At 45.8% G+C, this 232509-nt stretch overlaps 1 protein-coding gene across 27 annotated transcripts; it reads right to left on the bottom strand.

Annotated features, from left to right (window-relative positions):
• Positions 1–5559: 5559 nt before the first annotated feature.
• On the bottom strand, positions 5560–220544 carry CAMK2B (calcium/calmodulin dependent protein kinase II beta). Of its 27 annotated transcripts, none has more exons than XM_053269266.1 (27): positions 219872–220544; positions 168987–169081; positions 119633–119692; positions 111517–111571; positions 101406–101471; positions 92423–92495; positions 67002–67104; positions 66814–66897; positions 65679–65773; positions 63222–63344; positions 62497–62580; positions 59801–59843; positions 57214–57288; positions 43199–43239; positions 42694–42765; positions 32748–32792; positions 26930–26978; positions 23684–23797; positions 23025–23153; positions 21564–21695; positions 20843–20971; positions 18908–19036; positions 17572–17706; positions 11843–11918; positions 10565–10659; positions 9292–9592; positions 5560–8134 (listed from the first exon to the last, which is right to left on the bottom strand). In XM_053269266.1, exons 1-26 carry the CDS (start codon positions 219934–219936, stop codon positions 9294–9296), a joined length of 2466 nt encoding a protein of 821 aa, XP_053125241.1. In that variant the 5' UTR covers positions 219937–220544; the 3' UTR covers positions 5560–8134; positions 9292–9293. The 27 variants fall into 27 exon arrangements, with proteins under 27 accessions (XP_053125241.1, XP_053125240.1, XP_053125242.1 ...); XM_053269265.1 differs by lacking the exon at positions 92423–92495 and adding an exon at positions 75386–75458 and having other exon boundaries at positions 219872–220543; XM_053269267.1 differs by lacking the exon at positions 92423–92495 and adding an exon at positions 75386–75458 and having other exon boundaries at positions 43199–43236; positions 219872–220542.
• Positions 220545–232509: the final 11965 nt, after the last annotated feature.

Here is a 232509-nt window from a genome sequence, read left to right as displayed (position 1 = left end):
AAAGCCCATCGGTCAGAATGGGCTGGCTCCAACCACCATCTCCTCCCTGCTGTGCACTGGATGTTCCTGTCTTGGAAGCACTACCTCCCTGGGTGGGTGGGACTTGAGTTGTCCTGGTGGTTTGTTAGAGTGTGTGGGTGTGTGTTTCTGGAAGAGAAAAATATTCTTTGACCTGAGCCCAAGTCGTCTGCAATCTGTTCTCCTGAACATCCCCTTCCTTCTGCAGAGAGGACGTACCTGGGTCAGGGAGGGAAAAGATACGGGGAACATCCTCCTCCTCTACGTTTCTAGAAAGAGGATTGTCACTTAACACTTCCTGCAGCCTTGAGCTCCTCTCAATTCTTCTCGAGCAGGTTTGGTGTTGCAGTGCAAAGCCCTGGGACAGGGCAGGAGTAAGAGATCCAATCTCTTTGATTAAAGTGCTTTCAATGCTGTGTCAGTGCTGATGGGATACCCCACCCACCAATGCCCACCCTCCCTCATTCTCCCACCCCTCTCCCCCCATTCTCCCACTCTTGCTCAGTCATTCTGTCTTGGTCCAATGTGCCTTTACATTCATTAGCCACGGGGAGTACTGCATGAGGTGATGACCTTGGAAGAGGACTTGGACAAAGGCCTCATTTGAATGCCACATAGCTTGCCATGCTAGACAAAATTCAGCAGATACAAAATCAAGAGCACAATAGGTTTCCCACTTGCTTTTTCATGCTTCCTTTTCACAATGGAATGAACAGGCAGGCCTACTCTAATCTTAATAACATCAATGGAAGAGTTATTCCTGAAGACCCACCCATGCTTGAGAATTCTCAAGCAGTTGTATTTGGATGAAGAAACAAACGTGCAAGGGTGTTTCATTACACATAAGGCTTGAATGAGCTTTATCTAACTACTGAACCACAACCTAACCTCAAGGGACAGATATCCCTCCCTCTGCCTTCAAGTCAAGGGGCAGGCACTGTCCAAAGGGAAACTTGCATTGCCAAATCCATTAACATCCAAATCCTGCACTTAAGCAATTTTCTATCAGCTTTCAGAGAGTGTGAGTTGGCAACTTCCTCATATTTACCAAAAAGGAGAAGCAATATATATTGTGAAAAGCTTGGAGGAACTTTCCCCCCCTCAAATGCTGATTTGCAAAAGGCACATTTTTTCCCATGTGTGGCCTAACAGGCTTCCACTATCTCACATGTTGATGGGCAAGAGAACTAACCTGAGATTCCTATCAAACCCATAATCTTTTCCCCAAATACCAATTTCAGGGAACCAACTACCTTCCAGATCTGTAAATGTGAAACTGCACATGTGCAATGCACAGTAATTGCAGGCACATCTGATACTCCTCCCGTTCCCTGATAGTCATAGCTTCAGTGGGTTGAACCACTGTGAGTCCAGCTGACACGAATGGTAAGAAGAGATTTACCTATTATATTGGGACATACACCAAACCCCCTCTTGCAGCCCCTGACATGCTTTCTGTATGAACTGTGAACATAGAAAAATGTACGCAATGAATCTCCTGCATGTCACTCCCCTCTTCACCTAAGCAGATTCAAACCATAGTGTACGCTCAGCAAAACAAAAGCAAGGAAGGGTAAATATGGCACCAGCTATGCTTAACAGGCAGGTTCTGTGGACTGAATTTATGGACTGGTCCAGATGTTTTAAAAATGTAACGTCTGGTTTCACTGCTCCATCCTTCACTGCAGGCCAGCTTGCAAGCACCACAGAAAAGTTATTTGTATATACAACCTTATGCTGCAATCAGGGCTAGACAAGCACATCTCTGCTACCTACTCACCACTGTCTACATAAAATGAGAGATTTGCTCATCACCAGAGCATTATACATACTGTTATCTCTATTCAGCCATTATGTTCTGTTTGCATACAGATGCCTGTAGACCTTAACATATGTTTGTGTGAATGACTGTAAATACGTTTTACAAGTGAGCCTGAGTACAGACCACCTCAAATGCAGATGGGATACAGCTAGCAAGTGCACTACTGTATGTGCATGGAGCATCATGTGTGACTAACTGTACAGGTTAACAGATCCGCACCTGCATCTAGATTGCCTATGCATTGACTGTAACGTGAGTAGCAGCAGGAGAACAATGGTTGCTAAAGGGGCAGCCTGGAGAGTGCCATGTATCGTGGATAGATTTGTTAGAAGTGTAAGGCTGAATAGCTTGACTATATGAAATCCTAAAGGGTTGGCAGATTTTTTTTTACGCTTGCTTCACTCCTCCATCATATTCCATCTATGCCAGGAGACCCTTCATCTGCTGCAGTGTTTGACTTGGTTTTCAAGGGCTGGCAGATTTCATAAATGCCAAAGAGTCTGTGTATGGAAGGGAAAGGTTTGGTTGGTCCAGCTTCTCCCAGCATGACTAGCTCAACTCCCATCAAGAGCAACTTAGACTAGATCCTGCACGGTAGAGGCAAGAGAGCTAACCTAAAAACCCATTCCTTAAAATTATTTGATCGCCTCATCCCCACAGTGGCATCTTGAGTGACCAGTAATTTAAATAGTTATTTTAAGCAATTATTTAAATAGTGAACAGCAGTGTCTTTTGCCAGATCAATCAATGCTCATTCTTCTTGGCTGGCATGAACATTGGTTTTTATTGGCTTATTTACATGTTTCATGTAAATAAAATATGCAGGCAAGGCATGCCTCATTCTTGACATTTGAAAACACTCTATATTCATGAGCTTAATTTTGTGGCTTCATATCTGGATGTTCAGATTGCAAGAACCCCAAGTCCATCTAGCAGACTCTAGAGGAAGTGACACAGGGCAATCTAAACCACTTTGGGAACTTTCTGTTGAAAAGTGGTATATGAATATTTGTCTTCATTGAATCCTGGCAAGCACTTCTACCTAATGCTTAGAAGCACCTACCAAGTAAGATGACCCTACTGTACAAGTGACCAGATTCGGGGCCACTGAAACAATGCGTGGTCCAAGGAGTGCATACCCAGAATCCCTTGAAGTAAGTGTTACAAGAAACATTGAGATATGCTACTCAGATCTCACATTCCTTATGGCCCCAGAATACTGGGTAAGGGATTCTGGCATGAAGCGGCAACCTGGTTAATTGTCAGTGTTGCAGTCTCAGTAGAAATAGGCATACAATGTATGCTTCTTGCCACCTACTGCTGGGCACTTATATATAATCCAGTAGGAAGAGGAATGTTCATTCCCAGTCTCTGTTTATTCTATTAGAAGCTGTCTTGGTGCTGGCATCAAGACACAATGATATGGAAGCTTTCCCTGAGGATCAGACACACACTCAGATGAGAATAATGGAAGACTCTTTAGCACTGACCTGCTTGCTCCAAAGCCTTTTTTTCTGAGCTGCCAACTACTTCGCCTGTTTAAAGAGCCTGCTTCACGCATGATATTTTCCAAACTGCAACTTTATTTCTGCAAGACAGGACTAGTAAGAAGTGGTTTGACTTGGTTTTCAAGGACTGACAGATTTCATAAGCGCCCAAGGGGCTGTGCATGGAAGGGAACAGTTTGGTTGGTCCAGCTTCTCCCATCATGATGGAAGTTGCATGTCCCAAATTCTCACAATGGACAGAATCCAGACAAGGTTAGTCATGACTCCCATCAAGAGCAACTTGGTCTGGATCCTGCGACCAGCCCTCGCACCCTTCCCTCTGGAAGGGTCATGTTCATCCTGCTCATGTTCTCAAGCAGCCAAGGTCAAACCAATTAAGTCCTATAGTTGGGCAGGTCAAGGTCAAGTTCTTGCTGATTAAATTCACAGGCAGCTGGTTAAGGTAAGAACAATCTGAGGCAGCTGTGTGAAACAGGAGGATGCTGGTTTGGATGGGGCTTGATCTGCCAGGGCTGTCCTTGTGTTCTTGAGCACTCCTCTAGAACCTCAGCCAGCTTAGAACCAGTAACCTTACCTGTGGGCTTCCCTGTAAGGCAGCCTTAGGTATGTTAACATCGTCCGGAGCTACAATGTGATATTGTAATGTTGGAGATATAGCAGATACTAGGCCTTGCAGTGCAACAGGATGAATGACCTCAATTTCTTCCATTCATTGATCATATACCTCGGTTCTAAGTTACTAGTGATAGGAAATTGCCAAAAGGAGTGTGTTAATGTGCTGTTGCCCATAATTTCATATGACCAGAAAATCTGTCATGTATCATTGCCAAAGAGTAGCCTTTCCTCCTCTAGCTATAGCTAGCAGAAAAGCAATGATGTAATGGGTTTGATAGTTTAGCAAAGGCTTTCTTTGGTAACCATGGCATTACCTCTTGCCCTGCCTTCAGTGGCCACAACTGATTATGATTCTCTTTAGCACTCTTCCAGATATTGCTGGAACCAGCACTGGCTGCAGGCAAACAGAAAGTGCTTCATTAAACATGTGCTTGCTAGCATGGATGTTTACTGTGATTGTTGCCACATTGGTTTGATGGTACCTGAACCTCCCATGTTGATCCTCCTAATGATTCCTGGATGGGAATCACACACCCCAGGAATTCTGATCAGTGCTCCTGTTGACAGGGAAAAGCATCCTTGGGCTCAGGGCATGTCTGAGTCTTAGTCTCTCCATCCATACTGACTTTCATGCTTTCTACATATATATATATATATATATGCTCCCCGCTTTTGGGATTTTGGGCTGATGTTTGAATTGTTTCCCCTATGGTAATCCTAAATGTACACAATCTTATGAAAGAATTATGAAGTCCATGGTGCTGTGCACCATAGGTGGTGATGGCTGGAAGATTGTACAACTTGTCATCTTTTGATCATCAAGCTTAGGAAAATTCACATCTGAATTTTCTGTCCTTGGGCTATCCAAACATAACCATCAAATCTTACATTTTACAGTAGCATTTTACCAGGCAGTGGCACCCCCTTGTCTAGAAATAGGGATGCCCTCCCAACAGCCATGAGCTGAAACCATTCGGCCCAAGGCTCCCCATGTCACTTAATCAAAACTCTCAAGGTTTAAACTGTCACTGCTTTGGCAAAGCAAACATATTCCACTGGAGGCAGGAGGTAAGATTCTTCTTGAGCAAGGCAGTTCTTCCTGCTTTCCTATTCACAAGCCTATTTCTAGGCTGCTTCCAAATATTTTTGACTCTTTTTTAAAAAAAAATCTTGAAGGGGAGGTCTAGTGGTTAGAGGACTAGTACTGTTCACATTTCTGGCAGTCCCACTGGGAGAGCTGTTGGCAGTGATAAAATTATGGGGGCGGGAGGAGAGGTAGGGAAGCTCTTAATGAGATCCACAAGTCCCACATCCTGATTTCAGCCAATTGAGGGACCCCTCTAACCCTTCTAAAAACCCTAATTTGAGCACTGGCAACTGGCAGCCCTATTTCACTAAGGTAAGCTCCCACTTCACTAGAGTGAACCCGACTTCACTAAATAAGCTCCTACTAGGGTAAGCTCTGCAGAATATGATGAAGTTCTTCAGTGGAAAACTGGACCAAGATAAATCACTGGAAGAAATGATGAGAAAGAACTGTTTTCCTCTATCTTCCAACCATTGCCTGGACACTGGTTAACTCACTGTAGTCCGAGGGAGATGTTAGCTGTCTTTATTGTATTAATGGAAACAACCCAATAGAGGCAAAGCAAGGCCACAAGTAGGAGGTGGCATAGCTGAGGTCAGAGATTAAAAAAACAGCCAGTCTCAGATGATCACACCACAAAGCAAACTAGAAGCACTCCTGTTCTCAGTCTTACTATGGACAAATGTTTTCAGATGGCCCATCCATCCTTTCCTTCATAAAAAGCAATATTGCCCTTAGAGCACTATACAGCTGGAAGTTACAGTACACATATTTAACAAAGAAAATGATTGAGAACAAGCCACAAATCAGAGTGCTGAGGTTGCGATGCACCAATGAAGTCATCACCAGCCTGCTCGCTTTCAAATTCTTGCTTTGATGGGATGAAGGGAGTGTGGGTGTGAATTTCCAAAGGGCCTCTTATCTTTGCCTGATTTGAAACCCAGGGCTGTTTGCCAGTGATGAAGCACAAGCTACCCTTACCTCTTTATTCCGCCCTCCCCCCCCATGCTTCAACTCCCATCACCACCACCTCCCCAACTCTAGAGGGAGTCTTGGGCAACCTTTTAACTCCAGCCAATCCTACCTAGCCTACTCGCTTTGCTGGCAGGCACCCACACTATGAATAATGGCTTGGTTGGGGATTGCTTACACATCCATCCAAGGAAGTTGCTAATGGCACACTGAGCAGGGTCAGGAGGAGTGTGTTCTCCCAGTCTCATAGCAAGATGTTGCAGACCTCCAATGCTGATTCCCTGTAGCCATGGCCAAGGGGAGCAGCTAAACCCACCCATGCCGTGCTATCAATTCAAAGGCAGGAGCAGAGTTTGGGCAGTGAGATGCTGAGCAGTGGGGGTCCCCTTTATGAATGAATCTGAAGAGGTGGGAGAAGGAAGGCTGAAGGAGGAGGGGGGGAGGCCTCTAATAATGAGCGTCCTGATGATTTTCTTGGCAAATGTCAGCCCCCTCCTTGTACAGGCACAGTAATATAAGCAACGGGGCTGGTGGCAGTACCTCCACAGCGTATGATGCAGCTCTACACCTGGCCAATAGAGGGGGAAACCCCCACTCCTCTCTCTGCTCAGGCTTGGTCCATTTGCCTGCTTCAGCACGGCTTGTCTGGGCTGCCTGCAGAGTCGGCTCTTGCTCACAAGAACAAAGAACTCTTAGCCAATCCACTCCTCCTCTTCAAGTGAATTCACAGGTCGAGAGAGAGAGAGAGAGAGAGAGAGAGAGAATGGCAAGCCCAAGCTTAGCTCCTCCCAGGCTGATGAAGACTGGGAACAGATTGCCCAAAGGCGGCACTGACTGTCTCCCCACCCCACCTTCAAAATGGCCACATTTTGCTCCAATGGAAAACCTGGGTGGAAGTGGGGCTGCAACCTTAGGGAGCAGCAGATGACAGAATACTTCGGGAGAGGTATCTGTGGCTCCCTTTTCCTGGGGAGTCAGTTCCCAAGAACTGGAAGCGGATGAAGCTTTGAAGTGTCAATCCTCTCCTCCCTGGCTCTTTGAGTCTAACTGGCACTGCTGTTCCAGCCAGACTTTTTGCAACAGGGACTCTCCCTTTCCCCATAACATAACAAAGCCACGGCATGGGCCTTATCACATCAACACCACTGTTGGTAGCCCTTGGTGAGAGATCGGGATGCTTGGAAATGTGAGCACAATGAGAATCCAGACATTCAAAAACCTGCAGTGAGACTTCTCCCTAAGGCTATGTTCCCCTTTGTGTAAGAACCCATCCGTCAGGCCAGGACCAACAGCCCCTGGGAACTCATCAGCCCTGGGTTAGTCTGGGAGGGGCCCAGAAACCGCAGGCCCCAGAAGGGGTCACCTCCTATCCAAAAGAAGAACAAAATAAAGAGTCTGAATAATTATAATCATCGTCATCATAATCCACAACCACAGCTAGAGGAGAAAAAGAAACGGGCAGCCCGAGAGCTCGGGAAGAGCATCCTCCGCGAAACAAACAGTAACACAGGTCACAGAGTTCCAAGCGCGAACACGACCACTGGAGAAGGCCCATGCTTTGGCAGAGAATGCAAATACTGTAAAAGTTTTTTTTTTGTGGGTTTTTTTGTTGTTGTTTTGTTGGTTTTTTTAAATTTTTTTTTTCACCTAACAAACTAACACCGTTCAACATGGGGGTCGACACAGGGAGGTGGAGCCTTATTGTTTGAAGTTGAAGCATTTTCATTGCAACACCGAGTCACCTGAACAGCCGGACGGACGGACATAAAGAAATGGACTCAGGGACGGGAGGCACAGTCTGGCCACACTGAGAGTTGGACAGCTGGGCTGGTTTGGCTGGGTTTGCTGATTTTTTGACATTTTATTTCTCTCTCTTCTTTTTTTTTTTTAAAGATTCATGTCTGGTTGGGGGGTTTGTGTGTGTATGTGTGTGTGTGTATGAGGGGGGTTCTTTGTTTTTTTTGCAAACACAGGCACTGGAAATGAAAGACGGGAGGACGGGGAAGGGGGACACGAGCATGCGGGCACGTGCTTGCCACCGCTGCTCCCGGCTAGCGGCTCAGCTCAAATCGCCGTCTCCTTCGGGATGAAACCAGAACAGCAGCGTTAGTTCTGAAAGACACAAGCATGGAGGGAGAGGCTGTGACCGACCACTCGAGACATCCAGGAATCTCGTCTGGGTCTTTTCATATTGGCTGACAATGAAAGTGGGGAGTGGGCCAAATACAGAAGTCATACAAAATGTGCACATTTCCAAGAGGCAGAAGTAACTGGTTGACATGCAGAACAAGGATACATCGGTGCAGCGAGAGAGCAACCTGACAGAACTGTACCAGTCTAGCAGGCATGTGGCAATTTTTGATGCTGTCCCCTTCCACAGGAAACCCTCTGTGCCACCAGAGAATATGTCCCTGGGAGCTGCACAAACTTCAGGGATATATTTTCGGGTGGCACAGAGGGCTCTTGGGGAAGGGGAGGATGTCAAAAACTGCCCCTTCCACACTGCACTGGTGCAGTTAGTTGGGTGGTTCTGTTAGACTACTCTCTCATTGCACCAGGACATCCTTGCTCTGTATGGCAGCCACTTACTCTCAGGGGTGTGTTCAGATGTGCAACATTTCTGTGCTGAGCCTGTTACAGAAGCGCATTCACCGCCATTTAGGCGATCTGGCTTGGGCTCAGAGGAAACCTGTTTTTTCACCTTACAATGAAAGCCAGATTGCAACGTGCTGATTGGCCAGCCCTGATGAAGCCACTTTCCCCCTTCTTAGAGTGGGCTGTGAACAGCACTTATAGTCTGACCCTTGCGTCAGTCACAAAATCACCTTCTTCCCTCATTCCCAGAGCAGAAGTTTATGTGTTAAAAAAGAAAGAAAGTTATAAACAAGAAAAGAAAAAAAACACTCCAGAAATGCCAAACATTTAGGCAGAAATTTTCAAGAACACGGGCTTTCAAAAGCAGGCTGCCTGACGGAAGTACAGGGATTCAATGCAGATTGTCCCTTGAGGCATATATTTGAAGAGTGAAGGCAGGAGCGAGAAAGCAGAGGTTGCTGCAGGAAAGAAGGTGGCCCCTGCCGCTGCTCCTGTTTCCAGAGACGGTTACACTCCATCTCTCTATCACACCTGCACGTGTTAGTCTTTGCTCATAGCCACTCTTGCACACACCTATGCTTGCCCCTCTTCCAGTCTCCTCTTCCCCAGAGATGGAAAGGTTCTCCTTCCCACACAGGGTGACTTGGCGGGGCCCACTCCTTGCCCCGGCTTACCTTCACTGGAGTGGTGCCACCGGTGCTCCCGAGCAGTGGAAGTGGACGTTCTGCCACTTGCCATCGCGGCGGTGCCAGACACGGGTCTCTTCAGACTGGCAAGTGCGGGGACGGCCCTGCCCGTCAATGTACTGCGTCAGGCGAATGTAGGCGATGCAGGCTGCGTCCTCCCCAATGATGTGCACGTGAGGGTTCAGGATGGTTGTGTGGATGGGCTTGTTGTTCTTAGATAACACTGGAACGGCAGGAACAGGAAACTCAAATTCACAGGGAGGTGGGTGTTGTGGGGTGCGAGGATAGACTAGGACAGGAGCAAAGAAGTTAAGAAGATGCAATCAAACTGGAAGGAGAAGATATGTGGACACGTGGATGGACAGGAAATGACAGATGCATTAATTACTGTTGATGGTGACAGACATCCAGCAGCTGTGGAAGAAGGGCTGTGGGTCTACAAGGAGCCTTCAGCCTCCCAGCACTGGAGCCTTCTTGCGCAGCAGACTGGGTACAGAGGGGGAGGGGAGCGATTTTTATATCTCTCCCCTTCCCTCAAAAGGCATTTCCACTTGTATAAGTATGTTCCCGAGGGCTGCATGACCCTCTTAGACATTACACAGGTACGGGAATACCTGTGTATAATGGGAAGAGAGGTAAAACAGACTGTTGAAGCAAGATTGTTTGTTTAAACATTTGTATACCGCCCAAAACTTACGTCTCTGGGCGTTTCATGACATGCAGAGCTCTTAGTTGAAGAGCTCTACGTGTTACAGCTGAATAACAGGTAGAAACGAGGCCAGAGGAATTTACCCCAGATAGTGGGTTGGAGCGTGGAGGACCTAGCCAAGTTGTAAGTTGTGTTTCAATGGTTATGATGTTGTAGGCCAGGACGATATCTTGGATTGGACATCAGGTCCCATGCCCTCATGGCATGAACAGCATGGGCCATCAAATTCACTTGTTCTTTGGAGTTCAGCTGGAGCTGCCACACCTATAACTATCCCTGTAAACCAAATATTTTCCCCTTTTAATTGAATTTGCTTCCTTTTAAAAATCGAGAGTGCCATATGTTGGCCACTGAGTCAACTTGCACAAAAGCACAAGACTGCCAGCGGTTCCTTAGAAGCCTACAGCAGCAAAGGTAGCTCAGAACTGCCCGAGTTACACTGCATAACATGACAGTCAATGACAATTAGTTATGATGATGATGGAAAACTCTGCTCTCAGTTATCCTGGAAGAGGAGCACACCACAGAATCCATGCAACAACAGGTACTCACAATTCTCGAAGTAAAATCTGTGGAAGTCCATCCCTTCAACAAGGTTGCCCAAGGCTTCAGGTTCAAATGAAGTTAGGCCTGGATCACAGATTTTTCTGGACATACAGAAAAGCACAGAGATGGGCAAAGGATGAATCTTTCTGCAGCAGGAGGTGAACCTAACCTCCATGGATAGTCTTTCTCTGATTTTCTGAAGAAGCCTGCATGCATAGGTTTGGGGGCTGATCTACTATTCTAGGTACTGCAAGAGGGACATGTGATGTTTCTCCTCTTTTCAACAAAGCAATGGAAAGTTGGGCTCTTGTTTTCCACCATAAATGTTTATTCAGAGAAATAGTGTATTTATTCTGATGTGCTATATAATCTCAAGAAACTGGTTATGCATGTCAACAGTACTTTTCTAATTATGAAAGCGGCACAGGAGAAGCACAGTACCCAGAGGACTATAGCCCAAGAACTGTGGAAGAGATTTAATCTGAGAGTTTTTAGAAGAATTGGTTACATGACTGCAAGAAGCTGCCTTCTGCTGAGTCTCTATGCCACCTAGCCCAGTACTTTCTACTCTGACTGGTGGCAACTCTAAGGTCTCAAGTAAAGAGAGATCTCTTATCACCAGCCTGGGATGCCTGGCGACTGAATCTGGAACCTTCTGCAACGCCAAGGATGTGCTCTACTAACCACTAAGCTTATAACTCCTCCCTAAAGAAGCAGCTCATCTCAGATGGGGTTGGAACCCACAATCCCTGGTTTAGGAGGCTAGTGCCTTATCCATTAGGCTACTGGACTAATGAAGCATAGTCAACCCTTACCCACCACCCACCTGAATCTCAGCTAGGACAAAGATTGGGAACAGAGGGCTCGGGTGCTTTGTCATATCCAAATTCAGTTAGGATTCGACAGGTGTTTCACATGAAACGTCCACAGAGGAGTTTTTCAAGCCACAAGAGGCTTCTGTGGAAACTCAGTTGAAATATACTGGTCCACAGTGTGGGAAGACAAGACAGACATAAAGACAATCATAAGAGAGCAAAACATACTAGCTAATGGGAAGGAAGGGAAGAGCATTTAGGTGGCCCTCCCCATTAAAATCAGTTTTTGGAACTGTGCTAGTTGGTCCAATAAACTAATAAAAGTGTTCTGGGAAAAACGTGTTTTGGGATTACAAAGCTAGATGCATCACTACAAATTGGTTTTAGAAGAGCCTGTCCCAATGGCCCATTCTCTGGAGTGAAGGCAAGGCTCTCCATATTCTTCCTATGGTCAGTGATGGGTACTCACGCATAGGCCTCAAAGTCCCCATTGTTCACAGCTTCTATCAGCTGCTCAGTGATCTTGATGATTTCCTGCTTGCGGGCTGCAAATAGAGGAACGAGCAGAAGACAGGAAGAGAGAGAAGACATATCTGGGGTTAGAGAGAGGGGGTGACCTGCATGGAAACCTGGAGGTGCTCTAGCAGAAACCCAGTCTCCACAATTCCCTGTGCATGGCCCCTCCACCACACCTGGGAGTTTATAGAAACCACTTCTCTTTGAGCAGGTCCTGTAAGGTGATTGCTCTAAGTCAGCATGTTCTCAGAGCATTATGGATGGGCATCCTTCCTACACAGAAATGCCACCATGGCTGGTAAGAGAGGCTACCTCTGTGCAGACTGAAGGACATAGGAAGCCTTCTTCCTTATTGTGCCTCTAGTACAATAAGTAGCGGCTTGGCCTAACGAGCCAAGGGGGCGGCAAACGAGGTGAAGCTGCCTCTGGTTTTTGGCAGCTCTGGTTGCTCCTCTCTCCTTCATCCCTGGCATTGACGAAAGCTGTGCTGCCTGCAGGTTATAGCAGCACGCAGCTCTACCTCATGAACGGCCAGCCTGCAGGCAGTGTGGTGGCGGTGGCGGCGGCGGCGGGGGGAGGGAGGGAGGGAGGGAGGGGGAGAGAAAGGAGCAACTGGAGCTGCTGGGAACCAGAGGCAGCTGCACTTCATTCGGTCCCCTGCCCCATTAGGACAAACCATTAATACTACTACTACTTTCAACAAAGTTTCCAAAGTAGTTTACATAGAAAAAAAAAGAGAGAGAGAGAGATGGTTCCTGTCCCCATCCCCAAAGGGCTCACAATCTAAAAAGAAACATAAGGCAGAGACCAGCAACAGCCACTGGAGGGATGCTGTGCCGGGGTTGGATAGGGCCGGTTGCTCTCTCCCAGATACATATAATAGAACCACCACTTTGAAAAGTGCCTCTTTGCTCCGTTAGCGGGGGTCTACTGTTTAGCACAGAGACTACTGTCCTCCCACCCTGGGAGAGAAAAGAACAGGGTGAAGGACCTCAGTGGGGACTGCTTACTCTGACAGACAAACTTTGTGGAGAGAAAAACTTTAGAAACCCAGAAGTTTTCCCCAGGACAATATTAAGAACCCTTGCTTGCCACGGACATCCCTCCGCCCCCCCCCCCCACATAAGAGCATTACATTCTCCCTCTTCTGGGACTGCCCACATCCCTCCTACAAGGAAGCGATCAGAAACTCCACACAGATCTGTAGCCAGCGCATGCGCGCACGCACACACACACACACACGGAAGATCTGGGGAGATGCAGGGCATTTGCAAGGCACCCAGGCGACCCAGTTAGAGCAAGGACTATGAATAATGCAGTGGACGTGGTGTCAGAAGCTGTGCCAAGCATCTCCTTGAAGCAGAAGCCTTTGGAAACTTGTGCCCTCTCAGGCCCTGGAGCATCCATTTCATGCTCGCTGGGCCTTGATGTAGTGCACAACGCAGACCTTCCACTCCCATAAATAGTTCTCCTCCCAGAACAGAAACACAGGTTGGATCCCAACTACACTACAGCTTGGAGCCAAATCAGATGATGAGAGATCCATTATTGGGTCTCCACATTAAAAAAAAACACAAACCCATGTAGCAGCTGCAGGAGGAGAGATGATTCCAATGGGACTATGGTGTTAGGAAAGGAAAGGTTTAACTCACTCCCCTGCTCTGTTTTTTTGAGTAACACTGCCCTTCAGGGCTGCTATTTGCCCCATCGGGAAAACTTCTGTATCAGTACCAATGTGCTTTCCCTTGTGGGACAAATACAATCCCTTGATTCAGTGGCAGGACATCTGCTTAGCATACAGAAGGTCAGTCCCTGGCACCTCCAGAGAAGGCTGAGAAAAATATCTGCCTGAAGCCATGGAGATCTGCTGCCAGTCAGAGTGGATAACTCTGAGCTAGATGGACCAATGGTCTGACTCAGTATAAGGCAGCATCCTATGTTCCTACATAGCTACTTGCCAGGTGTGGGGTGGGGAGAATAACAGTTTCAACTGAGAAAAGAGCATGGGGAAAGTGGTTAAAAAAACATAAATCCTCCTCCAGCTTCCCAGTATGAATGAGGCTCCCCTCGTGGTTGCTACCATTTCAAAACAAAACAAAAACCTGCAGGAGATCTTTTTGTGAGATGCTGTTCTACTTTGCGTATGGTCTGTTACCACCTCCGCCCCGCTTAAAATATTCATATTACTTTCTCCCTACAGCTTTGCTATTCCAGGTCTGGATCTCCTGTTTCTTAGTAAGGCACATCCCTCATTCACCTTCATTTAAAAACCCTGTCCTGCTTTCTCTCATTGGCTTGCCAACCTTCTGTCTGCTTAGGCCTTTTAATCTCCCAGTTTTCTCAGCCCGCATGACAGAAACAGGACTTTCCCCAATCCAACAAGTCCCTCTTGCAGAGCTCTTTGGCCTCCCTCTCTGTAGCCTCAATAGCGCCAACCCTTTAGCATTCACAAAAGTGGTCCTCTCTTAATTCTCCCTCTGCACAGATCTCCCCAGCATGCAGCAAAATGATCTGGAAAAAACTGACGGACCTGGGCAATTTCCAGTCAGTCCTCTAATGCGTTTATTTCAAGGTATAAATACGGTCAAGATCCTTCTCTCTCATTTATTTTTAATTTCATTTTCAGGCATAATCTTGCCCTCGATCTGGCCCTCTCTCCCATTGCAAAATGTCAGATTACAGACACAGCACAAATGCAAAGTGCCACTTTCATCTGAGGCAGACTGTGGAGATTCCCCTGTCTGAGCTGATGTCAACTTTTAATGAATATTTTTCAAACTGTGTGGATGTAGGAAGAGGATGTGTGTGCAAATGGATGACAAAAACGTTCCAGTTAGCCTCTTTGAATGGAACCTTTCCATTTCGCTGGGTTGATTTTGTGCTCTTTGAACATTCTTGATTAGTACCACTGGATGATGCCTTGCAGAGCAATCAGTCCATGTTCATATGAGGGTGGGGGTCAATATGAACAGCACTGTGGCAGAGGGTTGGACTAGGACCAGGGAGACCTGAATTCAAGTTCTTCCTCACCCATGAAACTCACTTGGTGACCTTGGGCCAGTCACTATCTCTACGCCTAACCCACCTTACAGGTCTGTTGTGAAGATAAAATCAGAGAGGAGAACCAGGTATGTCACCTTGGACTCCTTGAAGAAAACGTGCGATTAAAAAAAAGTAATACCTCAACAACTCTTTCAGAGAGCAACCCTGCTTTTAGCCAAATTTCTTCCCTTTGAATGATGCCAAGGTACAACATGGGGAACTTCTAACTGGTGTCATTCCAGATTAACTCATAACTACCATTTAGTGAGAGAGATGATTTGTGAGCCCAGGATTTATCCCTCCCATCGTTTGCCGAAAGGTTTTTGAATCCTATAATGTTAAGAGTTGGAAGGGACATTAATTCAACTCTCTGTTCAGTGCAGGAAACTGCTATAGGATCTCTAGGGAAATGTTGGCTTAACACTACCCTTATGTCTATATTGGTTAAAAAGCCGTATACATGGCAGCTGGGTGATTAACCACACTGGGCCATCCTAAACCCAACAGGCTGTCCCAGTCCCACACAAAGTTCCCATGGTTATAAATATACTAAATCCCAGATGGAAAATCAATGCACCTTAAAAAAAGATGCCCAGAGTAACAACAAACGGGGGTGGAAATCAGGGACAATCAATGAAGAAACACAGCAAACCTGCCCCAGTGTGTTCTCTTTCAAAGTACAAACTCTGCACCCATTTCAGTTCCTCCAATGCCCTTTCTTCCCCTTGTCTCCTGTCCTCTATATCCCAGCAAGTGTGCATATCTAAAATCATTTATGTCCATTTTAATACCCCATCCTATCCTGTCCACTTCTGTACTAATATGAGTAATATTAGTCACTAATTTTATTCATATTTCAATTTCATATTTCATATTTCAATTTCACTCTCCACTTCTGTCACTAATATGAGTAATGTATTTTATCAATCTGCACAGGAAAAAAAGCACTGGAAAAAATGGGGAGTTCTGCCCTTTCATCACGCTGATTACAGAGAAAAAAGCATAGCTAAAGCACGTAATGTTCACATTGAGCTATCTTGGTGACATGTACTAAGTCTTGGGGAGGGAAACCTCTCCACAGTGCCCACGGAAAGCAAGCATCATTCTGATCCTGTTCTGCTGCATGTTTCTCCTAGAGAATAGATGTTATGTCTCAGGAGAAACAAATGCCTTTCAACAACAACAACAACTCCCAACCCAGTCAGTTCTTACCTGTGAGCTTGCCAGTCATACTTGCTTCCACTTTGAACTGAATATCTCCCTGTGCCCTGCTCTAGCACTATTTGGCATCTCAGCTCATGTTCACTGGTGTCCCCCTCCAGCTGCAAAGGTACCAAACTGTCATCCATCTCTGTAAATGAACACCACTGCCAGGGACTCCCAGTTTCTTAGCAGGAGAAAGAGAGGTCAAGGCAGAGAGCGGGGAGAGAGAGAAAGAGAGAGAGGCACTGCAGTCCTTGTGGCCAACCATCTCTTGGGCAAAGGAAACCTTTTTTCCATTTCCCCTGAAGAGCTCACTGAAAAGCTGTGCCCTTTCAGAGCTTGATATAAAATGCATCCCTCATAGACAAGCCTCTGCTAATGCTGAGTGTGCAGCTTTGGATGAGACCTGAATCGATCCAAATTGATACTCTCCTCAACCTTTGAATCCAAAGCTGCTCATAAGACATGCTCACATTTCTGCGGCCCTCTGCTAAAACAAACTAAGCACCTGAATTACAGGGAGAAACCCTCAATGAAATCCACAAGACACTCTCACAACTCTTTCCAGTTGTGCTACCTTCTACAAAAAGTAGCTAAAAGGCTGGTATTAAAAGCGAGCGGGGGGGAGAGAACCTCTCTGCCCCACCTCAATTCAAGCATTGGCTTAGCAGTGCTAAAAACATGGATGGGAGCTGATGAATGCTCCCTGCAGGGTTCACACCAATGAATGAATTAATCCTGTATGCATCAGAGGGACCTGTATTTGTTACTGAACAAATTAACCAGTCATTTCTGGAAGATTAGATGGTAAATTAAACCTGTGGAATGGATGAGATTCTGTGGAATCGTTCATTAAACAACTGGGAGGGGGAAGAGCTGGGGATGGGCAGAAAGGTCATAGGGACAATTGGCCTCTTCTCTGTGCAAAAACCCTGCAAGGGTGGAGCTACTAAAACAAACCAAGATTAAACTGTGATTTGCGGGTTCGGACATCACACGAGGCCATGATTAGGATAAACAACCAACTTCAAGCCTCAGGCTCAGATCATGGTTTGACTGCTTGAAATAAGTTCAGACATACAAACTAACCACAGTTAGATGAAAGAAGCCATGGTTCTGTATGATCTGAACCCACCAAAGCAAACACCTACACCATTTGGACACTTGATGGAAATGCAGTGCTTCACACCAAGTGAACTTTTATGTTAGTTCACACCAAGTCAACTTTTATGTTAGGCACCCATATGCAATGCAACTTGGATCATCGGCATTCTTTGCTAGCCAATATTACACAAGCATAAATGTCTATGCAGTGAAGCTAAAACACCACACAGTGTTAGGCTGTTCTCTTACACACACAGTTTAGAACTGAATTATTTTCCAAGTCTGGACAGAACTGGGGCCCAGCTGCAGGCCTCAAGAGCCCCCACTACTTACGATCAGAAGGCAGAGGGTTTGCGATGAGTGGAAGTGGAAAAAGCTGGGCAAGAGCAGGCTGTGGCTGTGACGCCTCAGCTTCTGGGGCCCCAGAGCCCCGTTTCACCATGCTGAGGACATCAGATAACTTGGTGGCTAATGTGAGACAGATGGAAGAATGCATGGAGAGAATAAAAATAAAACAAACCAATGGAAAAGTAATCAACAGGAAAAATGGATGGGTATTGGAAAAGACTACGAATACAAGGGATTATATCAAGGAAGAGCACTGAGAACATCATCTTCAAGATGAGCAGTATCTCAGGCTGCCTAACCAACAACTAGGTTGAGAGCATTTCAGGGGCGGACTAATTTACGCTTGCATCAGGACTCCTAGGCACGGATTCTTTCAAGTCTTAGAAAAGTTCAAACAGCAGCCCCAATCAAAAACATCGATGACATATCTTGCAGTGGGGTGGGTGCCATGCCGCCACAGGCGTCTAAAATAGACACCAATTCTGCCATTACTTACCACGGCGTTGCACATTGAAACACATTATTCCCAGTGCAAGTTGTGTCGAAACGTGCCATGGTGCAATGGGAAGCAGTAGTGGGAGAGTGTTTTAGATGCCCACAGCAGTGCAGGCAGTTCAGCCATGCTGCAGGGCATGTCAGCCATTGTGTTTATTGCCTTGGGTACATTTTCATTTGTAACAAACGTGTTTTCATATTTGGGGTTCCCTGCAAGCTCTTTCTAAGGTCCTTTTGGTCTTGTAGAAAGCTCATGCTAAGGGTCAAACTAGGTATGACAGTGGGAGAGGATTGGTTTCCCCCCCATTTTAAAAACCAATTGAATAACAGCCATGCCCCCCCCCATTCAGCCCGAGTCATGGGGGGGGGGAAGATTAATTCTTTTTCTTTGTGGCAGTTTCATGATGCAAGTCTTCCCTATAAGCTATTTGCCCTGCAAGGGAAAGCTTACAGGTCCCTTGTGGGTAGTTTTGCCCTGCAGGGGCAAAGAGCAATGTTGAAAGGGCAATTTTCATCAGGAAAATGGCAGGAGATGGAAAGAGTTAAATCCTTCTCCCCCTAGCACTGCAATCCTGACCCCCGAACACACTCACATACCTTGCAGCTGCAATTCAATTAAAAAATAAAAATAAACCCAGGAGATTTAAGCACAGGTCTCCTGTCTTCACAGCTAGTTGCATCCCTAGGTGGTGCTCAGAGCATTTGATAAAAGCATCTGGAACAGATTCATGCAAGCATCTGGTGAAAAAGCTCCAGGAAAGCTCCTCTGAGATTTTGCACCCACATTGGTTATATGCAAGAAACCCCAGTGACACCCACTACTTACACTGGGGAGGAAGAGGGTTTGCAACAGCTGAGGATGGGGGTGGTAGGGTGGTAGAGGGCTTTGACTCTTCACTCTCTGGGGGCCCAGAGCCCTTTTTCACCATACCTAGTACATCAGACAGTTTGGCAGCTATGATGGGACAGATAAGGGAAGGGAAGAGAATTATTAAAACACAAACAAAATGGTTAAAGGCAGAGAAGAAATAAAAGGAAAAGAAATGGACTAGGACAGCTATGGCAAAAAAGAATCAAATTAAGAAGAGGAAGTGGAGAAACTCTGGAGTCCTTTTAGATATGATGCACCATTTCATAAGAATAGCACCGCCAATATTCTTCTTATAACTGGCTTCAAAGCAAAGGACCTCTTTAATTTAAAAACTAATACAATACGAGAGAGAGAGAGAGAGAGAGAGAGAGAGAGAGAGAGAGAGAGAGAGAGAGAGAGAGTCATGGCAGATAGACAGACTATGCAGACAGACTGTGAGATGAGTTTAAACCCTCTTCTTTAGGACAGATTAGAGTATGGAATAACCTTTCTTGATGTGAAGAAAAGTACCGAGAAAATCATTACTTGCTAAATTTCTGCCCGACAGCTTGCTGTAAAAGGGTACTGGAGTAAAATAATTGGTGTTCTTATTTTCTCTCCTACCCTCTGATGAAGCACCTCTATTCTCTGCATGCTAGGTGTGTGATCTCCAAGCCGCAGCAATTATGTCTAGGGAACTTTAACCCCTATTCAGCCATACAGTTCCACAGTAGCAAACACTAGAGAAACTAAGGTATCTTGCGATACATTGGAGAGATCTGAAAACTGGATATTTCAAGATCTGTGTGGATTTCCCACAGAGTATCTCAAAACGTGGTTGGTTGCCCCCAAAACCAGAGCTTCAGACCAAAGGCTGTCCCAGAGAACTGAGAGATTAATTCTCTTTGTAACAGGGTAGTAAAATGTCCATTTGCTTTCACTCTTCATCAGTGAAACAAGTGCACACTGTACAGTGACTCATCTAACATTTAAGATAGGAATACAGGGATTACATATCCACAACTCGTGGACTAAGAGAGAACACAGCTCCACTAATTAGCTTTAATTTGTAGGATCAAAAGGGATTTTGGACAGGGACTAGGTTCAAAAACTACTGGAAGCCCAAGGAGTGATCCATCTTCTTGTGTTAGCATGTTAGTTTATGGCCACTAATTTGGATGCCTTCTAAAAGATTAGATAAATTCTTAGAGGACAGGTCTATCAATGGCTATTAGTCATGATGAACTTCCAGGTCCCTAGGAGACATGTTGCTGATTAACAGTTGTTGAGAAGCAACAGAGAGGGTGCACTATTGTCTTCATCCCTTGTTTGTAGGTTCCCTAGAAGCATCTGATTGGCCACTGTAGGTACAAGGATATGGACCTTTGACCCGATCCTTTGGGGATGGGGCCGTAACTCAATGGCAGAGCATCTGCTTTGCATGCAGAAGGTCCCAGGTTCACTTCCTGGCATCTCCAGGTAGGGCTGGGAAGGACTCCGGCCTGAAACCTTGGAGAGCCACTGCCAGTCCGTGTAGACAAGACTGAGCTAGATCATGACCCAATGGTCCGACTCAGTATAAGGCAGTTTTATGTGTTCCAGGGCTCTTCCTACATTCTTGTGTAAAAAGAAGATATGGCTCAATCACTCTGAGAATCCCTATCAGTATAAACAAAGGTAATTTATTCCAGACCACAACCGTGAATCAATAAGCTCTGAAACAACAATTCTTTACCTTCAATTAAGCACTAGGTGAATGCACTATATCACTCAGTGTGAGTAACTGTGCCTGTTTAGTGCAAGATCTGTGCCAACAAACAAACAAACCTGCAAAGGTGAAAAACTGGTTCTGCAGAATGCTTATGGCGCGATGGCTGCATGCTGTAACCTTAGGTGGTACCTGCTACTTACACTGGAAAGGAAGAGGGTTTGCAACCGCCGAAGATGGGCTAGGCAGAGTAATGGAAGGCTTTGGCTCTTCAGCATCTGCGGGCCCAGACCCCCTTTTCACCATGCCTAATACATCAGATAGTTTGGCAGCTGGGATGAGACATGAAATGGGAGAAACAATCAAAAGAGAAAAATAACAGAGAGAAAAGGAATACCCAGGAGAGGGCTAGGAGCAGAGATTAGGAGAAAGGAATCTGCTAAAGGGAAGGAAGCTTCATGCCGAGAGGATGTGGCTTAGCTTGCTTCACTCTTTAATTTGCGTATTATTCAAGGAATTAATTGGTAACTAAAGTGTGGGAAAGTGTGTGATATTCTATTTTAGGATAGGTTACCCTATATTCAGTGGTTTGTTTACTTTTGCAGGAACAGTAAGAGGAGTGGAATGCAGAATTTTTCAAATTACATAATTTGTCCTGAGAATAACATGGGTTAGAGACCAAAAGGGTTTGGGCAAAATACTTGGGAGATTTGCACTATGTGTAAATAAGGGCTGTCTGTTCAGGTTATGAAACCGGATTTGACAACCTCTTTAACCACTATTCTGATTGTGTGCACTCAAGAGATGCCCTACAGAGCGAGGGATTATTACAGGGTCATGGCAAAACAACAACAAAAAACAAAACAAAACCTGGAGAAGCTACAGTCTTCCATTGGGCAGTCCCTGGCACTGCACACTACTTACATTGGAAAGGGAGAGGATTTGCACCAACTGCAGGAGATAGGAAAGGCAAGGTAATGGAAGGCTTTGGCTCATCTGCTTCTGGTGGCCCAGAGCCTCTTTTCACCATGCCTGAAACATCAGGGAACTTGGCAGCTGGGGTGGGACATGTAACAGAGCACAAGAAAAGTGAAAACAAAAATTACAAAATGCAAGGAAGAAAATAAAAATACTAGGAAGAGATGCGGAATTGGGACAAGATGGCAAGCCTAACAACAGTCTTCCTAATATGCTCCTAGAGTCACCTTAAGTTGCGCAGCGGGGAAATGCTCGACTAACAAGCAGAAGGTTGCTGGTTTGAATCCCCCCTAGTATGTTTCCCAGACTATGGGAAACACCTATATTGGGCAACCGTGATATAGGAAGATGCTGAAAGGCATCTCATACTGTGCAGGAGGAGGCGATGGTAAACCCTTCCTGTATTCTACCAAAGAAAAACACAGAGCCCTGTGGGTGCCAGGAGTCGAAACTAACTTGATGGCACACTTTACCTTCAATATGCTCTTAGCACTTATTTGGGAACAAAGAATCGTGGTTGCTGCATGCTGCGCTGGAGCTGCTGTGGATGCATAAGGGAGCCCCAACGTTGTTGAGAGCAAGTGGTTGTGCAGGCAGCTGTGGCAGATGACTGCTCACCCCCAAGAGCTCATGTGGGGCCTTCTTGATCGCTTTCAAATTAAATAAGAACAACCACCTCCGAAGTTTCCCACCACCACAGACAACATGTGGCCTGCAGACTATACAGGCACCATCATCAGCAACTTGTTGCATTCTGTGTTTCCTCCCCTCCTTTTTCAAATCTGATTAATAGCAATCTTCCCACTTAAAATGCAACTGCAGCACTAGTCTGTCCAACGTGGACTAGCAAAGTACTATTTAAGTTTCTAGGGCAACTTTGCCTTTAATTAGAAGTTTCCCGTTTCTGCCTCTAACTGCTTCCTGGGACATAAATATTTGTAGAAGTACTAGTAGACATTAATGATAAAATATCCCTTGGTCAGTTAGTTCCTGTTCCCACTAGGGAGGACTTTTGTTACTAGTTTCCTCTCATTAGTTTTTGCTTTTCTTTCTTTTTAAATTGTGAAACAGCAATGTTAGCAATAATATAGCTCTATATAAAGTGCCGTCTAGAATCACTGTTTCAGTTCTGACTGTAAATAAACAATGCCTCGGTAGCGCTAAAGAGCCCGAGTGTGGAAGCAGCCGTAATTTAATTTAATATTTTACAGGCCTTGGGAACACCTTCCTGCATTGTTTATAGTGAACAGTTGCCCCTCCGGGAGAATCCTACGGCTCTCAGGAAAGGTGACTGTAGCGCTGTGAGCTCCAGTGTAAAAAAACAGGAGAATCTCTGAAGGCTCACTAGGAATTTATGTCAAATTTACCATCCAGTGCTGCAAACCCTAGTGACTGTCCACTACTTACTCTGGGGAGGCAGAGGGTTTGCAACAGCAGAAGATATACAGGGTAGAGCCATTGGAGGCTTTGGCTCTTCAGCTTCTGGGCTCCCAGATCCCCTTTTCACCATGCCTAATACGTCAGACAGCTTGGTAGCTACAATAGGATCGATAAGAAGAGGGAGGGAGGGAGGGAGGGAGGGAGAGAAAGGGGGTGGGGAACCACACACAAATATAATGGAGAAATGACAGGGGGATGAACAAAGCTGAGAGGTAGGTTAGGAAACAAGCACAGTAGATGTCCGTTTACAGTCCCATTTAATGCACTGTAACCCACTCCCCATAAACCCAGGGGGCATGTCTATGATTGAATAAGGGAGGGGGACAAATGCCTCTGGGTCCCTGAGGGGCAGAAATGTAGAAGGGAGTAAAGTCCAATCCTGACTTTTTGTCCCAGGGCCCACTCCAGCCTTGCTACACCCCTGCGTAGACCAGTGCAAGGATGGTTCTTGTGTGTCCGTTGATGGCCACTGAATTGGAACAGATACTAAGTGCTTCCCCATTGCAGTCAGAGCGCTCTGTCTTTCTGGAATTGTTCTGCTGACAGGGCTTGGGGCATTTCTTGTCTGGTGTGGTCCACACAGCTTGGGAAGGAGTGGTGAGGAGCATAGGGGTCTTGCAACTTACAAGCAGCGGCAACAGCAGCAGATGGGATTAGTGGAGTCAGCAGACTGGGAGGAAGATCAGGGTCAGATTCTGAATCCCACTGGCCTTGTGCAAGTTCACTATCAGTGGTCTTAACTGGGAAGAACAGGTGAGATATGATAACAACAACGACAATTATAAACAGAAAAAGAAAAAAATGGCAGTTTTGGCAGGAGAAAAGAGGAGAAAGAGGATATATATTCTGCATGGGAAAGCAGAATATATATCCGTGGAAAGAAACAGGATGGAGAAATGCAACAAAAGAGAAGAGAAACTATAGAGATGAGCAGTGTTCCCTCTAACAGGGACCCCCAGATGTTGTTGACTACAACTCCCAGAATCCCCAGGCAAAAGCCATGGCAGCTGGAGATTCTGTGGATTGTAGTGAACAACATCTGGGAATCCCTGTTAGAGGGAACATTGGAGAGGAGGCAGCAATAACTAACTAGGGGACGGAAAAAATAAGAAGGTGATGTACTTGTACAGTGCTCAAAGAAATTCACATAACATTGTTACCACAACTTTTGCAACAGCCCTGTAGTATTATTCCCACATTGCAAATGTGGGATGGGGACAGTGTTGAGGCTAAGAGATAGTGGCTGGCCAACGTGAGTTGGTGAGATCTGAAACAAGGACACCAGACTCATAGTTCATGGTCTTAACCATTACAGTGCAGTGCATTAGCCCTAGCGATGTAGACACCTGTGGTTTCATGACCTTACTAGATGGCAGAGAGCCTGCATAGTAATGCACACAGGTATGTGTTGGGTGTTTCACAATAGGGAGAGGAGTAATTAACACCCAAACCTCAGACTTTTGGAAATACAAATAAGCCATTTCGACATTATACTATACACTATATAGTATAATGTGTGACACTATACACGATCTCTCTACACAATCTCTCTGTTGGGTCATTTCCACTAAGAAATGACCCAACCAGCCAAGAGTAAACAAGCCTCTCCACCCCCAGGAGTGATTTCCAGAGCTGCAATGCACCGGCCTCAAGAGGAGATACTTCAAACAAAAGTAGTATTTTATGTACAAAGGGGGGGGGGGGGCATCACACAATCCTGATACAAAGAGACCAGATCCAAATATCCTTTTGCTTCAAGGACAAAAGAAAGCACAGCAGAAGGGAACAATCGTGTTTATTCTTTAGAATCCTTTGTAATTTAACTGAAAAATAACTATAGACATGTGCATAAATAGCTGCTTTATCAGCCACAACTAACGCAAACAACTGCACAATGTAATCGGCAAGGTGTGCTCCAGCTGCAAAATATCCTGGGGCACACCTTTTTGCACACAGCTTCCTTGCACTGCCAAAAATATTACCATCTCCAGCACTGCTTGGGTTTATTTGGCAAGTAGGGCTGCCCCTGCTATTTGCTGAACCACGGAAAGACCATATGACGAATACAAATACGACAAATATTTATATATTGCTTTTCAACCCCAAGTTCCCAAAGTGGTTTACATAGATATAAATAAATACATAAAATGGCTCCCTGTCCCCAAAGGGTTCACAATCTAAAAAAGAAACATAAGATAGACACCAGCAACAGCCACTGGGGGGATGCTGAACTGGGGATGTATCGGGCCAGTTGTTTCCCCCCTGCTAAATGAAGAGAATCACCACTTTTTAAAAGGTACCTCTTTGCTCAGTTAGCAGGGGACCAGTTAGGGCTAGTCAGTTAGCAGACCAGCCCAAGCCGACTCCCCAATGGTTTCTGAAACCAAACAGAAACTGAATATTGTCAAACCTATTGCACACCATGAGAACTAGAAACATTGATTGGTCACCATTCTTATTAACCTCCCATTTGCTAGGAAGAAGCAGCCCTGTTGTGGAGAGCTTCTGGAGCTTCACAGCAGTTCTCACGCAAGCGGTAGAAGATTTTCGCTGATCACTCTTTCCCCTGGAAGTGCCCTCTGTCACCCAAAAATATGTCCCTGAGGGCTGCACTCAGCTCCCAGTGGCCACTTGGGTGGCAAACATTCAGTGCGCCAACTCACAGTGTACAACTTAGGACTTTTTCCTCCCTTCCCCAGCACTCAGGAGATGGAGCCACAGTACAACAGTTATTTCTTGTTCAGTCAGGGAACTTGCATGCTTAGCACTACTATTTCTGCAAGAATGTGGGAACTGAATCCCTTTTGCATGGAGAGAAGCTGGGGCTATCAAGTATTCTCCCTGTAGTATTCCCTCAAGTATTCTACCTTCTTGTGAGCTGGAAGAATGGGAAGATGATTGAAATAGGGATGGAAGGGATTCACAGGTGGCCATGGGTCTACCATTTCATAAAGTACCACAGTGCTTTTGCAACTCAAAGCAACAAGAATTCAGATATGGAGACACACTTCGAAATGGAAATTCCTAGCAGTCTTTATACCAGGATCCTGTTCCTAAGAGGTGCATCTCCAGCCTGATCTCACCGCTTTCTCTGGCCCCTCATTATACAGACATTTGCTGTGCTTGACGGATCCATCAGAGACGTACTCTGTCAATGGCCCTTCCCCAGTTGCACGGTTGGGTGGTTCTGGGAACAAGTGGAACAAGCTCTCTTTCTAGCCTTTCCCAGTCTTTATAAAGCAAACTGTTCCGTTGTTTTAGAACTGTGGATGCTATACTCAGATACACAAGAGGACACTGGCAAAGCCCTGAGGCACTCTTCAATCACTGCAGAGACAAATACTGTACTTGGGGAAAGCGCTTACTCGTGATTAAGAATGCTAGGCACCCCCTTTGGGAAAACTGAAGTTCAGGATCGAAACAACTAGAGGTTTTTTTAAATGGAGGAGATACATTTTTTAGAGCAAAGAAGACCACCTTGATTCACTATCAGTTGGAAGTTTCTTAAGAGATCCAAAAAGACATGAAGTTACAAACAGCATACCAGGATCACTGGCAAGTGCCTTGTCCCATATCCCACAGGAAATCAATTGCCTGCTGTCTACAAGTGGCTACATTTAGCCTTAAAGCCTATGAAATCCTTCTTCACTTATCCCCACCTTGTATCCTTCTCTTGCTGTTCTCTGTAGAAGGCCCTCATTCTCCCACACAAGCCTATATTCTCCCATCTCTCCCATGTGTATTTTAATGACTTTCAAAGATCCATTGGTAGGTCAAATGTCCAAACTGTTGAAGGCTAGTGGGTGAGTTCCTTCATCAGCTTAATAATTCACTAAATTTTGAGGGCCGGTTTGACCCCTTGAGAATGTTACCTTTTGTGTCCTCATCCTCTATGGTGGTATTTGTGCTGTCGGATGATTCCTGTGGAAACATACAAGGATAGAAGAAGAAGAGAAAATGTTAGTGTCTCTGGCCAGAAAAGGAACACCTGCATAACCGGGACTCACATCCAAAGTAAAGGCCTGAATGAGGAGAGGAACCAAGGGCTCAGTAGCTCTGCATCTACCAAAGAAGAAGTCAGTATTAGGGCCACTCTATATCATCTTCTCTTTCCTGCCTGTTAAGTGTGGGGAGGGGGGCCCCTCTCAAGTCAGGTTCAGAGCAATAAAAGGGATTTTTATTTACCAAGGGAAAACAAGGAAATTAACGTGCGTCTTTAGCATTGCCACATCCAGAACTCCATATCCTTTCCTTTAAAACCTTCTTTCATGTCTCTTCCTTTGTGAATGGATGCTTGGATATCCCCCCCAGTAGAGCTTTAACTTCCCTTATACACGAAATAAAACTAGTCCAGAGTGTGGTGAACTTGGATCTGGCTCCCAAACAAGAGAGTGGAAAGTAGAAGAGTGATTGCTTTGCCCTTCTTGATTCCACTGTAATATGGGGACCCATAATTATCTGTGGTGAGATATGAAAAATCCTGGGGCCCAGACACACCCTTTGAATTAAGCAACAGGGTGCTTCCAGAGTTTGTTTGCAGTTCTAAAATGGAGCTCACAGCCCTTCCACACAAAAACCTACTCCCGGTTTCCCACAAGCTTTCTTCATTACTTTAAGCATCTTAATTCATGAGAGCGGTAGTGGAAACATTTTTGCTACTGCTATTGTTAGGCAATTGGGAGTTGGAAATATGTACTAATCTACTGTTGATCACTCCGAGATCTCTAACTAAATCCAGATCTATCTTCTGTCTACCCCTTTGTTATGAGACAGTAATGTTCTACCTGAAGCAGACACTGACTGTCACTTGGGCATCTAAAATAACGGAAGCTGCCATTCTCATTTGAAGGTGTGAATAATATGGCTCACAACAGGAAGCCATTTCCTAAACCTGAGCATTTCTTACTAATGCTTCTCTCCCTGACCCCTGCCATCGCTCAGAATGTCTAATTCTTCAGATAAAATAGATCAGAAGTTTTGGCAGGTAGCAACATGTAGCAATGATCAAAAAGAGGGCAAAGACAGTCAGAGAGAGAAGTCAAGATTCTGAGAAAGGTGGCAGGCAGAAAATTCATTTCCCCTCAGTTTTGGTTTTGTTTGGGGGTTCACCTTTGTACTCCAAGTAGATGGGATGTAAAATCCCAGAAAACCCCCAAATCTCTACTGAACTGCACTACTTGCAGATATACAGTGAGTGGGTTATATACAGTGAGCAAATACCTCAGGGAAGCAAAGTCAGACTCTTATCCTCCAGAACTAATAGAAAAACCAGCAACGTCATGCCAATAATGCAGGGTTCTCTAACTCAGGGATCCTCAACGTTGGGCCCCCAGATGTTAGTGGACTTCAACTCCCATAATCCCAAGACCCAGTGGCCCTTGGTTGGGGATTATGGGAGTTGAAGTCCAATAACATCTGGAGGCCCAACGTTGAGGATCCCTGCTCTAACTCACTTGCTCTTCTGACCTCACCTAAGGAACTGGGTCAGACTTCCTCTTGCAGTAATAAATCATGGCTAAAGGTAGACGAGGGGAGAGAGAGAACACATGGCAAAAGAAATACCATAAGAGCCCTCTGAGCATCTGTCTGCAATGGAAAATATGAGCAGCACCCAGTCCTATGCAGGTTTACTCAGAGGTGTCCCGCTGAGCTCAAATGGGGTTTTCTTTCTGCTAAGGTTGCAAATTTAGAGCAGAACAAAAAAGGAGAACACAGGAGTTCTCATTCAGGGCGGGGGCCCTTCCAGGGGGGTTCCAAAAGCAGCAGTTAAGCAACCCTCTCTTCCTTTTGGTCCATCAGTTCTCCCTTCTAAGTGGCCCTCCACGCCCACATTCTTGTTACCAAGTTCTGAAATGTCTTTGCCAAAGCAACAGTAGTTCTGCCCTTATCTGGGGTGTCCATCCACAGTACCGGCAATATTTTCCACCCCAATCTCAAATAATCCATTACACCTTACCAGATTCACCTCCCTAGAGTGAAAATCCCCTGTAACAAAACAAGCTCAGAAAAGAATTCTGGGGAATTATATCCACTTTTAAGAGTTACCCAATGGAGCATCAGGAAACAGGCCCCTTGCCAGACAATGAAACTTTTTAATACGTGGCAGCTATGACCATCAAAAATGTAAACATTTTACAGAACTGTCATCAAGATCCACGCCTTCTTTTCCCCATGTTTTGCTCACTGAATATATGAGGCTTGTGTGCCCAGAACATTGCTTTCAGCTCCTAGATGTCCTGATGCTGTTGCTGTGTTTATCAGGTCCATCAGAGCCCTTTCAATGGTAGGTGTGCTTAAGAACTGTACTTAACCTTCTTCCTCTTCTCTATGTGTGGAAGCCATGCTTCTGCCTCGGATATAGTGCCCACTGCAATGTGGGCAGAAAGAGGGAGGGCGGGGAAGGGGGAGATACTGGTTCTGGACATAAGAGTGTTGCCTGAATTAAGGGAGGGCAGAATCACTCCATCTGCCTTATCCTCCTTAGGCAGGCATCTATGGAAGGTCTTGGTGAGCTTCTAGGAAGATATGCCAACTGAGAAAAAGATTGACAAAACTGAAAGAACATGGAAAAGAGAAGGAGTAGACCTTGTATGCTTGATGTTTTCAATATAAATATCAGCCATGTGGGCTCCAGATTAGGACTTCTTTGGAGGTTACAGCTTTAAGGTTTCCCAGGATGGTCCATGGAATAATAATTACTTTTTGTTACTTTTATTATGAGTAAATCCCATTGATTATGGGGTGAGTGGGCGATAGTACAGGCTAGGTTTATGAATCCATTGCCCTACCTGAGAGGCACCCCAAACCTTACCAAAATTATCTACTTAAAAAGGTTCCAATTTGCAAGCATGTTCTTCTGTGAGATTGTGTGTTAAGTCTTATGGAACCTTTATAGGAAAATATGTTCTGTAACTCTATTCTTCTTCCTTATTATGTGTTTTAAAAAAAATTCTACGGAACATATATTAAGTGGTAAGCAGTCTTTGTTCCTAAGGAGTTCACCCTTGTTACTCTTTTGTCCATCTGAAGGTCACATTAATTTTGGCAATTGGTCAGACACAAAAATATGATTCACAAAGGGCAGAAACATTAGCGTTGTTCCCTTGCCAGTTTTTTATATTAAGCATAATGGCCCTATTCCCCCCGCCCCCGCCCCAAATGAACAAGCTTTTGCTTATATCTATGTTAGACCTCGCAAGCTTGATTTTTTTTTTTAAGCTTTGACATAATGTGGCTGTTAGATCTAGCTAGATTATGGTGCCAGAGATAAACTTTTAAAACTGCAGGAAGCAGAGAGGTAGAGATTTTCATTGTTTGCCTGGCATGCTAATCCTGCTTAATTTAAATGGCTAAAAAACCAGTGAAAATAGTGAAGCTGTTGGAAATTCTTCTATTACAGACTGCTGTGATCTTGGATAATGAAATAGGACAGATTTAACTTTGTGTTCTGGAGACTACTAAAATGTGATAAAGACTTTTGTTGTGAATTCCCTTCATATTGGGAGCACAGACTTTGTCGTGAGAGACGTGGATAGCAAGCATTGTCTTACTTCATGGACAGTTAAGTGTCCATGAAGTTTAGAGGACTGTGAGGCGATTCTCACGAGCAGCAAAAACTGGGCTAAGGGAGGCCAGCCTGGTCCCTGCTGCTCGTGTGCTGCAAAGGGAGCCACACAGCTCCTGGCAGTAAGCCTCCCTAAATGCCCCCACCCATTAAATGAGGTTAACGGAGCACACGGCTCTGCAGCGCAGCAACTCATGAGTAGATCCCCAGTGGGGAATGTTACAAGCCTCCCACATTGGGGGTCTCCCCAGAATGCCCCCCCACACTTGCGTGGGGCATTCTGGGACTTCAGGAGGCCAGGAGGCCCCCGATCCTGCCGCCCCAACTGGCTCCAAGACGAAGCCGGTCATTTTGTGGGGGGCCAATCTGGCAACCCCCTCCCCTGCAGGCTCTCCCCACTGCTTGTGTGGAGAGCCTCTATGACTATTCTGTTCCCTTTTCTCATGAGAAAGGCTGTGAGAGAAGTTTACAATTCTGGGGTGCCTGCTCAGAATAGAAAACAGAATAACCTCCACTCAGTAGAAAGAGCAGGCCATGGGAATCTGTGGCCTCCTCTTTGAGCCCAGTCAGACTCAGAATAGAGAGGTGCAGCTCAGCACTGTTCAGCATCGGGCCCCCATGTCCTTTGAACTCAACCTTGTTTTCTAAAACCAATGCACAAGTTACATTTTACTTTTTTCATAACAGAGGGAATATTAACAATATTAAGCTTTCTTAATGTTTGCTGAAAGCAAGAAATGTTCTATCCAGAGGACTGAGAAAAGGAAAGAGGGAACCACCATCTCTGGCTTGCGTGGCCTCTTTCCAGCCCTAGGTGTTCCCATACCAAGCTTTTAACTCGGGTCATCCTCCCCAAGCTCCTATTAATGGCTATGCCAGATGCACTGAGTGAATGGGCTTGAAGAGGAAGCATCAAATTAACCAAAAAAACACACCAAAGTAAATCCCTGCAGCAGAGAATGGGTAAGAGATGCAGGTTTGGGTGGCGGCGAGGGCTGTGTCTGAACAATGGATGAATGTGGCGTGGAGTAAAAAGGTCAGTCCGCAGCCAATCCAAGCTCTTCGATTGGTCTCGTTGGTCTGCCTGGCTGCGTTCTTTCACTTCCAAATGAAGGAGCTCAATATGGCTGCCCTCTGGTTAGCTCCTCTGGGGTCAGAGTAGAGGCTTGCTTCCTCATTCTATCACCCAGAGCCCAGATGCTAAGCACACACCCCCCCACACACAGGAGCGTAGCTATAATTGAGCGAAGGGGTTCAAAGAATACGGCCCCCCAGTTCCTGAGGGCCCTCCAGCTCCACCCCTCCCTATTTTCTTCATTATCTCCCTCACTCTGGGGGGCCACCAGAGAGAGGGATGAACACAGGCCCCCTCTCCCCCAGCTATGCCCCTGCGCACACACCATTCCAGAAGGCTCTTGAAATAATACAGTACAGCCCCTCTTTTCTACTTTTGGCCTTAACCCCAAACAATTCCATCAGGCTTTGTGGGACTAAAACAAGGTCTCACAGGAGAACACACCAGGGAGGGAAGGCATGGCATAAAACTTTTCACCTCACTCCCAGATGAAGCAAAGAGCCTCACCTCTACAATTTCCCAAGGAGCCAATTCTTTTTAGACCAGAGCTTTCCCATCAACTTCAGTTCCACTGCCTGATTCATATCGGGAGTGTGTGTGTGTGTGTGTGTGTGTGTGTGTGTGTGTGTGTGTGTGAGAGAGAGAGAGAGAGAGAGAGAGAGAGAGAGAGAGAGAGAGAGAGAGAGAGAATGCAGAAAAAGTGAGAGAGACAAAGTAACTCCCAGAGAACCAGCTCCATCTTCTCAAGCATTTATGGATTCTCCAAGAAGACTCAGCCCTCTGCAAAGGCTCAGTGGAGTAGCTACAGTTCAGAGATAGCTGGAGTGTACTTCCCCATAAACTCCGAAGGACAACATCCTTAACAAACATCTACCACTGGATTCTATCTTAGTGGGTTTCAGACATACTGAAACAAACATGAGGTGCAAAATCTGAGCCTACAGTCTGTCCCCAGAGGTGAAATTACACAGCTGTTCAATAAGCAGAAAGTCAATTTTATCCAAGACCACAAAAGGGCAAACTGAGGAGAAGGAAAGACAGGCAGCAGTACCTTAATGCCGTCCACTGGGTTATGGATAACGGTGGTTTGAGGTTCCTACAGAGGAAGGAAGAATGAACCAAAGAAGAACAAAAAGAAGACGACAAAGAGATGAAAGAATAGATAAAAAGAAAAGGTGGTAATTGGAAGAGAAGGAAAAATGGGGCAAAAAATGGTGATAAAAATGTGAAGGAAAAGAGAAGAGGGTGAAGAAAGAAAGACCAAGACCCACATAAGAGCAGGGAGGGGAAACAGAATGGAAAGGAAAAAAGCAAAAGGCAATTAGTTCAGCAAAAGGCAAATGATTAACAAACAGAAAGTGGCAGAGTAAATCAGGAAGAGAAGAATCGAAACTGGATTTTCCATGAATGAAACCAAAATCATATTCAACCCCCATGACAGGATCGTTGTGAGCCCCTGGAAATGGAGAGTGCAAGCTGAAATCTACATTCAACCCTTCTGCAAACCAAAGAAACCATTGCAACAGAGAGAATGGTAGAGAGTGCCAGGAAAAGAGAAAACAGCAGAAATGAGTTCCCAATGGAGGCGTGGCTAGTCCATACCTGCGTTGTTAACATCCCAATACAGGAACATCTGAGATCAAAGGGAAGAAAAAGGAAAGCAAAAGAAGAGCAGAAGGTCCTTTTGACAATGTTCCCTGGTCTTGCTAGATTACTCCATAAGCACTGAAGACAGGTTTTAATTAAGAACAACTGTTTAGCCCCCTTCCAGAAGGAAGTTGCTTTCTCCCCAGTCTGTCTCTTTCACCCACAGTCCTCAGTGTAGAAGGAACTGGCAAAAGAAGTTGGGCACTGAAGGGTGTCCCCTTTCGGAATCCAACCAACATCACTCTAGCACAGGCTGACTCATTGGCTTCATGGCAGAGTACTTACCTTTTGACTCAATATAGTGGTATAAAAAGTTTAAGAGGCTTTAAGAGACTTTAAGATACACTAACCTGTTAGACGTGAACTGTGAGGACAACCACAGAAAATCCAACACAAAGACTTTCTTATGAGGCTCCTTTTTTGTGGCCACTGAGCTGGGGACTAGGAGATTTTTGTTTGTTTTTCTATAAAGGGCATAAGGATGGTGCTAAATTTTGCTGCACACTTTGCTTGAACAGGATGGCCAGATGCAAAAGGAAGACAGAGCTCCGAGACTTTGGTAGCTAGGTCAGAAAAGTGAATTTGGCAGGTGCAGTTTGTCACGGAGAAATGAGAAAGATACATCTGCTGAAATTCCCTTTTCTACACTAAAACAACAGGAGCTCTGTTCTCCTCTGTATCTAGTCACCCTGGTCTACAAAACAAATTGTCTGAAAATCAGCCCAAAGCTTAGAAACAGTTTAAATCTAACGCACAAATAAATTTCAGCTACGAAGAACTTCTAAGTAGGCAAATCACATACCTGAGAGATGCTGTGTGAGGTGTCCTTCATCTCTTTATTTTTGAGCTATAGTTGTGTTTGTTTGTTTGTCTGACAGTTGGACTCCTAGAAAAGGCCCAGTTCCCTTCCCAGGGATGCAGTCTTAGTCACCTTTACAGTCAGCAGGAAATCTGTGATAGGATCTTCTGCATTTTTTTTGTATGGATGAATGCAGCCATGGAAATTCAGGTCAGAAAGACTGCACCCCACCCTTCTCCACACCACAACCCTGATATTGAGGCTATTCTCATGATGGAAGAAAAGTGGGCTAAAGGAGCCCAGTCTGGTTTTCTCCTGATGAGAACCACCAGGCTCGGGGGTGAGCCCGGCGGTTGTCTAGCGGCTAGCCCACCAAAGCCCTCCCCTTAAACAGGGTTAGCGGAGTGAGCGCTCTGCTAACCCCATTTTTCTGATCGTGAGTCACCACGGCGTGGCTCTGTGCCATGCCAACTCATGAGGAGACCCCTGTCAGGGGGCTAAAACAAGCCTCCCGGTCTTGGGGGTCTCCCCAGGATGCCCCGTGCACTCACAGGTGGCCCCCGAACCCTGCAGCCCCTACTGACTCCATCACAGAGCTGGTAGTCATGTGGGCGGCTGATCCAGCCACCCAGCAACAAGCAGCTGCTTGTCTGCGGGGAGAGCCAGCTAAGCCCGCTCTCCCTGAAGAACCCTCCCAGGCTCTACACACGGATCATGTGTAGAGCCTCGTTGAGTCTCTCTGCAAAGTGCATTTACTGTTTAAATAAACTCTGATAACAGACTTCCCACTATCTTGTCTAGTAGCACCCGGACATGCATGACCATTGCTTTCCACAGAATGCCCTTACAAGTAAATACATTAAGAAACTGAACACTGATTACTCACACCTTCATGTCCACCCATCATTTTGATTCCCCCCCTTATGCTGTGAAGCACTGTGCATCCTGAAGTCACGACGTTCATAAGAGAGCCCGTGTGGTGTCGTGCTTAGAATGTCAGATCAGGAGCAGGGACAGCTGGATTTAAATCCCCAGGCAGCTTTGAAGCTCACTGAGTGACCTTGCTCCAGCCACCATCATCCAGTCTAACTTACTTCACAAGGTTGTTGTGAAGATAAAATGGGAGCCTAAGCTCCTTGGAGGAAGGGCAGGATACAATTATAATAAATACATAACTAAACACTATCTGAAACTTTATCTTTATTTAGCAGAGACTTCGAAAATAAGTGCGGCTTGTGTACATTAAGCAATCGAGTACTCCGGGAAACAAGTGCACAAGCTGTTTAAGCCATATCGTCATAGTTTTAAAGGAGATAATTTAGTAGCAAGCAGCAACAGCTAGAGAAAAAGGTATTGGATTCAGACATTTGTTTCCAGAAGATTCTAAAGCGAGGCATCTTCCCTGTGCCTGTTCCCTAAGACCTGGATCATGCACACTGGTGAATGCTGCTGCCCTAATTTAGCCCTTAAGCACACTGAAATCAATGAGCTTACATAACTAAGGCAAGGCAGGTAAGTGGCCTCAGGCCAAGCTGGGGGGACTGGCGAAGGGTTCCTGCAAGTTGTCTCCATTCCCAGATCTGCCGGGATACCTTCCAAAGAGGAAACACTGGGCTTTTCAAAAAGCTGGTTCAGGCTACAGACGGAATATCAATCTTCATCATGGAGAAAGGCCAGCAAGGGTCTCATTGTGTTTGAAGGCTCCAGACCTCCACTCACCCAAGCCTGGGGCACTTCAACAGCCCCTTTAATGGAACAGCCCTTAAAGGCTTGGTCTGTAAGAAGACAGGTCTATACGCACATTGCCATGGTAACTGGCATTACCCATTCCGGGAGCAAGTCCAAAAGCAAGATATCCAAAATGGCTTTGTGAAGAATTAAACTAGTTTGCCGATTGTTGGGAAAAGTCATTTCTTGTCTGAAAGGGCTGGAACTGTGGGTGGGAATCTGTGCTGTGGATAAATGGGGATGATTGGATGCAACATAAGCCTCACATTTCTTTCCAAGGCCCAAAGTTGTTTTTCTTACCCTTTGAATTGGAGCATTCACTCGCTACTTCCTAATATTTAAGGCACCACAAGGGGCTCCAGCTATTGAAGTCATAAAGAGATTGGCCTCTGTCTTCAGCTGAGCCAAGATTTCTCCCAACGGATAATTGGTGAATTGGGCTGGAAAAGGCTTCCATTTCATGCAATAAAAAGCACAGTTCTTAACCCCATTTCTCTGGAGGAGCAAATATTTGTTCCCTTGGAACGATCACAGAAGCATTCTGTAGCTACTGCCACACTGTGTCTAAAGACCTTGGCCATCTTTCCCTAACTCATGTTACATTCTGGGGCACTGCATGCCGGGAAAGATTTTCCACAGAGTGTCATCATGCTATTCAAAGAAGATCAAGCAAATGCAGTGATTCAACTGGACAAAACAATTACCTCCCAGTTTTACAGAATGCTTTTTCCTCCAGGAAGAAACATGGCTGGTATGGTTTGGGATTAAGAACACCAGCAATAGCACGTCACCCAACTAGGGCACAGAATGTGTGATGTACTCTAAGAGTAATAATTTATAATATCACTAAGAGATTTCAAAAATGCCTCTTTTAAGTCCACAAAAGCAAATAAGTGGAGCATGATTGCAATAAGTGGCTATTCATCATTTAAACCTGCATGAGCGTTTGCTTAAAATCCACAAAAAAGAAAGGAAGCTGTCAAGGAAAAAGGGGCTTTACAGCTTGGATAGGGTCATCATATAATAAAAACAGCCATAGAGTACAGCCTACGTTACAAGGATACTGCCAGAAAAATTCAATACCATATCTGTTCTACTCCATTCAACGGCCTATGCACAGGTTCACTTTTTTACAGAGTGCATATGTACATGTCTTCAGACACTGCTCCAACACATGCACTTATGCTTAGGCAGGAAAGGAGCCCGGAGATGTTTCTTAACGGATAATCTTTGCTCCGTAGAGGTTCTTTGTGGGTCTCAAGCATGGGGAAGATACCCCTGGTTGACCCAGCAACTTATAGACATAGAAGTTGCAAGAGAAGGGAGACCTAGGTTAAAACTCTTAGGAAAAAATGCTTTCCAACAGAACCATGGAAGCTTGAAGTGTTCTAACACTATTGAATAAGATGTTTTAAAGAATAATGTCGCTGCATGAAGTTACTGAATTCTTTTCTTCTGCAGATTCAACAAAGTCTAAGATGGGGCATCTTTCAGAAGCACTGTAAAACCTTTCTATCCAAAGATAGCTTCAAGGGTTAAGGTTTAGCTGGGAGGGGAATAGGGGACCTTAATGATGTTTTTATATGATTGAACTTTATTTCATTTTAATGGAATTGCTAGCTACCCCAAGCCTTCAAGGTGGGGCAGGCTACAAATAAAAATCAATTGACAAAGTATCTTGTCAATGTTCCAAGATGTGTCAACATCACAACTTACCACATTCTGGATAAACCAGTTTCTTGAAGGTTTCCCAAGGAGTAGTGAACTATTGTGTAGCTATGTGGCAAGTCAGTTAGCTACACTAAGTACACACATGGGTGCACACATGCACACACACACATCCATCCATTTATGGTCTAATGAAGGGATTCTCAGTGTTGGGTCCCCAGATGTTATTGGACTTCAACCCCCACAATCCCCAACCAAAGGCCACTGGGGTTGGGGATCGTGGGAGTTGGTCCAATAACATCTGAGGACCCAACATTGAGAATCCCTGGTCTAATGGAACCCCATTCTGCATTCTTTGGAACTTACAAATGTAAGAAAATTCAATGGAGAGATTATATCATGGGGCTTGTGGCCATTTTGCTGCCATATTTCAAATGAAATTGGAAACCACAGAATACATTGCAAGCTTTTGCCTGCTACATTAATTAAACAGGTTGGAATACCTATTTGAAGTCTGAGCTCTTACCTCCCATGGCCTAGATGTAGTGGGATGTAGGAAGTATCATTCATCATTCGTAACTATCATTCATCAGTCTACTCTAAGCTATACTTACCTGGCAGAAGAGGGATACTAAAAAGCTCACAGTGCCTGGATCATCCTGATGCTGGACAATGTGCAACTTAATTGAGGAAGGCTATTTGGGGAACCTTATGTTCACTACATTTCCAGTAAAACTCATTCCACAAAAATACATTTCAAGGAAAACAGTTATATATTCTTGCTTTGTATCTGAATATAAAGTAATGCTCCATGGACAATTTTGATAATGAAGTCAAATCTACAATTTTAAAGAACACTTTACTAGCCAAGCTCTGCTTTCAGCATAATCACACTCTGACCCTTCTGTTCCTGAAGTCACAGAATAACTTGTTCTCAAATATTCCACCAGATGGCAACGTGCATTAGGCATGGTAATGAATACAGTGGGATGGGACCATCTTGTAAGAGCAATGTGCACAAAACAGATTTTGTGTTTTTTTCTGAGCTCGGAATGAAATACAGATGGCCAAAACATTTCATCAAAACAGCAGTTGAACCTTGAAACATTTCAAGTGTTCTGGCCATAGGGGACAATAGGGAAACTTGAAACACCCCATTATTCCCCATGAGTAGCTCCTAGGGACACCAAAGTGGGTTGGATGGTAGGGCAGGATGGGTGCTACCTACCACCCAACCCACAAAAGAAATGGGCAAGTGGGAGATTTTAAACAAATTTTTAATCTTTTCCCAAAACACACATAGGATCCTGGCCAATCAGCATCTAGTGCCAGAAAACTAATCAGCAAGGGAAAAACAGGCCTCCAAAATGGTGCTTGAAACATTGAAACATTTTGAATCAAAATGGGGTTGCTTTGTTCCAAGCTCAAAACAGGTCCTTTATTTAAAGGGCATTTTGTTTTGAGCTCAAGATACTCAAAACAGCCTGTTTTGAGTCAAAACAACTATCTTGTACTGCTGAGAGAATAAATTAAGAATCTGGGTAAAGTGGGGAGAACACTCCCAGCCTGGTGTATTATCTAGTATCTTTAAAATGTTCCTAATCAGCTTCTGAGGTTTCAAAACTTCTCCTTCATTTCTAATTTGCTTGAATGAAGATACTGGCTGATATCCAGACTAATGCAGTGTGGGCATGCTGTGGAGAACTTTTCTAGCTGCACATTGTTGGATGCACAATTGTGTGTGTTGGGGGCGGGGGGCAGAATTTTCCTCTGCCTCTGTGGGCATGCCGTGGAGAACCTTTCTAGCTGCACGTTGTTGGATGCACAGTTGCATGTGTCTGGGCGGGGGGTGGGGGCGCAGGATTTTCCTCTGCCTCCAAAAGTGCCCCGAGCCACCTTAAAATATGTCCTTGAGGGTTATGCAGCCCTCAGTGAAATACTTTCCAGTGAAACAGGGTACCTCTGGAGGCAGAGGAGATTGGCAAAATGTGCTTTTCCCGCTGCACATGCAAATATGGCGAACATCTCTACAGTGAGGAACATCTCTACAGTGCAGGCACATTTTCCTGACGCACCCATGTTGCATTAGTCAGGATGTCAGCCACTTTCTGCAGTTGTTAATATTTGTGACAAAATCGTAAAGTTTTAAGCAATTCCTAGAGAGGTCATAATGCTTCCCTCTAATTTTGTATTAGATGAAAGCAAAATAACTATACAACTTAGCAGTAATCTGGAACTTCCATGAAGAAACACCAGGCCTAGCTCAGCAAAGCTATCCTTCCAAGTTTTTAAAACTGTGGGACTTTTAAATCATTTGCAATGCATTTTAGTTCACAGATTCCCAAATATCTGAGGAAGGGCATAACAACTGTGGGAATCTTGTGCATTAGTCATTAAGTTGACTAGAAAAGGTTTAGAGAAACTTAGCCAGGATGCCTGACTTCTAAGTGAGAGGTTGGGCCCCAAACATTGAAATCCTTTGATTTCTTAGAAAAGGTTTAACATAATTAGAAATTTGCACATAGAGAAGAAGCACACTTTCCACACCAATACCCCACTAGACTAATGTGAAAGATATCTGCTAAAGCTGACTTGCAAGTTGGATAGGTCTTTGGAAAACAAAGACCAGTACTTGGGTGCCACCTCAGTCAATTTTAAGGCTGGACAGTATCAGACTGTCTTTGAAGTAACTGGCCAATTTTCAGGCAACTTTATCTATCTATCTATCTATCTATCTATTAAATTTATACCCTGCCCAAACTTGCATCTCTGGGCGGCTAACAACAATGCAGCACAATGAAGATTTGTCTTTTCTGTACTGCATTAAAATAATCCAATTTATGTATAATTCAAGCAAAACCATGATCTGGGGAGAACAGGCTGGTTAGCAACCCCAGCATGTGTTGAACCAGAGGCAGATACACGTGCATATGAGTTGACTGAAAATGCCAATGTGCAGGAATAACTGGCAAGGTGATCCCACCATGAACCCCACCCAAATTAAAACCATGAAGGTTAAACTGGCTTTTACCCAACATTACAGCTAAGCACCTGGCTATTACCCAACAGCTATTGTGCAACATTAGTTGTGTAGAATCACTTGTGCAGCATTTATACGAACAAAAGGCTGAAACAGAATTTCCACTAAGCAAGCAAGAAAGGATAGGGCAGGGCTAGAGGATGGGATGGGTTACCCTACTTTCCTCTTCTCTAAATGTTTGCACGCTCTGTGCAAACATCAACATTCAGAACTAATAATGGATAATTGCTTTTACTCTTTGGGGGTCTCTGTGTGACAGGAGGACAAGAAACTGGGGAAATTGTTAAAACTGATCTATCAGGGCAGAAATTCTACTTCTATGTCCTTTTAAAGCACATTCTGTAATTTTCTTACAGTGGCCCTAAGCTTCTCCCCTACAGCCGATACACTATTCAAGCTCAGTGCGTCTTGCTAAAGTAGATCTCGCTTATAAATAGATGCTCTCAAGGGAAATCCTCTGCTCTTGCTTCTAGCCATTCTTGGCCTTAAAAACTTTTGTGCCAGTGTGGGTCTGACAAATAAAGATATGGGCCTTATAAAAGTTCATATTTTTCCTAGATAAAACATTTCCCTGGCTCCTTTATCTGCGCCGGGGCTCTTTACCTTGGCAGTTAGAAGTCCACAAACCGGAGAGAAGTCACAGCTACGGCCATCACTACCTGTGCCAGGGCTTGTGATATGGATAATCTTTGCTCTGTAGCATGGGGAACCTACCGCTGCTTGACCCAGCAACTATGGACATAGAAGTTGCAAAAGGGAAGACCTATGTTAAACCACTTTGTGTGTGTGTGGGGGGGATGTTTTCTATCAGCACTCTTGAAGTGATGTTTCTAAAAGACACGGCAGAATAGGATATTTTAGATTGGACATACAGGTTCCAAGGGCAGGTTAGGTTTCATGAGCTTCCAGATACAGAGCTCCAATATAGTAAAAATATTCATTAGAAATATGAATATATTTCTATATATGGAGGGGGTTGGCTGAAGTGGAGCAACACTCATGGACATCTTCCTAGACGCAAAAAGCAATTCTCTCCCCTCCCCGCAAAAGTCCTTTTTGCGTCTAGGAAGATGTCCATGAGTGTTGCTCCACTTCTTGCTTTAGACATCTTTCTTATTTCAACAGCTAATCCTGGTATTGCAATATGGCAATGTTATATTCCCACATGGTTACTCCTGCCAGGCTGCTGGCAACCAAAATGATTCTATGACCAGGAGACTCTGGGAAAGTTTCTGACTCTTGAGGCCAGAAAAGGTACTTTGTTCGCTAAAGCAGCCCTCAAAGGATATGTTTATTTTTATTTATTTATTTTTACAGTTTATATCCTGCTCTTCCTCCAAGGAGCCCAGAGCAGTGTACTACATACTTAGGTTTCTCCTCACAACAACCCTGTGAAGTAGGTTAGGCTGAGAGAGAAGTGACTGGCCCAGAGTCACCCAGCAAGTCTCATGGCTGAATGGGGATTTGAACTCGGGTCTCCCCGGTTCTGGTCCACCACTCTAGCCACCATACCATGCTGGCTGTTGAAGGAGATATTGAAGGAGCAGGCCTTAGGAAAGAAACAGACGACAGCTGCAGTGGCAATGGAATTCATTGGATGACTAGTGAGATGGGGAGGAAATACAAGATTCCCTTCATGTTGTATCTGATCAGGACTCTTTGTCCATCGGGATTTAAGCAGGCTAGGAACCAGAATTAAAAGTTGATTATCCCCATGGAATGCATTACTATGCTACGAGAACTTGGAGGATACAGCAGCCATCAAATCCTTTGCGAGAAGATTGCTTCCAGAAGACAGATAATAATTGCAGCCATTAATGTTAAACATAACTCTACGTTCAGCTGTACTGACAACATGGTTCTACCTTCATGAGTTAAACCTATATGAAGAATCAGTGACAAGAGCCTGAAGAAGATGGCAGATGTGACCAACGCATCATTCTTGCAAGACCAGCACAAAACAGTGCATGGGGACCCAGACAGCACACACGCTGGAATCAGAAGATGAAGAGGGGATGCCATCTATCATGATATATAGCTCTAATGCAGGCAAACCACAGTGGCCCCATAATCTTTTACTGTAAAGACTGTACTGAAAGGACGAAATAATCTTACCAGTGCGGCTGGTGGAAGAGTCCCTTTCGGGCTGGTGACTCCGGCACTGCCTTTGGTGCTGTTTGTTTGAGGCTGTGGGAGAGAAACACACACATATACACCCAAAAAGAGAAGCCTCAAAGGAAAGCCAACCATGAGTACTTTCCATGCAAACAATCCTCACATGTGCCCCAGCCCCCCAAACTCATAGGGAAAGGCATGAGCTCTCCTATGCCACATGGGCAGTAGTTTACAGATTTGCTTGTGGTGTTAGAGAGAGAAGATAAGGAATCTTTGTCAGCGCATGTGCAAAACGCAGAAATGCTGGGTGTGTGGCAAAACAGGACAGTCCATCTCAAAAAGTATTCCCATTCTGTAAACTCTGGGTTTTGTTATTAGCTGTGGGGTATGGATTTGGATTTTGGGCAGAGAAGACTACTGTGCAAATAAAATGATTTCTGCTGTTAGTATGGCACCATCCACAACTCCCCCCAACAAGTCCCCCAATCCCAGGAAGGATACTTACCTTCACTCCGTCAGCTTTCTTGTTCAGTAAACTCTTAGCTGCTGCATAGGGAGGGAAAGAGGATATTTTAATAGAAACTCCCACAAGGTCTCGAGACATACTCAGTGCTGCTGAACAGCCAATGAAAGAATCACACAAGCTGCATTGATGCTGTTCCCTCATCAAACTGCTAAAAGGAGAGTTGGGAACAATGGGTAAATCCCAAGCTCTGTGAGTGTGGGCAAAGTCCCAACAGATTCCTAAGCCAAAAGTGAAGGTATGGTTGGCAAAGTGCTGCAAATGGGCAGATTCCCAAAGCAGGGAGGTCAGTTGGGGGGGGGGGGAGTGGGGGCTGAGCTGCAATGCTTCTTGACTAAACTGAAAGTGTCCCTTGTTGATACTCCAGTCATTGTGTCATTGCACCCTCAAACTGTCACTGGCTTGGACACAACTCTGCACAATCACAAACAAGCAGCAGGGAGTTTCTATGATACACAGTGTTCCGCTTCACAAAGTGGCATTCTGAACCAAAGTGGGACAATAGTCTTCAACAAACATCCCTTCAGCCCACCATTCAGCTGCGGGAAGTCACACTCTCTTCTTTGTTCACTCTTAGGTGAAACCTATCTATTCACATAGCAGGGCTGCACAACTCAAATGCCTTGGTGGGCCGGAACGATTCACAACTTGTCGTGCAGGGGGGCCCTGGGTCAATTTTAGAGTATTAATTAAAAGTATGATTAGTTACCTGTGGATCTATTCTCCCTCTTAAAGGTTCCATAGTTTAACCAAGAATAGTGGCCAGAAAATAGGACCTGACCCTGCTACGTGGGGCCCCTGGAGTGTATGTCAGCCCCAAACCCTCTCCTCTCCCTATATCTCCATTGCTTTCCGGCTGCAATCCTAGGCGTGCTTACATGGGAGTAAGCCTCACTGGGCACACCATGGAACATATTTCTGAGTAAACATGCACAGGATGGCACTACAAGGCAGTTGCCAGCTCCTATGTTTCTGCAGGATACCTGGGGCCCAGTAAAATAGTCTCTGCAGGCCGGATCCAGCCCCTGGCCTTATGTTGTGCGGGCCTGGAACATAGCACATAGGAACATAGGAAGCTGCCATATACTGAGTCAGACCATTGGTCTATCTAGCTCAGTATTGTCTTCACAGACTGGCAGCGGCTTCTCCAAGGTTGCAGGCAGGAGTTTCTCTCAGCCCTATCTTGGAGAAGCCAGGGAGGGAACTTGGAACCATCTGCTCTTCCCAGAGCGGCTCCATCCCCTGAAGGGAATATCTTCCAGTGCTCACACTTCTAGTCTCCCATTCAAATGCAACCAGGGCAGATGCTGCTTAGCTAAGGGGACAAGTTATGCTTGCTACCACAAGACCAGCTCTCCTCTCCTACTGATATAGGGCTGATATAGGGCTTCATATAATATAAAATAAGCCTGATATAGGGCTTCACATATTCTGCAGGGTAAGGTCAATGGCACAGCACCACTTATGTAAATGCCAGTGTCTAAAGCACCAACCACACTGTTGCAGAACAGTGCTGGGGGGGAAAAATCATGCAATCGCAGTTGTGCAGCATTCATGATTTCCAATGGACATCGCATTGCACAGTGGTGATTGCGCATTTTTAAGCCACAGTGGAACAGTCCTGTTTTGCAACCATGTGGGCTTTAGACACTCGCAGCTGTGTGGGTGGTGCTGTACTGTCGGCGTTACGCTGTGCAACATGTGAGCCAATGATTATTATAGTTCTTCCCACCTACCACCCACACCAACCAGAGACATTATGATTTCAATTCCACTGAAATCTGTGCAGACACTGTGCCATGAAAATTCTAGATCCCTTGGACATAGAATAGTGTTTCTCCTTCTCCCTCCAGTATGCAAATTCAAATCTCTCTCACAGGCATCCTTTATCTTTTCACATGAAGAACTTCCACTTTTGAGCTTTGATCCCAGTTTGCCAACAAGTCGTCCACCAAACTCCATCTTCTAACAAGGAGGACTTTTTCCTCCAGAGGAGACACAGAAACTTATGCCTACGTTCTAAGTATCCTCACAGTAAGATGTCTATTCTGCCACTTCTGTGAAGCCATTATACCTTGTTCCACACACACATATTTTTGTAGATAAATGAGAAAGCTTCTCTGTACACATCTATTGTACACATCTGTTGGTGAACCTTTTGTGACTAATTCAGTGAGAACCTTTATCTTTGTTATTCCATAATATGGAATGTACATTTTAAAAAAATCAACAACACAACACAATCTCATTTTTCCAAATGATTCAGGAGATGCTGAAAACATCTGAATAATCAACCTTTAGATATCAGAGTATGTACGGTTAGAACAGTGCAGGGGACACATAATTCAGATAATCAATATTACTATAAGTGCATAATTTTGGAATCCTCTCTCTCTCTCTCTTTTCTTTCTTTTTTCATTTTTGGCTGAGGAGAGACCCAAGAGTGATATGGCAGGGAGGCTGAAGGGACTGAAATGAAATGTATGTTAAAGAAGGGGGAGGGGTTATCAGGGTCGTGCTATAGCAAGTGTGATAAGGCTTAGGACTGAAATGAACAGAAATATGGGTACTTGCTATCCAGATCTGGTTAACCCAAGGGTTCTCAAACTTGGGTCCTCAGACATTGTTGAACTACAACCCACATCATCCCCAGCCACCACTGCAGCTGAGGATGATGGGAGTTGTAGTCCAACAACATCTGAGGACCCTAGTTGGAGAACCCTTGGGTTAATGGAATTGTGAGGGATCAGCAAAGGCATGTGACAGGCCTCCAGGGAGTAGAACGGCTGAACTATACATAATGGATGTGTCTGACTGAAACCATGTAGTGCTGCTAGTATTATGTCTGCAAGGTGTAACTGTGTTTTGTTTTGTTTTTAAACAACAACAGCAAACAAATAATAAACCATGATTAGACTCAGTACAATGGCTCTGTGGAGATACATTGACAGACATACCACCATCTGAAGAACAAGAAGGCGCCATATAGTGCTAGAGCCTGCACCTCATGAAATACCTTTCTCCCACATAAAACCCAATCACCACAGGTAGGCATTAAAGGGCAGAACCCAACAAAAAGTCTGCTTACCTTACAGAAATTTACAGAAGAGGAAAGGCGAGAGAGACAGGCAGGTGAGAAGAATGATTGGAGGAGGGAGGGGAAGAAAGAGAGAAGAAAAGGGGGAAAAAGAAGAAGTGTTGAGACAGGAAGCAAGGCCTTTGGGGTGGAGACCAAGGTCCGACACCAAGGGGAAGGGACGCAGCAGCAGCAGCAGCAGTACCACAAAGGAAGCACTACAGAGGACTTTGCTCACAACTTTGCTCACACGCACAGGGAGGAAATGGCCCCCAGCCACCACAGTAATGGAAGGGTGATAATCATTGGGGTTGCTGCAGTCAGAAAAGGGACTTGGGAAGATGAAACACCACCATTTTGTCTCTGTTTCCCCACACATCAAAATCTTCTGTTTGGTCCCCTCTTCTACATTTATTTGTGACCCACACAACCTGTGGAATGTTCAGTTTATTTTGGTGAATGAAACAAAGCAGATTATGGACATGCAGTTTTCTAGTTTTCTGGGCAACCTCTCAAAGTGCAGTTTGGTAACAACTTGCTGGCATTAGATCGCGAGGAAAAACATTGTAGTCTAAGTAACATAAACCAGGAGCCATGGATGTTGCAATCCTAGAAGTGACACAGAATTGTATGAGAAAATCCTGTCAATAGCCACAGAATGTGAAGCTATCTGTTCAGCACCACTGGTTAGGACAGCTCCACCCTTTCACTCAACCCTCTCATTCTCACTGCCATAATGCTAGCTTACTGCTAACTACTTGGATCAGTTCTTACAACAGAGTTGAAATTCCATGCCAAGGCAACATTTGCAACTGGAAAACGCCATTTAAGCACATGTGCAATAACACTGTTGTCACAGAACTGGGAATGTATTTATTTACTGTTGTCGTGTTCATGGGATTCAGCACCTCAAATGGAACCTCTGTGTGATATGAACATACCTTTCCGCACTTGGTGCCTTCTAAATTAAGATTACAAGTGGCACTACAACCAAATGTTGTAGCACAGTATATCCCAAGCTTCAAAGTTTCAGCCAGCTTGAAACAGGAGTCTTGTAGTGATGTTCAGGCCTCTTAAAGGGTAGGGAGTTTCAGAAGTGGGGAGGGAAGGAGGACATCTTGATTTCCCCTCATTCTTTTGAACTGTGCTATATATTATTAGACACCTAATGGCGCAGTGGGAAATGACTTGCCTAGCAAGCATGAGGTTGCCAGTTTGAATCCCCACTGGTACCTATATTGGTCAGCAGTGATATAGGAAGATGCTGAAAGGCATCATCTCATACTGCCTGGGTAAACCCTTCCTGTATTCTACCAAAGAAAACCACAGGGCTCTTTGGGCGCCAGGAGTCGGCACCGACTCAACGGCACAACTTTACTTTATATATTGCTAGATGGTCAGTTTTAGAGCTGGCTACCAGCACAAGGGGGTTCTGAAGAGTGGGGAAATGTCTCCCTCACCTTTTCTTCCTCTTGAAACATTCCTGTATATTGCAGAAAGGGGAGCTTTTTTAAAACCTCACAACATACATCCCTCTCAGCCCAAATTTCCCGCATCCTAGACACTTACTATAAGTTCTTAAGCAGCCTGCCAAGGCCAATTGTCTCTCTTCCCCTTTTTGCAAACAACAGCTGACACTTGAGCTCAAGAGCTATGGACAACTCATTGCTCTGGAAGCTCTGATAAAATCTATTTGCCTTAAAAGCACCCATTGATGACGTTCATTCAGATATCTGTATTTATTTTACTATCTAGATTATTGGATGATTATTATAATCTAGATAGATAATATGGAGCCCTTTCTCATGATCAATGAGAAGCAGTGCTCCCTCTAAGAGGGATTCTCAGATGTTGTTGACGACAATGCCCAGAATCCCTTAGCTGCAATAGCTTTTGCTTGGGGGTTATGGTAGTCAACAACATCTGTTAGAGGAAACACTGCTGAGAAGGGCTGGGCGGCGAGGAAGACAGCAGAAGCTCGCCTTCCTCACAGATGATCCAGATACTGGGGCTGGGAAGGCCAAGGCGCATGATCCTACATGCCCAGGCAGTCCGCTGTTTCCTCCAGCAGCATGGAGGTATGGGGATTGGAATGTGTTGTCCTGGCCCCCAGAACCCCCTGGGGATGCCCCTGGCACTGGCTGGGAGCCTGCTCCTGTTTCGGTGCCATGCAGCGTCGACATACAAACACTTAGCCCAAGTTTAGGGCACCCTCACTCCTTTAACCCTAGTCGGGCTCCGTACGTGGATTAGCCGCCTTGCCACCACCAGGAGCCGTGTGGCTCTCCACAGTTGTCGCGCACAGACAGGACCAGGCTTGGCTGCCTTCGCCTGCTCTTGGTTGTGTGTGAGAACAGACTCACTATCTAGTTTATTACAAGCATCAAGGGTATCTCAAGAGGTTTTTCGCCATGCTCTTCTTCAGTTCCTTAATCGGGGCATTGCGACTTTCTGTTTGCAAAGCTGTGCTATCACTTGGTTAGGCCCACCCCCGCCCCATCATCTCAGTGATTCATGCCTCTCTGATATCTGAGATTTGGCACAGGCGTGCAAGAGAGGGTACTTTTTTGACACTACAGTTCAGCAATGGAACATCCTCCAAAGGGAGTCCACCTGGCTCAGTCTTTGACCTCCTTTTACTTTTTGACTGTAGGCACTGTTATTAGACCATCTCAGCCAAGTTATTTGTTTTGGGGATTGGGTCTTTTTTTCATTCTGCATTTTTAGCTGAAGAGTCACATTACATGAATCATTTAGTGGAATAATTAGAATATATATGGTAGAATATGCAAGCTTCTTGCACTCCTGCAATTTTGTTGATTGTGCCAAGTTCTTCAGTAGCCTGGATGTCAGCCAATAACAACAGCAACATTGGCTGAGTTCAGTGATGTTCAAAGCCGGGGATCTGGTCTCTGACAGTTTCCACTGATCAACTATACAAAGGAAGCTTTAAAAAGGCAGAGAGCTCCAGTAGAATAAATCATTCCTGGCTGTTCACTCAAAGCTTTGGCCACTCTAAAGTTCAGAAGCCATCACGAGTATCAGGACATGTGCTCTAACCATTTGAAGAGCCACCGGTACTGCCGATTTATATTCACTTACTCTATTCATTTATCCAGTTCTTAATTAGCTCACATGTTCTGCAGCATCAGAATGGCATAACAGGAGCTATATCCTTGCAAAAAGTCACTTTGGAGCTCGGCCAGAGAGTTGCTGAGCAACCAAACATGCTCCAGGTGGAGGGAGGGAGCAATTTTAGCTTCTATCCACTTCCCCTAAAAGTGATATATGGTTGCCAGGAATATGTCCCCGAAGGCTACACAACCAGGAATATGTTCCTGAGGGCTATGTGACCCTAAGGGACATATTTCTGGCATGCAAAGTAACACTTTAGAGAGAGGGGAGACGAGCAAAAATTGTTTTCCCCCTCCCGGTCTGTGCATGTTCAGAAGCTTGGCAACACTCCGGCTGAGCTGTGAAGTATCCCCTTGCAAAGTTACAGCTCCGGTTCCACTTTTACAATACTGTGCAAGATGGGTGCCACTCTCTAAGATTTTCCATAGCAGTGATTGTCCATTGACAACTATCTCCTGAGATTATTATTTTTTGCTTTTGACCCACTGTGTGTCAATGCCATTAAATGCCTTCTGGTTGCCCACCTCCCCAACTGAACTAAGCTCCACCAAAAGGTTGCAGGAGATCTGAAACTCACTGGAGAAAATTTGGCAGAAAGTGTTAAAACAGGCCAGCATTCTGTTAAAATAGGCCAATATTCTGCTGGTATCACTGGTGTACTGTGTGACAGTATAAACCATTACCATGTTATCACTTTCAATAAATCTGTGAATCTTTTCAAAACGTTCAGGCCTCATTTGTGGGTGGAAAAGTGTCATATACATGTTGATATAAATAATTTATTACCTTGTATTATTTAACTTCACAAGGTACTATTATTGGCCAATGCATATGCATACATCACACGCATGTAGTTGTGCAAATAGCACAAAATACATTTACACAAGAATAATTCCATTATTTTCAGTAGAACTACTCTAGTGAACATGCATCTTGTGCCATTTTTGCAATTGCGCAATGGCACTCTTGTGCAACTGTGTGTGCAGTATTGCAACATGCTTGTAGCACTGTGTATTATGTCAGCCATTGCATTTATCTATTCACTACTTTTCTGTACTGCCCCAACATCAGTCTCTAGGCGGTTTAGAACACATGGACCTTGTTCTCTATATTTGTAATTGGTTTTCTATACCCCACGCTGCTTAGATGCTTTATAGCTGACCTGGACAAGGTTCAGAAGGATTCCTAAAGAACAAAGACTGCCTGTGTGATTCTGGAGATCGGGAATCAATTTTTCACATTTGACTTTACTGTTTCCTTTACAGGGACTTCCGTCAATGTTTTATTGCTCCGCTATTGGTCGATTATCCAGGGCATACAGACATATTTTATGTTAATTACTTGCTTTCTGGTCAGAAGGAGGAGATAACGACTAATGTCGCAAAGTCCTGTGCGGTGGCTAGGAAAGTTAGGCATCAGATAGTAGACCAGCTCATGTAACTTAGGAACACAGGAACATAGGAAACTACCATATACTGAGTCAGACCATTGGTCTCTCTAGCTCAGTATTGTCTTAACAGACTGGCAGCGGCTTCTCCAAGGTTGCAGGCAGGAATCTCTCTCAGCCCTATCTTGGAGAAACCAGGGAGGAAACTTGAAACCTTCTGCTCTTTCCAGAGCGGCTCCATCCCCTGAGGGGAAGATCTTCCAGTGCCCACACATCAAGTCTCCCATTCCTATGCAACCAGGGCAGACCCTGCTTAGCTATGGGGACAGGTCATGCTTGCTACCACAAGACCAGCTCTCCTCTCCGAACTTGGGACATTATACCAAACTACTGTAAGCACTGTTGATTCTTATTTTTACATATGTTTTGAATTCTGGTCTTTGACCATAAATAAACTTGACTGACTGGCTGACTTGGACAGATTTTGGTCACTAATCATTTACCTGCCGACTCTTCATTTCCCTGAGCAAATATGTCCCTCAGAATTCTGGTGAAATTTTCCAAAGCAGAGTAATTAACAAGGCAGGCAGCAGCGGGTTCAGTTGCTCTGAGGAGCTCTTGTTTGAAGCCAATGAGAAGCACAGATGCACTGCCCAATTGTGCCCTCGTTTCATTTTACGCATGCTGAAATCTGAATGAGCATTTTTAGAGGACCGTTAGCACTGGCTGCATATCTGCTCAGACTGGTCACGCTGCCGCTGCCATGCACATCACTTTCCCACATGCAGGTCAACATCAGCACAGACAGAAGCAGAAGCCCTCGTCCATCTTCCGAGAAGACATCTGACTAGGCAAGGCCCGGCAGCATGCAGCTGGGCTCCACAAACCTCATGCACAATTCATCAAAACTGGGAGCAGACAGGGTAATGGCTAAGGCAAGCAAAGAGCTAACATTCACCAGAGAGAAACCTTGGCATGAAAAAGGCATCAGGGGAACCCTGGTCCACAGGCCCAAGAACAGCCCATGTTGATCAGATGGGCCATTCTTGGGCCTTGCACTGGCCCACATGTTCTGCAGTTTAATGCGGGCACTTCCCAGCCACCCACACTGCCGTGGGGTCCCAATGAAGTGTTGGCGACCTTGCACAAGAGTGCAAAGGCTTAAGCTAGCACCTCCACACTTCAGGAGCGGGATTTAAGTTATTTCTAATGCAAGTGCTGCTCTGAAAGGGTAGGCATACAAGTTTAAGTATCTGCACGCTTTCGCAAGACCACCAAGGGTACATTAGAAGCCTGCAGCAGCACGGGTGATTGGGAACTGTCCATATTAAGCTGTGGAATATGTGGGCCACTATCATTAGCAATAAGGTCATATATAGCATTTTTAGTATACATATTTTATAAGCCGTGTCACATCCATCCGCACAGCTACACTGTGATACAGCTTGCTAATACTACCACTTTACAGGTGGGGCAACTACACCTAATGCACAGTAATCTGTCCAAGGCCAGGGAGTGATTCTCAGGCTAAACTGCAGGACTATAGAGCCAAACAGAGCGGGAAGAACACGACTGAACATTTGTGGCTAACTGATTATATCAACGAACCCAAGCATATTGATACCAATGGGAACGGACTTTGGTTCAAGCCTGTTTCCTTGGGGCTAAACTACATGCGACATTAAGCGCATGCTTGGAGTTGATATGTTTCTTTTTTCTTCTCTAAAGAGCAGTCATGGGGCCCCCAATCCAGACGGAGCACAGGAGAAGAGACTTTAATCCTTTGCTCCTGCCAAGAACCTGAACTGGATGGATCCCGCCAGGGCTGTTGGCCTGGGAGGTAAACTCCCACTGGGATTTTCCTCCTCCAGTGGGGGTGGGATTTGGATCAAGACTATGGCAGGAGACAGGAGAAAACCCCTTTCCCCCTGCACCCAATACAGACTGCCCCATCATGGTTGCTAGTTAGAGAAGAAAACACAAGCATATTAGCGCTAAGCGCATACATAATCTAATGTCCAGAATGACCCTTAGAAATAAACAAAAAGGTCACGACTACCACAAGGAGTTTTCAGAACAGATATTAGCCCTTTTGAGACATTATTTACTGGGAGCATGTGTGAGGAGGGGGGAAATGAGAGCATGCAAGCTAGCCATAACCCCCCACACCACGCATTCAGTGCTTTTCTAAAGGTGGCAGCTCAGAATGCACGGAGCATCCAGCGCGGCCTTCTTCAGTCAAGCAATGAGCATGCAAACATCCAGGCTGAGATCAGGGAGCATGTCAGTGTGGCAATTGTGGCTAGTCTGTGCACTCCCATCTCCTCCCCCCGACCCCCAGTTGGTGTGCTCCCTGCTCGCTCTTCTCCAGGTAAGTGATGCCCAAAGAGAGCTATTGAAACTACACAATCCAAGCATGACATGGTTTTATTGCAAATGCTACACGTGTCCATTTAAAGCCATAACATCAGATGGTGCAAGTTCACACAAAAAGGGGTCTGGCTAGACTACAACATTTCCACACCCAGTGAACATCGGCTTACACTCTGTGCAGCAAGATGCCAATCCAAGGGAGGGGCACAAGCTGCTTCCACAGCACTGCCCCCAACCTGCACTAAATCCAAAGGCAGGGAGGCTCCATGCCTGCGAAGAGGTGCATCATGGGAAGCCTCCCCGCCTTTGGAAGCAGCACAGGTGGGGCGTAGCATGTCGCAGAAGGGCGGAGTCTGCCTCTCCCTTGGATGAGCAGCTCCTTGTGCCAAATCTAAGCCAAGATGCCTAGTCTATAAGGATGTTCTTAAAGCCTGCCCTCTACCAGCTGTGCAAGGAATACCACCTTAAATGGCTGATCTCAGTGGGGGGAAAGTGTTACTCTCTTCATCTTCCTGATATTTAAACTGAAGGCCAGAGAAAGCCAAATGTTAGGAAAGAGACACATAGGAATGTGCCTTTCTGGCCCATGAACACAATTGCACACTATTGGTAGTAAGTGAATTAACACACACAGGCTGCTCATATGAACAACAGTTCTATAGGTGAAATAACATAATCTATTCTTCTTGTTTTAGCAACTAGTAGTAAAACAAGTCATGACTTAATAAGACATGATTTAAAGAGTACATATGTTCCCCCTACTGTGTTATGAATATATATATACCTACCAGGTAGTTTTTTGTTTTGTTTTTACATTTTTATACCCCCCTAACCCAAGGTCTCAGGGCGGTTCACAACAAACAATAGTTCACATGTTTGCGGAAACCACTATAAAATTGACAATTTGCCAATGTTTAGATGATACTCTGTCCACTGGTCTGCTCTACGGAAGATGTGCCACAACAACACATAAATATTATATATTTGGACCACATGTAGAAGGTTGGTTCAGAAGAATAGTGCCCCCACACAATGAAGGCATGGAGCACTGGAGAGGAGATGTATGCTCACATCTTTATCATGTGACCAGTCAGGCAAAGTGTCATCCGAAGTGGCCCTTTCTAAAAGCCCCACCAACAAAAGGGTTGCCATGCCCAATGGAACTAAATACCAACTAGTGATGCTTCACTGCTGGCAAATAAATAGTTCCAGTATCGTTCTTTACATTGCTGGAAGCAGAAAATAACTATGCCGTATTGACAGGTTTCTAAATCTACATATATATTTTTGCAACCAACTTCTTCAATGCATGAGGCTGGACTCTTCCACTCCCACGCTGCCCGTGCCATGATGCCATCGTGCTTTTGCCCCCTTGGCTCCTGAGCAGCTAAAGCGGGTAGAAAGTCCAGCCCCGCCACAAGCTGAAGAACCAGGAAGGTGGACAGACCATCAGGAAATGAGGTCATCTGCATCATCACGAAGGTCTCCGAGGTAACCTCTCACTTCCTGATGGTCATCTGTCAGATGTCACTCCCGGGGGGGGCACTTTGGGGCTGTCTAGCACAGCCCCTCAAGTGACTTTGCTCATCAGTTGGAGCTGGTCAGGCCCGAAGCATAGAACTCCTTTGCTACTCAAAGAGGCTATTCTCACGACGGCAGGAAAGCGGGCTAAGGGAGCCCAGCCCGCTTTCCCCGCGGTCGTGGGGAATGCGGCTCCCAGCGGTTAGCCCGCTTAAATCCCACCCCCCAAAAACAAGGTTAGTGGAGCGAGTGCTCTGCTAACCCCATTTTACTGATCGTGTGCTGGTGTGACACGAGTAGACCCCAGACTGGGAGGCTACAAGCAGTCTCCTGGCCCCAGGGATCTCCCCAGAATGTCTTGTGCACTCGCAAAGGACATCCTGGGACTTCCGGGGATCCCAACCACTCGTACCAGCTCCGTGACGGAGCCGGTAGTTGTGTGGGTGGCCAATCCGGCTGCCTAGAGATGGCTCCCTGCTCGTCTGCAGGAAGAGCGAGCTAAGCCCACTCTCCCTGCAGAGCCTGGTAAGGCTCTCCACACTGCTCGTGTGGAGAACCTCAAAGTCATCTGGGGACAAGGACAACCCCGGCCAAAAACAGTCTGTGACAGAGTCCCCTTTGGGAATGGGGTCATATCTCAGCAGGAGAGCACATGCTTTGCATGCAGAAAGTGCCCATTTCAATCCCTGGCATCACTAACTGGGGCTGGGAAAGAACCTTGGAGAGCTGCTGCCATTCACTGTAGACAATACTGACCTAGATGGACCAATAGTCTGGCTCAGCTTTCAGCCTGGCTGTCACCTCCCGCGTTAGCTAGTTTCTCCCACAAAATGAGAAGCTGCCCTAAAAGGCACCTGTGCCATTACTGAATCTTCTGGGGGTTACCTTTCATTTCCTGATGGGTGGGATGAGACCGCCAGACTGGAAGCGCGTGCAACTCGCTTGAGCGCTGTTTTTGGCCTGGGCAGAGCTGCTTCTCAGAAAATGGTCCAGCCAACAACAACAACGCACAAAGTGCTCCATCTTTCCTGGCTGCTCCTCTCTTACTAGGAAATGTGGAACTCTCTTCCACCTTGAGTTCCAATATGAAGAAACGGGAGGTCACCGCAGAGGCCTTGGCATCAATGTGAAGGCCTTCACATTGATGCCAAGGCCTCTTGGGTGACCTCTCATCACCTAAGGGGAGAGGCACTTGCTGGATAAGACCATAGCATTTCATAGTCCATGGCTGACCTACACAGCAAAGAAGCACCAGTGCAGTGAGAGACCAGCCTAACAGAACTTCTCAACTTACAGCACCAGTTGCACAGCCCTCAGGAACATATTCTGGGGTGGCACAGAGGGGAGGGCATCAAAAACCCCTGCTAACTGGGCAAAGAGGCACCTTTTACCGTGGTGATTCTCTTTATTTAGCAGGGGGAGAGTAACTGGCCCTATCCACCCCCAGCACTGTACTTCCAGTGACTGTTGCTAGTGTGTGCCTTATGTTTCTTTTTAGAATGTGAGCCCTTTGCGGACAGGGAGCCATCTTAATTGTTTGTTGTTTCTCTTTGTAAACCGCCCTGAGCCATTTTTCGAAGGGCGGTATAGAAATCGAATTAATAAATCATCATCATCATCATCATCATCATCAGTTGGGAAGTTCTGTTAGGCTGCTTTCTCACTGTGCTGGTGCTTCCTTACTCTGTGGGTCAACCCATATCTGTTATGGGAAGGGCTGGAGTGTGCTAGAAAAAAATCAAGTGGGAGTTGGATGCGACCAGTAGGTTGCGATTTGCCCCTGCTTCCCTTAGGCAGTCAACTTTCTACCCTGCTTCTGTGTTCTGTTTCACACCTGGCTCACTGCTGGTGCTAAATAAATATTACACAGCAATTATTGATGGCATGTGACGGTATATATCAGGGATTCTCAACGTTGGGTCCCCAGATGTTATTGGACTTCAACTCCCATAATTCCCAACCAAAGGCCACTGGGGCTGGGGATTATGGGGGATGAAATTCAATAACATCTGGAGACCCAACGTTGAGAATCCCTGGTATATATGGAGGTCATATATATGGAAGATATGCCACAATAATGCACATTTGCAGAACTCCTACAGCAAAATTAGAAGCCACTGCCCTGCTCCCTGCAAAGCATACATTTGCTCTTCTGTTAATGGTCTATCCTATCTGCCCTGCTTAACACCCTGAACTGAGATTACTGTACCATTTTAGCCACAGTTTATCTGAATCACACGGTACTCTCCCTGCTCACTTTCCAATGACTTTTTCTATGTCACTGCTTCCAAGCATAATTTGATGGGATGAGCTGGAATTGCCACCACTGTCAGATGCTCTTCTTCAGAGGTGGCCATGGCCACATTTGCTATTGATTGCAAAAGGGGTAGCCCTGCATTCGTAAACATGGTGTGATGAGGTGCTCACAATGAATGACACTTCATGCACTCAGGTTTCAACGTGAGAAAGGGGAAGTGAGGAGGGTCCCCTTCAGGACACATCTACCTTGCTCCACCAACCCAACGGTGGCACCGGAGGCTGCTGCAGACATTGTGGCGGGCGCGGTGGTCTGTCTGCCCACTGTTAGCACCAGGTTGGGAAATAAAGAAATAAAGGACAGCAAATTGGGAAAGGGATGGGGAAAGAGTTAGAGAAGAACAGAGTGAGAAAGAGAGAGAAAGACAAAGGGAAAGCGAGAAGGGGGAAGTAAGGAGACAAAGGAAGCAGAAAAAGATTAGAGTTAAAGTTGAGATGAAGAGACGTGACTATTGGTAGCAAATGCGCATTCATTTTTACACAGTCCATGGTCAATCCACCTGATTAGGAGTTCTTCCTAAACACCGTTCTTCTCAGTCTGTTCAGAAAACCCCCACCTGGTGCAAGACCAGGTTGGGGAACAACAATGTATCCTAACCACAGGATTAATTGTTCTGTCATCAGTAGGGGACACTCTTAATGTTGTTGAGCCTTAAAACCTTGAGGTGAAGAAGGGAAAGGTGGTCCTATCACAACATTGCGTTAGGTCATCAAACGTAGCAGGAATGGCAAGGTGTGTGGAACATTAAAGGAGGACTCATACTGCTGGGATGGAGATTGCAACAGAGTTCTAAATCATCCTGTGCTAGAAGAGATATATGAGCCATGTATTACTTCTGCAGTTTGCTTCCAGAGCAGCTTTTCAAAGATAAAGTAGCCTTTTCCCATCTCCATTATGACTCTGGGGTTGTTGACTGAAGAATTACTTGGCCTCAGCAATGGAAACTTAAGTGCCAGATCTGGAGGCCACGCAAGTTCACTCTAATTCTACAACTGCAGAAGTCTTTGTGAAATTTGGCAGTTGCCACAGAATTACTATGGGGGCAAAAATCCACAGAATTACTATGTGGGGGAAAGTTCACAGGAGCCATCACCTCTAGAACCGTCACCTGCTTCCCAGCTACGAGGATCAGACAGGCATCAGAAATTAGACTCCAGTGGCCTCCCCAGCTAAATTTCAGGCGATTCAGTCCCTCTCCATAGTTAGCAACTGGCTGGGAGTTGAACGAAAAGCCTCTGAATTATATTGACAATGATCCTCCTTCTTCCAGAGCCTTTGGACCACCTTCCCATTTCTTCCTCAGCATCTTCAAGATGCCATTGTTTCTCTGTAATTTTGTCCATCAACACCCAATTTCCACCCAGACATTCCAAATTCCACAAAAAGGTAGCCTAATTTCTGTGCCTCGAACCAGACACACAAAGTTTTCACAATCCATTTAGTGTAATATATTTTTACATAGTATTAGCAGATATTCTTTTTCCTGCTTGCAGAATTTTGGGTTTCTTAGTTGTGGAATATGGATTCTGTCACTGTTTGCTGCAGAATTCATGGGGCCTTGGTTAAGCCCATGAACAATGATGGGTAAGGAAGCCCTGTAGGAGAGTGAGGAGGGGAAAATAGTGTGAGTTGGTGGATTCTTCCTTGAGGAATCTACTCAGCCATCTTACACCCTCTATTTTCTTTTAAAATGAAGATGCTTTTGTTCATTTTGCAAGACAGGAACAGCAGCTCATGTCCCCTGGGACCAGGAGTTTGCTCTTCTAGAAGTAACATGCCTCTCTGATTGATGATAGTCATGCACCAAAAAACAGGATGTTTCAAGTGGGAAAAAGGCACACAGTACATCTGTATTCCAAGGCAAAACCAACAGAAGAGTTATAGGTCAACTTGTGCTCTCATGATGTCCATTCTAATATTACAGTTCCAAGATTTTAGAAAAATAAGAAAGATTACTTAAATGAAAATGAAGAACAACTGTCAGAGAGGGGGACACTATTTCAGACTTCAGGAGATGGGGCAAAGAGATTTTGAGCGGTAGGGTGAGATTTACAGCAAAGCCCAAAGGCTGCCTCTTGGGTATAATCAAGATTAAATGGCAAACAAGCAGTGTTTAAAGATCATTTGTTGCGGCTCCTTCTTATATCTAATGATAATCAGAGATATAAGTGCTTCTAGTGAATAGGCAAGGCAGGGGGGCTGCCCCCTTTTTCCAAAATGGTACTGGTGATGGTCATGGGGCAGGGGAAACCCTTGGCAAGCCTGCATTATCGATCTGCTTCAGCAATTGTATTCTTAAGGTTCCTGCGGAGGAGGGAAGGGAAGGGCAAGAAGGGGGAGACGAGGCCAAAGGTCAACAGGAAGCTAGTCGGAGTTCTTGGAAAAAAGCCTGTAAGGGGGCATCCCATCCAGGACACACCCACTTTCCCTCTTATTGGTTTATTGCATGGAGACTGACTCGACAGCCAGTCAGCAAATTAAATTAGTTTGAGTTCTATTCTTGTCCCAAGATATAACTTTCCACATCACAATAGTGCCACATCAGAAAGTACCAGGATAAAAAGAGAAGAAGAATGGATCTCACATCATCCAAGACTGAGGTTAATTAACAAAATCTATACGAATGCAGCCTGGTCAGTGATTTCATTTGTGAGATCCAGCTTTAGCATTGAGAAGATGGTGGTTGTGTGTTTGTTTTCATTAAGGAGGAAATGGAAACCACTGAGGTGTGAATTTCTTTTCTTTTCTGTCCATCAAACAAAGCAAAGCTCTCACCTGAGAAGTTTCTTGTTGCCAACATAGTGGTAAGAATTGCACCCTAAAAAGAGAAAACAAAGAGGGGTTTTTTTAAGATGGAAAATTTTTTCACAGGGTTATTTTTAAGACACACACACAGACACATGTTTTAATGCTGAGGAAGACACTTGAGAAACAGGGGGAGAGAATAGAATGTTCCTGTGTAAACCTGGGATGAGCATCAGCAGATGCGCAAGAGTCACTGGCTGACACACAGAGTGAGGGTGCAGCAGGAGTGCAACAAGAGAGCAGCTAACAGAACTTCCCAACTTCCCTGCACCTATGCAGGGGGGAAGCCATAATTTTTCACACCCTCATCTCCCCCAGGAAGCCCTCTGTGCCACCCGAAAATATGTCCCTGAAGTCTGCACGGTTTGTGTATGTTCCTGGAAGCTGGTGGCACCCTCAGGTGCCGTCTTATGCATGAACCTGCCCATAATGATTTGCCCAAAGTAACACAGTGAGTTGCATGGCAAGTGGACGTTCAAACTAATGACTCCCCGGCAATCCACGTCCAGCACTCTAACCATTATACTCTAACCGCCGAGAGAACAATTTGTTATGGGGCAGCTAACAAATAAAGATGATGATGATGATGATGACTACTACTGCTGCTGCTGCTGCGATGACAACAACACCCTGACTCTCCCTGGTTAACCTGCCTCTGAAACATCTGGCCAAGTATCCTATTCCTGATAATGACCAGTATCAGATATGACAGGCAAAAATGGTAGGGATGCTAAAAGGGCTTGCTGCAGGCTGCTCTCTTATCAGGGCATTAAGGACTGGGGAAACTGGGAACAGCCAAACACAAAATGTGTCAAACACAAGATCTGTAACTGCAAAAGTGAATTGTTGGAGATGGGTAGAAATGATTAGCTTTTTAACCTTAAAAACCTCCCATAAAATCATCATCATCATTTTTTTAAAGACCCTACAGGACAATTGCAGAGTGATTCCATTCTCCTCACTTAATTCCAACTTGTTCCAGACTTTGAAGGTTACAGACACCTTGCCAAATAAATCAATTCAGCAAGCACGAGGCCCAGAGATACCGAAGACAAATGCTTGTGCCCTAGAGCTGTCAATTGTAATATTATATTACTTTAACTTTTTCTAATACAGGGCTGCAGGAAATAGGTTAAACAGTTCGCAATAGTCAGACATGAAGTTATTAGATGTACATAATTACAAGAAATAGGTTACTTTGATAGAAGAACCAGATCTCAAAAACTCTGTGTTTAACCTCCAACCCTCCTCCACCCCCCGGGTAATAATAATGCTCACTTCATATATCATGAAAAAAGGGAGGAGACACTATGCTTCACGCATGTCTGACTTGCAACAAGGTCAGTGAAGAGCTTGAATTCTGTTGCAAGGGAGCAATGATAAGAGAGGAGGCATTTTTCTTGCCATTATGAAGGGGGAAGTTTGTCCTCCTCTTCCCAGGGTAGACAACTCTTGGATCCAGTGAGAAAGCCTGGCACATCTCTGCTGTCATGCTGGTTTGGGGACATTTGGGATTTGAGATTTTCCCGCCAAACTGGAGGTTCCTCCTCTTTAATAGGCCTTAACATACATGTCTGAAAGTTGAGTCCAGTTTGACATAGTTATCCATTGTGGAAAAGGGTTTAGGCCTGAACCTGGATGGCCCTGATCCTTCAATGAGAACAGGAAGAGACTGTCCCCACTCAGTAACAAGAAGGAGGAATGTCCCCCATTCAGAGCACCCAGAGTGGAGTGTGAGTGTAAGCCATTCTTGAGCTAAGATGGAGACCTGCATTTTGTCACAAAAATGAAGATGCCTTTCACTGTTTTCTGTTTGAGAGGGTGGCGAGACACCAAGGAGGAGACATCAGAGGCAGGAGAATGGGAGGATTTTGAGAAGAGCCGTCTGAGGTGACAGAGGTGTCATTGCAGACATCATAAAGTTAACATGTTACAGAAACCGGAGGAGACAGTACTGAAGATGGTAGCTAAGCAAGGGTGGAGGGAAAGATTTAATCACATGTTGATTTACTCACAACTTATCAATGGAAATCTAGAAGCAGCTTCAGTGAAGGAGCAAACCAGACTGAAGGGAACTGTGGGGACCTGAAGTAAAGGCTGTAGTCACAGACCACATGTTCAAGAAGGCTGGGGAAATTAAGGTAAATGGAGGGTGGGGGTGGGGAGAGACAATGGAGAAATGGATAGGTGCTGAATAAGGTGGTAGGGCTGGATGAGAGAAGAGCATAAAACAGTTCAGAATGGGAGACAGAGAAGAAGGGAAGGGGTATGGATGATCGTCTAGGAAAAGGACTAGGGAAGGACTGATTGAATTCATACCAGGTAGTATCTTTGGATTCATACCAGGTAGTATTTTTGAATTCATCCCAGGTAGTATCTTTGTTTTAAGGAAGGTGGTAAGGATTTTAGTAGTGAAAGAAAAAGGAAAGGAAGATTAGGAGTGAATCTGTGATAGAAAAGGGGTAACAAGCACTATGAGCAAGAGAGGGAAGAGAAACTGAATTGCTTGCCATGGAAGAGACCAGATCTATAGGTGGGGACACCGATAGTCTATGTGACTATAGAGTCACAAGAACTCTTGAGTTACAGGTCTTATGAAGGGATTCAGCACCAGAAACCCTGAAACATTCCACACACTACTTATATTTTTCCACAGGCCCACTTACCTTGAGCTTCCTTCTGGCGTTGAACTTTTTCAGGCACTCTACAGTCTCCTGTCTGTGCATCATGGAGGCCACTGTTGAACGTTGCTGCAAAAAAGAAAGAAAGAAGCGAGGGGGAGATAATGTGAGCAAAGCTTTGCTTCTGCTTTGGCACACACTCTCCTAGGTCTAGTTCTGCATGGAATTAGCATTAGTCTTTGTATTACTGCAGAACTGTGATGCACACTGGATCTTCTAGTCAAGGGCAATCCAGTCCGGAAGGCTGTTGCAGCTATCGGAAATGTGGATGCTGTGCCATTTCCAGCTGTCAAAGCAGAGGTTCTCAAACCTGGGCCCTCAGATTTTATGAGACTACAACTTCCATGCTCCTCAGCCAAAACGGTCGAGGGCTGGGAGGAATCCAAAAACATCTGGGGACCCAGGTTTGAGAAACCCCCATTTTAAAATATATTCAAAACCCAGCAGACCAAAATCTGAGCTGACATGCAGTTGTATGAATGAAGTCAATGTGAAACTTCTGCCCAGAACAGTCATCACCTGTGAAGTTTCCTAGAAGGGATGACTCCATAGAAGCATTCCCGATTATGCAACTTTTTGAAGGTTTTTGTTCTCTTGCTAGTACCTGTCATATACTGCATAAAAAGTATAGTAGCAATGGGGTTCTCCAAGGAAAATAAAATGAGCTGGTGAATGTCAGGGGCCAAGATTGGTACAGCAGAAATACTTACACAGACCCATGGATGTTTGAGAGCTTCGTGAGCTGTGATTCTCTTTGCAGGGTTGATGGTTAGCATCTGGTTTATGAGGTTTTTTGCTTCAGGGGTGACTGTATCCCACTCAGGAGAAGGAAACTGACAACAAGAAGGCAGTATAGGAAGGTTATGTTGGAAAACACAGCGGCATTTAAGGATGAGAGTGCCCACACCCAAGAGACCAGAATTTCCTGCAAAATCCTGCAGCAGCCAAATGCAACAGGGCAGTTCCAGGGCCTGCCCAGAATGATTCCCCTGTCCTGCCAGCACAGCTCTTATAATTGCCATCTGACCAAAATATATCCCTAATTGGGTCCTTGTGTGCTCCTAGACAAGTGAAATCTACCAACTACAGCAATATCTTCTCTTATAAGTGATGGCTGCCTTTTTAGCCCTTTGGGAATCTATCATGGTTTCATTTTGTTCACTACTTTCAGCATTTCTTGGAAAGACAGAACAAACAAGATGTCAAACAAATAAACTGCATAACTGGAAAATGCACCAATGTTGAAAAACACAAGGATTTCTGGTTTAGATGTCAAAAAGGAGTCCTGTGCCCATGGATCATGCCGCCTTCTCCATAAATTCAACCAACACTCTTCAGTCCTTAGCACAACTTTTCCCTGGAAAGGAAAAACCCAGCCAGCCCTAACTACTGCTATGTATGCTACCTCTATCTCTGTTTGTAGTAAAGGCCAAAATAGACATGATGTAGAAAATATATAATGTTCTCTTTAGGTTTTGGGGTGTTTTTTTTTAAACTTTCTTGCAGCTGTGGGGAAGGGCTCCAATTCTGATTGGAGCAATGGTGGAAGGGGAAAGGGGCTTAGCCTTTTCCCCTTGTGCCACCTTTTCAAATCTAAGTCTCAACTCTTTAAGTTGCTTTACACCTCGCAAGGGACAAGACGTAAGTTCTATGTACCTTTTCTTCCTTGGGGAGAAAAGCAGCTGGAGGATATTGTTTTTGCTTAGGAAAACAGCCAGAGAGGAAAGTTAAGCACACCCCCTTCATAGGAACATAGGAAACTGCCTCATATCAAGCAGAGGTACTCTAACGCCCGGACCTTAGGGCCCTGACCTGTGGCTTCCAAATTTCCAGGGGGCCTTTTACAGCCACCCCATGCCTGCCCACCGTGGTGAACCTACGTGGGTTTTTAAAAATAAAAAAAAGTCAAAGCCACTGTGAGGCCAAGGAGTGGCTGCGGGGGGTGGGGTGGGGGTGGGTGTTTGCCCCCAGTGGTGGTGGGGGGAGCGACCGCTGGGCACATCCTTTTGGCCCAGCGGCTGTAATGAACTGCACTGCGCACCTGCACAATTCAGAGGAAGATTGTCGCAAGCCTGTGATGTCACAGATTTACAACAATCTTCCTCTGAACTGTGCAGGTGCGCTTTGCAGTTCACTACAGCTGCCTGGCAGAGAGGACATGCCCAGCGGTTGCTCCCCTTGCTGCCGCAGGGGCGGGACGGAAGGTGAAGGACTGCTCAGCTCCCCACCACCACCACCACCAGCCACCTCTCGGCCACACGACAGCTTTGATATTAAAAAAAACCACGCAGGTTCACCACAGGAGGCCCCCAAAAGTAGGTTTTGGGGGGCTCATAGTGGCCTCACAGAAGGGCTGGTGTGGGCACCAAAATCACCTAGGTGCACCACTGATACCAAGTCAGACCTCAGCCCATCTAGTTCAGTACTGTCTACACTGACTAGCGGCAGTTTCTTCAAGATTTCAGACAGGAGTCTCTCTCAGACCTCCCTGGAGATACTGGAGATCAAGCCTGGGACCTTCTGCACACAAAGCAGGAATGAGTCATTCCTACTTTGGACGGACTTATTCTTCACACGCATAGTAACACAGAAACGTTTACAAGCATTTGAACCTTCTCCCCCCTCCCATCACCTTGCAAGATCCCCCCACCCCGGTGAAGGGTATTATGGGTATTATTCTGCCCCTCCCTCATAGCTTTGTGGGGTTTGGTAGGTTAGAGTCTTGAGCCGATTCCTACTCAGCCCTTGTTAACGTGCCACTGTCCTGCCAGGCTGATAAGATTGATCAGAATTTTACCGAATGAAAACTGACCTATACAAACATAGTGCAGAGGCTGTGGGGACAAGCTGAAGGTCTGTGGAAGGAGTGAACTAAGTGCAACTCCTTACCCCGAGTGCTTAAAAGAAATTGTGGGATCTTTCCATTTGGTTTCATTCCAATGAGCTTGCACTGCAGACACACAGACGGAAACGAAAAATACAAGCTAAAATGGATTCCATTAGAGAAACAGCCATGGCACCACAGGGTATACGAATCCTGGCATGTATCTCTGTCTTTGCTTCCCCTCAAACCAATACCTGTAAGCAGGACTTGCTTTTTTAAGCTATGTGAGAAGTGGCTCATGTAACGAAGACCAGAAAAAGCATTGAAAAGCACCATTACTCACATCATAGGCTCCAGCCTTGATCTGTTGGTACAGCTTGTGCTGATCCTCATCCCAAAATGGAGGATACCCAACCAGTAAGATGTAAAGAATAACACCTAGGTGATGAAATGGGACAGCAGCAGTTTAGAACCAGGTAAGCCTAGCTCCTGTGTTTCACCCTCTACCAAAAGCTTTAAAAGCATATTAGATAAATCTGTGGAGGACAAGTCTATCAATGCCTATGAGTCTTTATGACAATATGTTGCCTCGGGGTTCAGAGGCAGGATACCTCTGAACACCAATTGCAGGGGACCAACAGCAAGGGAGATGGCATGCCTTCATCTCTTGCTTGTGGGCTTCCCAGAGATATCTGGTAGGCCACTGTGGGAAACAGGATGCTGGACTAGATACAGTAGGTATTGGGCCTGATCTGGCAAGGCGTGTCTTACTGCTTAAGTGAAGAGTAAGTGGGAATACTCAGCAACCCCAGATTCAAATCAAGTCACTTGAAATGCTTGAGTCAGTAATTTAGAACACTATTCAACTAGTGGGTTAGGCCCCATAGGAACATAGGAAGCTGCCTTCTACTGAGTCAGACCCTTGGTCCATCTAGCTCAGTATTGACTACACAGACTGGCAGCAGCTTCTCCAAGTTTGCAGGCAGGAGTCTCCCTCAGCCCGATCTTGGAGATGCTGCCAGGGAGGGAACTTGGAACCTTCTTGCGCTTCCCAGAGAGGTCCCATATCTTACAGTGCTTACACATGTAGTTTCCCATTCATATGCTACCAGGGCGGACCTTGCTTAGTAAAGAGGACAATTCATGCTTGCTACCACAAGACCAGCTCTCCTTAAACTGAATCGCACCAGTGGCACCATCACCAAACACATATGTGGTAAATAATTAAGAAGCTGGTTGTAGAATGCTTGCTTGGGCTGAAAGGTGGGTCCTGGTTTGAAATGGTTGAGGATTACTCGTCTAGAACGATTTGCTCTACAAGGTGCATTCGCTCTTTGTTTACGACATGCTGGTTTCTGTATTGGTGGCTGGATGGCCCTCTACCATTGGGTAGCGGGGTGATTAGAAGGCCTCTTCCATTTCTGTGATTCTACTGGTTTATGGCACAGCATCCTAGAGTCAAGAGAGCTCAGTCTTACCGCATGCCCAGATATCCACAGGTTTGCCATAGGCTTCTTTGCGTAGGACTTCAGGTGAGAGATAGCCAGGAGTGCCCGCAAAGCCTGGGGAGGAAGCAAAATTTGCCAATGTCTGTGATTGCACAACTACTGGGTCAGCAAAGCAAACTTTGAAATGGGGAGAGGAAGAGATTCCACTCGGCACTCACCGAACCAGGCCTGTTGGTCTCCTTGCACCTCAATCGCCAAGCCAAAATCTGCCAACTTCACTGCCGCTCCTTTGCATTTGCTGGCCAGAAGCAGGTTCTCCGGCTGTCATGGTGACCCAATTTAACACAGGGTGCCATTTTAATAGAGTCATGTATAATTTGGTTTGGTTTAAAGTAAAAAGGAAGGGGTGGGGGAGAGAAACAGAAAAACAACAACAACAAACAGTTTGCAGAAGCCGGTTAGAGACTTCCAATCACCCCAAAGTAGTGTGAGACAGAGACACAAAAAAGGAGACAAGCTATTTTCTGGAGATAGCCCTTGACCCATGCCTAGGATATGTGGGAGAAGATTTTAGGGCAGGACATCCTCGTGTAAACTGCTGGAGGAGTACTAAACAGGTTGATTTCGTCACTGGCGCGGCCTCCTGGCCCGAAGGTTGTTTTTAATCGATCTCACCAAAAAACGCTGATCTGCTGTGACTCTCAGTGACCCAGGATTGTTCCCTCTACTTCTGGCTCCATTCTAGACCAGCACACAATTCTTAATTGCCCTCGTAAATGGCACTTTACAGAAATTAGGGGGAAGTACCCAGTAGAGGAAACAGGGCTATTTGCAAAGGGGAGCAAATAAGAAGTTTAGTCCCTTCCATCACTCGCACAGATTACTCCCAAGGCTAATCTAACAGTCTAGAAAACCAGAGCAGGCTTTTTGAAGGTTTAGAATTAGTTTGAGTAAGGCAGGGATGCTTTATCTCTGTTGTAAGCCTGAGCTGTACTTCTATAGTCACATGAAATGCCCTGTAGACAGATGACTGCACACAGAAGGAGAAGTCTAGACTGGAAAGAAGATGACCATACATCTTGTGTTTGTTCTCTTGGCTGGCGTGGCTTTGCTGTTCAATAGGACAGCAGTAACTTGTACCCTCCGTGGTCTAGGTTGGTTGATGCAATCTATGCATTATGACAAATTTATACCCCACTTTTCCATCCCGGTTACAGGATGCTCAAAGTGGCACCTTTGAACGGTCTGACCTTTGACCGACCAACATAGCAGTACGTTCGTTTAAAAAGGAAAAATAGGGATACCAAAAAAGCTGAAGATGACTCTGGAACATTAGGCACAGCCACAATTACCGACGATGCTTGCTGAATCAGATGTGCACCCAAGAACAATTCCCTTGGGAAAACTTAGCTGGATAGGTGTTAACAAGCTCCATCAGCATAGGGCAATCTGACTTCTTATCTTTGGGGTCGTTAAGGAATTCTCTATCAGGTAAGACTGGCTAGTGAACCTGAGTTGCTTTGAAAACGTACATTCCCCTGTTGTGTGTGGCTTTTCTCCCTTGAGTCATCTGCAGCCCTTTGCACTGCAGGCACCTGATTGCTGGGCACCTGCTTTCTGCATTGGGATTCTGCAGCTGGGGCTGATGTGTGGACGGTCCTGCCTTGTGGCAGGGAGTTGGCCTAGGTGCTCTTTCATCCTTCCAATTCTATCATTTTAGGGAATCAGGTCCAATGCAGCTAAGGAAGCATCATCTGGGGCTGTAACATTAAGGAGAGAGAAAGAGAGAGCATAACTGTGCTCCCATGACTTCCCAGTTTCCAGCTTGTATACTGACAACAACACAACAGACAACACTCTAACCACCAAACATGCACAAGAAAGGGCTCCCCTCCATTCCACCCTTTCCGGGACCTTTTGCTCCATCCGCTGAGGTTAGTAAGGTATGCTTTGTCCTACTTTCTCTGGTGTTTCCGTGGTCTAGATTTCCAGATATATCTGTTTGGAATCAGCAGAGACAAAGAAGTCTCTGGTTAAAAATATCCCCTAGGAAGCTCTGGCAATGTTACAATACAGGAAAGGAACGTGTGCCAACTATCGCAATGGACTAGAGACAAGTTGCGGCTGCTGATATGAAAACATGCATCTCTAGGCAAAGATATTGCCCAGCACACCACACAAACTTCTTCTTAAAGTCTTTAGGAAGAACACCACACTGGGGAACCCTGGGAGGATAACAACAACCTAGATTCCCTAACTCTACCAAATCATCAGCACACAAAGGTAGGTTTCAAAGGGGAAGCAAAGTAATAATTCATAAAGTGTAACTCCCATTGAACACAGTGGGACTTGCTTCTCAGAAAATATGCTTAGGATCACAGCGTATGACTGGCAGCTTGTTTCATACAACATCCATAATCTGAAGATTAAATATAGTCAGGAAATCCCTGGTTTCTGTCCCGATCCATTCTGACCAAATCATATCCTAAGCTGAAGAATTCTCACATTGAACTGAAATCTAGTGGTCAATGGAGTGTCAAAGAGGTCAAGACTCTGGGAGATTCATTTTTTACTTAAGTGTGTTTGGGGGGGCAGGGGTGAAATACAGCCTTCCTTTTTCTTCCAGAGAGAGAGAGAGAGAGAGAGAGATCTCAAATCTAACAACTCCACAATTAGGACTCCAGATATTGACAAGAAAGAAATAATGCATCCCAGGATGTGTAAGAGACAATCTCTGTCCAACAATTTATTTATAAATTTGTCCCACTAACAACACACAACTCTTCACATCAGAACCCAGCACCCACACAATAACATGATACAGAACAGGTCCTTATGTAAAGGTAGCCTCCAAAGTGAGGCCACTCACTCCAAACTCCATTCAAAACAAAACAGAGGTTATGAGCCTAAACGACCTCAGTCCACGCATGGCTACTTCCACACAGCCTCCATCCCTGTCAGACCTCTAAGACTGCCTAGAAATGACCTAAGCACAATTTCACAGGACCACCATTAAACTTTGAGATGTGGTTGACATTACAAGCCCTGCCCTCTACCATGACCAACACCCACTTCTACCATTCACCAGGCAAGATTAAAGATGAACCCTTTGGAGGCCAAATTTGTGAATGTGAAAATATTCTTAATTTCATCCATCCATGTAATTACTAATCCATCTCTCTACAAAAGGCTGAGAAATAAGTTAACATATTAATATAATATGTGTTCAAGCAACTAGTCTGCAATAACACATTTAACTGGGCAGTAAGTTCAACTGTAATCACGGAGACTTGCCTCCAGATCAATATACTGGCCCACTTGCTGAACAGCATTTTACAGGTGTATCCGATCAGCTCACACTGCTGCCAGTGTCTCAGGAAGCACCGATGATCTTGTGCAAGAGTGCAAGTACTGAAAATTGCACACCCACACTTTGAGAGTGCAATTTACTTTGGAAACAATACAAGTCATGCTCATATTATAAGTCAAGTGCCAGTGTGCCTTCTTGTGCAAGACTGTTGACCCTTCTTTAGACACCCGTAGCAGCACAGCTGATCGGAAATGTTTGTGAAACACTGCACAACATGTGAGCCACTTACATTTGGGGCAGTAACAAGAGACTCTTGCCAGCAAAGGAAAAACAACAACTAGACTGCCATCCAATTCTACTTGTTTGAAACTGGGATTTCAAGCTAAAGATGTAAGAATTCAGGTTAGTATATAATCCCATTGACTCCTACGTGTAGGTTTACATTGACCTAATTCTCTCCACAGTTTCTAAAGAGAATGTGGGTTTGTTTTTTAAAAACCTTTTGGCTTTTATATTTTCAGAGGGAGACCGTCCACCGTTTCTTCACCTCCACATGCCTTGCTGGAGCCTGACGCGTTTTTTCATTAAGCACAATCTAAGCTAGTTCAGTCTGCAAAACCATCCCTCCATTAAGCTATCTAGAACTTGCAGACTGGGCTTTTCCATCATGCCCACCAAATCCTCTCTTCTCCCCACCCCGCTTGGCTTTGTTTTTTGTTTAACATCTAGTCCGAAGGAGAATTCTAGTGCACTCAAACGTTTGCCCTCCATTTTGCGATGTTTTGGTCAGCAACATAGCACTGTTGCTGCTATGCCGTATTTTAAAATATTTGCAACTGGGTAACAGCTGTAACAGCTAGAGTTTCTGAGGTTGCTTTTCCTTATGTGCCTGTGTGGCAGCTGGCAGAGGCTGGGGTGAGAGGTGGGCAGAGGTGAAGTATACCTTTACTTCCCACAAAATGTTCCCACCACCCGGTATCCTGCACGGACAATCCCACTGCTCTCCTGGCTGATGTGCTTGCATGTTGCTGTGTTGACCCCTCAAATGGCCGCCACACAAGTGCACCAGACAGATGAACAGCAGGACGGGGTGGGTGGCTTGTTCTCCATGTGGGATTTTGGGTGGCACCAGGGAGAGCCCTGAGCATGTGCTGAAGGAACTTCTGTTCGGTCAGGCTTTTAGTTGGTTTTTTAATTTTAATTTTTATTATTTGTTTTAATTATTTTAATGCTTATAGACACTTTCATCAATTGTAAACCACCTTGAGACCTACTTATAGCAATAGCAATAGCACTTACATTTATATACCGCTCTATAGCCGGAGCTCTCTAAGCGGTTTACAATGATTTAGCATATTGCCCCCAACATTCTGGGTACTCATTTTACCGACCTCAGAAGGATGGAAGGCTGAGTCAACCTTGAGCCTGGTCAGGATCGAACTTGTAACCTTCTGGTTACAGGGCAGCAGTTTTACCACTGCACCGCCAGGGGCTCTATATAGGCGATATATAAATGTGCTAAATAAATAATGGGAGTTCAAGGTATACTCTGCTTTCTGCTCCACTCTCCGCTGCCCCAGCCTCAATCAGCTGCCACTCAATCTGTGCCACATAAATATCCACATGTACAGTCTATTCACCTGGACATAAAAAAGAAGCACCAAATCTAGACCAAAGGCATTCTGTAGATGCAAATAATCAGATCAGCCCACCTAAGCAACTATGCTAATCAAAGAGAACAAACCGTTTGTACCAAAAGACTATGCCAGTTACCAACATTATCATTACACCTTATTTCAGCCAGTGATTTTTCACACCATCTATGCTTGACTATGGATGGTTTAGCACCAGGTCCACATTACAACAAAATATAATGTACAAAAATTCTGATCCTTGGAGAACTAGAAGCTCTGCTCCAAATTCTATAACCCCATGTGCAAGAGCAGATTCAGAAACCCAACAGTACAGAACTTGCCCATGCCTGAGAATTCAACTATAACATCACAATGATTGTGTTTCAATAAAAGGAAGCGAAAAATCCTGTTGCTGAGACCCAAGATCTTCCGCACAGCTACTACAAGCACAGTCCAATATGCTTCTTGCTTAAACCAGTCCTAAGAGCATCTTTTCAAGGGTGGAAAATAGAGCAATGGGACTTACTGCTTAAGTAACATTGTCCAAGGATCTGGGGACATTTTTATACACGTCTTTTTGCAGCTCTTGCTTCCAGCAGATTTTAGGTAGCTTCATGAAAAACTTTATTAGGCAATTTTGAAAGCAAGGCCATCTCAAAGGAGGTATCTGTGCAAATGACCCAAATAAAGAATTTGAGGATTTGGACCTTTCCGGTAACTTAAAATGAGCCCACCTATGTATGGGCTCCATCTAGATACACAGAATTATGAGGCATTGCCTGTGTTGAGTGGAAGGTTAAATCAGTTGAGCATTTTGTTTTAATGTCTAAAAAGCATTAAACATTTGGTCAAATTCCTGTCCCTAAGCCCAAAAGGAAAGTACCAGCAATAACAGTGGAGGTGGAGTGAGGGGGAAGCCCAAAATCTTTGTAAGTGCTGACAGATACACCACAGATCTTTCCAGAAAGCAGCTTCTGAATACATCTTGCACACACAGACAGAGACTTGCTATCATCAGGTTCCCCTTTACCCCCCTGCCACACTGACAAATACAGGCATTACTGAACCATAACTGTCCTTCACATTCATTGAACAAGATCACTTTATAATACTCAGTGACTCTGGGCCTACTAAGAGAGTGTTATAAAAACAGGGAGCGAACGAACAGAGAACAAGAATCCAATACTGTAAGTCACAGAAAACAGATAATTTGTACACATTGAAACCGGACATAGTGCATGCAAACATCTGGAGAGAACTGGCATCTGGTTCATCTACAGGCACCCCTGGTCATGTAGGAGGCCTGCCCCATACACCCACCATGGGAGGGGGAAATGTCGGAGATGGTTGAGGGTGGGAAGAGGAGTGGCTAAAGGAAAGTGGAAAAGGCAGGGGATTGTTGGGGGGTCTGAATGAGATGTTTCTCGAAAGCACCGCAGCTCTGCTGGCCTAGACCCTACCACAATGTGTTTCTCTGGATGGTCACCTGACAGCTGTCCAGAAATCAGCTCAGATTAGCGAAACAACACTAAGGGGTGGGCCAAACTTCCAACATGCATCATGCAAAAGCAGAAGGGCTTTATTGCGGAGACTTGGTACCTGTCTGGGAGCAGTCCTAGAGCATACAGGAACCCATGAGCGGCATATACTTGGGATTACAGGTAGCCTGGGAGTAACAGAACTAGCTTCTACAGATAGGACCCCTGTCCTTGCCACTGAAAGGAATGGTAGTGCTAGACCCCAGCTACATTAGCAGCCTATTTTAAAGCCAAGTTAAGGGAAATATGCCCTTTGCATCTTTCTGCTTTAGGGCTCATCCAGAAGCCGCGTCCCTGCACTTTCTGTCTGGGTTTTCCCCCAGAGGAAGCAACAGGTAACTAACAAGGAATATAGAAAATATAAGTCCTGGGTTGTTCCAGAGTGAGCAAAAGAAGCCAGCTATGCAGCCTGCACAGCACAATTGCACTCTGTTAGCTGTCTGAAGCGGCAAGGGGTCAGGAACACAGAACCCTTCTGGTCATGTCCTTAAAATAATGTGCTTTCTCCATTTCCACATCTCCAAGTGCTCTACCTGGCTCCTTGCTTTAAATCCAGATGCAGTTTGTGCTTCTACCACAGTGTGGCACCAAAGTCCAGCTAAATCCCCTCCAGTTCTCCCATCCAAGCAAATGACCACCTCGGCAATGCTCAGTAAAAGTTTTACTCTGCAAGGCTGTGGGGAGTCCCCAGTCCGTTAATACAACTGTGCTGCAAGCTGCATAAAAATGGTATGCCTGCCTTGAACTGCACAATCACCTCCAGAGGAGGCTAGGAGATGGACAGCTTCTCTTTTGCTTAATGGCAGGTTTGACCAGGTACTCCAGGACAGTGTTTCTCAAACTTTTTGGAGTCAAGGACCGCTAAATTCTTCGTGCAGAGTTTCAAGGACCGCTACATTCTTCATGCGCAGTTTCCCGGACCAGCAGTTAGTTAAAGGGGTTTCAAGTCTGTCTATCTATCTATCTATCTATCTATCTATCTATCTATCTATCTATCTATCTATCAGACTTCTATACTGCCCCAAACATGCATCTCTGGGCAGTTTAGAATGAAAATAATATAAGCATTAAAATAATTAAATTTGGAATCTTTTGCAAGCATGGAATATTAGGGGTTCTTAACCTTGGGTCTCTCAGTTAAACTCCCATAACCCCCAACAACAATGGCATTTGGCCATTATGGCTGGGGATTATGGGAGTAGAAGTCCACCAATGTCTGGGTACCCAAGGTTGAGAACCCCTGAATCTAAAAGCCTGGGTGAACAAATTTGTCTCCAGTATGTCTTCAGTATGTGCGGGGTGGGGGTGGAGGTGCTTCTGATAACTCAGTGGAGAGGGTATGTTGGGCCATTAGAAAAATTCAAAAGCTACATGGGGCCAATGAAAACAACATACAAGCAAGCCCCACTGATGCAAGAGGGAAACAGCGTTCCCTCTCAAGGCGCCTTGACCACAACAGGCAGCTGGGTTTCAATCAACCAACCGTTGGCTGCAAACAATGAGCATGCAAGAACCAGCAGCCCTTCAAGTGGCGCCCACTGCCATACTTTTTCCTCCATGCCCCCGCACCGCATACAGTTTGAAGCTGTAAGGATAGGGAATAAGATAGCTGTAGGAAGATCTCAGCAGCACGTGGAGGCAAGGCACAAGAAGGGTCCCATGCCTCCGTGATACTCTTCCTCTTCCGTGCCATGTGCAAAATTGAGGAAGTGAGTGCCTTGATTTCAGTTTGGGGGGGTTGACTCCCAGTCAGGGACCGGCACTCAAGCCTTCGGGGACCGGCAGCGGTCCAGGGACCGGTGGTTGAGAAACACTGCTCCAGGATATGGATCCCAGCTGGTCAACAAAGCCAGAAGGAGGATCACAGCAAAAACAACATCACAGACATAGGCGGCTATCATTAAGCTGATTTCTGATTGGGCTGTCAAAATAATGTCCCGATCCAAGATCAAGAAACACCATTAGCCTGTTTAGCAGAAGGCCCTATAACAAGATTTTCAGGAAATTTGGTCTGATCAACTCATAACTGATCCACTTCTTTGAAGATGAAAAGAAAAGAAAAAACCATGCAAAGATACAAAGACGGACAGACGGACAGAGCAGTGGGCAAGAAAACTCACCTTGAGGTCTCTGTGGACGACCCCCATTTGGTGGCAATGGAGAACAGCCTCCAGGATCTGCTGGATGCAATGACTGCATGCAAACACCAGGGGGCGTGTTAGTTCACGGTGAGTGGTAACAACCACACAGGCTGGTGGGGGGGGGGGAATAATGGGGGGAAATAAGGAAAGGGAAGTGGAAAAGGAGAAGGAGGGAAAGGAAAAGGAAAACAAGGAAAAGGAGAATGGAAAATAAAGGAATCGGACTCCCTACAGCCACAAGGTTCTAACTGCAAATGCTGAAGTCCCAAATTATAGACACAAACTCTAGGAAAAGGAGAAGGGGGCTGAAGAAGGCGGGGAGTTCCCTCCCACAGGAGAGGAAATGTGAGGTCTACAGCCCGACTGACGTTCTGGGAATCAGGAGGCAAACTGCAAAGCAGATGGAGGTGGGCACCACTGGTGTGGATGCTGCCCTAAAGCAAGGCAAAAGCACGGAATCACTGGGGAGCGTTACAGGAGGACGCTCATCTCTTTCCCCTCCGCCCATCACTGTCCTCTGCCCTGTTCTAGGGCTACAGACCCAAGCGGGCATCAGATCTAATTATGCTCAAATAGGATTTAAGCATAAAACCCATAAATCGGGTTTTCAAGCAGCATGACTGTGTTTGCTTGTTATCTTTATTATAGCCTTCTTTCCCCTTTGCCTCAAGAATGCAAAACCCACGGGCAATTTTTATTCTGCACATATTTAACGGTATTAACATGCAGTAGCTGTCCCCCCCCCCCCAATCTGAGGAGGTAGTCAAATAATATCCAACTACAACAGGTGCTTTGATCATGCCTGCCCCCTTCAGCCATATTCCCACAAAGGAAGCCGCTTAAGCCCAGCTCAACAATGCCAACTTTAACATTAAAATTCAAAATATGCATCAATACCAGACCCCCAAAAAAGCAAATAGGAAGGATTCAGAGGATCTTGGTTTGGGTGTGCATGGGCTGTTTGGCGAGGTTCGGTCCAAATTCAGACCAAACCACGGGTACAACCAATCAGCTGGGCCACCTGGTTCGATGAACCAGCTTGAACCAGTTCAAAGCGGTTCGCAATCGAGCCGCTCGAACCGGTCCAGTTCACAGCAGTCTGGTTCGCCATCGAACTGGTTCTGCACATCCTTCATCTTGCTGACTTGAAACCATCTTGTTGCCTTTATTCCCCTATTACATTACACAGCTTGACAGGATTCAGAAATCTCTTGATGTGTCACACTGAATTGTAAGATATAATGCCACATACTAGTTTTGGGTCATTCTGGAACATGGGGGGAAATGTGTTAAATGTGTGGGCTTGTCTTTCACAAATGCGAATGCTAAGGAAGCACAGCTAGACCTAACAACCATTGAGTGCTGGCTAAAATCCATCCCTTTCCCTAACCATCCATGCATCTCGCATTTCCAGACTGGATGGCTTCAGTCATTGAAGCCGATTTCCTTTTTGAATAATACTGTTTGCCCAGCTGAGGGAGACAGTCAACCTTACATAGGTAGTTGCCTTATACCAAATCAGACCATTGGTTCATCTCGCTCAGTATTGTCTATACCAGGGATTCTTAACCGTTGGGTCTCCAGATGTTATTGGACTTCAACTCACATAATCCCCTGCCCCAGTGGCCTTCGGTTGGAGATTATGGGAGTTGAAGTCCAATAACATCTGGGGACCCAGCATTGAGAATCCCTGGTCTGTACTGCCTCGTAGCAGCTCTTCAGCGTTTCAGGCAGGGGTCTTTCCCAGCCCTACCTGGAGATGCCAAGGATTGAACCTGGGACCTTCTGCATGCAAAGCAGGTGCTCCTCCACTGAGTTACACTCCTCCAGCTATTCCACCATCACCACCAGAACCCAAAGCAGCCATTTAAGCACCACCAGTAGCACCTTCTGTTCACATGCATACTGCCTGAAGCTCCACGTGTATTACTCTAGCATTCAGCTAATTCTTGAGAAATCTACGGCTGCTGCCACATTCAGTTCTGGCTTCTAGAAGCCCTTGGCGGCAGCCTCTTGCCTCTTTCCAAAAATGCTCTGTCTCCCCAGCAGCTTGGTGGGGGGGAGAGAAAGCAAAGCAATCACCACCAGGATGAGCAAGTACCCTGGAGGGTGGAGTGGGCACGGAGTGTTAGAGACTACTGCTGAAGTTCCTAAAAGCTGAATTTTGCCTCAATGATGCAAAATTAAATATAAATAAAGACATAAACAATGATGCAAAATCCATGGGCAATTCCTAATCTGCATATATTTAACTGTATTGACATGGCAGCATTGCATCCCTGGTTGTAGCCAGTGTAGCAAGTTGGTGAAGTCCGAAGCACGCCAAATATTTGCCTGCTGTTGCCTCCAGGAGAAGAGAGACTTTCCTTGGAAGCTGCTACAGGCAGAGAAGGAGCACCATATACAAAACCCCTCAAGAGCCCTATTCAGGCATCGTGGCATAGGAGTGTACAGATATCTATACACTCGCACCTACGTTGGTGTGAATGACCCTACCTGTGTTCATTTTAAAACCGAATCTGCATACAGGCCCCTTAAATGCATGGTACAGCCTTCCAATCGCAGAAATAATCTGCCCATGGTTACAGAATGTATTCCCGCATGTTCAGTGTGGGGGTGAGTGCATCAGTGCCAGGATGGGGCTTCGGGTCCACTCTTGGGATACTGTATGCGTGTGCTGTGTCCCCCTTTTTTAAACGTCTGAAGAGGGCTGAAGGAACCAATAAAGGTTGGGCTTAGCAGAGCCCTAGCAGAGGGTAAGAACCTCACAGCATCATGAACAGGCTGACTATGACCATCTAGAATACTGATGCACTAGGAAAATTGCAGAAAACACAACAAAAGAAGATCGAGAATTTCAATTCTAGGCACTAAAATCTTAATCTAGTGCCTCATTTGCTGCTCCAACAGTTTCTATAAGCACACCATTATCACTGTGGGAACTGCTTTTCCATGGGTTCGTTACACAGTGGCAATATAATGTTTAAGGCCTTCAACCACATAAGCAGGGTAAACCATGCATGTGCTTAACATGGAAACAACACTTGGCTAAGACAGGGACGGGGAAGGCAGAAGATTGTGTGAAGCATCTATGCGACTGACCCCAGGCCCACGTGATTGTGAGCCTTTAAACATTACATTAGTGCAATATATGACAAACACATGGAAAAACACTTCTGACTACACTAATGTAATAGTTAAAGGTCAACCAACCACATCTCTATTCTTATCCGCAGACAACACTCCATAACTTTGAAACGTCTTCTTAAGTTATTGCCACTCCATAGAAAGTTTGGAAACCACCATCCAACCTCTAACGTTAAAATGAAATGAAATCCCTATCACCATAAGCTTGTGTGCCGTATCGTTCACAGGCATACATACCTTGTATGTCATGATCGTAGCTAAAGAGTTTCTAAGGATTATGGACCGTAGCTAAGTAGCTAAGGATCGTACCTAAGGAGTCATGGATCATAGCCAAGGAGTCTCTTGTGTATTTTCTAATCAACGAAGCTGAAAGAAACTCTTTTGGCATCTATCCCACTCAAATCACATACTGGTGGGTCAGGATTCATCTTGCCCTGACCTAGGGTGTCTTACAGCAACAGTGCCATCACTATTTCTTTTTCTTTCACCCCTCTAGGTTAAAAATGAAAACCATTTCCACAAGATATTGCCTGAGTATACAGGGCTCACAATAGCCTTGATCTCTGAAGAAGCTTATTGTCAACATTTTCCACATTTTATTGCAACATTCTCCTAATCAAAGGGAGAGGATCTCTGCTCTTCCACAATGCTACAACTTTCAATATGGCTGCTGTGAGAAGAAATATCAGCATCCACCTTTTCAGAGGGTTAATATCTTTAAGTGGGTTCAGCAGAACAGAGTTGGTTGGAGTAAGATTGCTTACACACTTTTTTAACAGGATCCACTACTGGAGATAAAAACTAGCATTTTAGAGCAACTTGGCAAACAGTTTTTTTAAAAATGAACCAACTTCATCACATCCCTCACCCATATTAGAATATTGCCTAGAAATGTAGTAGGATTTGCTTGATGACCAGTGCCAGCAAGTGTACACTTTGAAGGAGAGCTCCCCAATGTTGAGAGAAATAAATGTACAGATGTGGAGAAGCAGAAATGAACACTGGCCACGTAACTGGCTCATATGAATTCCCAGTCTCTTTCTTGTATAGGAAGGGCTTTTGCCCCAACTATACAAGCCCCAAAGTATATAATACAAGAGATGGTTCTCTTACATCTGGCTCTTTGTCTATTAATTTGCGATTCATCATAAGTGTTCTTACTAGATGCATATTCTCCAGCATGAATAGCTTGAAGCTCTGGAATCAGGAGTCCGTTTGTTGTGATCTCATCCCATCTGTGGACTCCAGCCAATAATTTAAATGGCAGAAGTACAAGACCAGGAGAAAATACTTCTGTCCTTTGTAGCTGGATATAGGTGGCCACCCAACAAAGTCATCAGAGGGTTTGCTCCTCATGCTGACATTGAGAGAGGCTAAATTGTTGTGTATGTCACCTTAAGTGGCGCAGTGGTTAAATGCTTGACTAACAAGCAGAAGGTTGGTGGTCTGAATCCCCACTGGTACTATATTGGGCAGCAGCAATATAGGAAGATGCTGAAAGGTATCATCTCATACTGCGTGGGAGGAGGCAATGGTAAACCCCTCCTGTATCCTACCAAAAGAAAACCACAGGGCTCTGTGGGCGCCAGGAGTCAAAATTGATGGCACACTCTTATGCTGAAAGGGTTGATTGTAATAATGGTTTTGTCAGAACAGATTGCAATAATTGTAATTTTGTCATTGCGCACTGACATAGTGTGCAATGTCTTGTCAAATGCTGTGCACCACGTCGGGGCTGCTGCAGACTTGTAAGGCAGCCCCAACGCTGCACAGAATGAATGGCTGTGCAACGGTGGCAACACTGATTCTGCAACTGCTCATTCTCTGGGGCTTCCCTACAAGTCCGCAGCAGCCCCGGCGCCGTGCACAGTGTCAATGAGGCACTGCGGATCATGTCAGCCACTATCTGTTGCCTCCAGACCAAGTCTTCTGGAGTATCTCTTGGAGCATACCACTGCTCCATCAGCATCCAGTTATTCAACCTATTCGACCCCAAGTCTAATTCCCAGTTGTTCCCAAGGATGGCCTTTCTAGGAGTTTGTCTCAGGCACGGATCCAGATGATATCCTTACTTTTTTTATAGAATCATATAAAGTCATTCAGGAGTTTTTGCCAATTGACAATTATTTTCAGAGTATGTAAATAGGCTATTGTCTAAAAACAGAACAAGAGCTTAGGAAGAATTAGCATCTTAACAATGTTGACTCTTGCCAGCCAGAACTGAGTTTATGACAATTTAGAAGACGGTTTTTAATAGATTCTACCAACAACTTGATTATTTTAAGATGATTTAAATTAGGTGTTATACATATTCCTAAGTGTTTTAAATTTCCTGTGATTCATTTATTTCAGAAGGGGAACTGAATATAACTCCCAAGTGAGACTGACCAGATTAATAGGTATAATTTCAAATACAGTATATACCACAATCCTATTAATATTTACTCAGGAGTAAGGCCCACTGGTTTCAATGGCACTTACTGTGGAGTAAGTATGCATAGGATTGCAACCTTGTGTTCAGTGCAAAATTTTAAATTCCCTTTTTTAGAACAATGCTAGCTATATCTTCATTAGCTGGTTCATATGAAGTATATTAAGGTAATGTAGATCTCTTTTGCTATTTCAACAGATTTAGTCAGACCAGAACGCTTGAGACTTGAATGTTTGGGTGGTGGACACCTTTCCCCAAAAACAATAGTTGACATCCTGACTAAAATGTACTTGAAGAAGGCCCACTGAAATTAAAAGGACAAGTTCGGCACTTGTCCTTTTAATTTCAATGGGTCTTCCTCAAGTAAATTTAGTCAAGGTGTCAGCCAATGAATATAACAGTATCTCATACTATTTCCACTAGCATCCACAAGTAAGATTGTCTGGTACATAGACCATGATTTCCATTTCCATTGCATATTCATCTTAAGAACAGGACTTTACTGCCAATTGGTCCTTTCTTTCAAGGGGGAGTGTTGCAAGCGACGTCGTAATTTAGCTCCTGTACAGTTTCTGCCTGCAATACTTGCATGGCCAGTGGAAAGCAGTTACAAGGAAGTCAGTGTGGGTGCAACTGCCATTTACTGGTGAGAAGAACATACAGTCGTTTTCCTGCAGATGAATTTTCTTCCACAAGTCTAGTAAGTTACATTGTTGGAGAAGCCTTTTTAAAGGTGTCTCTTTTTTGGCTAGTTAGGGAGGAGGGTCTTGCATGGAATTTGTCCATAGCTGGATCAATTATTTATAGTCCTATACAGTCATCTCGCGCTAACTGTGGTTTTCCAAACTGCGGTTTTGAGTAACCACGACTGGGAAATTGTGACCCATCTCGCCAGCTGCAACTCGAGTACCTGCAGTTGAGATATTTTAGTGGGAAAATATCTCGAAATAATGAGAAAATAACGGGGGTGGTGGTTCTGTAATTTTGCGGGGCTCAGAGATTCAATCCACTCATTCCTATTGCTAGCCTTGAGGACTCCACGTGATTTAGAGTGCCTTCGAGCGATTTGGGGGGGGGTGTCAAAAAATTTCCAGAGGTTCAATCTGCTCACTCCTCTTGATGACTCTGGGTGATTTTAAGGGTTGGGCTTTTTTCTTCTTCTTTTAACCACTTTTCTAGTATTTTTTCTTTATTTTTAGGTATTTTCACAATCGGAATTCCCTTAACCTCATTTCCCATAGTTTTTAATGCTTTGCCAAACGTGAATCTGCCAATCACCGGGTTTTCCAGGAATGGAACCCCTGTGTTTCCTGGCAAAGGATGACTGTAATTTAAATCTCTTCCAATTAGAGGACCAACCTACAATTAGATGGCCATCAGCCTCAATTAGAGGACCAACCTCCAATTAGATGGCCACCAGCCTGGATGGCTTTAAAAGGGGCTTAGACAAATTCATGGCGGACAAGTCTATCAATGGCTTGGCTACTAGTTTGGTGGCCGTGGGCCACTTCCCGCCTCAGAGGCACCATGCCTCTCAATACCAGTAGCAGGGGAGCAACAGTGGTAGAGAGGGCATGCCCTCACCTCTTGCCTGTGGGCTCCCCAGAGGCAGCTGGTGGGAACACTCCTCCCACAAGGGACACTGTGTGAAACAGGATGCTGGACTACATAGGCCTTGGGCCTGATCCAGCAGGGCTGTTCTTATGTTCTTATGATCCCACATCCTGTAACCAAGCCTAAGTTTGTAACTGAAATAAATCCATATTCTTTCTCTGCCTCCATTTCTCTTCCCTTCCCCTATAATGAATTGTAGATTTTAAGCCCCACATGCCCAAGAATATAATGATAAACAACACTAGGTATTTGCCACAGCCTACTTTGCATCTTTAGGTGTAAATGGATAGTATCTTATGAGTCCAGCTAAAAATGCAGGAAGCCTTATTCAGGGTAATCTGTTTGCGATTTGATTCTCTGCTAACGTGATTACTCTGTTCCATTCTGTGCATCACTGATGTAAAGAAAGGAAAGAATGTGCCGTTGAGCCAGTGTCGATTCCTGGTGACCACAGAGCCATGTGGTTTTCTTAGTAGAATACAGGAGAGGTTTACTATTGCCTTCTCCTGCACAGTATGAGATGATGCCTTTCAGCATCTTCCTATATAGCTGCTGCCCGATATAGGAGTTTCCCATATTCTGGGAAACACACCAGCGGAGATTCGAACCAACAGCCTCCTGCTCTCTAGGCAGGTTGCTTTCCCGCTGCGCCATTAGGTGCCTATCACTGATGTACTGAAAGTGATTATCCCCAAGATGTGAATGAACAAGCTGATCTCAGCAGAGAGCCCTTGAATCCTGAATATGCAGAGTTCCAGCCTGTTGACCTTCAATACAGTACAAGGCTCATCTGTTTTCACAGAACTTTGTCGTGGGAAAAGAACAATCATCTGAGAGACAAAGAAGATCACTTGGGGAAGAAAATGAAAAATGCTGCTCCTACTCCTCACAGCTTCCATTGTGCATCGAGATACGTGTACCTAGATCTCTCTCCACTACAATGCACACAGCTTTCAACTTTGGGGCATTCTTTAAAAGATATGAATCCTGGAACAATCTTTACCTACCCTAAGGAGGGAATATTCTTGTCAAGGCTGAATATATTATAAATCTGAATTCTACTTGCTTTGCTGCTACAAACAAAAGAGAAAGAGGTTTCTGTTTCCTGTACTGATTAGTGAACAGCAAGCAGGGCCGGTGCTACCATTAAGCCAACGAGGCAGCCGCCTAGGGCGCAGACCTCAGAGGGGCACAGAGTGTAGAGTGTCAATGTGTTAAGAGTGTGAGAAACCAGAATAATGAGTAGAAATATGAGGGGGGGGAAACAGTTCATTGTTTTCAACACTAACAATATTGTTAAACTTAATTTATAAATTATAAAGAAAAAAAATCTACTGAAGATGTACCTAAGGCCTGCAAGAATTTGGAAAAATCATTGATGTATAATGGAAACAAATATACTGATGCTGAAGCTCTGTGTTGCGAAAATCTATGTTATAGCAATAGCTCGAAGACTTCCAAAGTCTATGCCGCCACAAGGAGTACTTCTCTTCGGCCTAAAACAAAAACTCCTGGATAATGTGCCTAATGTTTCTGTTGCTCTAAGGATCCTTCTCACACTTCCAGTATCAGTGGCAAGTGGTGAACATAGTTTCTCAAAGCTCAAACTTATAAAAACTTACATACGCTCAACAAAGTCGCAAAAGAGACTAGTTGGCTTGGCAGCTATATCAATTGAACATGAACAGGCATCAGCACTTGATCCAACTGAACTGGTGAGAAAATTTGCAAAGGAAAAGGCACACAGAGTGAGATTTTGATGCGGTGTTGAGGGCTGTGTTGCCCTTGGCGGAGGTATGCGATCTAACGAGTGCCCTTCTAGTTCAAAATGATTTATTTGCCAAAATATTTTCTTTTGTATTTGAGAAAGATAATCAAAAAATGATGTATTACCTATTCTTGCAATTTAAAATAAATTTAGCAGTTTCAGGTTTTGTGCTTTTCATTTCTCCATCCCCTAGTACTGCCTGCACAGACTGGTAGTGGCGTTTCCAAGGTTAGAGGCAGGAGTCTCTCTCAGCCCTATCTTGGAGATGCTGCCAGGGAGGGAACCTGGAACCTAGATGCTCTTCCCAGAGCAGCCCCACCCCCTAAGGGGAAGATCTTACAGTGCACACATGTAGTCTCCCATTCAAATGCAAACCAGGGTGGACCCTGCTTAGCAAAGGGAACAATTCATGCTTGCGACCACAAGACCAGCTCTCCTCCCTCAAGATTTAACATGGATTAGAATCCTCACCTATAAGCATTCTCTGAAAAGACAGAAACGGACATCCTTTTAGCACTCTTTTACCACCCCGATTTTGAACATTAGTTAAAAACTGTTAAGGACTCATGAAGCTGCAGAGAATGCTCTTGAGCAGATATGCTGGCTGACATACAGAGCAAAAATGCACCAGTGCAGCGAGAGCAGCCTAGAGTTTCCCAACTAAATGCAGCCATTTTTGATGCCCTCCTCTTCCCAAAGAAGCCCTCTGTGCCACCCACAAATATGTTCCCAAGGGCTGTGCAACCCTCAGGGCCTTATTTTCAGGTGGCACAGGAGGGCTCCCTAAGGAAGGGGAGGGTGTTGAGAAAAATTGCCACCACTGTGCAGTTAGTGGGAAGTTCTGTTAGGCTGCTTTCTTGCATCCTTGCTCTATATGCCAGCCAGTATTGCTGAGAACCAATCAAACTAACTTCACTAATGGCACCACTTTCACCTCTTACTGATCTGGAGGAAGGCAACTTCTTGTGCTCTACTCCCTCCCTCTCTTTTCTAGGGGGACACTACATTTGTCTTTTTTTCTCCTCCATTCATTGCCCTGAATGAGAAATATGGCCCTCGGCTAAGACTCCGTTACAAACTCTCTGCAGCTGAGCCAGCCAGTCGTAGTTGCTTGTCTCTTTTCTCTGGAACGAAACTGAGGGCTCCATCCCATCTCATTAGTATTTTTAAGGTATCTTGGTGCAGCTGCTCCCGTTGTCAGGCTGTTGTCTTGGTTGCTACGTTGACGTAGGAGCTAGCCTAGAATCCAATTGGCTATGTTGACATGCTTACTCTATTGGTCTAGTGTCTTTCTCCTCCCTCCCTCCAAAAGAGCGACTAGTGATGGGAAAGGCACCAGATACTTCCTGAGCTAACGAGGTCTAAATAAGGGGGCACAGGCACACTCTCTGTGCTGAGGTTCCCATGACTGCAGAAGCCTGAATTCTCAGCAAGGAAGGCACAAGGATCATGACAGAGCAGCAGCAAGAGTAAAGGAGGAGGAGCGAGACCCTTTTCAATGAAACAGCAGAGACCTTGGAGATCTAGGGAGATCTAGGGAGACCTTGGAGATCTAGGAAGAGGGGATACAGTGCTCATGTTTTCACATACAGGATGGATTGGAGGTTTTGCTGACGCTGAGGTCACCGAACTAGTAATTGGGTTAGTTCAGGAAGCAAAGAAAGTAGCACAGACTTCAGGAGCTAATGGGATACTTTTACAGGGTATTCTAACAAGCAGAAGGTTGCTGGTTCGAATTCCCACTGCTACTATATCGAGCAGCAGCGATACAGGAAGATGAGGAAAGGCATCATCTCACACTGCGCAGGAGGAGGCAATGGTAAACCCCTCCTGTATTCTATCAAAGACAACCCCAGGGCTCTGTGGGCGCCAGGAGTCGAAATCGACTTGATGGCACACTTTGCCTTTAATGTTGTTTTCATAACAAGAGCTGCCTGGGTTACTCCAGGTAGCCCGTGTTGTCTGAAGCACTAGGACCCCTCTGGTTCTGGCTGATCCAGACCTTCAGAGCTTGACTTTGTTGCCAGGCTCTTTATTTAGTTCTACTCCGGTAGGCGATTGTGTGAATGCTCGCCCTGGGTAGCAGGGCTCCTGAAGGGCCCACTGCCATTTTAGGCAGCAGACTGGGTGGATGGAGCGACCACACAGATTGCAGCAGCTGCTATAATAAGAAAAGCTGCTCTGTTGCTCGTGAGCTGCCTTCTGGTTCCATGGAGGACCCAGTGCAGCTTTTAGCCCTCCCTCCCCACCGCCTGGTTGTGAAAATGATCTTCTTGTGTACCAAATTCCATGAATGATGCTTCCCTTTCTCTACTCTCTCAGGTAAAGGTAAACTGTGCCGTCAAGTCGATTTCAACTTCTGGTGCCCTCAGAGCCCTGTGGTTTTCTTTGGAGGGGTTTACCATTGCCATCTCCCGCACAGTATGAGGTGATGCCTTTCAGCATCTTCCTATATCGCTGCTGCCCGATATAGCACCAGCGAGGATTCGAACCGGCAACCTTCTGCTTGTTAGTCAAGCATTTTCCTGCTGCACCACTTAAGGTGACTTACTCACTTCTCTCAGAGAGGAGCTTTTTTTTTTTAACAGAAAACAACTGGAGCAGCTATTTGCCGATGCTCCCTCCAGAAGCAAATGGACAATTGATTTTTCTCCTAATAGTTCACCAAAGGGCCTGAACGGAGTCTTTGAATCTTGCTAATATCCCTGGAAGTTCACATTCTACAGACCCACCACTTTAAATTTAACTACAGCGCCTATTTTCTCAGGGTGTGTATAGGTCACCGGAGTGTACTTAATTTGCATCTAATACTGAAGCTTAGCTCCCACTTGCACTTATTTTGGGTGGCAGAGTAATGCCTACCATACTTGGGAATTGCATCTGACAATTTAGTTTGTACAAAGCAATTGGCAAACTCTGAAGATATTAGTGTTTTGGAAGAAAGATGTTGAACAACGGTTTTAAAAGTGCTTATTTCCGACATCATACAGCCAAATATAAACAGGTTTTCCAGACTATAGGGAAGCATATTTTGGAGGTAGTGTTTAAAAATGTCTTTGGCAGAGTATGCCAGCAGACACACACCCCAACCTACCAACAGGGCATTGGGCTTGCTCACAACACACACTACAAATTCCTTGTTCAACTAAAGTAAAACTAAGTCTCCCAGGCACTGGGAGTTATATAGAAAAGGGACCCTTTTTTGAAGACTTTGAAAGACCCTCACATGCAGCAAGGCCTCCCACTGTATTCTACAGCCTGCCTATATCAATCAGCCCAAGTCCAAGGCAATTTTGTGCTGAGCAGATATAAAACTGCATGCTGAGAATTGTACTGCACAATACAACTACAGCTATTTGCAGAGGCAGATCCTTCAATATCAGGTGTGGTATCCTGAAGGAAAGAAGACGCCTCTTCTTTAGCACGCTAGAGAATGGTGCGGCTATGATCCAAAATAGCCCTGTCCTTTTTCCAGGACTAGGTTGGCAGTCACCTGTGCATTGTGAATAGGATGCCAAATTTAGTGTACCAGAACAATTCTGGCCTTCATCCCAGCACATGGGATAATCTTTCGATGGGTGGGCGACTCTAGTGATTTCAGGAAGTTACCATTAGACCTTTCTTTAGTTTTTACCAAAACATTATTTCTAGATTAGGTTCGTCAAATGACTGCTTGGCAATATGAAGACGGGAGAACTTGTTTACCAGACAGCAACCCTCTCAAGACCGCCGAGGACACACGTTTTCACTTTTTCATTGAAAGGGTCCTTGCTGCTGCTACTCCTTCCCCATGGCTGCTCCCCATCAAGATTATTGGGCCATCACTGGTGAGATCTCATGCTTCTGCAGTTGTAAAAACTTCAGCACAGAGGGTGTACCTGTGCCCCCTTACTTAGACCCATTTCCTTTCCTAGCTGGTGCCTCTACCATCACCAACAGAGCGAGCATGTCAAAATAGCCGGTTCTTGAAATGAAGGTAAAAAGAGGAACAACAATTATTGCTTTTGTCTTAGAATTGATGCTGTTGTGAGTTGAACTACACAACTATAAAATATAGCCAGCCAAAAGATCCAAGGGTTCCCTCAGTGACCACATGCCACAGCTGTAGCCGTATGATTCTTATTCTTAAAATTTATACACTGCTTTTCAGCAGAAAAGAAAAGAAAAAGTTCTCAAATAGGTTTATTTAACAAAAGGAATGAGAAAATGCTTCCCTGTTCTCAAGGAGACCACAGTCTAAAAAGAAGCAGAATGAAGATAACAGCAACAGCCATTGGGAGAGGTAGTCTGCTGCTTTAATAGGGACAGTTGCTCACCACCTGCTAAAAATAAAACAGCCACCACTTTAAACAATGCCCCTTTGGCCAGGTAGCAGGGATTAGTATTATGATCTATATAATTAATTCTCCAAGACGGGATGCGTGGGGACGTGGCAGAAAGGAGGTGATTGGCTGACAGAGAGCGTGCAAAAGTTCCAGCATTGAAACGGAGAGAAATAATGGCAGCAGTGAGAAGAGGTGGGCGGACAGTGGGCGGGTGAAGCCCCGCTGGCTGGGAGGAGGAGGCAGCGGTGTCGGGGAGAAATAATGGTGGCAGCAAGGAGGTGGGCGGATGGCAGGTGGCCGGTGGGCGGTGGGCGACGCCCTGCTGACTGGGAGGAAGAGGCGGCAGCAGGGCAGCCTGGCCCTGGCCCACCCGGATGAGATGGCAGTGGCGGGCACAGAGGAAGCAGCGGCGGGCCAGCCTAGCCTGGCCAGTGGGAGGCAGCAGCTGGACGGCCTGGCCCGGGGGAATGGTGGCAGTGGGGAGCGGACAGTTGGCTGGCCAAAAAGTCGGGCATGCCAGTGTAGGGTGGGGTTGGATGGCGGGGCCCAACTAAAGGCGCAGATGCTCTGCGCCCGGACTCACTAGTCATTCGTATTTCTATACTGCTTTTCTGTAGTAGAAAGTCTAAGATCAGTGTCTGCTGTTCCTCCCTCTCCTTCTATATATCAGGTACTTAGTGTCAACAACGTGCCAGGAGATGTCAAGATCACAGATGTGATATAATCCATACACAGCAGTTTTACATTCTTGCTCCCAACCCAAATGTATGAATGGAGTGAAACTGGGGAAAGGGAAGCTAGTTTTATATTTAATTTAAAAAAAAACAAAACTAAAAAATAGTACAGCATTCTTAAACGAACAATCTCAAAACACTTATCAGTGTAACACATTCTTTGCCTGACTGTAGGGGCTCTCGAACTTGGCTCCCCAGATATTGTTGGACTTCAACTCGCATAATCCCCAGCAACAGTGGGAAAAGGCAGTGAGGAGTGCGGGATTGCACTCTTGTTAAAGAGAACCAAGAGGTGCTTGTTTCTCTACAGAAAACAGAATCCTAGTCCAAACCTCCAGGTAGGGTCAGCATCCATAGCTGAGGTATTAGGGAGGAAACTGAATTAAGTGAAAATAGGCTGGAAATTGTTTCAGAATGAATCTCCCACCCCAAGACTGTTCAGGGATGAACTGGGGGTAGAGAGGAGAATGGCAAAGTGGTTGCTCTGGGTCGCAAGAGTAGAGTGTCCAAAACATCCAATATTTCAGATGTGTCATCAAGCTAAACTCCCCAAAGGCAGGAAGGGGTGGAGGCAGTTGCTTCTGAGCACCGCCAGGCCAGGACAGGGCCTTCTCTGTTGCTGCCCCCAGACTTTGGACTGCTCTCCCAGTGGCCATTCACACCTCGGACTCCATCACAGTTTTTAGAAAGCTTCTTAAATCTTGGCTTTTTACCCAGGCTTTTACATGACTGTTTCTACTGCCGCTTCTATGTGTTTTTACTCATTTATAGTTTTATGCTTGTATTTTGTTGTTTTAAAATTAGATTTGTTTTATATTTTTAGCTTCATATTTTTATTGTACGTTTTTTAACTTTTGTAAACCGCCTTGGGGTTGTTTTTAATGAAAGGCGGTATATAAATTCAACAATAAATAAAATTTTAAAAACTGCTAAGCAGGACCATTTTCCATCTACTGGACATACTAAAAAGAGCTTTGTAATATCTGGCACTCTTATTAAGTTGAGTTTATGGAAATCCTCTTCTAGAAGGGGTTCCTACTGTGCCCTGACTCAAGATTACTGCCAAAGCCAGACCAAAAGAAGTAGGGCACTCAGTCTTGACCCTCATCAGCCCCCCATGTATTTACCAACCCCACATATATTTGCATCAGAGGTCAGACCAGACCTTTCCTGCTCTCACTCTGAGACAGGATCACCACTGCTGCTTCACTAGTCTGCTTCCTAGAATAAACCAGTGATGTCTGCTTTCTTAACTACAGCCCAGGAGGAAACGTGTCCCCAAGAATAAGGCCTAGTTCTTACAAACAGCAGCTGAGGTCCTAACCCTGTTTCTGAATAGAACCGCTTCTGACTTCAAGGGACTGGACAGGACCTGACATGACTGAATGCTCCTCCACACAAAATGTACAAAAATCTTGCAAGTAGGAAGCTAGCAGCATTCACCACATACAGGCCTAACCTCCGCGAATCTTTGCAATCCTTCAAAAAGCCACTTATCCTTATAAGCCTGCACAACGTTATGTGCCAGAGAATTACACATTTTAATTGTGAGTAGCATTTCCTTATGGCTGCCTGAAAACTGCTTCATTGGATGCTCCCAAGTTTATTCAACTTGTATTCCGCCTGGATAACAAAGTGTTCAGGATGGTTGATGGGCCCTCGTGATTAATTTGGAGAGTGAATCTTTTTTCTCTGTCTATTCTCTCTACATTACCTGGGATAACAAACCTCTCTTGTGTCCCCACAAGTGTTTGAGCAAGGAGGATCCAACCCCTTGATTTAGCTCCTCTCCAGTTCTGTTATTGCTACATGTTTATCCCAGCTTTCTTCCAAGGAACTCAAGGTATATATTATGCCTCCCATTTCATCCCCACAACAATCTTGCTAGGTAGGTCAGCCTGAGAGGTAATTACTGGCTCAAGGTTATCCAGTGACTTTCATGGCTGAGTGGGGATTTGAGCCTGGATCATGTTGGCTATACCATGCTGGATCTCTACAGTATCTTTTGTGAGACTGGCAGGGGGTGGGGGGAGAAGAACTGCATTCAAAACTGGTATGCAAAAGATCTTTATATAATGGCACTATAAGCCAGTCTTTGAGCACCCTAGTGGCTAAATATTAAATTAAATCCTCGTGCACATTGCTCACAGTGAAGAGCATCCCCTGCCGAAAGTCATGGAACAGTATTAGCACTCGGACCCTATGAGAATGACTGCCACATTCTTAAATGCCATCATTTGGGGTCCCCGGATGTAGAGGAATTTCCTTTCTGCCATCCACTGAGCAGGGTACTATTCCCACCAGGATTGGCTTCAATGCGAAAGAGCCCAAAGAAAGCTCAGACCTGGTCTCTATCTGCACGGATGGCCATGCACATTCCTTTTGGGATATTAGCTCTGACATTGAAGGCAACAAGCGAATGGTTTGGTCCAAAGAGTTTCTGGGGATAGGGATACTCTTAATGAGAGTAGGGATGTAGATGAGTAGAGAGGATGTAGATGAGAGAGAGAGAGAGAAGATGGGGGGAGGAGAGAGTGTGTACCAGTGATGGGGTGTACAGGTGATTGTACAGGTGATGTACATGTGTACAGGTGAGATGGGATGGGCAAGAGTGAATGATGAATACTAACAGAATCAAGTCAGCTGCTTCATTTTATTTATTTTTTGTTTGTGGACAAGAAAACTTGCTGGTTCCAGGTGCGCTGGAATCGACTGGTACATCTGGGTCTGGGTGTTGCCCTGGGTGGAAGGGCTCAGGGTCCTCTACCTGCCTGTCCCAACTGGCGTAGCTTCAGTTTTGTGCAGAGGAGTAGGATTTTGTCATGCAAGTTCAGACTGGGAAGAAACCAACTCTGAATAATGCCCTCCCCAATATGCCAAAAATAAGAGGAAGCTGGCAGAGGAGAGGGTTGGATCTGGCCAGGTTCCATCTATTATGGCAATCCCTACACTCCCCACCCAACATTCTGAGAGGGTGAAAGGCATATAGATACTGACCTTCAAGTCCCTGTGCACAATGGCATAGTGGTGAATGTAAGTTACGCTTTCTAATATCTGATGAATACAGTGACTGCAAAACAAAACGGGAAGGGAGGAAGGGAGGAAGAGAGAAGGCGGGTCGGGGAGGGGGACAGACAATGGGGACCAGGAGGGGGACGTGGAGAAGTCATCCGCAGAAGACAGGCGGGACAGTATAAGAAGGAAATCACAGGGAGGTTACAGAAGGGGGTGGGGTGGAAGAGAACAAGAACCAAAATATGCATGACAGGAAACAAAATTTGGAGATTACAAAAAGGGGGCAGGGAAGCAGGGGAGGGGGAAGTTCCACAGGGACAGACAGGTGGACAGACAGAAAGGGGCAGGGGGCAGGGTGGATATGGGGGACGAGAGAAGGAGAGAAACAATGTTGTGAAAGCTCAGAGACCACAGGGGGTTATCACAAGGTGTGTGCAGATGGCTGTTAATGGCACCAGGAACTGCGAGCAGTCAGGGTCTGAGAATAGGGGAGCAGCGCCACAAGGGAGTCCTGTCCACCCCCACCCCCCGCCTGCCCCACAACACATCCCTTAGGGCTACAGAAGGGGTGCAAATGAGCCCCCGACTAAGGGAAGAGCAGCAAAAAGAGTCCTCGCTTTCAGGCATGCTATTCAGCTCAAGAGCAACTGAAAATAAAGAGAGCAGAGGGAGAAGGACCTCTGGCAAGGGAATGGGGAAGGGAAGAAGTCCATGGAGTTAACATGGGAACAGAAGGGGTACAGCCAGATGCTGCATGAGGAGCAGTTGCTCATAAACTGCGTGTCTGCCCTGCAGCCTCATCAGCTGCTACACTCTTGGATCCCCCTGACTGACAGCTCTTTTGGGCCGGTACAGGTAAGGTAATACCAAACCCAGGAGGCAGAAAATATCCCAGGGCAAGTCAGGTATCGTTTTTCTAGGATGCCCCCACACTCAAGCCCCTACTCCACATTATGTTCAACACACTTGTGCGATGGGTGTACAGTGAACCCAGAGACAGGTCTGTACATGGTACAGTTATTCACACATTATGTTGAACACAAGTACAACCGTACACTCCCTATGTGTACCTGTACCCTATCTGGATCTGGGGGACCTGTTCCCAGCTTCACCTTTTAAATGGACGCAGGTACAGAGATTCACACAAAAACATGTGCAAGTATACAAACATCTCTACACTCATACAACACAATGTCTGAATAGGGCTTCAGTAGAGGAAACTAATGGTAGTAACTGCATAGCCCAAAGTTACCCTAAAGCCTCCTCATTTTGATGCTTCAAAACTAGGCTGGTAATACACAGCTTCTTTTGACCCTGCTCTTATCCAATCTGTGTTATTCCAAAGTCAGACACCTGTTCTTAGAAATATCCCCTCAATCCAGTACATAACCTTTCCCCATTCTGTGCAGATTAAGGGTAGTTGCTGCATGCAGCTTTGTAGAACTAGAACATAAGAACGGCCCTGCTTGATCCGGCCCAAGGCCTATCTAATCCACCTGCTTCACAGTGGCCCACCAGATGTCTGGGAAGCTCACAAGCAAGAGGTGAGGGCATGCCCTCTCTCCTGCTGTTGCTCCCCTGCAACTGGTATTGAGAGGCATCCTGCCTCTGAGGCTGGAGGTGGCCAATAGCCCCCAGACCAGTAGCCCTTGATAGACCTGTCCTCCATGAATCTGCCTAAGCCCCTTTTAAAGCCATCCAAGCTAGTGGCCATCACTACACCCCAAGGCAAATAATTTCATACACTATTAATTTCACACTCTGCGCTGTGTGAAAAAGTACTCCCTCTTGTCAGCCCTAAATTTCCCAACCCCTTCAGTTTAATGGGATGGCCCTTGGTTCTAGTGTCGTGAGAGAGGGAGAAAATTTTTTCTCTGTCTACCCTCTCTACTCCATGCATAATTTTATACACCTCTAGCATGTCTCCCTTTAATGTGGAGATAATGTGAAGAGGGGCCTCACATCTCTGAATACACAAAGATAGATGGCAGACACCCGCCAGGAAGCTGGGATTGCCCTGCCACGCCTAGCTTGTGTCCACCACTGATGAGGGTTGCCCTTTCTTGCTTGACAGAATTTAGCACCCCCAGAAACACTGCAGCAGTTGGCTGTATTGTTCATACTGGCACAGCGCCATTGAAACCCTTCCAAATGGGTTTCTTAACTCATAGCTCCTTGCAGTATGCTCCATGTGGCCTGTCTATACAGCATGTGAAACTCTTTATCATTACAAGCCTTTAGCTTTGAGGTGGCAGGCTTTTAAAACACATGGGCCAGCTCCAGAACAAGGACCTGTTCCCACTGAGGGTGTGCCACATCACATCACTTCTGCATCTAGTAGTTTAAAAAACTACTCTTAGTGCAGAGGGATGGCCCACCAAGGAACTTGTTTCATAAAGTTCTAATGGCTACTTGCTGACCGTGCTCCTTGTAACAGGGATTCCCAGATCTTGTTGACTACAACTCCCAGAATCCCCAGCTGCAATGGCTTTTGCTTGGAGATCATGGGAGTTGTAGTAACAACATCTGGGAATCCTTGTTAGAGGGAACACTGCTTGCTGACACACTGTCTTGTCTGCCTTGTAATGAAATATGTGCACAGTCATCCAAGAGTGCTCTTGCACAGATACAGGAAACTGCACAAACACAGATGCATGATCGACAGCCACTGGAAATAATGGCTGTCAATTGTGCAACTGCCTTTGTGCAGTTTCCTGTGTCTGTGCAAGAGTGATCTTGCACAACTGTGCACATGTTGCATTATAAGGCAGATGGAACGTTGCATAGTATGTCAGCCAGTATCTCAAAGAAAGCAACAACCAGCAATAGAGCTTAAATCAGGGCAGAGCATATAACTGGGTGTTGACTGCACAAGAGACAGTGCTAATATTTACAGGAACAAAACATGCAGCAGCAACAACAACCAGGTCTAGTGCAAACACCTTTCAAGTAAAGTTCTGGGCTAATGGCCAGCACCCACTCATACATTCATAATCCCAAACCTACCTCCATAGCATTACAAACTGGGGGAAGGGTCTCCAGAATCCAAGCATCAATCTCAGAAATGGGAGGGGATGCCACGTAACTACTTCTACAGACATAAGTAGGGAGAGCTCACCAGAGCTCATCCAACCAGAGGGTTTGGGGTCTCAAGGGAGCAAAAGGAAGAGGAAACAGATATGAAAATCCCCTTTATACAAAAAGTCAGAATACAAATATCTTAGAGCGAGTGGATGGGTGTGATTCTTGATCTGAAAGTGCCAGCTATGAGTTGGGATGATTCTTAGGACACCCCAGCAGAAAGGGAGAGAGGGGCAGAGCTGTCACTTGGAGCCCTGCTCTCAACTCTCCTGAAGGACTGTAGCTTACAAGTGGCCACTGAGGCCATACTTGCAAATCAGACTGCAGTTCTGAAAAAACCCAGCTCAGGCAGAAATTTTTCACAGGCCTATCTAGAGATGCTAGGGTTGGGGGCCCTCTGCAGGCAAGGCAAATGGCAGCCCCATCCCCAGGTTACGCTAATGGACTACTGACTTTCAACAGAGGTCCGTCTGCAGCTGCCACCAGTTCGTCTGATGGCTATGCGGGCGCAGGCCTTCTCTGTTGCTGCCCCGAGACGCTGGAGCGCACTCCCTGACAAGGTGAGAGCCTCCCGATCTCCGACAACTTTTTAACAAACTTTAAATGCCTATCTTTTCACCCAAGCCTTTTAATTTATTGATTATTATTTTTATTTATTAATCACATTTGTACACCGCCCCAAACTTTCGTCAGTTTAATTGTGGTTTTAAACTGTCGTAAGGTTTGTATTTCTGTGTTTTAACTTTTTATCTTGTTGTGAGCCGCCCAGAGACAGACGTTTGGGGCGGCATACAAATTTGATGAATAAATAATTTTTTAATAAAATAGAGGACTTCTGCTAGTCAATTTAGTTAGGACATCGGCCGTTGTTTTTGAGTATTAGCCACCTGCACTCTCTTTCTTAAGATGGAACGACAGGAGAAATACGTTCTTTTAACATACGAATCCACAAACCTTTATCCTGCACCCCCACTCCCAGAAATTCAAAGCAATGGACAGGTTTTAACCTTAGTTTTAATCCTCACACAACAAGGTAGCTTAAGCTGAGAGACAGTGACTGGACTAAGGTGACACTTTGAGCACTATGCTTACATGGGAATTCCAACCCAGGTGACCCTGGCTGAACTCCAGGGCTTTGCCTACTACAACACAACAGCCTGGAAGGCTGCAACTTGTTCATTCTTCTTCTAGACAGAAATTTTCTGAAGGAGCCTTAGGCATCTCTGCTACCTGATCCACCCCACTGACTACTCTTTTAGTTAGAATGCGCAGGACTGCCTCAAATCAGTTTTTTGGGTATCACCAAAAAGAACAGCAAATGGTGGGTTATTTAGTTAATTATTGCATTCCCCCCCACGGGGAAACCATTCTGTTTCAAGCATCACAGTGTCTTTGGGAAAAGGAGAACCCCTGACTGTGTATATCACTGACAATCTTCGCTCCTAGCTTACATAGAAACATAGGAAGATACCTTATGCCGAGTCAGACTCTTGGTTCATCCACCTCAGTATCATTGACTCTGCCTCTCCAGGGTTTCATGCAAAAGTCTTTCCCAGCTCTACATGGAGATGCTAGGGACTGAAACTGGGACCTTCTGCACGCAAAGCAGATGCTCTTCCACTGAGCTACAGCCCTATCCCAAGGTTCTGCTATTGCTCCAAGAATACAGTTCTCTTTGGGAGCTGGTGCAGCAAAAGTTGAAGCTGCAATTCAAATGGGGGGAAAGGTTCTCTGACTTCTCTGGGCTTCCATTAGGAAAATCCATTTTTACTGAAGAAGAAGAGCAGGCACAATGCAGGCAAGGGTAAGCCAAACTCTCTCAGCTGTTCTGCTGATGCCCTCCAATCCTAGCCTCTTCATCTCTCTTTTCATAAGTGCAGATACAACACCTTGACCCTAATGTGATACCCCAAAGCTGACTTGCTCTTGTCCGCGCCCCCCGCCCAACCACGTCCCCATCCACTGATCTCAAAGTCTTTGAGATCAAGTTGATCTTTGTTGACAAAACCATTTTGCTTCCTCCCTGCTTCCACAATGGGATAACAATGAGACTGTACAAGACAAGGTAAGAGAACCTGTGTTTCCATGGATTGGCATCCTCACTGGATGTTGGCCCCATGTTCCACAAAGAGAGGCACACCCCAGGCTGAGTGCCCGACAGGGCTTGGACAATTAAATCAGCAGCAACAGTCCAAATGAGCTGAATTTCAGGGAACCCATCTGACCCAGGGAGGCAGAGAGAAGCATAAAAGGTCTCTGTCCTTCTGGGTAGGGTCTGTCCCCAAAATCCATCTGAACCTTGGGAGTGAAGGAAGAGACGGAAAAGCAGGAAGCCAAAGCAACATTCTACAGGCCCAACACAAGGTGGGAGGAGGCACATCCGTAGAGTCAGATGGGACTGGAAGCAGACGCAGCCCCAAAAACTCAATATAAAAGCCACCCCAAAAGACTCTTTCAGCCTCCTACCTTTTAGTTATTGAGAAAGGACTTAACTGTTACAGATTCTAGCCTACTCTACGCGTGTTCCATAATCTGCACAGAAAAGTCATTGCTTTCTCCTGCTCTCTGTAGTGCACTTGTAAAGTTACTTGGGGAGAAACAATCCCCAACATAGTGACAAAATGTACTGTACTAGGAGTCACGGCAACACGGATTGCACCTAGCAGCACAGCACTCCACTGAAGCAAATACATTTCTTCATGCCCTTTCTCCTTGGATGAAGATTTTCATCTTCACAAGCCTCTGCAGCCCACCAGGAGATTTCATCAACAGGGATGTCTACAGCCTAATTCAGTATAGTAGCTTTTAAAGTGAGTTGTGTGATTTCCTAAATTCCGGAATGTGTGTGTGCTTCTGTTCTTATTCAGTTACCATAGGTGGCACTGGCTCTAGTTGTCCCTGGCCTCTCTCAATGGCTCAGCTACCTGAGCCTAGTTGGGAATGAATAATACCACCAATAGCTTCACCACCCACTGAGAAAAATGAGCCACATGGAACATTCCGTGTTTGGAGCAAGTTGCAGTGCTCCTTTATAGGAACATAGGAAGCTGCCATATACTGAGTCAGACCATTGGTCTATCTAGCTCAGTATTGTCTACCCAGACTGGCAGCGGTTTCTCCAAGGCTGCAGGCAGGAATCTCTCTCAGCCCTATCTTGGAGATGCTGCCAGAGAGGGAACGTGGAACCTTCTGCTCTTCCCAGAGCGGCTCCATCCCCTGAGGGGAATATCTTACAGTGCTCACACTTCTAGTCTCCCATTCATATGCAACCAGGGCAGACCCTGCTTAGCTAAGGGGGCAAGTCATGCTTGCTACCACAAGACCAGCTCTCCTCTCGTGCTGAAGGGCAAGATTTCAGTTCTCCCATGGCATAGTGCCATACAGCTTTGCCAAATTCAGTTGGGCCATGTTCACAGCCGCTGTTTTGCAAGCAAATCTACATCAGGCTACATCCTCATAGTTTCAACTTCTGCATTCTCCACATACAGTTCCAGTGTGTTCAGTGGAGCCACACCAGAATCGTTCGTGTTTCCCATGCCGTTAATTTCAGGACAACTTTTTGTGAACAAAGTGTTATGCTTCTCTATCACTTTCTCAAAAGAGAGGGCTTGACAAATCCCAGGCTCCAGGGAGCCATTGCGCCTGGAAATTTAATTTCCAGGCACCTGGACCAAGGAATTCAGAGGCAGAGTTATTTAATAGAATCTTTATTTGTCCCAAGCAGCCCTATTTCTCTTCTAAATATGTAACTTTTAAAAGGCATAAAGAGAAGCCCATTCCCCCCCTCCCCACACACACACACCCTTACAATGCCCATCACTAAGTCTGGCAATTCTGTCAAGCATCCATCGCCTGGCTTCTACATTTTGGGGCTGGCTAGATCCAAAGAAAAATGGCCAAGGCCTGTGCTAAGGAACCTGCCGTCAGCTCCAGTGAAAACAAGAGAGTCACACTCAGGGGAAGGAGAGCTGTGGCTTCAGCGAAGGGAGTCCAGATCTGCCACCAAGTTCAAAAACAGACAAACACAATATAATGCAGGGCTAAGGTGGGATGGTTGCCATCCTCCCATGCCTGGTTGCCATGCCATTCCGGTGTCACAAAAACGGAAATACTAAATAGTTGAGGCCTGCCTATCATGTGGGAAAAGATAGCCATCTTCATCTCCCAATACTTTCCTACCGTATAGCTCCTCTGTTCCTATGATCCAACAGCAACATGGAAAACAGTCATGGGGAAGTGGCCACCACTCCACTCATGCCCCCCCCCCAATATTTCTCCACTAATGCAGTTTTGCCTTCATCAGCAACTTTAGCTTTGGCAGTCCTAGTTCTCCAGCTTGGCTGATCTTTTTCAGTTCTGCCCTACAACCACTGCTTCTTTGCTTTCCTCTCACTGCTCATATGCCTTGAAGTCTACCTGCCACTATTCCAGCCCTGGATATTTCTCAAATGCACATAACGTGGATGCTGCTCTTTAACTCCCAACCACGGCAGCCCTGGGTTCTTCGTTGACTTTCCACATACTAGCCAGCATGGGCTAATTCCGAGTGCTCTACCCAATCTTTACTTCTATTGACTTACAACAACTCTGGCTTTTGGGGGGTGGGGACTCCAGTCCCCAAGCAGCCCAACTAGACTAAACAGGACAGCCTCCATATTATTGTCCATAAACCTAACCTAGGCAAAATGGGATCTATCTGAAGTTCAGCCAAGCTGAAAACACTGGTCTCTACCTCCCTCGTTCTGATTCCTGCAAGTGCTACATGCCTTTGGATCTTACAACTCAAGTAGTACTTCGGTGTCACACCCTCTGAAGAGGGTCGGGGGGTGGGGGAGGATAGAAGTTCCACTTGCCCCCTTCCTTTATATATTCCCTGACAGTCGGGGCAACTTTCACGAGACTTCAGCACTCGCAAGACTTTGGCACCGAAGAGACCTCCCAAGTCTCGCGAGATTATGCTGTTCTGTGCCGGCATCTCTCTTACTCCCTGCGGGGGCCAGTTGAAACCGACAGAGGTGGCTGTCTTGGCACCACGCTCCCCTGCATGACCGGACAAAGCTGGTGGGGAGCCGGGGTGGGGGGGAGTGCCCTGGAACAGCTCGTGCTCACCTCAACCCAGGGATATCCCAACACTCAGTCTCAACTCAAATAATATAGAAACATACACTTGAGTTGGCTAGCCAGCTGGCTGGCCCATCAGCCCTCAATCTCTCCTGCCTGCCCCTCTTTCCTTAGGTCAAAGGAGCTATGGTGGTCTTGGTTAAGGTCCATTTCGAAGGGGATTCTGTTAACGTAATCAGATGCAATAGACCAGGGATTCTCAACGTTGGGTCCCCAGATGTTATTGGACTTCAGCTCCCATAATCCCCAGGCCCAGTGGCCTTTGGCTGGGAATTATGGGAGTTGAAGTCCAATAACATCTGGGGACCCAACGTTGAGAATCCCTGCAATAGACAACTCTCGTGCCTTTATGCAAAAATGGGGGGGGGGGTTCAGCAGGTGCACCATCCCCCCACCCCACCCACCGCCACCCTTACAACACTGTGATGTTACAAGTAGCACCTGAAAAAATGCCATCATCTTTACAGCTGTTCAAGGAATGGGAGCTTCATCCTCTTTTGCAACCTGGTCATCCGACTGAGTAGCCACAGAGAGGCTCTGGCACTGCATGCGGCAAAGGGACGTGTCATGGCAACCACTGGTGCCAAGGGCTTACAAAGGTTGCTGTAGCCTTGTGATACCTGAGTCCAACCCTCTTGCCCCGGTCATGGATGGGTTAATGTTGCACAGGTACAAGCTGACATGGGATCAGGGGACAGAAAGAGGTGGGGGGAGGGGAGGGAAGAAGGGCGGAGGGGACAGGTGGAGGTGGAGTACCACTCACCTTGCATCGGCTTCACTGTAGTATTCCCTGGCAACGATGTCTTCAAAGAGCTCTCCACCCGTGACCCTGAAACACAAATGCAGACCAAAGCTTACCCAACATTCAAAATGAGCTGCCGATGGTGAACTGCACGACTGTCACGGAAAGACTGGAGGAGTTTTCCACCGGATATTCTTCTACGTGTCATTTCCTGAACTGCCTGACTCGTGGGCCCTATTCACACATGACTTTGACTGCTTGTACAACAAGCACAGTGGACACAGATACAGATCTGTACACAGGAACAGCTATTCACACATTGCGTTGAACACTAGTATAGCAAGTGCACTTGCATTTGAGGGGCCTGTACCTCATTTCCCTTTTAGAACGAATGCAGGTACAGTCATTCACACATAGACATGTATGAATATACAGATATCTGAATGCAATTACAACATAATGAAGCTGTTCTCACAACCAACCTAGACCTGCCTGGGCTACTCCGGGCATGTTAGGCTGGTCATGAGAAGCGGCGGTATCCTCGCAGATCCCTCTGCTCCCTGCCCTCCTAACCCACTTAACGAACCCAGCTTTTAGCCGAAGTCAAGGGTGCTCTCGCACCCTTAACCCGGCTACTGGGTATCATGTAACTCCTCTGGCTGCATGGCACACAGAGTGCCCATCTGAGAGGCGAATCCCCAATGCAACGTGCATGGCATGCATTGCATTGAGGGATGCCCGGAGGATGCAACAACAAGTTCTGGCCCCAGATTTATTTATTTATTTATTTATTTACATTTATATCCCACTCTTCCTCCAAGGAGCCCAGAGCGGTGTACTACATACTTGAGTTTCTCTTTCACAACAACCCTGTGAAGTAGGTTAGGCTGAGAGAGAAGCGACTGGCCCAGAATCAACCAGCTAGTTTCATGGCTGAATGGGGATTTGAACTCGGGTCTCCCCGGTCCTGGTCCAGCACTCTAACCACTACAATACACAGGGCGGATCCCTCCGCCCTGCTCCATGCTTCATGGAGCTGCATGGAGCATGGCCGCCCATGTGGGAGTGTGGGAGGCACGCCGAAGAGGACCTGCTTGGTCATCTGGGGGGAAGGTAAGGTGAAAGCAGCCTTACCTCCCCCACCCCCGCTCACCCTCCCTGCCCACTCAGGGCCATCATGTGAATCGCTCCAATGTCTGAATAGGGCTATGGTGTTGTTGTTCTTAAAGTGGGCTCTGGATGAAACTGACCTCTATTCTGCTAGGAAGATGCTCAGCAATAGCAAAGACCTTAAGTAATCTATTCTTTTTTGCACACTGCTATTTGACTACTCTGCCATGTAAAGAAATTGGGGAGAACAGGCAATGTAGGCTGCACTGAGGACATTCTGGAAGAGGAGAGGATGGTGAAAGATAATAAAGGACAGTTATGACTGAGCTAGTCACAGGGCCAATGACACGTCAGACTGCCGACCATCCAGAACTGACCAAAAGTCCCCAAGAATCTGCATGCAACTCCAGGTGGCTACTGAAAGCAATCCAGGAGATTTTCATAGCCTGGTATTGTGGAAAATGTTTGAGGTGGTGGGGACCTCTCCAGGAATAACTTCAGTCAGAGTTGGCAACCCTAGTTACATAGATAATTGGTTGTCAACTAACCCACAAGTGAGTCATCCCTGAGCTAAGGTGGGGCAAGGAAATGGCATCGCCATCATTTTGTAAAGACAGAGGAGGTGTCCAGATGCCAAGAAGAAGCTTTCGGTACCTTTAATAATTGTGTAGAAGAGGGAATTTTAGCAGCTGCAGCTTTTCTCACCTCTGAATGACAAGCTGCCTCTGCCTCTTCTATGCAACTACTAAGGGTACAGATACCCTCCTGTCCTCCCTTTCATCTGGTCACCCTAGAAACAAAAAGCAGGAAAATAGAGATGTATAGTTAAAAAAATTAAAAGTGGGCGCCATATTGCAGGTGGGTAGTTAGAGGTGGACCCCAGATTTGAAAAGGTTGAAGGTTGACGACAGCAACATTGGAGAGGTTCAAAAGGTGGAAACTCTTATTACCAAAACAAGATTGTGAGTCACTAGTGTCAAATAACAGGTATCTCTGTGCATGTGTATGTACATGTACAGATAATAAGAGTTTGGGTACCAGAGGATTGGGTTGTCATAAGGCATGTTGACAGGGATTGGACAACACTCTTGAGAGCGCAATGGTCCGAGGAGCGCACCTATAGCTGTCAGCAATCATATGGTTCTGTTCAGACATTATGTTGTACCTGTGTAATAAGACACCCGACCTCAGCATATGCGGGGCGGGTGGGGAGGGTTAAACCTGTGTAACCGCAGATCGGGGGTGGCTGGAAATGACCTCAGAGGCCATTTATGGCCACCATTTTGTGGAGAAGAGCCATTTTGTGGCTCATTTGTCTAAAAAAAACCACACACACACACGGTTTTCACAGAATTTCGGGGACTTTAGGGCTGGGTGGGGGGCATTACTGGACTGTAGAAGGCTTGTGGGGCATGGTAGGGCACTTTATTCGGTCCATTTTTGTGGGTTTGGGCTGTTTTTAAGTGCTATTTTCAGAATCTGGGGACCTAACCCCCACGATCTCATTGACTGCAATACTTCATTATCCACGGTTTTGTTACCCACAGTAATCTGCGGGAACTGAACCCCCATGGATAATGAGGTCCGCCTGTATACTCATACATGTTTTTGTGTGAATGACTGTACTTGTGTTCATTTTAAAAGTGAATCTGAATGCAAGCCCCTGAAATGCATGGTACCGTTAGAAAGTGTACTGCTGTATTCAACGTATCCATCTTATTTATTTGTGATACATCTTATTTATTTGTTATTTAACTGTACCTGTCACCGATCTGTACCTGTGTTCACTGTACACTCATGCAAGCATTAGCATAGCATGTGAATAGGGCATATATGTGTTTTTTTCATTTTATTTGATTTTTTTTGCATGTGCGATATCAATTTGCAAAGTTCAAGCCAGGTTTAAATAATATTTTAGGGCTTTTCCTATGGCAGCAGAGAGACGAATGAAGTATCAGAATAAAGCACCGAATATGTGGATTTGCAGGACAGAGATTTTGCCAATTTCCTCTCCAAAGAAGATAAATTCAACAAAAGCCGGGGTGGGAGGGAGCTAAGATAAATACAAGTCATGGTGCTTGAAATCTTCATAGCAATTGGCTTCACTGCCTCAGTTGCTGAGGTATCACGAAACATTGAAGGATATTGCTATTGGCCGTTTTTCCTTCTTCTTCTTTTTATACTATCAGTATGCAAAGCCTGGGGCAAATGGGTGTGTGTGCTGTTGGTAGGACGGGTTTAACAGATAAGACAACAGACAACACTATTGGCCAATTGTTAGGTCTGCGTATGTGAATGTTATATGTGCATGACAGGTTTATATAGTGTGTGAACGAGCATGATCTCTGCATGCAAATGAGGGACAGGAATATTTGAAAGAGTGGAGAGAGAATGGACATAGATAGAGAGACACTGAAGAGATTCTGTACACATAGAAAATGTCTCCAAATGTTTGTTTGTTTGATCTCTATACCGCCCTTCCAAAAATGGCTCAGGGCAGTTTACATTAAAACAAAACTAAAATCAATTAACTATTAAAATCAAAAACTGTAAAAAAACAAAAACAAAAAACCAACATAAAACCATTATTAAAACAATTAAAACAGTTTGTAAAACCCCGGAAAACCAGGCCAAACCTTTATGGTTTAAAAACAGTTTAAAAGCCCTGGAAGGTCAGGCCAAATAGATAGGGCTTAAGGGCTTTCCTGAAGGTCAATAATGAACGCAGACTATGGATTTCTGCCAGACAAGGGCGTATCTAGAGTAGGGCAGGCAGGGCATGTCCCCCAGGCGCCACTTGAAGGGGGGGGGGATGCCATTTTTTAAAATGACAATATTTTTTTAAATGGCTGCCGAAAACAAAATGGCCACTGCGCATGCTCAAATGGTCTCTGTGAGGCCCTAGGCCATGCCAGGCCTTGCAGAGGCCATTTGAGCATGCACGGCAGCCATTTTGCTTTCAGTGGTCATTTTTTTTAAAAAAAAAAATTAAAAATGGCCACCGCACATGCTCAAATGGTCCCTGCGAGGCCCTAGAGGCCAGCAGGGGGAGAGGTAACCTTTGCAGGTCCCCCCCCCACGGCCATTAGGAAACCCCCCAAAGGGGCATCAGGTTATTTTTTTTAAATTAATATAATATAAGTCACTGTACACATATTCACTTTTGCACTATGTACAGAGAATCAGGGCTTGTGAATACTGAGCTGAAGCTTATGAGCTAGGATTGTACTCATTTGCTCTTACTTTGCTTCTTGTGATAAGTGAGCTAAATGTGATGTCTTAATAATATGCTTATTAATGGTGAGTTTGTCTTTAAATCAGTGTGAAATCCTTAGTATTAAGGCCACTGGGAGTTTCTTGCTCTCTTTCTCTCATTTTAACTGTCTTTCTGAAATACTAGAATATATTCCAAGCCATGACACAGTTTACTCTGCATATCCTTTAATTATTTTCAGAGTATCTGGGAAAAGTCACATTCTCCATTTATTTTTAAACTTATGTAATAGTGATGCTACAATGCATAGTAGAGAATTAGACAGGCACTTCTGTTTAGTTTTCCAAGTACACCCCCACATAGTATTTGGGTATTTCATGAGCCCCAGCATACTGAAATTTGTAGTTTTCCAGCATTTTTTGGACTGCCTATGTCCACTGCTAAAAAGTTTTTGAAATATTAAAAGATTAACGAGCTTGACTTGTATTTTTCAGCTGATATTATGGTAAAGTTATCTGAAAGATGGGTGTCAGATGTTTGGACAGGGGGCGCAATTTCAGTGCTTGCCCTAGGCGCTGTTTCCCCTAGAGTGCATTCCACAGCCCAGGAGCAGCTGCAGAGAAGGCCTGCCTCTGAGTCGCCACCAGACGTGTTGGTGGCAACTGAAGAACGACCTCCTCAGATGACCTGGGGATCGTGCAGAAGGCAGAGCTCTCGAAGATATATGAATCTCTACTTGTAGTCACTGATTTTCCTTAATGAGCCTTATAGGAAAAATAGGTATTTCAACGACAGAAAGGCATCTGAGAAACTGAGGCAGTAACAAAGGGTTAAGGAAGGCATAGCCCTCTCTCCTCCTCCTCCTCCCCCACCCACTTTACACTTTTTTATGACTCCACGAAGGTCTTGAAATTCACTTCCAAACGGCAGGGGCTGAGCAGAGGGGAGATTTGCTCTTATCTGCAGAAACACACATTTCAAGATGACCAAGAGTATCCTCAGTAGCCAGAGGGTACTGATACAGAATGACCTTGTCAATGCCAGGTGTGGGAGGACAGAGTCCATGAACAAATGGTATTATCATGTACAATGTGGAGCCCTAGAAAGTGCACACTTTGAAAGGAGAGGGCAGGCTGGCGTGATGTGCAGGGTCAGAAGAGTGGTTTAATATAGGAACATAGGAAGCTGCCATATACTGAGTCAGACTATTGGTCTATCTAGCTCAGTATTGTCTTCACAGACTGGCAGTGGCTGCAGTTGTTACAGGCAGGAATCTCTCTCAGCCCGAGCTTGGAGAAGCCAGGGAGGGAACTTGGAACCTTTGGAGGCCGCCCCCACCCCACCGCTGCAGGTTAAGCATTATCCCCCTACACATTGAGGGCACAAATAGCAACTGAACTCACAAGAACGTAAGAATATAAACCAGGTATATTTATGCAAAGATGCATGAGCAGAAACATTTCACCACGCAACTTAACATATTCCTGTCCCACACATTTCTTTCCCTACTCCCCTCTCTGTCTATAAAGCAGAGGTCAGGCTCAGCCACACGGTGCAGGTCACAATCACGTTTGGCCACCCGGCGCTGTATGGACTGGCAGAGCGGCAACCACCCCACCCGATACAGACTAAAGAGCATTTGGAGGGGGAGGGCAGCAGGTGTGGAGGCCCTGGACTTCTGCCCGGTTGAGGGGGAAGAGTGCCTCTACTGAGACCGCACTAATCTGCTGCCTGAGGTGACCGCCTCACCTTGCCTCATGAAAGGGCCGCCCTGCCTAGACGTAGTCCCACTAACTTCAGGGTCAAGATTCATCCTTGAGTATGGGGAAGAAAACCTTTCCCACCCTTACATATGAGGAAAGGGCCTTGAAGACGTTCCTCAGACTTTCAGAATTAAGCACTGGCCAAGGTATTCCTTTGTCGTCACCTGCGACCTTGCAGATGCTGCTAATGGAATAGCTTCAAACCAAAGGCACTGGTCTACAGCATGGAGCAATTTGCTTTGCCTGGCTTCCCAAGGTACAGTTCCTTTTCATGCTGTCACTGCAGCTCTAAGTCTTGTTCTGTCTCCCACCCACACAGGGCTACAGCTGTAACGCCTGCAACCCGCTTCTTCCCTCCGCGCTGCCAAATGCCTGACTACGAAGAGCTCGCATGTCCTCCCGTGTGACAGCAAAGAGAACAACTCCATGGATTCACAGTAAGAATTCTGTTAACGGCTGCCTCTCCGACAGCCACCTCTTTCCATTCCACATTCCTCTACACCAAAAATATCTACAGCAATTTGTCTGCAAACCAGAACGCCCAATGTAATTCAAATTCTCTTTCTCCTAGATCCCCCCAACCACCATTGCTACTTACATAGCAAATTATAACCAAAGAACGTTCAGGGATGTACCCCACATCTTGATTTGAACTCATGGGAGAGATCTGACAAGTCCTCCGCTTAGACTATAACTGTAATGTGGGAAAGGTTTATGTGTTTCTTTCCAGGTTGCAGAGAACCTGGGAACAGCCCTACACATAAGGGATGGGGCTACAGCTCCATCTGCTTTGAATGCAGAAGTTGAGCATCCTAGACCCTGAAAGATTTTCCAGGTAGGACTAGAAAAGACTCTGCCTGAAACCTTGGAGAAGCCACTGCCAGTCAGTGTAGATACTACTAAGCTAGACATTCTGACTTGGTATAAGGCAGTTTCCTATAAATTTATATGTGGATTTCTCATTAGATAGCAGATATAACATTGTGATTCCAACATTATGGACCGAGTCTCAAGATCAATGAGACCCAGTTTTTCCGAGTGCGCGGGGAGAGCGGGCTAAGCCCTGAACTAAACTCAGATCTGCACTTCTCAGATTTTTCATCTGGTAATAAAGGAGCAAGCTTGAGATGCCGAATGATGGCTATCAGGTCAAAAGTATTCCACATCCAGGAGAGTCCTGAACATGAGGGATGGCTAGCAAAGCAAAGCAAAGCAAAGCAAAGCAAAGCAAAGCAAAGCAAAGCAAAGCAAAGCAAAGCAAAGCAGTCGGCTGAAAAGTATCTCTCATTCTCAGGAAGCAAATACCAGCTAAGATAGTTTAGTGTAAAGATTCAGCCACAAACTTTGAACCTGTCTTACATCTCATTTCTATGTGGATCTTGCTATGAAGAAAAATGTATTGGAGGCTTGATTTTATAAGATGTAATATAAATAAAGAAACCATCTAATGGCTCAGGGTGGAAATGCTTGACTAGCAAGCAAGAAGTTGCTGGTGTGAATCCTCGCTGGTACACCTATTGGGCAGCAGCGATATAGGAAGTTGATGAGAGGCATCATCTCATACTGTGGGGGAGATGGCGATGGTAAACCCCTCCTGTATTCTACCAAAGACAGCCACAGGGCTCTGTGGTCACCAGGAGTCGGAACCAACTCGACTGCACACTTTACCTTTAATATAAAGGCATGGTAAAGTGGAAATTAGATAGAAGACAGATATCAAAGACTATATCCTAACAGCAATTTTAGAAAGAGGGCAGGTGTGCACTGGGTGTGCATCCAAATCTACACAGTCCACATGCACCAAATTTACAGCTCATGGTCTGCAGCTGATCACACTACCAATCCACTGGGCATGTTATCCTGTGTCTGGTGACTTAGATGTCCCGCAGCAGAACGCAGGGGGTGCCAGATCTGCTCTGAAACATACAGCAGTGCTGCTGCCTCTTGCATGCGCCACTTCCATTATTCCCAATGAAAGATGTGCATGACATGTGATGACAGAAGAGGCAGCCGTCCGGGTACTAGGGGTATGTGAACCAACTCGAAATCAAGCCAGCTCAACTTTGAGCTGGTTCGCTTCAAAGGCTTGACCCGGGTTTGGTTCAAGGTCGAGCTGAACCCGGACAGTTAGGAACCTACTTGAAGACCTACCAGCAGGGGGAATCCGGCAGGGAGGGCTTCCCTAAGCATTGGGGTGGGGTGGAGTAAAACTGTGTACTTAGGAGTCACACCAACTTGGCAGCATGCAAACCACTGGTTTTTAAGGAAAACAAATGCTGGCCAAAGAGTGTTGGGCTGCTAGTGCTGTGTAAAAGCTGAAGTGAATTGTGCGACAAGGAAACGCAATGATATGCAGGGCAGAGTGGCAAAGGCAGTGTCATGGGTGGGGGAGAGGAGTGCCATCCCACTGCTGAGCCATACACTGGAAAATAAATATAAGGTTCCAATCCTACGCATGCTAACTTGAACATTAATGCCATCAAAATCAATAGGACTTAACTGCAGGGGAAATGTGTTACAGATGGGGGTGTTAATGTGAAATGTATGGCTGTTTCTTTTTCTGAAATCTAACATGCCTTTGATAAAAGAAAGAGGCCATCTGCCTTCTTCATTCTGAATAGTGAGGAAGAAGAACTCCCCAGCTTTCTAAACACGCTCAGTGGATGGTAGGAGCAATAGAACAGTCCTGGTGGATCAGGCCCAAGGCTGATCCAAGTCCAGCATCCTGTTTCACATAGTGGCCCACAAGATGCCTCTGGGGAGCCCACAGGCAAGTGGTGAGGGCATGCCCTCTCTCCTGCTTTCACTCTCCTGCAACTGGTATTGAGAGGCATCTTGCCTCTTAGGCTGGAGGCGGCCTATAGCCACCAGACTAGCAGCCCTTGATAGACCATGAATTTATCGAAGCTTTTCTTAAAGCCATCCAGGCTGGTGACTGTCACGACATCTTGTGGTAGAGAATTCCATTGGCTAATTATACGTTGTGTGCAAAAGTACTTTGCTTTGTCAGTTCTAAATTTCTTGGCAGTCAGTTTCATGGGATGACCCCCTGGTTCTAGTGTTGTGCACTAGAAGAGCTCCCCACTCACGTTATCCCGCCTGTAGCAAGAACTGTGGGATATTCAAAGACCCAGCATTAAAATTCCACAAGGTGACAATTTCACCAAGAGCAGGCAAAGCTATAATAGGGCTCCAGCACCTAGCCCAGCCTGCAGCTTAGTCCTGAGGGGTCTTTTGCCATGTGGCCTTGATGTGGAACCTGTGCCTTTTGCTTCCGATCCTCCTGCTGCTGCAGGGCCAGGGACATGCCAAGGTCTGTGTGACTCCAGCAAAAGCGAAGCAGGCAGGCGCTGCACTGACTCAGAGGAGAGCTAAATATAGCTTACTGCTTAACTGGAGCTGTCAGAGAGGAGGAGAGATGAGATCACCGGCTTCTATATCTGGAATGAAGTGAGAGGCCGCCCGAGCAAAGCACACAATGTCTCCGCGAGCCCCCAGACACTTTGCAAGGCGAGTCAGCACAGGATGTGGCCCAGAGCCATCCCGCGGAAAGGGAAGGGGAGCAGGGCAGCCGGGAGCCCTTGGGCCAATGGAGGGCTTGGGCCTCCCATCGCTCTTGGCAGGCAGACCTCTGGCCACACAGCTGCTGCGTGACACCAGGCGGCATATATACCAGGGCAGGGGCACTGAGTCACCTCCATGCTTCTCCCTCCTCCCACCCACCCCTTCATGTCAATGCAATCACTGCAGCTGTGGCAGTGCTTCCACCCACAACCGTGAGGATGCCACGGTCTCCTCCATTCCCTGGCACGCAAAGTGGGGGGCAGGGGGAAGCTCTCCAGAGTGTGCCACTAGAAAGAGGACCAGTCTCTGCCGCTCCGACGCTCTCTGCTAGAGAAATACGCGGGGAGGGACATGGAAGCAGGATGTTCCAAGGCTGATTCCGGGGGTGGTGGTGGTGGTGGTGGAGTTGGACTGAACTACAGGAGAACGGCACCAAGTGCAAGAATTCTGGAGCGACAGCCGAGATTGATTTCCTACTTACAGATCAAAGACGAGGTAGTGGAAGCCTTCCTCAGATATGCTGTCATGGAGGCGAACTGCAAAGGAAGACAAAGGATACATTAGGCAAGGCAAGGCACTGCCCATCACCTGGGCTTCTGGGCTTCTACAACCTGTAGCTCCTTCTGCCTGTCAACATGCATCAAAAAGTACCTGCCGGGTCTATGACTGGAAATAAGGCAGCAATGTGATGATGGCCCAATTCATGGGATCCTGGGTTTGAATTACTAGCAGCATTTTTGCAAGGGTAGGCTAAAGCAGCTTTTAGATCATCTCTTTTATTTTGTTTAAATTCAATGATTATTGAATATTTTGTGTAGCAGGTAAACAAAATACAGACAATCTTGGGTTGGGCCGGGCAGGGGGAGTCTTTCCAAAATATATAAAATGTCTATTCGTGAGATGTTGAATGGTTGCATGATTATTTGCACAACTTATCAGCAGGTACTAATAAATAATAAAAGTGTCTGAGAGAGAGGCTGCAGAAGAGACTTTGGGCAGTTGAATTAGTTGGTTCATTAGTGACAACTTCCAAAGTCACGTATACCCAGTAGTTAGTGAGCTTTTTAGACCATTCTCCTTCTCATTTCAACCTTCTCTTTTTCAAAGACTCCTTTCCATATATTTTGCCATCTTGCCACTCCACTCCTGCTTTGACCCAAAATTTCCAGGGGAAATCTACTGAAATCTCTACTGCACCTTCCAATTTATGGCAGCCACCTTCCTATCTCCAATTCCCTTTCTGAGCTGAATTCTTGTCAGCTGGCTGGGAAAAATTAGGTTATCGGATAAGAACATAACACCAGCTTTGTTAGATTAGACTAAATACCCATCTAGACAAGCATTCTGTATCCAAAAGTAGCCACCCAGATACCCCTGGAAAACTCCCAAGCAAGACGTTGTTTGCATCCAGCAGCTACTACAAATATGTATATACCACTACAAATATTTATATACTGCTTTTCAACAAAAAGTTTCCAAAGTGGTTTACATAAATACAGTAATAAGAAAGAAAGAAAGAAAGAAAGAAAGAAAGAAAGAAAGAAAGAAAGAAAGAAAGAAGGTCCCCTGTCCCCAAAGGGAACAAAGTCTAAAAGTTAACACAAGATAGACACCAGCAAGAGTCATTGGAGGGATGCTGTGCTGGGGGTGAATAGGGCCAGTTGCTCTCCCCCTGCTAAATAAAGAGAATCACCACTTTTAAAAGGTGCCTCTTTGCCCAGTTAGCAAGGGATCTGATATACAACTTCTGAGCATAGAGATTCCATTTTTAGGGCTGTTAATAATCATTGGTGGTCTCCTATCTTCCTTTTTTGTCTGGTCAATGACCAAAATAAAGATTCCATTCTTCCATGAAAATCTGCTTCAAACTCCTGTTACTATTTTTGTTTTTAATCAAGGCCATTGTCGCCAGCTCAAACTGAGTTCTGAACTACACCTTAAAAAAAAAAAAAATCAACAGAGCAATATCAAAGATTTATGAGGTTACAGCTACCACTGAGGACTTGATTTGAAAATCTCTACTCAAACACACTAAAAACTCACAGAAAACAGCTTTCCCCTGCTGCAGTGCTAAAAATGCATGTGACAACTTGTCATGAAAGGAAATGAAAATATTTTCATGGTACTGACACATCCATATTTTAACACTATAATAATACTGCCATTTAATTTCCATCCTTTTTTAATGATGTCTAGGCAACATGTTTACTTGACAAAGAATGAACTTTAACAATGTAGAAGATTTATAAATCTCCTAAAGGACTTAAGCACCTTGCTCATGATAAGATAGTACCGGTCAATCCGTTCAGTTCTGCAAGCACATACATGATCAGAACAGTAACTCTTTCTGAGGAAGATGACAGAGAAGTTTCCTACAGCTATCACACATCAAGAAAAGTATAGCAATTGCTGAAAGCACACAGAGTTAAAAATTAAATCTAGTTTTTTTTAAAAAAAAAAATCCAATCCATTCATATTTATTAGTGCCTAGATCAAAAATTCAATGGTAGAGCAAATGAAGTTCACAGATTAACTAATTTAGCTAGCAGAACAACTAGGTGAGAGGCCCTGGTCCAGTTCTCTAGTCCTTGGCTAACTCTACACTCCTCAGACTTATAACTTTACTCAAATGTGAATACAGTTATTCCTCACCACTCGCAAGGGTTCTGTCTTGGCTAAACTACACGCTTGGCAAATTCAAGTTTGGCGAGGCATTGAAATGAATGGAAACAGGGGGTTAGGGGAACCGCAATCACGAAAACACCTAAAAATGAAGGGGGAAATGCTTTAAAATTGGGGGAAACCACCAAAAATCCCTTAATATCACCAAGAGTCACCAAGAGGAATGAGCATATTGAATCCCAACCACTTAACCCCACCCAAAACACTCCTCCCCCCCCCCCACACTAAAATATCTCACCAACTGCAGGTCGCGGTTGGCAAGACCGGCCACAATTTCCCATTCGTGGGTATGCAAAACCGTGATTGGTAAACCCGCAGTTGGCAAGGGATTAGTGGATAGTGCAAATCTGACTGGAAAAGCTCGGCAGCAGGAGGAATCTATATGCAAAGCTCAGGTAAGCCTCTGTTGTGTCTCAGGAAACAGCTTGAAGAGCTCAGATGACAGGGTATCCTCATGCCACCTGCACATCTTGTACAGGTATTGCATACCTGACTGTACCATTTTACTTTTAGCTTTGGTGAACATTTCTTCCCAGGTGGCAGATGTTTTAAGAGAGACTAACTGTAATATGTGGTTCAACCCCAAAGGCTTTGAAGAAAGGACCAGAGTTCAAGTGTAACTTGAGACTTCACTTGTAAATCATTATCCACATTATTATTTTAAACTTCCCCAGAGCTATTTGGGTCTGTAGGGAAGAGCAGCAGAGCACAGCTTGATCTACTTCTTCAAAAAGATTGAGGCACCTTACTCGCTAATAACTGAAATATGAAGTTAAGAAATTGTCCTCTTTGCATCATAGATTATTATTATTATATCCATGATCCAGGGTTGAAGTTGTCTCTTCAGTCCCAATTAATCCCTTCCTATATCATACTGCGGACACATTATGCAAAAACCCAGCTCCCTCAAGAAGTCCATAATGATGGGGAAAGTTGAAGGAAAGAGAAGAAGAGGACGTCAAGGAGCAAGGTGGATGGACTCGATTACGACAGCAATGAATGCATCACTGAGAGACCTTGAAGGCCAAGTTGAAGACAGATCATGCTGGAGAGAATCTATCTATGTGGTCGCTAAGAGTCGACACCGACTTGACGGCACCTAATCAATATCTCTTTTCCTCCCAAAGGACCACAGGGAAATTTGCCTGACTTTTGTGACTCTACCAAATTTGTGTAAAAATTAATGGCACTGTTGGACCTTCAGTATTCAGAGTCCTTCTAAAACAGGAGCCCAAATGTAGTGCAGCCACTGCACTCCTAGAAGATCATGAATGTAATACCAGCTAATGAGAAAATGTTGGAGTGTTCAAGTGGCAAACTACTGAGCGTGTAAGCTACAAGGCAAGTATTTCTTAAGAAGGTGGAAACAAGAGTTCTCTAGAAATTCCTCCTACTGAATTTATCTAAGTCAAAAAGACAATGCCACGCTTCTCAAATGCATTTAACTGAGGTGGTGAATAGCCCTCATTCTTCATTGGAAAGCTCCCGCACATGACAATCAAGTCCCAAATAAAACATGCACAGATTAGACAGGTTTGACAAGCAGTCTTTTGTCTGCTGTAGTAAGAGAGTGGGGCTCAGTTTTCATGCTGATGCTTTCAAACAAACCCCCACATGTAACATTCAAAGAGATGCAGCCCTTGATTGAGGACTTCATCACCTCAGTTAAAATCAGGTCTGAGGTAATATATCATGACCACAGATTTGAGACCACCATTCCCAATTGGAGGACAGTTCAAGGGAGGACCCTACCACCCAGAGAACCCTTGCTGCTAGGACCCCCCCCCCCAAACACACACACACCAGCCCCTAGCAAGCCTAAAAGTTTAGGGATGTGCCACAAAAAGTAGCAGGGCCAGGTTTTACCACCTTAGTTGCTCTCCATTACATCTCAATATGACAACTGAAAACAATTTTTACTTGTTCGTAAAAACTTGGAGGGCAGGGCAGTCTCCCAGCCACAGCTCTGACTCCACATCAGGAAAACCAGGGGGTCATGAGTCAACATCTCTGCCACGACCTGAGGACTCAGCTTGCCTTCATCCAGAGGACTTCCCTAGGAATATAAGAAGCTGCCATATACTGAGTAGGTCCATCTAGCTCAGTATTGTCTACCCAAACTGGCTGTGGCATCTTCAAGACTGCAGGCAGGAATCTCTCTTAGCCCTATCTTGGAGATCCCAGGGAAGGAACTTGGAACCTTCTGCTCTTCCCAGAGCGGCTTCATCCCCTGAGGGGAATATCTTACAGTGTTCACACATCAAGTCTCCCATCCATATGCAACCAGAGCAGACCCTGCTTAGCTAAGGGGACAAGTCATGCTTGCTACCACAAGACCAGCTCTCCTCTCATGCTGAAGGGCAAGATTTCAGTTCTTCCATGGCATGGTGCCATACAGCTTTGCTAAATTCGGTTGGGCCATGTTCACAGCCTCTGTTTTGCAAGCAAATCTACATCAGGCTACATCCTCATAGTTTCTCAGCTCTCCTCTCCAGACCAGCTCTGGAGAGGATCTGCCAGCCTAGTACAGGTCCCAGAGTCAGTGCTTTTTTAAAAAAGAACCCCTTTAGGCAACAGAGCCTTCCTAGGAAGGGGCAGGACCTATTCGCTTTGCCTGGGCAACAGCCATAAAAATTCACAGTCTGCTCCAAGCAGTTGCTGGAGCAACATTCCTCATAGGTTGCTAAATCCAGCTCTTGTGTGTTCCTGCTCATCACAGCTAGCTGAGGTCTTGATCCCTTTCCCCTTGGAACGGTCAGTCTCCCTCCTGGACCTGTGCCTTGGTGGGACCCAAGGATGTAGAGGGAACCAAGGATGTAGAACAGGATGTAAAGATGGCAGCAAATTTCAGAATGAGGGGTTCAGAAAATACCCCACTCCCAGTTCAGAAACCCACACACGGCAATCTAAGCCTGAACCCTCTAAATCCAGCCCTTTCATAATTGATTTACGTCTGTGCAAGGAAAAAGAGGGAGTCACACCACATGGACTAAAGGAATAGGTTAGCAGAAGATAGACCTTTGCCCCACTGTTACTCAGCACAACCGATCAATGGGAAAACCAAGTCACATACAGCCTTACATAATCTTTGTAAGGGACCAGAGGGGAGTTGTCACACCTCCTAGCAACTGTTTGCACCTCCTTAAGTACCTTGACTTTGGGACCTTCAAAGAATAAGGTGACCAGACTACTGAATTTCAGCGGATTATTTATGGCTCATTCACTTAAACCCCTTTGAGTAATTACAGCTTCAAGGCACAAGTTCCTCACATTATGGACTGGAGAGCAAAATGTGCAGATGGATGCACCCCCTCTTGCAAACACCCCACTGCAAAATCCATGTACCACCCGTATACCAAGTTTCCCCAAACAGTGGCATCTGTTTCCAGTTCCATTATATAATAAACTGATTTTTCTTTTGCACTTGTGGCTGTCTCTAAACCCACCTAGAAGGTACCCATGACGACATTCGTTTCCATAGAAACTAATGTACTTCGGGAGGGGGGCAGAGGAAGATTTTTAAAAGAACAAAAAAAAAAGGATTCAAAATAACTGGCATAAACAGACTGTGCATACTGGAGAGAAGCGGGGGGAGGGTGCCATAAAGTTTTAATTGGCCACTTTTAGAAGGAAAAACCTGCCTAATGTGATGCTTCTGGGGCGGGGGGGGGGAACCCTCCCTTTTTACCATCCTTGCTGTCATTAGCAGTTGCAGTGGGTTTCTAATGTTCTCTAAGGGTGAATTCGGGTTTGTGAGAGGTTTGGGCTGAATGAGAGAGACAGGGTATGAATGTAAATACATATTTTTTAAAAAAAAAAATACTGCAGTTAGGTGAGTAGTGAGGGTGGGGAGCTTGTCATGATGAATGCCTCAGGACACGGAGTTCCCTGCTGCTGAAAGTGCTTTTCCTGACGTCTCCGGGATTTAAAAAAATCACCGAATATTACACACATAGAGGTATAGTGCCTCCGTGAGTCGATTTGTTCTGGGACCTGATGAAATTTCACAAAGGCAGAGCCTCCAAGACCTTACCTTACATGGCGCCTGTTACATCTCAGCTGGGAATGTCAGACTCTGCTCAGGGGGGAGCGACTCTGAGGAGTTTTTGACCACTGAAGCCAAGCATGTTCCTAATAAGTTAGCCATTAAAGGGCAGTGCCTGATGGGCTGCAAGATGGTGTCTGTGAGGAAGGGCATTAGTAAGCCTTGAGCCTCTTGCATTTACATTTCTAACCACTATAGGGGACCCTCTGCATCCTGATTTTGTTCAGTGGATCAGAAAGATCCTTAGCAAATATATTAGGGCTCCTTGTTCTGGATTAGCAAAGGGGAATGCCTGCACCCTGATTTTACCACATGGATAAGGAGACACGGTTGGAGTCAATTTGCCTAGGGGAAAGTGCAAAAACCAATCTGACCGCACCCAAAGCACCTTTTCTTCCCTTCCTCAAGTCACAATTTGCCCCGTGACATTTCCAGGACAAGAGAGAGTCAACACTGCACATGAAAACTTTAGTGCTCACACATGTAGTTTCCCATTCATATGCAACCAGGGAGGGTCCTGCTTAGCAAAGGGGACAAGTCATGCTTGCTGCCACCAGACTAGCTCTCCTACCATGCAGGGAGCCTATAAGTGACAAAGGTGTCTAACAAATGTTACCACAATATGAGGCAGGGCAGCCAAGGCTTCTTATGATGCACTTAAAGTGGGGCTAATCCCAAGCTGTTGAAAGCCTGTCATCATATACAGAGGAATTTGAAGTCCTTCCTCTACCTGTTACAGTAAAGGTAAAGTTGTTGTCGAGTTGGTGCAACTCGTGGCAACCACAGAGCCCCATGGTTGTCTTTGGCAGAATACAGGAGGGGCTTATGTATGAGATGATGCCTTTCAGCATCTTCAGTATCAGTATGAGATGATGCCTTTCAGCATCTTCCTATATTGCTGCTGCCCGATAGAGGTGTTTCCCACAGTCTCGGAAACATACCAGCAGGGACTCGAACCGGCAACCCCTGCCTTGCTAATCAAGTCATTTCCCTGCTGCGCCATTAGGTGGCTGAGTGGGTTCATCTAGCTCAGTATTATTTACACAGACTGGCACTGGCTCTCTAAGCTTTCAGACAGGTATTTCCTACCCCTACCTGGAGATGCCCAGGATCTTGGGCAAACCTGGGACCCACTGCATGCCAAGCAGCTGCTTCACAATCGAGCTCCCACCCCATTCGGAGAGTTTGGAAAGCTGTCCCAAAGATCACGTTCCACAGCTGTCAGATTCCATGCTCATCCAACACATTCACAGACACATGGAACAAACTCAGTGCTCGCCACCTCACCCTCTTTGCTTTGCCTCTGCACTATCATGGCCACTTTGGGGAGTTTCACAAAGATGCCATTGCCATGTCAAAATAGTCCTCGGAACCAAGAAAGCAAAACCAACACACTTTCCACAGGAGAAAGCATGCAATGTGTGTGAAAAGATGCACATTTGAATTATGTCATTGCAGTGTAGAGGCTGACAGCAGGAGTGGAGTTGTAGCTGGTGGACGGACTTGCCAGACTGGATATTGCACCATTCCCTCTCTCAAAAAATTAGATGCTGACCACAGATTAATCCCCATTGCAGGATCTGAGCTGTGGTTTTATTAATGCAGAATTCTGGGATGTAGAGCCCTGAAGCACTTATAAAATTAAAGACCGCAAAGGATTGCATGTACCACATGCACAAGTACACAAACAAGAACAGATCTGCTGGAACAGATTCTGAACAAATGCCTTCTCAACCTGGGTGATAACCCAGATATCAGCAATACTCTCAGCCCTCCCAGGAAACACACAAGAGAGGCAAGAATTTCCAACCGATCTTTAAAGCGAAGAACCCTCCCACCCGTACGGATCCAGCCCAGGAGAGACACTCACCAATGTTGGAATGCTTCAGGAGACGGCAGATTCGAGCTTCTCGCTCCAACTTCTGGTGATCTGGAGACAAAATGAAGAGCAAGCATCCTTTTAGTATGCCATGAAAGTCAGTGAATTCCAAGCACATTTGCCTTAGTACTTTTTCTGCTAAAATCTCAGAGAGATTGGCATTTCTCTGGCTGACCCCAATCCTAAAGACGCTTATTCAAAAGGAAGTCCAACCAATTTCAGTAGCATCTTACTTCTAGGAAGGATTGCATTGCTAAGGCCTAGCTACAAGTGACAGGGAAATACCAGGATCCTGTCTCCCTGATGTCTTTAGATCTGTTCAGACATTATGTTGTACCTGTCTTCACCTGTCTGTACACTCGTACATGATTTTGTGTGAATGACTATACCTGCATTCATTTTAAAAGTGAACCTGGGTATAGGCCCCGAAATGCATGGCGTAGAAAGGGGTGTACTGCCGTACTTGTGTTCAACATAACAAGTGAGTAACTGTATCTGTGTACAGATCTGTACCTAGAGACACTCATACAGAAGTTCAATATAACATCTGACAGGGTTTTTGTTTAACAGCAGCTGTTAGCGTGTAGATTTGGATTGGGGTTTGGGGAAGGGGTTTAATCCTTTCCCCCTCCAATTTTCCTGAAGGAAAATTGTCCTCCCACCCCGCCAAAACCACTTTTAGACCCACTGGGGGGAAAGACAGGGACCCAGAAGGTACCTGTCAATTTCCCTGTTCCTCTCCTAATATCAGCTTTTGAGGCAGAAAATATCATGGGGGAAAGTGATAAACTGCACACACACACACACACACACACACACACACACACACACACACACACCCTGCACTGTGGCCCTGAATTACATACCTTCCCACAACTGTTTTCAAGGCTGGGGGTGGTGATGGTGGGGGGGAGGCATTGAGAATCTAATCACATCACATGTAATTTGGCCCTAATTACCACTAGAAGATCAAATCTTCCAGCTTCCCAGGGCAATAAGAAGCAGCAATAAGGATAAGGTTATAAGAAGAGCCTGGATGGTTTTAGAATTTACTCAGCAGATTTAGCCAACACAAACAGATATCTGACAAAATAGTAATATTTTAGTAAGTTTATCTAAGTAAGAAAAATATAAATCACCTTAACGAAACACTGCGGTTGAAAAAATTCCTTTCAAAAATCCAGCTTCTATCATCTCCCTCTCTCTTCTCTTTAATTCTACAATGATACGTGGGGGCTTTTCCATTCAGAAAAAATATGATGAGTAAGGGGACATGACAGAGGCTTATGAAATTATGAATAGGCTGGAGAAGGTGAATAGAGAGATCTTTTTTAATTTCCTCTAGCATTTAAGACCTTCTGTTGATGCAGCCGACTGGTAGTAGGTCCGGCAGACACAATATTCTTTGTGCAACACAAATTTTAACACATGGTATTCCTGCCGCAGGGTGTTGAGATGGCTGTTGCCCTCTTTGAGGCAGAAGCACAGCTTTACCTTTCTACATAGCAATCTGACTTTTGTGACTCCACAAATTGGAATAATAGTGCTCCACTCTATTATTACCACCTCTGCAGACAAGTGTTTAGACTGGAAGCCTGTGGGTAGGACCTGCCTTTTTAACCTTCCTGCAACACCTAGTCACCGAAGGGTGCTCTTAAAAAGGAGTGCACAGATATCTACAAATAACAGAGATACAGAGCATTAATCGTACTGTGTTCTTTACATTCTGTACTAGAACTACCTTGCTGCTTTCTTTGTAAACAAGCGGGGGTTTTTAAGTTGGAAAAATAAGATTGCCATTCAAGGAACTACATACACTCTAGATGGGAGACTGCCCAACTGAACGGATTTGGATACAATGCCAAACCACCCATTTGGCAATATGAGAGAGAGGAGAGCTGGTCTTGTGGTAGCAAACATGACTTGTCCCCTTAGCTAAGCAGAGTCTGCCCTTGTTGCATCTGAATGGGAGACTTGATGTGTTGTGAGCACTGGAAGATATTCCCCTCAGGGGATGGAGCCGCTCTGGGAAGAGCAGAAGGTTCCAGGTTCCCTCCCTGGCATCTCCAAGATAGGGCTGAGAGAGATTCCTGCCTGCAACCTTGGAGAAGCCACTGCCAGGCTGTGAAGACAATACTGAGCTAGATAGACCAATGGTCTGTCTCAGTATATGGCAGCTTCCTATGTTCCTATGTTCCAAACATGCAAGCGAGCCTTGCACTTACACGCTCCCTCTTTCCTTCTCCCTGCTTGCATCCAAGCTGGACAAACTATGAATTGTGCAAACCAGAATTGGAAGCCACAATCAAATTGTGGTTTTCAGATCTGGTTTGCTGGTGAACAATGGTCTGAATAAACAAACTGTATAAGTGCCATGGCCACAGCTGTAGGGGGAGGTAGGAGAAGCAACACTTCATGACTGAGGCACCTTCTAAAGTGGTGATTCTCTTATATTTAGTAGAGGGAGAGCAACTGGCCCTATCCAACTGCAGCACAGCATTCCTCCAGTGGCTGTTGCTGGTGTCTACCTTATATTTCTTTTTAGATTGTGAGCCCTTTGGGGACAGCATACCATCTTATTTTATTTACTTTTCCTATGTAAACCGCTTTGAGAACTTCTGTTGAAAAGCAATATATCAATAGTAGCCGCAGTAGCAGCAGCGCCAGCTAATTATCACTCTGCCCAGTAGTATAAAGAAAAACTCTAATTTTAATATTATTTGTCAGCCATATTGAAGTTCATAAGAAAGGCACATAAAATAGTCCAAAAGGGGGTGAGGAGTCCCTGCTCAAGATATACACCTATCTCCATCCTCAGGAGACCCAAGCTATAGAACTGCACTACACCATGCCTTTGCCCTCTATACCGTTCACACAAGGTATTGATCACCTTGAGTCAAGCAACGCTTGACAAAGGGACAAAGTAGAGAGGACTGCTAAGGCCCATGCAACCACCTCTAACCACCTACACCCAGCAGAGCACACCCTGAACCCCAGCTAAAAAAAACCCAACAACCTACCAACCATATCCAAATTTCTGTTAATATCTCCTTAACATCACTGCAATACTTGAGTTAATTTGTACATCTGCATAATTTATTCCAAACAGGGCACTGGAACTTCCTTGATGAAGAGTACATGCAGTGCCATTTATGCCATGTTTATGAGCCACCCCCTGGTCTGAGTCAGAACTTAGCTGAAAACAATCAGGCCTTGAAGAAAATGGGTGAACCCACTGAATGTCTGGTAAGAGCTATCTAACTCTCTCTGCAAACAGCCAGAAAGTTGAATGTGGCTTTTATTCCTTAGTCCCTGAACAAGTCCAACCTCTATGCGCACTATTAAGTTCCTTTGAACACAGTGGGAATCCAAGTATACATGCACAGGATCTGACTGTGAAACCTACATAGGAAAAAAAACAAAAGACTACCTAGTGATATTCTCTGGCATCTCATCCAGCTTGTTTAGCCCACCAAGATTCTCCCAGATTTCAGATTTCATTTTTTTTTTAAAGGCTAAGCTCTAGCCCTTGTAGAAGCAGAGTTATGGAGCAAAATATGCAGTCACTATTCTGCTCAGAAATGATTTTCCAGCCAATTTACATAATATGCAAATTAGGCACCCAGATTTGGAAACCAGAATATGGCAACCCTACTCTGAATGCAAAGCTTGCTTTAGTAATACAAGCACATCAGACAGGATTTAAGAGCACAGGAAGCTGCCATATACTGAGTAAGACCATTGGTCTATCTAGCTCAGTATTGTCTTCACAGACTGGCAGCAGGTTCTCCAAGGTTGCAGGCAGGAATCTCTCTCAGCCCTATCTTGGAGAAGCCAGGGAGGGAACTTGAAACCTTCTGCTCTTCCCAGAGCGGCTCCATCCCCTGAGGGGGATTTTGCTTCCACATTTTCACTTCCATGAAGTAGACTTTCATGAGCTGAGATCCAGATATTCCCGGGATAGTCTTTACCTGTGGTTGATGCCTGGGTAGCAGAACTTCTAGAATCTATATTTATTTCATTACATGTTTAACCCATCCTTCAAATTAAAAACCTCTCGGGGCATTTTGCAATAGTTAAAAACACAGCACTCAAAAACGTATTAACACACCGTTGGCAGAATGAAAACAAGAAGTCGTAACTGAAGACAATCCAAAGACAAATAAAAAGGACTTCACCTGACAGCAAAAGGAAAGCAAATTCAGTACCAGGTGAGCCTCCTTACGGCGAGCACAACACAAGCAGAGAGCAGGAAGTATAAGCCATTGAGCATCCTGTTCCTTCGCATCACTGTGGCATCCAGATGGAAGCTTTTGTCTCTTGCACATGCCCTGCTCACAGCCCTTGTTCTTCCTGTTCTCTCTGTATCTGTCACAATGGGGGGTGCTCTCCGATTGTTCCTAAAACCTAAAATTCTCTTTTAAGACCCGTATTCCCCCAGAAAGAAAGAAAAAGTGCTCTTCCTAATTCATACACCACTTTCTTTCTATAAAGAACTTTACCATCTTTGCCTTGCTTGTCCTCACAGAAAACTCATTATGAAGGCCACACTGACTTCAATTTTTAGACGCTTCTGAAAATAAATTATGACATGGATTCCAGCCAATCAGTGCTGTACATAGTATTTCCCCCCTTTGAAGCTTCAGTGGGGGAAACACATCTGTGTTTGCCCCAAGTTCAGGCCAAGGGACTGAACTTGCTAACAGAGAAAAGAGGCACCTTTTTAAAGTGGCGATTCTCTCTATTTAGCAGCAGGAGAGCAACTGACCCTATCCAGCCCCAGCACAGCATCCCTCCAGTGGCTGTTGCTGGTGTCTGTCCTATGCTTCTTTTATAGATTGTGAGCCCTTTGGGGACAGGGAGTCATTTCATTCATTCATTCATTCATTCATTCATTCATTCATTCATTTCTCTAGGTAAACTGCTTTGGAAACTTTTGTTGAAAAGTGTTATATAAATATTTGTATAGTAGAGAGAAAATAATACACTTTGGAGCTTCCAAGCCCACTACTTTATGAATCTGAACACAGTCCTCTCAACACAATGGTCAACACATACCCACTGGACCACACCTTCTATCAGCACAGTCTTTTATTTATTTATAAGTTTTAACATTTATACCCTGCTCTTCTTCCAAGGAGCTCAGAACAATGTACATGGTTATTTTTATCCTCACAACAACCCCCTGTCAGGTAGGTTAGGCTGAGAGATGACTGGCCCAGGGTCACCCAGTGAGTTTCATGGTTGAATGGGGATTCAAACTCGGGTCTTCCCAGTCCTAGTCCAACACTCTAACCACTATGCTATGCTGGCTCAATTGAAAATGAAATCCATATGCAGAAAGATGCTGGAAATAAGCCTGTTCCTCACTACAAGCCTAACTCCCATCAGCCCTTCAAGCCCACTCAAAATTTATTTATTTATTTATTTATGTACATTGTTCTGAACATATCTCTATACCGCCCAAAACCTACGTCTCTGAGCAGTTTACAACAACAGCAACAACAAAAAGGTATGCAATTACATCCACTTGGGAACTCCCTCCCCTACAACACCATGGGTCCCAGAACAAGGTCTTAGGGCACACTACACAGCCACCTTGATGAAGCTAAGCAGGTCTTGATGTGGCCAGTGCCTGGATGGGAGACCCATATATGCCACCTTTGGATATGGACTCATGGCGCAATGGCAGAGCATCTGCTTTGCATGCAGAAGGTCCCAAGTTCAATCCCTGGCATCTCCAGGTACAGCTGGGAAAGACTCATGCCTGAAACCTTGGAGAAGCAGCCACTGCCAGTCAGCATAGATAATACTGGGCTAGGCGGAGCATTGGTGTAAGTCAGCATCTTCTGTTCCTACAGACCCACAGCAAAGCATTAAGCCTGCAGTGGGTAAAGAATAGAGGTTGCTTAAACTAATGGTGTACTTAGGACTCTAAACTTGGGACGGAACATATTTCTAGCCATAGAAACTAAAATACAAAGTCCAACCTCACACCCCACAAGCCGCAAGAAGCAAAAGGAAGATTGGATACCTATGTTTCTTGCCATAGGCTTTCAACCACTAATGGTCTGGTTTGAATGCTATTAGGTTACCAATAAAAAGAGTCACGTTCTTGCAAAGGCTCATCCGTTCCTCCAGAACACCAGAATCCCACAGAATGGAATGGACGTCTCTATTTCAAATACCACAGCCCCAAAATGTCTCTGATCTGGCAAACCTACCAACGAAATTATGTGTCCTTGCAATTAATACACAGCAGACATTCGTCCACCTGACAGCTGGCTGCAATTAGCCAGCTATGACCAGGATGAAACCCAGGGGGGCCTCGATCGCTGGCTGCAAGTCTGAAGGGCGCTGACAGAACTGTGAGATAGAATTACTGCTGTTTGGTTATGAACAAAGGTACAGTCCATTCCCCCCGCCCCCCCCCCCCACACACACTGTGAGAAGCACTGAGACTGAATGTCCAAAAGTGAAAAGCAGAACAGGGAGGAATCTACAGAATCAGGGAGTGAAGAAGGAGCATAGTGACTATGTCCATTTCCCAGGGCTTCTGTGCAGGCACACAGAGAAGCTCTGAAACACCTAGAGGACAAAGGTTTTGCCTAGAGCAGGGTTGCTCAACTTCAGTCCTCTTGCAGATGTTGGCCTACAATTTCCCATAATCACTGGCTATTGGCAGGGGATTATGGGAGTAGTAGTTCAAAAACAGCTGGGGGGGTGCCTAGGTTGAGCAGGCCTGGCCTAGAGCCAAATTCGAGCCTCCTGGCCTAGAGCCAACTACAGGCAACTTAGAGATGCCTGCAACTTGCTTCCGAAGCAAAAGCCCACCAAAGTTTGCCTCAAGCCAGGAATGAGCGGTTTGCTTGGAAGAAATCATTACCTCTCAAATGTGTAATTGAGACTGTGTAGAATCACCATATGCATGCCACAGTCTCACCAACAACAGAGCACTCAGTTCTGTATCCTAAGCATCTCAGGGATGACTTCTTCCCATGAGCTCCCCTGCCGTTCATCAAGATCTACCAATAAAGCACGGATCAAAATGCCAGCACAACTTTAGAATGCCTTCAACAAGGAGCAAGACTTTCACTCTGTGTCATTGCCCTAGATCCGGGAGTGGGGAGCAATTGAAGGATAAGGTGGAAAGTTCAGGGGATGAGACAGAGTAGAAAGAACACAAGATCCATGCCCCAGATCAGGGTTTCTTAACCTTGGGCCCCCAGATGTTGTTGGACTACAACTCCCAGAATCCCCAGACACGGCCTTTGTGGCTGGGATTCTGGGAGTTGTAGTCCAACAACACCTGGGGGCCCAAGGTTAAGAAACCCTGCCCCAGATGATCCAGACCTAAGATCCAGAGTCTGAAGCTACTGGGACCCACCCATACTAGGAGAACTTGAACCAGCATCCCCACCAAAACTCAGGACATCGCCCTGACTTCATTCATCCTCCACTCAGAAGAGTTCTCTGAGTCTCAGCTTTGCCAGTGCCTAAGAAATTGAGTAAGGCCACCCTCTAAAAGACAGAGCCTTTCCTGATTCATCCTGGCTTGGCAACAGCTATCAAAAACATGCATTTCCCTCCGTCGAAACTTTGGAGGGCATGCCTTGCCTTGCTGTGTTTTTGTTAGGTGCATTTCTGGAGACAAGCGTCTGACCTGTTGGCACAGATGGTGGGTTTTGATCTGTTCTTTGACAGTTTGCTTCTGTTGGTTTAATGATGGTGTTTTATTGTTTTTCTTATTCTTGCAGAGGTACGTTCTGGAACGCATTAAAGGGCAGAAAATTGCCAGTCGTTTAATCTATAAATCTCTTCTTATTGCAGAGGGGGCCGTCTGTATTATTCAGTTCAGGAGCCAAAATGTTATATGCCGGGGCCTTTTCTGTGGTGGTGCCAACTTCATGGCATGCCCTCCCCAGGGATGCCCACACTTTAGACCTCCAGATGCCTGACCCACCCTCCCCGCACACAAGCACGCCGCCCTCCCTCACGATCGGCCACCCACATGATTACTGGCTCCATCATGGGGCCGGTTGGGGCGGCAGGGATCGGGGGCAACCCGGCCCCCAGAAGTCCCAGCATGCACCACACAAGTGGGCGGGATATTCTGGGGGGACCCCCAACACCAGGAAGCTTGTTGTAGCCCCCTGTTAATGGGTCTACTTGTGTGTTGCTGCAGTGCAGAGCCATTCTGCGACGGGGAGGAGTATTTAGGCGGGCTAGCCGCCGCCAAACCGCAAACCCGGTGGTTCTCAGGACCGCTGGAAGGTGGGCTGGGCTCCCTTAGCCCACTTTCCAGCAGTCGCGAGAAGAGCCTCGTAGAGTCTTTGGATTGCAACTTTTTTTATTTACAGTCTAGGACCCAGCAGCCCTGATGTGGAAGTCACCATCAAGCAAGAGTCAACTAATAGCACTGGCATAGTCACATTCTGTCTAGCACCAGACTGGACTTGCTGAAGACATTTCAGTCACGGGGCAATTCCTATGAGAACGGAGTGCATCATGCGGCCGGCATTAGTGCTTTCTCGCCCCAGCTTACACTTACGCTTTCTGCAGCTGCTGTTCTCCCCCGGAGGAGAAGTGAGAGCAGACCGTAAGCAGGCCATTGTCAGAAATACATGCCGATACCAGCAACGGGGATGCGTAGGAAAAAATGGGGAGGCAGAGAGAGCAGAAAGGACAATCACAGGAAACCAGACAAAGCTCACGTAAGGAAGTGCGTGCTAGGGCAGGGCTTGACAAACCCCAGGCACCAAAGAGCCACACCGCACCGAGAAATTTAACTGTGGCACCAAGACTAGGATAGCCAGAGGTAGAGGCTCTCCACACGAGCAGTGTGAAGAGCCTGACCGGGCTTTGTAGGGAGAGTGGGCTTAGCCCTCCCGGCTTGGCAGGGGGCTGTCCCTGGGTGGCCGGATCGGCTGCCCACACAACTACTGGCTCCGTCACAGAGCCAGGAGGGGCGGTGGGGATCAGGGCCGCCTGGCCCCTGGGGGTCCCAGGATGCTCTGCGCGGGTACATAGGGCATCCTGGGGAGACCCCAGAGGCCAGGAGGCTTGCGTTAACTGTTGGAAGGGAAGGACTGTGCGCTGCCTCATGCCTCAGTAACAGAGGAGGACAGATGAGTAAATCAGAGGGCTAGAGGGGTCAAGACATTGGTCATTCCTCCTCTCTACTGCTCTGACACTATCCCTTTGATAGGTAGATTGCTACTCTCAGGGACTTCCATCCGGCCTCCCTCCCTTCCTTCCTCTTCTTCTCCCTCACACACACACACACACACACACACTTGCCTGTCTTTGCACCATGTGTGCACAGAGATGCAGACAACATCTGTCTGCATCCAGCTAGCTAGCTAGATTAAAGATCCTATCTCTCCACTTTCCTATCTAGAATGGAGTTCTCCAATAAAGACTCCTCATATTGATCTGAAACTATGAACTGGCTCCAAGTTTCTTTTGCTCTCAGCAAACACACATGCCTGGGCAGACTCCACTGTGCTTTTCCTCTGTGCACTCTGCCTTAATAGAAGGGTATCTCTTACCAGAGAGAATTTCCAACATTAACCTCCCAGTCAGGGGTCTCCTCGTGAGTTGCCATGGCACAGAGCCACGCTGCAGCATCTCACAATCAGACCAAGCAGATTAACGGAGCACTCGCTTTGCTAACCTCGTTTAAGAGGAGGGGTACTTACTGAGGTTTGCTGCCGGGAGCTGCACAGCTCCCATTGTGGCCGTGAGAATCACCTTGTAGAGTTGTTTAATACAATCTTTATTTGTCTCAGGCAGCCCTGCTTCTCTTCTAACTATGCTGTTTGTAAAGGAGATTAAGAGAAGCCCATTTACTCTCCCCTTCCACAATATCCATGACTAAGTTCAGTAATTTTCACCCCACCCCTTTTCATATCCAACTGCTCAACATAGGAACATAGGAAACTGCCATATACTGAGTCAGACCATTGGTCTATCTAGCTCAGTATTGTCTTCACAGACTGGCAGCAACTTCTCCAAGGTTGCAGGCAGGAATCTCTCTCTGCCCTATCTTGGTGAAGCCAGGGAGGGAACTTGAAACCTTCTGCTCTTCCCAGAGTGGCCCCATCCCCTGAGGGGAATATCTTGTAGTGCTCACACATCCAGTCTCCGATTCATATGCAACCAGGGCGGACCCTGCTTAGCTATGGGGACAAGTCATGCTTGCTACCACAAGACCAGCTCTCCTCTCCCCAAGGATCAGATGTCCTGTAAACACTCTCCCAACTGTGTGGGAAACACTTATTCACTAGCAGGTCCCACCCACACAGCTGAAGGCTGTAACTAAATGACCAGCCAAGAGGGTGAGGCCCATCCTGTTGGTCTTCCTATAGAATCAGAACCCCTCCTCCTGGTAGAGGTCCCAGGTCCCAAAGAAATACCCATAGGATCAGTCTTGCTCACAGTTATGGATCTGAAAATGTTTAAAGGTCTGTGTGTATACAGGAATAAGGATTTAACAAAGAATAAGGATTCCTGAAAAATGAACCTTCAATTTTTAATGTAAAATCCCTTTTTTTCTCTTTTATTAATTAATTTATTTAATTTATTTGCACGCAGCCTTGTTTATTTATTTAATTAATTTATATGCAGTCTGACTCCAAAGGCTCTAGGCAGGTCACACACAAAAAAATACAATAAAGGCAAAATAAAACAACCATTAAAACAGCAATTAAAAACCTTTACAGAATATTTTAAAGCTCCTAATGGAAAACACAAAAACACACATACTTCTTGACATGTGCAATTGAATTCGCCCTTTCATTTACCTTTCCCCAATAGTATCAACGCACTAGCTTTAATGCCAGCTAGCATCCAATTCTAACATGAGCTCCATGGAAGGAGCACACTTCAAAACTTTTTAAAGAGTGAAAGCAGAACTTCTTGAAGCCCAATTTATTTCAACTTATAGTCTTAAGATCTACAGTGGGTGACAGAGATGAACAGAAGAACATTCCTCTAGATCAGGGACAAGACCCCTCTAGTCCAGCATCCTGTTTCACACAGAGGCCCACCAGATGCCTCTGGGAAGCCCACAGGCAAGAGCTGAGGGCATGCCCTCTCTCCTGCTGTGCTCCCCTGCAACTAGTATTGAGAGGCATCCTGCCTCTGAGGCTGGAGGTGGCCTATAGCCACCAGACTAGTGGCTATTGATATATCTGACCACCATGAATCTATCAAAGCCCCTTTTAAACCCATCCGAGCTCAAGATGGTGAGCAGTCATCTGAGATAGAACGCTGGATGCCAGGATAAAAGCATTGGAGTCTGGTGTACCAGAACAGACAGTAACCCCCAAACAAGACAATCTGTCTGTCTCCCTTACCCTTTGCCAACACTCGCATAACTTGGCAAAGAGGCACCTTTTAACGTGGTGATTCTCTTTATTTAGCAGGGGGAGAGTAACTGGCCCTCTCCACCCCCAGCACAGTACCTCCAGTGACTGTTGCTGGTGTCTGTCTTGTGTCTCTTTTTAGATTGTGAGCCCTTTGGGGACAGGGATCCATCTTATTTGTTTGTTATTTTTTCTGTGTAAACCGCCCTGAGCCATTTTTGGAAGGGCAGTATAGAAATTGAATAATAATAACAATAATAATAATAATATGATGCTGTGCACCAGATATAACTGTAGAGAAGAAAGAAAAACAAGTTAAAATAATCAACATAGCAATACCAGGGGATAGCAGAATAGAAGAAAAAGAAATAGAAAAAATCACCAAATACAAAGATCTACCAATTGAAATTGAAAGGCTGTGGCAGAAAAAGACCAAAATAATCCCAGTGGTAATTGGCGCCCTGGGTGCAGTTCCAAAAGACCTTGAAGAGCACCTCAACACCATTGGGGCCACAGAAATCACCATCAGCCAATTACAAAAAGCAGCTTTACTTGGAACAGCCTATATTCTGCGACGATATCTATAACAACAGCAACAACACTGACAATAAAATTCAGCCATCCCAGGTCCTTGGGAAGGACTCAATGTCTGGATAAAACAAACCAGTCAATAACACCTGTCTGACTGTGTAAACAAGAAATAATATGATGCTGTGCAGTCAATAACATATCATCAGACTGAAATAGCCTCTGAATCTAAACCTCAAGGCTGTTGAGAATGTTTGCTTTGTGCATGAGAGAATCCTCAAGTTCCTGCTGTTTTGAGGATGGGTCAGAATTTGGCCATGGATACCAACTGCTTGATTCAAGTACTTATCCATACATCACCAAGGAAGTCAGATCATTTGTGCAAAAGAAAACTTTGCCACACACTTTAATGTATCAATGAATGTATCATCTATATCTGGCAGCAGAGATATAGGAAGATGCTGAAAGGCATCATCTCAGACTACGTGGGAGATAGCAATGGTAAACCCCTCCTGTAGTCCACCAAAGAGAACCACAGGGCTCTGTGGTCCCCAGGTGTCGACACCAATTCGATGGCACACTTTACCTTTAGACAGACTCCACAAGATTAACTACTCTGGCAGCTGAACAAACTGTACAGGCAGACTAAAGACATCCACCTGAGTAGTTTAATCTAAGTAATCTAAGTTTGTGATCGCAATGCAAACAAACACAAACACAAGCTACAAGAGAAGCATTTCATAAAGCATGAATTCTGTGATCATCTGGATTGCTGGAGGTGAAAAGCAGGAGTCTCAAGACACCATTTGCACACAGTATGCCTTACAAACATAAACATCATGTGAAAAGGCCAAACATCAGGAAGGAAGTGTGATGTCAGCATTAGCTCTATGGGTCTAGTCCAGGAATACTTGCACTGTGTGGTTCTGCTGAATGAATTCTAGAGTGACACAAGCAAAGCCAGGGAATCAGACATTGCAGCAAAATGTAATGTGAAAATCCTGCATAAAGTCTGGATTCCAATATTATTGTCCAACCAAAACATATTGAAAAGATGGAGATTTTTTTTTTTTTTTAAGCATAGATATGGTGAAACGAGTCCAGCTAGGACATGGATTCTCAACATTTGGACCCCAGATGTTGTTGGACTTTAACTCCCATAATCCCCAACCAAAGATCAGTGGGGCTGAGGATTATGGGAGCTGAAGTCCAATAACATCTGAGGGCCCAGCATTGAGAATCCCAGAACTAGGAGAAACTAAGAAATAATGATTTGAACAAATATGAGTAGAGCCCAGTTATAAGAATCGGATCTGCCCATGTTTGCCACCTTGAGCTTGTTAGAGGAATAGCAAGATACAAATATGATACCTTTTTTGAAAACGAAGATCAACAAGAAAGGGGGTGATAATGCCAATGGTGGGTAAGAAAGAAGGATGGACTAGGAAAGCGTCTTTCTAACTTGAGTTATATTTGGCGTTTGCAGTCTCTAGCTGCTGAATAGCCACAGCAGACTATTCAAAAAGCAACTGTGTGTCCTTAGCAGGGAAACAGAGGAAAAAGCTTTATAAGCCTCCCACACTTCAGCACAGCACAGAATTCCCCATAGAGCTCTATCCTCTTAGGGTATTTCACCATCCCGAGTGTGACACAGTATAGGAGGAGAAAGGAAGAAATTAACAGTCTGGTAAAAAGGTAAAGTTGTGCCGTCAAGTTGGTGTTGAATCCTGGCAACCACAGGGCCCTGTGGTTGTCTTTGGTAGAATACAGGAGGGGTTTACCATGGCCATCTCCCACGAGTATGAGATGAAGCCTTTCAGCATCTTCCTCTATTGCTGCTGCCCGATAGAGGTGTTTCCCATAGTCTGGGGATTCGAACCAGCAACCTCTTGCTCCCTAGGCAAGTTACTTCCCCGCTGCGCCGTTAGGTGGTTAAAGTTGGGATTCAGAACATAGAACACCTAGAGCTCATGCCTCTGTCTTTATCGTTTTCAGCTCTGCAGCCAGGGAGGGAGGAGGATCCAGCCTGTGGGCTCGAATCACACGGAGACCCTGCCCACATATCAGTATGCCGCAAAAAGGGCTCTTTCTCTCTCCGACCCTACGCAGAGGGCTGCGCTACCCCTGTGGCTCATTAACAGGAAGGCTGGCCATTAGGACAAGCAGGAGGAAGCCTGTTCAGTCACTGCAGACTGCTGACAGTGCACAGCAAAGGCTGCTGCCAGCTTTTTATGCTCCTAGCTGGTGCTGCCTACTAATCAGGGGCATTTGCAGGCAGACAGGCTGTCTCCGTTGATGCTCAGGGATCCCCCTGAATCTGGCACGTCAGGAGCATTTCCACAGCAACAAATTGCTCCTGAACAGAGTGTTCAGTGAAGCCGCCGCCGCCTTTGAAGACTGGAGGAGGGCCCTGCCGGTGTGCAAGATTTCAATGCAGGAAGCCGAGCTTTCAGGCAGTGAGGAGATGTCCTTTCTTCCAGTCCTTTGCCGGGGTGGGGGTGGTGGGGGTCACAGCGGAGTCCTTTACTTTACACCAAGACTGAATCAGCACCCACATAAAAGCCACGCATCCCTAGAAGCACAGCTGGGAATCCTTACGAGATGGAACTCTCCAAGAGCACTTTCGGTACAGAAGTTTTTAACAGGAATATGATGCAATGAAACAAATGCACAACCCAACCTCCCCTGCCTTCGCCCACCATAGGAACGTATGTCAGCCTGTGCTGGTCCCTAGCCTGCGTCCGTCCTGCCACAGACCAATGTGGAGATGCAATTCGTAAAAGATGCCTGGTTTTTCAAGGTACCTGCCTTATTCCACCTTCTGTGTTGACATTCCCTTAAGAGCCCAACTAAGACGCCCAGCATCCCCTGTCGTATCCACGGAGCATGGAATAACACCTCAAAAGCAGTTCGTGCCATGTGGGTACATCTCACAATATGTTGGCAACATGGTGCTAGGGCACAACACCTTTTTCTTGGCACCCAGACTTTCAACATCTCTCTTGTAGACAAAGATAAATCTGTGAAAGGAAGCTAGGCTGATAGTAATCTTGTGCCTTGCATTCAGAGTTGCACCAACTGACGTGGGTCCTTAGGTCCAGCTCCCACATTACTTCTAAAAGCAATGCTGTATTTTCAGACAGTGGTGGCTTGTTCCTCTCTGCTGCTAGAGGCAAGGCCAAGATGCCACCTTGCCCCCATTCCTCATGCCGCCTCTGGCAGGAGCCAGTGCCCCCACGGCCCCTCCCACTGCTGCCCAGGAGCCACGTTCTCTTCTTGGCAGAGCATGCTGGCGTTGCCACTGGCTGTTTGTGCAGCACACCCAGTGGGAGGCAGTGTGGAGAGGATGAGCAGCTGTCTGCACTGTCTGCTGCACCATTAAGCCCGTGGCGGTGGCAGGTCTCTCCGTCCTTCACTTCCATGCTTGGAGAGAAGGCAAGCCAGTGGCAGTGAGGGACGGAGAGACCTGCTGCCACCGTCGCTGGCTGAATCACGAGTGAGCCCAGACAGCCACTCTGTGGTTCCTCCTGCTGGCAAAAAAGACGAAAGAACCAAGTATGACTGTCAGGGGTAGCAAGGCTAGGACTGGACATCTCAGAGGATCTGGCCGAATTTGCTGTCCGGGGCTATATGAGCTTGTAACCCTCTTCAGGGTATAAGGGTAATTATTTTATTTTATTTATTAATTACTAAAATTTCAGTACTGCCCCTCCAAAAAGCTCAGGGCAGTTGCACTCCTATATCTGAGCTTGGGGCATTCTTCAGCTGCAACAGGATAAAGAGTGAGGCTATTCTCATGACACGGCCACCTGGGTTACCCCAAGCGGCTCGTGTCGCCTGGCGCGCCAGGAGTGGAGGACTCCCGGCTGCTCCAGAATGCACTAGCCTCATTTTGCCACCCGGTTTTCAGCCAGGGTTAAGCGAAACTGCGGTTCGCTTAACCTCGGCAGCTGAACATCTGGGCAGTCACCGCAGGCTTAAAAGGCTTCCCCTGGGCCTGCCACAATTTCTGGCAGTGAGCTGTGAATGGGGGGAGAGGCGTAGCAGCACACATAGCGCAGGGCAACCTGGGATGTGGGGGGGGGGTCCTCCCACTCGCAGCTCCCACCGTCGCTGCGCCACCACTTGTGTGGGTGTGTGGCACAGTGGCGGGGGATGGCCACTGTTGGGGAAGGTAGGTTAGCTCCTGCCTTCCCGCAGCTCTTCACAGTGGTCTCCGGCGGTTATGTGGACAACCTCAATGACTAACATCAGAAGCAAAAGTCCTAACTGACCAACAGGTCAATCAGACTTCCTTGTTGATGCTTGTGTTCCTTCACTGAAGTGTGGAGCTCTTTACTCAGAGCTTCTAGCTTGTCGGCTGTTTCTTGTTTCATTCACTAATTACTCCTCCACATGGGCGTAGCGTCTATTGGACAAGCAGGGACAAACGTCCCTGGGCCCAGAGGATCAGGGTGCCCCCAAGCAGTCCATCCCACCACCCCTGCCCCGCCACTATTTCCTATCTGTTGGTCTCCAGGGGGGTGAGCTGAGCAAGGCAGCCCCCCTCACCCCCATGGCAGTGGCAGGCACTTTGCATGTGCAATTGGGGGGGGGGGCTGCCCAGATGTCCCCTGACCCCCGCAGGTCTTGCTACGCCCCTGCTCCTCCACCTTCCTATCTGTAGGCCACCATCTCATCCTCAACCAGCACTTTCGTCCCTGACTCTGTTTCAATCTTCTCCCTACCCAAGTGACACTTATTTGACTTCTCTGGCCCTGGTTTATTTGGTTCTACTGTGGCCCAGATCTGATTGCTATTTCCTGCAAACCCAGGTCTCACGTAAGGCCACTCACAGCCTTGACAAGTTTCATATCCAGCAGGTGGAAGCAGTTAGATTTTTACTGTGATCTAAAACCTCTGGTGATGGATCCATAATTAGTTGAACACAAGTCAGTCAAGCACAAATAAAGATCACATCCTTGCATCCTGGCTTAATCTGGAATGAACTCCCACACCTGATTCACTATAGCAAATGCTATTTAAAGCTACCTTTCCACATATGCATATACTTTGAAGGACAGCCATCCCCTTAGCTGACTGAAGGTGCTGATTCATTGCTTCGTTGCACTGCCCCTTCCACACAAGGTGGCATCTGGTCCTTCCCACACACTTCTTTGCTTTGGAATAGAGCTCTCTGGAATGCAAAATAAGGATCAGAGGGCAGGACTAGATATCACTCCTTTTATGACCTTTCCTTGATATGTTGTTTTCTGAGAGATTTCTTTAGGGATCTATGCCTAGACATACCCTCGAACTGCCCCTGTTTTCTGCTACCTGTCTCTAGTAAACCTGTCCCCTATTTTTGTCTTTTCAGGGGGAAATGTTGCCGGTGCAAACTGCTAGAGTTCTCACTCCTCAAGGCTCACCTTTCTCTTCAGACCCTCCAAAAGCCAGGTCTCTCAGTGATAAGTAAATGCCTCTTGACCCTAGTGCACATGTGTATAGATGATGCACATGAACGCTAAGGCACCATTTTATACACTGCAGCTGCTGAGATGTATTTCAAACTGTTAACAACCTGTAATACAATCACATTTTCAGCTACAACTTTAATATAACGACACATACTACTATGTCTGGCTTTTAAATCACTGGAGAACAGGATACGGTAGAGTAAATGAATGCAGCAGCATGGTATAATAGTTAAAAGAATATTAGACTAGGACTCAGGAAGCCCAGGTTCAAAACCTTCTCAGTCATGAATCTCACTGGGCAACCTTTCAACAATCATCATCTCTCAGCCTAACCTACCTCACAAGGTTGTTGTGAGGAAGAAAGAGGGGGCCATGTACGAATGCCCTAAGTATACTGTAAGTGAAGCAGAGCATTTAGCAATGAATAGCAGTGTGTGAGCATGGAACAGTGTTTCCTCTAAGGTGTGTGCCTGCACACACGTTTTTTGATGTCTGCTCAGTTAACTTTAGACCACGCTCAGATTGAGTCAGGAAGGCCCCATTCTGAATCCATGTGTGCACACGGTCCCTTTTATACTGCTGCCTGGAACAAAACTCATTCCACACATAGATGGGGAGGCAGGAATAGAGGGAATACTGACGAGGCAGAAAGCTCAGAAAGTGATATTTGGTAGAACAATAGGGTGTTGAGGGTTTGTGGGATTTCCGGGGATTCAAAAGAAGATTTTTGTTTTAATTTGACACAGACACAAACACACAATAGCACATACCAGGCATCTACAAATCCGCTTGTGGCGAGTGCCCTAAGCCCTCTGGTGAGCAGGACAGCCAGCATCACACAGATCTTCTTCTCAGAGGTCTCATTCCACTGCCATTTTTGAGAAAGCAAGGAACAGCAGGAATCCTTTCCGGGCAGTAAGAGAGGGCTCCCCCTGTTTCTTACAACCTTTGTATCCAGGCCAGTGCAAATGACAGAAGACTTGTTTCTCTCCTAAGCACTCAGCTTGTGCACCAGAAAAGGATCTGGAGGGAAGAGAGGGGATTGGTGGCAAGCACAAATAATGCTAAGCCTAAATTTGTGAATTCCTGGCACAGACAGGCCAACTTATAATAGGACCAACTGCATTCAGGCAAATAAATCTGGAAGCAATATGGAACACACAAAAACAAGAATGTGGGTTGGATTATAGTTCATTATGCATACCTTTATTACACCAAAATCAATTAAAATACTGATGATTAATTAACAGTAATTAATAAAATAATAATTAATTCATTTGCTAAACACTTAAGAAATTAGCCACAGACATGGTAACAATTGAAATTAGTCCTAAACAACTAACTGCAACCATGACCATGTCTGTGGCTGATTTCAGAAGTGCTTCTCAAATGTAGTTCAATATCTAAATTCAGTAAAAAAGAAGAACAGAACAGGTGTGTTGTAAGAGTATCTGTGTTTCACATGGCTTCTGTCATGTATTCTGTCTGAAGCATGGAGCTGAAGGGACAAGAAGGGTAGATCTTTTTAGGAGGGCAGGTTAAGAAGACAGAAAGATAGGAAAGGCCGCACAAAAGGGTGATACTTGGAGTAATGAGGTAAAATTGGAAGACATCAGAAAAAAGTAGGCTAAGTGAAGGGGAAGGGTTTGAAGACTATAAAATCACCTCCATGAGAAAGGCTGAGAGCTGAATCCCCTGATAAAATTAAACTAGGTTGCGAAGGGGAGGAGGGGGAACAGGTGTTGCAAGGAAGAAACTGACTTTGGCCTTTATAAGCAGAACTAGCAACCAGAGTTCTCTGTTATAAAATCAGCATAGAGATTTGTTTCATGGCTAAGAACATAAGAGCCAGGGTGGTGTAGTGGTTAGAGTGTTGGACTAGGAGCAGGGAGACCTGAGTTCAAATCCCCATTCAGCCATGAAACTCACTGGGTGACTCTGGGCCAGGCACGTCTCTCTCAGCCCCTAACCTACCTCACAGGGTTGTTGTGAGGATAATCATAACGATATGCACCGCTCTGGGCTCCTTGGAAGAAGAGCAGGACATAAATGTAAAATAAATTTTAAAATAGATCATCAATATATTGGCAAAGTAACAAAGTTTCCTGCAAATGCTCCTTCTTGCACAGATGCTCAGCTACACATGGTGCTCCAGAACCAACACCAAACAAGTTTAAAAACTTGACACAAGGGACTGAGGCTAATAGCTTTCTTGGGCAGCCAAGGGAATTCCATTTTATAAATAAATATAGGACCCTTTCTCACGATCAGGGACCCAGCCGGGAGGGCGCATGGGGAGGAAGGCTACAGAAGTTTACCTGCCCTACAGACGACTGGGTCCCAGCTGCTGGGTGTGCAGATCGTACGCCCAGACGATCCGCTGCTGCCTCAGGCAGCATGGAGTTGCAGGGGCCAGGACACATTGTCCAGGCCCCCGGAAATCCCACCAAGCACCACACACAGTGATCCCCCGGCAACGGGCAAGCACCCCTCAATGTCTCAGCACCGGCTGAAAGCAGCCAGCCCTGACACACGGTCACTTAAATAGGGTTAAGGGAGCATTCAATCCCTTAATCTCATTTTAACAGCCGAGCTTCATAGTGTCATGGGCATGCTATCAGACTCTGAGGATGAGGAGGAGATAGGCAGTGTGACAGCGGAGGAGGGAGTGCAGCAACCTCAAAGGCAAGAAATTGCAGAGGCAAGCGGGACCGACGCATGGGAAGAAATGGAGCCTCGTATGACAGCTCCTGTGGAGGAGGCGCAGCCGATATCAGCTGTAGAGATGCACCGGCACCAGTCGAAGAGACAGGAGGAGATAAGGAGACGCATGCGCAGAACAGCTCGACTAACAAGAAGAGCTGCTGAGTCAGGGACCCATGACTGAAAGCACATGGCTTCAGCCTATTTAAGAGGGCCTCGCCTCAGCTGCATTGCTGGTAGCAACGCTGTGCTTTGGTGAGTGACCCAGCTGTGTTCCTGCTTGTTCTGACTGTGCTTTGACTGCGGACCGTTTGCACCCAGCTTGTGGAATTCGACTTGGACTTGGTTTGACCGGCTGGATATTGTGACGACTCAGACTGACTTTGGTTTGGAATTTGCTTACTGCTTGGCTCTGACATTCTCCTTTTGACCCTTTACCTGCTGCACGCTCCGTCTGCTGATACATAGCTCTAGATTAGTCTGACAGGTTTATGACACATAGCCAGGTCTGTCGCCGAGTGTAACTCTCCCAGTGCCTGTGTCCTTTCTACTCTGCAAATGGCCCTCAGGCTCTTTTCCCTCTTCTTCTTGGAGCCTGGCTGGAGGAAACCATGTCGGGAATGTGGGACTGGCAAGAGAGAACTGATACACCTTCTGGTCTAACTGCACTGGCACACAAGGGATGGAGCAATTTTTGAAGACTTCCTCTTCTGGGCTCTGGGCTCCTTGGCAGAAGAGTGGGATATAAATGTAAACAAACAAACAAACAATGATATGTTTCCAGATGGCATGGAGGGCTTTCTGGAAGAGAAGGTTGTCAAAAACCAGCCCATCCCCGATGTACCAGTGCAGTTAGTTTGGAAGTGCGGCTGTTTTGATCCTCATTCTGGACTGGTGCTTCCTTAGTCAAGATGTCAGTCACTCTAGAGATGTAAAAGTACGTTGAACTGTAAGTTTGACCATGGACCCAAGCTTTATCACACAAGTCACCTTGGTATTTATTTGGATTCATCTTGCCTTCTCTAAGGCTGTGTCTGCACTCTGATGTTGCCACTCATGTGTATTAGGAAGCAGAATGTGTTGACCCTTTGAAATTAATAATTGCAATGCATGACCTGCTAACTAAGCAGAGAGGCACCTTTTTAAAAGTGGTGATTCCAGGGGCGTAGCAATAATTGAACAAAGGGGTTCAAAGAACACAGACCCCCAGCTCCTGAGGGCCCTCCAGCTCCACCCCTCCCTATTTTCTTCATTATCTCCCTCACTCTGGGGGGGGGGGCTGCCAGAGAGTGGGATGAACATGGGCCCCCTCTCCCCTAGCTACACCCCTGGGTGATTCTCTTTATTGAGCAGGGGGAGAGCAACTGGCCCTATCCATCCCCAGCACAGCATCCCTCCAGTGGCTGTCTATATTATAGTGGGTTTAAAAAAACAACAACACTGTGCACCCTTTGGGGACATAGATCCATTTTATTTTATTTTATTATTTATTTATATGTAAACAGCTTTGGGAACTTTTGTTGAAAAGCAGTATATAAATATTTGTCATATTTGTATGACCAGCTTGCTGTGAGCCGTAACTTAGGTGGCTTGGGTACACAGCCAATACCCCTCCAAACCAATTATTAATGCAGGTACAGAAACCACCTCACTGAAACAACAATTCCGTCTGTTCAGTGGAGAGGTATAAGGGGTTTAGCAAGTGCAATGGTCTTTAAATCTTTAATAGTAATGTTGTTTCTGGAACTAATCAGCTCCTGTTGCCTATTAGCTGGTGTGTGTGTGTGTGTGTGTGTGTGTGTGTGTGTGTGTGTGTGTTTTAATCAATACCATTGTTAAATGGTATACCGCACAGAGAAATCATGTGAAGAGTAAGATATGCAACAGTCAACCATCCAGAGCCTTTGGGCTACAATTTGTAAAACAGTTTCTCCTCAAGTACAGGATATTTCAGGCTTCTTCTAACATGGCATGCTGCCCAAGAACACCTGTGACAGACCAGAGCCACATCCGTAGGAAGGAGTTGTCAGCTTTTATTTAATTTACTAATTTATTTATTTACTTGATTTATTTAATATATTTCTATGCCCTCTAAGCAAACTATTCCTAAGCCGATACAGTAAGTCTGCTAAGACAATAAAACAAGACGACAACCATTTTGTGACAACCGTTATGATGTGGCGTAACAGTGTTGTTATCTTGTGTTGAAACAGTAACACATACGCAAGCAGTATGGCTATTAACAAACGACATCACAGAAGCCCCTGGGCTGTGAAAATCACTTCACAGCCAATGGAGAACTTGGAAGACCAAACTCCTAAGGTAGCATATAAACACTTGGGACATTCAATCATGTAACTAATGTCTAAACACCATGTGCTTTCAAATGATACCTTTCTGATGCAAATCTGCAAGTTATTTCAAAGCTTGTTGATGAATATCCATTGATGACATTCAGACAAACGTTGCTGCTTATGATATGCCATGATAGGTATAACCGCTCTGAGACAGAAGATTGGATACTACCCATGGTAAGAAAATACCACCTCCCCACTGGTGCGTTTCCCAGACTATGGGAAATGCCTCTATTGGGCAGCAGAGATATAGGGAGATGCTGAAAGGCATCATCTCATACTCCGTGGGAGGAGGCAATGGTAAACCCCTCCTGTATTCTACCAAAGAAAACCACAGGGCTCTGAGGTTGCCAGGAATCAAAATCAACTCGACGGCACACTTTACCTTTACTTTACCATATACTCAGCTAAATATTATGATGCCATGCTCCCTTTTTAACAGAGATTACCCGACTGGCGCTTTTGAGAATCTGTTGGGTTACTGGCGGTAGGGATCATGCTTCTGTATGCCTTTTGAAGTTATAACTCACCTGCCTTACCAGGGAGAAAAAATAACTCCAGTATTCAGGCCTGGTTTCAGATAATAGCTTGCTCATAAACTCCGTTTAGAGGAAGCCAGGATTTGCTTGGTTTGATATTACCAATGCAATTTGTTCTAAACTGGGATCAGAAATGCAAAACTTCCTCCCCTCATATGCAAAGGAGAGTGTGGAGCTCTGAGCCCGAAGCTCAGGAATGTCATGCAGAGCCATGATTAAAGCCTGTTTCTGCATGAGTCTGAACTGGACCTATACAGCAGAATGGGCAACAAAAGGACAATCCATGAAGCAGCCTGCATTAGATTTCTGTGTTGGAGAAGCACTACTTCACAATGATGTTTAACCCGTTCCACCTCCAAAGAACAGTAGTCTACGGTCAGAATGGGGGGAAAATACCATGATACAACATGGAACAGCCCTGGCACCAGAAGTCATTTGGACCAGGCAAAATCCCTCTGCACACTACAAAATTTCACTCTGACAAAAATGCTTATTACTAGGCTAACAACACAAGACTGGCAGAATGCCAAACGTGATGTGATCTCATTTACAATGAGCAAATAAGAGAGCTCTAATCAATGAATGATACAAGTAACTAAAAACTTCAAATCCGAAATATATTGCGAGCAAATGGATTCAGGCAAAATGTTTAGATAGGGAAATGCAATAACTCCTGGAACTGTTTGCATGAGAGAGTTCTAAATGAGTTAGGCAAGAATAATTGTCACTTTTACAGAGAGCTGAGGGGACATGCCATGTCTGGAAGCAATTATCACTAGTTTTAAAAGGGGAGTATGGAATTAGAGCACAACCTGAAGGCCAGCTAGCTGTTAAGGGGCTCAAACAATGAGAACCTAAGAGTATTGCTCTTAATTTAATGCCAGTCAACTTTACAAGGAAAAGTAAAGTTGACTGAAAAACCTTATTTTAAATTGTTGGCAAGGTAAGTCCAAATTAGCATGGGTGACATAGCCCAAAACAGCAATTTAGCCCCCAAACCTTGCAACAATGGCGTAACAAGAGCTGAAGGAGCCTGAAGGATGCAACCCCTGACCACAGAGCCTTCCCCGCAGGTTTGTTGGGAGGTTTTTGTTTTTGGCTAGTCAGCCCCTTCAGATCTTGTCACACCACTGTGTTACTTCATTATTTTAGCCAAACCTCTTCGCCCAACCGCCCAGCCCACCTTTTCGAGTCTTGTCTTGAGGTCAATAACAGGCTCCGAGTTCTGCCCTCACCCCACCAAACAGCCACAGCCCGCCTAAGAAGAGGACGTTGGCCCGATTCTGGCTTTCCAAATCCGGGTGCCTAAAGTGCATATTATGTAAATTGGTTTGAAAATCATTTTTGAGCAGAATAGTGCACGTTTTGCTCCATAACTCCACTTCTACAAGGGCTAGAGCTTAGCTTTTTCTTTCTTCTTTGAAATGAAAGCTGGAATCTGGCCAAATCTGGGTGGGCTGAGCAATCTGGGTGCGATGCTTAAAATCTGGGTGAAACCTGAAATTCCGGGGGGCATGGCAACTCTAAAAAAAGAGGGGCCGGGTGAGGGCTGTGCTGCAGCTGTGCACCTCTTGGCGTGCACCTTGAGGCGGAGAGGGCAGCTGCAGGTCCTTTCAAAAGCGTGCTGCCTTGCCTGCTGCCTTCCCCTGGTGAATAGCTGGCTGCAGCACACGCAGTTGCCTTCTCTTCTCAGGTGGGCTGCAGCTGTCCCCTCCACCCCACGGTACACACCAGGAGGTGCATGGCGCAGCGTCCCCACCACAGCCCCTCTTCTCAGGCGGCCCATGCTCTCCAAACACATCCGCCCAATTGTGAATCCTTCCAATACTTGGGGCCTCCTCTTTGTAATAATTGCACCACCCCACACACCTTTCATTTTAGCACTGCACACACCTCCGTTTACCGTGGTCAATGGACCAGAAGCAGAAAAAAGGCAACAATCATGTCCACAGCACAAAATACGGCAATTAAAACTTCAATAAAGAGATTCATAAATACAGAATAAGTAACTCAAAATAACCCCCACCCCACAAAACAGTCTTACCATCTGCATTAGTTCACACGTTGCTTCCTCGTTCTTTTAGCAACTGAGATAAATTTGGCAACAGCTAAAGTCACCCTAGGAACTTTAACCAACAACAGATATTTAGTACAGAATTGAGAATGAGAATACGAATACGATGAATACTTATATACTGCTTTTCCACAAAAGTTCCCAAAGCAGTTTTACCAGGTAGAAGATCCACCTGGTAATGCTGACAATATAGGAGTAATCAGTTGCTGGCAGGAGCCAATGTAGAAATTGCAATACAGAAAAACAGGCTCCACTGTCTCCACTTCTGGACCGTTACATGGTAATTTAAAGTTGTGCCTTTGAGTTGGTCACGACTCCTGGCGACCACAGAGCCATGTGGTTTTCTTTGGTAGAATACAGGAGGAGTTCATCATTGCCATCTCCCATGCAGGATGTGATTATACCTTTCAGCATCTTCCTGTATTGCTGCTACCTGATATAGATGTTTCCCATAGTCTGGAAAACATACCAGCAGGGATTCGAACCAGCGACCTCTTACTCCCTAGGCAAGGAGACCCCTCAAAGACAGGGAGATCCTATAATATCTTCCCTACAGAACCTGTGAGGGGAATGCATTCAATCTTGCCCAAGTAAAAGCACTTTGGTGCTTGGCTACAGAGATGCTGCTGAGGTAAGCCGCTGACTGAAAGGCGCTTTCATACAAAATGCAAAAAGTGATCTGGTGAGCAGGATGTACAAGCAAGGGCAGAAAGATCTTGAAAGGATACAGTCCAAAGTCTTTGCTTTATAGTGTAGCTAAATCTGTCTCCGGGGAAGCAGCTCTTTGGATGCAGGCAGAATCTATCAAACAACCCTCAGCCATTCCATAATTCTCAAGTTCTGTTGTACTCGTTGGCTGACATCCTGACTAAGGAAATGTGCATGGAAGCAGGGTCTGCAGGCACACACCAAGAGCAGCCCTCGCACAATTCCCCCACCCTCCTGTGCTAACGCTGTTGCACAAGAGAGGGTGCTAAGAGTAAGAGCCACTCTGGGAAGAGCATTTAGGTTCCAAATTCCCTCCCTGGCAGCATCTCCAGATAGAATTGAGAGAGATTCCTGCCTGCGACCTTGGAGAAGCTGCTGCCAGTCTGTATAGACAATACTGTGCTCAATGAACCAAGGGTCTGATTCAGTATATGGCGGCTTCCTATGTTCCTAGCAGGTCAAATCAGATGGTTGCTTGAAACCAGATGTCCCCCGCCCCTGGACCAGAGCCATTGACACCATCCCTCCTTCCCCTTGCCTCTCCCCCCCACCGCTCTGAACTTCAACCCTCTGCCCCTTCCCTGTAAAGAATATTTTAATAATTAAGTCATTTCCAATGTAATGATTGATCAATTGATTGACTGATTGACAAAGCCTGATATCATGTGAAGCAACAGAAAGAACCATTGCATTACATCGTCAATAATGCATACTAAGTTTGGGAAGATGTATTTGTTTTAGAATGATCAAGAATGACGTTGTATAGTATTATATGTTTAATTGTATTGTAATCATTGGCTTAGACCTCTTTTTCCATTTACTGTCAATGATGGTTTTTATAAATGTATTGTAATGGTGGCTGGTGATTTTAAATAAATAAAAAGGAAAAAGGAGGGGGGAGAATGCATACATAGTAAGATGATGGGCTCATTTCAATAATTTGTGTTTCAACACATCCAACATTCTACATCTAGGAACAAGAATGCAGGCTATTCCTAGACACTGAAATTATATCTTGGAACACAGTAACTTGAAACAAATTTTGCTGCATGGTTTCTGTTATACAATAGTGCTCTATCTTTTTTTTTTTTTTAATTAATAGCAATCATTTGAGTGAAAACAAACTGAGAGCTGGCTGATTGACAGAGATAGCCCAATATATATAAAGCTACTGAATTGCATTAAATGTTCATTAAATACAATTCGAAAATAAGCACCTAGTGCTTGTTAGTTGTCTTAGTGCCTTTGTACTCACCGGCCAGAACACTGAAAGGTGGGAGTAGGTTTGCTTCTCACTGAACGATGGGGTAAAATATTGACACTTTGAGGTCATTCACACAATCAAAAACTGTGTTCTACAGGGCTTTGGGAGCTGTGTGTGCTCCCAGTTTTCAGCTGTGTGGAAGCAAGGTTGGAGGAAAACCTGGGTAGAAGCGACTGTGGAGGGAAACCCTGCCTTGCTTCCACACAACGGAAAAAGGGGAGCATGCACAGCTCCCAAACCCAAGTTGTTACCAGCTACGCTTATTCTACCCAGCTCCCAGGAGCCTCCCTGTTTGCAGATGCATCTCCAGCCTTGGAGACTGCACTTTGGATGAGCTCAAGAGCTGCACCACAATGTGAGTTCTCAGTTTATGGCACACATGGGGACAGGTCACTTAGTGGGCCACTGGGCTAGTCGCCCCTAGATTTGGCTGTAAACAAAGCAAATTGGAAAGGGGATCAAGATGCATGCCCCCTGCCTATACGGGGACTCCAGCTAAGCAGACTCCCAGAAGTTAACTATAGGGAGTTAATTGGCATCCAAAGCCACTTTAGAGTGGACCACCTCACTCCCCTCTCCTTTCACAGGCGATGACAACAAGCCAATTATGCCAAGCAGGAAGAAAAGCAGATAAGGAAGCAAAGTAATGGTCTTTCAATAACAAAGGAGGCCTAGAGGTGTATTTTACTGACATTATTGATAGGATGACTGGAGAGCCCATCCAGGCACTGATACTCTTTCATGCATCCGCATACTCTAATTTTCATCAGAAACAGCCTTACTTGCAAAAGGCCATCCACCCATTGTTTCACACAGGGAGAACGATCAGACACAATGCATTCTGTGCATTGGCACTCCTAATCAGGAGCAAAGAGCATGGGAAATCTGCCCCCAAGGCATGTTTTGAGATATGTATCCCCATTTCCATGACCCAGTGTGCTCTCCCATGCCTCTCACTGGAGACTCCAACCACAAGCAATCTTGTGCTCCTTTGGTCTTGCCACGTGGGACTCCATCAAGCGATCTTCATGCCCCCTTGAATGCTATACTTAGGACTCCATCAAACACTCCTTTTGCAATCTTGTACCTTGAAAAAAGCTTGAAATGCCAGCTTGGGAGATCTACTGTTCACCCGCCATCACTATTGGGGGTGTTCAGCTTTTCGGGCCATCACTCAGATTGGTCTTTCTACCAATCCATCCAGCTTGCCTCGCATCCATAGGAAGCTGGACCCATGGAGAAACCCTTCTCATGGGCACCTCTCCCTGTACTAATCTCCACAACTCTCCTGCTTCCCCACCACACCGAGGAGCGAGATTCTGAAGCCCAGAAGTCCTGCCATCCAGATCAGGTGAAGGTAAATGCTTGCCCTGCTCTTGGGGCCCCATCTATCTCTTTCTTAAATCCAACCCCATCTCTCTTTCAAGCCTCTTTCTCTTGCCCGCCTGGGAACTCACACTATTAGACTTTAAGCCAAAATGCTTCATTGCAGTTGGGTTTTCGTTGAAACGTATTTTTACTAGACTTTAATGCTAACACGCCTCATAGTAGTAGATTTATCTAGAAACGTATTTGTATTTGCATTAACCACTCAGTTCTCTTCTCTGTATCCCCCTCCCTCAAATAAATTCTTCTTTTGATTTTGAAACTATAACCTTGTCATTTCTTGAGTCCAAATGTTTGCACAAATTAAAACTGGCAGAACTGGCCCCCTTTAAGAGCCAATTCCCCCCACAAAACCTGAACATTGGTGTGCTGACCAAATACTCCAGGGCAGTTCCATTAACAAGGTAGAACACCATTTTTGATTGTGTGAACGGCCTCTTCGTTTTTCCTTATATCTCCAAGAATAAAGGGCCTAGAACCAGATTTTTTTTAATGAATGCTGAAATTTCAGAGAACTGGCTTGGAGTCTCCCTGAAGCAGTGAAGCCCCCCCAGTTCAACCTTTACAAACTGCTCAGTTGCATTTTTTGCTCTGCCTCCCCAAATCCCTCCTGTCCAGCTTAGCTTAGTTACTCTCTCTCTCTCTTTTCTCTCTCTCTCTCTCTCTCCCCTCTGTATAGATAAAAAGTGACACAGGTCTGACCTACAAAACAAGTCTTAGCCGCATCTCTGCCTTTACAAAACAAAAAAACAACCCCAGGCATTAGATCTGCCACCCAGCTAGTATTTTACTAGGCTGGTCATAATTTTACATTCTTAGACAGCTGCTACCAAGTCTGTTTTTTTTGTACTGACAGTGTGCATGTGATTGTGCATTAAAGATGTCACACTGGTGTAGGGGACGCTTGCATTTGTAGCACACCATGCACAAGCGCACACCATGAAAGCTGCATGTTGCAAATGTAAGCACATGCACATTATGCTGCCACATTATGCTCCATTACTAAAGAAAAAAGAAAGGCCATGGAAGAGCCTGGCACCAGTCTGCAGAGTGCATTTGGCAAGACGGCAAGGATGTGTATTGGTCTCCCAGCCTTGGCACCACAACAAAGTCTAAGCCTCTCCTCTTCAGTCAAGTGACTGCCTGCCCTCTCACTCCGGGTACTTCAGGCAGCAACACCCCGTTTGAGCTACTAACATTCTAGGTAAGCAGGCTGAAGCACAGGAAACGGATTTCCACAATAGTCTGCCTGTCTATTTCCTGTCAATTTCTACCCTCAGTAGGTAAAACAGCAGAGCACTAAGGAATGAGCACACACTCCAGTTACAGAGTAGGTAGCAGAGGATGGTTTAGTGGTTGCAGCTATTTAGAGAAAACACATGGAGATCTTTATAGAACTAAATACTCAGTATGTATTGGTTAGGTACACTTGGATAGGAAAGACCTAAACCTAATCTAAAGGACTACATAATGAACAGGTAAGGAGGGAGAGAGAGATTTCCATCTTCTCTCTAGGAGGAAAGGAAGGATTGCCATATTCTGGCTTTCCAAATCCGGGTGCCTAATTTGCATATTATGTAAGACTTGATGTGTGAGACTTGATGTGTGAGCACTGGAGAGGAGAGGAGCGCTGGTCTTGTGGTAGCAAGCATGACTTGTCCCCTTAGCTAAGCAGAGTCTGCCCGGGTTGCATATGAATGGGAGACTCCATGTGTGAGCACTGCAAGATATTCCCCTCAGGGGATGAAGCCGCTCTAAGAAGAGCAGAAGGTTTCAAGTTCCCTCCCTGGCAGCATCTCCAAGATAGGGCTGAGAGAGATTCCTACCTGCAACCTTGGAGACGCCACTGCCAGTTTGTGAAGACAATACTGTGATAGATAGACCAATGGTCTGACTCAGTATATGGCAGTTTCCTATGTTCCACTGTAAGATATTCCCTTCAGGGGATGGAGGCACTCTGGGAAGAGCAGAAGGTTCCAAGTTCCCTCCCTGAAAGCATCTCCAAGATAGGGCTGAGAGAGATTCCTGCCTGAAACCTTGGAGAAGCCACTGCCAGTCTGTGTAGACAATACTAAGCTAGATAGCCCATGATCTGACTTAGTATATGGCAGCTTCCTATGTTCCTATGTAAATTGGCTTGAAAATAATTTTTGAGCAGAATAGTGACTGCACATTTTGCTCCATAACGCTGCTTCTACAAGGACTAGAGCTTAGCTTAAAAAATTAAATTAAAGGAAATCCAGGCAAATCTGGGCAGGCTAAGCAATCTGGGTGAGATGCTTAACATCCAGGTGAAACCCAAAATTCATGGGCATGGCAACTCTACTCAGGGGGCACTTTGCCTCTGGGTCAGACTTGTGCTTGGGATGGAAGAAACTTAGTTCTGGGAGCCAGCATTTCTGTAAACAAGAGGTAGCAATCCAAACCAGGTCACTGTCAGACACTCCCTTAGGAACTGATGCAGCATCTGGAGTCATTCCCCAGCAAGCATATCAGCTCTCATTCATGTATCAAAGTACTGCAGTTGTTGACCCCTTCTGAACACCTTCTTGGAATTAATACTTCAACTGCTATTATCAGTACTATCTGCTTGTCTATTCCAAATATGCCCTTTTGCATTCTGGACAAGACCCCTTGTGAACACACATGCTCAAGGACATGCACTGTCTGGTCTCCCCCCACACCGTTCCTCCCCCAGATATGACTGGAGGTAGGAGTGGGTGTTGTGGTTATTTACCCCTCCTTCCTCACCAGACCAACATTTTAGAAAGTTGCTGCGTCCTTCTTCCTGCATTTTCTGTGTCTAGGATAAATGCCCTATCCACTCAATCGATGGCATCAATAATTTGATGATATAGCAGGACTAGTCTCATCAAAAGAATAAACCTGTTCTCTGCTGGGAATGTTTGCCGGGGGATCATCTCCGAGCTATCCTTGGTAGGCTTCACCAATGTTCAAAGCTGAAGGGATCACAATAAGACCGTTTCTCCACTCCTTCCTCCCAGATGCAAGTAAGCAAGGAGGATGAAAGAGAAATCCCTGAACCCCTGCTGTCTTTCTCTTTCTCTCTCTCTCTAACCAGGAGGAGAGAGTCTGGCTCTAGTCTAGGGAACCCCCAAGCAGCTCAGACAAATTAGAGGTCCGGCAGCATGCAGGCTGGACAGCTGATAGGCAGACTCGGGAGCCAATCGCTGCTGGATACAGGCCAGGCATGGGCAACTCTTCCCAGGCATGGGGCTGTCAGTCAAACATGCAGAGCTGTGTTCTTGCTGGCAGAGGAGTGGAGCTGTGCAACTGAGCATGCTCCAATCTACCTGCATTGCAGTGGCTCAGAGTGTCCTCTATTAACCCAGCTGTATGCTAATCCCATCATGCCATCCAGGACACTTATTAACACAGCGGCTGAGCCAGAGGAGGAACATTTTGCTTTGAATACAGAAGGGTGGGCAACTAATCAAGGAGTGGGGGCATGTCAGGAGCGAGGGGAGAGGGAGAGGGCGGAGGGAAGCATGCATTGGTTATGATCCCAAAATAAAACTGCAGCGCGAATGAACGGTTACTGGTAAAAATGTAGCCGACCTTCTTCTCTGGACAGGAAAGCAGAGAATTTGGGGCTTCACTACAATCGGAGGAGACAGGAGAGCTCGAGAAAGCCACGTAGCATATGGAAACTCAGTGCCAACCATCTCCATCTGATGGGCAGGTATTAGTCTAGTTTTCCCAGCGGAGGAGACTGAAGGGCCATTTCCCGTGTTTGTTTCCAACGTGGGGGGTTTACAGTTGGATTGCGAAGTTACATTTTAAGTGCATAAAGCCACCAGATTGTCTATTTTATTCCTGACAGACTCCTTGGGAAACAGGTACTGTCGGCTAATGGAGGCCAAATGGCCATTTGCACCGTACCGCATGTGCTTTCTCCCAACATGAAAATTAATTTCGGGATGTATCATGCAAAACATGGCATTTCAAATTAGCGCCACCGGCCTAAAAAAGTAAATACTTGGCCAGAAACAATGGCACCATGTTGTTGATCAGGGGTGTGGGCTGCACCAAAAAACTTTGTGGCAGAGGGCAGGTAGCAGCTTCTACTCAAACACGGAACTGGTTGGCAGCATGCAATCAACCCCTAGCAGCACTAAGGTAAGGCTGCAGAGGCAGGCAAGATTGTGGAGGAAGTGGGGGGCGGGAGGGAAGAGCAGCACGCAGCTCTTGGGGCAGGAGGAGGTCACTTATTCAACAGAAAACACGCTAAAGAAATTCACAGTTCAAAGATGCACAAAGTCCTTAGTGGCTGTTGCTAGTGTCTACCTGAGAAGCATCTTATTATTTTATCTGTGCAAACTACTTTGAGAACTTTTTTGTCGAGAAGTCGTATATAAGTAATAGTAATACTGCATGAAAACTGGGCCTAGCACCTTCCATTAGCGCAGTATAGGTAGAGTTGTGCCGTCAAGTCGATGTCAAGTCCTGGCGACCACAGAGTCCTGTGGTTGTCTTTGGTATGTTAGAAGGGAGAGATTCTCCCTGTCGTTTGTTTCTTGGTTAGGTAATTTTGCACTGGTCAACAGTATCAGAGTTTTAAACAAAGCTTTATTCATTTGCTAGCAAAAAGCTTCTGGGTGTGGCCGGCCCCTCCTTCTGGCAATTCATTGTCATATATACTGAGCCAAAAACAACTTTCGCACCTGCCCATTGTATACAAGCCAACCAGGGGCGTAGCAAGGTTGGAGTGGGCCCAGAGACAAGATTTTAAAATGCCCCCCCTCACTGAAGCTCAGCTCATGAAGTAAAGAAATCTTAAATGAGGCTGAATAGTGGTAACAAAAAGCATGGGGGGGGGATATATATATATAACACATATGTGCCACAATAGAACATCATCCTAAATTATTTTTTTTAAGGTTTTGTAAATTGTGGACAATGCAAGTCATTTAATGGTACCAGAGAAAGACATGCTGTTCTGGTAGCTCCAGGTCTTAAGACTCACATCAATTTCGGAGGATGAATACAACTGAAGGAAGCCCGGGCGGGTGCGCGGCTGGCAGAGTCAGTCATGTGACTTGCCTCTGCGCACACACACCCAAGGCAGTGGGCCCCCGGACAACTGTCTCCCCTTGCCCTGTTATAGTTACGCCCCTGAAGCCAACGTGTTACTTTAACCCTAAAGGTTCCGATTTGCTTCCCAAGTGCCACACTTCACATTTACACTCTAAAGGTTTCTCCCCCTCCCCTCTGGGACATTCTTTTTAGCTATTGCCATCATAAAATATCTTCAAGGCGAGGGCGGGGGGAGGAATCTACCAGCCTCCGCAAGCGCAGCTAAGGCATCAGTGCACACCAACCATGCTTTTTGGCTGTTTGAGAGCAAGTTGCAAATAATATTCCAACAGGTAGAATACAGGAGGGGTTTACCATTGCCTCCTCCTGTGCAGTATAAGATGATGCCTTTCAGCATCTTCCTATATTGCTGCTGCCGGATAAAGGTGTTTCCCATCGTCTGGGAAGCATACCAGCAGGGATTCGAACCAGCAACCTCTTGCTCCCTAGGCAAGCTACTTCCCCACTGCGCCATTACTAGACTCTAAACTGTGAAACAACTGATCACCACAAGCCCTCTGCAGACGTTCATCCACAATCCTTTGATCAGGATTATTCTTGGACTCCACATTTGCGAACGTCAGTGCATGTACACCCTCTCAGCATAACCTGTACACTACTAGGCTGCACAACATCCATCGAAAGTGCTCATGGCGCAATACCTTCGCTATCACTACTCAGTGATACAGTTTTCTTTCAGCTTTGACTATTCTTTCCCTGTTCCCACGGCCTGTGGAAAACTGTAAAGTTACAATGCAGCTTGCTTCTGACTTTCAGCACTTTGCAGATAAGTGTGTCAATCTGCAGCCGACAGAGTTACAAATAGCTTTAAATGCCCCAAATAAGATCTGAAGTGTTAGAAACCGAGAAACTGGCACATCAAGTTAAGGTTCTATGGCAAGGCAGAGAGGGAACATTTTCAAAACACTCATTTAGAAGTCTGATGAAATGTTGGGAAGGTTCTCAAAGAATGTTTTGAGAGTGAAACTTTGGCACCAAAGCTTAAGCGGATGAAATGTAAGTATAACGTTTGTGCATACGTGTTTGAATAAGTGACTAGCAGTTTAGATTCTAAAGTTAAAGTGTGCCGTCAAGTCGATTTCGACTCCTGGCGCCCACAGAGCCCTGTGGTTGTCTTTGCCAGAATACAGGAGAGGTTTATCATTGCCTCCTCCCACACAGTATGAGATGATGCCTTTCAGCATCTTCCTATATCGCTGCTGCCTGATACAGTATCAGCAGGAATTCGGACCGGCAACCTTCTGCTTGTTAGCCAAGCATTTATCCGCTGCATCATTTAAGGTGACCAGTTTACATTCTACTTCTACTGTTAAAAAGTTAATAGTGTTAACTTTTTCTTATTACCTCCACTACTGCCTTTCCAATACCTTAGCCCTCACTATGTGGTGTGGTTCTTTTGCAGCCCTTTCCTGCCCAACACTTTACGGCCCATCCCTCTCCCACTATTTTGTAACTAAAACCCCATAACATTTGCCTCTCAGCCCCAAACCACTAGTGCCAAGGATAATTGCATGTCCCCCAAAGGGTCAGGGACCTTTGGCATCGGCCTTTAACAACTGCCTGAGGGCTCCTGTCCCCAAGGACTGCAGAACCTTTTGTAGGTCCCAGGAGAAAAAGCAGTTTTTCTGCTTCAGGGCTGTTCTTTCTGTTGGTAGGTATGAAATGGCACTTGCCTGGTTGAGGCACTTTCTACTCCCTTCCTTCCAGGCTAGAGGTATTTTAATGTAAGACACATTATAAGGGATGCCTGGATGCAAGAAGTGTTAAGTCAAAAGGTAAATGTGTGCATATTATTCTCCAAATTAAGGTGTAAAGAGCAGTAAGCATACATACTCAGAATATGTCTTGCTCCTAATGTCTTAGGAATTGACTTTTATTGCTGTTGTTGCTTTTAGCTAATGTTTCCATGTCTGAAAAGTTACGGTCATGTGGACTGAAATGTGAGTAACAGGTTGCTCAAACTCTGGACTGGAGGGGTGGTGGTAGGATTGCTGACCTGTGTGAAACCAGTTGCCAGAAAGTGAGGACATAATGGGAGAATGAAAGACACCCAGCTCACCATCCTAATGGGCTCTCTGATAATTACTCTAACAAAGTTTGCTTCGCCTAGGGCTGTGAGGCTTGCAAAGGGTCTTGACATGCATATGCAGAAGATTCGATAGAAGAATATTAACACTTACACAAACCAGGAGATTAGGATAATAATACAGTATTTTTCTATTTCAGCTAGGATAAACTAAGTGAATCCTGGTTTCACCAAGAACAATGAAAGCAAAATATATAAAAGATTATCTAAATCCACACCATTTATTGCTTAACCAAAGGTCATTACAATACAATAGCAGCAGTTAATGAGGAAGCTCAGTGATCACATAACGTTATTTCAGCAAGACCTATTGCATCAAGTTGAAACTACCTCCCAGATAATTCACTAGATTATCCTTTACAAAGCCACTACCAAGTTGAGCTAACCCCAAAGAAATGCATTTGTAACTGTTTGTCATGAACTTTGATTTTATCAGCTCATTCACACGTGAAAGCCCAGATAACAAACTAGTCAACAATTGACAAAGGGCAGTATATAAATTTAGATAAACAGATTTATTCAAAGGGCTATAGGTACAACAGCATAACAACCCAGAAAGACCTTGACTGCTTGAAAGCCACAAAAGTACAGATTTACATGTATTTTTAAACAATCGCCAGCTACATATTGAGGTGTTTGAAGCCTTAGCACAGTCAAGACTCAGTGCAATGAACAGAATATTGGCTCACGAAAACATCTCTCAAAATTATGGAGTTCTTTTATATAAGAGTACTCTACAGAAAAATGAATCTGAGTCATGCCCTGTTGTACAGCCGAGCCCAATCATTTGTTCCTAACTACCACTCAGGCCTGTGTTCATATTTCTTAAGATCAAACTAAATGCGACAGCAGCAGATCCAACCCAGATCCTGCTGAATTTATATAAAGCTGGGGATGGGGTGGGAAGTGCAGCCCAAGCAAGCAGGCAAGGAAAGCAGAACCCTCTCCCTGTTTGTAGTCCCCCTCAACGGCTGAACCACAGCCATTTTTCTCCTGGTGTGTGTGTGGGGGGGATTAGCTGGGGCGCAATGGTTGCAAGGCAGAAAGAAGAGGCAGGGGAAAGTTCAGCCCATACTGGAGAGCATGATAAATTTTCTTTCTGGGAGTCAGACAATGGCCACTTGACAAAATTACAGGACTTCGTGTCAGACATTGTGGAGGGGGAAAGTAAATGGGCTTCTCTTTATCCCCTTTACAAGTAAAATACTCAGAACTGAAACCGGGCTCCTTGGGACAAATTAAAATCTTATTAAATAACTCTACCTCCCTGGCGCCTGAGATTTGTCAAGTGCTGCCATTGTGTGATATATCTATCTAAAACACTCAGCTGACCAATTATTCCTATCGCTCGTCTGACCCAGGAGGCATTGATGGCAGTGGAGAGCCCAGTTTTGACCAAAGTTTCAACCAGTTATTATAGTCTGATGACAGCTTATTCCCTATTATATGCTTACAAGATGGAGGTAACTTTATGTGATTATTTTGCCTATGGTTTGGCCCCAAAGTGATGCCTTGTCAATGTGCCTGGAGACCTGATAAAGGAATGCTAATATGCCTTAATGGCTGAGGGGAAGAGAGGTTTATGTTTCTTGGTGTGCTAATGGTCGAGATTTGTGCAGAGACCTCTCTGAATGGGGGAAGTCATCAAGAGTGACTCATTCACCTAGCCAGGAATGTGTGTGTGGTCCATGCAAGGAAACCGCAGACAGGCAGCTTATGAGTGAGGCAGACAAAGACTGCAACACAGACAGAGACAGAGACTGAGCTGAAAGGAGATGGAAGGCGTCTTTCGGATGCAGAGGTCCCAAAGCATGATGTGATCTGCTGCTGACTGATAAAGTAAAGTTGTGCCGTTGAGTTGGTGTCGACTCCTGGTGACCTCAGAGCCATGTGGTTTTCTTTGGCAGAAATAGAATACAGGAGGGGTTTACCATTGCCATCTCCCGTGCAGTATTAGAGGATGCCTTTCAGCATATTCCTAGATCGTTGCTGCCCAATATAGGTGTTTCTGAATCCCATAGTCTGGGAAACATACCAGCAGGGATTCGTACCAGCAACCTCTTGCTCCCTAGGCAAGTGTGCATATTGCTTTCTTCCACCTCATGCTCAACTTAGATATCTGCAAATAAACCAAATATAAGAAAGACACCACAAGTCTCCTGTAATCTCTCCTCCACGGAAGGCCAAACCCAGGTAGTAGAGCCTCTTGGAACTTCTAAACACTCAGGGAAGTGGAGCGTGCATGTAACTGTATGTAAGCCACCTCCACCATTACCTGAAGTGGGGGTACCTGATAGATAACCAGGATTTTATTCTCAATTTGAAACCTCAATTTGAAAACATTTGTGAGATCCCAAATTTCTGCTCCCTACAGCACCTTGCCTATATGCTGGAAACATCAAATTATTTCCTTTTCCTCCATTAAAAACCAAAAGGACCTATGACAAGGGTTCTCAAACTTCGGTTCCCAGATATTGTTGGGCTACAATTCCCATCATCTCAGTCACAAGGATGATGGGTGTTGTAGTCCAACAACATCTGGGGCCTCAAGTCTGAGAACACTGGGCCCTGACCTATGAAGTTCTTGTGGGCTTCAGACCTGTTGTCGTTATATGATTATTCCAAGAGCCCATTTCTTAGAAGACAATGTCCAGATTCTTATAGTTTGGATTGACATAGATGGACCATTTCTGGCAAAATAATCTCCTTCTAAAGATGTCTTTTTGTTAGTTTCCTTTTGCTGTATCACTTTACATACATTTCCATAGCCCTTCAAAAATGTCTAAAAATATTTTGGCATGAGAAAGTAGAAGCATATACTTTTGACATATAGAAACTGACAGCATATGAGTCCAGACTGTAATGGGGAAATATGTAACTTCAGAATTGCAGGGAGTAAAACTGTTTACATAAAAATTGAACTGAAAGGGTGCTAATAAACATCTCATTGTGTACCTTATAGGAACATAGGAAGCTCGTGTTCCTGGTCTATAAGGACTACTGGTCTATTTAGCTCAGAATTGTTTACACTGACTGGCAACAGCTCTTCAAGGTTCCAGGCAGGAATCTCTCCGAGCCCTACCTGGAGATGCTGCCAGGGACTGAACACCTGGGACCTTCTGTATGCAAAGCAGATGCTCTACCCATAAGCTATGGCGTCCACCCCTCTCAGATATTTCCTTCCATTCACACTCTCATAATGAAATCTGAACAAAGGGTTCCAATTTTAATTAAGAGTGTTCTATATAAATATTATTCCTTTCAGAGTTGTTATTGTTTTCTTGAAACCTATATATTAGGGGTGGACAGACAGTAGACCATGGTGGATCCGTAGATCACTTGCCCATGAACCACCAAACATTTGCCAATTTCTAATTCTAAGGTTCCTGCAAAGTCTGATTGACTAAGAGGATGTTGATTTGGCCCAGCAAGGAACATCTCACTTTAAGCAAGAATGGACACTCAGGATCATGTGAGGGAAGTAAGCAATAAGCTTATAGTTGTGACCACAGGTCACAACATAGCTTAGCATAGCATAACATAGAACGTAACATAAAAGAGAAACCAGAAAGAACTCTGCATACCATAGAATTACTTCAACAACAGTCTACTTAAACAAAGATCAATGCTACAATTTAGGAAAGAGCATGGCAGCTATACATTTCTTTCTAAGTTTAAAAGAAAGTAAAGCAAAAGTGGCAACTTGACAATGGAAACATATCGGCAAGAAGGTAAGTCAAAGATTCCGCATCCAAACCCTTAAATTTATCTATAATCCGTCCCATCACAGATGGGACAGTGTAAAACATAGTGGATAAGGTCCTCCACTTGGCCATTGCCACAGGGACAGAGGCGCTGCTCCACTGGAAGTTTGCAGAATCTCCCTTCAAGATCTGCCGTGGGTATAGTTGGAAGCATAACATTGTGGAAGCCTCTCTCAGTAGTGGACGGATAATGTTAGCCAGATACTGCAAGAAACTTCTGTCTCTTATAATAACGTTACCAAAATGAGAATTTTGAAGACTGCACCATGGGCTATTAGCACCCCGTTCAAGGAGCTGATCTCTAATATTTTCTCAGGATCATGTAAAGACGGTTAGTTGTACCTTAACTAAACCCTTAGTCTGTACTCTCGCTTTATTTATTTATTTATTTATTTATTTATTTATTTATTTATTTATTTATTATTGACCCCCTGACTTCCTTAGATTCGAGGCAGTTTACATAAATTAAAACAACAACAAAGACAAGAGAAGAAGTGGGGGAGAAAGAAAAAGGGAAAATAACCCCTCCCCCCCACACACACACACGTTAAAAACTAAAAGCCTGGCAAAATAGGACAGAAGGAAGGGGGCATTACAAATCTCAGGAGGCAGAGTGTTCCATAAGGAGGGGGCTACAACAGAGAAGGCCTTCCCATGAGCTCAGGCCCCATGTACCTCCCCTGGGCCAAGAACTCTGAGAAGGCCCACCCAAGATGACCTCACAGGGCAGGTCAAAGTTGGATGGGAGAGGCGGTCCTGAAGGTGGAGAGACTGTCCTGAAGGCGGTCTTGCTTTGACAATTTAATACCCATTAATGAATCCCATCAGTCTAGTACAGGGTTCCTTAGTCTTAGGCCCCCAGGTGTTGATGGACTACAACACCCAGCCATGTCCACTGTGGACATGGGGATGGTGGGAATTGCAGTCCATCACCATCTGGGGGCCCAAGGTTAAGAATCTCTGGTCTAGTAAACCATGAAAGATCAAAGTCAGCCCATCCTTGCTCTATATCCAAGAAACCAACAGAAACTCAGAACCAACCTGACCTTTAAGGAATCGAAATTCATAGGTGTGTGCATTTCAAGTGTATTTCATCCTTCATTGCCACTTAGAACTAAACTGCACATTATGTTACAGCTGTCATTTTCTCTGGTGGGCTTAACTTTTGCTTCAAAAGCAGCAGCTGAACAGTCTCCCATGGATAAAAAATGTGGAGCAGCATGGGGGGGCTTAATCCAAACCCTAATCCCATATACACACAATGGACTCAATCCAGTTGCTAATTTTGAAACAAAAGTTAAGCCCATCAGTGTTGATGACAGCATTTGGCCCTTAGTCATGTCACTCCAACATGATTAAATCTTGTGTTTATATTACTAAATCCTTGGATTTAGGAGGGACCAAGGACATGCCAACTTCATGGGGGAAAAATGTCAAGTGAACATCATGAATTATTGAACAATAACAGTCCCACAAGTGCTTCTAAACAAAGGAATACTGTTCAAACAAAGGAAACAAATGCATATCATCTTAAAGAGATGCATATCATTAGATAACAGAATATCCAGCTCTGGGACAATCATGGGAAAAGTAAAAGAAAATCTGGGTGGGAGTTTGACAAAGGAATACAATTATAGCTTTATATTGCAGACTTTACTGTATTATGTATTATTGTTAGCTGCCTTGGACTGGTTTTTCTGGGAAAGGTGGGGCATAAAGTGAGCCAGTGTGGTGTAGTGGTTAGAGTGCTGGACTAGGACCAGGGAAACCTGAGTTCAAATCCCCATTCAGCCATGAAACTAGCTGGGTGACTCTGGGCCAGTCACTTCTCTCTCAGCCTAACCTACTTCACAGGGTTGTTGTGAGGAGAAACTCAAGTATGTAGTACACCGCTCTGGGCTCCTTGGAGGAAGAGCGGGATATAAATGTAAAAATAAAATAAATAAATAAATAAATAAATCCTGAAAATCAATACATTGCCAGAATGCCCTGTGTACACCATCGACCCTCAAAGTTCTATAGTACTTACTCCCAGATAAACATGTATAGGATTTCAGCTTGGATTTGAACTTTTGAATTCTCTCTTGCACTGAGGAAAACCTCAAAACCTTAAGGCTGTTGGGAAGCCCTGGACTATGCCTGCTTGATAGCCTCAGGAAGGGCTGGAAGCTATCCGAGGTTGGCTGGGTGAGTAAAGCATTCTGAACCCCAGCCCAAGAGGTGCTGCAAAAAATCTCCCTCCCTCCCTCAGCTGTGTGACCACTACTGTGGCCACGCAAACTGAGAGCTTCTTCATGTCTGTATGGAGATCTCAGCGGGAATATCTGAGCAGAAAGAGCCCTACTGGAGTGTATGTGTGCACGCATGCATGTCTGTGCACATGTGCCACCCCCCACCCTGTTTTGGCTCTTGAAGAGGGAGCAGAGCAGCCCAAAGGGCTGGCAGTCATTTGGACTACACACACACACCCTTCCTAGGCTCCAGTTGCCCCTATTACCCAGGACAGCGGCTAGTTTCTGGAATCTGTCCTTGAAAAATCATTGTCCCTATTCTTGTTTCCTGGGAACGCCTTATTCAACTTTTTTCATCCAAATTGCTAAGGTTGTCATTTTCCATGATTCCACTCCCTTCCCAAAGTCTCCAGAAATTAAATCTCCAAATAGGTGGGTGGAAGCACCTGTCTCTAGCGCACCTGCATGTCAGAAGGTGCACAACACTAAGGCACTAAGGAATGCACAGATGGAATCCAGTCTTCAGGAATGCGTAACAGTTGGGTGTGGGGCTTGGGCAGTCATCCTTCTTTGGGCATGAGAATCGGTTGGATATTACTGTATTTTCATCTGCAAAATATTGGAAGGTATGGGCTTGGCTCATCTGATTTGGTAATCTGGGATAATGTCATCAAATGCATTTGATGACCTGCTTTCCATTTGTGGTATGCTTATAGCCATTCATAGGCATGTCCCTATTTTCATCAGGGAAACACTAGAGGGCATGACCCTTTCTCCTTCTTTTCCTGGGGCTGCCCCAGCACATCCGGGCATGAGGCAGGGAGAGGGGGGCAGCCTCGGATCACCAACACTCATCTCTGCATTTGCAAAGTTAGCAACAGGAGAATCCAAGCTAAAACATACTAGGCTTAATCCCTAGAAAGTGGCCCGGTTCACACAAATACTTGAATCTAGATTTAATGTGGGTTACTTTACAGACACTAGAGTGATTATGTGAACCCACGCTGAGATGGTTTATGACCCAAGATGAATCCCCACAGTGGCAGGGGTTCACACAATATTACTAATGTCGGTAAAGTAAAATAAAGTGAAAGTGAAAGTAAAATTAAAGTGTGCCGTTGAGTCGATGTCAACTCCTGGCGACTTCAGAGCCCTGTGGTTGTCTTTGGTAGAATACAGGAAGGGTTTACCTTTGCCATCTCCCACGCAGTCTGAAATGATGCCTTTCAGCATCTTCCTATATCGCTGCTGCCCAATATAGGTGCTTCCCACAGTCTGGGGAACATACCAGTGGGGATTCAAACCAGCAACCTCTGACTTGCTAATCAGGTCATGTCCCCACTATGTCATTAGGTGGCTACTAATGTTGGTAACTCACATTAAACCTAGATTGAAATGGTTGTATTAATCAGGGCACTTTCTAGGGAGTAAGCCTTACTGCACTGAATGAGACTTAGCATGTAGTAAACACTCTTAGAATCCCTTCCTTCCCCCATTTTAAAACTCAGTACAAAGGCAGTCATTAAGGCTTTCCCATCATTTTTTTTTGTTGGAGCACAAGCACTGATAGATAGATAGAAAGATAGATAGATAGATAGATAGATAGATAGATAGATAGATATAATCCAGTGTAGAAAAGGCTGCAATCTTAAGCACATTATTCAAGCAGTGAATCCTGCTGCACTAAATCAGATTTACTTCTGAGTAAAGATTCTTATGATCTTGCTGCAGCAGGGCTGCAATAGGTCAGCAATACCAGCCACTTTCACCTCTTCCATGAAGACAAACATCATGAGATATTAATGAGGATAAAGGGCTCTATTAAGTGCTGTATGGAAGCACAATTTTAATTGCATTTCCAGATTATTGATCAATGCTTCAGCAACACTAAAGGACTCTGGTGTAGAAAAGGGCCTGGATCAATAACAGAAGTCCTAGAAAGGCATGTATTTCTTTCGGCTTCCTATTTCTTTGTAAACAAACTCAGGATTGTGTGGTGACATCCATTTCCCCCCCAAACATTGGTGGCTAGCCTTACTTGGATATTTGTTCTTTAATGGTTAATTAATTCCCCCCCCCCCAGTTTTGAACAGGATCAATATCTTGCTAATTGGCCTGTAATTACCAGGATGATCCCATCTAATAGCGGCCCTGGCTAGGGATGTGCACGGACCGGTTCGGAGGTCCTTATGGACCGCTTTGGAGGCCCTTTACCAGTTCGAAAGCCTGGTGGTTCAGCTGGTACAAAGGGGGGGGGGTCTCTTTAAGGATGGGGGAGGGTGCTCTTACCCCTCCCGCCGCATTTCCCCTGCCGGTGCTGCCTTTTAAAATGGTCCAGCGGGGTGGACCATCTTACCTCCTTGCTTACCTCCTTGCTGCCCCGGTTCCTCCTCGGACCAGAAGTGATCTGAAGTTGCTGCTGTGTGTGCACACACGCAGTGGCAACTTCCAGTCGCCTCCAGTCCAAGGAGGAACCCAGGCAGCAAGCTACCACCCCGCCTGACCATTTTAAAAGGCAGTGCCTATGGGGAAAATGTGGCGGGAGGGGTAAGAGCACTCTCCCCCCCATCCCTAAAGAGAGACACACACACACCCCGCAAACTTCGAACTGGCAGGCACCAGTTCTGTGCACACCACAAGGCCTTGCTGCTGTTTCTCTGCAGCAGCAGGTGCAACAACAGCAAGGGAGATGTGATGATAAGAGTTCTCACCTCAGCTCAGGTGACTTGGCTGCTGTTGCAGGAGGCGCCTTGTAAACATCCCAGGAAAACATATAGCACAATAACATCTGAGGAAGAAAGAAGTCAGCAGGGGGCCATTGAGGGAGAGTGGGAGAGTGGCCCGTCTCCTCCTTGACACGTGCAATTACTCCTCAGGGGTATACAGAGTTTCTTGCAATGTAATCTTCAATATAACTTGACATTCACAATGAACCCACACTTTTCCATAACTTTGCCTCGCTAGAGCAATCAGCCAGAGATGGGGCTGCAGCTCAGTGGCGGAGCATCTGCTTTGCATGCAGAAGGTCCCAAGATCAAGCCCTGATATCTCCAGGTAGGTGTGGGAAAGACTCCTGCCTGAAACCTTGGACAGCTGCTGCCAGTCAATGTAGACAATACTGACCTAGAAGGACTAAAGTTCTGACTCAATATAAGGCAGCCTTCTATATTCCTAACTGCAAAGAGGTAAAGCATAGGAGGAAGTCCAGTGCCCCTCTCCCATGCACACCTTTTATGATTAAAGACAGACCCCATACCCTCCAACATTTCAGCAATGGAAATAGGCGTATGCTTGCAATGGCTCTATTAGTATACCAAGAATACCAACATCATGAGCGATATCCCTTCATGAGCTATATCCATTACTGACACACTGGAAAGCAATGTGCCCAGTGACTTCTGTGAGTGGAAGATGCTCTGTATGCACAAGGAGAGAGGCACAATTCTTGCCAATCCTCCCCCCTTCTCTCTGCTACCTTCCTCGGGCCCCCTAAAAATCCATTCTTGAGGTTCCCCAAACCCTTGGGGCAGTCACTTGCAGAGGGAAGGCAGGATCAGTGAAAATCAGCCTTGTGAGAACAGAACATTTTCCATTCATGTCTGGATGCTGTCCATTGTTGACGGTTCCTTACTGCCTGTTGTCATTTACTCTGTAACAGCCTGTCCTCAGCTGACTTTAATGCCAAGAGGATGATTGTTCTTTTGTTAAATATATAAAAGCATCCTACAATATGCAAAAAAGCATAATTATCCTACAATATGTTCTTAACAAATTCAATATATAGCTATACCACACACAATGTCTGCAGTGTGAGAAATTCAGATTATGCATAGCTTGGTGCCTTACTGTTCATGTGTGTGACTCAAACAAAGAGCACTTTAACAATGCATTTTCCCCAAATGCAAAAATAGGGACAATGATTTTACCAGGAGGCTTTTCTCATGGCACTCTATGGATACGAAAGCTGGACTTGGAAGAAGCAAGATAAAAAAACATTGACGCTTTTGAACTTTGGTGTTGGAGAACACTTTTGAGGATACCATTGACAGCCAGGAAAACAAACCAATGGATCATAGAACAAATCAATCCCAAATTTTCACTCGAGGTACAAATGACCAGGCTCAAACTTCAGACACATTATGCAAAAACCCAGCTCCCTTGAGAAGTCCATCATGCTGGGGAAAGTGGAAGGAAAGAGAAGAAGAGGATGACCAGCAGCAAGATGGATGGACTCGATTATGACAGCCATGAATACACCACTGGGAGACCTTAAAGGCCAAGTTGAAGACAGATCATCCTGGAGAGAATCTATCTATGTGGTCGCTAAGCGTTGACACCGACTTGACGGCACTTAATCAATCAAATATCAGAAAATATGGGCTGCCCCTGGTAAACAGAGAAAGTTTGAGAGTATGGGTATAAGAAACACACACACTCAACTCTGCTTTATACGTGAACAGGTTAGACATTATCAGCCCATTATGTCTGATTTGGGTCTGAAACTGTGGGGAAGGAGAGACTCACCGGTACCCCTTCCTACAAAATTTAGGCCTGCAATATTCAACCTGGAAAGGTGGCCCACTGTGTTGTCTACCAAACCTTGACTACTAAATTCAGGCTCTACACAAGTGATGGTAACTTGTGATTTATTAACAAGGTTCTCTACTGCTTCCCAACAGGGTTCCGGACAAAGGCCTGCAAGCAGGATTTCTCCTAGAGAGGGAGGGGGATGTCTGGAGGCAGGGTAACTTAAGAGGGCAACAAACAGTTAACTCACTGGCTGACATCCTGACCGTATTATTTATTTATTTTCACATTTAGATCCCAGGGCGACATACATGGTTATTTTTATCCTCATTACTCAGCAGAAGCCCTACTGAAATGAAGTAGTCCTTTAAAGTAAGCTCCTGGCTGGTACTACTGAGTAACTTAGTCTGGATGTCAGCCACTGTATAACACACCAGCCTTGACACAATGGCAAAGAGGGAGAATGGGATGAACCAATACTTGGCCATTTCTCTTCTCAGATTTTTCTGATCCTGAGCTGGCCTGTATGGATCGGACTACAGTTCTCATTGTCAACACATCCACCCACTTTTGTTTAAGTGCATTAACGCTACTTGACTCCAGTCCCTTATCTGTCACTCGACTGCAGCTATTCTCTGCTCTTGCCATAATACCCTTTTCTTAAGTGCTACTTATAAGCACAGTATGCCTCATTAACTTAACCCTGTCAGTCTTTCTGCCCTAACACAGATCACTGAATTTAGCCCCATAATAATGCTGAGCTCCATTTAAACACTTCAGTCGAGTCCATTTCCAATCAGCTGTCTCTAATCTCAGTAATCTCAGTCTCAGTTTCTCCTCATACCTAAACCCCACTAATCCAATTAGCAATTTTGTTTTAACCCTACTGATACTCTGCCTCCAGTTTATCACAGTGTCGATAAGGAAAGTCTCCTTAAGGCCATGGAGGAAAGGGTTGTGAGACCTTCAAATGGGGCCTTCTAGGCCTGGCTGTGTGCAGGTATAAATGTGTCAAAGCAGAACTCTGAGCCTTTCCAAGCAGGGCTGCAGAAATCCACTAGTCTACTAGTCTGTGACGAGTGAAAAACAATGCCTGATGAGTGAAAAAGGTCCTGAAGAGCCAATGTAGCTTGACGAGTAAAATGTACCAACATAGCTTGACGAGTAAAATATTTTGTCTAGTTGATAAACTGAGCCAGCATTTCTTTATGCCTGGCCATGGGGGCTTGGTTGCGTCTTTGCCCTTAAGACTTGCCAACCTACAAGGATTTTGTGTTCGGTGTTTTCATTGGCTCACATACTGCGCAGTGTCCTGCAGGTGATGTAAGCACCACAGGAACTGCTGCAAGCTCGTAAAACAGCGTTTTTGCATAAATGCAGGAAATTGCACAAAAGCAGTTGCACAATGGAAGGCCACTGACAAGAATGGCTGTCCATCATGCAACTGTGTCCGTGCAATTTCCTGCATCTGTGCAAGAGCACTCTTGTGCAACTGCCTCTGCCTCCACACTGTGCTACGAGCACAGTGCAGTTTACAACACCTGCAGGACACCGCACGATATGTAAGCCATTCCCATCTCCCTACTCTCCAAGTAACACTGCTTAAGATAAAAAGATTATTCAATAATTTACTTTGTACACACACACACACACACACACACACACACACACACAATCACGCCATCCTCTTACAAATTTCTTCCTATCAGAAGGAAAATGCCCAGATGAAGATATCCTTAGGTCCATTTAAGCACATGCACAGGAGCACACACACCATAGGCCGCCTTTCCTTTATGAAAATAACTCTCTACCCATGCTCAGAGGCATAAGAGCAGCCTTGCCGACTCAGACCAAAACTCTCGCTAGCCCAGCATCCTGGCCAACCAGAAGCTGACCACAAGCAGGGCATGAATTCTTCTGTGTGATTGCCCCAGCAACATATATTTAGAGGAATATTGCCTCTATCCATGATCTCAGCCATTGTTTTTCAAAATGAATAATGAGGTTTGGTAGATAAGCATTAACTGGCCCAATCGACATTCTTCCACTTCACTTATCCTAAAAGGAAAACTGGGTGCATACACTGCTCAAAAAAACAACTCTCTCAACTCACCACCAAAGCAGCTTATTGTCCGCATCCAGAAACAAATTGTGTACATTTCCTTAATTTGGCTTAGTGACAAAATCTGCACTAATTGTCCATGCACATGGAAAACACATTAATCATACTGACTTGTCAGAAAGGTAACCATTAATTCCATCTTAAATAATTGAATTAATAATAAGGTTATATCTAAGTTTTGGGGTTCAGCCTCCTTCTAAAAACAATATATCTGAAAAAATGTATAGTTCACTGGAAGGTGCTTCATCGATGCTAAGAGATGCTCTAAAATTAGTACTTCACATGGCTTAATGAATCCTATCCTCATCTTCTGCCCAGCATTGCTATCACAAGACTTGGGTTAACCGCTGACTATACCATTGCTTCAGCAAACTCAATTTCCTTCACTTTGTCTTCATTAATCCCACAGATATACCCTTCCACACATAAATTTCCATCACCAACCTGTTCATTCCAGTCTATAAACTATAAATATCCCATCCTTAGAGTTTCAAGGCACCCAAGGGCGAAAGCAACATTTAGGAAATGGCAAAAAATAAAAATAATAATTAAAAAATTCCCACCCCTGCTTGCCTACATGAGGAAATATTCCCAAGCTATTTGAAAAGTATCAAGAGGTATTTCTACAACTCCCTTTTGACGGGCAGTGGTCATAGCACTCAATATCTACAGCACCCATGTGTCTTTTGTAATACTTTTCCTTCTATCCTGTCCTCATTCCTGACATCCCCTTTGCTCTCTAAGGACTGCAGCAGCCTGTGTTTTTTCTGACTGATACTGTAAGTGAGTGCCATGAGTTAGCTACCTAATGGTGCAGTGGGGAAGTAGCTTGCATAGGGAGCAAGAGGTTGCTGGTTTGAATCCCCACTGGTATGTTTCCCAGGCTATGGGAAACACCTATATCAGGCAGCAGCGATATAGGAAGATGCTGAAAGGCATCATCTCATACTGCGCGGGAGATGGCAATGGTAAACTTCTGTATTCTAACAAAGACAACCACAGGGCTCTGTGGTCGCCAGGAGTCGACATCGACTCGATGGCACACTTTGCCAGACAATTGTCCACTAACTGAAATGTCAAAGGCCCAGTCTGTTGCACAAACAAAAGTGAGTCTACCTCTTGCTGAGAGCTTCTTGGTGTTGATAATCTTTGCTGCATATTCATGTCCAGTGCAGAGTTTGACACAGCGCCGCACCACTGAAAAAGCCCCCCTAAAGAAAGGGCAGCAGAAAGAAAAGAAGAGAAGAGAAAAAGAGAGAGATTAATGTCTGCAGCACTTCGCCACACTGACAGCAGTATCTTCAGCTTCAAATGTATGGTTTTCACAACATTCTTGTTAACATTTTGATATAACGAGATTTTCTTTGCAATCCACCCACCCTCCTATTCTTAATGGATTTGACAGTGAAAGAGAGAGAAAGAGGGGAAAGGGAAAAAGAACAAGAACTGCTTCTTTGTTGAATTGGTTCACTGAGAATGTCCTTTGAATGCAAGAGGGGTGAGTAATCAGTGAGCATCCAATCTCCATAAAGGTCAACAAGGTTTTGCCATCTGCTTTAAGCTTTTCAGGAACAAGAAACATGTTCCTGTTTATTTGTTGTTTGTGCGGGCCCATACCCTCAGCTCACCTTAACCTTTGCAGCCATGGGGGGTCACAGAATATATCCATGGGTACATGAGACAAGAGTGGATTGCTCTCATTTACCGGACAGCAACGGCAGCACTAGCAAGGATTTTTACTTGGGAGGGGAAATTAAGAGTCACTTTTTCAGGATAAGCAGGTTGCTTACTTCAAGCGGTCATCTGTGTAGTCATACATATGGGTTCTGTGCTTGCACAGAGAACACCAAGAAGAAAAGCCAATTTTTACAGGGTGCAAACATAACACAGGAGTTTACAAAAAGTGAGCACAGAACTAAGATCTCTCAGTCTCTACTCCAGCTGTTTATTAACTGGACATTTTATTTTAGGGACTAGGGTAGTCGTTCTCAACAAGTGACATAGGCCTTTCTGAAGAGAGCAGATTCAGATAATGCTTCAAATATAGTAGTTCTAAGCAACTGTCAGGCAGTTGTCTTTATTTGCCAAGAGACCTGCCGAATCAACTGTGAATTCCTCTCTGCACTCTGTATTTCTGGAATAGACCAACAAGCAACCACCTCAAACCAATCAACCACCTCAAACCACCTCAATCAAACCAAGAGACCTGCCAGATCAACTGTGAATTCCTCTCTGCACTCTGTATTTCTGGAATAGACCAACAAGCAACCACCTCAAACCAATCAACCACCTCAAACCACCTCAATCAAACCAAGAGACCTGCCAGATCAACTGTGAATTCCTCTCTGCACTCTGTATTTCTGGAATAGACCAACAAGCAACCACCTCTTTTAGATCAGTGCAAAACAAAGGGCCTTGGGATACAGGTCTTTTGCCCATTGTCCGCCCTAGGTTCGAGGGAAGAAGGTCTGAGAAACCTCAAAGGAGATCTCTGGCTGCACGTGCACTATCTGAATGGAAGGCTTCTACTAACTCAGCTACAACAACCATGCAGGGAAGGGGAAAAATCTGCCCATTTCCCCTTCTCCTGGAAGTGTCCTGTGTCACTTGAAAATATGTCCCTGAGGGCTGCACAGTATTTGTCATATCTGTATTTTCGGATGGTGCAGGCCACTACCTTGGAAAGGTGAGACCACCACCAACCACCCAGCAGAAGCACTGGTGCTACAGTAGTCAGGAGGCCTTTTGCAGCACGGGCACTTTTCCCCTTCAGCCTTAGTCAAGATGTCAGCCACTATACACAAACACACACACCTGCCAACCGAGGATAATACTGCATGCATTTAAATCAGGTGGATTGTCATCCACAAAAGCTTATGCTACAATAAATCTGTTAAGTCTTTAGCATGTCACAAATCTCTTTCTAGTAATAGTAAGTTACCCAAGACTACCCAGAGAGTTTCAAACTGCACACATATCTCCTTAGTTCAACACTCTATACCCATAAAATACTGGCTTTTATCTGGGAAGATAATTTTTCTGATACTTTTAAAACATTTGCATCTTTTCAATCAGCATTCTTCCTTTAAGATTCCCCCATAACTTCAATGTTTTAAAAATAGATTGCATAAACATCTGTCAGGCTAATTAGGCTAATTAATCCAACTCCAGTTTGGGTAGTGAGCGAGGTTCCTTCTGGAGCTAGAGTTCTATGATTATCAGACCACAGAGTGGTACGCAACCTTAGCAATGACCTCAGATGCTCTTCTGTCAACAGCTCCAAACAGCTGTCTCTTACTCATTCCATAATTCTATCCAGTAAGGAAGTCGTTGGGATATAACTGTTAAGGTCAGGAGCTAGAGGGCATATTTGATGGAGCTGGTGGTACACATTGTTCTCTGCCGTTTGAGAACTTTAGAGCACATTTGCTTTGCTAGATTAGAACTGGGGTCATCAAGTTCAGGTTTCTGCTTTTTACAATGGCCAGCCACATTCCTGGGAAACCTCATAAACATACAACAGTAATGTCCATCCCCTTGTGATTAGAGGTATACTGTATATGAATGTTCCATTGGGTTGCTATGGCTAATAACCATTGATAGACCAATCCATCCTGAGTTTTTTTCATTTACAGCCTCTCCCAACATAACAGGGCTGTTATGTTAAGTATAAATTTAAATAAATATATACACCACACACAAAAAATAAAGATCTTGACAGCACTTGTCCAAACCTAGTGCCTGTCAGTTTTATCTAATCTTCTTATTTCTATGTTTCTGCTGTTTGGGATAGATGAATGCTGGAGAGCCTGAATGGGGGAAAGGATTGACGCTTATTGTACCATAGAGCACAGGACAGGACGATTATAAAGGATAAAGCAAGAGCAAATTTACAACAACAAAAAAAGCAACATGTGAATAAAGTGCCTTGATCATTGATTCATTCCACGAAGGAGTGTCCACCTACAAACAATTTCCCTCCCCCATATTTTGCAAATCAAATAAGCCAATTGCTTTAAAACGAACGCAGCAGATCATGATTAACATAATGTTAGCACATTCAAGCTGCAGTGTTGTCTTCAATAGTTGCAAAATCTGCAAGTAGAGCTCTAGGAGAAACTTTATGCTAGGAAAGGAAGGCACAACTCTTGGTTTCCTAGTAGGTCACAGCTCTTCATGCCAAAAAACAAGAGGCTTACTGGGGATTAGGGAGTCAAAGTTCTAAAACATGCAGCACCAATGCTTGCAATTTCCTAAAAATGAATTAATTACTCCCTATCATACTGATGTACCTAATGGCTCTAGCCTGCCCAGCAACTACCAGTTCTTGTTTTTGGAAATTTCTGGGCTTTCAGCTTCCCTAACCCCGTTTTTCATGTGCAAAGACACAGGCTGCGTAACAGGGTGGCTGTTTTGTGGTGGGGCTGAGCCCGGGAAAGGTGAGAGATACAATATAAGAAAGGAGGTGATGGAGTAGAAAAAGTGCAGGGTGGGAAGGGAAGGCATGTCAAAATAAATAAATAAATAAATCATCTAAGACATTACATGAAGTATGCCCTCCTAAATGCTGTAAATGCTGTATTGAGTTGCAAATTAAAATGTTTTGGAGATAAGATTTGCAGCATTGTTTAAGAGACATGTGAACAATCAGTGGGAAATGTTATTTTAAATCAATGGTTTAAGTTAAGTTTTTTTCTTGGTGATTTAAATCAATGATTGAAATTGCCTTGATTTAAATCGAGTCATCCTGCTGATAATTCCGCTCATTTCTGTGTCGACCAAACCCGCCAATGTTGGGTTCCCTCCCACTACCCGACATCTGTAACCTACATCAGAAGTTGGGCACGAATGCTGAGTGGCATAAGGATCCTGGCATGGCAAATTCGGACAACACAGAAATAAGCAGAAGTACCAGCTCATGCCAGAAGTGAGCGCTCAACAGGAACCTCCAGTTTCCATCACCTGACTTGCAGTGGGTCCCCCCACCCCCCGCTTCTAAAAGCAATCAATCGGGAGTTTGCAATTTTGGTACTGGAGTTTGCACTAAAGTTTGGCACAAAGCTGGTACTGGGTCACCACATACCACACCTCATGAAAAGCGGTCCTAATGCCCTCTTCTGTTCTCGAAGGTAGATTAACCAAGACACCTTATCATCTATGTTCTTGCCATTGTGGTTTGAAAGAGGTAGAGGACCTTCCCTCATTACCTGTTTAACAAAATCTTTAACAAAATCTTGTAGAACTAGGGAAAATTGAGTCAATTGGTCAATCTGACAGAAAATAGACTATTTATTTTTAACAAAGATCTAGAAATATTAAGAAGAGTAGCTATTTTTTGAAGATATTAGCAAAAGCCTGGGGGAACAAAACATTTAAGGCAAAACAGAGTCCGCTAATGCTGGCACTATCTGACTCTGTTGTTTGATCTCATGTTTGAATGACCGTCGAATAAGCCCATTTTTCAATATTACAAAGGAGGTTATGCTGAAATATATATGTATGTGTAGTATATATGTTGATTGCCAAAATGGATTTGGATATTCCAGAATCACACTTTTTCAATTAGAACATTGTATTAACTTTTTAAAAGCTTATTTAGCATTATGATCGTTTTATATTGTGATTTTATATTGTAATTCTCCTGTAAATATCCAAACTTCATTTTATATTGCGAACTGTTTGTTTTAAATTCACTACTACTATTGTAAATGTACTTTCCAGTAGGCTTATGAGATCACCCTGCTTTCTGTGTGTGTGTGTGTCTGTGTGTCTGCCCCCCATCAACTTTGCAACACCTGGACCAATATGAATCAAAGCAGGTACCATCGTAGGGACACATAGGGACACTTCAACAGCATAGTTTCTGATGATGTCATCCATCCCGATCCAAGATGGCACACGCATAAACTTTTGAGGCACAAGTGGGCTAACTTGTGAACCCCTTAACAGATTTAAACCTTATTTGTGGACTGTCTAACCCATTTGAACCAAATTGGGTAGAGTTGCAGTGAGTGACACAGAGGGACACCTCAATGGCATAGTTTGTGAGGATGTAATCCACACAGATTCAAGATGGCGGACGCGTAAACTTAGCAAGTGTGCTAACCTGTGAACCACTTAACCGATTTGAACCAAATTTGCTACAGCTGTAGGGACACAAAGGGACACCTCAACAGTATAGATTGTGACAATGTCACCCAACCCAATTCAAGTTGGCAGACACAAACTTTTGAGGTGCAAGTACACTAACTTGAGGACTGTCTAACCAATTTGAACCAAATTTGGTACAGTTGTAGTGAGTGACACACAGTGACACCTTAATGGTGTAGTTTGTAATGATGTCATCCACTCCGATCCAAGATGGTGGTCACATGAACATTTGAGGCGCAAGAGATCTAACCAAATTTAGTGCAATTGTAGAAACATTAAAAGGAAAGTAGGCTGATTAGTTCTCACTAGAACAACTTGTTTTATATTGTAATGAGTTTAGTTTTAAGCAATGAAGTACTTGAACTGAACAGAAAAGGGGTCCAGATTGAAGGGGTCAAGAATAATTCCTTCTAGCATCCAAGGAAGAATGAATTTGCTACAGCATACTCATCAAACACTTTATCAATCATCTTTATTATGGTCGTAGACCAACATAAAATGGTGATTACACAGTACAAAGTATAATGCATAACAATATATTAAAATGCCTAATACTCTGTCATCATTTGTTTATTTAATGAGATGATTTCCAGTTGCTGTGGCCTGAGGACATGGACAAAGTGCTTGCTTGAAGGTGGGCAGCCTACTCCTTATCTGTGCTGTCCTTTACCTTCTTGGCTTGTGAGCATCCAGCAGAAGCCACAATCCTGCCTAAATAGCTTTGTGATTGTACAAATGTAATAGTGGCTGAGGGAAGGCTTGTTTGTTCTGTGCTCTTAATTCCTAATTGCAGCCGTCTCCCCTATTCAGGTCAACGAAGTGGCAAAATTTACTAGACTTGAGCAGTAGCTAGCGTCTAGTGTAATCAGTTTTATGTCAAAGGGAAACTTTGCACTATTTTCTAAAAACGACGACATAGGCAAATATATGCACATACACAAATCCTTTTGCACTACTGAAGAGCGCTATCAAATACTTCAGAACCTCTTTGTCCAGTGACCTTGTTGGAACTGAAAAAAATGTTCTATGTACCATGGATAAGGACAGCACTACAATACCATACCAGTCTCTGGAAAACTACTGCCTAGTTTCTATGAACAATTTCCAGAAATTACAGCCCCTGCAGGATGGAGTCACTGTCATAACAGAAGCTTTTCCCATAGCTTTTCACAGGGACAAAGCAAAGAAAGGGGGACTGAATAAAACTATTTAAGGCACTTACATTTATTATTGAGGAAATAGCATGCAGCTAAGGCAAAAAGAACCATGGCGTACAAGGTTCTTTTAAGCCTAATAAGCTTCTGAAGTGGGTTAGGCCAAAAATAAGTGACTGGCCCAAAGTCACCCAGTGAGTTCCATGGCTGAATGGGGATTTGAACTCAGGTTTCCTGGATTCTAGTCTGACAGTACTCTTCATCTCAAGAAGGAAAAAAGGATCAGGTTCATTACTTTGTAGGCACAGGATTTTAGAAGTAAAAAACTCATTTTTCATGGCCACAACCAAGGTCTAGAAAAGTGGCCAAAGTTTCCATTTTGACTCAGTGCATGTCCTCTGAGAAAACAAAAGGAGCAACAACGAGGAAGTCTGTCCCGTTACAGGAACTCCTAATTTCAGCTTAGATACTCAAATCTGAATCTCGCAGGGAACCAGAGTTCCACCCCTTAACAGGGAAAAAGGCAAGGCCAACCACGAAAGCTTTATTATTATTTATTTACACAGTCAGGCAGGTGTTATTGACTGGTTTGTTTTATCCAGACATCGAGTCCTTCCCAAGGACCTGGGATGGCTGAATTTTATTGTCATTGTTGTTGCTGTTGTTATAGATATCGTTGCAGATCATAGGCTGTTCCCAGTAAAGCTGCTTTTTGTAATTGGCTGATGGTGATTTCTGTGGCCCCTATGGTGTTGAGGTGCTCTTCAAGGTCTTTTGGAACTGCACCCAGGGTGCCAATTACCACTGGGATTATTTTGGTCTTTTTATGCCACAGCCTTTCAATTTCAGTTTGTAGATCTTTGTATTTTGTGATTTTTTTTCTCTATTTCTTTTTCTTCTATTCTGCTCTCCCCTGGTATTGCTATGTCGATTATTTTCACTTGTTTTTCTTTCTTCTTGACTACAGTTATATCTGGTGTATTGTGTGGCAGATGTTTGTTTGTAGTCGGAAGTCCCATAATATTTTTACATCTTCATTTTCGACAACTTTTTCAGTTGTATGGTCCCACCAATTTTTGGCTACAGGTAGCTTGTATTTTTTCAGATGTTCCAGTGTATCATCCCTGCTACCTTGTCATGCCTTTGTTTGTAGTCAGTCTGTGCGATCTTTTTACAACAGCTGATTAGGTGGTCCACGGTTTCATTTGCTTCTTTACAAAGGCGGCACTTGCTGTTTGTTGTTGACTTTTCTACTTTTGCTCTTACTGCATTTGTTCTTAGTGCCTGTTCTTGTGCAGCCAGTATTAAACCTTCTGTTTCTTTCTTCACGTTGCCATTCTGAAGCCATTGCCAGGTCTTGGTGATGTCTGATTTTCCACTTATATTGTGCAAATATTGACCATGCCAAATTGTCAAATTGTCAAAATATTGATCAAATCTGAATCTCCCAGGGAACCAGAGTTCCACCCTTTAACAGGGAAAAAGGCAAGACCGACCATGAAAGCTTTATTATTATTATTATTATTATTGTTATTACATTTATATCCCGCTCTTCCTCCAAGGAGCCCAGAGCGGTGTACTACATACTTGAGTTTCTCCTCACAACAACCCTGTGAAATAGGTTAGGCTGAGAGAGAAGTGCAACTGCAAAACAGAAAACAATTGAAAAAGCAATTGCACAACAGAAAAGAACACAGAGGGGAAAAAACACATCACTCCAGGAAAACCTGGCGAGAATAAAAATATTTTGACTTGGTGCCTAAACGTTTACACACCGATTGGGGTTGTACAACAGTCACGGACGATGGAATTTCACAACCAAGGTTCTACCAGCAAAAGCCTATTTGTAGTTGCCACCTAATTACCCTCTGAGAATGTCTCTAGTAATTGACACATGGCCTTTTCTAAACTCCAATAATGGCTCTGCTAACTTTACTGTCACCTACAGCGGAATCTAGGCCTTAGATACAAAATGGAAGCTTGCCAGATCTTAGAAATAACTGAAACCATAGGCCCAGAACGTAACATACCTGCCCACCCCCAGTCTCGATATTTGCCTCCAGTATTTCCCAGAATGCCTCCTAAATCGGCCTAAATATTAATGCAGGATGATATACTGCATATGCACAATATAGACAAAATTTATACTGCTATATAAATTCCAAAGGTATAAAAGGGAGATTACAAAGTTGACCCAAATCAAAGTAAAACACTGAATATAAAGCCAGACACACACAGTCAACACAAGGTAAATGTTACAAGATCTTCTAGGGCAATGCAACTTATACCCAAACAAGTATACATCACATTGCAGTCTTAAGCTATTAGCTTAGAGCAGGGGTTCCCAGCAGGGGTACTTGAGAGGCTCCCAGAGGGTGCTCAGAGCCCTCCTGCTTCCCCACACCAGCTATGTGCTGAATCTGACAGTTCCCCTCCAGCAGCGTGAATGACAGGTTTCAGAAAAGTAGCACCAAGTGAACTTGTCCCATAAATTTCCATAAGACTGCTTATTAGTAACTTAGTGTGGATGTGAGCCAGTGACTGTAGTAGCCTGTCTCCCTAATTGTAGCACTTAAATTTGCATTTTTATGTATATGTGTGTATATATATATTCACACACACAAATGCAAATGTTACAGCTATGAGACATTGCCAGTACTCCGGTCACTGGCTTACATCCAGATTAAGTTACCCATAAGCAATCTTACTGAAATTAATGGCCTATTGATTTCTTTTGGAGTACTCATGAGTAGCTTTCTCAAGAAGGCAGATCTGGCCACAGTTACTCGTGTCTTAGACACATTGTGGTTGGATTACCGCAATGCACTCTATGTGGGGCTGCCCTTGAAGAATATTCGGAAATTTCATTTGGGGCAGAATGCAGCTGCCGGAGTTCTCCTTGTAACTGCTTGTTCGGAGCATATTACACCAATTCTGAAAGAGCTAAACTGGTGGCCAATATGTTTCCGGATCCAATTCAAGGAGCTGGTTATTACCTTTAAAGCCCTTAACGATTTGGGCCCTGGATACCTGAAGGACCGCGTGCTCCCAAGGGTTTCAAGATCATCAGAGGGACACTTGCTCCATGTGCCGAAGTTGAGAGAGGCTAAACTGTCATGCACATGGGACAGGGCCTTCTCTGTTGTAGCCCCAGGCTCTGGAATGCTCTCCCAATGAATGTCCGCTCCTTGACATCTGTGGCTGTTTATAAAAAAACAACTAAAAACCCTTTTATTTGTTCAAGCTTTTGCCACTTAGGGGCTGCCGGGTCTCTCAACTTTCCTGTTTGTCTTTTTTATGGTTGTTGTTGTTGTTTGTTTGTTTTTTACTGTTTTATGGTTTTTATTGCTTCACTGATTTTAAGGTTTTTTATGAATTTTTATTGTATTTTAACTTTTGTAAACAGCCTTGAGATGAGATGCATTATGAAAGGTGGTATAAAAATTGAATGAATGAATGAACGAACAAACAAACAAACAGAGTCTGGATGTAAACCAGTGACTGGAGTAGCCAGTCTCATAACTGTAACATTTAAATTGGTGTGTCCGTGTGCGCACGCGCACACACACACACACACACACAAACAGAGGGTACTCGAGTTGAAAGTTTGTGACAGGAGCAGTAAACTTGTTTTTAAAAGGTTGTGAACCCCTGGCTTAGAGAGTCCACATGACTGTTTGCATGCAACTTCTGGGGTCATCTGGCAAAATCTCACAGCTCTTGTTAGCACTCCAGCTTTCATTTTTAATTCGCTTCAAAATAAAGGAAAATGTTTCTGTGCTGTATAGGGTCCCTTTCTGGGCCATTCAGAGATCTAAAATTAACTGCCTTTGGCCATTAGATAAAAGAATAACAGTTCATAAAGTCATTGACAAACTGCACAATTTTCTCGCTGCATACCAAGAAACGAATTTGAGCATCTCTGAGCAAGAAAATTTTGCTTTTTTCTGAAAATGTTCATTTTAAATTGTTATCACATTGTTTCTCATATATATATGAAACATGGAGTAAAGCTTGGTCAATATTAATCCAATGTGCAATGAAGTGAAAAGGCGTGCAAGATCAAAATGATGTGATCATGTAGTTGTAGAAGTACTGGCAGGCAAAAAGGTCAAATTTATTTAAACTCTTTGGCTGACACCCAGGCTAATGAAGCACTTGAAGCAACAAATAAAAGTTGTGCTAGGGCAAGATAGACAAGAATACAAGACTACACATAGCTGGGTGAAGTCACTGGGATTTTCTGGTTCCTACTCTTGTGCAGAAGTTCCCTGCACAATATATGAGGCATTCCATTAAACAGGCTGCACAATTTTTTGCACTAATACAACAATACTGGTCTGGAACACAGGCTCCAGACATAGCACAACAGCCTTGTGCTAGCACAACATATCTGCACAACTGCTTCATTAGTCTCGACATCAGCCATTTCCGACAACAGTAAGGAGCAGATCCTGCTTGTGGAACAGAAGGATGTCCAGACAGGCCCTGGAGGAGAGCAAGAGACGTGGGGTGTGTGTGTGTGTGTGAGGGGTTTGCATACCAGGAGACACAACCAGAACAAAACACACAAGCGACACATGCCCGAGATCCAAATCTGCATAGACAGACTGCAGACACACACAGTCCTAATGCTGCCTTGGAAACCTGGCAACAGTTCTGCTGTAAGAAGAAGCTGGCTATGCAGAGGGGCGATTGGTTGGCCCTTGTGAAAACCATGATGCCATCTCTTCCCCATCCAACTAAGCAGAGTGCTGACTGGTTGGTTGGTCTTATGGCAACCATTAAGCCGCATCCCCTCCTTGGGCAGAATGTTTGTTCATGGGGCTGTACAGCAGAAATCCACCTTGGAATCAGAGCAGGTTCAGTGGGTGTGGAGCAAAGTCACAGCAGAAAACCATGCACCTGCTTCTGGAAGGAGATGGGTCTGTCTTTAATCTAACTCTGCTCTCAGAGGACCTAGCAACTTTCAACACAACCTTAATTAAGCCACACTCCGGTTTTTATTTTGCATCACACACCACAAACTGGAACATGTGTTTTTTTTTCTTTTTGCATTCACACACCACCGAGCAAAGCAAAGACATCCTGACTCATTGCAAAACCAAATGTTTTAGCACATAGTATTAAATCAGCACCAGATCCCAGCATCTCTCTCAGCCCTGATCTTATTGGTTACATAGGAACATAGGAAGCTGCCATATACTGAGTCAGACCCTTGGTCCATCTAGCTCAGTATTGTCTACACAGACTGGCAGCAGCTTCTGCAAGGTTGCAGACAGGAATTTCTCTCAGCCTTATCCTGGAGATGCTGCCAGGGCGTTTTTCAAACTGGGCTTTTAGCTCACATCTCTTCCAGAATGGAGGGTGCACTTGATATATTGGCCAGATTTACCCCAAAGTCCCTGTGAGCCATCAGGGAGCACTGCACACAAGATTTGGGTTTTTCACTGCGCATTAGAGTTATATCCAGTGTAAAAAAAATAAGTTATATCCAGTGTAAAATAAAATAAAATCCACTTTTTGCATCTGTTTTAGGGGGGCAACTTTGAACATGCAATAAAGCCTTGCAGTAAGCTCGCGGTAAAGCCTGCTGTTTGAAAAACACCCAGGGAGGGAACTTGGAACCTTCTGCAGATTAAACTCTAATTAAAAGCTTGGGTGAATAGGTGTGTTTTAAGCAACTTCTTAAAAACTATCAGAGATGTGGGGGGCTCTTACTTCAACTGCTATGCAACAACATTGTTGTATGCTGCTCCTTTCTGATAAACACTATATGAAAATATCTTCCTTTTAAATAAAAACAATGTTTGTTTTTTTTAAAAAAAACAACCATTACTCCTTTGTTAGATTATATTAGAGGCGCTCTGCAGATCACCAGAATTAAATTTTTGGTTGCCATGGGCAACCAGTTTTGCGGAATCCTGATCTTTCGAATAGAAGTTTCCGACGTTTTAAAAGGCCAAATTATATTTATTTGGAAGCAGATGAAGCTGTGTGTCACATTTACAAAGCTGTTCCCAAAGAGAACTGAAAAATTAGCAGCATTTCTCCCCATGAAGATTAGGGTGCAGCGGGGAAATGACTTGATTAGCAAGGCAGAGAGGTTGCCAGTTTCAATCCCCACTGGTATGTTTCCCAGACTATGGGAAACACCTATGTCAGGCAGCAGCAATACAGGAAGATGCTGAAAGGCATCATCTCAGACTGCGCGGGAGATGGCAATGGTAAACCCCTCCTGTATTCTACCAAAGACAACCACAGGGCTGTGTGGTTGCCAGGGATCGACACAGACTCAACGGCACACTTTATCTTTACGGGGGCGGTGGCGGGCTAATTCTCAGTTATAGGATTGGATCTTGGGGGGAAACCATTCTTACCTTCATTCAGATAGCAAGTTCAGACGAGCAACCAGTAGACAACTGTTGAATTGCTTACTAAAGGGGTTCTCAGACTTGGGTCCCCAGATCATACGTTATGTCCAATTGAAGACCCAAGTTTGAGAACCCCTGATTTATTTTTAAATGGTACTTTCTTTCCCGATGCAGATGTAATGGGCTCCTTGGTTGCTACACACTTGTGCTGCTGTTTGGTTTGCATCATGAGATGCTATTGGGAGAGAGCATTTGCTTGCACTCTGTTGAGTCACTGGGAAAGAGAACGGCCTTTTGCAAACTGCTGTCTAGACTTGGTTTGCTAGCATTAAGTAAACGGAGGTGAGAGTGTCAATGGGGAGGGGGAAGGCAGTATGCATGGGCTGACCCAGACGGTCACTTCTGAAATGAGTGGAAGAAATCATACCGTGCTTCTAGCTTGAGGCAAGCTAATTCTGTTTCAGGGAGGGAGAGTTGTAGGGATAGCTGAGACCCATCTTAAACAAGTATGGGCACAAGCCTGCCACAGTAAAGCACTTTTAAGTCACATTTATCTCAATAAGAGAGATGAGCATGAGTTCAAATTAATGGGAATGCAAAGTGCATTATTTTTCTACTGGATTCAGCCCCATGTGAGCAAGCTTAACATATCTGCTGCTTGCTTCTGAGAAATAGTATTCAACCTCTGCTTGGGATCTGTTTTATGGAGTCTGACAAAACACTAGGCCCATTCACATGACCACATGAGTGGTTTGGGGCGGGGAAGATCTCCTACCCAGTTACAGGGAGATGGGCAGAGTCTTTGGCTCCACAAACCTTTCACGCAGATGACTGAGGGGTCTACAATAGGGAACCGGGTGTGCTGAGGATCAAAAAAAGTGTCCCTCCCCTGCTAATTTGGCAAAGAGGCACCTTTTAACATGGTGATTCTCTTTTATTTAGCAGGGGGAGAGTAACTGGCCCTATCCACCCCCAGCTCAGCACCTCCAGTGACTGTTGCTGGTGTCTGTCTTGTGTTTCTTTTTAGATTGTGAACCCTTTGGGGACAGGGATCCATCTTATTTATTTATTATTTCTCTGTGTAATGGCTTCCCTGTGTAATGGCTTCCCTCAGCCATTTTTGGAAGGGCGGTATAGAAATTGAATAATAATAATGATGATGTATTGTGCCACCAGTACACTGGGGACCCTCATTACATCCTTAGCTGTCCTCTGACTGGCTGAGAAGGGGCAAGAGGCGGGCCCAGCCCTATTGAACACACTGCAGGGAAAGCACCATAGAGTGTGCTTTGCAGAGTGGCACATTCACAGATGGAAGCCTCTATAGCCACAGCACTTGTTTTAATGGCAGCTGGATTCTGGGAACAGCTTAAAATGTTGTATGCAACCAGTCAACTAAAGGATTGAGGTTAGAGGGCTATGTTGTCCTCCTACCTCAGTTTAGAGCAGGATAGAGGATCTGGGCCATGGATATTTGGGAAGGCAGGGTTGGCGGGATTCCCGTGGCTCCACACGAGCCTGAATAGCTGGGTTTACTGCCTCCTGCCTAGAAACTGATAGTCGTGAGAACAATCCCACTCTCTACTGACCATGAGAAGCAATGGTTTCAATCGTATCCATTGGCTACAATCTCTTTGTGTACTGAGATGCAGGAGAGGAGAAGCTTCCCAAACATGCAAAGGATGCACTATGCACTCAGAAAAAGGTCTCCCTTCTCCTGCATTGGAAGGAGAAAGAAGAAATAGCATTTACCTAAACGACAAGGTATGACAAACCCATGGAGGAGCAGAATGGGAAATGCTGTTTTCCAATGCAGGAAGCCAAGTATCACTCACTCATGTTCCAACAAAGGGGGAAAGAATCAAGAGAAAGAGATCGGCTCAGATCTGGGATGGGGGCTCTTGTTATTGTGACTCTGAATCATCTTTTTTGGCATCCACTTATTAGTATCAAGGAACAGAAGGAGCTGCCATAACAAAGCTTCCCATCTGCTGATCTGCCCCTTCTGCCCCAGTAGGAGTCTTCCAGCATGGGTTAATCCTGCTCCTTCTTCCACAGAGGCAGCTGTCATCTGGGCCCTTTGGCCTCTCCAAATCTCTGCTTCTAATACCCAGTCATCACATTTAATTTTAGAGCTAGATGCTTACATTTGGGTTGGTTTTGATGTCCTACCCGTTTCTCCACCAATCAAGTTTAGAAAATGGCGGGCCAATTTCTCCCATTTTTCAGGGGGAGCATCAGAGATTCTGGTGAATCTTTTCATTTCTTTCCCACCAGCAATCACAGTTTTTCCCCAAGGCTACCTCTTGCAGCAGGCAGCACTCCCTTGCTAACTGAGCAAAGAGGCACCTTTCAAAACAGGTGATTCTCTTTTTTTTAACAGAGGGAGAGCAACTGGCCCTATCCAACCCCAGCACAGCATCCCTCCAATGACTGTTGCTGGTGCCTATCTTATGTTTCTTTTTTAGAGTGTCCCCTTTCTTTGGGGACAGGGATCCATCTTTGTTTATATCTATGTAAACAACTTTTTACTGAAGTTTTTTTTTTTTTTTTGCTGAAAAGACTTTTGCTGAAAAGCAGTATATAAATATCCGTTGTATTCGTATTGCAGTGATACTATGGACTGGTTCAGATGAACTGTCCAAGAGACTCCCACTACATGTGGAGAAGTGAGATCACATCCAGGGACAGCTCAAGTAGAGCTCCCGCCTGAAGCAAGGAGCAATTGGCCACCTCTCCGCCCAGGCTCTAGCTAGCTACAGCCTTGCGGGCCTCACCTCCAAGCCCAGCACTGACACTGCCCATTTTCTTTCTTACCTTCCAGCAGCCACCTACTCTCTCCTGGGACCAGTGCTGCAACTGCTGGCTGTAATAAGCAAACAGCATGCATTTATTCAGATTTGCTGCCTTCCCTCTCCTTTCCAACTCCCAGTACTGGAAGGGGCCAGAGAATCAGGAGGGTGCATGCTGCCTACTTAGCATCCTCCAAGAGAGAGCAGGTAGCCTCCCGGATGTTGTGGTAGAAGTTGGGCGCTATCACCACCGGGCTCGATATGGGACCGTCCACTTCCACCAACCTTGCACGCAGCCTCCCTCTTCTTCTCCTGCCCACTTACGTTCTCGGAGCACCCAAACCAACGTTTTAAAACCCCATTCTCAGGGTGATGAGAAGGTAAGCGGGTGGGAGAAGAATGGGGAAGTTGTGTACGAGGGTGGTGGAAGAGCAGCTGGCCAGGTTGGCCCAGCCGATTGGGTCGGGCCAGTCAAACCAGCTCCACCGCCTTCCCCCTTCTTCTCCTGGCTCTTCACCTCAGTGGCGGCAATGTGGGAGGTGCTGTTAGCATGGAGCAGCAGCAGGAAGACAAAAGCCAAGCCGCTGCTCCGTGCTAAAAGTAGCTCCCATTGCTACAGCAGCTGAATAAGGAGATGGCAACAGGCAGGCAGGCAGGGGAGGCTGTGCCCATCGGCCGGGGCGGGTGGGATGCCGGCATTCACCACCCCTGCACGCCTGAGGCAATCGTCTCACCTCACCTCATTAGTGAGCCGCCCTTGATCACATCACTTTGCCTGCATAATCAGGTGGGGCCAGAACATCCAAACCAGCCCCTAATTATGCAGTTTAAACGGCAGTTCCTATCTCCTGCCCTGATAAGGTCCCACTCTGGGGTGGGGAAGGGGGTAGCATTTTGCGTTTTCAGGGAGTGGCTTACACGCTGGTTTGTGGTGGCAGCAGATGTCTCTTTTCAAAGGAATATTTTATTCTGCATCTGCCCCACCCACTCAGTATAGGCTGTGCTTTTTGCAGGCGGCAGCATAAACAACACTGGAAATGCTCCATCTAGCTGCCTTCCCACCCCAAGATGTCCCCTTGGAATGATGCTACATCTTGATGCAGCATCATTTCAGGGGCATCCTGGAAAGCAAAATAGCAGCTGGATGGCGTCAGTCACTGGGAAGAGGCCTAGAGCTTCCAGCATACCTCCTGCTGCCACCTGCAAGTCACAGCATAACTCTAAAGAGAGAAAAACGCCACCCACTATTGCCACCAAAGGGCACTAAGCCACCTTCCTTGAAACTTTACAAGAATTTCTCACCCATCCCTGAATTTCCATCTGTTTCATATCTCTATTCCGCTGAATCTTGTCAAAATTGGTTCTAAGAGAATGTTTAGATGAACTCTAATCTAAACCTGCCTCTGTGTAATGCACCCCAACATTTCTTAGAGATGCATTTCCTTGCAGACTTTTAAGCATCAGTGCCTCCACATATATAGCTGTTGCTGCTTAAAAATTATTCCTGTGAAAGTAGCAGCCCATATATCTTGAACCTGGAAATTGCCACTTATAATCTGCAGTTTTAGCTATGGAAGATCTGGACTGCATGTTACATTCTCCCAGTAAATACTTCCCTTAGCACATGAATGACACAGAGGAATTGCAGGGAAGTAAATTTAGACTGCATTTCAAAAATGTGTTTTAAAGCTTTCCCAACTTTCCAAGAGCAAACAGTAAGAGAAATACCAAAGACAAAAGCACAGATCCCTAAGTCACCCATCTGCACCTGGAAACCACATTCCTCAGTACTGTGTCAGTGAGAGTATTCTAATATTAGTGGAATCATGCGTGTTCTGCTAATGCAGGAACTGGCATGCAGCATCCTCGGGGGGTGGGGAGGGCGGGGGGCGGGAATCCCTCTATCAGTTCACAACATGAACTTTCCAAAGATCTACCCCTAGACACACAGAGCTCAAGGATGTGAAAAACCTCATCATTTAGGAAGGAAAGGGGTAATGTCAATCACACTGCCATGCAGTTAGTGCAGCTGGAATGGTGACATGAAATATCAAGCACCTGAAGCCACGGAGTGTGGCCAGATGTCCTCTCGTTCCTGCTCACACCAAGCTCCTTGTTCATTAAAAAGGCGACACAAGTGCACAGACATTGATCTCATCAGATGGCTGCCACATCCTCCTTGCAGAACCCACAGTGCAGGAGTCATCAACTGGCAGCTTGTTAACAGCCTCCATCTGGCCCAGTGTCGGGAGGACCCACCCAAATTCTGACCCAGAGGAAACACTCTCAGAGGACCCACCCAAATTCTGACCCAGAGGAAACACTCTCAGAGGAGGACAAGGAGGAAGAGAAGCACACCCCAAACTCAAATCTTTATTGTTACGGTCATTCGACCAGCAAAAGCACACACTCCAAACAGGATCCCAGGCCCTAATAAAAGCCCCCTAAATCTACCAGACCTTAAGCAGCCAGAGCTTGTTGCCTCTCCTTTAGCTACCCCTCAGAAGAGCCCTGGAGCCTCAGTGCAACCCAGTGGGGCACCTATCATATCACTAAAAAACCCTCCATCACTCCCAGGAGCAAAGGTGATGCCATGCCAGGGCTCTGCTCCAGCTCCAAAGGTGGCAGCTGCTCAGCTGCTCAGAGCCTCCCTCCTAGAGTTGCCATGTCCCACGAAATTCCGGGTTTCACCCGGATCTTAAGCATCTCACCCAGCTTGCTTAGCCCACCCAGCTTCTCCCAGATTTCAGATTTCTTTTCTTTTCTTTCTTAAGCCAAGATCTAGCCCTTGTAGAAGAGGAGCTATGGAGCAAAACGTGCAATCCCTATTCTGCTCAGAAATTATTTTCCAGCCAATTTACATAATATGCAAATTTACATAATATGCAAATTAGGCACCCAGATTTGGAAAGCCAGAATATATGGCAACCCTACTCCCTCTCAATGGGTCTATATGGAAGAAAGGGAAGATCAACCTAGGCGCCCAGGTTGCATTGGGGCCAACCCCAGTACCTGGCTCCTGTCTACCAGATAACCCCTCCCCTTGCAGTTAGCCTTTTCTGGGTCAATAGCTCGTTACCTAAGCCGCTGCCTTGCAGGACCTGGGCATGGACACCCAGTGGCTAAAGACCTACAATGGCCTACCAGCTCGCCTGCTACCTGACAAATAACTGGCATAAAGGCCTCAGGCCAGCATGAGGTCTTCAGCAAACAAAGAAGAGCGAGGAACTAGAGAGGAAATATTTAGAAGGTTGCTAGGCAACATAGCAATCAGGCAGCCATGAGGGAGATGAGAGAAGTCAGAGAGAGGGAAGCCCTCCCCAAACATGAATAAGTGATGAGGGAGGGTCTTCTTCTCTCCAGTGGGGGGGCGGGGAGGAAAGGCCCATTGTCACCTTTGCCAGTATGACTCAAGCAGCAACTCTCCAAGGATCTTGTAAATCTCTATCTTCCCCAGGCAATTATCCAAAATGAGATGAAAGGGCTTCTCTGCCTGCATTCCGGCTATTTTGTCCATAGCAGAGGAAAGAGGCTCTCACAAACGATGGCGCTAATTGTAAAGAAAAGAAGCTCCCTCCATAAAGAGATGCTGCATTGTGCACAAATTGTTCAGAGACATACCTGTGACATGACACCCAGGGCTGACAAACACTGCCTGGATACTCTAGGCCCCCAGGGGTTTTCTGATCGTTAAATTCCTCTCGTCCCGTCTTTTATTTAGGGGGCTGGGCCTGAGAGACTTGTGGAACAGGAGGCTCCTGACAGTTGCAGCACACAATGCGCAGAATTGACACACTCGCCTCATCAAGCCTAGGCTAGGAAAAAAACGCAACCCGAAATAAGAGCTTCGGAGAACAAGGGCATATGCTCGCTTCGCAGCGGAGCGGCACTCAGAGGAGAACAGTGACCTAAAACTAGGCTGCCCGACTGAACAAAAGGGCCAGCAAAGGAAAGAGCGATACAACCATCCAGAGCCAAGTCAAAAAGTGAGGGTGTATGCTTAGCACGGAGATGGCCAACCTGTGGCACAGGTGGCAAAGGTAGCACAAGCAGGTACAGCTGGTCAGGAGCCGAAAGATTCAGGTGCCTGACTAATACTAACACTCCAGGTTACTCAATTCCCTAAATGGATCCGTTAGTGAGGCAAAGGTCTGCTCCAATGCCCAACATGCATGTACTGGATTGCATTCTAGAGGCCTTACTTCAGACTGTGGACTTGCCTTGCGGTACACGTGCTTGTACTGGATTGCATTCTAGAGGACTGCATTCTGGTTTGCATTCTAGAGGATTGCATTCTAGAGTACACGTGCATGTACTGGATTGCATTCTAGAGGCCCTACTTCAGACTGTGGACTTGCCTTGCGGTACACCTGCTTGCCAAAATGTTTGGTCGCCACTGCCCTAGCATATACCATGGCCAGAGTGAATCAATTTCAACATCACAATTTTTCCAGATGTTGAGACTGACGTGGTAAGAGAAAAAAGATCCAAGAGCTTCCAGAATGTAGTACAGTTGGGGATGAGACACTGACCAAAGTCTTCCACAGCTAGATTGATGCCTGCCACAACAGTCAGGCCCTCTCCCATGGGGCTTCCACCCTTATCATGGGTGAAACTGCACAGCTGACATGGGAGGGGAAGAGGCGAGGGTAACAAAACAGCACACATAGGGAAGGAAGAACTATGGATATGGAACTATACAAGCATATGGGTAAAGAACCATATCTGAGACCATGATTGATTGAGTGCCATCAAGTCAGTGTTGACTCTTAGAGACCACATAGATAGATTCTCTCCAGGATGTTCTGTCTTCAACTTGGCCTTCAAGGTCTCCCAGTGGTGCATTCATTGCTGTTGTAATCGAGTCCATCGACCTTGCTGCTGGTCGTCCTCTTCTTCTCTTTCCTTCAACCTTTCCCAGCATTATGGACTCCTCAAGGGAGCTGGGTTTTCACATAATGTGTCAAAAGTATGATAGTTTGAGCCTGGTCATTTGTGCCTCAAATGAAAATTCTGGATTGATTTGTTCTATGATCCATTGGTTTGTTTTCCTGGCTGTCCATGATATCCTCAAAAGTCTTCTCCAGCACCAAAGTTCAAAAGCATCAATACTTTTTCTATCTTGCTTCTTCAAAGTCCAGCTTTCACATCCATAGAGTGTCACGGGAAAAACCATTGTCTGAACGATTCTAATCTTTGTAGGTACAGACACATCATGGCATCTAAATATCCTTTCCAGGGCCTTCATTGCACCCTAACAAGTGCTAGTCTGCAGCATATTTCTTGACTGCTAAATCCTTTACTGTTGATGGTTGATCCTAAAAGGCAGAAGCTATCCACCACTTCAGTGTCTCCATTGAAGACCACGAGACCACCAAGGGCACAAAAATGGCTCTGAATTGTTTAGCCTGCTGCAACAGTTTAGTCTGCATGTATACAATACATACATAAAGGTAAAGTGTGCCGTTGAGTTGGTGTTGACTCCTGGCACCCACAGAGCCCTGTGGTTTCAGTTTGGTAGAATGCAGGAGGGGTTTACCATTTCCAATCACCTATGCAATATGAGATGATGCCTTTCAGTATCTTCCTATATTGCTGCTGCCTGATATAGGTGTTTCACCAGTGGGGATTCAAACTGGCAACCTCTGGCTTGCTAGTCAAGTCATTTCCCCAAGCACCTCCAAAAAAAAAAACCCAAACAAAAAAACCCTACAAACATAAAATGGCAAAACTGTCGATTATGTGTAAAGTGGAGGCAGACAAGACATTAGGACTGCAGTCCTTCACCCTGTACACATGGAAAGTAGGTATGGAGCAGCTCCCATGCCTCCACATACACTTCCTCTCATCTCTGCCGCCACTGATTTCCAACAAGGCCCCCCCCCACCACCACTCCCGGTGCAACTGGCATCAGGATGGAGAAGTGACATGCTGGGGGTTACACTGGGTTACACTGGAGCCACTCCACAGCTCGTTTTCCTGCCACCAACAGCTAACACGGTAGCATGAACGCTGCTCTGGGATGCAAGGTAAAAGAAAACCAAGAATCTGCAAAATTTATAAGAGCCTACCTGCCTAATCACCACCAGAAACACAGACATGTGGAAATAATGTATGTATTGTTAGCATAGCTAGAATCCAGGGAATCAGTATTTCGTGAAAGGCAAATTAAAAAATAAGTAACATGCTTTTAAGATGATTACGGCATTTAATCATTTGGGACCACTGCATTTGGTGTTGAGATAATGAACAATGTATGGAACATGTAGTGTAGCATTAAGGCCATGGCACTGACCATAGAACATTTTGCAATCAGTGTGTTGTGGTACACTAGTGTGCCATGGAATAGTGGCCAGTGTGTCATGCTGGATCACCCCATAATACACTGGGAAGAACATATCCCTCCTGGTGGTACATAAGAGAGTCAGTCAGGGCAACACACCATTAATTGTTGTGGTGGCACGGAGGGTCCTGCGCTATTTGTGCTAAGCAGCATGCTGCTAGGTGAAAGAAGGAAGCAAGCAAAAATAAATTACTACATATTTTTAAATTCTGCTGTGCTTTGCTGCTGCTGCTTGTGCAGTAGCAGCAAAAAAAAAAGGCTGTGTCTCTGCTGGGGCGGGCGAATGCATACACACACACACACACACACACAAAACTTTGGTGGTTTCAGTATTATACCCTAGAGTATTGTGATATAAGTGGTATTATGTTTTTATTTTAAACTGTGTTATTTCTTCTATTCTATTCCTTTGTTGTGCTGGTCATAGACTAATAAACTTTGAACTAGATATATATATTTAATGCAAGTGTGCCTCAGGATGAAAAGGGTTGGGAGACTGCCACAGAAAGCAGAACGTGCTCCCATTTTGCCCCCACCCCAGCAATTTGGTCATCCTGTGTGATTTCATCTATTGCCATCACATTCTAATAATAAAGTATATCCAGCTTCTGCCTGCCAAGTGCACTGCTGCCCTTGGATTCCTGGATGGTTAGGGCTCTCCGACCACAGCAGTCTTCTCTGTGCTCCGAATATCAATAGCCACTTTGTCTGGAACTGGCCAGTCTCTTTCCTCCCACCTCCACTTGCTGAACTCCACCCCTTGGTCTTGGTCCACTCTAGCCTCTATTACTGCATCCCCTCCTCCAGCTTCCCAATTGTCAGACCTCAAACTTGGCCGTCGCTGCACTTGTGGCCGCATTGGTTGGCACGATCTTGTGTGATTAACCAGTTCTGCAGCTAAACTGACCTCCTTAAGGGGGAACAATGTGGCAAAGGACAAACTGACCCTTTATGATACACCTGACACGTTGCAGGGGAAGAAAGAGCCATCATACTGGACTGCAAAGCACACCACACACATCAGCGGCACAAGGAATGTGCATTCACCTCATAGCATCATGCCGAGCATAGGGCTGGCTGTGCATCTCACATGCTACTGAGCTCAAATTTGTGCTAGTGCAGAGACAGTCTAAAAAATGCAACAGATATCCAACATACTATACCTCTTGTTTCCCCCAAATATATTCCCAGTTTAGAGGCAACTTTCCTCTCTCTCCAGCTGTACCTGGAGAGTGCGAGCATGCACTATTAAAGCCTCCTTCCATAGCTGAAATGACCTGCAGCCATTCTGGAGCTAGCTAGAGGCAGCAAACAGCAAACTGGCATCGTAACTAGTTAGCAGCACGCCGTAACGGAAGCTCAGTGGAAGAGCTTCTGCCGCATGCATTACCAGGCAGGGATGGTGGGAAAGACCCTGCCTACAGTTCCAGAGAGCCACTGTCAGTCAGTGTAAATAATGAGTCAGATGGACCAGTGGTCTGACTCAGTATAAGACAGCTTCCTATGTAACCTGTTTAAGTACATTCACTGGTTAGGCCGGATATACAAATCACAGAGAATTAGGATACCTTTCACGCAGTTCTTATTTAGGGCAGAGGTTCTCAACGTTGGGTCCTCAGATGTTTTTGGACTTCAGCTCCCATAATTCCCAGCCCCAGTGGCCTTTGATTGGGGATTATGGGAGCTGAAGTCCAATAACATCTGGAGACCCAACGTTGAGAATCCCTGATTTAGGGGATCAGAAACACTGATTCTGCATCTATATTCCTCCTTCACGCGCACACACGATTCTTCAGTTCACACTGGTCCCCTACTCTTATAGCAGTTCAGAGTAGGGTCAACCGAGGGTGTGCAATCTATATTGCTGAATGTCTGCTTTCAGGCCTGGGTATCTGAGGAGCAGGCTGAGATGCACTGCTTTTTTCAAGGATGCTTCTCATGCTCCCGGTTATACACCACAGTGCTGAACTAGGAATACTATGTCATGCCCTTAGGCTCACTGGAAAAGATCCCGGCGGCCCACGCACTAGTCATCAGCGCTGCTAGACAATTGGACAATTCACATTATAGCCAAAGTAGCCTGAATCAGCACTATATATTTCATGCCACGATCCTGCTGGAGAATCCTGACTCTTTATAAGCAGGGCAACGATTGTACTGGGGAAATGCAGAAACTGGAAAAGGGTGCTGCATAGTCAAAAAACTCTTGGCTGTCTATCTTGGGGAGAAACATCAGGATCCCATCTCTCAAGACTGTGAAGGTCTGCTTGAAGGTATGATGGTGACGGGGATGACATCACACTGAAGAAATGGAGGGAGAAAGATAGATGCTGAGCCAAATAGTCTGTGGCTGGTCAGCAAGGCTACCATGCCCCCCCAAACAGTTTGCTCCTCCCCATCACAAGCAGCAGCAAAATGCAAATTACATAATACATTTATTTAACTTTAAGTATAGATGGAATATATTATATCCTGCTTTTCTTTCATCATGGGACTCAAGGTAGCATGCATGGGGTTCCAGCTTGTCTCCCATCCATGCATGAACCAGACCTTCAGCAAGATTGCTCATCATATGGCTGAGTACACACATATATGCAATTGTGCATGATATACAGGTTGCAGAATGTAGGTTACTCCAGCACAGCAAGAGTGTCCTTAGCCCTGTAAACACATTTTGTTACTTTGATCTGGAGGACAGAACAAGCCCTTTCACTGCTTCCAGCCCCAGGGACCAAATGCCTAGAATGGAACCACACTCCACATTGGTTGCAGATCAGTCCAGGGGACTCACTGGGATCCATGCGATCTGCATGTCTAAGACTTTCTCTGATCCTCTAAAGCACCTTGTTACTCGATAAATACCCAACGCCCCAAAGGATAAGTCGTTTTAAAAAGCAAGAGCGCAACACACACAACCCAAGGGATCTATCCTCAGTGGAACATCAGTAACTGCCAGGTGGAGCATAAGGTCACAGTTGCAAACCAGTTTATACGTCTGCCACCAAGATCTGCTTTCCATGTGGAAGGTATGGATGCTTGGAGAAACCTAGGCCAACATCACACAGTGGATATTTGGAGGGTCTGCACACCGTCAGAATATATAACTTGACCACTGACTTGCAAGTCCTTTTTCCTCATCCCAGAACTATGGAGCAAGCCTATGGGAGGGGAGAGCTGGTTTTGTGGGAGCAAGCATGACTTGTCCCCCTAGCTAAGCAGGGTCCACCCTGGTTGCATTTGAATGGGAGACCACATGTGAGCACTGTAAGATATTCCCTTTAGGGGATGGAGCTGCTCTGGGAAGAGCAGAAGGTTCAAAGTTCCCTCCCTGGCTTCTCCAAGATAAGGCTGAGAGAGATTCCTGCCTGCAACCTTGGAGAAGTCGCTGCCAGTCTGTGTAGACAATACTGAGCTAGATAGACCAATGGTCTGACTCATTATACGGCAGCTTCCTATGTTCCTATGAAATGGCCTCTGCACATATTCAGCAATATCCTCCTCTTTATCATCATCAAGCATTTCATGGTTAAAACCCTGGCTCAAATTAAACTCTACTGGGAGACTAGTAACTTGCAAGCACAGCCAGAAGAAGAATTTTAATCCATCCCCTGGACCGGAATTCTAATCTACTGTGATTCCTTGTAGGCTAAGCATGATAAATACCTACTAGACTGATCTCCCAGCAAAGGCCTGTGCCTTCTTTCCCACCACCCTGTTCCTGCTGTGATAAACTGACCAGCAGTTGGGTGGCAATAAACCAGCATCCCTCAGCTTTGAAGCTATTGCGGAGAGATCAGATATCCCTCAGGTAGAGCAACCATGAAATTATGCAGAACGAGAACAGCTGCCACCCTCCCAGATAGGCTTCTCCTTCTCCTTCCTGAGCACATGGGGAAGTCATGATCCTGTGTTTGACATTGCAGCTTGTTGCCATGGAAACAATGGGTGCCCTGGACGGATGATGGGGATGATTATTGCAGGACAGGATCAAGGGACAAAGCAGCCATGAGCAGGAGAGTGAGAGGATAAACAGGAGGAGGAGGAGGAGAGGAGAGGAGGAGGAGGAGGACGTGGAGTGTGGATTAAATGTGGAGGATGACAAGAGGGGGGAGCTTTGGGTGGCACACACACAAGCCCTCTCCTGGCTCCTGAAACACACTGTAATCTAAGAACTGCGGCCTCAGCACAGCAACACTGCCAAAGGACAAAGAAAGGGAAACACACCACCGAGATTCAGAGCTGCCAGTTGGACCAGGCCCTATGCCAGAAAAGGAGAGCAGAGAGCATAAGACAAAGGGGAAAGAAGCACACACACAAAACCCAACCACCTATGATCTCAGCCCATTTCATAGCCGAAGATGCTGCCAGAATGCGCTCTGGCCTCTATAACCAGAGATAAAACACTTCCCCCGAAGAGGAAGCAATATAGAGCCCACAAAGCACAGGGAAAGGATGTGATTAAGCCCACAAGTCAGCCCTGGCTTCTGTCACGGGGCCATCTTTGGCTCTACTGCAAATGGCACAGTTGCTAATTCCTTAGATGGAACCATCAAGCGGCTACACTAAGGTTAGGGATACTGCAAGATGTATGAACACTCTTACTATTAACACACCATACACTAAACTAAACAATCTTGATAACGCTAGGCATCGTATCAATGACCTTCACTATTTTTCTAGTGGGGGCCACTTTGGCAAAAAGCCTTCAGTGTGAGAACCATTTCCCACGGCTCTGACACTCCATGCAGTGCTGCATTTTCCCCAGTGTCGAGGGGTGGTGGCGGTGGCGGAGGGGCAGGGACAGAACCAGGAAAAAAGAGCCTTGTCATTCTCCAATGCCACCATGGAAGGTGTGCATGGAGCACTTTCCCTGCAAAGCTCTATGGAGAAAGTACTGGGAAGGACTACATTTCCCAGCGCTCCATGCATGTCTTCCAAGATGGCACTGGGGCTTGAGAGGGCTCCGTTTCCCTTAAAGGAGCCTCACAGGCACTGCGGGAAAGTGCAGCACTTCACAGTGGGAACAGTGGTGTGGGCTGAAGCTATGCACAGGCCCTATTAGAGAGATGCATTTGGGGTTGATGGGAGTTGCCATTGGCTCCTGGACATTGAAATGAAGAACACCAGGACAGGGACTGAGAGAAGCCACAGAGTCAGTGAAGACAGCAACGCTAAGGAATGAACACAACAATTTTATTCCAAAAGGGACCTTAGGACCAGTAGTTTGGCTTATGAGATAATGGATACAATTAGAGGTTTGGATGTGGGAGAGACTTGGGTTCAAATCCCTCCTCTGCCATAGGGATGTGCACGAATCGCAATGCGGTCACTGATTCGAAGCACAGCCCCGGGCACCTTTAAAAGGGAGGAGAGCAGGTCCGTACCTGCTCCTCTACTGCTCGCTGCTGCTTCCTGCTATGGCTGCGCTCCTCCCAGCTGCCCTCACATGGTGGTGGCACGCACATGGCCACCGCGCATGAGCGAGAGCAGATGTGGGGAGCGCCACCACAGCAGGGAGCTGCAGCGAGCAGTAGAGGAGCAGGTACGGACCTGCTCTCCTCCCTTTTAAAAGTGCCCAGGCTATGCTTCGAATCAGTGATCAAACCACGATTCGTGCACATCCCGACTCTGCCACAAAGTTCATTGAGTTACATTTATATCCCGCTTTTCCTCCAAGGAGCCCAGAGTGGTGTACTACATACTTGAGTTTCTCCTCACAACAACCCTGTGAAGTAGGTTAGGCTGAGAGAGAAGTGACTGGCCCAGAGTCACCCAGCAAGTCTTATGGCTGAATGGGGATTTGAACTCGGGTCTCCCCAGTCCTAGTCCAGCACTCTAATCACTACACCACACTGGTGCATAACCTGACAAAAGGTCTTTACACCGATACGTGATAAAGAAGGTAAGAATTATAGGGCAGTGTACACTGAAAAATCAAAACAATTAATAATAATTTTACTTGTATCTTATTGCGACAAGATCCAAATCTTGACAAACTTCCTCCTTCACATCAGTGTTGTAAGCTGAGGCAGTACTACTGTGTCCAGGTTAATAAAGGCACATACAGATTCCTCTGCTGCCTAGAGTCCAGAGAGTCAAGCCATTAACAATCTGGGTTCGGTCCTGGTTTATCAGTATTTTTCAACACTTCAGTTCAAATCTGATTCAGATATTAACTTTCAAAAGTGGTTTGGGAAGTGGCTCAGACCCTTTGAACCAGTTACCATTTAATGCATAATCATTAAAAAAAAACCCTTCTGTTTGCAATGAAACTCTGCAAAATGAATACAATGGCAACTATTTACCGTGAGAAAACATATGTGTACATTTTAAATGGTTTGTTTTGGATGTTTTCACAAACAAAAGAAGTAAGGCTAAAGAAACTGGGAAATACCTGAAGATACGGCAGCAAGGAGGAGAGGCAACACCAAGGAACACAAGACGCTTCTGGCCTCAGTTGAAGAACCCTCCAACAGCTTGTGGGTGGACCCAGCAGCGCATTCCAACGAGCCAGAAGGAACTGAAGCACAGCTGCCTCTGCTTCCTGGCAGCTCCAGATGTGCCTCTCTCTTTCATTCCACCCTGCCCTGGCATTAACCAGAGCTGTGCTGCCATGCAGGCTGGCCATCTGTCAGGTAGAGCTGTGCGGGCTGATGAATGGCCAACATGCAGGCAGTGCAGCTCTCATTAATGCCAAGGCAGGGCGGAATGAGCCGCAACTGCCCAGAGGACTGCCTTCAGACGGCTCGCTGGGATATATAGCTGCTCCAAATATAGCTAAAGCGGAGAAGATCGGGCTACAAGAGCACTGACCTGGAAAAGTGCACCAGGCCGTGCATGTTAAAATTTACAAGGCCTTTGAATATGTGCAGATTTTATACTCCTGCTCAGGTCACGCTAATGTACCAAAACCACTCAGAGTGACGCTTGCTAGAGAGCCAAATTATACCCAGTGGCCACATTCAAAGCTCCCGCAACCAACTGTTTGGTTTGCAGCTCAGTCCACAGCAGCAGTTCAAGTTAAGGTGGTAGCACCTCTTTTGGATATGCAAGCAACATCCAGTTGTGCCACAGAACTGTCCTGCCTGGATCCCCTTATTGCTCTGCCAGTGCTGCCCCCATGCCATACAAGGTGCCATGATTGTGCAGTCTGGAAAACCCTGTAACACATTCACACACCTCTGGCTAAAAGTCAACGCAGAGTGACAAAGCTGTTTGAATCCACTGGTAAAGATCTCCAAATGTGGAGGCTATGAAGATTTTGCTAGGATCCCCCTCAATCCATCCGGGAACAGAAAACCCTCTGGTCCTGTCAGACTGTGCACAATATAGCCGTGTTTGTAGCATGTCCCTGCAGTGAACACTGTGACATCTGCAAAGGAGCCACCCTTCTCCATACGCAGCGAGAACACGTGCTGTGGTTAATCAGAGCTTTCCAGAACTTTTCAGTACCGCCTCCTTGTACCTTTACAGGCTCATGTCCCACCTTCAGACATCTCTGTGTTCATACCTGGTAGCGACACAGCAAACCAGTCTGCCACATCAGAGTGTGAATGGGCCAGAACCTTTGCTAGAGTTTATCTTTAATTCTACCAGTCACACCACAAACCACTCAGACCTGTCTAGCTGCAGCCTTGTCATCTCACCCACTGCATGCCTTACCTCCTTGGCATGGCTCTACGAATGGGATTGCAGGCAGAAGTCCCTCTCGGCCCCAACTTGGGAGGTGCCAGGGAAGGAACTTGGAATCTTCATGCATGCAGATGCTCTTCCCAGAGTGGCCCCACCCCCTAAGGGGAATTTCTTACAGGGCTCACATGTAGTCTCCCATTCAAATGCAAGCCAGGGCTGACCCTGCTTAGCAAAGGGGACCATTCATGCTTGCCACCACAAGACCAGCTCTCCTTCCTTATTTCCCAGTACTCCCCATGCACCTTTCCATGCGCCTTCCAAGATGCCCAGGACTCTGAACACTCCGTGAGGCCAGGGGCAATGTGCAGATGATTCAGCTTTGACACTTTTGACATCGAATCTTTGCACAAGCCTAGCAGACACAAACAGCTGCCCTTCCAAACATGTCAGGTTCTGCTTGGGCTTAGGCTCTACACGCTGCTACCCCTTGTGGCAAATCATCACACTGCAGTAGTCCTGGACCCCTAGCCTGGCCCTGCTCAGCTGGACTAGTCATCGGCTTCCTTTCTAATCAGGAAGAATATGGAAACTTTGTGCCTCAAACTAGCCTTGTCTTCGAATCAAGGTCTGCTTACTTCCTTGCTCAGTGTGAGCACTGTAAGATATTCCCCTCAGGGGATGGACGGGCCGCTCTGGGAAGAGCAGAAGGTTTCAAGTTCCCTCCCTGGCTTCTCCAAGACAGGGCTGAGAGAGACTCCTGCCTGCTAACTTGGCAAAGAAGCACCTTTTAACGTAGTGATTCTCTTTATTTAGCAACAGGAGAGTAACTGGCCCTCTCCACCTCCAGCACAGCACCTCCAGTGACTGTTGCTGGTGTCTATCTTATGTTTCTTCTTAGATTGTTTCTTTTAAATTGTCTATCTTATGTTTCTTTTGAGATTGCCCCTTGGAAGACAGGGATCCATCTTATTTATTTGTTATTTCTTTGTGTAAACCGCCCTGAGCGATTTTTGGAAGGGCAGTATAGAAATCGAATGAATGAATGAATGAATTCCTGCCTGCAACCTTGGAGAAGCCGCTGTCAGTCAGTGAAGACAATACTGAGCTAGATAGACTCAGTATATGGTGGCTTCCTGCATTCAGTTTGACCTCTGATATATTCCTGACCTTTGGCTACAGGTTTGTCCCCTGACTGACCACCCAGCTGGACCTTTGGTGAATCTATTTTGCTGGGTCCTGGCCCTCTAGTCCTGCATCCTCTAGACTAGCTGCCCGCGATCCAGTGATGACAGAATGCAGCACGAATATTAAATGATTCCAAAGAAGAGCAAGAATTTCTAGAATGTCTATCCTATTCAAACAGTCCCAATTTGCACCCCTCTTGGAATCATTTGGGATTTCCAGAGAGCAGCACCACCCAAGAAAGGAGAGAGATACCAGTTTCCATGGAAGAGAGTCATTCTGCTCAACAGATGCCCCCTTTCAGAGAGATGCAAAGGAAATCCAGAGGGAGGAGGAATAGAGCAGCCATCTGCCGTGGAGCTGGCGCAGCACGGCTTTAAAAGAAGGCTGGCACCTCCCAGCAGGTTTAGATTGCACTGCTGCATGGGCACTACAGCAAAAGACAGGTCCAGGATAAAATTGATTCACCCAAGGGCTTAAGGTACAACATCTAAGCTCAAGATGGGTGGCACAGCGGGGAAATGCTTGACTAACTAACAAGCAGAAGGTTGCCGGTTCGAATCCCTGCTGGTACTATATCGGGCAGCAGCAGTGATATAGGAAGATGCTGAAAGGCATCATCTCATACTGCATGGGAGGAGGCAATGTATTCTACCAAATACCTCCTGTATTCTACCAAAGAAAACCACAGGGCTCTGTAGGCGCCAGGAGTCGAAATCGACGGAACACTTTACCTTTTACTGCAAACTAGAATCAGTGCTATATCAGTGTGATATATAAAGGGGTTGGCTTCAGAGCCATCTGCTTTTCCACTTAAGAGCTGGAACTAATTTGCTGCCGAAAACTCCCCTCCTGAATTTGATGATGAATATTCTACGACAAATAGGATGAATATTTATATACCGCTTTTTAACCAAAGTTCCCAAAGCAGTTTATATAGATATACATAAAATGGCTCTCTGTCCCCAAAGGGTTCACCGTCTTAAAGAGAAACATAAGATAGACACCAGCAACAGCCACTGAAGGGATGCTGTGCTGGGGATCGTTAGGGCCAGTTGTTCTCCCCTCTGCTAAATAAAGAGAATCGCCACTTCTCTGCAAATGGGGCAACTATTTGCTATTTTGTCACTTCTGTAAAAGTTTCTAAACCTCACATTCAGATTACTGGAAACAGAGGAAGCTGCCATATACTGAGTCAGACCATTGATCTACCTAGCACAGTTTTGTCTTCACAGACTGGCAGCAGCTTCTCCAAGGTTACAGGCAGGAACCTCTCTCAGCCCAATCTTGGAGATGCTGCCAGGGAGGGAACTTGGAACCTTCTGCTCTTCCCAGAGCGGCTCCATCCCCTAAGGGGAATATCTTACAGTGCTCACATCAAGTCTCCCATTCAAATGCAACCAGGGCAGACCCTACTTAGCTAAGGGGACAAGTCGCGCTGGCTACCACAAGGCCAGCTCTCCTGCAATGTGTTGTACCTGGCACTGCCTTTAAAAACAGTTTGGAAACTGCAGTTGGTCCAAAATAGGACTGCAAGGTATTAATGTGGACTGGGTGGTTTGATCACATTATGCTGGTGCTTCGTCAGTTGCACTGGCTCCCAGTCTGTTTCTGGGTCCAATTTAAATTGCTGGTGGTAAACTTTAAGGCCCTAAATGACTTGGGACCAGGTTACCGGAAAGAGTGCCTTACCCCATATGTAAGGCCTTAAAATCCTCTACAGAGCACTGCTTCGAGCAAACCCACCAAATGAGACAAGGCTGGTCGCTACTAGGAAGAGGTCCTTTTTGCGAGTGGCACCCCGTTTATGGAATAGCCTCCACAGTGAGGTTCCCTAACACCATCACTATGTTCTTTTAGTTACCCGAGAAAGACCTTTTTATTCACCCAGGCTTTTTAAAAAAAAAAAAAGTTCATATTTACAAAATTTATATTTACAAAATATCATATTTTATTGCCTTTTTTTCTTTTTCTTTTTTCCATTGTTGTGCTATTGTTTTACTTTGTGAGTCGCTCAGAGAACAATGGCTATGGAGCAGGTACATACAAATATTTATTGTTATTAGATAGCAAATATTCTGCAACTACAAAACACTTCTGCAGTTGTATAAACAAACTATATAAATAGTTCTGCGACTCTTTGCCTCATCAACCCTAGTGCAGGATGGAGCTTTGTGTGAAAATGTGGCCCCAAATGTAAGGTGTGATGTGTCCAAGCAATTCAGAAAACAAAGGGCAAACAGTGTGTGGTCCCAGAGTAGCACTGGAAATTTCTGGTGAGGTTCTTCTTATGTCTTAACTCCACATCCAAAGACCTTTGCACCTGAGTTCCTCACTGAAATTATGCAGGGTTAGAGAATGACATTTCTTTAACTAAAGGGATGGAGAGAGAAAAGATAAGTGATATTAACAGGATGGTTCTCCGTGGGTTGAAACTGCATTTCTTCCAGTTTCAATCTGGGCCAAGTTAAAATAACCACCCATGTCCCAGATACAGCACCGGCCTTTGTCTCAGGGACAATGGTGGCTGGAGATTAGGGCTCGGCAGTTATATATATATATATTTCTCTGAGGCGTACCTGTCGCTAATCCCATGCGTGGCAGCTCTCGCGAGAGTTCACGAGCAGCTGCCGATTCACGACAGAGACGGGTGGAAAGAAACTGCTGGCCAGGAGAACAGCCACCAGCGGGGAGAAGAAATGGGTGAACAAGTAGGCCGTCCGCCGAAGGAGAACAAACTGGGGCTGAAGCAGGGGTGTGTGTGTGAGAACAAAATGAAGGGGGGGGGAGACAGGGAGAACTAGGGGTGCAGAGGCTCTGCGCCAGGTCAGCTAGTTTATTTTATTGCAAGATTTAATATACTGCCCAATCCACAGACTCAGCGTGGTACACGGCCAGAACAGCATCCAAGATTTAAAAACAACAATAACAAAACTACTTAAATTAAGGAGCAAACGCCTGGCAGAAAAGAAACGTCTCCCATAAGGATTTAAAGACTGAAAGGGAGGAGGCAGACTGAATCTGGGGAGGGGAAGAGAGTTCCAGAGCAGGGGGGCAGCTAAAGGAGAAAGCCCTTCTACGGGCCCTAGTACTATGGAACTCTCTGAGACCGGGGCCAAAGAAGGGCAACCTGAGACAATCTCACAGGGTGGGACAGGACTGGTCAGGAGAGGCCGTCCTGAAGGTAAAGAAGTGCTAAGCCCTGAAGGGTTTTTAAGGTGAGAACCAGCACTTTGAATTGGACCCTCAGCTCCTCGCAGTCTGGCCTGTGAGGTGCTTCTTGCTCTGAGGTAAAGCTTCAGGCCGGATGCAGGTAGCCAGGGGATTGGAGCCCCCCAATTCCTCTCTAGCAGCTTACAGGGAGTTGGGTACCTGCGAGTGACTCCGTAAGCCCCTGCTGGCGTCTCTCAGACCTTCTCCTCTGAGCTCCCGCTCTGGCTGGAATTTATTTATTTTAGGTAAAGCCAAACATCCTCCCCCTCACATAACCCTCCGCATTCTCTTTAGTTGCAAGCCCTACTCATACATTACGCCTGTACGTGCTTAACTGTCTGTGCACAAGAGGCTGTATAACACAAGTACATGTTTTTGTGTGAATGACTGCACAAATTTTCATTTACCTGAAAATTACCTGAAGAAGTGGAAGTTAACCCTGTGTGTGAGCCATGACCTGGAGAGCTGGTCTGGTGGTAGCAAGCATGACTTGTCCCCTTAGCTAAGCAGGGTCTGCCCCAGTTGCATATGAAAGGGAGACTAGAAGTGTGAGCACTGCAAGAGATTCCCCTCAGGGGATGGAGCTGCTCTGGGAAGAGTATCTAGGCTCCAAGTTCCCTCCCTGGCAGTATCTCCAAGATAGGGCTGAGAGAGATTCCTGCCTGCAACCTTGGAGAAGCCGCTGCCAGTCTGTGAAGATAATACTGCGCTAGATGGACGGTGGAATGACTCAGTATATGGCAGCTTCCTATGTTCCTATGACTACTCTGAGGGAGAAGTTCATTTTAAAAGTAAACCTGGGTACAGGCCCCCTCAGATGCAGGGTACAGATTGGAAGCATACCACAGGACATGCACCGAATTTAATGTGAGATTATTACGACTATAAATATCTATATACCATTTGTCAACAAAATTCTCAAAGCAGTTTACATAGAAAATAATGAATAAGATGGTTCCCTGCTTCAAAAGGGCTTCAGAGAGTTACTTGTGGGGGCGGGGGTGGGGCGGGATTCCTTCAATCCTATCCTGAGGCAAACATGTATCTGCGGAGGGGGAAGTGGAAAGGAGGGCTATGCCTCCAGGGTTATATTTTATTGCAGTCTTTGACAAATAACTGGCATGTAGAAATATTTGATTACTTGGCTATACTGGATAGCTGATATCTCCTTTACTGGATGTCAGAAGTAAATGAGCAAACCTTGCATTCTGAAGTGACATTTCAATTTCGAAATTCAGATTTTTGAGGTTAAAATTCAGCACCCACGTTTTCAAACCTTGTTGGGTTTCAGGTTTTCTGACGTTATGACGCTGCTCTTGTTCAAGAGCCAAGTAAGGCCTCAAATAGACAAGAGGACTACTTTATCCTTAAGAGTTAGCAAAAAGATGCATGTTCCCAGGTGTCTGCAGCAGTGCCAACAATTCTCTCTCTCTCTCTCTCTCTCTCTCTCTCTCTCTCACTCTCACTCTCACTCTCACTCACTGTTCCCTCTAAGCGAGATTCCCAGATGTTGTTTACTACAACTCCCAGAATCCCCAGCTGCAATGGCTTTTGCTTGGGAATGCTGGGAATTGTAGTCAACAACATCTGGAATTCCCTGTTAGAAGGAATGCCGTTTGGAGGTCTTCAATCCTCTGCTCTGTTCGGAAAACTGCTACTGCATGAGGTGGACTGTTCCACTATCAAACAGCTCTTACTGTTAGGAGATCCTTCCTAATGTCTAGCCTAAATTTGCTTCCTTGTACTTAATGTATTGACTGTGCAAATGTATTGACTGTGCAAGGTTCTGTACACAGCCGTTGAGCAGCAGTATGGGCATTATTTCCAAGGGCCATGCTGTTGCACCACAAAAGCCATGCAGTGTTTGTGTTGTGCAAGAGCGCATTTGTGCAACTTCATACATGCTGTGATACAACGTGCACAGCAGCTTGGGCAGTACGTGAACCACTAGTCCTAGTCCTGACCATCCGGAGCGACAAAGGACAAGCCTACTACTCCTTCTGGGGATGGAGCCACAGCTCAATGGTGCAGTGTCGGTTTTGTAGGTTAAAGGTTCCCGTTTCAATCCCTAGCATCTCCAGGTTTTCAATTCTATTCGATTCAATTTTATTTTATCTATTTATTACATTTATATACCGCCCCATCCAAATGGCTCTGGGCAGTGCACACCAAAAAACCAGACCAAGTGGATGGGTTTTAAGGGCTCTCCTGAAGGCCAACCATCAACTAAACTCGATAAACAAACAAACTCAAACTACAGATTTCTGCCGGAAGAGCATTCCACAGCCCAGGAGCAGCTACAGAGAAGGCCCGCCTTTGAGTTGCCACTGGACGTACTGGTGGTAACTGGAGACGGACCTCCTCAGATGACCTTAACTTGTGGTGGGGATCATGCAGAAGAAGGCACTCTCTAAGGTAGCCTGGACCTAAGCTGTTCAGGGCTTTAAAAGAGGGGCATTCATAACGCCTCCTCCCTTCTGTCCTTTAAGAAGCTTCTGAAAACATCTATTTTGCTAGACTTTTCATTTTTAGTGTGGAGGTTCCCCCCTCCCCGCCCCATCTTCATTGTTGTTTTAATTTATGTAAAACGCCTCGAGTCTAAGAAAATCAGGCAGTCAACAAATTTGCTAAATAAATAAATATAAATAAATAAAAGTAATAACCAGCACTTTGTATTTTGCCCAGGGACATATCGACAGCCAGTGCAACTGTTTTAAAACAGGCATAAGAAGATCTCTCTTTGTTACCCCAGAGACCAGTCTGGCTGCCGCATTTCGAACTAACTGAAGTTTCCGAACAACGTACAAAGGCAGCCCCATGTAGAGTGCATTGCAACAGTCAAACCTGGAGGTTGCCAGCTGATGCACCACTGTTTTGAGGTCTTCAAGGAATGGACACAGCTGCCGAATCAGCCAAAGCTGGTAGAAAGCACTCCTGGCCATAGCCTCCACCTGAGATACCAGGGTGAGGCCTGGGTCCAGGAGTACCCCCAAGCTGCGTACCTGGAGGTAGGCCTGGGAAAGCCTCTGGCCTGAAACCTTGCAGAACCTCTACCAGTCATTGTAAACAATACTGAACTAGATGGATCAATGGTCTGCCTCGGTATAATGCAGCTTCCTATGATTCATAGCCATCAGGAGAACAATTTGTTATGGGGCGGCTAACAATAAAGTTTATTAATTATTATTTTCATTATTGTTATTGTTATTAACAGAGGAAGCTGCCTTATACCAAGTCAGACCATTGGTCCATCTAGCTCAGTATTGTCTACACAGACTGGTCCTATATTCTACGTGACAGCCCTTCAGATATTTGAAGCCTGATATCATATCTCCCCTAAGTCTTCTCTTCTCCAGGTTAAATATACCCAGTCCCTTCCATCAGTCCTCATTTGACTTGGTTTCCAGAACCCTCACCAACTAAGGAGAGGGAAACTAACACAACACTGGCTACCACCGCGTGATCCCTAAATCCTAGTTAATTATATTTCATCCGCAGAGGGCCAAAGAGCTATGATGGCAAACCACCCACTGATGTGGGTAAACATAACTCAGGGATTCCCAGCCTTGCTGGGAGTGATGGGAGTTGTAGTCCTACAACATCTGGAGAACCAAGGTTGGGAAGCCCTGGTCCAGATGATGGGTTGCCCCCATTTTAATCTCCATAATGGTTTGGAGACTGGCCTGTTGTTTTTATTAAAGGGAGAAAAGGGTAAAATGACTGCAGCTTTATCATACTACACGATACATAGTATATTATCGTAGTACAAGGTTCCCCTGCTAACTGAGCAAAGAGGCACCTTTTTAAAGTGGAGATTCTCTTATATCTAGCAGGGGGAGAGCAACTGGCCTTATTTATTTATTATTATTGTTTACACAGTCAGACAGGTGTTATTGACTGGTTTGTTTTATCCAGACATCGAGTCCTTCCCAAGGACCTGGGATGGCTGAATTTTATTATCAATGTTGTTGCTGTTGTTATTATAGATATCATCACAGAATATAGGTTGTTGCCAGTAATGTTGCTTTTTGTAATTGGCTGATGGTGATTTCTGTGGCCCCGATGGTGTCGAGGTACTCTTCAAGGTCTTTTGGAACTGCACCCAAGGCGCCAGTTACTACTGGGATTATTTTGGTCTTTTTCTGCCACAGCCTTTCCATTTCAATTTGTAGATCTTTGTATTTTGTGATTTTTTCCATTTCTTTTTCTTCTATTCTGCTATCCCCTGGTATTGCTATGTCGATTATTTTAACTTGTTTTTCTTTCTTCTCAACTACAGTTATATCTGGTGTACTGTGTGGCAGATGTTTGTCTGTTTGTAGTCGGAAGTCCCATAATATTTTTGCATCTTCATTTTCTACAACTTTTTCAATTGTATGGTCCCACCAATTTTTCGCTACAGGTTTATTAATTATTATTATTATTATTATTTATTCGATTTCTATACCGCCCTTCCAAAAATGGCTCAGGGTGGTTTACACAGAGAAATAACAAATAAGATGGAACCCTGTCCCCAAAGGGCTCACAATCTAAAAAGAAACAAGATAGACACCAGCAACAGTCACTGAAGGTTCTGTGCAGGGGGTGGATAGGGCCAGTTACGCTCCCCCCTGCTAAATAAAGAGAATCACCACGTTAAAAGGTGCCTCTTTGCCAAGTTATCCATCCCCAGCACAGCATCCCTCCAGTGGCTGTTGGCTGGTGTCCATCTTATGTTCCTTTTTAAGATTGTGAGCCCTTTGGGAACAGGGAGCCATTTTATTTATTTATTTATTTATTTGATTGTTTACATATCTATGTAAACCCCTTAGGGAACTTCTGTTGAAAAATGGTATATAAATATTTGTCGTATTCATACATACAGCCCAATTATAAGCACACCTAATTTCATCTAAGAGGTTAGGTGCACCTCTTGATATCAATTGGCTAAGTGTCGTGAACTTATTCAGGACTGCATCCTTCAAGATACAGCAAGCGGCCCAGTAATTTGTTGGTTTTTTAAAGATGATGTGCAGCACAATCCTAAACTAGCGCTGCTGAGCTCAATGAGACTCATTCCCTAACAAGTGTGTTTAAGATTCTCACCTCCATGCGATTTCAAAGAACTGTCAGTGCTTTACATGCCTTTAAAAAGGCTTCAATGGTTAATTACACTCACTGTTAAAATGGGGGGTGAAGGGTGCTAGTCCTTTAGCGTCAGCTTCCATCTGTTAATGTATTAAGATAGAAACTAGCACCCTTTCCATTTTTCTTCTCTCTTCCGCCCCTTTATTTTTGCTGTGTTCCCTCGCTGCAGACCACTGCAGTCTCTAAGAGACTGTAGCAGTTTCTCTTTCCTGGCTTCTTCATCATTCACATTCCTTGCTTCTAAACAATCTCTGGTTTCACATATTCCTTGAGGCGTTGGGACCAGAACTGCATGTGTTATTCTCCAGAAATATAGACCATTGGTTTCATAACAGCACCACCAAGTTCTTTACAATATTCTTTATTTCAGTATACCCCAGCACAGAGTTTGGACAGCTCTGTAGGATGCTGCATGGCATCTTGAGCAGGGGACTGTCTCAAAATGTCTATCTAAACCATTCTTAAAGCCATCCAAGTTAGTAGCAGAGAATTCCATAGGTTAATTACACATTGTGGGGAAAAGTACTTCCTTTTGTCTGTCCTAAACTTCTTGGCAACGTCCTGATTCCCCAAACTATGGTCTGGATGTAATCATAAATGGTCCATGGCCAGCATGTGGAACGACTATTCACAGAATGCCATGGCAATCTGCCTAACCTACTACAATGCAATGTATCCTTAGATTAACATTTACTCCCTCTCTGTTTATTATTCTAGGACAGCAGTGATGTCCTGTGGACCAAATCAAGCCGTCTAAGCAACTTCATCAGTTACCACTTCAGTCAAGATGCAGTAACAAAAGATTGTGCATGAGTTCATGTATAAGGAAAAGCAATGGCAACCCTGCATGTGCATTAATATGCATTTTACTATACTGTAGCGCTATAGTGTGGTCTCATATGTACTCTGAAAAAGCAAATCAATGACTTCATACCATCGAAGGGCTTGTGCTCTAGATCTGTAGAGCCCTTACTACTAAGTGATGCCAACTTTATAATAATAAAGCCTGGACATACATGGAGGTGTTTGGATAGTCCTGGCTCTCAACCAGTGTCTAGAAAACAGTACGACCCCAAAGAGAGAAGCTGGCCATCCCTGCCCTAGAGCAGGACTTGGCAAATCCCAGGTTCCGGGGAGCCATGGCACCTAGAAATTTAACCATGGTGCCTAGACTAGTACACACCCATTGTAAAAGAACTGTACTGGCTGCCAATAGGTTTCTGAGCGAGATACAAAGTATTGGTTATTATCTATAAAGCCTTGGGTCCAGGGTACTTAAGAGAGTGCCTCCTTTGTCATGAACCTTGATGCCTATTAAGATCATCTGGAGAGGTCTGGTTACGGTTGTGACCAGCTTGTTTGGTGGCAAATTGGCACCGGACATTCTCCGTGGCTGCCCTGGGGCTTTGGAATATTCTCCATCTCTGACTGCTTTTTGGAAGACCCTGAAGACACGCCCGTTTTCTCAGACTTTTAACTGGAATTATTTTTAAACTGTTTAATTGTTTTTATCCCATGAAACTGTTAAGTTTTTAGTCTGTGAAACTGTTGTGTTTTTACTCTGTTTTATATTTGTTGTGTTTTAAATTGGGTACACCGCCTAGAGATACACATGCCAGGCGCTATATAAATGTTATAAATACATACATACATAAAGGATACAGAGGTAGTGTTCATAAAATCTTTATTTGTCCCAGGCAACCCTGTTTCTGTTCTAAGTATGTTGCTTATAAAAGGGATGAAGATACGCCCATTTACGCTCTCCCTCCCCAATGTTTATCACTAAGTTTGGTAATTCTGTCATTCTGGCTCCTAAATGTTTTGGGCTGCCTCCCAGATCCAAAGAAAATTTGTCAAAGCCTGGCCTGGAAGAAGCCAAGTGTCCATTACAGGAATGAGCAGCTGGTGGCCCACAGTCTGCCCATCTTCTAGGGGCTACCCATTCAGCCAAGACAAAAAGAGAGCCAGGCTTGTGGTAGCATTTCTCATTTATATATATGTATGAATGAAAAATAAAGTTGTGCCGTCGAGTCGGTGTCGACTCCTGGCGACCACAGAGTCCTGGGGTTGTCTTTGGTAGAACACAGGAAGGGTTGACCATGGCCTCCTCCCACGCAGTATGAGATGATACCTTTCAGCATCTTCCTATATCGCTGCTGCTCTATATAGTCTGGGAAACATACCAGCCGGGATTCAAACCAGCAACCTCTTGCTCCCTAGGAAAGTTACTTCCCCGCTGCGCCATTAAAAGTAAAGTGTGCCGTCAAGTCGATTTCGATTCCTGGCCCCCACAGAGCCCTGTGGTTTCCTTTTGGTAGAATACAGGAGGGGTTTACCATTGCCTCCTCCTGTGCAGTATGAGATGATGCCTTTCAGCATCTTCCTATATTGCTGCTGCCCGATACAGCAGAAGTGGGGATTCGAACTGGCAGCCTTCTGCTTGTAAGTCAAGCATTTCCCCACTGTGCCACTTAAGGGGTACGCTGGTGTGTGATAGTTACTGGTGTGTACCAGATTTGTAGCCAATACAGGAGAAGGCTTTTACAGCCCAGAGATTCAACTGTTCCAGTAATTAGTCAGGGTCACTGTGAGTATAGTTTGAGTTACTATTGCCGCAGATCGAGCAAGCAGAGAGACAGACACGGAAAGGCGCCGTAATAGCCCTGAGACAACTATATACACATAGCAACTCCTGCCACATCTTGTCACCTGCCAGCACCTCACAGTGCCCAAGGTTCCCCAAATATATTTATTTATTTTAAATATTTGCGGTATATCCTGCCTTTTCAAAGAAGCTTCTAAGCAGTGATGTCGTTGCCCGTTCAGAAGTGCCGGCGCTCTCCATGACATCCCTCATGGCCATGCCCACCCCAACAGCCAGAGAAGCCGAGAAGTACCAGCACTCCCATCCCTGAGCCTCCCCCCTCCACTACACACCTGCATCTAAGCCAGCTAACACAAGCAAATCAATTCACAATGAAAACCATAGGTTAGACATATCCATGATATCCCTTAAACACACACACACACACACACACACACACACACACACACACACACACGGGGAAAGCAATTACACAACAGAAAAGAACACAGAGGGGAAAAAACACATCACTCCAGGAAAACCTGGCGAGAATAAAAATATTTTGACTTGGTGCCTAAACGTTTACACACCGATTGGGGTTGCACAACAGTCACGGAGGATGGAATTTCACAACCAAGGTTCTACCAGCAAAAGCCTATCTGTAGTTGCCACCTAATTACCCTCTGGGAATGTCTCTAGTACTCGACACATGGCCTTTTCTAAACTCCTGCTGCTCCCAAACACTCTCTGAGCACCCTGACTCACTTACTGAGATACCGCATTTCCAAAAAAGCTCTAACCCTTCTATGCCTCTCTTCTCCACTCTCTGCAGAAACTCCATATTCCTGCAACCTAGGGTTGTTTTGTTTTGTTTTTAAAAACATTTTATATCCCACTCTTCCTCCAAGGAGCCCAGAGCAATGTACTACATACTTGAGTTTCTCCTCACAACAACCCTGGGAAGTAGGTTCGGCTGAGAGAGAAGTGACTGGTACAGAGTCACCCAGCAAGTCTCATGGCTGAATGGGGATTTGAACTCGGGTCTCCTCGGTCCTAGTCCAGCACTCTAACCACTACACCATGCAGGGTTGCCAACTGTCCCTCATTATCCAGGATGTCCCTCATTTCAGGGATGAAATGTTGGTCCCTATAGGGTCAGCATTTGTCCCTCATTTATTCAATAGCATATAATTCCATTACATATACGTCAATGATACTCAGGCTCTTGATTACCTCTGCATACGCCTCCCAGTGCCTCCCACCCCAGCCCGCCCCCACAAACTTGTGTCCCTCGTTCTGGAACTTGTGGCCCTCATTCTGGCAATGAAATGTTGGCAACCCTACTGCAACCCTCACAAGCCCCTAACTCTCCATATCAGTTATCATATCAGTTACCTCCGAGTCCCAAATGGCCCCTCAAATGACATCAAAACACACAGAACGGCCAGATTTTGTGCAGGCCCAGATTTGTCACTTGCTATTGCTGCAGCTTTAAAAGAATGCACAATTAACACACTTTAAGTTTCTGATCCTTTGCAGGAAAATCTCACACAGAGCCATGTAACCTCAACATGTTCTGATTCTAGGCAGGGCTTGTGTTTCTCTTGCTGCTATGGATGTTATACTCCTTTCTATTCCAGACACCACTCTTAAGACAGCCAAATTTAATGTGTCCCATCACCATGTTTATATGTGGAGGAGGGAAATGTGCTATACATATTTGAAAATATGCCATTAGGTAGCTTGCATAACATGACATATATAGAGATGAGAAAACCTGCCATCCATATTCAAGTTGCATGCTTAAAGAGGAAAGAGAAAAGACCTTGGATGCCAAGGGTGCTTTCTATCATGCCCCCGAACACACACACTCTGAGGAAAGTGGTAGGCAACCGCCTATAGCAGTAACAGCACATGTGGCTTCCTTCTCATATTTCAATACGATAGATGGATTCTACATGTAATTACTTGGAAGCATGTCCAACCGATTTCACTGGAACTTGCTACCATGTCAAAGTACTTGGGATGACAACCTTTAAGTCAAATGTTTATGGGTTAAAGGAGCCCCTGGTGGTGCAGTGGTAAAACTGCCGCCCTGTAACCAGAAGGTTACAAGTTCTGACCAGGGGCTCAAGGTTGACTCAGCCTTCCATCATTGACACCAACTTGACGGCACTTAATCAAACAATCAATCAAACAAACAAGGAGAGGATTGGGCTGCTTGAGTCCATGTAGTGCTTTGGGAAACCAAAGGTCTCCCTGAAAGCCGCTTTCATGCCTTAGTTTAGAAAGCAAGAGTGCTTCTTCGTGTGCCACTTTGCCAAGTGAATAATTAATTTATGAAAATCACTGCTAGAAGAAGATGGTTGGCTACTGCATGGAGCAAGATGCTGTACTAGATGAATTTCGGGCTTGATCCCGTGAACCAAGCCTGGCTGTGCTGCTGGGTCTGCCCCTGACTGCTTTGGGAGCAACACGTCAACCTGTCCTCAATCCTGGCCTTGCTGATTACATCATAATTAATTTTTAAAAATAAAAATAAAAAGCCATCTATACAGTGACATTTTGGGCTTCATGGAATGAAGGAGAACAGGGCTCTGAAGAAACGTTATAGCAATTAAGGTTGGGAAAGGCAATATACTCTGATGGGAGGGAGAGTTGTGCTAGGGAAGTTAGCCAAGAAAGAAGATCAATCTTCAGACATTACACTGTACATGTGACTGTACATATCGTCTCTATATTTAATTATCTTAACCATACCCGTCGCTAATCTCATGCGTGGCAGATCTCGCGAGAGTTTGCAAGCAGCTGCGGGGATGGGGGAAGAGAACAGCCACGGCAGCTGGCAGAGCTGCACCGATGGGAGGAGGCAGCCAGCTGGTGGAGCTGCACCGGTAGGCAAAGCCGCACTGGCAGGAGGAGGAGGCTGGCCAACTGCAGGAGGTGGTAGCAGGCTGGCCAGCCGGTGGGCAAGTGGGAGGTTAGGTGCTGGTGGGCGGGTGGCGAGAAAACGGCGGCGGCAGGAAACGGCTGGGCCAAACTAGAGGCGCAGATGCACTGCGCCTGGCCCACCTAGTATAAATGATTTTATGTGAATGACTGTACGTGCCATTTATTGTACAGGCCCCCTGGGTACATAGGAACATAGGAAGCTGCCATATACTGAGTCAGACCATTGGTCTATCTAGCTCAGTATTGTCTTCACAGACTGGCAGTGGCTTCTCCAAGGTTGCAGGCAGGAATCTCTCTCAGCCCTCTCTTGGAGATGCTGCCAGGGAGGGAACTTGGAACCTTCTGCTCTTCCCAGAGCGGCTTCATCCCCTGAGGGGAATATCTTGCAGTGCTCACACATGGACCCAGATATGCTTGTACACACATTATGCTGGGCACAGGTACAGCAGTACTCTTCCAATCCGTATCGTGCGTTTCAGGGGCCTGTACCTAGGTTCACTTTTAAAATAAATTCAGATACAGCCATTCACACAAAAACATGTACGAGTGTACAGATAGCTGAACACAGCTACAGCATAATGCCTGAATAGGGCTATTACAATCATCCCTTGCCAACTGCGAGGGTTTTGTTCCGGGAAAACCGCAATACCAGTTGCAGGGGAGCAATGGCAGGAGAGAGGGCAAGCCCTCACCCCCGGCCTGTGGGCTTCTTCTTGAAGGCATCTGGTGGGCCACTGTGTGAAACAGGATGCTGGACTAGATGCTCAATCAGATTTGTCTCCATGGATGCACAGCACCAGACTCATCTTGCAAGGATGAAGTTGGTAGTAGGCATCCAATGGAGCGGGGGGCAGGGTGTGTGAATGAAATATATCTGTTAAGATTTAAGGTACTACAGGAAGAATGTGTGCATGTGTGTTTGCTATGACCAAGTGATGTGGCAACGCCTCTGGAATTGATCGTAAAACTGTGACAGGAGGGGAATATCAAATAAGTAATGATTCCTGAACAGAAGAAAGTCACACATTAACAAAAGCTGCTGCTTTACACTGAATCAGACCATTCATCAGTCCAGCTAGCTCGGTATTGGAGGCAGTGACCGGAAGCTGTTCTCCGAGGTTTCAGGCAGGAGTCTCTCCCAGACCTACCTGGAGCGGTCAGGGATGGAACCTGGGGCCTTCCGCATGCAAAGCAGATGCTCTACCGCTCAGCTATGCCCATAAGAGTACATGGCCTAGCTATCTTAACCATATGAGCCACACTGTGCAATCCAGAGCTTGACAAATCTCAGGTGCCAGGGAACCCTAGTGCCTAGAAATGTAACCATGGTGGCTAGACTAGCATCTCAAATTGTGAGCCCTTTGGGGACAGGGATCTGTCTTGTTTATTATTTCTCTGTGTAAATCGCCCTGAGTCATTTTTGGAAGGACGGTATAGAAATTGAATGAATGAATGAATGAAAATATCAGAGATGGAGTTATTATTTGTTTGATGCAGGCTGCACTGTTTCTGTTCTAAGTATGTTATTTGTAAAGGAGATAAAGAAATGTCCATCATTTAGTCCAGTAATTTTGTCAAGTGTCCACTGTCTGGCTCCTAAATCTTTGGGCTAGCTCCTAGATCCAAAGAAAATGTGTCATGGTCTGGTGCAGTCCAATGCAAGCTTACTCAGAAACAAGCCCCACTAGGTTCAATAGGGCTTACTCCCAGGCAAGTGTGCATAGGACTGCAGCCTCAAATTCTCGCCGATACTACTGATATTATTAAATAGATGGATTAAGACTGTCTCAAAGAAACAGTGACATTGAATATGGAAAACCCTCTAGTGGGGAGAGGTGCCATTTTCCTAGGAGTAACCTACTATCCTGGTTCACACAATCATTTGAATCAAGGTTTAACATGGGTTACTGACATTAGTGTGATTGTGCGCACCCATGCCAAGGTACAAATCTCAGTTTCATCTCGGTCCATAAACCGCTTTGGCAGTGGTTCACACAATCACACCAATGTGGGTAACCCACATTAAACCTAGATTTCAAAGGATTGTGTGAACCAGGCCACTCTCTAAAGGCATTTCCATTTGGTTCCCTAATCAGTGGTGGTTTTGAAAGCCTCAAGGAAGGCAGAAGATTAATGCAGCCATCAACTGGGAAAAGGAAGGGAGATCAGCTGCATCACAAAGGACATAGCACAGAAAGGCCTGTCAGGGCTGGAGCCAGCAGCATAATTCTTTGCTTCTGCCTCTGGCAAGAGCAAGAGCCTGCTGGCGGACATCTGAGCCAGTGACAGGCAGGCCCAGGAATAGCAGCCCATCATCCACCTTTGTGAACCTTTGAGAACCTCAGGGATACAAACTATGTTCCCTCTAACAGGGATTCCCAGATGTTGTTGACTACAACTCCCAGAATCCCCAGCTGCAATGGCTTTCGCCATTGGGGATTATGGGAGTTGTAGTCAACAGCATCTGGGAATCCCTGTTAGAGGGAACACTGGATACAAAGGGACAAAAGGAAATGAGCAACCTCAGCTGTGCCAAGGCTCACACCTGCCTGCTCACAAATCCATTGGCCCTGAGAGCTCTTTCAATCAACCAACGCCCTGACCTCCAGAAGATGACCTGAGCTGTTGCTCAGAGGGAGAGAAGCAAAGGCACTACGCCTGGGTTCCTCCAGATGTTGCTGAATTACAACTCCCAGCATCGCCAGCCATAATAGGTTGCAGCCGGAGCTGCTGGGAGTTGTAGTTCAGCAACATCTGGAGGACCCCAGGTTAGGAACCACTGCACTACAGTACATGATGCTTAACAGCCCTATCACCTTCCACTGTTTATTTTAAAAATCTACAAAGGCTGTGCAGCTTTGGTCCTCCTGCTGCTGTTGGGTCTGCAAACCCCATCATTTCTGACTACTGCCACTGTGGCTGGGAATGGTGGGAGCCATGATCCAACATTGTGCAGTCCTGATGTATAGGCAGCTTTTCGGCAAAAGCTTTCAATTGCGGCAGGCACCCTGGCATTAGAAACGGGTTTAAAAGTTGTGCCGTCGAGTCGGTGTCGACTCGCGGTGACCACAGAGCCATGTGGTTGTCTTGGTAGAATACAGGAGGGGTTTGCCATTGCCTTCTCCCGCGCAGTATGAGATGATGCCTTTCTGCATCTTCCTATATTGCTGCTGCCTGATATAGGAGTTTCCCATAGTCTGGGAAACATACCAGCGGGGATTCGGACCAGCAGCTTCTTGCTCCCTAGGCAAGCATTTCCCGCTGCGCCACTGAAGGTGTCAGAAACAGGTTTAGTCAAGGCTAAATGCTCCCTGCCTCCAGTGTTCCCTCTAATAGGGATTCCCAGATTTAGTTGACCACAACTCCCAGCTTCCCTAGCTGCAATGGCCTTTGGCTGGGAATTATGGGAGTTGTAGTCAACAACATCTGGGAATCCCTGTTAGAGGGAACACTGCCTGCCTCTGCGTTTCTAGTGTCTTTGGTCTAGGAGTGCCAACTGACACGGAAACACAGCTTGGCCTGTTATTACGACGAATACAAATACAACAAATATATATATATATATATATATATATATATATATATATACACATATACATATACATATACATATACATATACATATACACACACACACACTTTTCAACAAAAGTTCCCAAAGCGGTTCACAAAGGGAGGGAGGGCTCCCTGTCCCCTAAGGGCTCACAATCTAAAAAAGGAACCTAAGATAAACACCAGCAAAAGCCACTGGAGGGATGCTGTGCTGGGGATGGAAAGGGCCAGTTGCTCTCCCCCTGCTAAATAAAGAGAATTGCCACTTTTTAAAAGGTGCCTCTTTGCTCAGTTAGCAGTTAACTGCTCAATTAACAGCAAATTACACTGCAGCAATTCACAGGTGGGGTCGATTTCAATGCCACAAAGAACATCACCTGCTAATCCCTGAAAATCAAAACTTCTGCTCAAGACACAGCTGTGTGGGTCAAAAGCTGGCACAGCTACACTGTTCAAAAACCAGCAGTCCCACACTGGTGTGTCTGAAGGTTCCTATCACACTCTACCCTGCTGCAAACCCAGTCTTGCCTGCACACTTCAGCCAGCAGGGGCTTCTTCCACCCACTTCCTGGCTGGAACTGTTCAAGGTAGTCTGCTCTTCCATGGCCAATTCCCTACCGCATGGTGCCATGACAGTATCACTCAAGGCCTTAAAGCCAGATTTCTCAATCTTGGGTCCCCAGAGGTTGTTGGACCACAACTCCCATCATCCCCTGCAGCATTCCCCCTAACAGGGAATGCCAGATGTTGTTGACTACAACTCCCAGCATCCCCAGCTGTGATGGTCTTTGGCTCGGAATTATGGGAGTTGTAGTCAACATTCGGGATTCCCATCTTAAGTGCTGCTTGGCATTAGGAATCAAGAGGAAACCTTAAAAGCCTGGCTTTGGGATTGTGCAGAAAGGCCCATGTGCACACACTTCTGCCTTGAAAGCTTGGCCACTGGCCACATGCTCACAGGTCCCAGCCAGAGGATATCAGGAGCAGAGGTGTTCTTACCCCTGAAGTTCTGGGCAGAGGTCCAGGGCCTCCACATGCCATGGGGACCCCCAAACTATGTTCTCTGTAACAGGGATTCCCAGATGTTGTTGACAACAACTCCCAGAATCCCCAGCTGCAATGACAACAGCATCTGGGAATCCCTGTTAGAGGGAAGACTGCCCCCAAATCCTCTTTAGTCTGTCCCGGGTGCATGGCGCTGGCTGCATTTGGAAATGTTTCTGCTCATGTATATTTGCATAAATAGATCTGTTTTATATTCTTACATTCTTGTGAGTTCAGTTGCTGTTTGTGCCCTCAATAAGCCAGTGTTAAAAATACCGTGAGTGTGACGGTGTGTGCGTGCGTGCAGGGGAATGATGCTCAACTTGCAGCGGGGTGGGTGGAGAGTCTCCAAAGACCTTTAGGTCCAGGCTCCAAAATTACCTAGGTGGCCCTTTGACCAGGAGTATTAACTTGCCCCACACCTACAGTCCCTCTTCCCCTTCAGCAGGGATGTCACCAGCGCAGTTCTCAATATGATGGAGGCCTCCGCCCTAGATGTATCAGTACCACCGCTTGTTTGTCCCAGATCGCAAGCCAGCCATGAGTTACACACACACAGCCCCACACTGGCTGGCGAGGATGGTGCCCCTGAGCCTGAACAGAGTTTCTCCCAGGCGAGTAACCACAGCCAGCCCCAACACCTAGGGAAGAGTCTCAGGGGAGCTCCCACCAAGTTCGTGCCTGGGGGGGGGGGGGGTCACGCCTTCAAAAAAAAAAAAATCACGCCCCCCGCCAGCAAGCACTGCACCAATGGCGAAGTGGACTCTCGACCCCTCCCCACCCTTACGCAACGCCCGTTGTAAGGCGCTCCCAGCTCCGATAGAAAGGCCAAGAGGCGCGAGCGCAGCCGAAGCGGTCTCGTGCGTCGCCGCTCTCCCGGCTCCCTGCGATGGGCAGCACTCACGCGCCGGGCTCCGGGGCTGCCCCCGCCCGCAGAGAAGCGCGGCCCCGGTGCCTGCCCTCTCCCCCCACCGCGCCCCGCTTTCCAGGCAGACGCGTTAGCAGGGAGCAGCCAAGCCCCGAGCCAGCCAGCCAGCCCCCCGCCGCAGCCCACGCGCTCCTCTGCGCCCAGGCGGCGAGTGCGCACAGCAGGGCGCTCGCCGCGGAGCCCCGCTCGGGCTCGCACTCGTGCCCCAGGGTTGCCCCACAGCCGCGCACCTGGGCGCCCAAGGGGAGAGGGGGGGAGACACCCGCCCTCTTCCCGCCGGCCATGTGCTTCCTCCGACCGCACACCCGGGAGCCTAGCGAGCAACTCTCCGGCTCCAGAGGAGGAGGAAGCGGCGGCGGCAGCAGCAGCAGCCGCCACTGCAGTGGAGGGCTGGAGCCGGCAGCGCCGCGCTCCCGTGGCAGCCTTTCCCGGCGCCCTAAAATAAATCCCCGACGGCGGGCGGAGAGCGTTGTGCCAAGAGCCGGCAGGACAGGGCAGCGCTGCGGGCGACTGCTGCTGCTGGGCCAGGGAGCGAGGCAGCGGTGCCCGAGCCAGCCGAGCTCCCGCCCGCCTGCGCCTGCCTGCCTGCCCGCTCCCACGTTCCTCGGCTCTGCAACGTGCGTCATGTCTGCGTCGCGCGGGGCAGCCTCTCCAGGACCCCCCCCCCCCACCGCCAGACCCCTACAGAAGCAGCACATGGAGGGGGGGGGGACCCCGGGAGGCTGCCCTTCTCCCCGCGCCCAGCCACCCCCCGCGCCAACTAGGGTGCTGGAGAAGCTCGCCACCGGCCGGGCCTCGCATGTGGCCAGCCCAGGAAGGCGGCAGCCCGTCCAGGCCCCAGCGCAGCCCCTCCGCTCTGCTCCTGGGGGTGAGTGGGGGGGGTCTCCTCACTGCCCTGCCTGCCCACTGGTGTCCCTCCCCTCCCGCACCGCCGCCTTCAGGTGCCCGGGCGAGGCGCGACGCCGGCTCCTTACTTGCCAATTTCCTCGTACAGCTGATACTCGTCGGTGAAGCGGGTGCAGGTCACGGTCGTAGCCATCGCGGCTGCAGCTTCGCTCCGCAATGAGCCGCCCGGGCTCCGCCGCTCCGGTTTCGGCTCCTCCGGCTGGCAGCGGGGGAAGGAGGGGCGGGCGGCGAGCTGGCAGGAGGCGGAGGAGGGGGCGAGGCGAGGCGAGGCGAGGCTCCGATCGGGGGCAAGAGACGCCCAGGCAGCCGCTCCTGGCTGCGTGCGGAGCGTCCCTGCGAAGCGAGCGCCTGGCGAAGAGCGATCCCGGCACTGGGCAGAGCCCGGCGGAGGAGCTGTCAGGGGAGGGGCGCCGGCAGCCTCGCGGGTGGGGGGGGAGAGGGAGGGCGATCCACCCTGCCGCGCACCAGCCGCCCCCGGGCCACCTTGCCGCCGGGAAGGAGGGCGGCGAGCAGCTCCAGCCCCCTCCGCCTGCGATGCTCTTCTACTCTCCGCCTTGGCAGGCACCGGGGCAGGCCCCCCACGTCGCCTCCCCCAGCCGCCCCTTCGGATGTGCACCTGCCTCCGGGGGACCACAGGCAGCAATGGAGACGCCGGCGGAGGAGGAGACCTCTTTCCTTCCTGCGCTCCTCTTCCTCCTCGCCGAGCGGCGACCCTCAGCCCCGTCTCCGCCGTACAGCCCCCTGCTCCCTCTCAAAGGCCTCCTAACTCCACCCGGCCACCTCCTGCCCAAGCTGTCCATGTTGCGCTCGTAGCCCGCCCACCGCCCTCCACTTTCGCCCGGGCCCCTCTGGGTGTAGCTCTAATTGAACGGATGGGTTCAAAGCATCCGAGCTCCTGAGGGGCCCCCAGCTCCATCCCACCCAGTCCATCCCACCCTATTTTCTTCATTATCTTCCTCACTTCGAGGGGCTGCTGGAGAGGAGGGGGCACAGCCCCCTCTCCCCTAGCTACACTCCTGGGGGCCCCATCTTCACCAAAGCCACCTCAGGGACCCCCGTGGTGCCTTTGAGCTCCGCTGGGGTAACAGCTGCTCCCCAACACAACCTTAATCGACAGGCTTCGGGGGCTCAGAGTCCATATAGCTGAAGGACCATCCTCTGCTTACAAAGTTCGGGCTCCACCTTTTTGCACTCAGCCAGAGACTTTGATCACCCATGTGATGGTCTGAATTGCTCCTTTAAGTGATGGAACTTGCACCTGTTAGGTCAGGAATGTGGTCTCTTCTAGCGCCCAGAAACAAACAGCAGCCACGCTTATGCCTAGCTTTGATTTGTTCTTCCCATTTATTGGGGTGCTGGTTTTCCTGTTGCTAACCTGGGCATTTCCCCAGCCTGGAATGTTTGTTTCCCGGCAGGAGATGATGATCTATAGGAGTTCTTGAGCTGGGTAATCTAAGGGCAGCATCACTGGTTAGAGGTTATTCGTAGGTTAACCATTGCACATTAGCAGTATATATACTGCACCACCCATAAGCAGCAAATCTCTCACAGACATCACAGTGATGCCTGCAGACATGTGTTATTTACTAATCTGTCAACAAGTATTTTTAATGTAGCATATATGAAGCTGTCCTGGTATTTCCTCCTCGAAGAAAGTACCAGAAAACAAGATGATGGTAGTTAAGGAGCAAAAAGGAAATGGACCCACCCACCCTGATTCAGCAGCAGTTTGGTTTGCTGAAATGTTTGCTAGCTGAAACAGAGATTTAGGCTCTGAATTGGCACAAAATGCAGGAGATGGAGCAAGACTTAATTTATCTAGAAAATGGACTTTAATGCCTAAAATGCTGCAGATTTGTGGGAACTCTTTTAAAGTCAGGAAAGGGGCTTCATAGTGGAAAAAATATTCCCACGATCAAGGATGCTGACCTTTGCTGAGATCGTCGGATTTACAGGTCATACTTGCTCATATGAGAGCATTCCAGGCTATTTCCAACAGGGTCCTTGAGGGCAAAAAGTGTATTTGGTGAATCAACTCATAATGCCACCATTCCATTGGTCAGCTGTTCTGTTGCTCCACACAATGGCTTTCCATATATGGGAGATTTGGGGTGGGCCATAGCTCAGTCACAAGGCATCTGCTTTGCATGCAGAAGCTCCCAGGTTGGATCCCTGGCAGCATCTCGAGGTAGGACTGGAAGCAAATCCTGCCTGAAGCCTTGGAAAGCCACAGCCAGTCAGCCATTGTCGACAGTACTGAGCTAGATGGACGGCCAGAGGTCTGACTTGGTATAAGACAGCTTCCTAGGTTCCAGATCAAGATTACGACATGCCAGTCAGATTCCACAATAAAATGAAGAGCAAAGGAAAAGGTGGACCTTTTGGAAGTACTAATTTAATGGAGAAGGCCCAGCACATTTTGACCAAGTGTCTTCCTCGGGGCACTAAGTTAAAAGACAGAAAAATTCCAAATAGATATTATGCAACCCTGAAACAAATTAAGGCTATTCACACACATGTGCAAAACCGGGCAAAGGGAGTCCAGCCTGGTTTTGCATGCATGTGTGAACCTCCACAATCGTGCCCAATCACGGTGGCGAACCCTATGGAGCCTCCCTTGAAAATGAGTTTAAGGGAGCAAACACCCCCTTAACCCCCTTTTCCAGATGGTCTGTCAGCCAGCAGCAGCTAGCAGACTTGAGGAGGGGGTCCCTATTATAATGCAAGTGTGCAGTGTATTATTTGAGCTGGGGGGGGACACATCCCAGCACCCCAACCCTCGGAGCTGCCGGCAGGAGCCAGTGCTCGGCTGGGCGGGTGATCCGCCCATCCAGAGACATCGCGAAGATTGTCTGCAGGGAGATAAGCACTTTCGGGCTTCCTCCCTGCAGAAACAGATAGCCCTTTCTCACTGCACGTGAGAAAGGGCTCATAGCAAAACTCAAATAGTGTGTGTGTAATGTTACTGTCATATTATAATATTCCCAAACATGTCTCCCTTTGTAACTACTGATTGTTCTACATTTTGGAAAATGCCTTGTACTTTTTAACACATTGGTCCGATGGCCCTAAAGCTCTTTCGTTCCTGCACTGTTTACCTGCCGGGATGTTGTGCTTTGGAGATGTGTGGAGCGGTGTGAAATCAGTGATTGACATACAGAGCAAAAGGAAATTTTTTTGGCTCTCCATTACCCTTGAAAGTCTTCTGTGCCATCCGGAAATATGTCCCTGAGGGTTGTGCAGCCCTCAGGGTCATATGTTAGGGTGGCACAATGGGCTTCGTGGGGAAAGGGACGGCATTATATTAGCAAAGCTGGATATTAATTTTAGGTGATGCACTAGCTAGAGAGTCAGTAGAAACCAAACGGCTAGTATTGCCTTATGGAGGGTGTTTCACCCTCAAAAGTAACTTTTTAAATATGTGAAAACATCCTTAGCTACTGTCCTGTTCCTGCCCTCACTGTAGTCACTGTCCTGTTTTGGCATGGTCAAACATCAACTAATCTGATCTGATGTTTTTGCACAGATAACACTCAAAAATGTGATCCTTGGCTGCAATCTGAAATGCTGTATCATTCTGCAATCCCCATTCATTGGAGATGGGGCCATAACAGACATGTAGCGAGGTTGGTGGCCACAGCCCTAAGATAGGCCACCACCTGCCTTCACAGCTTCCTGCCGTGCACCGATGGCCACACCCCGTTCCACTGCCATCAGGTACATGGCAACACAGGGGGCGTGGCCAAGACTGGGGGAAACACACACACACACAGCCCTTTGGCTAGGTGCTTTGTTCACCAGCTGGCTGTTCTTCCTCTTCATTGTTCCAAATGAGCAGGCAAAGTGCTCGCTGCTAGCAGTGGGCAAGGGGCTGCACATCATGCTCCCACATGGAAAGCACATTGTTCACCCATTGGATGCGAGAGGCGTGCCCCAGCAGCTATGTTCCCTCTGCGATTCCCAGATGTTGTTGACTACAACTCCCAGAATCCTCAGCTGCCATGGCTTTTGCTTAGGGCTTCTGGGAGTTGTAGTCAACAACATCTGGGAATCCCTGTCAGAGGGGATGCTGCCCAGCAGCCCCCTGGACCCTGGCAACATTCCCCCCCCCCTTGCCTAGAGGTGGCCGTGCCTCACAGAGCAGCTGCTTTGCATGCAGAGGGCCCCAGGTTCAACTCCTGGCAGCATCTCCAGTTTGGGCTGGCGGGGTGGGGACGGGACTCTGGAGAGCCACAGACAGTCAGTGCAGTAGGCAATATTGAGCTGGAGGGCCTAATGGTCTGACTTGATATAAGGCAGATGCCTATGCTCAAGACGACAACAGTTCCCCTCCCATTCGGCTGCATGTGTAGGCCAGGCCTGTGTTCCATCACGGAGCAGAGAGGCAACACCCACTGCACGCCGCATGCCCACATCGGTACTACTGCCGAGTGGAATATGCATAGCAGAGGGCCTGCCTACTGTATGCTCGAGGTGGCAGGGCGGGCAGAATTATGACTTCAAGCAGCACGTTGATTGGAGGCAGGGAACCTTTGCATTTCACGCTGGGTTTTTAAGTCTGTTCAGACTCTTTTACTTGTTTGTGAGCTTTGTATCACACCACCCCAGCAGTAGTAAGTTTTGATTTTCAAAAGGCCTGGTTTTCAAGCTGTCATGAGACACAGCAAGAGAGTCCTGGAGGAGAGGATCATTTGCAGAAGTGACTTTCAAGCTTTTGTTGGGGGGGGGAGGAGCCATTCCTTCTTAAATCTTGCTTGAGGAGTGCTCCTTAAATACAATGGAAAGAACAGCTCTATCTGCATAGCCCTTGTTGATCAAGGAGGGAAAGTTGGGTGTATAGTATGCATAGTCTCCAATTCTTCCAAAAGGAAACCACAACGCAGAGTGTTTCTGGAATTTGCAAGGGATCTCCTGTCCAGCCATCGACCGGACCTAGAGCTGCTAAGCTTCAGTAGTTATTACATGTCAGGGATGGTGTCTATCATTAAGAAGAGCCCTCCCAGCACAGAGGAGAGCACAGGACTGTGTGGAGGTCAGCACAGTGGGAAATGGCTCTCCCTTTCAAGTCCCCCCCACAAGTGGTCCCTGCTTGAAAAATAGCGAAGAAGATCACTGCTGTATATGCTTTTAGACCATGCCCTAGGTCCTAATGAGGACTTGAGTTGGGGGACTGATCTGGATAACCCAGACTGACTTTGACCTGTTTTTTTTTAAATTGGCCAGAGTGCAAGGAAGGCAGCCACATAATGTGGCTGGAAGAGGAACCATAATTAGTTTGGATATACACAAAATGTGTTAGAAAATGTTCTTGGCTAGTTGTGTTATCTTTGCCAAATTAAACCTTTGGATTTATAAAAGCAGCTTCCTTATCCTCTACTGAGCTTCACCAGGGCTACCTGCTCTTCTCCAAGGGCCCTGAAGCGGGTGAAATTCTGAGCATTTAGAACTGTGGAGTCAGAGGTGGCCCAAGGAACTGCGGTGCCTAAAGCGAGGCTTCAAATGCTGCCTTGCTCCATGCCCCTGGTGGGGCCCAGCCCCCTTTCCAAATCATTCCTTGCAAGCTTTGAAAGTGGGGGGAGAGGGAAGGTTGGCAGCAGCCATCTCTGCTCTCCTCGTGCTTTTTGCAAGCTTTTCAAGGAGTCTATGGAGATGCACTCCTTGCTAAGCTTGCAGCGTTGAGGGGTCCTGAAAGGCTACTCTGATGGCAGTGGCAGGGGGCATCCTGCCACCCCATTACCACCAGTATAATCTGCCACCTGAGACAACAGCCTCACCTTGCCTCATGAAAGGGCCACCCCTGTGTGAAGTTGGAAAAGTTCAGAAGGCCACTGAAGACAGAGGAACACACCCCAGAAATGAGCCAGTACTGGAGGACTATTTACATCCTACTGTGAGGCAGGACCATACTTCCCATTGCTAGCCTCAAGCGCCTTCCCCAGTGCAACCCAGAACATAAACAAAGAGCAGGTGAACTAATAACTTTAAGCAGCTAGCAGTTCAGGAGGATTTATGCCAACAGTCTATCCACGCACTTCAAAGATCAGGTGAAGCAGATGTGAGGCCAAGAACAAAGACGGCAAGCTGTCTGGTACACCAGCATTGCCTCCTTGCTTTTGCCATTACATGGTGGTCTGCACTTGTTAGTGCTAATGACAATGGGGATACAAGGAAGCAACTGAGAAATGAGGCAATTGCAAAATGGGTTGGGGGGGGGCTTTTGCCCACGTAGTCTCTGCTTGAAAAATAGCAAAGAAGATCGCTGCTCTATGTGCTTTTATACCATGGCCTAGGACTTAATGAGGGCTTGAGTTGGGGGACTGATCTGTATCCTTTAGACAACCCTAGTCTAAGGGTTGTCATGGCTGTCTCCTGCTGCCAGAGCTCCTTGTTCAATGCCCACAGGTGGAATTGTTTAAATGGTGAGTTTTGTGCCACTATGTTCAATGAAGCTGTGAGGGAAATGCCAAGGAGAGAGTCCCATCAGCCCATGATCTTGGGCCTTGCCTGAGCAGCACAAGGAAGAGGGCAGAGGCGAGAGAGCTGCCGAATCCCTCGGAGCAGGAGAAGACACCCTTCAAGCCAGAGCAAACAGAGTCCCACAGCATCCCTGCCCACGACTGCCTGGTGCTGCTGTTGCCATGGGCACCGTGGGCGGTTGTGGGGGCTGCAAGTTGCTGACAGATATTTTTGTTCTAACTAACCAGAAAGGAACGATCACTTGGTTTCCAGGAGGGAACAGTGCAGCTGGGTAGAGCCAGACTAGAGGTGTAGGAACCTTGACAGGAGGAATGATCCACTCCCAGTCCCCCCCCCCCGCAAGCAGAGGAGAGAAATCTTCAAAATATACCATGTTTCGTCTTGGCCAAGGGGGCTTCTTTCTCCTACCCCACCTCCCCAAGAAGACGACCCCCCCATTGTGCTAATTTGCTCTCTGGGAGGGGCCTTAGCTTTCTTTTCCTTGAACGGTATTTACTAGGCATGCACAATGTTTCAGATCTGAATAGGCAAAGTTGAACAATGGAACACAGGAAGCTGCCTTATGCAGAGTCAGACCATTGGTCCATATAGCTCGGTATTGTCTACAGACTGACAGCAGGTTGCAGACAGGAACCTTCTCCAAGGTTGCAGACAGGAGTCTCTCTCAGCCCTATCGTGGAGATTCCAGGGAGGGAACCTTGAACCTTCTGCCTGTAGGCATGCAGATGCTCTTCCCAGAGCAGCCCATCCCCTGAGGGGAATATCTTACATGTCTCCCATTCAAATGTAAACCAGGGTAGACCCTACTTAGCAAAGGGGACAATGAATGCTTGCTACCACAAGACCAGTTCTCCTCCCTACAATTCATATGAACACTGCAGACAGCCCCATTGGCACTGTGTGGCGTTCGCAATTTGCACCTTGGTGCAGCACCTAGGTTCAGAGTGTCCCTTAAAGAGCGCAGATCCCTGCTGCATTTCTGCACCATCTTGGAAGGTGTGCAGGAAATGATGGGCCTTTCCAGAGCTTTCCCCATCAAGTTATTCAGCACCAAATAATTGCATACAGGCCTAGTATTTCCTCTGCCCCAGCGTTCTTGTCCTCATTCCACAAACATGCCTTTTTCAGCATTTGTCTCTAGAGAATGAACTAATTTTCTGATTTCCAATATAACACCTCGTTTAGCACCTTATGGAAAATCTTCCACATGTTCCTTCCCATCCGCAAAGGTTTGCTGAGAAGGCTCTACTTCATATCCCATCTTTCCAAGAGGCAAGGTCAATGAAGTCTCAAAAGCAGGGCCTTCTTGGTGGTTGGACAACCAGTTCACCTAGCCCAGGGGATTCTCAACGTTTGGTCCCCAGATGCTTTTGGACTGCAACTCCCTTAATCCCCAGCGGCTTATTTCATTAGCCACGGGTTGTCAGAGCTATTGTTGGGTTACAACTCTCATCGTCTCTATTGGCCACTGCACCGAGGGATGAATCAGGTGACAGTTCTAATCATCGTCACACATTTGTAGGAGTGTAGGAATGACCCAACATCTTTGGCCACCTGAGGCAAAGTGCCAAATACCCACCACTCTCTTCCATTTCCAGGGCTGAGAGAGAGTCCTGCCCAACCTTGGAGAAGCCACTGCCAGTCTGTGAAGACAATACTGAGCTAGATAGACCAATAGTCTGACTCAGTATATGGCAGGTTCCTATAGCCCCAGGAGGAGGATGAGACTGGAAATTTAGGAGTCTTTTTCTATTTTCTAAAGAATCTGGAGGGAAGGGGATCTAGTTAAAAAAAATAAGCATACCGAACTAAATGGCCAAAGACTAAAAAAACCCCCAACCTCACTAGGACAGAAGTATCTTTGAAATAACACTCCCTAGGGACCTGAAGCCTCTTGCAAGACTATTTGTCAATAGTCAACTGCACCTGGGTTAACCAAAGGCATTCTGCTGAATTACAGTAAAGTTAATAACCCAAGATCTTCATTTAACCCATAAGCTGCCAAACCACCTAACTTAAAAATCCAGCAGGCTTCTTTCTCAAGTAAGCTTCTCTTGAATGGAGATTGGCTGGATTCCCCAGAGGACAAATCTGACAACGTGTTTAGATCTCAGCCAATTTTCAACCAAAGTGGCCCCTATGTATATTACTTATACTAGATTATGTATATTACTTATACTATATTATATTCTATATTAACCAACCAGCAATCACCACAATTTTCTTCCTTATTCCATCTTTGGATTAGACAGGGCTGAGCAGAGAGCACACACACCAAGGATACTTGCCTTGCAAATATCAGTCGCTTCTCCCATAAGCCTCCTGGGTGGGAATTTACTTACAAAGCAGAATTGGGGTGAGTACTTAGTAAATGCTAGCGCAGTAATGAAGTGTTACCCCACACAAATTATGGAGAGGTTCCACTATATCAAAACACACACACACACACACACACACACACACACACGCAAACACATTTGCTTAGATAAAACTTATTTTTTTAATTGGGTGAGAGGGAGAGGGGGAGAGAGAGAGACTGAATGACTGTCACATTAAGAGCTGATGTTAGGAACAGAGAGTACTGGCCCCAGTTTGGCTCTGACATCACCAGCACTAGCTCTGCTTTCATGCACAGAACTACAGTTGCTAGATCTAGACAGCCAAAACGGAGAAGGAAGTGCTTTCAGCAACAGTTGGCGAGAAGACCATCCATTCTGGTGAATGTGGTGGGGGGACAGCCAGGGAGATGAAAATCAGCTGAGAGTGAACTCATAGACCAGGCTTAGACAGCTTACAACCTATAAAGCCAAATGCAGCCCAGTAGCCACAACCTGAAGACCACCAGTTGCTTGACAAGCTGCTCCCCTCCTTTGAGCAGTCCCTGGTTAGTGGTAGAACTGAAGGTGTATTGAGCCCGTGGTGAGCCACCATATGGAGCTGGCAGGCTCTACTTGGCTTGAAGAATCACAAAGGGTGCAGGCCCACTCTAGACAGACCTTCCTTAATGGCAAACGTGCCACTTTTGAACGAAGTGGGAACAGAAAGGAATCCTTGATCACCAGACGACACTGCTGGGTGCCTGATGGGAACATTTCTGTTAGAAAAGAATTATCTAAAGACTTCAGAGAATCACCTGCTACTCGGACTGAGAAAAGGTGACCCACAATGCTACTCTCCATAGATGCAAGGCTTAGCCTATTGATTCAGGACAACTTGAGCTGAAGAGTAGGCTTCAAAAACCGGCTGCATTCCCCCACCTTCTTTCTCCCCATTTCAAGAGCCAAGCTCAGCCCCCTAGTTCCAAGTGAGCAGAACCCACTTTTGTTTCTTGCTTGAAAAGAAGGCATTTTGTATTGTAAGAACAAGTAAACAGTTTGTAAATAAATAAGTGAAAAAAGGACCATGCCAACCTTTCCCGCAAAAATCACAATAGTTGCTGCCATTGAGGTTTCTGGGCAGATACATACTGAAGCTGGGCAGAGGCTGGGATCCTTAATTTCTGGAGTTGTGGAGGTGCGTTCCCCCCACCCCACCCCAAGAGAAGCCCTTCCATTTGGGCTGTGCTGTGAGAACTATCAAGAGAGTCTTTGTACTTCCAGACAGAGCACAGTCAAAGCCAACTGGAGCTGCAGGTGCTTCATTCAAGTCATCTGGACATCTATACATAGAGTCTCAAAATTTAGGGTCACCTTCAACAATGTAAGGCCAATGGCCTAGAATACAATGCAGTACAGAGCTGAAGGGCACGGAGGTCTTGCCAAGTCTCACTGAGCTCTTCCCAGAAAGCCAGATGCTTAGGAATCACCCTCAGAACTTCAGAGAGATTCTTGCCCAGTTCAGCAACTGTTAAGACCCCTCAAGTTAAAATAAACTTGAGAAGAAAATAATGGTAATGGGGCAGGCGGTGAGCCAAAAAAAAAAAAAAAGTAGGAATACTATACAAGGACTTCACCAAGAACCTCTCTCGTCCTCTCTCAGGATCAGATCACTCAAGAGCATTGATACCAAAGCAAAATGCAGAATCTGCTTCTAGCAGCAGCTGATGCCACCGGCTCCAGAAGCAAGCACAGGCCCTTCCCAAAAGGAGCCCTGTGTACTCCTTGTGTGGGACTGGAATGCCTGCCCCACCCACCGCACCACAGCTGAAAATGTGCCTGTTTCAGTTACTGCTTTTGTGGCAATGCAGCTGCTGCCCACTGGCATGGAATGTGCAAGCCCGCGCTTGAGAGAATGGCTGCTCCCTGCCAAAGTGAGAGCAGTTACCCATGTGCACCATCGATTTGCATGCCACCACACTTGTCGTCTTCTGAATGGGCCATTGAAATCCCAACACGTCCCAAATGTTGTCTTGCGGCCAGATCAGCTTCGTCTCTAGAATCAGAGCTGAGTAAAGCAAAGACAACATTGGCATTCAGGGAAGAAAAGAACTGTATGCCTCAAAAGGAAGTTGAGCTGTGCTGGGGGTGAGCTACTTCCCTCACTATGAAACTGAGCAGAGTAAACACCACACCAAACCAAAAGGCATAAAACCATCCTGATTTCAGCCATAGGCTAACCCCAAGCCTGGGTGCACTAGCACTCTACCTAGGCAGGAAATGATCCAAGTGATAGTTTTTTTAATTGGGCCAATATTTTCTGAAAGGCCAAGAAGTTGCCAAGTTGCACAGAATTCGTTTTGTGCAACCTAAATTCCTGCTATTTCAATCCAGCTGGTTCAATATTCCAAGCCCTTTTGGATCACGAGTGACTTTCTCTAGGGCCCACTTTTGCAAACCACCATATTCTGCTTTTCATATCCTTTAATGAAAAAAATCCTATTTTATTTTATTTTTAACTCCAGCAGGCAAGCAACTGAGTTACACCATGCTGGGGTGGGGGGAGGAGAAAAGAGTGCCAGCTATTCTCCTCTTCTTTGGATTTCTATGGCAGCCAGACACATGCCTATTAAATGTTGCACAGCTCTTTAAATCTTGATCTGTGCATGACCAAATTTCTTGCTCACTATAGATGCTTCAAAAAACTGAGTAGTTTTGCTTATTGGCAGGGGGAGGCTGTTCTTCAAACTCTACCCCCACCCCCAATTCATTTGCGATCATTTATGGCACTCAACGGGGCTCATCAGAACAGGGCCAACTACACAAGCTCTACTTGCCTGCTTTGCCACAGCAGGACCGCCTAAACAGCACTTCCCAAAATGCATTTGCCAGCTATCATGAGAGCAACGAGAAAACAAGGGCCACCACCTTGCAGAGAATACTCCATACAACAACATTAAGGGATGGAGTCAGGCAACTAGTCGGAGTAGTCAAGCCACCCTGGGGTGATGTTTGGCATTGTGATAATGCAGCAAGGTCAGAACTTGATCCCTCTTGGAAAACATGAAATTTGGGGTGGGGTGGGGGAGATGTTGAGCAACAGTCTCGGGGCATCTCAATATATGGTCACCGTGTCAGAAGGTTACCTCCTTGCCAGCTTCGTCATCTCAATCATTAACAGCAGCTGTTTGCCTGGATCCACACTCACTGTATGCATTTAAGGCTGAGGTTCTCAGCTGGGTCCCCAGGGGTGGTTGGGACTGCAACTCCCATCATCCCCAGCCAAAGGCAGGTGAGGATGGGTGTTCTAGCCCAACAACACCTGGGACCCAACTTTAAGAACCGATTTAAGAGGTGAGGTGGTGGGGAGCTCAGAAGCTTACCAGTAAGAGCATTTGGATAAATGGCGAACAAACTGAAGCTGATAATAGAAGACTGCAGATCTCCGAGCACCAGCTGGAGGAATCAGGACGGAGACCTCTGGTTTCCTACTCTGACCAATGGCTGAACTTCAGAAGGCCACGAGAAGAGTTATAGGAGAGATGTGGCTATCAAGTGCCACCCTCTTTCTGGCTCCTTTTCCAATACTTGTTTCAGCCTGCAACATCGTCTTCCCACTGCAGGGGCCTTGAGGACCAAACCTAACATTTTAGGTACTGCTGAATGACACTGATTGCAGACTGTCAGTGTTTAAAGAGGGCTGCCCTGCCCAGTGCCATTCAGAGATCAGGATGCCTAATGCTGGGACCAGGGACAGAACACAGCAAGGGGAAAGCTGCCATCATTTCACCAAACTGCATCTATTCCCCAAAAGGGGAGGGGGGGATACTGCTTCCTCGCCCCCCCCCCCCCCCCGCAACCAGCAGCAGCAAATGAATCCATTAACAAGAGAGAAGAGGAAATGCTACCAGCAG

Source organism: Hemicordylus capensis, chromosome 8 (assembly GCF_027244095.1).
Source record: "Hemicordylus capensis ecotype Gifberg chromosome 8, rHemCap1.1.pri, whole genome shotgun sequence".
Taxonomy (NCBI): Eukaryota; Metazoa; Chordata; class Lepidosauria; order Squamata; family Cordylidae; genus Hemicordylus; species Hemicordylus capensis.
Note: the sequence above shows the minus strand (reverse complement) of the source record. Positions and strands in the feature narration are given on the sequence as shown.

Bases quoted from the DNA above. Each gene is read 5' to 3' on its own strand.
- CAMK2B (XM_053269266.1), bottom strand. From the start codon at position 219,936: ATGGCTACGACCGTGACCTGCACCCGCTTCACCGACGAGTATCAGCTG. The intron at 26,979-32,747 runs GTACTGCTGCCT...ATGTTTCCACAG, and splicing joins ACCCAGTGGACGGCATTAAG to GAATCATCCGACAGCACAAA. The intron at 9,593-10,564 runs GTGAGTACCTGT...CTCCTGTCCTAG, and splicing joins CAGATTTTACTTCGAGAATT to TCTATCCTCGCACCCCACAA.